This window comes from Nelumbo nucifera, chromosome 1 (genome assembly GCF_055504915.1).
Source record: "Nelumbo nucifera cultivar China Antique chromosome 1, China Antique-T2T, whole genome shotgun sequence".
NCBI classification, from domain to species: domain Eukaryota; kingdom Viridiplantae; phylum Streptophyta; class Magnoliopsida; order Proteales; family Nelumbonaceae; genus Nelumbo; species Nelumbo nucifera.
The window spans coordinates 204,364,676-204,653,033 of NC_142649.1; the positions used below are offsets into that span (position 1 = coordinate 204,364,676).

The 288,358-nt window shown below is 38.5% G+C and overlaps 8 protein-coding genes, 1 non-coding gene and 2 pseudogenes across 13 annotated transcripts; 6 read left to right on the forward strand and 5 right to left on the reverse strand.

Annotated features, from left to right (window-relative positions):
• Nucleotides 1-6,375: 6,375 nt before the first annotated feature.
• Nucleotides 6,376-9,159, forward strand: LOC104609898 (heat shock 70 kDa protein-like; annotated as a pseudogene).
• Nucleotides 9,160-11,755: 2,596 nt separating this feature from the next.
• Nucleotides 11,756-23,705, forward strand: LOC104609847 (Putative membrane lipoprotein). 2 transcript variants are annotated; one of them, XM_010276247.3, is made up of 3 exons: nucleotides 11,756-12,021; nucleotides 12,119-12,246; nucleotides 15,572-23,705. In XM_010276247.3, exons 1-2 carry the CDS (start codon nucleotides 11,954-11,956, stop codon nucleotides 12,219-12,221), a joined length of 171 nt encoding a protein of 56 aa, XP_010274549.1. In that variant the 5' UTR covers nucleotides 11,756-11,953; the 3' UTR covers nucleotides 12,222-12,246; nucleotides 15,572-23,705. The 2 variants fall into 2 exon arrangements, with proteins under 2 accessions (XP_010274549.1, XP_010274548.1); XM_010276246.3 differs by having other exon boundaries at nucleotides 11,803-12,021; nucleotides 12,448-23,705.
• Nucleotides 16,208-19,356, reverse strand: CT-BMY (chloroplast beta-amylase). The gene is made up of 4 exons (XM_010276248.3): nucleotides 18,824-19,356; nucleotides 18,331-18,541; nucleotides 17,507-17,617; nucleotides 16,208-17,288 (listed from the first exon to the last, which is right to left on the reverse strand). The coding sequence occupies exons 1-4, from the start codon at nucleotides 19,354-19,356 to the stop codon at nucleotides 16,500-16,502; spliced, it is 1,644 nt and encodes a 547-aa protein (XP_010274550.1). The 3' UTR covers nucleotides 16,208-16,499.
• Nucleotides 23,706-35,881: 12,176 nt separating the features above from the next.
• On the reverse strand, nucleotides 35,882-44,576 carry LOC104609850 (poly(U)-specific endoribonuclease-B protein). The gene is made up of 8 exons (XM_010276249.3): nucleotides 44,372-44,576; nucleotides 44,213-44,293; nucleotides 44,070-44,141; nucleotides 43,730-43,804; nucleotides 43,574-43,642; nucleotides 41,692-42,300; nucleotides 40,526-40,597; nucleotides 35,882-36,303 (listed from the first exon to the last, which is right to left on the reverse strand). Exons 1-8 carry the CDS (start codon nucleotides 44,480-44,482, stop codon nucleotides 36,067-36,069), a joined length of 1,326 nt encoding a protein of 441 aa, XP_010274551.1. The 5' UTR covers nucleotides 44,483-44,576; the 3' UTR covers nucleotides 35,882-36,066.
• Nucleotides 44,577-57,504: 12,928 nt separating this feature from the next.
• On the reverse strand, nucleotides 57,505-223,337 carry LOC104609851 (pleckstrin homology (PH) domain-containing protein). Of its 2 annotated transcripts, none has more exons than XM_010276250.3 (64): nucleotides 222,808-223,337; nucleotides 221,083-221,186; nucleotides 215,742-215,876; nucleotides 215,604-215,654; nucleotides 214,732-214,826; nucleotides 214,543-214,660; nucleotides 213,010-213,111; nucleotides 212,724-212,912; nucleotides 212,479-212,639; nucleotides 203,811-203,981; nucleotides 203,143-203,235; nucleotides 202,723-203,047; nucleotides 202,490-202,594; nucleotides 202,317-202,412; nucleotides 202,156-202,223; nucleotides 201,476-201,596; nucleotides 201,186-201,389; nucleotides 200,890-201,093; nucleotides 200,687-200,796; nucleotides 197,081-197,177; nucleotides 196,898-196,996; nucleotides 191,114-191,278; nucleotides 190,846-190,920; nucleotides 190,270-190,749; nucleotides 189,840-190,187; nucleotides 189,629-189,760; nucleotides 189,153-189,266; nucleotides 188,889-189,073; nucleotides 188,686-188,794; nucleotides 181,130-181,273; nucleotides 180,696-180,983; nucleotides 169,370-170,026; nucleotides 169,086-169,277; nucleotides 161,767-161,870; nucleotides 144,403-144,692; nucleotides 144,224-144,308; nucleotides 143,832-144,131; nucleotides 143,083-143,445; nucleotides 142,499-142,985; nucleotides 141,412-141,578; nucleotides 139,523-139,682; nucleotides 139,064-139,333; nucleotides 138,480-138,674; nucleotides 137,242-137,284; nucleotides 110,476-110,600; nucleotides 109,816-110,328; nucleotides 107,520-108,281; nucleotides 107,345-107,418; nucleotides 106,910-107,258; nucleotides 106,707-106,805; nucleotides 106,480-106,635; nucleotides 78,265-78,446; nucleotides 77,647-78,156; nucleotides 75,804-75,981; nucleotides 75,563-75,699; nucleotides 75,133-75,259; nucleotides 73,930-74,151; nucleotides 73,485-73,844; nucleotides 64,754-64,912; nucleotides 64,361-64,645; nucleotides 64,072-64,284; nucleotides 63,922-63,974; nucleotides 61,854-61,962; nucleotides 57,505-58,008 (listed from the first exon to the last, which is right to left on the reverse strand). In XM_010276250.3, exons 1-64 carry the CDS (start codon nucleotides 222,902-222,904, stop codon nucleotides 57,676-57,678), a joined length of 13,044 nt encoding a protein of 4,347 aa, XP_010274552.1. In that variant the 5' UTR covers nucleotides 222,905-223,337; the 3' UTR covers nucleotides 57,505-57,675. The 2 variants fall into 2 exon arrangements, with proteins under 2 accessions (XP_010274552.1, XP_088752037.1); XM_088895911.1 differs by having other exon boundaries at nucleotides 61,854-61,965.
• Nucleotides 223,338-235,644: 12,307 nt separating this feature from the next.
• On the forward strand, nucleotides 235,645-238,828 carry LOC104609899 (zinc finger BED domain-containing protein RICESLEEPER 2-like). Its single transcript, XM_010276324.1, has 5 exons — nucleotides 235,645-235,827; nucleotides 235,934-236,443; nucleotides 236,691-236,759; nucleotides 236,851-236,900; nucleotides 238,729-238,828. The coding sequence occupies exons 1-5, from the start codon at nucleotides 235,645-235,647 to the stop codon at nucleotides 238,826-238,828; spliced, it is 912 nt and encodes a 303-aa protein (XP_010274626.1).
• An 878-nt stretch (nucleotides 238,829-239,706) lies between these two features.
• On the reverse strand, nucleotides 239,707-241,240 carry LOC148804390 (acyltransferase GLAUCE-like; annotated as a pseudogene).
• A 1,128-nt stretch (nucleotides 241,241-242,368) lies between these two features.
• LOC148804391 (small nucleolar RNA R71) lies at nucleotides 242,369-242,475 on the forward strand. Its single transcript, XR_016081674.1, has one exon. It is a non-coding gene; the product is annotated as a small nucleolar RNA R71 (small nucleolar RNA).
• Nucleotides 242,476-247,577: 5,102 nt separating this feature from the next.
• LOC104609852 (uncharacterized) lies at nucleotides 247,578-249,790 on the forward strand. Of its 3 annotated transcripts, none has more exons than XM_010276252.3 (3): nucleotides 247,579-248,415; nucleotides 248,541-248,589; nucleotides 249,561-249,790. In XM_010276252.3, the coding sequence occupies exons 1-3, from the start codon at nucleotides 247,765-247,767 to the stop codon at nucleotides 249,578-249,580; spliced, it is 720 nt and encodes a 239-aa protein (XP_010274554.1). In that variant the 5' UTR covers nucleotides 247,579-247,764; the 3' UTR covers nucleotides 249,581-249,790. The 3 variants fall into 3 exon arrangements, with proteins under 3 accessions (XP_088743021.1, XP_010274554.1, XP_010274553.1); XM_010276251.3 differs by having other exon boundaries at nucleotides 247,580-248,415; nucleotides 248,492-248,589; XM_088886895.1 differs by lacking the exon at nucleotides 249,561-249,790 and having other exon boundaries at nucleotides 247,578-248,415; nucleotides 248,541-249,554.
• Nucleotides 249,791-263,645: 13,855 nt separating this feature from the next.
• LOC104609853 (FCS-Like Zinc finger 3-like) lies at nucleotides 263,646-264,663 on the reverse strand. Its single transcript, XM_010276253.3, has 2 exons — nucleotides 264,202-264,663; nucleotides 263,646-264,096 (listed from the first exon to the last, which is right to left on the reverse strand). The coding sequence occupies exons 1-2, from the start codon at nucleotides 264,480-264,482 to the stop codon at nucleotides 263,916-263,918; spliced, it is 462 nt and encodes a 153-aa protein (XP_010274555.1). The 5' UTR covers nucleotides 264,483-264,663; the 3' UTR covers nucleotides 263,646-263,915.
• A 13,946-nt stretch (nucleotides 264,664-278,609) lies between these two features.
• Nucleotides 278,610-282,627, forward strand: LOC104609854 (putative pterin-4-alpha-carbinolamine dehydratase, chloroplastic). Its single transcript, XM_010276254.2, has 3 exons — nucleotides 278,610-279,052; nucleotides 279,768-279,960; nucleotides 282,180-282,627. The coding sequence occupies exons 1-3, from the start codon at nucleotides 278,672-278,674 to the stop codon at nucleotides 282,269-282,271; spliced, it is 666 nt and encodes a 221-aa protein (XP_010274556.1). The 5' UTR covers nucleotides 278,610-278,671; the 3' UTR covers nucleotides 282,272-282,627.
• Nucleotides 282,628-288,358: the final 5,731 nt, after the last annotated feature.

A 288,358-nucleotide genomic window follows, 5' to 3' on the forward strand; every position in this document is an offset into this window, starting at 1 on the left:
ATCGTTCCAAGTCCCTCCTAGTGTTTTCCTGGTGAGTACTTCATTCTCGACATGTCTCACAGTTCTGCTAAGAATAGAGTCCGTTGTAGTGGGTCAGGGGAGGAGTCTAGCTCCTCAGATGAAGAGTCTTCCAAGGTTTTCTATGATGGGGCACTGATAGGAAAAAGGGAGGAGGTTGAGGCTGTGACAAGTTCATTTGGGGGGATCGAGTTGTCGAGAGATGAGAAAATAGAACTGTGTCATAGGTATGAGATCCCAGACGAGTACTAGTGGATCATGCCTAATCCTGGTAGCTATCCTTGGGAGCATGGCCCAGAAGGGCCATGTGTCTACGAGGAGTCCTTAGCGGCTGGTCTTCATTTTCTCCTTCATCCTTTCATTGTTGCAGTCTTGATGCGCTACCGGGTGTCTTTGGGCCAACTCGCCGCTAACGGGGTTAGGACACTGATTGGGTTGATCAGCTTGTTCCATCATCGCGGCTTTCCTTTAAGCATTGAAGCCTTCTCGGCTTTGGTGCACATGAAGTGGGTTTCGGGTCCCTTCTGTTTCTATCTTCCCTTTCATAGTGGGAAGAAGATTTTTAACTTCCCGAACAAGGTTAGGAATTAGAGGCAACGATTCTTTTTCCTTGAGAAGGCAGGTGGCTGGGGCTGTAGTATTGCCTAGTTCAACAGTCCTCAAAAGGTTCCTAAGTGCAAAGATGATAAGCTGCGGGCCGTTGTTCAGCAGCTCATCTGAGAACATGTTAGAATTGAGGATTTTCTGGCTGAGCCGATGCTCGTGTAAGTGGGCCTGAGCCGGATAGGTGGGTCGGATGTCTGGCCACTTATTACACATTCAATTCAGGTCGCTTGTCTATTTATTTCTTCCGTTTGATTTGGCAACTAATACTTTTTGCTTTTTTCAGGTATGGCGAGCTTGGCTTCCATGATGTCTAATGATGCTAAGCAGAGGTCTGCCCGCAAGAAGCGCCGAGTTGAGTGCAGGTTGTCAAGGGTTAGAGCTTCTTCTTTCGGGACTCCTCCCGTTGTCGACCTGGAAGGGGAGGGGGATCCGATGCTGATAGAGCAACATTCTTCTGGCCTTCAGCCTGCATGAGAGGCGGGCCCTTATCTCTTTGACATCCCTCCTTTTGTTCCTTGTATTCCTGATGTGAAAGTGATTGATTGGTCAAGTGATGCTCGGGTGGCGCTTCAAATCGGTAGGGGTATTCTTCTTCCAGCGGACATGCAGCAAATTGCTGAGATGGATCTCGTGGAGACTAGGGCTCGGCTGACCCAATGCATTATATAGGTGCCTTCTCTCTCTCCCCCTCTCCTCTCTTCCCCTTTTTTTTGGTGCCTTACTTATGTTCTTTCTTTTTGTAGGCAGACTCTTATGTCCAGGCCTTGCTGGATTGTGCTTACTCTAGCCAGAAGGAGCGAGCTAACTTGCAAACCAATGTTGGTTTGCTTAATGCTGAGGTGCAAAAGCTCAGGCTGGACTCGAAAGGGGAGCGTGTGGAGCGTCAAAGTTTGCAGCGCGAGCTGTCAGAAGCGATGTCGAAGTGTTCCCAGAAGGAGTGCCCAGGGGCTGAGCAGGCTAGGGCGGAGGCGGTTGCTTCTTAGTTGAAGTCCCCCACGTACGAGAACCAGTGAGCATTGGACAATATCCCTTCGATGAAAAGGGGTTTCAAGCTATGTCGTCACTATCTTAAGTCTCTTTTTCCCGACCTCGACGTCAACTCTGTTACTTCTCGAAAGGTTCCGCTCGAGCTCATCACTTAGGTGGACAAAGAGCCACTAACCTCGTCCAAGGAAGAGGAAGACGAAGAAGAGGGGTTTGAAGGGGGAGATGGCGAGGAGGCTCAAGATGATGCTGGTGGTAAAGAGTAGCTAGCTTCTTAACTCGACCGAGGAATCTGTGGTGGTCTTTGGTGTTTCTTCTCAGTTGTTCCGGGGGCTTTATGCTCCTGTTAAGATCTTTGGGCCTGTGTGCCCTATATATTGTCCGAACTCATGAAACCATTTTTTTAGGCGGTCATTTGGCCTGCCTCTTGTAGGGGGGAGTTTTGGTTCCCCTTTTTTCTCTCTTCAGTAAAGGACTTTTGTTTCTTCCCATCGTTCCATGCTTATTTATTCTACGTGACTTAGCTGTGTGGTGTTGTTGCGGGCTTACCTACTGTCGAGCGAGCTAATTTCTAGTGTTGGCGAGCTATTCGAGTCCCTATTTTAGGCGTAATACCGACACAGGTTGTCTATGTTCCATGCTCAGGGAACCATTTTGCCTTCAAGTATCTCAAGTTCATATGCATTCCCATTGAAAATTTTAGAGACTTTATAGGGACCTTTCTAGTTTAGACTGAGTTTCCCTACTCCAAGCTCAAGCATCATGATTTTCTTGAGTACTAGGTCGCCAACTTTGAAATTACGTTTTCTAACTTTAGCATTATAGTATTGCGCAACCCGCTATTGGTATGTTGCAGTCCGAATGTGAGCGAGTTCTCTGGTTTCTTCTAGTAGGTCGAGGTTAGCTTGTAGCTCTTCTTTGTTTGATTCTCTGGTGTATGCCTTAGATCGCAAGGTTGGAATTTCTATTTTTGTCGGTATCAAAGCTTCGGTTCCATAAGTTAGATTGAATGGCGTTTCACCAGTTGCAGTTTTGGCAGTGGTCCTGTAGGCTCATAGCACGCTGGGTAGCTCGTCCACCCAGAATCCATTGGCTCGAGATAGCTGAGCTTTGAGTCCTCATAATATTGCTCTATTGGTGACTTCAGCTTGCCCATTGGCTTGGGGATGTGCTACCAATGTGAATTTCTGCGTTATTCCCATTTGACCGCATCAATCTTAAAGTTTGATATCTTCAATTTGTTTTCCATTATCGGATACTAGTACTCTTGGTAAGCCAAATCTGCACACTATGCTTTGCCAGAAAAAAGTTTGAACGCTGCGAGTTGTTATTGTTACTAAAGGTTCCGCTTCCACCCATTTGGTGAAGTAATCCACAACTACTACCAGAAACTTCTTCTGTCCTTTAGGTGGTGGAAAGGGTCCCAATAAGTCTATGCCCCATTGCGCAAATGGCCACGGGTTGGTCAGGTATCTTAGGTCAGCAGAGGGCTGATGTAGGATGTTCACATGTCATTGACATTTATCACCGTTGGACCAGCTCAGTTGCATTTGCTTTCATGGTGAGCCAGTAGTGTCCTTGTTGTAAGGTTTTCTAGGTGAGGGCCCTGCTTCCCATGCGTCCTTCGTAAAGGCCCTCATGGATCTTGTGAAGAACTTGGCTTGCTTCATCTTGCCTCAGGCATCATAAGTAGGGCAAGGTGAAGGATCTCCTGTAGAGTAGCTCGCCTACTATCATTTAACGAGCTGCTTGTCGCTCTATCTATCGAGCTACAATTCTTTTTATTGGTAGCATTCCGTGTTTTAGGTAGTTGTAGATTGGGTCGATCCAGCTCGGCTCTACGTCTGCGATGCTGGTGATTTCCTTGCCTGTCCTTTTTATCGAAGGGCGAGGTAATTCTTCTATGTAGCTAGTTCGTTTTGTCTAGTCAATCGTGCTCGCAAGTTTATAAAGGGCATCAACCTTTGTGTTTTCCGATCTCGGAATTTGTTGGAGATACCAAGAGTCAAAACCGGGGAGTAGCTCTCCTACTTTGGTGAGGTCTGCTGCCATAGAGTGTTCCCGTTCTTCGTAATCTTCGTTTACCTGGTTTACGATAAGCTGCGAATCAGTACATATGATTATGTGTCTAGCTCCCACTTCTTTTGCTAGCGCTAAGCCTACTAGTAGGGCCCCATATTTAGCCTCATTATTCGATGCTCATAATTGAAACCGGAGCACATATTCTAGCTTTGTCTTGCAAGGTCCATATAGCATTAACCCTACTTCACTTTTGCCCTAGTTAAACGAGATGTCCACATGAAGTATCCAGGGCTCCTTGTCCCAGCCTGCTATTTCGCGAGCTAGAGGAGGTGCCGCACTGGATGAAGTTTCTGCTTCCTGCTCTGTCGATTCAGGCGATGACGAGCTGATGGTACACTCGGCAATGAAATCAGCCAGGACCTATGCTTTTATGGCTGCTCGCAGTTCGAACTGGATATCATATTCACAGAGCTCGATTGACCATTTAGTGAGCCTTCCTGAGACCTCAGGCTTCAGGACTTGCTTCATAGGTTGATCAGTTTGCACCACTATGGTGTGGGCTTGGAAATAGGGCCTTAACTTTCGTACGACTAATACTAATGCAAAGGCGAGTTTTTCTATGTTGGGGTACCTTGTCTCAACAACATGGAGAACCTTGCTGACATAATGCACAGGTCGTTGTACTTTGTTTACCTCCCTCACAAGGACTGAGTTTATCATTTCGTCACTTGCAAAGAGGTAGAGCTTAAGCTCGTCTCCTTTCTCTGGCCAATTCAGATCGCAATGGTTCCTTCAGGTGGATTCCTATTTGGAGTACTTTTTCAAGTTCGACTTTGGAGACCTGTACCGTTGTCGTTTCTTCGATTGGATGAGCTCTTTCTTTCGTCTTCTCTGTTGGTGGCTCCAAGTTTATATCAACTGTCGCTTTGCCTTTGGCTTTTAATGAAGCCACATAACATTTTTGGGATTCTAATTGGTCGCTTTGTAACACTCCTACCCCCATATCTGTTGGAAATTTTAGTGCGAGGTGGTATGTTAAGACCACAGCTTGCAGCGCATGTAGTATTGGTCATCCCAGAATTGCGTTGTATGGTGACACGACAACCATTACCAGAAAATCATGTTCAAAACGTATCGTATGGGGTGGCGAGCCCGCCTCAACAGGCAACTTGATTATGCCAATTGGGCGAACTACCTCGCCATTGAATCCTACTAAGGGTACGTCAACGAGCTGTAGGTCGCCTTTGCTAAGTTCCATCCTGTTAAAAGCTTTTGCATACAAAACATCTGCCGAGCTGCCTGAGTTCACCAAGATCCTCTTCACCTTGAAATCATTGATGAGTAGTTTCACCACAAGGGCGTCATCATGGGGGTACTAGACCCCGCGCATATCATCTTTTGTAAAATAAATGCCTTCCTCCTTTCGTGGGCGCTTACATGACCAGCTGTCTTCTTGCTTCAATTCTCACACTGCGTTCTTTCTGGGTGACGTGGTACAACCTGCTATTGTTGAGCCCCCAACAATTACATGTATGGTCCCTCGGACCTGCCTTTCTTGTGTTTACTTACTCTGCGTAGTTTGATCCTGCTACCTGGTGTCCTGAGGTGCCTCCTTGCTGGTTCCTGCTTCGGGCTGTCATTCATCCTTGATGAAACGTTTCAAGTAACCTCATTTGATGAGGTCTTCTATCTCATTCTTTAAATTCCAACAATGCTTAGTGTCATGTCCGAAATCCTTGTGAAAATGGCAATATTTATTTGGGTTCCGGGTGTTGGGGTCTCCCCTCACCTTGGGAGGCCACTTTACAAAATCGTTGGACTAAATTTGCATTAGGATCTCCTTCCTTCTGGTGTTCAGCGGGGTAAACACTCTCGTGTATGCCGGTGGCGTTGTTGTTCGTTGTGCTGCCCTCCTAACCGACAACCTGCTTTTTTGATGTGGGCGAGCTGCTACGTCTCCTCCTTGAGGACTTGCTCTTTCTGGGCAACCCGCTCCTTCGCCTGGTTCTGCTGGTGCTTACTTCTTCATCAGCTCGCTTCCTTTTGGTTGTCTCAAACTCTGTGCCCATTGCTTCTTCTGCTATAATGAAATCATTGGTTACTTTAAGGAATTTCTCCATGGTAGTTAGGGGATGCAATTCAATTTCCCACTTCAACTCTCGGTGTTTTACTCTTTTCTTGGCCGCAATGAGCTATACAAAGGGATCCATGTCCGAAATTTGCAGTCGTTTCATGTTGAATCGTTGAATGTAGTCCCTAAGTGTCTCATTGGACTTTTGTACGATGTTGAATAGACATGTAGCTGCTTTCAAATGCCGCTTGCTGGTAACAAACTAATTGATCAAGAGTTTGGCGAACTGGTCCCAGTTCTTTATAGACCCTGGGGCCAACCCTGAATACCATAGCCATGCTTCTTCCTTCAAAGTGTTAGGAAACGCAATGCACATACTGGTGTCATTCGCTCCATGGAGGAGCATAAGGGCCTCAAAGCTATTTGCATGTTCTATGAGGTCTATTTTTCCTCGGTAGGATTCAAGGGCAAGGGCCCGGATGTTTCTGGGTTGTGGTGCTTTAAGGATTTTGGGTGCCAAGGGAGTCTCGCGGGTCAAGCTATGTTGTTCTGAGAGGGAGACCAATTTACTAGTTGCAATGTTGCATTCTCCAGGTGGTATCATACTTTTGGCCCGGGCGAGCTGTACTTTCTTTCCCGCTCAGTGTGTCCGCCTTTTCTTCTTGGTATACTTGATGGAACTAACTACATTGGACCTGGCCAGTGTAACAATAGCAACCTGGCCGGTTGATCTGGTACCACAGTATGTGGTTGTCGATACTACTATTGCTGGTGCTGTTGTTGCTGTTGTTGAAAAGGTTGCTATTGTTGCCCAGAAATGAATACATATATGTTTTCCCACGTTTGCATTTGTTCTATCATGTTGTGTACGCATCATACCAAATCATTAAACTGTTGTATGTCCACCGCTACGAGAAGTGCCACTGAAGGTAGGGGTGAAATGTTCACATTGTTTTGAGCATCGACCGGTGGTAAAGGAACATCGATTTGGCCTATCGTGATGGTTGGCATTTGGCCGTTGACGTTATTGGCAAAAGGGTTGCCAGAAGATGCCATTGAAAGGTTTCTTTGAGGAAAATGAAAAAGATAAAGAAATGAATGAAAGGAAACATAGACTTTTTGTTGCGTTTCCCACAAACGACGCCATTTGATGAAGCACAAAATATGCCCACCAATAGATAAAGCACAGAATCTATTCACTCCCTTGTGTTTGGTGAGGTGGCTCGGACTGGATTCAATCTTCGGTAAGCCAAGCTGAGGGTCCGAGCTGAGAGTTGCTGAAATGAAAGAGAGGTTAAGAGTGTCTGGGTAAATTTTACCCAGGAGGACACTCCGATGCTTAAGTTAGTGGGTAGTTCTCCTAGAGAAATTGAAAGAGAGTGAGAGCTTATGTGCACATACCTTTTAGAGTGTCCCTGGGTTCTTTTTATAGTTATTAGGAGTCCAGGTGTCATTGATCAATGTCTTTGAGTTTTCTATGGAGTTGTTTTCGCAGTTTGAGGGAGTGTTGGGCCGTTAGTTGCTAAATTCGTGTAGCAGTTACAGGTCGCCTATTGGTCCCATGGCGTGCGGTTCAACGAGCTGTCCCTATAGTTTTGGTAACGGTACTAAACCGGATATGGTGCATGAGACGGTTTCGGGTGAGCTGTCATTGTTGGTAGGCCGAGCTTGCTTCAGCTTGGCCACGCACTTGTTATAAATGGCCACGTGTTGAACTGGTGAGCTGTCGTTGTTGGTGGGCCGAGCTTGCTTCAGCTTGGCCACGCACTTGTTATAAATGGCCACGTGTTGAACTGGTGAGCTGTCTTGCTGAGTTGGACGCTGTGTTGCTGACAGTGTCCACGTGTCCTCCATCAAGTGGGTTGACCAAAATGCCCCTCATCAGTAGTGTTTGAATATTTTAGGTCGAGAGGTTAAGAGCAAAAGACTATTTAGGGCTAAAACCTAATGGGCTTATATCTTGTATTAATCCATTATATTTGGGCTTCATAGGGTGGTTGAAACCATATATTACTCATTCTTAAGTGTTGGGCTTGTACTAAGCCCAATTCAATTGGCTTAGGGATTAGCGAATGAATCCGACCCATGTGTTTTCATGCATGAGCTGAACCCATATGGACTGATATGAGAGCTTTGTGAGTCCCACACCATATAATATTCAGGCCTAATTGACTTGCAACTAAAGTAATTAAGTAACCACTTATGTTAAGGGCCTAGCCCATTAACTAGTTAGACTAGTCATATGATCGCTTAAGTTGTTATGTGTATATGGGTTGATATTAAAATTGACAATTCTATAAAAAATATAAGGGAAATTGTCCAAAATCCACCGAATTCTCTTAAACTCACCATAACTTTTCAAAACGTCCAAGGAACCCCATGTCAATGAGTTTTATTTTGGGTTAATAGCAGATTTTTGCCCTTAATATCAATAAAAAATAATATTTTTATATAATAACTAAAATAGGATATCTTTTTTGGAAAAATATCAAACAAGGGCAGTGCCACTATTGATCATCTTCCTCTGCCTCTGTGTAAGTCCTCCTACGAGGCAGTTGCATACGGTGCTGCTGTGCAAGCTGCAATTCTGACCGGTGAAGGCGACCATAAGGTCCAAGACCTGCTACTACTGGATGTCACACCTCTCTGCGTCGGCATCGAGACTGTCGGAGGTGTCATGACTACTTTGATTCCAAGGAACACCACGATTTCGACCAAGAAAGAGCAGATTTTCTCAATCTATTCAGATAACCAGCCTGGTGTACTTATTCAGGTCTACGAAGCTGAGCGTCCTCTAACCAAGGACAACGACTTCCTAGGCAAATCCGAGCTCACCAGCATTCCACCGGCACCGAGAGGAGTTCCACAAATCAACGTGTGCTTCGATATTGACACAATGGAATTTTGAATGTCTCGACTGAGGATAGGACTGCAGGGGTGAAGAACAAGATCACAATGACCAATGACAAGGGAAGGCTGAGCAAGGAGGAGATTGAGAAGATGGTGAAGGATGCAGAGCGGTACAAGGCTGAAGACGAGCAAGTAAAGAAGAAGGTGGAGGCCAAGAATTCACTGGAGAATTATGCGCATAACATGAGGAATACAATGTAGGGTGAGAAGTTTTCTGGGAAATTGGATTCGATAGAGACAAGCAGAGGATTGAGAAGGCAATCGATGAGGCTCTTGAGTGGCTGGACAAGAATCAGTTGGCGGAGGTGGATGAGTTGGAAGACAAGCAGAAGGAATTGGAGGGTATATGCAATCCAATCATCGCCAAGAGGTATGGGTAGTGGTGCTGAAGACATGCTGGAAGGAGATTATGGCCGGAAAAGCCAAGGTGGGTCTGGTGGAGGAGCAAGGCCAAAGATTGAGGAGGTAGATTGAAGCAAGATGGTTTGAGCAGGGCCAAAGATTCCGTCTTAACTTCAATCACTTCTTAAAACTCCTACTTTCTGTTCCTATCCCAGGAACAAAAAGTATGCAGACAATCGTGGTATACGGACCTCCCACGTTGAATATGCGACAAATATTTACAAAGAAGCCACCTGAGTAGAGAGGAGGAAGGCGAACAGTACTGATGCCCTAATTTGATATTTTTTTTTCAAAAAAAAGTTATCTCATTCCGTTATTATATGAAAAATTTTATTTTGATTGATATTAAGGGCAAAAAGATGCCCTTATCGGCTAGAAACCCTTTTATTTTCCAAAACTCACATCCTGTTAGTGGTTAATGTTTCTGAACATAAATGGCCATGTTAGCATAAATAACACTTTTCTCTCTCTTTCTCTCGTTCGCTCAGATCTGGCCGCCACACCACCTTCTCTCGCTTAGATCTTGAAGGTAGTCACTGCATCACCCTCTCCCTCGCTCAAATCTTTGCCACTGCCATAACACTTTATCTCTCGTTCTTGAAGGTAGCTGCACCACCCTCTGTGGATCTCGTCGCCGCACCACCCTCTCTCTTGCTCAGATCTTGCTGCTGCCACACCACCCTCTTTAGATCTTGTTGCAACCATAGCACTTTCTCTCTCACTTAGATCTTGGAGATAGCCATTGCACCACCCCCTTCTCTCTCTCGTTTGAAGTTTGCTGCCACACATATCTATTGTTTGAAGATCTACTGGTTTGAAGATTTGAAAGAAGACGATCATAAATTTCAAAGATTTTGGATGTTTTGAAACATTTGCAATGTGTTCTTTTGAATTTGGAATGTAAATCCCCATTGAGGGTTCAACAAATTTATGCAAAAAAAAATACTGTAATTGTTTATCTGATTGTTTGAAATATTTTTTGAAATTTTGTTGCAACAATTTTCGGATTCAATGTCTAATTTTTGTTTATTTTTTGAAAAATTGTATCATTTTATTAGTTTGCTTGTAATTTTTTATTTTTTCTAAAATATATTTTTTTATTTTTTTCTTTTTTTAGTTGATATTTTTTAAAATTTTATCATTTTATGTATTTCTGTGTAGGTTTTTACCATCTTTTTGAAAATTTTATCACTTTCTTGTGTTTTTACAATTTTTTACTTTTTTTCTATAATATATAATTTTTTTATTTTTTATCATTTTATGTATATTTGCAATTTTTGTTTTTATCCAATCTTTATATTTTCCGAGTTTCTTTTGTCTTTTTCGGTTTTCAATTTTCTTGTTTTTTTGCATTTTTAGTGTTTTGTTATAATTTCCAATGTTTTTTTTTCTAATTTCTGTTTTTTTACATTCTTTTATTTTCTACAATCTATAAATTTTTCTGTATTTTTTGTTATTTATTTGCAATTTCTGTGGTTTTTTTTTATAATTTTAGGTGTTTTTCTACAATTTTTATTTTCTGATTTTGTTTTCAATTTATATAGTTTTTTATATTTTTTTATAATTTCTGTGTTTTTATGTATTTTATATTTGAAAATATTTTTTGAACATTTTCCTTTTTTCATGTTTTTGTAGTTAAAATATTAAAACATATAGGTATATATTTTATATTTTTCTATGAAGGGTAAAATGGTAATGTGTTAACTCCCGTTTGTCTGTTTAGCGTCAAGTTAGTAACATGGTGAGTTTTGGATGTTTTGAAAAGTTGTGGTGAGTTTAAGAGAATTCATCAAAAGTGATGGTTGGTTTTAGACAATTTCCCAAAATATAATAGGAGAAATCTAGGAAGATTTTCTCTTGGGCTCAGTTTGGAAGAAGTACAAATACAAATATGTACATACAAAATATGTAACGTTTTGCACTCTACATATTTGTATTTGTACTCCTTCCAAACTGAGCCTTGGGGTGCGTTTGGAAATGATGCAAATGGAGTGTAAATCCCGTTTCAGGGTAAATTTGCATTCTGGTTCACTTTTGCTTGTGTTCGGCAACATTACATTTATGCATTGACAAATGACAGTCCAATGCATATTTACATTGATAATAAGATGTAGAAGTACATCAATAAAGAAGAAGTAAATTTGCATTCAAGTGGGCTTTTGATAAAAAAAGAGCATATGCTTTATTGGAATTCATGTTTGTATCCATTACAGCTAAAAGTCTGTTTGATGAAAAGGTAAATTTGTTAGTGCAAAACTAATCCAATTTTGCATTTTATATGAACCATTTTACACTCTACATATTTACATTCACACTTATTTGCATCGTTTCCCAACACAGCCTTGAGGCTTTGCCCTTTTTCTTTTTATAGATCTTTAATTTACCCTGTTTCTTTTTTTATCAAAAGGATTTGGTTGTTAAGGGTACAAGCATGAATACCAAGATTGGATCTAGCTTTTCTACATTTATCATCTTTGAGTGCAAAAATTTGATTGTATTCTTTTAATACAAAACTTTGCTCTCAAAACCATTTTGAATACCAAAATTGGATCTAGCTTTACTGTCAATTACAGTACACAATTGTATGTAACTATGTGCATAGAACTGAACCGGAGTGCAAATTCGCTTGGGTTCAGCAATTGCACTGCAGTTGATGCAAATATCTTCCATGTAAATGCTAATGTCTGATACTGATTCAGTGCATGCGGTAGGATTAAGATACGAGCAGCGGTGTCAAATGTCGCGTCATTATGTGCTTATCTAACAATCAGTGTTTAGCATTGTATTATATCAACCTGTGTACGGGATCATGACATCAGCACGTTTAAACCACCCGCCTTTCTCCACTCCATTGCCTTGCCAAGATCTGTTGCTCGCTCGCTGGTTGCTGCCACTAACGGTTCAAATTTCAGACTCTCGGTAATTTTTACGTCTCGTTTGATGGAGAAAACGTTCACTCTACTCCAAACGGTTGCTGCAGCCGGAGTGTTTTCTGCCGTTTCCTTCTGGTAAGCGTCCCTGATTCATATTGTGTTTTAGGGTTAGGGTTAAGGTTTTTGGTTTTTGTTGATTTGTTCCTCGTTCTCTTGTTTTCGAATTTTGCAGGTATGGGTTCATGTTCGGAAGGGAATCTGCCAGGAAAGAGCTTGGAGACTTGATTGAAGACCTCCGACGCAGAAATCTGAATACCAGTTCACCCCATGATTGATGACCAGCTTCTCTTGACGGTGCAGGTAATCTTCGGGAATGCATTTGAAATTGGTCGAATCATATTGGTTCAATTAGTTTTCCCATAAAAATGAAGATTTTCTTAGCTCGAAGGAACTCTATGGAAACCAGATTCAATAAAATCTATTTTATCGAGTTTGTAATTAATTATAATTTTTAGGTCACGTTTCCAGAGTCTTGAATTTTACTGAGTTCTATGTATGCAGGTTCAGAAGTACCCGATAGGCAATGGGCACACAAGGAATAGAGGATTCTCTTTGTTAATGCACTACAGCTTAGGATCCTTCTTGATGTAGTTTCTACTCTGAATCATTGTTACAAATGATCTGAGCCAGGTCGAGGATTGTCAGAGTCAAGTAAATTTTATTTTTTGAGTTGTAACATAAGGAACAATTAGAGCTACCGTCCTAAGCCAAGTTTTATAAACAAGGTTTCTGAAACTTGTACTAAGAAATATTAACTGCAATTGAAATTGCATTTGCTTTGGTCTGTACTTTTTTCTTGAAAATTCTACTAATTGAATTCGAGCCCTTATATGCCTATTTGCCAGAATTGACCATGCTCATCATTCTAATTATCAAGACTTAGGCCTTCCTGGTCCTTGCTAACCCAAAACTAGTGAACATTACCAAGTTTCCTTACCCCAAAATTCCAGCCCTTTTCTTTATCAGGGCTTGCTTTATCTTTGTTTAGCCTTAACATTGTGATCCTAGAAATTTACGTCTACATTTCCTACATCTCTGTGGTACTAAGTTTCTAGCTTATTCACCATGCTTACTTAAGTGGCTGGTCTTATGTGCCTAGAGGCTGAATAGCCAGATGGATGATGTGGCATTCTGTATAGTTGATATTGGATCACTATATGTTATTTGTAATTTGGATGACAAAGAAATAACAACTTGATAGAAAATATGGCCACATTGGATAGGATTGTCAATGGATCAGTTCCACCCGACTGATTATATTGGTTTTAGTTCTGTGATTTTGTCCCTATTAATAATTGATTTTATTTTTTGTTGGGAATTACATTGATTTTACTTGGTACAGCATCATTCCTAGGAAGTAGGAACATTAGTCGTATCCTTCTGCAATGACAGCATGATAATAACGTGAATACATGTGCTTCTATGTACATTTATTGTGATGCCATTTTAAAACTAATAAAAGATGAAGACTGAAGAAGAAAGTCAACCTGAAAGAAATTCTATAGGTGTTGAGCATGTGGCAGTTTGGAAAAGATGGCGAGAATAGTCTTTATGACTTAATTGTAGAGTGGACCATGCTGAAGCAGAACTTAAAGGAGTAAGGCTGATGTCTATAATGGAAGGCATTTTACTAGATTTTTCAAAATTTAACATCCAATGCAGCAAATATAAGCCACTATTGATTTAGTATTTCCATTTGTTTTGTTATGCAACCAAGGATGCCTGAAGCCTGATTAGATTATCATATAAAATTAATTGTGACATAAAGGATATTTATCAAAAAAAAAAAAATTGTGACATAAAGGATTCATATGAAAAGTTCTTATCCAATTTGCAATTATAGCTGTTTTGATGCAAAAAGAAGTCATAATTCATAAATTAAAGGATGTATTAAATACAAAGAATAAATGACATGCTAGATATTATTGCAAGAGTGATTATCTCTTCAAAGATTAATCCCTAGGAGTAGCTATCATCAAATAAAGATCAGGTCAGGCAATGAAAAGAAAACAATGTCAAGAATAAATATCATATGCATTGCTCAATCATTCTCTGGACTGATCAGTGCACTAAATACCTTAATGTGAGTTTATTAATATCTAATTTTAGGTGCTACGTTAGTAAATCTTCATTCAGACATTTAGAAGGATTTGGAACTTAATACATAGATTCTTTTTTGCCATCACTTCATATAGTCTCCTGTGATTTAATTGCAATTTTGTTAGTGAGGTTATTCTTTGACACTGCTCTGTTCATTTTAGATTCCAAAGGAATGTTCAAACTTTAGTTATTCTCCAACTAGCTTGGAATGTGGATTGGCATGATGATCCCTTCAATGAGGTGTCTCTTGTACAAAATGATGTTGCTTTGAAATGGTCTTCATAGTGATTGACTTTTGCTGCTTGAAATAGTTTGTAGCTCCCTTCTACTTGAACTTTGGGTTTATCATTCTTTCTTCTGTTTGCATGCTAATAAACCACTTCTGCCATCTCTGTTGTGATACCTGGAGTCCTGGATACCTGTACAAAGGTGCTGTATCATGTCTGGTACTTCAATTTTTAGTGTAAATTTTGTATGTGGTACCAAATCCAGACGTGTCCTTGCTGTATCCAGGTATCATAACATTTCTATTGATTATTCTCTCCCAATGCTTTCGTTCACATGGTGGAGATCATTTTTCCATTCATAAATCTTTATGCCAACTCTATATAAATCCTGTTTCTGCATCCCTCTCCAGAGCTTGGAATGATTATTCAAAATTTGTTTCATTTAGCTGTTTGGTAGTAGTTTTATACCAGACACCAACCTGATGCAACACTCCTTATCTGGAGTTGGGACTGTAGATGAAAAGAATTAACAAGGTAGTGTACATCATGAACAATGGTAATGGGGCTTCACTGAAGAAAATTTCTGGTTCATAGACATTCTCAAAGTTGGACCTCTGTTGTGGATGTGGACTCTGCTTACCTTCTACTTGACTGAGAAGAGAATAGCTTGTTATGTTGTTTATGTAATATAACCGAAGTTAAGAAGTGCTACAGTTTCCTTGACCTGATTTATTGAATGTTTGAATGAAAGTGGACGTACTTCACACAGGAAGAGATTGCTTTCTGTTTTTAGCCTTTATTGTGTTGATGTTTTGCACCCCTTGTTCATGAGATTGGTTTGAATGTGGTTCTGTATTCTGATTCATAATGATTAGATGTTTTTTCCTAGGAAATTTGACTCCATTAATAAATGCTTATATATTTTGCATATCTGCTGCCTTTTAACCCATTTCATATTTTCTTTGTCCCTCGTTTTAATCTAAAATATAGGTAGAACTGCACAAGAACCGATAATAATGAGTATTTCCTGTAATTATTTGTTTGAGAACTTCATCTAAACGATGGCATGAGCATCTCTTCGCTGGTTCCTGGTTACATCAATTGAGAATTGTGAAGAGTGGACTTTTGGTGTTACAGATTGTAATGACTATAGGTTTGAGGCTTAAAGGTTATTCAGGTCAAGACTTGATGGGAACATCGATGATATACCTGAATCATCCATCACTAGTATGGTAGCACAGGGGAAGTTTCTTGTTATCTTGGAACTCTGACGGTGGAAATTTCCTTTGTGTGAGCAGAATTCTAAATCTACCCTACCTTTAAACACTTGGCTGCATGGACGACATGGAGATGGGAATCAGAATCTGGTGCATTTCTGGGAACCTGACTGGGCAAGATGAAGAAGCAAGATTGATCCATCATTCTATTGAAAAGTATATTATTAAAATAGTCTATAATTTGTTGAATATTAACATCATGAGCTTATTAAAGAAAATGACAATTTATAGGAAAAATGTCATTCATTGTGTATTTTGGAAAGAACGGCTGGATAACAGAAGTAGCAAACTCAAGCAATGACAATGTGGTCTGGCTGAGTGAATTGATATAGAACTCAAAGAAGAAACCTTTTTTAGGGGTATCATTAAAACGTGGGCTTGACTGCTATTCTAGGTTAATAATTACTCAATGTTGTTGGTCTTGGCTATTAGGGTTCTTAGGATGGGGTGGACTCCTGATTAAAACTTGCATCTTCACACTGTTAGTCTGAGATTTTACCTCAAGCAATAGAGATCGGATCTACTGGAAACAAGCTGGTACACCAATTCAGAGATTAAGACATTAGTGTTTTTCCTTACATTCAATCAGACTCCAAATCCAAATCTCTGATTTGGTGTATCAGCAACTATTGCACATCTTGCTGTTTCTAGCATATCTAGACCCACAGAAACTTCAGAGCTTGATTGTATAAATGAAATTGATGGCACCAAATTACTCTTTCAGCTAAAAGCTACTCAGTTACACTAATAAATACAAGTACTATCTCCTTTCATGGCTTGGAGAAGTAGATACATTTTTTTTTCTGTTGATTTTATGTATGTTCAATGTTAACTACAGTATATGTGTTCTTTTCTTCTTCATCTCTCTCTTCCTTCAGCTTGGCGCAAGTGCGTAACAGCCTAATTTGTGTACCGTCTGAGAACTATTGGTACGTTTTTTCTTCACAGTTCACACCAGAGCTGCTTCCTGACTCTTTGTGTTCCTTTTATTAATAAAACCCACATAAAGCTTTGTATGACCAGAATCATACTCGGAGTGTTTGTCATTCCGACCACCTTCCGACATGTTCTTCACAAATGCCACTAAATTTCGCCAATTTCCCTCTTCAAACAATCTCTTATTCATCCTCAGATGTGTGAACGCAGACAACCCGTTGCCTGCATCTGACCTACTCGTCGCTAACACTTGTGCAAATGCTCCCTCGTCGTACCTCTCCAACGCATTCTCACCGGCGAGCTCTGTCCCCGCTGTCTTGGATGCCATCTTGACTTGTCGGACTAATCCTTCAGGCGAGCAATTTGCATAGTCTGGCTGTTCCCAGTCCTTCATTTCCATGCACGTGAAGTTCAATACAACACCTCGCTTGCCCATCATTCGTGCAATTGGAAGGTAGCCATCTCGGTGCCGGGTGTTATAGTACCCGGCGGTTAATTCAGCTGCGTGAGACCTAGTTCTGTAATGCCAGTGAATTCCGGCAACCTTGCCGGATAACTTAGCTCCGGTGCCCTTGAATATCCCTTCTGCCGCTGCTAGAACTCGATCACCGTGTTCAAGCAGCATCCCCGAGTACCACTCTAAAAAAAACTGGCCGTACTCGGAGTTCCATGTTCCATCCCTTCGGAAGAATCCGGTTTCCTCCGGGAACTGGTTGTAGTGTCCGGCATCATGGGGCCCACTTCTGCCCCATTCTTTCTTCCCAATTGCCTCAGCCGATGCTTCCAAGGATGCTCTCATGTACTGTAATTCACAAATTACAGAGATATAATTAATAGGGAAAACTAAACATGGGAATTGCCCCAACATTGCATTGGAGGCCCACTAATTGAATGACTTGGTGGATGTTGGCTCTGTTGGGCCCGAATGCACGTGGCCCAATAGAAAAAAATTCAATTAGTGGGCCCTGGGCTTCTATTCATAAGAAAATAATTTACACCCTCTTTTTTGAATTTATTTACCTTGTCATAACACTGGAACTCTCCAATTCCAGGGTATCTCCAGGTGCCATTGGTTTGTGGATAGGATGGATATCTGAGCTCTCCACAAGGGCCCATTCCGACTTGGATCTCCTGCAAATTATATAATTATAAGCAAGTTGCAAAACCCAAAAAGTGAACGTCTTTTCCACATATTTGGGAGTGAAGATAGCCCATAAAGTGTGGATGGCCCACTTCTTGGATTTGGCCCATCTGGCCCAAATCATATGAATTTGACTACTGAATGAAACCACGTCATCATCATATTTTCGTGGCTCTCTTTACAAGTGATGTGGCGTGTTGACAACGGCATCAATTTCCTCTTAACCACCATCACTGTTATCAATTAATAATAATAATAACAACAAGCTAAACCAAACCAAAAGACCAAAACAAGGACCGATTCCCAGATTTACTGGTTCAAACTAACAATTTCAGTCCGGTTTGTATAACTATGATATGCATGTTGACCATATTCTACAGAATTGTATCTCGTGTATAACAGTTTTTGAATCGAACACGATTAGCTATGAATTTTCTTTCACGAAACGCAATTGTGAGAGTTTAGGTATCCATGAGTGTTACATAAAATTGCTTGAATACCATTTTCAGTATTTTTTTATAAAAAATAAAATTCCGCTTAAAAATCTGCCTAGTATTGAGTTTATACAAAGGAATGTCTGAATTCATTATCTGTTCAAATTTTGAGAACTTATTCTGATATCCACTGAGTAATGTTTACTTTAGACCGGGCATTGTGCTCTTCTCATCTATATAGCATAGCAATATAGTTAACAGATGCTCACCACAATAACTCCTCCGAGATAATCTCTGAACGTTTCCCGGAAACTCCACATATAGTCGGAGTAGACCTGGATTGGTGTTCTTCCCCGGAGCACCGGCAAGGAATCACAGCCCAATGAGATGTACTCTGGGTTTCTTCGGCCGGACCGGTCTGTGTAGACAATATCGGGATTCTTGCTGATTTCTTCAAGCACCCATGGAGGTAGAGGTATGCTGAAAATTCAATGAAAAGAAGAAACAGGGAGAGAAACTATTTTAGATGGTTTCCATTAATCTTATGGAATAGAACCCACGAACTAAATGAGACTGAACCAGAAATTTGAGGGGGAAGTTCTCAAGGAATTTCTCTGTTTCTCTCTTATTTTCTGTCAACCCAAACACAGGATCATGTTCATGGCAGACAAATCAGAAAGCAGAATTAAAACCCAAAAGTACTGTCTACATCTATATCTAACTATCTATACATAGTAAACATTTCATTTGACCCTTGGATACCTGCAAGAGTCCCCAACATTCCCTCCACACTGATGAAAGGACACGACAACTTGAAGCTTCAAGCCATGCTTCTGAACCATCTGCACAAGCTCAGCATAAGGTCTCCAGTTGTAACTCAGAGGCCCATCTTTCTCCACCAATCCCCACCAAGCATCCACCATCACTCCTTCCACCCCAGCGCTCTTCAAGGCCATCAAGCTGGCATTCAGCGCTCGTGGCCGGTTCAGGCTGCCTCCTGGAGATACTGCGTCAAGGGGTAACATAACAAACACAGCAACTCTGTTACTCTTCTTGCTATGACCTCCTACCAATGCATGGAGCCTCTCCCACTTCTCGTCCTTTCTTCCATCACAGACTGAAGCCTTCTCGCGCGAGTGCTGCCCATCATGGCTCGAATTCCTTGCTCGGAGACGGCACGACGGCTTGAGATGATGAGCGAAAGAAACTGAGCTCGGGGAGTCGTCGACGGGCTTGAGGCTCTTGGTGTCGTTTAGATTGATGAAAGAAGGAGAAGATCGCAGCATCAAGGCCATGATTGGTGTTGTTTAATTGTAGATTTGTAGGAGAGAGATTGAATTGAAGAAGAGGAGATAATGAGAAATGAGAATGAATGGAGGTTGGGTAGATCTGAGTATTTATAGAGGAATATCAACATCTGAATTAGTGAATAAGACAAACATGGTGGGCTCAACTTAGCAGGGAAAAAGCGCTAAAAATCAAATGCAGTCAGCTTAAATACCTTGTCAACTTTTCGCAGTCGCATAAGTAGCTTAGACTCTTTTTCCTTCTCTTATGTAATAATTCACGTTTTCTGTCAAAACCCAAACGCGTTTTCCCTCGGGTTTTACACTTTTTGCTTTGAAACATTACCACCTGGAATAAGGAAATTTTCTCAAGAAATAGTTTATTGTTTTCTTATGTAAGGACTAATTTGTCCCTAACATGGTTTTATATGAGTTTTCTTCAGGGTCTACCCAAAAAAAAAAAAAAAGAAAAAACCTAATTTTAGGATGATTAATTTGGATATAAATATGATATAACCATTATTATCTTGTTATAGATGCCTATGACAAGATTATTATTAGATGCAAAGGTGAAGTCAAGTGTCTTGGTAGAGGATCCTTGGCCCTCCCAAAATTTGTTAAAACCATTATTTATATAGGTGGAGGCAGGGTCAGAAACGTAATTAAATGCATCCCTCTCCCAAATTCCCATTAAAATGTTAAGGATCGCTCTGTAACACTCCCCTCCAACTCCTAAAATTAAAAAAAAAAAAAAAAATCTGTAATAGCCCCAGTTCTCTTCAAGCCCTACCTCATCTACTCCCTATTTCATTTTCTTGTTTAATTTATTCCTCCCCGTCTCAAAACAAAATTCCTCACTCCTCCACTGATTAGATTAGATGGGTGATGGTTGATGTACAAAAGCATATTCTTTTCCTTTTTTTTCGCTAGAAGTGGACAAGCCAGCCCCACAAACGTATGTTCTCAAGGCTCTCATGTGGACAATAATTAAAAGCTGAAGAAATAAAACATGTATATGTATACGTTTGGTTTTGGATGGTTTAGGATAAGAAGAAAGACGGGGCTCTCTTCTTTGCATGAAAAAGCTTGTGGCTGTAAATGATTTCATGCTCCTCCTCTATATTCTCCATCTCTTCATGTCGTCTTTCGACCCTCCTGGATCTGTCCACATTTGATTCCTTTTGTTGCGACTCTGATTTACCTAACAGTGTTTGATAGCAAGCTTTGGGCTCCAGCTGACTTGGATTTGCAGTTCTGTGGCCGGCTTCAAACACTACTACCTTGTGGATTAGTATGGAAAACCATGTGTTGTAGTTCATCATCACTTGAGACCTTTTGCAATTTTCCTAGTCACAATTTGCCCAATTCAGCAAGTTAGTCCTATACATGGTTTTCAAAACTGGATCGTACGGGACGGCCAGACCAGAAAAACAGGAAACCGGTTAAGCGACCGGTTCCGGTTTTTCCTAAAACCTGATTTTCCATAAAAATCGTTGATTTTGGTCAGCAAATCACTGACCCGGGTGGTTAATTATTCGAACGGTTTTGATCGGTTTTCATTTTTTTATTTATTTTATTCTTTTGTCAAAACAGGTTGACCGTTCGACTCGATAATCAGACCCCTGACCGGTTCGGTCTTCGAGTTGGTTTTAAAAACCATGGTCCCGTAGGATTAGTAATTTAAGGTCCATTTTGCTTATAGTTGGAATCCAAATTGGAATTGGAATGACTTATTCTCATAGTCTATTTGATTTAGATAAGAATCAAAATGAGAATTTGAATAAGTTAGAATGGTATTTCATTTCTAGGGAGGGAGAGGACATTCCACCAAGATTGGGAATGGGATAGAAAATTTCTATTCTTATTGACAAGGACAAAATGAACAATCATGCAGCAATTTTTGTTTAATAGGACTGTTAATTGTAATGGGACAGGGATGAAGAAACAATTGGGGTGGGGACAGTGGTGGGGATGGGGCGTGGTTTCCTCCCTGCCCGGTTGCCATTACTAGGGATCTTGACTTTGAGTTCAATTGGATATTGGATAGCTTGTGAGGAGTTCAGATCTGCGCCCCCACAATGTCCCACAGCACATCCCTTCCATGTATTGGGAACATCTCCCGATGATAGTACTAGAAATGATGATGTCATCATCAAGAGATGTTCCCCATACGGGGATGTGCTGTGGGATGTTGTGGGGAACCCCCTTGGGTAGATGTGAACTCGCTTGTACATGATTTGGGTCATGAAAATTGAAAAACTTCAAAGATTTTTTAGTAGTAAAGAGAAGTTGCAAATTAACAAGAAAGAGAAATTGTCTTTTAAGAATTAGGATCTGCTCCTCACAAAATGCGCCTCACACCGACCTCACAGTCGCATCCCACTCTGTATTAGAAACATATTATAAATACAAATACGAAAAATATTCCCGATGTGTGGTCAGGATAGACTGTGAGGTCAATGTGAGGCGCACTCTATGAGGAACAGATCCGGACTCATTTTTTAAATGACAATTCCCACCAAATCAACCAATTTGGTACGCTTTCCAATTCACACTGAGCCCGGATCTTCTTCTCGTCGAGTCCGCGTTCTGTGCACCCGTGGGTGCACTGGACGCGTGAACCTGCGAATGAGGAAACGATACATCGACCAGGCTAATGTCAATGTCCGCTTGAGCGTTAACGTGGTCTAGTCGGTTCACGCGGAAATGAACCGGTTCGTGCGGATACGAACCGGTCTAGAACACAAATTTCTTCGATTTTGTTTCCCTTCGAGAGTTCCTTCCACCGAACCCTACCCTTGTTCCATCGGTGGCGACAGAGTTCCGGCGGTTGATCGACAGCGGCAACGAGACCTCTGGCGGCGATGTGTTCTTCTCTCTTCTTCTTCTCTCTATGGAATTTGATTTTTTATTTTTGAAGCCCTGAAGAAGCTAAAGCCCTAATTTATAAATCCATCCAGAAATTATGGCCTGAAGAAGCCGAAGTCCATGCCATCGCGTTTTCATGGGCAATGATGGAGGAGGAATAGAGGGTTTGCGAAACACAGAGACATTACCGTTCAAGCACTAGGTGCTAGTTCGGGTTGCAGACGGCATAGTGTTCTCGGTGGCAATCTGTTTGGCTTTTCTTCCGGTTGACAAGGGAGTGGAAACACTAGAGACGTTACCGTTCAGGCACAACCTCCTCTTATTGTTCTTTTATGCAACACAGAGAAGAGGTACCGTTCAGGCACATTGACAAGGGAGTGGAAACACTAGAGACGTTACCGTTCAGGCACAACCTCCTCTTCTTCTTTTTCTTCACACAGCCACACACCCAGTTGCTTGCTTGTGATTGTTGTGCTTCCTTCTGAAATGCTTCTTTATGTTGACGAGATCGCCGAGTGCGTGGGAAGGATCATGGTGCAAGCAGCTGGGTTATGGGCAAACAAACACTTTCTTTCGAACCTCTGGTCTCCCTCTTGAGTAGCTTCCACGGCACCTTCTGCCGGTGCAAGTGCATCTAAAGGTTCTGGTCTCTCTAAATCCCTGCTGGCAGATCTCGCAAACACAGTGGTCAGACTCCAACGAGAAGAAGAGGAGAAGAATGATCGCCGGCCCTACCACCGGAGTTACTTGTCGAAGAAGAAGAATGGAGAGTAGAAAAAGAAGAGAAGAGGAAAAGAAGAATACGTCGCCGCCGGAGGTCTTTTTGTCGCTGTCAATGAACTGCCGGAGTTCTATCGCAGCTGATGGAGGAAGGGTTTGGTGTATGGGTAGGTTCGGTGGAAGGAGCTCTCACGAAAACAGAATGGAAGAAATGAGGCCCTTTTGTCCCAGATCAGTTCGTATCCGCATGAACCGACCAGACCACGTTAACGTTCAAACGGATGTTAATGTTGGCTTGGTCGACGTGTCACTTTCTCATTCGCAGGTTCACACGTCCAGTGCACAGAACGCGGCCTCCTGCTCGTCACGCTGTGTGTAAAACCCTATGTAATTAATCCTGAGTGAACATGCGTTTAGCATACATGGGATCCACACTCGTGTATATGAAATATTGGCGTGTTTACTTGTATTTTATTAAGTAGGGTTTTCATGCACAACATGGAAAACAGTAGATCCTGAGTCATTTTGCACCCAAATGACCAAATAATTTTTAATAATATATTGATCTCCAATTATGGTAAGTGGTCATTTCTTCATTTAATGGTAAAATCTCATGGTCACAAGTGTGGGAATGTAATAAGTTTGAGTATGATAGTGGCCACTTACTGCAAAAAAAAAAAATCCATGTAGAGGTTTAGTAATATGGATTGGTAGCGGTGTAAATGGATCGAATTTGAATTAGATAAGGCAATATCTGAATTCGAATCCAATTAGAAAATCTGATATTTGAATTTGATTTAATATCTGATGAATATTGAAAATTAATATCCAAATTTGAATTTGATTAAATATTCGAATATTCGATTCGATTAATTAATTATTTTAGATAATTAAAAAATATATAAAATAATTATTTTATTGATATAAAGCATATAAATTATTTATATAACTTTGATATTATATATAATTTATATAAAATATTTTATATATTATATATAAGAATTAAATAATCAGTCGAATTGAGATATTTATCGAATCGAATCAGGTTATATCCAAATTCGACCGATTAGATATTCGAATTATCCGAACTCGATTCGATTATGTTGAATATCGAATTCGAAATCGGATTTTTGAATACTGTTTACACCCCTATGCATTGGCAACCAATTACCTTAAGGGGGCACTCTTTTTTTTTGATTTTGAGAGGGGGGAAGTTGGTCAATGAGATTTTGGTTCCTATTCACCAAGAATCCCATGTTCTTTTTTCATATTAATGTGGGGACCAAGGAAAGTTTATTACTTTATTTTCCTAGGTATCATTTACCTAGGTAAGTGATACCCATCTCCTATGTGGGTAAATAACTTTTCCACCCTATGGAAAGTTTCCAATACTTGAATGGGACAAAAAACCCCTTTTAATAATGGATTTTTATGGTTAAAATGATTATTTACTTTTTTTTTTACTTGGGAAATAAAAGAACATGGATAAATACACTTACCCGGGAAAAACTTACCTAGGTAATTGCATTTACCCAGGTAAATAACTTATAAAAAAGCAAACATGGCCTAAAAGTTGAAACTGGGAAGCAATTTAGTGCAAGTGGAAGAATGTAACATTGAGAATATGTTTGGTTTGAAAGAAAAATAAGAGAGAAATTAACAAAAAAATCTAGGGAAAGTTATTAACAAAGAGAATGTGATTTGTAGTAGTTAAAAGTGAGTCAATGATTCATGTGATCTGATTTTTGATTTCCTTTGTTAGCATGTCATGTTTGTTGTGCATCAACTTTCAAACAAGGTTTTCGAACCATAGTTGACTCAGATAGTTGGACTGTTCAGTCCGAGAACCATCCAAGCAACTGGTTTTGTCTTACCTCAAACCTGGTCTTTGGCAAAAAAATCATTAAAAAAGTCAACAACCTGTTGACCTGGGCAGTCAAACTGTTGACCCGTTGATCCATTCAACGGTTTTGACTCCATTTTATTTTTTAATTTTTGTTTGTTAGAATGGGCCATCCGTTCGAATCGGATGGTCAGACCGTCAACCCAAAAACCAGTGGCCAAAATGGTTTCATTTCCGGATCGTTTTTTAAAACGTTGCTTTCAAATAATAGTCACAATAGATGTAATCTCAAGTAGTCGAGATTAGGACCAAGGTTCATTATAATTAGATCACTTGAACCTTGAACTTGCTTGGCCATGAATTGGGATTTATTCCTCACACCGATTTCAAAGCCACATCCCACTATGTATCAAAAACATCTCCCATAAATAATAAATATAAAGAAATGTTCCCAATGTGTGAGCAAAACATATTGTAAGGTCCGTGTGAGTAGCAGATCCGGACTCCTTGGCCATAACGTGTACCAATACAATTATGTGGATGAATGAAAGTATTTGTCATGGGGCAATAAAAACTAAAATGGATACGTTGGTCATGGTGGGTCGTTAAAGAGCCAAAACTGTTGAATTGAATGATTTATTGTTTTATCTTTCAGCTTCAGCCATTAAAGAGCCAAAATAGCCCATAGCCTGCTTAAAAATAAGTTTTCACTAAAATACAAAAATAATAAATTTTCTAGTTCATCCACTTAATCAAACGGCAGTCCCTCTTATTAGCTGAGCAGGTTTTCTTTTTGTCAAGTCAAGGGTGCCTCCGATTTTAATGGGGAAAATGCAATCTTATTATCGGAAAAATTGGGAACCGGTTACGTTTTCCCCAAAAACCGGATTTTCCCCAAAATCGTTGATTTTGGTTAGCGAACTGTTGAATCAAACGGTTAATCGTTCGAATGGTTTTGATCGTTTTTTTTATTTTTTTTACTTTTTTGTCAGAAAGGGCCAAGCGTTTGATTCGAACGATTGAACCGTTTGACCCAATAACCGGACCCTTGACCAATTCGGTCACCGGGCCGATTTTAAAAGCCATGCTTCTAACACACTTAAGTCTATGAAACCTTTATATATATATATTCAAATATTATCGAATAAAATTGGTGTAATGGATTTTCATTTGTATTAGATTTGAATTCAAATTCAGACTAATAGATACAACTTTCAGCTCTCTGTTTCTTATCTTTCTTTGAAACTTGCATTTACTCATTTTTCTCTCTCCTCTCCAACATTGTTTTATTTAATTTTTCTACTTTACTAGTAGGGCCCGTGCAATGCACAGGAAAAGCCACTATCCAATAAGATGATGGAGGGAATTAAAATTAAAGCAAAAGAGCAATCTAAGTAATGTTTTAGTTAAGAGAAATTGAATTAAGGGACCCATTTGTTTATCTACTTGTCAGACAAAAAAAGGTAGTTCAAAGACAAAGATTCAATTTCTCTGGTTGTGGGGGGATGTGCTGTGGGACGTTGTGGGGCGCAGATTTGAACTCCCCATGAACTATATGGTTCCTTTTTACCCAATTTCTCTGGAACTAAATAATACCTCAAAATTTTCTCATTTCACATAAAATCCGACTTGTTCTTGTTGAATTCAGATCTCCTACCCACAAGAATTCTATCCACACCTATCCCACATGACATTGAGTTGTGCATTGGAAATATAACATGGAAATATATTCTCAAAGTAGTAGTGGGTAGATCCGAACTCACTCTTGTTTCATTGCACCCAAATCCCCTAATTATTAGGCAAACATCTCTTTCTCACACTCACAGAGTCACACACACAGAGAGAGGGATGGTGGGAATGGTACCTGTTTGTTCACTGATAGAGATAGAGATTAGCTTCTCTTTCATTCTGTTTGAGTGGAATAGTTAGGTCAGCCTCTGTCATTTGTGTAGGAAAAGCCCTGAATTGGGCATTGGATAGGACAAAAAAGCTGAATTGCTGGTTATATGTACCTGTCCAGCAACATGGTAAGAAAGACTCTTATACAAATCTCCATATATGGAACTTGTGGCTTCTTGGCACCACACACATCACCTCACTGCATAGAAACCAAAGTTTCCACATAGAGCTTAAAAAGACAAACCGAATGAAATGTCTATTTAACTAAATTCCAAAAACAGAATTAGGTATTAATACTCTAGAACAAGGTTCAAAGTATATATTGGTGCACTCTTATATTTCAGAAGGGATGTATCAACGTTTTGATCCTGTGCATGTATTTTTTTAAAGCTTTTCTTTAAAAATAGGTCAGGGGTCGGTCTTAGGCATGTCTACTACTGAATAACCAAAATTGCAAAAATGCCTTTATTTAGAGTATTGACCCCTGACCATACGATACGATACAATATGTCAGATATTAATGAAAATATGAATCTTCTTTATCTACATATAAGATGGGTTCATGACAAAACATCCAATTTTCGGAAAATGCTAGTAGCTTTGCTGTGTGTGGGCTTTTTTTTTTCTTGCCATATTTGTAGTGTGAAAAATCCAATAGTTGCTGATATAGGAATATTTGGCGGGCCTTAGGTCGTGCCATTTGGTATCAGCCATATCAAATCCTGGCCGCACATCACCAACTGCTTCCAATCATTTCAAGGCAAGGTCAGCTATAAAAGGGGGTGTTCATTTCAAGGTAAAGACACTTAGCCACTTAGGTGGCGCTTGATAAATCTGAAATTTCAGATTTGAAAAGTAAAAGAAATATTTTTTTGTATCTGAAATCTAAAAAGAAGCATATGTGCTTTTCTACTTTTTAGAGGCTCTGGATCCATAAATTTGTTTGTGTTTGATCAACCCTTTATCATATGAAATTTATTGATTTTATTATTTTACCCCTAGAACATACTATTTGGAAATATTGAGTTCAATTTGCATTATCTCATAAAAAATAATTTTCAACCTCAAAATAAAATTGAAACAATACAAGTAAAAAATAATAAATTAATAATTACTATTTAATAAATGACACGATTAAAATTAAAAAATAATTAAAAACTATAAAAATATTAAAAAAATTAATAATTTACATAAATAAAAATTAAAATATTTTTTAAAAATTAATGAAATAATTAAAAGTTACCAGTTAATAAAAATAATTAAGAAATAGTAATTAACACAAGTAAAATTAATAAAAAATAATTAACGTTTAACAAAAAATATTAAAATACTTAATAATTAGTAAAAATAATTTATAATTAATAATAATAATAACAATTATTATTATTATTATTATTATTATTATTACTCACTGAACCGCCATTATTGCAAGTTGCAGCGGCAGTGGCGGGAAGACAGGGGAGAGAGAGAGAGAGAGAGAGAGAACTGCCGTTGATTGCTCAGGTAGCAGAGAGGGTTCGAAGAGAATTTAACAGTGGTGGAGCTTGTTTAGGTCGTAGAGAGGTTCAAATGACCTAATTTTCGAGTTATATAAGGGAAAAACCATGTCATTAAAATTTCTTTGAGCGCATTAAGAACCCGCCCCACTTCTTACCAATTAAGATCTGAAATTGGATTTAAGAAGGAGGGCATACCAAACGAAGGTGGCGTTTGAAAAACAACACTTTCATATTCAGACGTCTAAAAAGTGCAATCAAACGCCACCTTACTCTCTTACATTCAGAATTCCAAGAGAATCATTCTTGGCTATTAAGGACTAAGCTTTGAGCCCTCGTCTCTAGCCTAGTCTGACCCCTCTTAAGCACTCGACTAACTTGACCATCGGAGTCTCCGCCCCCGAGATAACACCTAGGGCCTCTGACATGTACTGTTCTCCTATTTACTGGTCAGACCCATCGGCCTCAGACACCAACGAAATTCCCTTGTTACCCTTAGCCTCATATTTAGCAACAACAATTGGCGTAGTTTGTGGGAATGGTTTCAAGACTTCCCTTTAAGAAACAACTTACCTTAATTAATCAAGTTTTCAACATGGCCGATAAGCAAGACTACACTCAAAATGCTCAGAACCTAGTCACAATGGACCAATTTAACTTGGTCCTTGACAGGTTACACAACTTAGCCCAGAGGTTGGACGAGGTGGGGCATCTAACGGGGGTGGCCGCCCCGTCGGAAGCCAAGGGCAATATAGTGGACGATCCACCCATGTGCCACTAGGCCAATGCCCCATCGGCCTAGGGAAAGCCAACCCCTCAACGTTTAACAGCAGCAGCCGACGAGCCAGCAAGCCCTTGTCGAAGACCTCTTGGATCCCCAGTTGGAGAGGCGAACCAGTGGGGTCCCATGACAACTGTAGGGACCACGATTGTCATCATCGCCACGTTGAGAGCAACCGGGACGATGGTGGGTGCTTTGGCCACTATAGTCCTCCTCCGAGGGCTGGAGGCCGACGCTATGCCTCTCCCCCCATTAGTATCTGATCTTCACAATCTCCTTAACAATCGTCGAGCTTGGAAGGCTCAGGATGTACCGGCATCTGAGCACTCCGAGAACAGGGCCACCCCGTTTCACGTGAAAGAGAACCTAGACAAGGTCCAAACCCCCATTGATCGATGCCTTGACGACCTCTAAGCGCAGATAGGCACCATCCAATATAATATTCGACAAGTGAAGGAGGGCCGAGGTGATGCCTTCACCAGTCATAACCCCTCATCCACTTGAATGAATGCCTTTACTGACTCCATCACCTCGGAGCCGCTCCCACCTCACTTCAAGGCTCACACTCTAGAGACCTACAGTGGGAGCACATATCCAGATGAACACGTAGAAAGCTCCAAGGCACTCATGCTCTTTTACGGGTACTCTGACACCCTGATGTGCCGATCCTTCCAAGCCACCTTTAAGGGAGCAGCACGTAGATGGTTCTCCATGCTCTCCCTTCGGTCCACCAACTCCTAGGACCAATTTTCCAATCTCTTCTTTTTCCACTTCGTCGGTAGCCGACGATGTCGAAAGACCATCATTTTTCTAATGTCAATCAAGCAAAAGCGCAAGGAAAGCCTTCGGACATACATAGATTGATTCAAGCGGGAAGAGCTCGAAGTAAAGGATCTTGACCCCTCGATTTCCACGCATGTGGCCATCAACGACCTCCGGCATGGACCCCTCAAATGGTCCATCTCCAAGACTCCACCCGAGAACAAGGTCGAGTTCTTGAAGAAGGCACACAAATACATTGCCGCCAAGGAGGCCAAGTCTAGTGAGCGCCTCCAAGAACCAGAGGCCGAGTCCAACCGAGGGACCACAGACAAGAAGAGGAAGGAAAGGGAAGGTCGCGACTACGGCTGGACCAACAAAGACAACAAGAAGAAGCCATCGGTCCCTTCCTAACAAATATATACCACTAAACTCTACCCGAACACATACTCATGCAAGTAGGGAAGGAGGAATACATGAAGTGGTCGGCTAAACTGAAGAGAAACCCCAAAAGAGATAACCCCAAGAAGAACTGCAAGTACCGCCATGGCATCAGCCACGACACCGAGGATTGCCACAAACTCAAGAATGAGATTGAGTCCCTCATCTACCGTGGGCACTTCAAGGTGTATGTTGAGGGCAACACCGACAACTTGTCCTTACAACAACAACAATAGGTCGGTCCCCAAGCCTATCACCCCCTAGCTGGAGTCATTGATGTTATCGTTGGGTGCTCAGCCTCAGACGGAGCATCAACTTTGGCCCGGAAGGCATACGTCAGACAATATAACATACAAAGCCCAGCGCCTAAAAGGCCGAGGCCGGAATACATCATCTCCTTCTTCGATGATGACCTGCAAGGGGGCTCATTTCCCCACAATGACCCCAGGCAAGCTAAGGCAATTGCTTCCCTTCCTTTTCGCTAAGGAAGAGGGTCCCGAGATCTCGGTGGCAAGGGTCGGCCTCGGCTTAACTGCCTTAATGAGAAAAGCCTTCGCGGGTAGCTAAGTAGAGAATTGCGAGTTTCTTTGCAAAATATGCCTCTTTGGGAGAGGCATCAGCCCCTTGCGTAAAAGAAAAGAAAAAGAAAGAAAAAGAAAGAAAAGGGCACAAGTTTGACAAAAAAACTCAGTATATTCATTCAATATTTACTCAATCTTTACAAAAAGAGCCCTCTGATGGGGGAGGTTGAGCCCCTTACAAAAAATTATGCCAAAACAAGAAGGAAAGAAGCAAAGCAAAAGAGATATCCCAAAAGGAGCCTTGGCCCTACGCGAGCATCTTCACTCAGCCTCAATGTCAACATGCTCGTCGGCCGCCTCTTGCTGCGTAGGCTACCCTATCCCTTGGCTGGCCCCACCACATCGACCGCCTGCTAGCTCGGAAGATGAGGGCCTAGCTGGCTGACATCAAAGTCCTGGAAGAATGCTAGTACTTGAGACCGAGTGTCTTCAACCCCCTCCAAGTAAGAAGAGGTGCCAAACTCAGCCAGCTTCTCCTTGTGGGCCTCGGAGGCCTTGTGCTCCTCCATGGCTTGGGTGGACACTTCTAGAAGCTTTTGTTCTGCCTCGTCCAATGAGGCCTTGGCAGCCCTCAGTTGCTCCCTTTTGGTCGCCACCTCAGCCTTGAGCTTCTTACAACGCTCGTGCTCCCCATGAGCCGTCTTGGCAGCGGCCTCTCAGTTGGGCCGCTCCTTGGCCAACTGGCACTTCAACTACTTCTTCTCCTCCTACAACGTTCGGAGCTGCTATAGCATTACCTCCATCTTGTCGTAAAGGCCGACAACGTAGAAAGACGTCTAAAGACACAAGGAATCTATGCTAGTTGAAAACTTCCAAGTAACAGAGGACTAGCACAAAGTAAGTGAAAATTCAGCCTTACTTTGGTCAACTTGTTGAGCACTGTGTCCCGAATAGACTGGAGGGAGACCTGGGTTCGCAAGTATTAATCCCCAGTAGGAAGCATGTCGGTGATCAGGTCGCGGCCGACACCTACATTGCTCAGCGAGTTGCCCTTCCTCACATTCTAGTTTGGGCATAACACCTGACGCATCGCTAGCGGGATATCATCTCGCGGCTTTGAATAATGGGGCCCCAACTGTCGATATCCTCCTATAGCCCCCTCGGCTCGGTGGTCCCTCACCACCACCTTCTTCGCTCTCAGATCTTGAGGGGCATCGGTCGGCTGCTTGGGTGTGGCCGCCTTCCTCTTCTCGGCCTCAATAGTTCCCTTTGCTCGAGATGGTTCCTTCTCATTCTCACTCAGCCTCCTCGAAGGCCCCTCGACTGGACCCTTCGTAGACTTGGCTATTGCTACATACAAGAGCCTCTCCTTCAAGCTGTCATTCATTGCTACAATCAAGAAAGATAATCAACATTAGAAGAAAGACAATGAAGGTTAAGCAAATGACACAACCAGCCGATAGCAAGAGTGCCCATACCAAGGGGGGTAGGGTTGAGGCCAGCCCACACCAAGGCTTCCTCTGTTATTAAGAGCCCGACGTGAATCATTCCAGTCAGCCGAATCCGATTCATCATGGTCGAATCCTCCTCACTGTTGTACAGTCTGATCCTCTTAGCCAATGAGTTCGACGTCCCCCAATTAGACCGGAAGGACTATCCCTATCGACAGTGAACGAAGAAAAACTTCTTCTAATTGTGGATGGACGACGGGTTGTCCACTACCCTACCCTGTCAGCCTTGGAAGACTTTCAGGGTCACGAACACACCTCGGAGGCGAGCCATCACCAACACAACCACTATGGTCCTAACAGTGCTCGAAACAAGCTGACTGAGGGAAATGTTGTAATAGTTGAGGATTTCAGGGATGAGAGGAGGCAAGGGAAAACGAAGGTTGAAGTGGAGGTAGTGCTCATGCACATACACCTCCCCCTCGGCGAGCTGCCACAACTGGTCACCTACGCAGTGGACTCTAACCCTATAGCCCCCTAGGATATGGTACATCTCGGATAGAACCCTCACTTGCTCTTTATCGAGCTCACTATCAAAGTCGGAGCGGGGATAACGCATCGGCGTCACACCTCAGGGTTCGGCCTCAGTTCGCTCCTCGAGTGTAGGCTCTTCAGCCTTCTCTAGCTCCACCACATCAGGAAGCACAAGGGCATTCCCTATGGCGTTGGCCCTCAGCCTTGTGAAACCAGTACTTTCCTTGGGAGGGTTTATGTCTTGCTGGTCGCGCTCGGCTCCCCGAAGGATGGTCCTCTCCCTCAATACCCGAACACTAGATGCTCAAGAGGAGCTCTCGAAGTCACTACTGTCGCTCCCACTACTGGTCGAGGTGGAAGAGGAGTTGTTAGGGTCACTCCAATCAGGAAGTTCATAGCACTCATGTCCAGAGTTTGAGGCCGACATGTTGAAGACAAGAGTCCTTTACCTAGTTCTATGTGAGAGAAGAATGCTTAAGGAATCGACTAATTGGTAGCCGAGGTCTCTGAGATCACAAGCAAAGACTCAAGGATCGAGTGAATGGTGAAGACTCGCTCGACTAGCGTCCCTATTTAAAGGAAAACGTATGACTCAGATCTCTTTGATCCAACGGTTGCAGACTAGCTGATCTGATAGCTCGAACCAACCAGCTACACATGGCATCGACCTTGGGAAGATGAAATGATGCCGAAGGAATGAACCGGTTCGCCTATCAGCTTCGGGTCAAGAGCGACCCAAATCGGAGACCCCTCCCCACCGTTTTGCGCATTTCCGCGACTAGTCAGCACCAACACCCGTTTCGCATACGAACTTGCACCGAATGACATTGACACCCGTATGGGGCACGACCGATGAACATGGACATCCCACACTCATGCCGACCACGACCACACGTTCTTGGTCCATCACGATCCTCCACTAAGGCGGGGAGCGAACAGGAAAGCAGTTGCCACACAATGCCTCCACACAACTACATGGTACTCTCTTCGGTCGAAGTCGAGATCTCCGCTCAACATGCTATCTGACGCCTCCACACAACTACATGGTACTCTCTTCGGCCCAAGCCGAGGTCTCCACTTAACACACCATTCGACCTCGACTACTATGGCCTCAAGAGTGGGGGGCAAGTGATGTAGGGATACTTGGTGGCCTCGAATCACGCCACATTGAATCGTCCAGATTAAATCCTAGCCACACATCAACAAATGCTTCCAACCACTCAAAGGCAAGATCATCTATAAAAGGGGGTGCTCATCTCAAGGTAAAGATACTCTCTTGAATTCAGAATCCCAAGACAGTCACTCTTGGTTATTAAGGACTAAGCTTTGAGCTCTCATTTCTAGCCTAGTCCGACCCCTCTTAAGCACTCGACTAACTTGACCACCGGAGTCTCTACCCCTAGGATAACACCTGGTTATGTGTACTCTTCTCTTATTTACAAGTCGGACCCGTCGGCCTTGGACACCGGCAAAATTCTCTTGTTGCCCTTGGCTTCATATTTGACAGCAATAGTTGCAAAAACTTGTTTTTTACTATCATTCCTCAAGTTTCTAGCAGACTCGTTTACTAGTAGTATTCATTAATTTTTTAGTCTAATTTACAATCTCTCTCTCTCTCTCTAAAGTTTTCAAAACTAAAGCTGTAAGTAAAAATTTGTAATATAGTGCATGCATTGAGTTTGGCTTTAATCAGCGCAAAGCCCGTTCAAACAACCTTTATTGCCTTGCATTGAAAATGTTTCCGTACTTGTGTGTTTTATTTCATGGGAAAATTTTTCCAATGCAAGGTTGCAAAAGGCTGTGGGAACGATGTGAACATGGGTTTGCCTTGACAGAAGCCGATCTCGCATGCATCAAGGGGAAGAAGGACACACAAAAAAATTCCAATGATCAAACATGAATGCTATGTCTCCAGACTCCTGTGTAGAAGTTAATTTTTTTCATTGGTTTTGTTCTTCTTCCACCTTATTGACGACGCAGACAAATCTAAGGCTGTATTTGGTTTGTGGAGTGGAAGCGAAAATGTGTGATAGAATTTGTGGATTCAATGGATAATGGGAATGAGCAGCCATTCTAATGCAGACACAATTATGATTCATAGAACTCAACGTGTCCCATACTGAAAATATCTTGGAACTGTCCATGATAGATTTTTATCATTTCCCTTTCTCATTAATGTCCCCGAAAGGGGCAACCATCGATGCAGGAATCTCAATTGATGCTTCTGTATCATCCTTTCCGCTGGTCCTTTTCATATTTCCTCTGTTCAAACTTACCCAATTGACTTACCGTTGTGGAAGATCAACACCCCACCTGCATGACCTACCTATATGAACATATCTGAGAGTGAGACCCTTACCTGGTTTTATGCAAAAGTTTTAAATATCACAACGTATCGGTGAGTACCGGTTTCGGTTTTTGAACCCATATGGAAATGTCAAGCCAAATATAAGTACCCGTTTGGGAGGTGGCTTCTCACGACGCAAGAGTCAACAACCCTGGAAAGTCCGGCTCAAACCTGCAAGAGCCAATAACAGTGGTCTGTCTTCCAAGGAACTTGTTAGGGAATTAACATTTGCAAACCAATGACTACTATATTAAGTATCAGTTCCATTACCACATTGGTTAATTGAAACAGTCTAAAATCAAATTTTCCTTTATTTACGTGTTTCCTGGTACCTCATCAACTACACGGTAACGTTAGGCTCCTGGGAGATCAACCTGGTAAGTGCCAGAGTTGCTCCATTTCTTTGTTTAATGTCAACAATATCCCATTCTCAAGAACTGCTGCAACTTAACAACCCCCAAAATGCTTGGTGAGATGAAGTTTCTGAAATAGGTGGGGTTCTCAACCAGAAAAGATTAGTAGGTTTACTGATGTTTCATTTTGGGCAATATAACTGCCAATTTCATCTTAACATTTTTTTGATCTAAGCTGAAAATTCCATCTTACTTGAGTTTCTGTAATCACTGTGTAGCAGTTAGACTCTTGCTATGATTACTACACCACGTGGGAATGGTCCTAACCCACCATATAATCTATTTTAACCTAGCAGCATTGCCTATTTGGTAAAGCATGATCAATATCAAATATGTATAACATGATCTATACCTATTTGGTAAGACTTACCACCACAATAAGCAGCAGTGCTTCATAGGAAACCAGCAGAATAACCTAGGAGGATTGTGAAATACAATGTACAGTTTAACCAAAACTTTTATCATTTATAATAAGTATCTATAGTCTTCATTAATTCAAAAAAAGTGGTTACATCCTAAATACCATCGAATCGTATACTTATTGTACAGGCCCAAGACAATAAGTAGTCTTTAATTTATTATATATTCTAGTAATCTTTTTATTAAGAAGAACATAAAATAGAACTGAGAGTGGAACACTTAAAGATGTTCAACATTCAGCTATTGGAAACACAGATCCAATTTTGTCATTTCCATGGCGATAGCATTTGATATTAACAGGATAAGGGCCCAACTGAACGTGGTTATCCTCTCCACCTGCATAGAAACAGAGGGTATACAGGGCAATTTCAAACTCTGGGCTAACTCCAACCAGACTGCTTGAGACAGACTTGAGAACTCCGTTCCACTCAAACTGAATTGTAAGTAGCTGGGTGTCAGAATCTGGCTGCAAGTGTTCGTACAAGGAAAGTTATAAATCTGTGCTTGCACTTTTAATACAGACACATAATTTTAACCTTAATATGTTACAAACAAAAATATATTCTCAGTCTGACAGAGAGTGGAATTGAGCACAATTCAGATCATAATAGGAAACTAAGAGAAAATAAGAGAGAGTTTTGATTTCCTCTTGGTTTAGGTTTAGTAATTTTCTGAGGACTCTAATTAGATTTTTTTCATAGTGGGTTTCTGTCATTGATAGAATTAAGAGTCCATAGAAACCCATGATGGGGTTCATTGTAATTGACTACAAAGTCAACAATTATTAAATAAAGATCTCTTTCCCTAATTTTCTAGAAATTGGATGCTAGCCAAAATTGGAAAGGAAAGCTTAAGATATCTGCAGTAGAGCCCACCAACCATATACAAGTAGATGTTTGTGCAGATGATGGGAGTGGGGGGAGGTGGAATCTTGACTTGTTATATGTTATCCACCTATGGCATATTGTAGGTGAAAATACACCAATGGCATATTCTAGGTGAAAATATACCCTATTTGATGATGAAAGCCAATGAATTTATTGACTTTTTTTCTACATTAAAAGGATATTTTATGAATCTTCAAGGGGCTAGGAGCTGCATGGATTGAACTCATTTCATTTTAATCTTTTCTGGCATTCTTTTTTTCCAAATCCTAAAATAACCTCATTTTTTTTTATATTATCCCCACATTCCCCAAATTGGCTCCTTTTGGAATTAAAGGTAAAAAAACTTAAGTCTCTTGTGGGTTTTATGGAAAAAGGTCTCTGGTAGAGTAACTTATGTGTAGGCATTTATTTTGATTGGCGATCTACTTCTAAAGTAATTTAGTAATGTTAACCATTAAAATTGATTAATCTTTTTGGATGTTGAACCTGTCTACACATGGTATGAGAAACTGAAATAAATTATATCAGTCCACATGGAGAAATATCATATTTGGAAGAAAAGAAAGTTGTTGTTAATGATGTTAAGACTAAAATGTGTAGATTGATCTATCCACATTATGTCAATCCTTAAAATAATTCCCCACAAGGATATATAGTTTCTTAGCAGTGCCACAATAATTTGACATGTCTCTCAAACGGATACAATCAGACCAAACTTGAGATCCTATTATTTAGAACAGTAGGATATATAGGTTATCACCAACCTTTGGTAATCTCATTTTGGATAAAAGAAAGTGTATTGATATTGCTAGAATTAGTGTATATTACATATGCTTTATCTTATTACTATATCCCCTTGTAGCACTTAAGCCTATCAAGGTCAACTTTCTAATTTCTGTTATTATTAGTTGCTCATTAATAAAAGGTCTGTGTGAGGTGTGGATCTCATACTCTTTCCCAGTTCTTTCTTCCTTTTTTTATTTCATGCCTATTCATATCTTTTCTCTTCATAAACCCTTACAAGTTCACAACTTGGCATTAGAGCAGGTTATTGGGTACAACTATTGGACCGTTGATGTTTTTCTATTTCTTCAAACCTTTCGAAGAACAGATTTGACATCACCATGCCTTAAGGTTTTCAAAGACTACATACATATCAGTTTTCAAGAAAATTTCCCTGAGAAAATAGAAGAAATATCAGTTAATGTTCCTGGACTCGATCATCATAGACTGTCTTTGGAAGAGTTGTCTGAATTTTGATCCATAGCATATTTGTGAAGGTGCAGGAAGTGCTTGCATGCTGATTAGTGTAATATTGAATATTTTGGAAATTTTTTATTGTCCTTTTCTCTTCATATATTACCACCAGTCATAAGAAAAGCCTATTATTTGACTGTTATGGAGGTACAAAGTGAAATGTATAGTTTCTAGGATGCTGTCAAAACTTTCAGAAGGTACACCAAAAAGCAAACCAGCAGTGGCCTTGTATTATTATAGCCCCTTGTAGCACTTAAATCTACCAAGGGAAACCTTGTAATTTTTGTTATTAATCTCCTATTAATAAATGTATGTGTAAAGCATGCTAATTGATCCTTCTATTTTCATCTAGCCCAAAAAAAAGAGGAGGAATTATGTGGAGGTGTACAAGAGCAACATTGGTTTGAACCATTTAAGAAGAAAGGAATCAAAGAATATTCTAAGAGGAGAAAAGCAGACAAGGAATCAAGAGGTGTGTAGGCAATACGTTGGTTAAAAAGCATGGACTCTTTCCACCAATTTTCACTTGATATTTGGAGGAACTGGTCTGTAGTGGAAAGTATCACTTCCAAAAAGGATAAAATGAACTTAGTATTGACCATTCTCTTGAATGATATTTGAAGCTGAACTTTGATGGGATCAGTCAAGGTAATCCAGGATTGTCAGGAATAGGACAGGTCTAGAGAAGCAAGGAGAGTAATTTTTTAGGATTATATTTTCAGGTCTGGTGGGAGTAGGAGATTCTATTAGGGCTGAATTGCTAGCTGCAATACAAGGAATCCAGATTGAAAATCAGCTAAGTTTGGAGAATTTATTGATTGAAGGAGATTCTAAGGTGGTGGTAGGGTGGTTGTCTTGTTGAAGAATCTGGAGTCTGTCATTTGGTGCTATAGGAATGAAATCAAGAAATTCAAGTGGCTAACGATGAATATGAACATGAGAATACAATGGGTGGAGATTGGAAAATGCAATGGCTAATTATCTATCCAAGAAAGGGGCAAATAAGGATCAATTGTATTGGGCTCAGCTGTAACCTGTATCTTTAGTATTATGTATTTTAACCACTTCATTGAGAGAGGTCATACAGCTCGTGTCTCTCCATGGGATGCTTGTACTAGCTTGAATCTTTAAAGTTAATAACTTATTCATTTATCAGAAAAAGGAGTTTGTGAAGCATTGACCTCAAATTCTTCCCCCAATTCTTTCCTTCTTCTTTATGCCAATTCATCTGTCTTTTCTTGATAAACACTAGCGAGTTTATGACTAATATTATTGAAGAAATCACAAAAAGATGATGCACAAGATGGACATCAGACCCAAAACATGAGTCTATCACAAGCAATGAGGACTCAGTTCACATGCTTTCCTTGTTAACACCCTACCTAATCAACTCATAACTAATGAAATTCAGTTCTCTAGAATTCATTTCAAAATAGGAAACAAATTCATAAGAATTCTAATCTAACTTATACATATATTGAAAAATCCCCTTATATTAAAAGAGAAGAGAATGATGCTTTTTCCTAGGCAAACAGGATACACAACCCAGGGAAGTATCCTGTCCCCCAAACCCCAATCTCCCCTTCCACCAAAAGATAAAAAAGAAAAAGAAAGATATAAAGAAAGAAGAAAAAAGAAAAGAAAATTTTGGATGAAAGAAACCCAGGTCTTTGCTACAACCAGCAGGATATTTTACCAGACGAGCCAGACCTTTAGACATACTGAGTGGCAATCTTAAAGTGAAATTAAAAGGCCATGACTTGAGACACAGTAGGCTCTGCTTCACTGGGACCATTATATGCCTAAATTTTATTTCTCTCCCTACAAAATAAGAGACTTCTAATTACTTAAGCCAAATTAGGAGAGAAATTGTATTTCTCTCCTAATTACTCTTTTGCATCTCTTCACTACTGGTGCCCTATATTCATTTTTTCTAAAGCCTGTGAAACTTACAGAAAAATAACTCTTTCATGGATAAGTGGGCCACTAGAGGGTTTCTTGAAAATTATTCCATATGTCTCCTCCCAAAAATCACACAAAACTGCGTGGGTCACTCCCCACCATAAGAAAAAGGAGCAAATGTGAAAGAAAATTGTAAACTAATGCCATCAGAATGAACATGATGAATCTTTTTCACAGGTAGAAGTTGATGCGGCCCAAAGTCTTTAAGGGGATCAGAAGCATGACATGAATAATATATCAGAGGCTGTCAGAATCTCCATCAATCCATTTAGTGTTTGTACACAGACATGTTCTAGTCTTGTTCTGTGTGTGTGTCCACTTATATGAACATGATATCCACGCCCTCAAATTCTAGATCTAACATTTGTGTTGGTCTGCTTTTCACTTTGTTGTTTACTTCAAAATGAGATGAGAAAATGAAAAAAAAAAAACGTTTCTAGAGTTCAAGCCAAAGTAAAAATGCAAAAAAAAAAAAAAAAAGAAAAAAGAAGGTATACAGTCAAGAATCATTGCAATTGAAATCCCTATCACCAAGTACCAACCATGATGAAGAGGGTTGATATGTATAGTTACATCACTTACAATTTGTCCATATCTTCGGGGAAAAATATAACCTTGATAATCAACACTTCCTTTTGCCTCTTCAAGGTAAAACTACAAAATGAAAATGAAGAGTTTGTTACTTCTATAATTCTGTGAAGGATTAGCAAAGAAAAATGTCTTAGTCCAGGTAAAATGTTGTTAAAATCAAGGTATAAAAAAAAACAGTAATATAGTCTTATAATTAACTTTCTAGGTGATTGCAGAACCATCTATGTAAGAGGTCATGGGTTCAAATTCATGTATATCCATGTGCCATAACAACTCTCCATGTAGCATACTGGAGCTATAGGCAAACACAACCACACGATACCAGCTTCTGCTTGCTTGTGAGGTGAACACATCTGCCAGAGTCCCCTAATGGGCCTAACAGGGTTACACTTACACCCATCATCAGTGCTATATCTCATGTAGACCTTATTACAATATTACAATGACAATTTTTAACTATTCACACTACTTCCATTAAGTTCATGATGAAAGTTTGTATACTTCCTGGTCCTTCTAATGCCTCTTGCTTCATCATTGAAATGAATGCAGTAACAATAGAAATCTGAGATTGGACTTGGACCCTTTCAATCGTAGTTCCCAATCTCTGAATATGAGATTGATTAAAAGTTATTGGAGGCACCAACCTTAATCTATGTGTCTGTTAGTACCAACCTTAGATGTTACCTTTCGCAACTTGTAAAGTTAAGAATGATAAATACACTCTTTTTTTTGAAAGAAATGATAAATGCACTCTGATGAAGGAGAATGATGCTCAGAAACCTTTGCACAATAATAGCTGCTTATTTCACATTATAAATACGATAATACGATACAATAAAACATTTTGTTATTTTGTTTATTCATTAACTCATATTTCTGTCTTATATTTAAGTTATATCATAAAATACAGTTCTTAAGAGATACACCTACACATTTTATGCAGAAAATGGGCAAAAATGCATGCAGGTTGTATGCAACATTGTAAACTACAAGAACAGTTCAAGAAGGAGAGTAGGTAAATGGTGGGAAAAAATCCCATGCATTTAATTGTCACAGGTAAGCATTATCCAATGATTTCACTTGTCAGGCTATACTTGGGTGTAAGATCAAGGTGGACTTAAGAATGAAATATCGACAAACAGCATCAAGATGCAGACCTGAATCCAGTTGTGGAAGCCAGAAACTTCTTGTTCCCCACGTTGCTTGATTTCCCCAACAAAAACATGTTCAAAAGCAGAGGAGCAACTAGATGTACCACCTCGGCCATAAAGTTCAAACCAGAGACCTATCAACACTCTTTTAAAATCTTGATAATCCTCAGACAGAATGCCTTTGGATGAAAGATACTTGTGAAGATATTTAATGGGTGCAGTTCTACTGATCTCTTCGATGAACGCAATCTGCTCCTGCCTCTCCTCAGAAGTAACAACTTCTTTACACCCTTCATTTGGGTTGTAATTATCTAAAAGAGAACAGAAACGAGAATAAGTGGGCTTCCTGAATACATCCTCACTTAGCCAGTAAAACAGGCTGCCTTGGGCCATATCTTCCTTTTGGTAAGCTTTCTTTCCTTCACCACAGTCAATCTGGTAGTCCTTTCCAGGTACCAAACGATTTGAATCAAGTTCCCATAGCTTGTTGCAAGCTTGTGAAAGGTCAGCAAGCTCCTCTTCTGAAGGTTGTAGACGAGCACCACAATTGATGTCGTCAGAGTATATCTGCTCAGTTGGAGGCTTTTTATATCCATGCCATTGATCCTTTGCTATCTGCCAATGTTATGATGAAATACTGCTGCTTGAGAAAGAGAGATACATAAACAGAACCATCTAAAACTTGTTCCCACTGATGCATATTCCAAGTCTATATTTAACTGCGAATGCTCAAAGCTTAGAAACCTATATTGAACAACAGACCAGTATAGTGACCATAAAAAATTGGAAGCAAGTTAAAGTTACTTGGAAGGTTCAATAGGGATGGTGTATTTAGAATAGATTTTAATATTTTTGTAACTGAAATTTGCTTCCTAGGCTAGTTGGCTTATTGGTATCAATATTATGAGTCAATCTGGTCTAGGAACCCCATTTGAATACAACTTTCTTCATCTTAACAAATGGTACGAGGCTAATATTTTTTTTTATTATTTTTTGCAGTATCCTCATTCAGTCTAAAAATCCTACTCTCAATCAAACTAAGCTACTTTATAGGAGTACTGCATTAAACTGCACTATATAGGACAGATACTTGAAACATTTAGGCCATTGCCCGGTGTTAGTCGTGGTCATCCAGGGTCTTGGGAACAGTGGGCCGGATAAGGACCTATGGCATTTTCTTGCATGAAGTGGCCACTTTCAGACCCGAACCCACATTCTTACACTCACCAAACTGAGATTTTAGTCATTTTAGCATTACGCTGAGCAATAGTCCCTATATACTAAAAACATTCATATTTGACCATGTAGGAATGAGCTTTTCAGTTTCTCTCAAAATAGTGATGTAAAGAACCATCTATTGCATAAGACATCAATGAATATTAATTAAAATGAGTAAGTCTTCTATGCCACTCTTTTTTCTTCCTTTTCCTTTTTGCTGTTACAGGGAATTTTTGTGGCTTTGGGCCATAAATGACTTCAAAACAGAACCTATATTTTTATATTAATTTTCTGTAATGTTGGGAAGGCTAAATTCAGATAATGTCTGGAAGATCTCTTTCCCAACAATTAAAATGATGAATTAGATATCTAAGAACTGTCATAAGAGAACTTATCTCCTCATTAGAATTCTATAAATGGAGGACCTCCATTTAGATATTGGTATCCTTTGGATATTTTAATGATAACATCCAGTGGTTTCTTTTTCTTTTTCTTTTTAATTTTTTTTTCTTGTTTTTAGATGACATGGTTGTGTTATTTCTAAGGAGATTGCAATGTACATTCTATTTCCATTATACTATACCATTTACTCATATTTTCCATTATACTATACCATTTACTATACTATACCTTAGATAGATAGAATTATAATAAGCAAAAGGAAGAAGACCTTATGAGGATGCTTTGGAGGCCTTTTATTGACAGATTCCCAACCATCATTGTTAGCCTCATTCTCCGTCTGTAAAATATGATCCAAAATACTCAACATTTTCATGGATAGCTTTAGATAAGTCATCACAAATGAACAAAGTGAAATCAAATCAACCTTTCTATTCCATGGGCTATGGCTGTATCCATGTTCATCACCCTCTTTGTACATGTGATGGTCCTCGTAAACAACCTGCATTTGCAATATAGCCAAGCACTTGCTTAATTATGATAGAAGAGGTTACAGCAGATTAAAGAAGTTTGACTCAAATCCAATTCTCAACCGGTTGACTCCCAACTTTCAAATTTCATAACTACTCATTAATTTTGGTTATTTTAGGCAAGTTCAAGCAAATTGGATGTTAATTTTTGAGGTCGTGTGATGTAACTGAGAACACTTGAATCACTAATGAAAAAGAGAAGATCTCAGATCGATAAGTAAAGAAGAGAAAAATAACCTTTTGGGGTCGCCTAGAAGGCATCTCTTCAACGTTTTCCCATTTGTCTTCGTTGCTATCATCTCTTTCTTCCTGCAAAATCATTATCCAAATCGTTGATGTGTTTATACATTCATCAAAATTCACTAAAAGTCGAAACTAACCTTTCTGTTCCACCGGTTCCGGTTATAGTCGTTGGCATCCAAACTGCTCTCTTCGTCCTTATCGTTCTCTCCCGTCACCACCTGTATGTAAACTTTACACTCTCTTAGCACCCAGAACAAAGACAGAATAAAGGCAAATAGCACAAAAGTGGTACTCACCTGTGCCCAAGTGGATCGGGATCGCTCTTCTCGAAACTGAGAGTTCGTTTCGTCGTCGTTGTCGCCTTGGCCGAGGGCTACTTCGATCAAGCCCTTTATCAGACCATCCATCTCTTTCCTACCTCTGGATCACAGTAGAGAGAGAGAGAGAGAGAGAGAGAGAGAGAGGGTTTAGTGGAGGTGGGGGAGTTGAAATGGAAAATAATAATTAATGAGCGCAGAAGTCGTTGAAATGGAAGTTGTGGATGGCGGGTAATGGCAATTTTGGTAATTTAATGAAAGTTGAGGGAGGTGGTTGGCCGACACATCCTAATATCTACACGGCACACGTGGCATGCATGTGTTAACGGAGTCCGGATCTGCTACTCACAATGCACGCCTCACACATCGACCTCACAGCATGTTCTGACCTCCGAGCATGTTCTCCCGTCGTTAAATGGGAGATGTTCAAATTTATTATTGGTGAAAGATGTTCCCAGTATAGAGTGGGATGTGGCTGTGAGGTTGGTGTGAGGCGCACTATATGAGGAATAGATATCAATTTGTGTTTACGAGCCCGGATTATATGCTTAGGAGGGTGTGTATATAACCAATTACAGGAACGGGATCTTTTTTTTTTTTTTTGCTTCATGGGGCTACACAACAGGGGTAGCCCATCCCCTTTCCCTTAATCCCCCAACCCTTGGTGGCAGTGGGATTTGATCCTAGGTCTCTACTTCGACAAGTCAGAGAACCTATCAACTGAGTCACATTACAAGAACAGGATCTGCTCCTTATACATGGGTGCCTCACAGACACATCTCCCGTGAATAATAACTTATAATTAAGTACGGAACAGATCCGGTCTCCAAATTACACCACAACGTTACATGATCAAAGGCTGTTGAGCATGATTGGACAGGACAGTTTTAGTTTTTTTTTTAAGAAATGTGAATATCCCGCCAAGTAATTTGCAGAAGAGTTGTCAATCTACTCGGGAGGGTAACTGGTGAGGCCAAAAAAAAAAAAAAGAAAAAAGAAGAGAAAAAATGTGAGTGTATTCTCTTGTTGTAGTAGGATACTAGGATCCCAAATTGATGTTTTTTGAATTTTTGTCATTTATAATTTAGATTTATATCTATTGGGTTTTGGTCTATTGGATCATTTTATAGTTTTGTTATTAAGGAATTATTTGCAAGTAGGGGCTGCAAGTCAGAATGGGTTAGGTTGCATTGTGGCCAATCCTAACCCAACCCAACCTTCAAACCACCAATCGAACCCTAACCCTAACTTTAACTAAATTTCTTCAACCCTAACCCAACCCAAAGTCAATTTCGGGTTGGGTTGGGCCCAACTCAACATTCTTTTCATCTCTTAAAATCTTATAGAATTTTTCGAATTTAGATATTAACTCAATTTTCACTACATATTTTAATCCTATGTTTCATTAGGATTTGATTAGTGATGTTTTTTTTTTCTTTTTTTTTCTTTTTTATTTGTTATGTTGGCTGCGTTTGGAAATGATGCAAATGGAGTGTAAATCTCAGTTTATGGTAAATTTGCACTCTAGTTCACTTTTGCCTGTGTTTGGCAACATTAAGCTTATGCATTGACAAATGACAGACCAATGCATATTTACATTGATAATAAGATGTAAAAGTACATCAATAAAAAAGAAGCTTTTGATAAAAAAAAACATATGCTTTATTAGAATTCATATTTGCATCCATTACAGCTAAAAGTTTGTTTGGCAAGAAGGTAAATTTGTCAATGCAAAATTAATCCAATCTTGCAATTTATTTGAACCGTTTTACACTCTATATTTGCATTCACACTTGATTGCATCGTTCCCAAACGCAGCCTTTGGTACAAAATTAAAAAAAACAAGTGTTAGAAATGGCTATAGTTTATTATGAGTTATGTCTTATGATTGATCTTTCTTGGGCGGCAAACAATATAGAGGAAATGAAGAATAAAATTTTCAAAAAAAAAATCTTAAAAATAATGTTGTTAAGGTTTTAGTCTTTCTAATTAGGATTAAGTGAAGTAATTATCTTAAAAGAAATACATAATACTATGTGGTGGGGGTTATACAAATATCATGCATCTAAACAAATCAATGAATGTTATATATTATATATAACATATATTTATATATGACATGTACTATAGAGTTGGGTTCAGGTTGGCTAAGGGGTAAACCTTAACCCAACCCGAAGTAAAGTCGGGTTCATGAATTTCAACCCTAACCCTAACCTGAACATCAACCTGATCCAACCCATTTCGGGTTGGGTTCAAACCAACCCGGCCCAAGTTGCAGTCTTAATATTTTAGGGGTTGTGAGAAGGGGGCTGTTTTTTTAAGGGTCATGATTCTTTTCTCTTTTGTTTGAGTTGTAGCTTAGCCCCTGGGTTTTCAAGTATTAGGAACTGAGGTTTTGAGGAGTCAACCCATTTTAGCACCTTCCAATCCCTTTAACGCTACGTATTCACGAGGGAGGCCAACTTGCCAACTTGATGCCATTTCTATTGACTGTTTCATGAGGAATTTCACTTCAACTTTTAAGTCTAAAATCCTGCTTGATATTTCTTTTGCATTGTTGTGCATTTGGAGTGTTGTATGTAATTTATTTTTTTATCCACATCAACTACACTTACAAATGCATTGAATGGGTCATTCTCCGTATGGTCTACTTTAATGTTGGGATATTGCGTTGTAAGGCATATATTTGCCGTTAAAAAACGTTATTCAAGCTATGGATGCAAATAAGTCAGATAAGGTCGTATTTGAAATCCGATAAGAAACAGATTTGGATAACTTACTTATTCTAAAAATCTGAGGGAATGAGAAAAGCCAATCCATTTAGTTATTGGATTGAAGTCAAATATACTCTGATCTGATCCATTAGTTATGAAATATTATATATACTATAATATATTATTATATTATATAAATAATATATTATTTATTGTTTTTATTGCAATTCAAATCGAATCAGATATCTGAGAAGATATTCAAATTTGAATCATAATCTTGGAAATTTGATGAATTCTTATCATATTTGGATTGGATGGATTTAGGGATGACAACAATTGTAGGTTTAGGGAGGGTTTTGTATATTCTAGACCCGACCTTCTTCCCTAAACCTCTCAACCCATACCAATCCCAAAACTTATAGTGGATTGGATTTTGAGAATCTAACCCTTCACAACCCTACCCTCCTTACATTCAAGGGTAGGGGTGGGCTGGGTTTTTAAACCCACATCTAATTTCCTACTATTTCTTGTATTATATCAGCAATAAATATGGAAATAACACAAACAAATAACGAAATTTCTAGTAATTTTATTAAGACATGTAAAAAACACAAACTATTAATTATCCTTCATATACAATTCAAAATATTATTAAATTTAACACCTAGTATATAAAATTTATATGCTTTCCAACAATATGAGGGTTGGGGAGGGTCAGGTTTAGCCTAATAATATATGCTACCCGTATTCATACGGGTTGCAGAATCTCAAAATCCATCTCCTAAAACCCATCTTTAAAACACTAAATCTAAATTGCCATCCCTAGATGGATTCTTATTGAACCGGATTAGATATACCCTTTAGCAAATTCAATCCGATCCATTTTCAACCCTAATCCAAGACCTACAACAGAAGATGTTAATTGTTGATTCTTAGTTTAGATAACAAAACATGTTACAACACTCTTCCACAATCATCCAACGTGATCTGACACCACTCATCTCACCATCAGACTCAGCCTAATCATTAATTAGATCATGTTAGAAGGGTGTTGGAATGTGTTTTGTTGACAGACGATGTAGACTCCGTCACGACTATATAGATGGAAATCAGGATTGAATTGATATTAGCCGCTTCCATATTTGGGTTGGGTGAGGGTGGGGTTGTCTGTCAATGGGCACCTAAACCTTGACACCTGATTCAATGTCCCTCTTATTATTTCAGATTTAGATGCATCCGATTAATAATTAAATTTGATGCAAATTTATAATTAATAAATTAAAGGGTTTCTGATTGTGGTTCAATTGTACTATTTCTCACTACCAAAACAAATTGGACTATTTCTTTACACTTGAAAAACAAGAAAATTAAGAAAGAAATAAAAATTTTGGAAGAAACTTGGAAGCCTATTAGGCCCGAGAGCTTTTAATAGAACTACTAGTAGGGTCCATGTGATGCACGGAAAAAGCCGCTACCCAATATGATGATGAAGGGGTTTAAAATTGAAGCTAAAGAGCAATCTAAGTATTGTTTTTGTTAAAAGAAATTGAAGCAAAAGAGCCTTGTGACATTTCCAATTAGGTTGTGTTGGTTCAAGTCCAATCCAAGTATTATTTTTTGGTCAAATGAGCTTTGTTAAATTTTATTAATTATTCAAAATATAATTAAAAGTAATCTAAATTTACCCAAATTATATTTCATTATAGTTGTTATAATATTATTAAGTGAATTTTGTTAATGTAATATATGCTAAGGTTTTGTTACTTAATTTTGCTTTTTTATTAATGAATTTGTAAATTACTAATTATAATAAAATTACTTGGTGCCTAACAAAAGAAAAGAAAAGAGACTCACATCCATATACCATATGGATAATTGAGTATTGCATAATAAATTAAATTATTACATTTAATTAGTTAATTAGGTGATTAAATAATTTTGCTTTGCTTAAACAAAAATTAGTCTTCAAAATTTAATTCACATGCTTGGTATTGTTGAAGAAATACCAACCTAAACAATAATGGCTATTGCATTCAATACTTTTAGATATAGCAACAACAAACAAAAAAAAATGAGAGTTTGATTGACAAAGACATCATCTTTTCCCTTCACCATCACCATGCTTTGGACATTTTGAGTCTTGGCCATCAACTTAGCCTTCCTTTCATCCTTAATTTGTCTTCTTCACATGGTATAAAAACATATAAAAATAGTAGTATTTGGCATTCGTAATCAATAAAAATAAAATTTACCATCAAAGAAATCAATTTGACTTACTTGTTGATGATGGCACAAAACTTAAGGTAGACAAAAAACTGTATGGAAAAAAGCAAAAAAAAAAAACATCACTTAAGTAATATATTTAGGGTAAAATACAAAAACCTCCCCTATAATTTAATTATAGCAAAAACCTCCTTCTATTTTCAAAAAAATCGATAAAAACCTCCCTTCTGTCAACAACCAAGACGAAAAATGTTAAATCAATGATAATTTTTTTTTTTCAAAATACCTATTTTACCTCTTCGGCTGTGATGCATGGCACAACCATGAGTTCTCTATGAGGTTACAATCCCTTCGTTTCTAGTTCCAATCGGCTCAATCATTTCTTCGGTGAGATCCTGACATCACTTGGGAGATTGCTGGTGATGGTGAGCTTTGATCTGAAGCATAACAACCTCACCGGAGAAATCCCTCAGATTGGAACATAGACAATTGGGATTAAAAATGTAAGAATTGATCAAAGAAACCATGACCAACCTCCTAAATAAACAAATCGATCAAAGAAACAATGGATTTGGGCGGCTAGAGAGTGAAGCCCCACCATCACGACATCGTATACGCACTAGAAAAATGGTACCTCTCTGCCTTTTGCATCCAAACACACCTCGTAGATGACTAATACTGAACTATTCATCGGGATATGCTCTGTAGTGCTTTCGTGCTCTGTATATGGATGTGGGTTCACCTACGTATTCATCGTAGACATCATGAACTTCTCTCTCATTTCTAGAAGCTTCCATATCTGGTTCTCATAATCCATGTGCTCCAACCCTAGCATCCCTTGTCCTGCAGTCTGCAAACAGACACTTCGGCGTTGCAGTTTGACCATAGAATGGCAATAACATGCTGGAATCCTGTTGGAGAATAAATTTCTCTGATGGAGGTATTTTCTCATGCAAAAAATCAACCACAACAAAAATAGTCATCACCCCTAGTGTTCTTGGCAACCCCAACACAATCCATAATAATATTAGTCCATGGTGCTTCTGGTATGGGTAAGGGAAGACACAAATTTGTATTTTGATGTTGCCCCTTAGATGTTTGGCACTTGTAACATCTATCAACATAATAGAACACATCCCTTTGTACCTTTGGCCAAAAGTACTTTTTGGAGACCATTTCAAGTGTCTTCTTGCGACCAAAATGTCCCTTGCAATGCAAATCAGCAATGAGTAATGCCCTCAAGGATCCTGATGGAATACATAACCTATTGCCCATGAATAAATAACCATCATTCCACACAAACTTGGTTTGAATATCCTTGTCACCTGTTGTATAGCTTCTACAAATAGGGCCAAAATAAGGGTCATCTTGGTATTGGTCTTTGATGGAACTAAATCCCAGAACATTAGCAGACATTGCTGACACCAAGTGAACTCTCCTACTAAGAGCATTAACTACCCAATTTTGCTGTCCAGCCTTATGCTTCAAAACAAAATTATATTCTTGTAGAAAGTCAACCAATTTAGCATGTCTTCCTTTTATCTTTTGTTGAGAGTTAAGGTGCTTCAATGCTTCATGGTTTGAATACAACACAAATTCCCATTATATAAGATAATGCCTCCAAAACTTCAGCGCTTATACAATGGCATAAAACTCAACATCATACATGGAATACATCCTTCTAGCATCATTGAGTTTTTCACTAAAGTAAGCAACGGGACAACCTTTTTGGCTAAGGACAACTCCAATCCCAACATGGGATGCATCACATTCAACTTCAAAGAGCTTGTTAAAATTAGGAAAAGCTAATACCGGGGCCTTTATCATCCTCATCTTTAGCTCTTGGAAGCTTTTCTCAACTGTGGGGGTCCAAGTAAACTCACCTCCTTTCAAGCATTCAGTTATGGGTAGCACAATAGTGTTGAAATTCTTTATAAACCATCGATAAAAAGTCACTAGCCCATGGAAACTATGAACTTCAGTCAAGGTCTTTGGTGTTGGCCACTCTTGAATAGCTTGAACTTTTTCTTGATCCACCTCAATCCCTTTAGCTAAAACAACATACCCCAAAACACCAATTGATTTGTCATAAAATTACACTTCTTCAAATTTATATATAACTGATTTTGTCTCAAGATTTATAGGATTGCTCTTAAGTGCCCTAAGTGGCTGTCATGATCTTTGCTGTGGATGAGTTTGTCATCAAAATAAACTATCACAAACTTCCCCATGAATAGCCTTAAAACTTGACTCATGAACCTCATAAAGGTGCTAGGAGCATTAGACAACCCAAACGACATAACCAACCATTTATAAAGACCTTCCTTAGTCTTGAATGCAGTTTTCCATTCATCTCCCTCCCGGATACGAATTTGATGGTATCCATCTATCTTTGAAAAGACTTGTGAACCAGCCAATGTGTCTAACATGCCATCAAGGCGGGGTATGGGAAATCTAAATTTAACTGTACTCTTGTTAATGGCATGACTGTTAACACACATACACCAACTACCATCTTTCTTTGGTGTGAGCAAAGCTGATACAACACATGGGCTTAAGCTCTCATGGATCAGCCCCTTCTTCAACAACTCTGTTACTTCTCTTTGGAGATCCTCATGCTCCTTAGGACTCATTCTATAGTGGGGTAGGTTAGGCAATGATGCTCCGAACATTAAATCTATATGATGTTGTACATCTCTTAGGCTGCGTTTGGGAACAATGCAAATAAGTGTGAATGCAAATATGTAGAGTGTAAAACGGTTCATATAAATTGCAAAATTGGGTTAGTTTTGCACTAACAAACTTAACTTCTTACCAAACAGACTTTTAGCTGTAATGGATGCAAACATGAATTCCAATAAAACATATATATATATATATATATATATATATATATATATATATATATATATATATATATATATTATTATCAAAAGGCCACTTGAATGCAAATTTACTTCTTTTTTATTGATGCACTTTTACATCTTATTATCAATGTAAATATGCATTGATATGTCATTTGTCAATGCATAAATGTAACGTTGCCAAACACATGTGAAAGTGAACCAGAGTGCAAATTTACCCTGAATTGGGATTTACACTCCCTTTGCATTGTTTCCAAACACGGCCTTAGGGGAGGAAGGTCATCGGGTAATTCTTCAAGCATCACATCAGCATACTCATGAAGTAGCTTCTTCACCAACTTTGGAACAAGTGTTTCTTTGCTAACTTCTTTTGTAACTAAAATGTAAACAACACCCAAATTCCCATATTCTTGAGCCAATTTATTTGAGGTGAAGAGAGTAGTGGTTGGCTTTATTTCCTTCTTTGGAAATGAATCAAGTTGCATTGGTTTAAGGGTTATCTTCTTATTGTCTTTCACAAAGTTGTATGTGTTCTTATCCCCATAATGAGTGGTCTTACGGTCATATTGCCATGGGCAACCCAAGAGAATATGGTATGCATCCATTGGGACAACATCACACCATACCGATTCTTCAAATGTATTACCAATAGAAAAATTAACTATGCATTTAGAAGAAACTTTTACCTCATTTCTTTTGTTGAACCACAAAATATGATATGGTTGGGGGTGTTGAACAATATTAAGTTGTAATTTATCCACCACCTTCATCAATGACTCCATCAACTAGATGTGTTTGCCCTTCAATCATTTTCTTAGGACATTCATTTGAACAATATCCCAACTCCATACACCTGAAACATCTAATAGTAGGCTTCCCTTGACTGCTATTTGTTGCATTTGAAGTCCTTTGGATTGTAGGTTTTGGTTGATCATATGACCCCTATTAGCCCCAACACTTCAACCTACTGATGAAGGTGTACCTTGGACAGCACTTAGCCTCTGCCCTGAGCTCTGACTCAATTGAGGTTCAACCTTTAGAGCTAATTGATATGCATCCTTTACCTTACACAGGCAATGTAGGCTAACTTGATCTTATATTGGCAACCTCAAACCATTGATATATCTACTAACTTTTTGTTGTTCAGTTTCTAACATATTACTCCAAAGAATTAATATATTAAAATCTTTTGTGTACTCCTTCACACTCTTTTCCTGTTGCCTTAAATTTTGCACCATTTGGTAAAGAGTTTGCTTATGGTCTGGTGGTAAGAATTGGGATTTCAATTTCTCTTTCATTCTTCCCTAAGAATTAACCTTTCTTTTCCCCTTCCTTTCTTTGTCCCTTTGGTAATTTTTCCACCAATCTAAGGTTATCCCACACATCTTGGCTGTTACAAGCTTCACTTTTCTTTTTTCATTAATTTATTTCCATCAAAATAATTTTCAATACTGTTCAACCATTCTAGAAGCTCTTCAAATTCTAACTCACCATCAAACTCAAAAATATGAAGTAGAACACCATGACCCTAATTGGATAGTAAAGCTTGCACTATTCGGTCTTCCCACCGTTGGTTGTTATTCCTTCCATGCTGATCACCCTTTGGTTGTTCAATGTCTTCACTTGATTCTTCACTAATAATGTAAGTGAGTTGTTTATCAATTGTAGGAGCTTGTCTTCTTCTTCCTAGCGCTAAATCATTTTCTACATCACCATCCCTAGCAGCATTTTGAGCTATAAGTTGTGCAAGATGTTTTTGAAGTCCTTTTATAGCCTCTTGGAAAACCTCTACAGTAACATGTTGTGGTCTTCTACCACACCTACCATGTCCACCCCTTGCAGCCATGATAATATAGAAAACACAAGAAAGAGATGAACTTTGCAACAAACCCAAGGAAAGAACTTGTTCTAATACCACTTGATGTAGACAGAAAGACAATTACATGCAGTAGTACCTCAAGTATATAACAAGAAGTACAAGAAATACCAAGCTGAAAACAACAAAATAAGTTGGATTTTTTAGGGATTTCAGACTTGAACTTGAAATAAAACTCCTCCTGGAACAGTTCCACTATAGTAATAATGGCAGCAAGCTAGCCTCCCATGCAGACACGTAGCAGTGATGGAGGGATTGGAAGGTGCCAAGATGGGCTGATTCCTCAAAACCCAAGCTCCCAATACTTGAAAACCTTACCTGGAGCTTAACTACAACTCAAACAAGAGGGAAAGAACCAAAAAGACCCCTACAGAATTAAAATATTTACACATAAGCCCCTAGAATGTCTTCCCTCTCACCAACCATTCCTTAAGAACAAAACTAAATTCAAATAAACTCCTTATAAAAAGACTCAAAAGACCAAAATAATCTGACTTATAAATGACGAAAACACCCCTGGTTCATTCATACACTTTTTTTTTAAGAAATAGGAAACAATAGAGAGAGATATGGGGTGGAAAACAGGTGTTAGAATTAAATAGTTTATTGTAAGATAAATTATGATATATTTTAGGAGGAAGTTTTAGATGGGATAGGTAGTTATCCACTGACGAACAGTGTCGTTCAACACAGGTGAGGAAGACCGACCTTGGGGTGAGTTCTTCGGTGATTGTTTCTATCCAGTTCACCCCAAGAACATGTTGGATATTATGTAGTGAGTTTTCCAGTAACTCCTGGTTCTGGGTTGCCTAGTTTATCGTTTTTATAATCCTCTTCTTCTGATTCACTTTCTTCTCTCGGCTGCTTCGTATTGTCGTCCGAGATCTTCTTGGACGATTGATCTCCATTAAATGTTGCCTTTTTGTCTCTGCCCATAAGCTCTTGTTTGGAAATGTTAAAGAGTTTTGATTGATTGCTTTGACTTCCAGATGATGCATAACATGGACTATTTCTAGTGGGATTTGATGTCAGAAAAATGACCAATCTAGTCGGTGTTTTTGATGTTATGAGGGTAAAAATTTCCCCTATTTTGGTTCATTTTGGATGGCGAAAAAGGTGATTCCTCGCTCGACCTTGCTGTAACGATATTGTTGGCCAGTGGTTTCACGGTGTACATTCCTTTCCAGCGAGAACTCCATTATCAAAGATATCTGGTGGTTCTGGATTGAGCGGTAGGGAACGACACATGTGAAGAAGCTCGTAAAAGTTGAAGAGAGAGATTGGCACTATAATCTAGGGAGAGGTTAGTTGTGCTTAATTACCAGAAAGAAAGGGTTGATGACGTGGCTTAACGGGTGGGCTGGGTAGGGGAAGAGGAGGAAAGAGAGTGAATGGGAGAGCTTAGATGGATAGGAGAGAGAGAGTTCAACGAAAAATGAATAGAAGTAGAGAGTTGCTGACGTGGCCTTTTAACACTATATATATAATGTGCAAGAAATGAGAGTTCTTATTACCCTCGATTGATAATTCATTTCGAAGAACATAAACATAAAGAAATCACAATGACTAAAATTGACTTTACCTTCACCTTGACTGCCCACATCCCCAAGTTTGCCTTAGATAATAGAGAAATTAATAATTATAATACCATTATATTGTACATAGATGCACCATGTTTCAAAAAAAAAAAAACATAGTATAGCAAAAATGGTATGTCTAAATAATGGATGAGTGGTAAAACCACAAAAAGACATGGTCAGAAATGAAATTATATAAAGTAACCTAAGTGTAACCCTGATAGATAGGAGATTAATAAGAGAAAGTGGATTGTGATGAGACAGGCGTAGGAAACCATCTACAACACTTATTAGAAAAGGTGATCTATTGCAAGGGGCTAAAAGAACTAAGGGAAGACTGAAATGATAAGAAATGATTTAACCACCCATAATTTGATTTTGATGATAGGTATGGCATTCAACAAAATAGCATGGCAAAAATGGGATTCATGTAGCTAATTCATACAGTTGAGACAAAGGCTTAAACAAGAAAGTTGATAATAATAAAAAGGATTTGGCAGAAATTCATCCATGTTGGCTTGTGGTGGGCCAGTGGACTGTATCTACTCCTCACACAGGGCGCCTCACACGCACATCCTACCATGCATTGGGAACATCTCCCATATTTATAAGTTATTATTAATGGGAGATGTTCCCAATGCATGGTGGATGTGCCTGTAAGGCACCCATTTGTGAGGAGCAGATCCCATTCCAACCATTGGGTAGGGATGCAGCCTCACATCAGGAACATCTTCCTTGCAATTCATGGGAGATATTCTCAATGTATGGCTGCAATGGATGATTGGAACGCTGTTCTGTGTGTTGGTGTATCAGAACTCTTAATCATTTTGGCCTATATGGATAAGGGAAAATCTATGATGCAGAAAAGATATGGTATGAAAAGTGTTTTGACCAATCAAAACCCACCCATGAATTTTGATAAATAACACCATGTTCACTATCGCGTTTATGATTCTGGTTTATTGGTCAGTTGTTTTTTTGGATACCATATCTTTTCCATATCATAGTGGACCCCGAAGATAACTTTGAGGATTCTCTATCCCACCTCATCAGGTCAGGGAGGCTGGGATCCAATGGGGATGGGGAAAAATACCATCCTCACCCATGTGTAATTATTCTAGGATCAATTGACAACATTAAGCCACTGTTTATGTAATTTTAAATTATGAGAAGACTATAGATTATCAATTGGGAATCCTCCTGAAATAAGTTAGCATTTTCTATGTGAAGATAAAAAAGCTTTGGAAAGTCTAGGGCTCCTTCGCTAATTTCATTTAAAGATCTATCCTGACCAATAAATAATAAAACTGGACGGACAAAGCAGTTCGCACAAATGAAGATGTGAATTCACCCTTACTGCTATTTGATTAAAATATATTGATAATGGTCCAGATTATTTTTTGACGCCTGATAATGGTTCAGATGTTCACATTTAGATTGGTTGCAAGACATACACTGATCTAGTATTTGACTTCTAAAACAATGTTGTTAGGAATGACCAATTGTGAAATAATGCTGGTTTTTACATGCAGTACACACGCATTCATTGCCATTGATGTGTCATATATGGTCTAAGTCTAACCCAAAATTGGATGGCTGATAATCCTTGGATTTATGATTGCATTTTGGGAAACCTATTTGGCCTCTCGGTGTCATTTCTTCACTGAAATGATGGAAAAAACAAGGTTGTGTGGATAAGCTTTTGCTTTTGAGTTTTGGGCCATGAAAAACAAGAGTCAAAAAGTGTTAAGAATTTGGTAAGAGTTTGCTTTTAAAAGAACATCATAATCTGATGGCAAATTGGCAAAACACTTTTAACCCCTGAAGCACAAGACCTAAAGTTGGGACTCCTTACTTCTGGGCTTTGAAAGCATAAATTCTGAAACTTATCAAAACACAACCTTAGATACTTCAACATAATCACAAATAAGTAGACAAACCAAAAATAGTTCCATCTTGCGGAATTTTTTTTTATGTATATAACATGGGAGATGGTCATTATAATTGTTCACACAATTTATTGAGCTTCTTATTCTTCGGATAATTGATGGTCATCAACAACTCTCATGGGTATCCAATCAGATTCTTCCTTTGGCTGTCGCAGAGCTATAAAATGTAGAGCTTCACTTTGGACCTGATAAGCATGACATGCCCATGGGTATGAATCTGGTGCCTCCCAGACCTTTAACTCTTCAAACACAGACTCCACAGCTAGAGTCCCTATTACACAGTATACAGAATTGGGTTGTGGCTCTGTGAAGCCTTCTACAGCAACACATCCTAGTGATACAAATCCTTCTGGTGCTCGTGGATACCAAATTGAGACAGGAGTTGTGTAGTCATCTAAGCAGTTCCTCCACACCTGCACAATGGAGAGAAGCATACTCTCTTTCAAAACAGGTAACTGTAATGACAGATCTCACCACACTTGAATAGTCTCTCACCAAATCATGCTTCTAATATCTAAATGATGCAATACATGTGAGATTACCACACCATCTGAAGTTTAGGAAGTGTCAGATGCCATTTAATATTTTGATGAAAGACATGGATCTTGATTTATAATTTCATGCTCATGCTAGGGTGTTCCCTACAGGAGTGGAATGGTAGAAGATGATTCATGTGGCGAACCCAATATGGTTGGGACAAGGCTTGGTTGAATTGAGTATGCATTGCTTGTTTCCAACTATTAGTTATATATATTTACATGAGCCTCTATTTACATTATCTGTTCTGGGCACATTCCTTTTACATGACATGCTTATGTGAGCTATGGAAACATTTAACAGTTGTTAGAATACATGTTATTCACATTCTTGTAATTTCACCTCACATTGATATAAATATTTCACCCCTTTGGGTTGACTGAATAATGATGTTAACATTCAACCTCTCTTCTTTATTCTTTTCTTATTCTGTACTTTCTCAAAGGATATTAGAACCAATATCAATGCATTGGAGATCTAAAAGACCATAGCCATCTCTCTTACTAGTTCTTGTTGATGCCAGCATGGCATCAGATGACATCAGCAAATGTTGTACATATGATGGAGGCTATGAAGGTGATGCAGATGCAGAATCAAGGAAAGAATTCATGGGGAAACAAACCAATTTTCCAATTCCTATGCCAATTTCAGAATTTTTGGGTTATAGGATATTGGTACTGTTTCAGTTATTTATTTATTTTCTAGTTGTCAGTGTCTTAAGAATTGGGTTTTATTACTATTTCGAAATTTCTATTTATGTTAACTTTCAGACTTACTATTTATAATAATTCTTGTATTACCATTTTTAGTAATTTCTGATGTCTTTAAATTAAGTTAGTTTTATTAGGACTAGGAAAGTATTATTAGAGTTGTTTAGGACTTGGTCCTTATAAGTGTCATTGTTGTTGCCAGAAATCTCTCTCTCTCTCTCTCTCTCTCTCTCTCTCTCTTTCTCTCTCTCTCCTAAGCAATCAGTCTTTTTGCTGTTTACCCTAAAGCAAGAGCTCACCTCTTTTTGATTCCTTACTCATTATTTGGTGGACAGCAAACATTCTACTTGCTTTTTCATCTATATTCTTCATCTCTAATCACCCACAGCACCTCATTCACTACACAAAGCCCACCACCAAAATTTTAAGGAGAGAATCATACCATTAAGTGAGGATGATGATGCTCTAGTATATAACCTCTTTTTTTTGTGTGAAAGGAAAATTGCAAATCTAAATGTTTTTGAGTGATGCCATGTTTGGTTGTAAGATCTTTTTGATTTGATCCATATGATATTTCTAAGCATATCAGAAGTGGTGGTACTTTTTTTTATGGTGCTATCACATGGTCCTGTTTTACTGCCAGCCTGCAATTTCTCCTCTTTTCAGACTGCCACGTTTTGCAACCTTTGTGGATGGGTTTTCAAAGGTTGACAGTAAATTTATGAGGTCTATTGGGCTGTTTTTGGTTGTTGGGAGTGATAAGGACAGTTGAAAAGGTCTTTTATTTTCAGTTTAGAATTTTATGAAGATTACTGTGCAGCATCTATTGACATAATGCCTTCTTTTTGAAGTGATAATGAATAAATAGTAGTTCACGGACTGGTTCCTTATCTATAAACAGTCAAAAATTGTAATATTCCAAAAATGCTAATAACTACTCTGAAATTGAATGGGATCAATTTTCCAGAGTCGTCCTCAATCAGCTACATTATATTAAAGTGTTGTGTTAAATACCCCCCAAAAAAATCAGTTACATACTTTGGGAGGAGGGGGGTAGGGGAAGTTTTCTAGGGGTAGGGGAAGTTTTCTAATATTAACTGTGTGATGTGTATTAGGCTATGTTTGGTTGTTGGAAGTGATTGGGAGAGTTGAAAGTGTTTTATTTTCAGTTTAGAGTGTTGGGAAGATTACTGGACAGCATCTATTTGACATAATGTCTTCTCTTGGAACTGATAATGAGATCAAGATTAGTTCAGGGACTGGTTCTGTGTCTGTAATCAATCATGATAGTCCAAAAAACAAATAACTACAGTGAAATTGAATGGGATCATTGGTCCCAATTAGGGGTGAGCAAATGGGTAGGTTCTACCCGGAACAGAATGGAACTGACCTTGAACCAGCCTTGAACCGACCCTACCTGATATGTTACAGGGTAGAATTCTTGGAACCAACCCTACCGGAACCGAATGGTTCTGAATTCTTGGAACTGACCCCCACCCAGGTCGGTTCCAGGGTCTAGGGGTTTACCCTACCCAAACCGACCTTGGTTGGCCTTGGTGGAACCGTCTTTTGGAACTGGACTTGCCTTGAAATAAACCACAAAAAAAAATTTAAGGATGTGAAGATTTGAGCCCAAGCACTCATGGTTACAAAAGCCATGGTATCACTTGACCATTGGGTTACTTAAGTGATTTGATAATTTGTTTTCATTTTAATATTTGTATGTGTATAATAAATAATGTAAAAGGTAATGCTTACAAAATTTAAATTATAATGACAAATTTTCAACCATATATTAATATATTATGATAATCTACATATTAAATTGCTTAGTTTAATCGGTAAAAGATAATATGAGTTTTAAACAATATAATATCATTATTGAAAATCAAGTTTTGAATGACATGTTTCATTTTTATTTCTTGAAGGGGGAGGTAAAGAAAGAACATGTTCCATGGGTAGACCCTGGAACCGACCCTGGAACCACCAAGGCCAGAACCGGCCTTCACAAGGTAGGTTCCGGTTCCAAATTCTGCCATGAAACCGAACCGAACTGACCCATACTCACCCCTAGTCCCAATCAGATAAGTTCTACATTGAGGGTAGGGGAAGTTGGGCTACATTAATGGCTGGATAAAACAGACCAAAGTAGAAGATGCAGTAAATACAAGATGGGAGCAAGAAAATCTTGTAGTAATATTCTGGTTGGTCAGTTTCATGGAGCCCTAGATTAGCAGAAAGGTGATGGGAACTTATTCGAAAGACCAAAATACAGTTTGTATATATTAGTTGAAGTGTGAGTCTTCAGTCTATGACTCTATGTCCATGCATTTCTCTTATAAGCATTGTGGGAATAAATTTATCATTATGAAATTGTGGGAGGACTGGTACTATTATCATATTCTAGTTGTTGTATGTGCTGTATACGTTGTATATGAGTCATACAATACCAACCACGCAAAACATGTACATGGGAATTGCCCAATAAGTTATCTAGGTGTAAGGATCAGGAAAGTAACATAGATCTCCCAACCTTTACAGTTTACATCTTGTCCTGGAAAAATAATAAAAATAATATTGCTTTAGAAGGTTAAGTGAGGCCAGCAAAATATGAGAATAATAAGAAAAACGACATGAAATTGTGTACTAAAAGAATAAGTCTGGTCAGCACATTACAATGAACATTACTTATTTTTATGATGGATATAATGAATGCCATTTATCTTTCACTGATTTTGCTGTATGGGTGCTGGAAGAAGAGAGAAGTTAGCTCACATTCCATTACTAGAGAAGAAAACTGTAAATCCTAGATATTACTAACACACAATGAAAATGAATATTAGGCATAGTATATAGTCAAGAACATCGACAATTTCAGTATTATTTGATTTTTCTTTTATAATTGATTTTTTTTTGCATCACTAACCTCAACAAAGCATAGGAAGAAATACTCCTAAGGCTCAAAACCATTGCTAGTAAATTACACATTTGACTGTGAGTTTAGGACTTACCAGATCAAATCCCATCGGAATAGAGAACAGACCATCAATGTTATGATAAACAGCAGCAACATTTGGAGGATGGGAGCCAAGACGGGCTATATCCCCAATGGAAACATACCTGCTAGAAAGCAATCACAGTTATGTACAAAAGTGCATGCATTATTGTAAGATATTAGCAGTGCTTGTTGGTTGGAAAAAAAACCATAAAAAAGAATAATAAATTGAATTATCCCTCCCCCCCCCCCCCCCAAAAAAAAAAAAAAAAAAAAAAATAATGAATAAAATAAAAAGGCTCTGGTCTAGATGTAGGGTCTATAGGTATTCGACCATATATATATATATATCATGGTTTTAAAAGTCTTAAGTCTTGAGACAAGGCTTTCAAATTTTGCCTCAAGGTTTTAAGACTCATAACTTTGGTTTGAAGCTAAAGACTTTTGTTAGAAAGAGGTGTAAGCCCTAAGCCTCAAGGTGTGAGGCATAAAGGTATAAACCACTAAAACCTACAACAATTGAGTTATTTGATACAAAAAAGTGTTTATATTTTTTAAGTTTAAAACATTTGGGAAGGGCACTTTGGTAATTATGGGTCAAATAAAAAGATTAAAATGAAAAGCTAATTGAGCAAATAGAAGTCCTAGTTTCCCTAAGGGTTTTAGAAGAATTCAATGCAACAAAGGCGACACAGAACCATCATCATTTTCTCTTCATCCTTTGTCAAATCAAGTGGGATTTTTTTTTCATATTATTCTCCAATTTTGGGTGACTAGAAATCTAGCACCCTAAGTTTGTCATTTTTTTTTCTATTTTCTCAACTAAAAATACTATCTACCCATTTTCCCTCTCAATTCTCTTCCTAAGGCTCAGTTTGGAAGGAGTACGAATACAAATATCTAGAGTGCAAAACCTTGTATTTTGTATGTATTTGTACTGTACATATTTGCATTTGTACTCTTTCCAAACTGAGCCTAATGTATTTCTTTTCTTTTTGCATTGATTAAACCAACTAGATTGTTTACTTTCTTCTAAAATGCTGGGTAACCAAAGTCTATTATCAATTATAGGGATGATTCATTAGAAGATCTCATTAGCGATGGAAACCGTCTTATATTTGATTACTATAACCACCCAAGCAAGACCAACCCTTCCAAAGTGAACTTTCTTATAACAACAGGAGTGAAAATCTGGGTTTGATTAGGATTTGAGACCAAGAGATATCTCAGTGTGATCTCTTTTGTACCTTGGTTTGGTAATCCATAACAAGGGAGAGATTGAGAAGGATGTCATCCATAGAATTAGAGCAAACTTGGAAAAATGGATGGGTGCATTTGAGTCCTATGTGATAAGAGAATACAATGGACCAAATGAAACTAATAAATATTAAGGCCAGAAATGTTGCATGGAGCAGAGTGTTGGGCATCCAAGAAACAACATATCCAAAAAATAACTGTAACAAAAGTTTGAATGTTGAGATGGATGAGTGGGAAAACAATAGGGAATGGGATAAAAAATTAAATTATCTGAAAGAACCTAGGAGTAGCTCTTATAGGTGATAAAATTTGAGTAAGTGAACTAAAATAGTTTGGTCAATGCAGGGAAGGCCATCTGCATCACCAGTTAGAAGTGATCTATTACAAGTTGAAGGGTGTAACAGAACTAGGAGCAGACCAAAAATAACATAGGTTGAAGTAGTGAGAAACCATTTCAGAACCCATAATTTAAGAATGGATTTAGCACTGAACAAAGCATAATGCCAGAACAGGATTCATGAAGCAGATCCCTTATAATTGGGACAAGGCTTAGTGGAGTTGAACTGAAAACTAAATTTGGTGTAATTTCAATTTCTATAATGTTCTTATAGTAAAAGTAAAAACAAAAGTATAGTTAGAGATTAATGGAATGACCCTATTATCAGAAAAAAGATGGTTGTACCATGCAAGTGGTCATCCAGTAACTAGTACTAATATCAGCACCATATGTTGTGTACCTTTAACTAAGGAATGGTAAGTAAAATAAGAATCCAAAATTTGATGAAATGAAAGAAGTTTGAGTAACAGAACCACTGAAATTTAATTACCCATCTGGACAAATTGGTCTCCAAATGCTACATATTCCATCGTTATCCGGAACCTAAAGAAATCAAGACATATTCCTATTAAGATTTTACCTATCATAGGAGATAAAAAATGTATTTTAAAAAGTCAGAGTGCAATAACTAGACATGCACCTGCTTTCGGCATAATGTGCATCGTCCTTTTGACTCTTGCTCACTGCTCCAGATCTTCTGAAAATTGATGCTATGTTTTACAAATTTCTTCTCGCCAGAAAGAGAACTGACTGAAGATATCTTTCTTGACTTGATCATGGGTTTAATCTGCATACGTGAATCCCTTTCATCTTCACCCCAAGCAAAATATACATGCTTCTGGCTTGATGGAACCTGCATATGGGGAATTAGACTAGCACAAGAAACAAGCTAGCTATTGGTTGGATCATGTTAGTCCACGAGTACTTACCTTTAAAACTAGGCTTCTGATGTCTGACTGGTGTGCCTTCCACACCTTGTACACTACTGAACAGATTCTAACAGCTTGGGGTTCTCTTTGCTCAGATTCTTCTTCAACATTGCACTTGATCAGTTGGACAAAGTTCTCTGATCTATTGAAATTTTTGAGATGAAGAATCAAATGAGAGGGTCTTGGATAGCCTGCTTTTGCCAGCTCCAGTGCCATTAGCTCTTCCCAGGGTACATCCCACATGATCTTGCAAGGTTTCTTATCCATCTTGTCTGGAGCCGGACACTGGACCAGAAAAAGAGGAATAGATGGTCAAGTCCAGGCATGTATTATTGCTATAGGAATAAACAAACAAACTAGAAAATAAACTGTCCAAACTCATTGTTTTTTAACCTGCAACAACATGACACGCTTGTTTGTCACAAGAACAATCCTTTGGTAGGGCACAGTGAAATGGTCTTCATAGTAATCTGACAAAGCAAATTTTGAAGGCTCCTTGAAAATTTCTGTGCAACCAAAATGTCTACTTTCTTCTGCTAGGAACATGATCATCTGAAAATGAAAAGTAGAAAATACATCAATAAATTGGGAAGCAAGTACAAACCAACCAAGCCTTTAGATTCAGTTTTCATTGAAAAAGCACCTAATAATATAACCAAGAAATCTGATAGAACTTATTTTGAGCATCTAAATTTCTTTTCTGTACTTCTAATAAGCCTTCAATTTAACTAACAAATTAGTTGGGACCTGTGTGATGCACAAGCTTTGTTAAGAAAAATTGAAGTAGGAGCCCTGGACGTTCTAAATTAGGCAGGCCAAGCTGTTTGAATTAATACCCAAGCATTTTGGGTCAGGCAGAATTTGTTAAGTTGTATTAACTATTAATAAAACTTAAAAAATTATTAATTTCTATTAATTAATTATAACTTTTATTAATGCAATTTAAATGGGTTTTAAATTAATAAAATTTAAGTTTTTATCATTAAGCTTAAAGATAAGGAAAAATATATGCTGATGGAAAGACATGATACTGGAAGAGCTCTGACCAATAAAAACACCCATAATTTTGATACATACTACTTGATTGGTTACCACTTAATTGGTTACAAGTTTTTCCCGTATCATTGTTGAACCCTAAAGATAATTACAATCATATATTAATTCTAATTTCATTTTTAAATGGAATTTATTTCAAATAATTAAAGGGAATTTAATTTGAATTTATCAAAATTAATAAATAATTACAATTATTATAACGTTATTATTATTATTATAATATTATTGGTTTTTGTTAATTTGACTTTTGTTTAAATTAATTTTAAAATCATTAATTATAATAATATTATTTGGTACCCATATAGAACATGGTTTAACTTGCACTTGTATACCATATTGGATAATCAAGTATTGTATACTACATAGGTCATTCAAAAATGGGTTAATTAATTAGTATTAATTATAATTAAGTATAATGATTAATGATTAATTATTTGACACCTGCATACTATATGAATAAGTGAGTACCATGTACTATACGGGTCACCTGTCACTTTAAAACAAGATTAAAATAACCATCAAAACTATGGGTCTAAGGAAACCCTTTTCACTCATGAATCTTGAATCACACAAAGGGGTTGCATTAGCAAATTCATTGAGCTGAAAATGGTTGGAATTCTTTTTGAACCAATGAACATCTATGTTTAATGGAATCTTGACCACCTACTAGCAAGTAATGGAAGGTTCTTTAATGGTTTATGTGAATTTGAACTTTGGATAAATGAGAAGAAAACAATTCATATGAATGAGAACTCGAAGAGTTGCTCTTTAAGCAAGGCATGTTCATCCTATTTAATGTGAATCGAATCTTAAACAAGCATTCCTGATATGTTGTTTGTTCAATTTTTAGGGCAACAAAAATGTTGAAAAACTCACTAAGTTCAGAGTATTAGAAATGCAAGGACTATGAAAAAACAAAAAAAAAAAATTAAAAGATGTATTGGGATATGCATGGTTACATTTTGAAAGCTCAGATGAGTTTTAAAAGTTACATAGGTAACACTGAATCTAGGTCATAGATGACTATAAATGATGTATATAAACACAAAAACACATACCTTTAATAGTTTATGTGAAGTATGGACTACCAATATAATTATTGTTAATATTTATAAATATATAAATATACAATAATTATCAATATTTATAAATATACAAATTTTAATAATCAATTGTTGGTTTCAACTATGATGCTAGAAAGACATGATACCAGAAAAACTTATTACTGATCAACTGGCATCATCATAGTGGTAACCAATCAAGTGGGTTTTCAACAAATTCACAAAGGGTTTTGATTGGTCAAAGTATTTCTGATATTATGTCTTTTTGGCATCATAGATTTTTCCTCAATTGTTTCTTAAAATTTGTTGATGGCATGCATAGAGAAAAATGTAAGGTGGAATGTATGAACTCATAAATGTAACAGGTGGTTGAAGCATGGTGTGGTGGTAGATTTGTCACCTCTCGACTTAAATATTTAGGCTTGAGTCTCTTGGGTCATTTACTTAAATATCCTCCCTATAGGGGATTGCAAACTATAGTGAACGTTTTAGTAATACACAAACTATAGGATTGGTTTTAGTAAATACATGACAAGATATGGAGGTGTCTAAGTAAATAACCCTAAGATTTATTGGGTATAATATAGAGTTAAGGAATTTTAGGTTTAATTGAGAGAGAAAATAGGGGCATGAGTTATTGGAGGAGAGAAAGAGAGAGTTAATGGTGTGATTAATGAAGGACAATGGGAGGAGTTAATGAGAAACAGGAGAGAGAATTAATGAGGATAGATAATGGAAAAAGTCTTAAAAAGTGATTGACTACTTGAGTTTTTGTTCAATTTTTACAGCAGTGAAAAATCGAAAAAACCAAAAAATAGAGGAGTTGGATGAGGAAGTAGAGTGCTGCTGACAATGGACATCCTTGTTTCAGTGTATAGAAGATTGAATATGAACCATCACCCCCTTCCCCTGAAACATCATATTTATTTTATCAAAACCTAATCTTCTATATTTTCCCAAATTCTTACCTTCCATTATCCCTTTAGTGGCTACTTTACAAAGTATATTCTGTTTTCCAGTCAATATATAGTGATGTACATTCAGTGTCCTTCATTGACATTCTGATGTAATGCTGTGTACTTACACAGTTACACAGTTATGATTTAGAAACAAGGAAGAATGACAATTTAGGTGGTGAAGTAGGATTTCTTGAAGGTTTTGATGTGAAAGAGAGAACCATCCAGTTGTAAGAGTGTGAGAGGAAGAAAAGAAAAGAAGAAGAAGAGGGTGTGTTACTGTTCATACCCAAAACATTTTCATTTTATATTAAAGACAGCAATTACAATTATGCCCCTATATGGGCGTGCAAAATACAAATAAAATGAAATGACAACAATACCCCTAAGCCAAATACATATTCTCAACACTCCCCCTCAATCTGAGCATAGATATCGATCATGCCTAGCTTGCTTAGATTTCTGTCAAGTTTTGGCTTGTTGAGACCCTTAGTGAGGCAAAAAGCAAGTTGATCTTTAGACTTGACAGAAGGCACACATATTTCTCCATTGGCTCTCTTTTCTCTAATGAAATGCCTGTCAACCTCAATATGCTTTGTGCGATCATGTTGAACAAGGCTATGAGCAATGTTTATAGCAGCTTGATTATCACAGTATAGTTTCATTGGGGCTTCGGCTTGAATCCCAATCTTTGATAACAAGGTCCTCAACCATAGTCTGATACACCATGAGACATAGCCCTATATTCGGCTTCAGCACTAGATCGGGCAACAATAGATTGTTTTTTTGCTTCTCCAAGACACAGCATTACCTCCTACCAAGGTGCAACAACTGAAGGTGGATCTTCTATCATCCACAGAACTTGCCCAATCAACATCAATATAAGCCTCGACCTTGAGAAGTCCCTGGTTGGAGTACAACATTCTTTTTCCTAGATACCCTTTAGGTAGGCAAGAATCCTGTTGACAGCCTATATATGTGAAGTTCTGGAACTGTGCATATATTGACTCACCATGCTTACAACATAGGATATATCAGGTCGAGATAGGCAAAAGGAAAGAAGCAAACCAATAAGTCTTTGGTAGACACCCTTGTCTAGAAGAATATCACTACCATCAGCACTTAGTTTATGAATTGGGGTCAATAGGAGTTTCAATTGGCTTGCACCCCAATTTCCCAACCTTACGAAGGAGATCAAGGACATACTTCCTTTGTGACTTTAGCTGGTTTATATGTAAACCTGATGAAATTTCAGGAGAACTCTGCATTCCTTATACTCCTTCCGAGATGCAGATTGCAGATGTGTTAACTAAAGGACTAGCTTCAACGAAGTTCTCAGACTTACTTGGCAAGCTAAACATGACTGACATCCATGCTTAGCTTGAGGGGGAGTGTTGGTTTGGCTGTTTTTAGTGTTTATGTTAGTCATATTTGTGTCTTAAGTTCTTAGTTATTGGGCCTAAACTTGTTTAATGTTTTATTTGTTTTATTTGTCTAGGTGTCCCATCACTAATCAGGGGCATTCTAGTCCATTCATGTAACATTATTTTATAATCATCTATATAAGATTGTAGGGCCGGCTGAAGTGAGTATGCCGCCTTTCTCAAAACTTCTTCTCTTCTTCTTCTTCTTCTTCTTCTTCTTCTTCGGCTGCTGTGTTCCAACAAACACATGGCTTCTTGCCATTGAGGGCTGCTACTAGCCTACTGGTAAGAACGAGGAATATCTGTAGAGGTCAAAACAGCAAAGGAGCTATGGTTTGAAGTAAAACCATAGCGATTAGGTGGTCTAGAGAGATGAGCAGAACGGCGTAAAGGTATAGGAGGTATAATTGAGGAATCTAAAATTGGGGCATCACTTACAGAGTTGTCATGATGGGCAAGGGATCCTGACCAGAAGGAAGAGGGGTCATAGGCATAGGAGCTGGACCACAAACCCGCTTGCGAGAGAAGATGAGAAGTTCCTTCTCGGTAGTGGATGATGGAGTATCCTGTGGTTCAAAATCATGCAAAACTGAAATAGAGGGTGCATACAACTTGGCAATTCCTAAAAAAAAAAGGAGATATTCTCAAGAAAAATCACATTTCGAGAAATACGAATACGATGTGCTAAGGGATCGTAACAAAGGAATCCCTTGTGGTTAGGGCATACCCTACAAAAGCGCACATGGCAGATTGAGCTGAAAGCTTTGAACGTTCACGAGGAAGATGAACAAAGCATAGACACCCAAAGACATGAAGATGAGAAAGATCTGGGGGGGAACCAAACATCATTTGATGAGGAGAAATGTTAGCAAGCACAGAAGATGGGATACAATTGATCAGATATATTGTAGTGCTAGTGGTCTCAACCCAGAATGTGGGAGGTGCATGTGATTCTTGTAGGAGAGTCCTTACAACACTGAGAATGTGACCATTCATTCTTTCTGCCATACCATTTTGCCAAGGAGTGTCTAGGCAACATCGTTGGACTAGAATTCCATGATGTTTCAGGTAAGCCAAAAATTCTCTGTCACTGTATTCTCCCCCCTGAGTCTGAAAGTAAGGTTTGCACATTTGCTTCGAAATGAACTCAAATCATGTTATGAAATAGCTTAAAGGTTGGAAAAACTTCTGATTTGTGTTTAAGAAAGTAGATCCAAGTGTACCTGGTACAATCATCAATGAATAACACAAAATACTTGTATCCCATCCGAGAAATAATAGAAGAAGTCCAAACATCACTATGAATAATTTCAAAAGGCAAAGTAGCCTATTCAGGATAGGCCCCAATCATATGATTTGTAGCATCAGAATCAATTATCTAAACGTGAGAGGGAGAAGAGCAAAAATTGAAGAGCTCACCAAATAGGCCGATAGCAAAAAAGGCACATGAGATGGCAGAGGATACCAATTGTTGTATCTCTTCCTTATTCATGGAAGTAGAGGATTCTCCCTTGGCAATAGGGGTATTGGATACTCATCCTTGGGTGGATGAATTGGACAATTTGGAATGATATGTCCAGGTTGTTTGCAATATGTGCAAACATTATTCTTTTTGCAATGAGAGGCTATATGTCCATATCCTTTACTTTCATAGCATCAAGTTTTAGAAGGGCCTTTTCCACCAGATTTCTAATCCCACGTGCAAGAAAAATAGTATCAATCCCTAAATCTGTATGCTTCCCTTCTATGTTTGCAGCAGTTAGGAGTCTAGTTTCTTCCCTCAACAACACTCCCATCACAGAGTCTAAGTCTGGAAGAGTTCCTCTACTCAAAATATTTGACTTGATTATTTCATACTCAGGTCTAAGCCTCATGAGAAATTGGTTAATTTTCCTATTTTCAAAATGTTTCTGCAAATACTTGACACATTCAACGGGATTAGAAGGTTCAGTATGAACAAGTTCAAATTCAGCCTAGAGATCAATAAAGCTTGAATAGTATTCTTGTATCCTTTTGTCCCCTGGCAATAGGAAAAGATTTCAGATTCAATTTGGTATTGCCGTGACATATTGGACTGATGATATACCTTTTTCAAATAGGCATACATCTCATAGGCAGTCCTCAGTCTTCTCATGGGAACACTAATATGAGGCGCAATGGAGCTCAAAATCCAGGAGACTAACTTTCCGTTGTCTAGTTTCCATTGTGTATAGGCTTTACTATCAGCCTCAGCCTCATCAGGTTTACATATAGTCCCATTCAAGCAACCTTCAAGACCCTTTCCTTCATCATAGAAATCAAAATGGAACTTCCACATATTGTAGTTAGTTCCATCAAATTTTACAAGGAGAAAGTCAACATTTTCAGCCATCATAAATGAGCAAAAAAAAACAACCCAGAATAGCAGCACTGATGTTGGTAATGCACTCAAATCAGCAATGAACAAGGCAGAAAATTACTTCAGCCGAACACAGTATTCTTAAGAAAAGTAAAATGAGGGCTGAAGCATGAAATGCAGACAAATCCAAGGCAACTTCAGCAAGAACCTTTATAGAAGAATAAAAAATCCTCCAATAAACACCACAGAATTAAGGCAGCACAAACTAGGGTTCCAAAGACTGATAACCAAGAGAAGAAATACCCTATGGCAGCACAAAACTAGGGTTCCAAGGACTGATAACAGTCGATTATGACAATAGTATGATGCACCAACCTGAAATGAGAAGTTTTCCGAATCAGCTTGAAGAGAGAACCTGATGTCTGTTGCAGTTACTCAATTAGAAACATGAAAAAACCAAAGAAGACAGGTCCGAAACTGCTGCTGTTGAGGGAGGAAGAAGCCAGACTGTTGAGATTCCTTAATCTGTGACTGTTCAAAACTGAACCAGAAGGAGCAAAGCTGTTGCCATCCTGAAGAAATCAGTACACAGACGGAGGAAGAAAAAAAAAATCTGCTGCTGCCCAGGAGAGAAGACCATAACTCCTCCAAGACTTGTCAGTTCCAACTGATTTTCTGAGAGAAAAAGAAGGATCTGGGCAACATAGATATTCAGAAATCCTTCCAGACAGAATCTTCCAAGAGGAACTAGGGTTAGGACTGAAGAGAACAGCCCTAACACCAGCCAAAACACCCTGAGAACAAAAACCCCTAATATGCCCAATGAATGAGCAAGAAAAGAGTAGAGATTACAGAGCAGCCTGCTCTGGTACCATGTCAACAGACCTAGAGTAGAATACATAATTCTGGGGATGAAGAATGGATGATTCAACCCTACCTCAAGGGTCCTTTATATAGAAAGTAAAATTAAAGATATTACAGAGAGGCTCTTGTAGGGCAACACAATTTAGAGAATTTATAGAGAGGCCCTTGCAGGGCTGAAGTGAAAATAATAATAAATAAGAGAAATTAATACAATAAGGACTACAATAAAATGGTACATCAGGGAGTTTCTTCACAAGGATCATTAAATGATAGGAAGTTTACCAGCGGCTACTATACCTTTGTGGTAGGTAACCTAGTCACATGGAGAAGCTAAAAGAAGAATTTGGTGGCTAGGTCTAGTGCTGAAGCTGAGTATAGAGCAATGTCTCATGGAGTGGTTGAAATAATGTGGCTAAAAAAATTGTTGAGTGAGCTGGGGTTTACAGTTAATGAACCTATGTATATTGTGATAACAAGGCAGCCATAAACATTGCTGCTAACCAAATGCTGCATGATAGAACCAAGCACATTGAGGTAGACAAGCATTTTATCAAAGAAAAGGTTGTCGAAGGGGAAATGTGCACCCCCTATGTCAGGTCCGAAGACCAACTTGTGGACATCTTCACAAAAGGGTTACATCACTTGTGGCATAATGATTTATGTGACAAGTTGGGCATGATAGACATGTAAGTCCCAACTTGAGGGGGAGTGTTAAAAGGCTGTTTTTTTTTTTTTTCTGTTATTTCTTTCTGTTTAAGTACCGCAGGGGTACTATTGTAATTCCCCCTCCCTTTTTGTTATGTTATGATTGCTCTAATATAAATACCAAAAGCTGGTGCCGCCAGCTATGAGTTTTGCTCTCAGATCTCTCTTCTCTCTTCTCTTCTCCTTCTCTTATGGATAATAGAGGGTAATAAAAGATAATGTACATCGTCCTTTTGACTCTTGCTCACTGCTCCATCATAGTGGAGTATAATTATCAACTTGTCAACTTGTCATTTTCTTTCTCATCCACGTAGGCAGCCTCTATGTTGAGGATACCCGATTAAGATTTGAAATTTCTAAAATTAATATCTAGTTGAATCAAAGGGCCTTACTTGATGTAATGGTAAAATGTCGGGCTGGCAAACATGAGAATGCTTATTCAATTTTGAAAAAGAGTGGCCACTTTGTGCAAAAAAGGACAAAGGTTAGGACTGTATCCTTTTTAAGACCCTAGATAGCTAGGACCAATAGGTAGCCTTTTTTAATTTGTAATTGAATCAAGTTTACATGCTTAGCAATTATATGGATGTCTTCAGTTATGCTTATTTATTTTACTCATGAGAGATAGTCTGCATTTGAACATTAAAATAGTAGAACCCTAAATGCTTGAAGTACATATTGAGCTACAATATGGAACTGGGGAGGGGATTTGACATATACCTGTCCGGTTGCTTCTCGCTCACAATACTCCCTAATTATACCATCTGTATGTATGGCCCGAGGATTTCTAATTCTTTCAAAGGTGGCCTTATTACTTAAGACCTCTAAACATCTGGAACAACTTGCACCAATTCCGTCAACTGTCAATGAGAAAAAATCTAATGCCCCACTCACTGGCTGCACTACAAATCCTACAAAAGCTCGTCCAAGACCACGGGCAAGCCCTAGAAGACCATACTGTCGGGCACTCTCCACAGGTTTTGTCACAACACCAGACACTCCAAAAGCTACACCTTGTGCAAGAGCTTCAGTTCCTTGAAGAATTCCATCACTTACCCCAGTGATTCTCCTTGATGACACCTGGTTGCATATTCAAATTATATCCTCTTTAGATCCACAGTATATAATTTTCAGCCAGGATTGGTAAATAAGAATAAATATATACCTGCTTTGAACGTAACTGCAGGAATTGTCCATCTGTCGAGAGTTCAGCAAATCCTTTACTAAGAGAAGCCAATGTTGAACTTGTCATACCAAGGACATCTACTGAGAATATCAAATGTAAAGGATTATGGATCAAATCTCTCCAGATACGGTTCACAATAGCAGGAATAACAGCACTTTTCCTCATAAATCTGTTCCTGTGCATGACCTTCCTCAGATGAACCTGAGATGCAGGCATTGCAATGTTATCTAGAGCAGTAGGACCATATAAAGAATACTATTACAGTGAGAATCAGAATGGTGTTGTAATTTATCAAAAGAAAAAAAAACAATCAAAATGATGCAGATATTGAAGGAAAGAATTCATGGAGGTGTCTTAAGAATAGGGATTTAAAATTATATTCTGTACCAATTTTACAATTTTTGGGTGATATGGATATTGGTATTTTTGAGATTTTAAAATTATATTCTAGTTGTAGGTGTCTTAAGAATAGGGATTTAATTTTCTAGAATTTTCTGTTATTTCAAAAGTACTATTTATGGTAAACTTTGGGCTTACATTTATACCAATTTCCAATATTACCATTTATAGTAAAATAATGATTTACTGTTTTTAGTAATTTCTGATGTGTTTACATTTAGTTAGTTTTAGTACGATTAATAACAAGTCATTAGAGTTGTTTTAGGAGTTATGATTAGTGAAAAACATAGCTGCATGCATTGCTTAAATGATAAGATTGCATAGTTACTACTCAGTAAAGTGAATATTCTGTTCATACATACATACATACATACACACACACATACATGGAAATCATAAGGATTATCCATGGAAAACTGCATTTCCGGTGATCTTAGGAGTATCCATGGAAAACTAGCATATCCAACTCAAGGTTTGCTACTGAGGGTGCCATTGAGAAAGTATTTAATGACACTTCACAATAGATTCATTTGTGCCCTAAAAAGCATAATGAGTTGAAATTTCACAAGCTCTTTTAAAGTAATAAGAAAATTAAGAGAAGAAATTCATATTATTTAAATAAGTTCATGCCTTTTCTACAGATACAATTTCCTTTTTTCTTAAATTTATAAGTTTAAATCTGGAAGGATTTGGTTAAAAGCATCCTATCACTTCCACCTAATATTAATACAATGGAAGATTGGCCTCGTTATGAAATCAATGCAAGTAGCTTAGCAGCCTGACCTGGATTTTGAATGCATTTCCGACAGCAGACAATATGGGGCTCCAAACACCTAGAACCCCGTGGGGCCTCTGAGTTGGTGCTGTCTCCAGTGACAACTTTAACCTTACTTCTGAAACATCTATTAGGCTGAACAAATAAGGAAAAATTATTAGCGTATCTGTCTTTTTTGCATTAAAGCACCATCTAACCACTGGTGTCTGCAAATAATGACAGAGGACAAAATCTCCTGAGAAGCATATCCAAGTTTTACCAAAGATAATAACCATATGAAATAAAACTACATTCAAGTGATCAATCATCTTGAATCATTGTGCTATACACTACTGCTATTACATTTTTAGCATAATCAACAACTTCAACTGATTTTTCTTGTAACCTCTTAAACAAAAAGAAAAAATGAAAAAAGCCAGATTTAAATGAGATTCTTACTCTACTCTTATCTCTGGATCAATTCCGGTGATGCTAGAGCTTTTGGGGATCCGATCCATCTGAAGATTATTATAGAAATCCACAAAGGCCCAAATAATTGGTTCATGAATGCTAATCTTCCAACACTTTTCAGTTACCTAGTATTATACCTTTGGGTGAGACAATGAATACATGAAAATACAGCTTGTTTATCTCTATATATAGAGTTATTATCAAAGCAGCACTCTTGATGAAGCATTACCCGTATATAAACATATGGGTAGACTTGGGTGCCATCACTACTCTGGTTCCTCATTGTAATAGTTGTTTTGAAAACTGGATGGTGCATTTCAGTTGCCTGTTCAGGTGCCAAAAGTACAGGCATCAATGTTAGAGGGAGCTGGTTGTCAAGCTGCAAATGACCAAGAATGATCTTGAACCTGGCATAGGTGAAAGGTGCAAAAAAGGTCAGTCTGTCCAACTTAATGTAATAAGGAACAAATAAAAGGTAATAGTGGTCTGTTCATAATTTATTGATAAATATTCATATAATGGGCTTGGGCATCATGGAGTCCTTAAATCACAGAAGAACAAGATCTAACAACTCATAACCCCTTGTGGTGCTACTAGCATTGTTTTAATATTTTTGTCTGCAAAATTTAAACCACATAGAAGAAAGATATCGTGATTAAAATTAATCTTATACTTTGGATGACATACTAAAGAGTTTGCTGCAGTGGCATCCTCGACGGAGAGGAAAAATGCTCCTATTCAACAGTGATTATCTCTCATTCCTGAAAGCATCAAATTAAATTTTAATGGGTGCTCTATTGGAAGTCTAGTATATATGGTATTGGAAGAATTTTCAGGAATCATGGAGGTGAAATCCTCCATGTGTACTCAGGTCCAGTTGGGCATGGAGGCTCCATAAGATCTGAACTGTTCTCTTTATTGCAAGGATTCAGGTTAGCAAAGTCTCTTGGAGTTGAGAGGATAGAAACTGAACAAGACTCACAGGTAATAGGTTGAATGGACAGAACACAAGGCATGGCCCTAGGAAATGTTGCAAAATCTTAAGGGAGGTCAGATTATTAGAAACTGTGGAGAATTCCTTATTCTGATGTGTTAGAAGATCAAGCTAATGCTCTAGCGGATTTGTTAGCTAGGAATGGAGTCCAAAGGGACTCAAAATAGACTATTAATGGGTGTGCAGGGGGGGACTGAATGCAGTCCAAGGTTTTTCTGTTTTTGTTTCCTGCTATATATCCTCTATACTTTAACTTCTTTTTCTGTGATCCAAGAGACAGGAAATACGAGGCCATATCCCTAAAAAATTGTGCACCACGATACTGTTCCCAATTGGAATCAATATTCTAATTGAAAGATAAAAATCTTTATATTTTATATATATATGTATATATATATATATATATATATATACTATCAATCAGTATAATTGACCTAATGGGACTAACTTAATGTAGATTAACAGGAGTGTCGATTGACTTGCAACGTTTGCTAGATCAATTTACTCTCCTTTCTCCTCTTTTTCATCTCAGTAATGTTGCATCTGGACAAATTTTAATCAAGTCAATATTTTAACAAAAATTTAAAAAATTGGAAAAAATTTTCACATCTATCAGAATAAAGTAATGCCATGATCATGAATTCCTGGTTGTCCATAGTGGCATTATGATTTGAAAGTGTTCTAAGGGCCTGCGCTTCTTTTATTTTTTTATTACTTCTAAATATAAGCTAAAGTTTCCTGCATATTTGCAATTTGACATTTCCATGAACAGTCATATTTCAGACAGGAGTTGGGTTACTGGTTTACCTACTGAGTTTGTCAATGAAATTAACATTGCACTTTAAGAAAGACATTGTCCAAAATTACATAGAACAAATGTTGAAATTCTTGATAATCATCACTAGTTGCCCTTATGTTCTGCAGAAGAAAGTAAGGATTAAACCATGAATAACTTTTATGATCAGGCAGTTTTTAGGTAAATTTATTGGCAGAAGTTCAAGAAATCATGGAGGCACAATAATGAAGTTAATCAGAATTTTGATCAGTTATGGAGTCACCATCCCTAAAACAGTCTTACCTGCTTGTAGTTCCACCATCATAACCAGTTGAATATGAAATAAAAACTCTCTCCAAGTATAGATACGAAAGCTCTCGTGGTCGGTGGTCTATTACAGAAACCCCAACAGTTCCCAATTCAATTATAAGCTCTATAGGTGCAACATTGCTCTCCTCGGTTCTCTGAGTACCCCAATTTCCAGAGGATGCTAAGGTTTTACTTTCATCAGGTGAACTTGATGATGACCTGTCATCATTGAACCTAACAACCTTGATATTACCTATTTCCAAGATCTGAAACTTTAATCCTAGTGTTGTTTCATCTATGGAATATTCAACAATCTTATCCAAATTGAACTTGTGGACAGTAATGTTATTCCCACTGTTAATTTCAGCATCAATAAATCTTTGACCATATGGATCCTCCCAAGAGAAATTTGTAGTTGACAGAGGTTCTAACTGGATCCAGGCATCATCATCAAAGCCAGATTGCCGAATTCTGATCATCTTGCTCATTGTTCGGTTCTCAATCCTGCAAAGTTTTCATTAGTGAGTAGTAAATTACATAATATGGTGTGGACCATTCTTGCAATGGTGTTATCCTGAAGTAATTTGCAAATGATAGGAAGCAGAAATGTACCTGATAGGGCCACCTGTGGATCCTAAACGGAATACAACTACAAATCGTGATCCCTCCTCATAGCCTCGAATTTCAGTCCTTAAGAATATCCTTGCACCATTGTTTTTCCTCAATACCATAGAGATGGTGTCTTCTTTCATGATTTCAACAGGAAAACACCATTCAGTATCTTCCAACCGAACCTAAGAACCAAACATGATTTGTTCAGTCTATAGGGTTGACTGATAACATAAGACATTTCCCATCTTAATATATATCAACAATCAGCAACTAAAGTCAACTGTAAAGAATAAATAAAAAATTCTTAAGCCTTGAAATGAACATTCAAATTTGTCCAGCTAGATATTGTCCTGTTTGTAAAGTTTACTAATAGACCTGTTCACGGGCCATGCTTCTTGGCTTGACTTTACATTGTTTCAAGCTCGGGCTTCGAGCCGGGCCTATTCAAATTTTAATAAAAGTTAAGCCCGAGCCCAGCTTATGAACATGTCTATTTACTAATGATCATATGACCAGAAATAGGGCTTATCAGTGCAATGAGCATACTCAGATCATAGTCAATAAGTTAAAGTTTCACCTTCACCCAAGCCTGTATAATTTGTAGTCTCACTCTCAACATCATAAGCCTTGAAGAAGCGCATGTGCCTGTAATCTGTATTTTGTTCTGGTTGAATTTCTGTATACTTGAGTCACTTATTTAAAGATCGCAAACATTCCATAGCTATTCACAGTTTTGACCTATCTTGCTTTTATCATTAATTGCCTTACTACCAAATTATAATTAGGAAATGATTATTAGATTTTGGGGCTGGTCATAAGAAACATACAGAGATGATTTGGTTCACTTGGATAAAAATAAATCAGAAACTGATTGTTTCTGATACAAATTCAGTAGAAAAAGAAGAGAAAGCAAGGTTACGAATAGTAGAAAAAGAGAAGAGAAGAAGAGAAGAAGAAGGAGAGAAAGAAAGGGTGCGGTTCAATCATACTAGCCGCCCCACTTAATCTTATTTATATTTATAACTTTACAAGGAGTAGAGTTACTCTAATACCCTTACTTAAAATAAAAAGAAAACAAGCATGGCCCAACCAGCCCAACTACCATAACTGCAATATAAAGAAATAAATAGTAAAAATAAAGTGTGGGGCCGGGACCACATACACACTAATCAGCTATCTCTACACTCCCCCTCAAGTTGGGAGTAGATATTCAGGCAACATAAGGAAGACACACTTCTTGAGATGCAACTCGCTCTTGGATAAAATGTCTGTCCACCTCGATATGTTTAGTCCTGTCATGCTGTATTGGGTTGTGGGCAATGTTAATTGCTGCTTGATTGTCACAATACAGCATCAGTGGTTTCTCGTAGTCAATTTCCAGTTCATCAAGCAAAGATTTTAGCCATAACACTTCTGCAACACCATTGGCCATGGACCTGTATTCCGCTTCAGCATTGGAGCGAACAACAACATTTTGTTTCTTGCTTCTCCAGGAAACAAGGTTTCCCCCTACAAATGCACAATACCCAGAGGTAGATCTTCTGTCATCAATGCATCCAGCCCAATCAGCATCTTTATATACCTCTATCTTCATGCGACCACTATTTCTGAAGAGTATGCCTCTCCCTAGGCATCTCTTCAAGTAAGCAAGTATCCTTTCCACCGCAAGAAGGTGAGTGGTCCTAGGAGAATGCATGTACTGACTAACAACACTGATAACATATGAAATATTTGGTCGTGTTAGGCAAAGATAAAGAAGTTTCCCAACCAACCATTGATACATAGCCCTATCCTCAAGAAGTTCTCCACCTTCTACACATTTTATGGTTCAACTCAATGGGTGTGTCATCAGGCTTTACTCCTAACTTTCTAGTTTCTTCCAATAAGTCAAGGACATACTTTCTTTGAGAGATAAAAATGCCATGCTTAAATCGAGCTACCTCAATTCCTAGGAAATAGCACAATTCCCCCAAGTCCTTCACTTCAAATTCTTTGTGAAGATGCTGCTTAAGGGAGTCAATCTCACTATTATCACTTCTCATCACCACAATGTCATCCACATAGACAGCAAGTAAGGTCAAGGAGGAGTCTGTCTTCTTAAAGAAGAGAGTGTGATCTGATTAAGCCTACATGTAACCAAACTTTACCAAGACCAATCTAAACCTATCAAACCAAACTCTTGGAGATTGTTCTAGCCCATATAAAGCCTTCTTCAGCTGGCAAACTTTCTTTCCTACTTCTGTATTGTAAAAACCTAGGGGTAACTCCATGTACACCTCCTCTTGCAAGTCTCCATTGAGAAATGCATTCTTGACGTCCACCTGAAACAGTGGCCATGAGAAGTTTGCAGCAATAGATAGTAGGACTCTGATAGTGTTCATCTTGGCAACTGGTGCAAAGGTTTCCATATAGTCTTTCTTTCCTACTTCTGTATTGTAAAAACCTAGGGGTAACTCCATGTACACCTCCTCTTGCAAGTCTCCATTGAGAAATGCATTCTTGACGTCCACCTGAAACAGTGGCCATGAGAAGTTTGCAGCAATAGATAGTAGGACTCTGATAGTGTTCATCTTGGCAACTGGTGCAAAGGTTTCCATATAGTCTTTCTTTCCTACTTCTGTATTGTAAAAACCTAGGGGTAACTCCATGTACACCTCCTCTTGCAAGTCTCCATTGAGAAATGCATTCTTGACGTCCACCTGAAACAGTGGCCATGAGAAGTTTGCAGCAATAGATAGTAGGACTCTGATAGTGTTCATCTTGGCAACTGGTGCAAAGGTTTCCATATAGTCTATGCCACAAGTTTGTGTGAATCCCTTTGCAACCAATTTGGCCTTATATCTCTCTACAGAACCGTCAACATGATATTTCACTGTAAACACCCATCTGCATCCAACAGGTTTCTTCCTCTCAAGCTGGTCAACTAGTTCCCATGTATTGTTCTTAACAAGAGCATCCATCTCTACTTTCATTGCTTCCTTCCACTCAGGTATCAAAAGAGATTCTTGCACTATTCTGGGTATAAGAATAGTAGAAATAGATGCCAGGAAGGATCTATAGGATTCTGAGAGACAATCATTAGAAAGAAACTATGAGATACAATGAGCGATAGATGAAGTACAACGGTGCTTCCCTTTATGAATTGCAATTGGGAGATCAAGGTAAGCAAAGTGTCTGCAATAGTGGGCTCAACTCAACAGTGGGAGTAGTGCCTGGATCTGAAGTTTTAGAGGGTGTTGGGATCGACCTGGACTGCTAAGGACGGGAATCAACCTGCCTCCACCACTGTCTGTGATACATTCTCAACTCCCTGCACTTTTGTTCACTTCACACTTTAGTTCATAAGCCCTAGCAACATTAAGGGGTTGGGAGTAGGTCTCTTTCATATTATCCCAAATTTCCTTAGCTGTTTTTGCCCATAAATATTTTCGGCTAATGTGAGGCTGCATTGAATTGCACAGCCATGTCATCACCAAATAGTTCTCTTGGACCCATTTGGCATGTGATGTGTCTTCCTTGGCTGGCCCACTCAATTGTCTTCAAATGGTCAATTTCATGCCACAGAGATTTCAAAGTAGCAAAATAAACGGAGATTGGCTTATCCCCCTGCTTAAGATTGTTCACTTCACACTTTAGTTCATAAGCCCTAGCAACATTAAGGGGTTGGGAGTAGGTCTCTTTCATATTATCCCAAATTTCCTTAGCTGTTTTTGCCCATAAATAATTTCGGCTAATGTGAGGCTGCATTGAATTGCACAGCCATGTCATCACCAAATAGTTCTCTTGGACCCATTTGGCATGTGATGTGTCTTCCTTGGCTGGTCCACTCAATTGTCTTCAAATGGTCAATTTCATGCCACAGAGATTTCAAAGTAGCAAAATAAACGGAGATTGACTTATCCCCCTGCTTAAGATTGTTCACTTCACACTTTAGTTCATAAGCCCTAGCAACATTAAGGGGTTGGGAGTAGGTCTCTTTCATATTATCCCAAATTTCCTTAGCTGTTTTTGCCCATAAATATTTTCGGCTAATGTGAGGCTGCATTGAATTGCACAGCCATGTCACCACCAAATAGTTCTCTTGGACTCATTTGGCATGTGATGTGTCTTCCTTGGCTGGCTTCTTTAGCCTAATTTGCCTCTACCTCCAATAGCCATCATGGCTGATTGGACCCATTCCAAGTAATTGGTTCCATTGAACCTAACAGTAGTAATCTGAAAGGAACTTTCAGTCATGCTTCCAGCCCCCAAAAGACCTTCCCCTTGAATCTTTAATTCACTTCCAGCCTTCTCCATTTTATATGAGATGTTAACAGTCACTACTTCAAACAAAAGAAACTTGAATTCCACCTTTTATGCAAAAAGAACTTAGCTGATTGAAATCAGCCACCCAGAAATCACTCACAGTGAGGACTTCTCGTTCAGAAATCATTCATAGTCGAGAATCACCACCAAGAAATCACTTCTCAGCCAAGAATCATCACCCAGAAACCATTTACAGTTTACTATAAGTGTCCAAGGATCAACCACAGTCAAAGAACAATTCTGGGAGCAAGAACTGATCGTGGGGTTTTGAAAAACCTAGAGAATATAACAGGGAAAACAAACATCTGACAAAAACCCTAAAGAAACGAGCAAGGGAGACAGAAATCTGTTGACCGCTGCTTCCAAAGTGGTTTAAACTGCTCTTATTTAAGGTTGGTATTGATAAAAAAAGGTTCTTTCTCAAAAGAAGTTGATTGCCACCTTCAATCTCCAGTTTAAACCCTAAACTTGCACTTACAAGAGAGGAAGAAGAGAGAGAGCTGGCGGCAATGAGGGTTAGAGAGTAAGAGGTTCGAACATAACCTCCCTCTAACACCCTAAACATTTTATTAAGAGTTAATCTTTGAAATATTACAGAGAGGCCCTTGAGTGGGCAAGAAAATACAAAAACAGAACATTACAGAGTATGGGCCCAAAATAAGGCCCATTACAGGGGGAACATAACATAACATGAAATGACAGTCTATGGGCCATTCGGCCCATCTCCTCTACACTCCCCCTCAAGCTGAGCATAGATGTTAATCATGCCTAGCTTGCCAGTGTCATGTTGAAGCCTTGCCTTGGAAATGCCCTTGGTGAGGAAATCTACCAATTGTCCTTCAGAAGTAATGAATGGAAGACACACTTCACCGGAGGAGACACTTTCTCGAATAAAGTGTCTATCAACCTCAATATGTTTGGTTCTATCATGTTGTACTGGGTTGTGAGCAATGTTGATGGCAGCTTGATTATCACAGTACAACATCATGGGTTTGTCATGATCAATCCCAAGTTCTTCCATTAAGGACCTTAGCCACAACAATTCCGAGACTCCATGTGCCATGGCTCTATACTCTGCTTCTGCGGAGGATCGAGCCAGAACTGACTGTTTCTTACTCCTCCAAGAGACAACATTACCAGCCACCAAACTGCAATACCCTGAAGTAGATCTTCTATCATCAATATTTCCAACCCAATCAGCATCAGTATAGGCTTCAAGTTTCAGAGGACCATACTTGGTAAATAGAATCCCTTTTCCTGGAGAGCCTTTCAGATAGCACAAAATCCGTTCTGGTGCTGCCATATGGGTATCTCTAGTCATGCACAGGTACAAAAGCTTCCCAAGAAGTCTCTGAAAGACCCCTTTGTCATCCAACAAAGTTCCATCCGAAGTTGAAAGTTTGTGACTCATATCAATGGGAGTTGCAGCAGGTCTTGCACCCATTTTTCCAGTTTCAGACAACAAATCAAGAACATATTTCCTTTGGGAAATAAGAATCTCATCCTTGGATCTAGCAACTTCTATGCCAAGGAAGTATCTCAACTCCCCCAGATCCTTAATCTCAAATTCTGTACGGAGGAAAGACTTAAGGGCCAGAATGCCTGAGGCATCATCACCAGTTACTATAATGTCATCAACATACACAATGAGATACACTGTTAGAGATCCACTTTTCTTCACAAAAAGAGTAAGATCTAACTGTGTCTGAACATAGCCAAATTTAACAAGTGCAGCTCTAAATCTCTCAAACCATGCTCTAGGAGATTGTTTGAGGCCATAAAGTGATTTCTTCAATTTACATACCTTTCCTTGAATACCTTTCCCATACATTCCTGGAGGAAGACACATGTAGACCTCCTCATGTAAGTCACCATTCAGAAAAGCATTCTTTACATCTAACTGATAAAGAGGCCAATCAAAGTAAGCTACCAGAGATAAAAGAATCCTCACAGATGTCATCTTGGCAACAGGGGCAAAAGTCTCTAGGTAGTCAATCCCATATGTCTATGTGTAGCCTTTTGCAACAAGTTTGGCCTTGTACCTCTCAATAGTACCATCAGCCCTGTATTTATTGGTAAAAACCCACTTGCACCCAACTAGATCCTTCTCTTCAGGCAAATCCATCACCTCCCAAGTATCATTTTCGTGTAGAGCATCCATTTCAGTCATCATGGCATCTCTCCATTCTGGAATCCCAAGAGCTTCTGATACAGACCTAGGAATGAGGTTAGAAGCAACTGAAGAGAGGTAGGCAAAGTATGAAGGAGAAAGTAGGTTATAAGAAAGGTGTTTGGAAATGCAGTGTGCAGTGTACTTCCACTTTCCTTTCCTAACAGCAATGGGGACATCAAGATCTGGGAAGGATGATTCCAAGGGGGCTGAAGCAGTACCTGTTATCTCAACTGTGATTGGGAATGTATGAGCCTCATCTGTTGTAAGGGAAACTACTTGGTCATTCCTGGATCTCTGCCTTTGATACACTTTGGGATTATGGGTAGGACGAGGAGGTAAAGAAATAGGGGCACTAGGACAAGAGGAATGCAGTGGTTGATCCTTCTTTGATTCATTTGGTGAGGATACAGGCTTGTCAAGAGACTCAACTGGGACAGAAAGAGGAAGAGCAAAAACTTGTGACAGACTCTCCCCCTGTTGACAATGTCCTTCTTGAGAGGAACTATAAAAAGGAGAAAGTTCATCAAAAGTAACATCCATAGAGACATGTCGGGTGCCGGTCTTTGGATCAAAACAACAAAACCCTTTTGTGTGGGGGAGTAAACAAGGAAGATGCATTTGTGGGCTTTTGGTTCAAACTTATGTCTCTACACACTTGGAATGTGAACATAACAGGTACAGGCAAACACAAGAAGAGGAATTGGGAAGAGATCCGTGTCTGGATTAAGAAGACTGAAGGGGGATTTAAACCCTAAAACCCTGGATGACATACAGTTTATGAGATAGGTAGCAGTAAGTACAACATCGCCCCAAAATCTTGTGGGAACATGTGAGGCAAACAAAAGGCTCCTTGCAACTTTAACAATATGTCTATTTTTCCTCTTAGCAACTCCATTTTGTTTAGGGGTTCTAACACGGGAGCTTTGGTGAATAACCCCCGTGTCAGAGAGATACAAGGATAAACTCTTCTCAAAATACTCTTTTACATTGTCAGATCTGAAAACCTTAATTCTAGTATCAAATTGAGTTAAAACAAGCTCATGAAATTGCCTCACAAGTCTTGGGACTTCATCCCGGGATTTCATTAAGTATATCCAAGTGAATCTAGAAAAGTCATCAATAAACAGGATAAAATATCTGTAACCCCCCATAGAGGACAAGTGGTAAGGCCCCCCCACATCAGAATGCACAATATGAAAAGGAAAAGAAGATCTTTTATTGCTCACAGGGTAATTGTTTCTACAATGCTTTGACAACTGACATGACTCACAATTGAGACTAGACACACTGACTCCCTTAAACAGTTTGGGAAGTAAATGACTTAAAGCAGAAAAAGGTAAATGACCCAACCGACAATGACTCAACAAAATTTGACTGACAGACTCTGAAGAAGTGGAACCAAAAGCAACATTCTTGGGATGATCAAAGCATTGGCCAGGGGTGTCGAGCAAGTATATTCCATTCGCTTCATGGCCACTCCCAATCACCTTCCGAGACTTCAGGTCCTGAAACACACAGTGAGAAGGGAAAACGGTTACACAACAATTCAATGACTTGGTCAAGCTACTTACAGATAATAAGTTGGTATTTAATTTAGGTACATGAAGAGTGGAAGATAAGAGTAAGGAGTCTGTAGGCTTGACAGTTTCCTTGCCAGAAATAGGGGCAAGAGAACCATCAACTAAGGTGATTTTGTCACGACAAGGAAGCAAGTCATATGAAACAAACAAAGTGGAAAGGTTGGTCATGTGATCAGAAGCACCTGAGTCTATGATCCAAGGGGTCTTGGGATTACCTGAGGTGGATGCATGGTTAGCAGAAGCCCTTATACCTGAGCGAGCAAATGCGGTGGTGGCTGGACTTCTAGAAGGGTTGGATGATGAAGTTACACCTTCAAGCTGGCTGATCATCTTTCCAAACTTCTCATATTTAGCTTTCATGACTGCCAATTGTGTACTGGCAGACTCAACCTCTTATATCTGTACTTGTGGTTGCATGTGCACTTCCTGTCTTTCTACTATCATTTTCTTCTGGAATCGGATAGGGACAAGACTGGGATGCAATTTCCAGCACTTGTCCTTAGTGTGTTTCGGCTTCTTGCAATATTCACACACCACCTCCTTCTTTCCTGTGCCACTGGGAGCTCCTGTAACCCCTTTGGGTTTAATTCCCATATTTGCAAATGATCATTGATTCTGACTCCTTGAACCTGCACTTGCCTCCTACTTTCTTCAGTGCTGACCAAAGCATATGCTTGAGACAATGAATCATCTTCCTTGGACAAAATGTTTTGCTTTGTGATGTCATATTCAGAATTCAGCCCTGTCAAGAACTCAAAGACCCTATTCCTTTCAACCAATTTCCTGTATGTTCCAGCATCCTTAGGGGTATCCCATGTCACAACCTCTATCAAATCAATCTCTTGCCATAGAGATTTCAGGGTTGAGAAGTATGCTGCAAGTGACTTCTCCCCCTGCCTTAGATTCTTCACATCACTTCTCAGTTTGTAGGCTCTAGCAACATTCAACTTCTGGGAGTAAGTTTCTGCAACACTATTCCAGATTTCTTTAGCTGAGTTCATCCACAGATAATGCTGACTAATCTGTTGCTGCATTGAGTTCACAAGCCACCCAATCACTATGTAGTTTTCTTGCACCCATCTCTTATAAGATGGATCATCCTCTAGAGGAGTTTTCTTGCTCCCAGAAATAAAACCCCATTTTCCTCTGCTACAAATATGGATTTTCACTGATTGTGACCAAGCCAAGTAGTTGGTCCCATCAAGTTTAACTGTAGTTACAACCATCATAGAATTGGCTGGGGTTCCCAAAGTCTGTCCATATTCAACAGCATTCTTGTTTTCAAGGTTTGAGAAATCCATCATGCAAAGGCTCCAATTAGGATTTTAATAAGCTTTCCAAAGTACTGGGGTCTTGATGAGCTTAGTTTGAGTTGAATAGGCAACAACAACCAGCTCACAGAATCAGTTCAATCTTGATAACTGTGACAGTCCAGCTCAGTGGTAGCTCTTTCTATACAGTTTCAGCCTTCAAAGGACAACCAGCAAACCCCCAATCGCAAGGTATTTCAGGTCCCCAACAACCATTGTCCCAAAGAGAAAGAAAAAAGGCCACAGTCCTTAAGAGACCTTTTGTCAAACACTCAGTGTGCAGTAATTAACAGCCCACTATTAACTAAAAGAAACCACTTCAAAGTGTTCTGTATAGGTCCAAGAAGAGGCCGGGATGAAGATGAGACTAGTACCACTTAGTTTAAATCAGTTCCAGCAGCTTGGCAGTCCAATAACAGCCGAACAGCTCTTCCAGCAACAGCTCGGCAGTCCAATAACAGCCGAACAGCTCTTCCAGCAACAGTAACCCAGAAATTTCTGAGTTGAATCAGTCCAGCAACAGTAAGGCAGAATGGAGGAGGGGTTTGAATGTTTTAACAGTCCTCCCAAACAATAAAATAACCCAGCAAAGAACTGAGAAAAACATACAGTAAGGTATCTCTGATTTGAACTTCAAACCAGGCTGAACACCTTGCTCTCTGAGATAACTTCGAAATCCTTTTCTCTGATTTCAAATCAGGCCGAACACCTTGCTCTCTAATTCTTCCTGGTCACCGAACCCTTCTCCAAGTGTGTAGAGATTTGGGCACCCTCCAATGACCTCCAAGAACCAGGCAAATGACTGTAAACTTTCAGCCCTAGAACCTCCTCATGCAGTTGGCTGAACTAGAACCACATGAGAGACACGCCAAGCAATGGCCCGCTCTGATACCAAGTTGAAAAACAGTCCACTTGATGTATGGAACTGATTGAGATTAGATGCAAACCAGATAATAAACAAACAAGAGAGGAAGAAGAGAGAGAGAGCTGGCGGCAATGAGGGTTAGAGAGTAAGAGGTTCGAACATAACCTCCCTCTAACACTCTAAACATTTTATTAAGAAGTTAATCTTTGAAATATTACAGAGAGGCCCTTGAGTGGGCAAGAAAATGCAACAGAACATTACAGAGTATGGGCCCAGAATAAGGCCCATTACAGAGGGAAACATAACATAACATGAAATGACAGTCTATGGGCCCCCAACTCCTCTACAGTTTCATCTCTTGATCAATAAGGCTATTATATGGATATGTTTTGTCTAGATTTTGTTTTCTATGCTTTACAGTGAATTCTTTCTTTGTTGTTTCTTTTTAAAGGTATTTTAGTTGAATGCAACCTTAGAATTGTAGCAGTTCGAACTTTGAAACGTGACTTGACAATGCATGAAAAGAAGCTAGGAAATATGTTTTACTAGGGTAGATGTATTTACAAGTTAACTTTCGACACTCTTGTTAGCCAAACAATGAAGTTTTCATGACATATCAGAATCTAAAAATAGTTATGAACTAGGTAATGGAACAAATCTGTCAACACTCTTGTTAGCCAAACAATGAAGTTTTCATGACATATCAGAACCTAAAAACAGTTATGAACTAGGTAATGGAACAAATCTGTTGAAGGTGGACTGTGGAGTTTCTTTTCGGCATCTTAATAATTGAGTTAATTGGGTCAGAGGTTAGTAGGTGCGAAACCCACTGATCATACCCAGTGTTTTCAAAGCACAAGGTGAAAAAAAGGCGCAACGGCTTAAATGCACCCAAGGCACAAGGCAAGGCATGCGCCTTTTTGAAGCAAGGCACAATTTTGTTTTTTTTGAAAAATCAAAAATTGAAGAATATACAGTGAAACAAATTATGAAGCAAATATTTGTAGATAGTAATCCACGTATAAATCCACTTTTGGACAGCATGGACAGTACAAACATACAATAACTTTCTTGATGATTCTCACTGGAATCATTATTTATAGGGTATATTTAATTTACAAGGAATAAAATGATTTTATTGTGGCGTCTCATTGTTCTTGGGATTGAGCCATTTTCAGTTGAGAAATCATATATATATCAGCAAAGTCAATTTATCTTTCAAGATGTGATCTTATTTAGATTTATTTTCTTAATAGTGAACGTCTCCAATTTTCATTTTAGATGTGGATAGGGTCACTTAGCTTCCGAAAAACATATCAACCCTCATCTCACCCACTCCAATTGCCAAACGCTTCTATGCTCACCTCAGTTGAAAATTACACCTACAGTAATTCAGATAATGCAAGAAAAGAAGAAAAGAGAGAAAGAGAAAGAAGAAAAGAAGTTTCACCAATAGGTTGTAGAAGAAGAAAAGAAGGGAAGAGAGAAAAGAAGAATTCGAACCACTCTCTCTAGCCCCCTTTCACTACTTTTATTAATAATTCTAAGTCTGAGTACAATTACTTGGATGCCCTTAATGGGGCAGCCAGCACTGTTAAAGAAAATAAAAAAAGGCCCATAAGGTCCATAACTAAGGCTCATAACTAAAAAACGTAACTTTTAAACACACCTTACCCAAACCCGTCAAACCAAGCATGTGGAGATTGTTTTAGGCCATAAAGTGATTTCTTCAATCTACACACCTTACCCTACATTTCCTTGCCACATATACTAGGAGGAAGGGACATAAATACCTCTTCAGTGAGATCACTATTCAGGAATGCATTCTTAACATCAAATTGATACAGAGGCCAATCATAGCTCACTAGGGGTGTAAACGGATCAAATTCAAATTGAATCAAGCAATGTCCAAATTCGAATCCGATTAGAAAATCCGATATCCGAGTTCGATTCGATATCCAAAAAATATTGAAAATTAATATTCAAATATTCAATTCGATTCGATTCAAATTCAATTAATAAATTATTTTACGTAATTAATAAGTATACAAAATAAATATTTTATTGATATAATGTATATAAATATATAAATTATTTATATAATTTAATTATTATATATATAAATTATATAAAACATTTAAATATTTTATATATTATATATAAGAATTAAATAATCGGTCGAATTTGGATATTTATCGAATCGAATCAGGTCATATCCAAATTCGAATCCGATTAACTATTCGATATGAATAGGATATCCGAATTCGACTGATTAGATATTCGAATTATCTGAATTCGATTCAATTATTTCAAATCTTGAATTCGAAATCGGATTTTCGAATACCGTTGACACCCCTATAGCTCACGACTGAGGATAAAAGAACTCTCACCGAAGTCATCTTAGCAATTGGAGAAAAGGTCTCAATGTAATCTATCCCATATACCTGGGTATATCCCTTGGCAACAAGCCGAGCCTGATACCTCTTAATTGACCCATCTGCATGAAACTTGATAGTGAAAACCCACTTGCACCCAACAGATTCCTTCCCAGTTGGCAAGTGAACTGTAGAGGAGATGGGCCAAATGGCCCATAGGCTGTCATTCTATGTTATGTTTATGATTTTTCTTGCCCATCCAAGAGCCCCTCTGTAATATTTCAAAGATTAAGTTAATAAAATGATTTAGAGTGTTAGAGGGAGGTTAAGTTCGAACCTCTCTTCTCTAACTCTCTCATTGCCGCAAGCTTCTTTCCTCTCTCAACTTCTTAAGCTTCTCTTGTTCTTTTTCTGGTTTTGTATCTAATCTCAAGCTGTTTTAGACTACAAGAGGGCTGTTTTCAACTTGGTATCAGAGCAGGCCAGAGCTTGGTGTGACCCTCATGTGGTTCTAGTTCAGCCAACTGCATGAGGAGGTTCTAGGGCTGAAAGTTTAAAGTCATTTGCCTGGTTCTTGGAGGTCATTGGAGGGTGCCCAAGTCTCGACACACTTGGAGAATGGTTCGGTGACCAGGAAGAATCAGAGAGCAAGGTGTTCAGCCTGATTTGAAATCAAAGAAAAGGGTGTCGAAGTTACCTCAGAAAGCAAGGTGTTCGGTCTGGTTTGAAGTTCAAATCAGAGATTCTCTTACTGCAAGTTTTCTCAGTTTTTTGCTGGGTTATTTTCGTTGCTTGGGAGGGCTGTTAAAGCATTCAAAACCCTCCTCCATTCTGCCTTACTGTTGCTGGACTGATTCAACTCAGAAATTTCTGGGTTATTCTGGAGAGCAGTTCGGCTGTTATTGGACTGCCAAGCTACTGAAACTGATTTGAACTAAGTGGTACTAGTCTCAATTTCAGCCCAACCTTTTTCTTGGACCTATACGGAACACTATTGAAGTGGTTTCTACTAGTTAACAGTAGGCTATTAACTACTGCACACAGAGTGTTTGACAAAAGGTCTCTTAAGGACTGTGGATTTTTTTCTCTCTCTTTGGGACAATGGTTGTTGGGGACCTGGAATACTTTGTGTTTGGGGGTCTGCTGATTGTCCCTTGAAGGCTGAAATGGTATTTCTTACTCTAGAAAGAGCTGCCACCGAGCTGGACTGTCACAGTTATCAAGACTGAACTGATTCTGTGAGCTGGTTGTTGTTGTCGATTCAGCTCAAACTAAGTTCATCAAGAACCCCAATACCTTGGAAAACTTATTAAAATCCTAATTGGAGCCTTTGCATGATGGATTTCTCGAACCTTGAAAGCAAGAATGCTGCTGAATATGGACAGACTTTGAGAACCCCAGCCGATTCTATGTTGGCTGTAACTACAGTTAAAGTTGATGGGACCAACTACTTGGCATGGTCGCAATCAATGAAAATCCATATTTGTAGCAGAGGGAAATGGGGTTTTATTTCTGGGAGCAAGAAAGCTCCTCCAGAGGATGATCCATCTTATGAGAGAAGGATGCAAGAAACTACACAGTGATTGGGTGGCTTGTGAAATCAATGCAGCCACAGATTAGTCAGCACTATCTTCGGATGAACTCGGCTAAGGAAATCTGAGATAGTGTTGTAGAAACTTACTCCCAGAAGTTGAATGTTGCTAGACCCTACAAACTGAGGAGTGATGTGAAGAATCTAAGGCAGGGGGAAAAGTCACTTGCAGCATACTTCTCAACCCTAAAATCTCTATGGCAAGAGATTGATTTGATAGAGGCTGTGACATGGGATACCCCTAATGATGCTGAAACATACAGAAAATTAGTTGAAAGGAACAAGGTCTTTGATTCCTGACAGGGCTGAATTCTGAATATGACATCACAAAGCAGAACATTTTGTCCAAGGAAGATGTTTCATTGTCTCAAGCATATGCTTTGGTCAGCAGTGAAGAGAGTAGGAGGCAAGTGCAGGTTCAAAGAGTCAGCATCAATGATCATTTTGCAAATATGGGAATTAAACCCAAAGGGGTTATAGGAGCTCCCAGTGGCACAAGAAAGAAGGAGGTGGTGTGTGAATATTGCAAGAAGCCGAAACACACCAAGGACAGGTGTTGGAAATTGAATCCCAGTCTTGTCCCTATCCGATTCCAGAAGAAGAATGATAGTAGAAAGATAGGAAGTGCACATGCAGCCACAAGTACAGATACAGAGGTTGAGTCTGCTAGTACACAATTGGCAGCCATTAAAGCTGAATATGAGAAGTTTGGAAAGATGATCAGCCAGCTTGAAGGTGTAACTTCATCATCCAACCCTTATGGAAGTTCAGCCACCACCGCATTTGCTCACTCAGGTATAAGAGCTTCTGCTAACCATGCATCTACCTCAGGTAATCCCAAGACCCCTTGGATCATAGACTCAGGTGCTTCTGATCACATGACCAACCTTTCCACTTTGTTTGTTTCATATGATTTGCTTCCTGGTCGTAACAAAATCACCTTAGCTGATGGTTCTCTTGCCCCTATTTCTGACAAGGGAACTGTCAAGCCTACAAACTCCTTACTCTTATCTTCCAATCTTCATGTACCTAAATTGAATACAAATTTATTATCTGTAAGTAGCTTGACCAAGTCATTGAATTGTTGTGTAACCTTTTTTCCTTCTCACTGTGTGTTTCAGGATCTGGAATCTCGGAAGGTGATTGGGAGTGGCCATGAAGCGAACGGAATATACTTGCTCGACACTCATGGCCAATGCCTTGATTATCCCAAGAACGCTGCCGTTGGTTCTACTTCTTCAGAGTCTGTCAGTCGAATTTTGTTGTGTCATTGTCGTTTTGGTCATTTACCTTTTTCTGCTTTGAGTCATTTACTTCCCGAATTGTGTAAGGGAGTCAGTGTGTCCAGTCTCAATTGTGAGTCATGTCGGTTGTCAAAGCATTGTAGAGACAATTACCCTGTGAGAAATAAAAGATCTTCTTTTCCTTTTCATATTGTGCACTCTGATGTGTGGGGGCCTTACCACTTATCTTCTATGGGGGGCTACAGATATTTCATCCTGTTTATTGATGACTTTTCTAGATTCACTTGGATATACCTAATGAAATCCCGTGATGAAGTTCCAAGACTTGTGAGGCAATTTCATGTGCTTATTTTAACCCAATTTGATACCAGAATTAAAGTTTTAAGATCTGACAATGCAAAAGAGTACTTTGAAAAGAGTTTATCCTTGTATCTATCTGACATGGGGGTTATTCACCAAAGCTCTTGTGTCAGAATCCCTGAACAAAATGGAGTTGTTGAAAGGAAAAATAGACATATTGTTGAAGTTGCAAGAAGCCTTTTGTTTGCCTCACATGTTCCTAGAAGATTTTGGGGTGATGCTGTTCTTACTGCTACCTATCTTATAAACTGTATGCCATCCTGGGTTTCAGGGTTTAAATCCCCCTTCAGTTTTCTTCATCCAGACAGGGATCTTTTTCCGATTCCTCTTCGTGTGCTTGGTTGTACTTATTATGTTCACATTCCAAGTGCCCTAAGACATAAGTTTGAACCAAAAGCCCACAAGTGCATTTTCCTAGTACTCGGCATGTCTCTATGGATGTTACCTTTGATGAGCTTTCACCTTTTTATGGTTCCCCTCAGGAAGGACATTGTCAACAGGGGGAGAGTTTGTCACAAGTATTTGCCCTTCCTCTTCCTATCCCAGTTGAGTCACATGACAAGCCTGTATCCTCACCAAATGAACCAAAGGAGGATTAGCCACTTCATTCATCCTGTCCTGGTGCTCCTATTTCTTTACCTCCTCGTCCTACCCATAATCCAAAAGTGTACCAAAGGCAAAGATCCAAAAATGAGCAAGTTGTTTCCCTTACAACAGATGAGGCTCATACACTCCCAATCACAGATGAGATAACAAGTTCTGCTCCAGCCCCCTTGGAACCATCATTGCCAGATCTTGATGTCCCCATTGCTGTTAGAAAAGGAAAGCGGAAGTGCACTGCACACTGCATTTCCAAACACCTTTCTTATGATTTACTTTCTCCTTCATACTTTGCTTACCTCTCTTCAGTTGCTTCTAACCCTATTCCTAGGTCTATATCAGAAGCTCTTGGGATTCCAGAATGGAGAGATGCCATGAAGTATAAAATGGATGCTCTACACAAAAATGATACATGGGAAGTGGTGGATTTGCCTGAAGGGAAGGATCCTGTTGGATGCAAGTGGGTCTTTACCATTAAATACCGGGCTGATGGGACTATTGAGAGGTACAAGGCCCGACTGGTTGCAAAAGGCTACACACAGACATATGGGATTGACTACCTGGAGACCTTTGCCCCGGTTGTCAAGATGACATTTGTGAGGGTTCTCCTATCTCTGGCAGCTCACTTTGATTGGCCTCTTTATCAGTTAGATGTAAAGAATGCATTTCTGAATGGTGATTTACATGAGGAAGTCTATATGTCTCTCCCTCCAGGAATGTATGGGAAAGATATGCAAGGAAAGGTATGCAAGTTGAAGAAATCACTTTATGGACTCAAACATTCTCCTAGAGCCTGGTTTGAGAAGTTTAGAGTTGCACTTGTTAGATTCGGCCATGTCCAGACACAGTCAGATCATACTCTCTTTGTGAAGAAAAGTGGATCTCTAGCAGTGTATCTCATTGTGTATGTTGATGACATTATAGTAACTGGTGATGATGCCTCAGGCATTCAGGCCCTTAAGTCTTTCCTTCGCACAAAATTTGAGATTAAGGATCTTGGAGAGTTGAGATACTTCCTTGGCATAGAAATTGCTAGATCTAAGGATGGGATTCTTATCTCCCAGAGGAAATATGTCCTTGATTTGCTGTCTGAAACTGGAAAGATGGGTGCTAGACCAGCTGCAACTCCCATTGATATGAGAAACAAACTTTCAGCTTCGGATGGAACATTGTTGGAAGACAAAGGGGTCTTTCAGAGACTTCTTGGGAAACTCTTGTACTTGTGAATGACAAAGCATGGTCATCTGAAGCTTGAAGCTTATACTGATGCTGACTGGGCTGGCAATATCGATGACAGAAGATCTACTTCAGGGTATTGCAGTCTGGTGGCTGGTAATGTTGTCTATTGGAGGAGCAAGAAACAATTAGTTGTGGCCCGATCCTCAGTAGAAGCAGAATACAGGGCCATGGCTCATGGAGTCTCTGAACTGTTGTGGCTAAGGTCATTGATGGAAAAACTTGGGATTGATCATGACAAGCCAATGATGTTGTACTGTGATAATCATGCAGCCATCAACATTGCCCACAACCTAGTACAACATGATAGGACTAAGCATATTGAGGTTGATAGACACTTTATTCGAGAAAGAGTCTCTTTGGGTGAAGTGTGTCTTCCATTCATCACTTCTGAAGGACAATTGGCAGATTTTCTCACCAAGGGCACTCCCAAGGCAAGGCTTTAGCATGACACTGGCAAGCTGGGCATGATTAACATCTATGCTCAGCTTGAGGGGGAGTGTAGAGGAGATGGGCCGAATGGCCCATAGGCTGTCATTCTATGTTATGTTTATGATTTTTCTCTGTAATGGGCCTTATTCTAGGCCCATACTCTTATATACTCTGTTTTGTAATTTCTTGCCCATCCAAGGGCCCCTCTGTAATATTTCAAAGATTAAGTTAATAAAATGATTTAGAGTGTGAGAGGGAGGTTAAGTTCGAACCTCTCTTCTCTAACTCTCTCATTGCCGCAACCTTCTTTCCTCTCTCAACTTCTTAAGCTTCTCTTGTTCTTTTTCTGGTTTTGTATCAAATCTCAAGCTATTTTAGACTACAAGAGGGCTGTTTTCAACTTGAACAATATCCCCGGTATTGTTTTTATGAAGGGCTTCTATTTCGATACTCATAGCATCCCTCCAATCTGGTGTGGCTAAGGCTTCTAAAACAGATTTTGGGATGGATTGAGAGGAAATGGAGGCTAGAAAGGCATAGTAGGATGGACACAACAAGCTATAGGAAAGGTGTTTGGAAATACAATGAGTTGTACATTTCCTCTTACCTTTTATCAAAGCAATGGGTAGGTCAAGGTCTGGAAACGAGGGTGCTGGTGGAGGAGGTGATGGACATGTCCTCTCTTCAGTAATCGAGAGTGCCTGAGTCTCAACTAGAGGTATGGGATCAACCTTTGGAGAATAAGATGTGTGGAAACAACTGGAGGACTACTAGGAGGAGGGGGAGGAGCAGGAGTGGAAGACCTCAAAAGGAGAGGATCCCTCCACGGTAATGGGGGTAACTGTGTAGGGCTCGACACAAGACTTAACTGGAGTTGGTAAAGGAAGGGATGAAGAAAACAACTCAAGAGATCTCTCCCCCTCAGAAGGATGGCTATAAAAAGGAATGGACTCTACAAAGGTAACATCCATGGAAACAAATTGGGTGCCACTAATGGGATCAAAACAATAGTACCCTTTCTGTATGGAGGCATAACCAAGGAAGATACACTTCTGAGCCTTGGGGTCAAACTTGTGTCTTTTGGAATTGGGAATGTGGACATAACAAGTACAACTAAAGATCCTCAGAGGAATAGAGAAAATCTTAACATCAGGATAGAGGACTCCAAAGGGAGATTTTAACCCCAAGACTCGAGTAGGCATGCGGTTAATAAGGTAGGTAGCTATTAAAACTGCATCACCCCAAAACTTCACAGGAACATGGGTAGCAAAAAGAATGCTACTTGCAACTTCCACAATGTGCCTACTTTTCCTCTCTGCTACTCCATTTTTTTGTGGAGTGTGGGCACAAGAACTTTGATGAATAACCACAAACTTCTCAAGATAGGAGGTAAGGTCATTCTCAAAATATTCTTTAACATTGTCTGACTGGAATATTTTGATGCAGGTATTAAATTGAGTATGTGTTCATGGAACTTCTGCACAAGTTTAGGCACTATAGCCCGAGAGCGCATAAGGTAAATCCAAGTATATCGTGAAAAACCATAAAAAAACTGGATGAAATATTTATACCTACCCATACATGGTAAATGGTAAGGCCCCTACACATCAGAGTGAACAAAATTAAAAGGAATAGTTGATCTTTTATTACTTGAAGGATAAGTGCTCTTACAATGCTTTGAGAACTCACAAGATTCACAATGAAGACTCGATAGACTAATTCCTTTAAATAACTCTGGAAACAACTGACTCAATGAAGAAAAGGACAAATGACCCAAACGACTATGACATAACATAATACGATTAGTGGACTTTGAAACAAAAGCAGTTCTCTTAGGAAATACTTAGCTTTGCTTAAGCGTGTCTAACAGATAGATCCCTTTCGCCTCATGGCCACTCCCAATCACCTTCTGAGATTCAATGTCTTGAAAAACACAATATGAAGGAAAAAAGGTCACACTGCAATTCAGGGATTTAGTCAAATTACTAATTGAAAGCAAATTGGTATTAAGTTTAGGTACACGAAGAACAGATGATAAGGTTAGGGCATTAGAGGTCTTAATGTCTCCCTTTCCCGTGATAGGGGCTAGGAAGCCATTAGCAAGGGATATCTTATCCCGGCTAGAAAGAAGTTGGTAAGAGGTGAATAACTGTGAAACACTGGTCATATGGTCAGAAGCACTAGAATCAATTATCAAAAGGGTTTTATGAGCACCTAAGATAGAAGCATGATATGTAGTGGCACGAATACCTGAGTGAGCATATGCAGAGGAAGGAATAGTCTCTGATGGAGCTATAGTAGTGGATTCCAAGTGACTGATGATTTAGTCATACTTCTCATATTCAACCTTGGAAGCTGCAAACTGTTCTCGCACTGACTGCTCTCCACCCTGTCCTTGTTCACCTTGTGAAGAGGTGGCTACATTTGCATTTCCACCTTTTCCCACCATTTTCTTTCTTGAATCTGGTAGGAATGAGCTCTGGATGCAGCTTCCAACGTGTGTCTTTAGTGTGCTTAGGCTTCTTGCAGTATTCATAGATAACATCTTTCTTCCCAATGCTAACCTTCGACTTCATCCCCGCAATAGCATAGTGATCAACCTGTGACTCAACAAACTAAACCTGTCTGTCTTCTTCTCTCCTCACTAGTCACCATAGCATATGCCTGAGACAAAGTCACCTCATCCTTTGCTAAAATATTCTGCCTCACAATATCATACTCCGAGTTGAGTCCGGTGAGGAACTCAAAGACCTGATTTCTCTCCACCAACCTCCTATATGTTTCTGCATCCTTTTTGCAATTCCAAACAACAGTCTCCATTAGATCAATCTCTTGTTAAAGAGATTTTAGCATAGAGAAGTAGACTGCTAAGGGTTTCTCCCCCTGTCTAAGATTATTCACATCATGCTTCAATTTGTAGGCCTGAACAACATTAAGCTTTTGGGAATAGGTCTCTGTGACACTATCACACACTTCTTTTGCAGTTTCCGTCCACAGGTAATGTTGACTAATGTCTAGTTGCATAGCATTCACTAACCAACCCACTATTGTGTAGTTTTCCTGCATCCACCTTTCATAGGTAGGATCATCCTCCTCCAGTTTCTTCTTGCTCCCGGTAATATAATCCTATTTTCCTCTACTACACACATGTATCTCAATAGATTGAGACCAAGCTAAATAATTGGTCCCGTCTAGCTTTACAATAGTCACAACCCCAAAACGATTCTCCACTGACCCCCCATGTCCAAACCCAGAGTTTGTGGAATATTTGGTCTCTCCTCCAGTTTGCTCCATTGAGTAAATGGATGCAAATGAAAATCAAATTAGGGCTTTACTAGGCGAGATTTACGGTTTTAAGCAAAGAACAACCTCTCAACCCCCAAAAATTAGGGTTTCACAGGGTCCTGCGGGATGGAGAGAAAGAGAGAAACTTCAACCACCCCTTCCAAAGGTTCCAGAATTCAATCCAACCAAAACCGCCCCTAATAGAAATCAAAAGGCTTACCTCTGATCCCCAAGCGCCTAGTTCAAACTATCTCTACAACTTGTAACAAGGTTTCTCCAGTTATCTAGAGTTTTTGGGAAAAAATCTCCAAGAACCTACCCTAGGCTTCAACAAAGGATGAAAAACCTCCACAAAACTTTCCAAAACCTTCCTAAATGGGCTGCATAAGTAGCTGATTGATCAACTGAACAATTCTCTATATACACTATGTATGGGCAAAGAAAGGAGAAAAAAGTCGAAAGTGAGAACCCGCTCCGATACCAAGTTGAAAATTACACCTATAGTAATTCAGATAATGCAAGAAAAGAAGAAAAGAGAGAAAGAGAAAGAAGAAAAGAAGTTTCACCAATAGGTTGTGGAAGAAGAAAAGAAGGAAAGAGAGAAAAGAAGAATTCGAACCGCTCTCTCTAGCCCCCGTTCATCACTTTTATTAATAACTCTAAGTCTGAGTACAATTACTTGGATGCCCTTAATGGGGTGGCCAGCACTAAATAAATAATTAAAGAAAATAAAAGAAGGCCCATAACTAAAAAAACATAACTTTTAAACACTACTTAAAAGAAATAAAGAACACTAGGGCCCATTCAGCCCATTCTCACTACAACCTCCAATCCTGTGATCTCAAAGCCTTTGAGAATTATTCTCAAATTTAAAATGTGATTAATGGGGGCCTTTAAGAACATCAAGGTTTCATGAGGTTACATTTTGTGACAGTATAAGCAATTATGGGCCTACTCTAGATTCTAGACCCATCTAGCATGTTGGTTCGGCTGTTATTAGTGTTTAAGTTGGTCTTATTTGTGTCTTATGTTCTTAGTTATTGGGCCTAAACCTGTTTAATGTTTTAATTGTTTATTTGTCTAGGTGTCCCATCAGGGGCATTCTAGTCCGTTCATGTAATATTTTTTTATAATCATCTATATAAACTTGTTAGGTCGGCTGAAGAGTTTAAGCTGCCTCTCTCAGATCTTCTTCTTCTTCCTCTCCCTCTTCTTCGACTGCTGTAATCCAGCAAACAAGGTATCAGAGCCAGGTTCGTTTGTTTGATTACAGCTGTCACCTTTTGGCCCTTCTCCGTTTTTTTCTTTCTTTTCCTTTCTCTCTTCTGTCTTGATCGCTGGGAAGAAACCCTAGGGCTGACCGTAGAGCACAGCAAGGTCCGTATCTAGGGTTTCCCTTGGTTGTAGGGCCCAAGGGGAGTTTGTTCCAGAAATCGATGCCCTACTAGACACCTTACAGCAGGTAGTAGCCATTCGGCTGCTAAGAGAGATCTGTGTGGAACAGATCTAGGTGGAAGGGCTGACTTCGACAGTCCTAGTTCAGTTCGTACAGTTGGTCATAGTCTACTACAGCAGAAATCAAAGTCCAGTCCAGTCCAGAAGAGTTCTGCACTGTACAGAAGTGGAGTGTTCTTGGTTTCAGTTCTGTTACAAGGGGTTTTCAGGCCTGCAACAGCTTCGGTAAGTCTGAAATTGAGCTCTTTGCACTGAGTTTTTCAATTGTGATCACTGTAAGAGGAAGGAGATGTCTTCAATATCGGGGGAAGTGTCTTCTAGGGATAATAGACCTGGTGGAAGGTCTCCTAATCTGGAAAATCCAAATCTGCATAACTTGCAGATTACCAATGTACTGTTAGATGAATATAATTTCAGAGAATGGTCTGTTTCAGCCATGCTCTTCATTACTTCCCGGGATCTTACGGGTTATCTAGATGGACAGAAGAAGGAACCTGCAATGGGTAGTGCGGAGTATGCAGTATGGCGTAGGGAAAATGCTACTGTTATGTCCTGGCTGCTTGCTTTGATGACTTCAAGAGTGGCCAGGACTGTTCAACACTTTCCGACTACTGCTAAGATTTGGGAGAAAGTCTCTAAAACTTATGGACAGAGAAAGAACAATGCCAGAATTTATAGGCTGAACCAAGACATTGCTGCATTGAGACAAGGTGACATGACAGTTGCAACATATTTTGCAACCCTAGAAGGATTATGGGAAGAATTCGATCACCATCTTATTCTTGATTGGGAGAATGCAAAAGACAAGGAGAGGCATGATAAACAAATTGAGGAGGGTAGAGCCTTTAAGTTCTTGGCTGGCTTACACCCAATGTTTGAGAGCATAAGGTCTCAAATTTTGGGAAGGGATGAACTGCCAGATTTACATCATGTCTATTATCTAGTAAGGAATGAAGAGGTTAGGAGGAAAGAGATGCAAGTTGACACTCAAACACAGCCAGCTGAAGAGTCTGTTGAACATTCAGCCCTAATTTCTTCAAACCAAAAGGGGAGCAAGCATTCAGACAAGAGGCATCTTAAGTGCTCTCATTGTGGTGGTGAAAAGCATGTAAAAGAGACTTGTTGGGTTCTTTATCCTCATCTGAAACCAACTGCTTTAAGGAAAGACAGGAAGCCCCAAAAGAATCAAACAGCAAGTGGGAATCATGTTACTAGTCACAGTGGTGGTAGCTCGAAGAACACATCTACAGTTGCATCTTCTCCCATGGGACAAACTGCTAATTTCCCCACATCCGAATCCTTGGGTTTCACTGCTGATGAGGTAGAGGTCCTTAGCCGGGCCTTAACCCGTCTAAGGACTAATTCTCTTGCTTCCACCTCTCTTGCCAAATCAGGTATTGTCTCTACTTATAGTACAACTAGTTCTATTGACTCTACTTCTTGGATTATTGATTCTGGTGCCACTGACCACATGACACACATGTCCTTTATTTTCTTCTTACCAATTGATGTCTGGCCAAGATAAGATGAGGGTTGCTGATGGTTACCTCTCCACCATCTCGGGGAAAGGGGGAGTTGACCTAAGCAAGAACCTCTCTCTTAAATCTGTTCTACATGTTCCCAATCTTACTTCCAATCTCTTATCTGTTTCGAAGGTTGCCAAGAATTTAAACTATAGTATAACTTTCTTTCCTACTCATTGTGCCTTTCAGGACAGATTGACGAAGAGAACGATTGGGAGCGGTCATGAGTGTGGAGGTCTCTACTATTTTGATGCAGACATAAGTTCGGCCTTACAATCATCTGCAACCAGTAGTCAGAATACAGAATAATGAGGAGTCAATAGCTAGGTTACACTTGTGGCATGCTAGGCTAGGTCATTTACCTTTTTCACCATTGCAAGGGCTGTTTCCTGAATTATTTAAGGGTATTTCGAGTCAAAGTTTAGTTTGTGAAGTGTGTCAGTTGTCAAAACAATGTAGAAACCTTTATCCAATTTCTAGTAATGAAATTCAAGCTCCTTTTGATTTGGTCCATTCTGATGTTTGGGGTCCTTCACCCCTTGTTTCTATGGATGGCTTTCGTTACTTTATCAGTTTATTGATCACTATTCACGATGCACATGGATCTACTTGTTAAAAGGACATGATGAAGTTCCACGGATAACCATGGCATTTTGTAAAATGATTGAGACTTAATTTGACAAGAAGATTAAGCAATTCCGTTCAAACAATGCTGCGGAATATTTTGAAAGGTCCTTGAACCTGTTCATGGAGGATGCTGGCATGATACATCAGTCATCTTGTGCTAGTACCCCTCAACAGAATGGGGTTGCTGAGCACAAAAATAGACACTTATTGGAGACCGCTCGAGCTTTATTATTTCAGCACAAGGTGCCCAAGCACTAATGGCCTCAAGCTGTCCTTACCGCATCATATCTGATAAATCGGATGCCATCCAAGGTGTTGGGTATGAAAACTCCTTTCTCTGTCCTTTGCCCTAATCTTCCAGATTTTCCTCTTCCACCTAGGGTCTTTGGTTGTGTGTACTTTATGCATGTTAAGGATCCGAAGAAGTCCAAGTTGGATCCTAGGGCTACGAAAGGAATCTTTCTAGGGTACTCTCCTACCCAGAAAGGTTACAAGTGTTATGATCCCATCACCAAGAAGAAGTATGTCACAAAAGATGTGGTATTTTTTGAGTCTCACTCCTATTTTCATTCTCCCCAAAATCCTCTTCAGAGGGAGACTAGTGGGATGGAAGAGGATTCTTCTTTGGACTCTCCTTCCCCCTCCTGTTTTATGCCTCTTTGCCTCGGGCCTTCCATCCTCTCCTCCTGATCCTCCTAGTTGTAGCATCTCGGGTGAACCTAGTGAGACTCCCATTACTCTTGTTACCACTCTTGATGCTGCAGATGTAATTGGAGACACCAATAAGCAACAGAAAGATATAAGAATCACCTACAACAGAAGGAAAAAAGACCCTCCAACTCATGGCAGCAATCAATCGGACTCGGATCAATCTGCCTCAGCAACTTCAAGTAATCCTATCACTCATACTTCTGATTTGGATCTCCCTATTGCTCTTTGTAAGTCTACCCGCTCTTGTACTATCCGACACCCCATTGCTGAATTTGTCTCTTACTCATGTTTATCTCCTCGTTATTATTCCTTTGTGTCTGCTCTCTCCTCAGTGCATGTTCCTACTAGGTACTCAGAAGTAGTGTCTGATCCAAGATGGAAAGAGGCTATGAATGAGGAAATAAAAGCCCTAATGAAAGCAAAGACTTGGGAATTAGTAGATCTACCAGAAGGGAAGAGCACTGTAGGATGCAAGTGGGTGTTCACTGTAAAGCATAGGGAGGACGGGTCCATTGAAAGATTCAAGGCCAAACTTGTGGCAAAGGGGTTTACTCAAAAGGAAGGGATTGACTACAAAGAAACCTTTGCTCCAGTCGCGAAGCTCAACACAATTCGGGTGTTATTGTCATTAGCTACAAATTTCTCATGGGAGCTACATCAGTTGGATGTAAAAAATGCTTTTCTAAATGGTGATCTACGTGAAGAAGTATTTATGGATCCTCCACCAGGTTATGGCTTTGATGGGAAAGTATGTAAACTGAGGCAAGCATTTTATGGCCTTAAGCAGTCTCCTCGGGCTTGGTTTGAGAGACTTTGTGGGGCCATGAAGAGAGTGGGATACACTCAAAGTGGTGCAAATCATACTTTGTTCATAAGAAAACAAAATAGCCGACTTACAGTGTTAATCATCTATGTGGATGATATGGTGATTACAGGGGATGATCTGGAAGAGATAAAAAGATTAAAGGAGTTCTTGGCTTCTGAGTTTGAGATCAAAGACTTGGGCCATCTGAGATACTTCCTTAGAATTGAAGTTGCTAGATCAAAAGAGGGCATCTATATATGTCAGCGGAAGTATGTCCTTGACCTACTAAGGGAGACAGGTATGATGGGGTGTAGACCAATAGATACTCCACTAGAGCAGAACCATGGTCTACAGGAATCAGTTGGAGAGGACTACCTTGATAGAGGAAGATACCAAAACCTGGTAGGCAAGCTGATATATCTGTCTCTCACTCGACCGGATATTGCTTACACTATACATGTAGTCAGCCAGTTCATGCACTCTCCAAAGATTCCTCATATGAGAGCAGTGGAAAGAATTCTCAGGTACTTAAAGACTTCCCCAAGAAAAGGAGTTCTGTTAAAAAACACAACAAAATTGAAATTGAAGCGTATACTGATGCAGATTGGGCTGGCTCTATTGGGGACAGGAAGTCTACTTCTGGGTATTGCACGTTTGTTGGAGGAAATTTGGTTACATGGCGAGGTAAAAAGCAGAATGTGGTTGCCAGATCGAGTGCAGAGGCTGAATATCGAGCTATGGCCCATGGTGTTGCAGAACTGCTGTGGCTTAGAACCCTTCTTGCTAAGCTCGGGGTAAAGGTCGAGTGTCCTCTCAGGTTGTACTGTGACCACAAGGCTGGCATCAACATTGCAAATAATCCAATGCAACATGATAGGACGAAACACATTGAGATTGACCGGCACTTCATTAGAGAAAGAATTGTCTCAGGAGAACTCTGCATTCCTTATACTCCTTCCGAGATGCAGATTACAGACATGCTAACTAAAGGACTAGCTTCAATGAAGTTCTCAGACTTACTTGGCAAGCTAAACATGATTGACATCCATGCTTAGCTTGAGGGGGAGTGTTGGTTCGGCTGTTATTAGTGTTTAAGTTGGTCTTATTTGTGTCTTATGTTCTTAGTTATTGGGCCTAAACCTGTTTAATGTTTTAATTGTTTATTTGTCTAGGTGTCCCATCACTAATCAGGGGCATTCTAGTCCGTTCATGTAATATTATTTTATAATCATCTATATAAACTTGTTAGGTCGGCTGAAGAGTTTAAGTTGCCTCTCTCAGATCTTCTTCTTCTTCTTCCTCTCCCTCTTCTTCGACTGTTGTAATCCAGCAAACATAGCAATCACCACTACCACAGTAAGTGCTAATATGGTTGAAATACAAACCTAGTAGTCAGAGAGCACAGAAGAATTTCAGAACATTTATTTGGAACAAGCATTATTCACTACATTATAGCCCACAAAATATATGATCAATTTGTTCTACATTTCTTATACCTTATTTCTAATAATTAAACATTTAAATTGTTAGTCTTTATTTGTTTAACATTCACAATGTATTTCCTAAGAGTATCCATGCATATTTAAAAATTTTCCAGTGTTCCCACATGTATCCATGTCTATGAACATGTATCCATACATCCTCTAAAATTGACGTAGGGATAGTATACTGATTTTATATGACTCTGAACGTTGTAAATTCTCTTAATAAATAAAACACACAAGAAGAGTTTATTTACCTGAAGTTTATCTGATCCCCCTGTTTCATGAGAAACAAATGAGACTCTTGTTTCATATGCAGGTAGAACTTTTGGCTCATCTTGACTGCTATGCTTTATAAAAATATCTTCGCCTATTCTGTTTGTAAATGTCATAAATGGTCGGACAGAGATTACCTAAAGAGGAAAAAAATCAAATATGAATCTCCATATAGGAATTCCTCAAATCCTTAAAGTTTTGTAACTACCTTTGTAGGAATGGATTGATAAGGGCATGGTTTAGAGGAAATAAAAAGCCGGATATAATTTCCATCACCATCATAAGCATAAAGATCCATTGATCCATCCTAAGGAGGAAAAACAAAAATAAATAAATAAAATGAAATTATTACTCCTTAAATCCACCATATAAAAAGAATTGATGTAATCTGCAATTTAGGATAATACCAACCATGTCACCAAGAGGAGAAAGGTCTCTAACAGGTCCAAATTGTTCCTTTCCAGACTGACTGATAGATACTGAGAGGCCGACAAGTTTACAGTTCATGACAGAATCAATCGTATAACCCTCAAATATTTCCTCTTCAGTGATTTCCTCAAGTATTCCTTCATTGTTCTGCTTTGACTGAAATGGGAGAGAGAAATTTCGCTTTTGCCTTCTTCCTCCTCTATCAACAAGTCTATATTTTAGCGGTGGGCATCTGGCACTTGAAATCCAGTAAGGAGCATAGACTCTAACAGCTTTTGCCACCACTAGCTGTTGTTTGTCCTGGTTTTGTTCAAGAATGATTTGAACAATCCTGCATAACATAAAGGTTATGAGATTAAAGAAGAGAGAGAGATGGAAGGAGACCTTTTCAACATGTATGTGCTGGTTATGACAAACCTTCCAGAAAATGTACTTCTTAAACTTATTGTTTTAGATGGAGCCCCACTAGGATGTGATATAAGGACAGTTTCCTGGAAAGAAAAACATGGATGAAAAATTCCAAATAAAAAAAGAACAAGATTGTATTAAAGCAGCAAGAATCAATGAGGGCATATTAAATTTCAAAACTTACATGTACTGGCCGCCATCCTCTCTGTGGAAGAAGGGAAAAATACAAAGGATTCCTTATATCAGCATTATAAACCTTTACAGTATTTCCTGGTAAAAATATTCCTTGAAAGGAAGCAACAAACTGACCATTTCCTTGCACCTCAAGAACAGAAAACTCTGCTGGCAGTGGGAGAAAATTAGTAATAGATAACGGAGATTTAATTACGAGGTTCCAATCGTGAATAGGATTTGAATGGATATCTTTTCCTATCTCTGTGGATTGTATGCTCAAACAAAACCAAAGTCCCTGAGAATTATTTGAAGAAGTTCCACTTATTTGGGTGCAATGCAGTAGTTCCTCAGACTCTGCTAGAGTTGATACACAAATTTCTGAAACTTCTTTTGGTTGGCTAGAAAACTCTTTATCCACAACTGAACTCCAAGAATATTCATTAGGATTATCAGTGCTCCATGGCCTTAATTGCATGATGTACCGTCCTGGATGTGTCAGGCATGACAGAGGAAGAGACATTGTATCTCCAGGTTTCAATAACCCGACAGATATCTGCTGCTTTGCATCACCTGAGATGCGTGTCCTGTTCCGGATCCATCTCCTTTGCCTTGCATAATTGACAAACTTTAAATGATTATATGAATCAGGCCATTTCAGATGTTCAAGGTCTGGAGCATAAACCCATCCCTCAGCAGTATTTACTGATGAATTGTCAACATGCCATTCATCAATCCATTCCCAACCTGGTGGTAAATCAACTTCTGAAATCCCCTGTATTACAAGAGTTGGAACAAATAATGTGCTCATTAAAACAGAGGCAGTTGGAATTTGGAAACAAATTAAGGGTGAATTTCTTAAGTAAATCACTGGACCAAAAGGCTTCTTGGCCAGCACAATGGAGTTATTTTTGAACAATAGGGTATTATCATTCATATAAAGATGTCATAGAAAACACCAATCTGAAGACATAGCTATTATTAATTTATAAGTGATGTTTTCATTCATATCAAGAATTTAATTAAGATTAATTCTGGTCTGATGAGTAAAAAGAATGATTGATATGAAGAAAATAACGGTTCATCTAGGGCTTGTCCTCAAAGGGAAGGCATCAAAATGACACAGAAAAAACCTATCTGAAGTAGTTCTCAACTTGGAGGTAGAGCTTTAGAGGAAGAGAAGCAGAACAGATGGTAGATTAAAAAGGGAGAAGTTAAGACAGAAGAAGAGAATAACAAACCAACTAAAATAGGGCCATTGGTTCCCTTCAATTCTACTTATAATAAAATAAACAAAACTACAATACCACCCATGTGGTTGGGTGGTGTCTGTGAATACTGCCTCCCACTTCCACTTGTTCTGATGATTGGGTGGTGTCTGTGATTGCTTAAGCAGAAGAGGGAGCTCAAGGAATGATGAAAGATTGAATGATGGCAGCCTTAGGAGTGGTTGTGCAGGATTTTGGAGAGTTGGAAGGGAAATTAAAAGTTCTAGATGCGTGATTAGTAGGTAGATTTCTCGACTCAGATCTGAATGAAAGAGATGTTTGAGAAAAGAAGATGCAGAAAATGTTCTAAGAGATGAAATAGAAAGAGGATTAGATACCTTGAACTGAGGTTAGGTCAGAATGTCTGCAGATTTTTTGCTTGTAGGGAATCTCATCACATTTCTGGGATAGCACTTCATGCATGTTGTACCCAGACTTTCAAAGCAATAGGAGAGACTTGCGGAAAGTTCAGGAGATATGACTTCCAAAATTGAAGGTGGGATGAACTCCAGTTTGCTCAATTTCTGGTTGAGACAGGAATTTCAGTTGATCCTGTCAAAGTTAGATTTGTTCTTTCCTAGAGATTTGTTCTTTGCTAGATTTGTTCTTTGCTAGGTTAGCAATTGAAGGAGAAGAGCCTACATTTGGCATTAGAACGACAGTGATGGAAGAGGAGTTGTAGGGAGGCGATGGGGGAATGAGGATGTGGAGAAGATTATTGTCCTGGAAAAATTAGAAGAGGGAAGAGAGGAGAAGAGAGAAGAAGAGAAGAAAGAAAGAATGATAGGCCAAAGTTCTACTGCGGTGCCAGCAGTAGTTTATATACTAGTGTTAAATATAGTGTTCAGAATATACCACCACCACCATACCAAAAAGAAAATGAGAAATAATTAATAGAAATCAGAAGTAAAAGAAAGCCTTGTATGAGCTCAAAAATAAATTTAAAGCATGATCTTATGTACCACTACAGTAAAGGCAATGACTTAGCCAGTATAAATGAGAGCTATCCTTAGAGACTACATGATTAGATTCACAAATCACCTGATGAGAGCATCCACCTCCAGAGTGATCATGTTTAGATTGAGTGAAACAGCCAACCCAGCCAATGTCTGGGTTGTACTTCTCAGTTTCAAAGAACACATCTGTTATGATGTTATTGTTATTGATTTCTTTGTCTTCACCTTTGCAGCCATCACTAGTTGACCTTTTGCTTTCAGAAGATGCTTTAACTTTGAGACACAGATCAAGTACAAAATCTGTGTTGTTGCTAACAGAAACCAGAGAACGAATATTTACATATCTGTTGCCGTCTTTGACTCTTACTTCACTTGCAACAACATCATTGCCAAACCGGCAACAAGCTGCAGGTGCAGCATAGTTTAGTTTCATGGTAGTCCAAGGCCCTTGTTGGGTAGGACTGATTTGAATGAATCCAGGTTTCCTTCCATTACTTAACATTTGCATATCATTTTCAACTTCTGACCTCTGTGAAAGTATTACACCACATCTTATTCTCCCATGAGACTCCTTACTTTTATCTTCTTCGGTCATATTCTGCACAACCAATGCAATGTTATTTTGTTTGCCCAATAATGCTTCTAAAATAAATATATCTACATAGAATGCAGCCAATAGGATTATCAAACCCTAAAGGATGGGAACATAAAGAAGAGCACAAGTAATATGAAAGAAAACATTTACCAATGCTTGTGGTGAGGATAGTTCTATCCAGGACAGTTCACTTATACAATCATAAGAATCTGAATTGTCATCAACCTTACTTGCTATCTGCTTCAAAGGAGCTGAATAAAATCCAACAGGTGCACCTGGAAAATGAAACTCCATGTTATTTAGAAAATGTCAAAATTTGTTACTTTAATATTTATATTATATCCTGTGACTTCATATCTATCTAGGTTTTTTCCTCTTTGCTCTTTTATACATCACAGTACAACTCTCTAATTTTAGTTCATACAATCAAGGCAGTCAGGTTTTAAAGTTTCTTTTAAATTTCTCCAAATAATCTCAGTACCTGAGATAAGAATGTAGTGGGCAGAATTATCAATTATCAACATCAATATGCACATTTCATCTTGTCTTTTGGCCGTAATGTCTATCAGGCAGCTGACTCTTTGTTCCCCTAGTTCCTCCAATTTTCTGGTGTTGCAAAAGATCTCTTTCTAGCAAAGAGAGGTCTAAGGCAAGGTGACTCCCCTAACCTCTTTCTGGTTTACCATAATTGCAAATATTCTTAGCTGTCTCATTTCTAGATTTGCTAGGTGCAGAGTAATTAGGGGGTGGAGGATGGGAAGAGAAAAGATAATTGTCTCTCACTTGCAGTTTGTAGATCTTGTCCAGAAGCTGAAGTGAAGAAAAGAGAGAAGAGAGAAAGAGAGAGGAGAAAAGAGAGATCTGAGAGCAAGAAGAGTTGCTGGCAGCACCAGCTTTTTTGGTATTTATATTAGGGCGACCAAACATAACATAAAGAGAGGGGAATTACTATAGTACCCCTACAACACTAACAGAAATAAAAAAGCAAAGAAAACAACTTATAAACGGCCTTTTAATACTCCCCCTCAAGTTGGGACATAAATGTCAATCAAGCCCAACTTGTCACATAGATCATTGTGCCGCAAATGATGTAACCCTTTTGTGAAGATGTCCGCAAGTTGATCTTCGGACCTGACATAGGGGGTGCACACTTCCCCTTTGACAACCTTTTCTCTGATAAAATGCTTGTCTACCTCAATGTGCTTGGTTCTATCATGCAGTATTGGGCTAGCAACAATGTTTATAGTTGCCTTGTTGTCACAATATAAAGTCATAGGTCCATCAACTGTAAATCTTAGCTCACTCAATAGATTTTTTAGCCACATTATTTCAGCCACTCCATTAGGCATTGTTCTATATTCAGCTTCAGCATTAGATCTAGCCACCACATTCTACTTTTTGCTTCTCCAAGTGACTAGGTTTCCTCCCACAAAGGTACAGTAGCCACCGGTAGACTTCCTATCATCCAGTGATCCTACCCAATCTGCATCAGTATACACTTCAACCTTCAAATGTCCGTGCTTTTGGAACAATAAACCTGCACCTAGGAATTTCCTAAGATATCTGAGAATTCTTTCAGCTGCTTCAAGGTGGGTTGTCTTAGGGGCATGCATGAATTGACTAAGAACACCCATTGCATAAGCAATGTCTGGCTGAGTCATGGAGAGATATAGCAGTCTCCCTACAAGCCTCTGAAATTGCTTCACATCTTTGATGAATGCACCTGGACAATCACTTAATTTGTGATTAGGATCAATAGGAGAATCAACGGGTTTCACTCCCAATTTTCTTGTATCCTGTAATAGATCTAGGACATACTTTCTCTTAGAAATGAAGATACCCTTTTGTGAGCGGGCAAGGACAACTTAAATTCCAAGGAAGTATCTCAAAGGACCTAGATCTTTCACCTCAAACTGAGTAGTAAGAAATCCCTTCAATCTTTGAATTTCATCTTTCCAATCACCATTGATAACTATATCATCAACATACACTATTAGGGCTACAATTTTCCCTTCCCCTCTTTTCACAAACAATGTATGATCAGATTGACATTGCTTGTAACCCTTTTGTTGTATAACTACTTGGAATCTACTGAACCAAGCTCTTGGTGATTGCTTTAGGCTATATGATGACTTTTTTAACCTGCATACCTTTTGTTCATTACCTTGAGCTCGGAAACCAGGGGGTTGTACCATGTACACTTCTTCTAGATCACCATTTACAACTGCATTCTTGATGTCTAATTAGTGAAGGTCCCAATCAAAGTTAGCAACTAAAGAGAAGAGAACCCTAGCGGAATTCATCTTAGCAACCGGTGCAAATGTTTCTGCATAATCCACCCCATACACTTGAGTGGACCCTTTTTCCACTAGACGAGCTTTATACCTTTCCACTATGCCATCAGCTCCATGTTTCACTGTAAATATCCATTTACATCCAACTGGTTCTTTTCCCTCAGGAAGATCCACCAATTCCCATGTACCATTTTTATGTAAAGCATTAATTTCTTCCTTCATTGCATCTGTCCATTCAGGCATCGAGAGAGCTTCTGCCACATTCTTAGGAATAAGAACACTGTCAATGGAAGAGAGGAATGCCCGAAAGGAAGGTGAAATGTTTTCATAAGAAACAAAATGGGAAATAAGGTGCTTGGTGGTGCAAGACCTAACACCCTTCCGGTGAGCAATAGGAAGGTCAAGGTTATCAGCACTGGAGGTATCAATAGCAATAGGGTCAGAAATATCAATGGGAACTAAGGTACTTGGTTGGGTAGGATCTGTCCCCGGAGAATTTGATGGCATTGGTGGTACAACTTCTAGATGCTCCACAGCTCTTCAACTTGGTTGTCCTTTATGACGACGACAGAAAACACAGAAGGGAGGAGGATTAGGTAGAGGAGGGGGCTGAATCTGAGGTAGAGGAGAATTCTGAACCTGTTTGTCCTCATGCCTACACTCTCCCTAAGGAAAAACAAAGAAAGAAAGGTTCACTCTCAAAAAAAGAGACATCCTTGGAAACATGATATTTCCGAGAGACAGGATCAAAGCACCGGTACACCTTCTGATTTGTAGGGTACCCCAAGAATATGCAAGGAATAACACGAGGATCCAATTTCCCATGAGTGGGTGACAGGTTTTGAACAAAGCAACGACAACCAAAACCACGGAGAGGAATAGACAAAAGAGGAGCCTTGGGAAACAGAAGCCAATGTAGGGCTTTGTACTCTAACCTCCAAGAGGGCATGTAGTTATTGAGATAGGCAACACAAAGGATAGCTTCAAGCCAAAAACGATTGAGGACATTCATATGAATCAATAATCCCCAAGCTATTTCAAGAAGATGGCGGTTCATTCTTTCAGCAACACCATTTTGTTGTGGTGTTTAGGCACAAGAGCTACGGTGGAGTGATCCACGTGAAGCAAAGAACTCCATAAGATCATTATGGTAGTTTCATTGGCATTATCAGATTGGAAGATTTGGATTTCAGTTTGAAATTGGGTAAAAATCATTATTTGGAAATCTTGGATAATTTTTGGTACTTCATCCCTAATTAGCATGGGATACACCCATGTGTACCTGGAATAGTCATCAAAAAAGGTAATAAAATACTTGTAGCCACTTTCAAATGGTAAAGTAACTGGGCCCCATACATCAGAGTGAACAATATGAAAAGGAAATTCAGATTTATTATTCTTTGAAGAAAAATGAGTTCTACAATGTTTACTCAACTGACAAGTTTGACATATCAACTCTAACAATGACACTGACTTAAACAACTCTAGAAATACAATCTTTAAGGAATCAAAGGATAAATGACCAAGACGACTGTGCCATAAATAGGCCTAACTCTTACTAGATTGACTCTTAGACTCTGTGACTGCAAGACCAGCCTTATTCTCCAGCAAGTAGATACCATCCACCATACGTCATCTACCAATCATCTTCATCGAGGCCAAATCCTGAATCACACAATAAGATGGGAAGAAGGTTACTGAACAGTTTAAAGTATTGGTTATACTACTAACAAAAAAAAAATTAATAGGGAATTGAGGAACATGTAAAACATTAGAAAGGGTAGGACCAAAAGGAAGAGAAATGGTTCCTTGACCAGCTATGGTAAAGAATGAACCATCATCTAGTCTCACTTTGTCTCTTCCAAAGAGAAGATGACAGGTCTGAAAGTAGGTAGACTTGCCAGTCAAGTTTTGACGCTCCAGAATCAATTATCCAAGGAGAGTCAGAGGAATGAGACGATACATGGAGAGTTGTGGTAGAATTACCTGATGTAGATGCATATGAAATTGATGGAGGAGGAGCATCCATTTGGCGAATTGCCCTACCATAAAGTTCTAAATGGTCACGGAAGGAATTAATGATATCCTCCCTAGGGTCAGAACCAGAGGTGTATGTCTGAATTGTAGTATTAGGGGACTGGTTCTCCTGAGTAGCCATGTTTTCTGTAGTGAATTTCTTGAACCTTGCTGTCCTAACTTCTTATTCAGATCTGAACCCTATTTATTACTCAATTCTTGAGCCCAATTTGGCTTCCCATGAAGGCCCCAACATGTATCATGAGTGTGTTGAGGCTTCTGACAATGGGTGCACCATAATTTTTCTTTGTCATCCACCCTATTTTGAGAGTCTCCCTTCTTAAAGGGATTTCGCCCACTTGTAACTGCATCTCCCCTAGAATCATTCATCAGATTTCTTCTACTTTCCTCTGATTGTACTAGAGCATATACCTCTTGGACAGATGGGAAATCCTTGCTTCCAAGGATCTGCACTCTAATGGATTCATATATAGGGTTTAGGCCAAAGAGGAAGGCAAAGATACTCTGTTGAGAAACAAGAGACATATATGCTTTGGCATCTTCATCACATTTCCAATCTACACTCTGATAGTGATCCAACTCTTTCCAGATGGAAGACAACTCTAAGTAGTACACAGAGAGACTCCTCTCCCCCCGTTTGCAAGTAGAGGATTCTGCCTATAACTGATAGATTTTTGCATAATGTCTCAATTTAGAATAGGTTGACTTGGCTTGTTCCCAAATCTCATAAGTTGTTTCAGCCCACATAAAATTTCCTCTCACCTGAGGTTGCATAGACACAAAGAGCCATGACATTACCATGCTGTTCTCCTGGTTCCATCTGTCATGCTCAGCACTCCCTGAATTAGGTTCTCTAATTCTTCCATTATATATCCTATTTTTCCTCTTGCAGTAATGTATAGTCAGATCCACTTCGACCATTCTAAGTAATTTAGACCATCAAGAGGAATGACAACCATAGGGAAGGATAAATCCATACCCCCACTCAGTCCATTCTGCATTGAGGAAACACTAGAAGTGGCTGAATCTTCACTATTCATGATAGCTGGTTTAAATCACACTAGAAGTGGTTGAATCTTCACTAAAAAGAACAATCCGACCTGTCCAACCTATTTTCCCTTTTGCACACTATTATTTCTAGAAAAAAAATCTGCACCAGGAAACTACAGGCAGCCACCTTCTAGATCGACCACAACACTTCAGCCACCCATAAAACAAAGTTTACTGCTGTTACAGCACCTACAGATCATCACCGACCTACAAACTACCCACTACACTGCTGTCACAGCACACACAGGTCATCTCCGACCTACAAACACTCCACAAAGCTGCTGTCGCAGCACATACAGGTCAGCTCTGACCTACAACCACCACAAGCATCACTCGATCCTACAAAAAAGGAAGGTACAGGTGCTGATCACCTCACATCCGTTGATTTTTTCCCTTTTTTGGGTCTGTCCTGATACACGATCAGGAAAAAATAAAAAAAAATAAGAAAAAAAGAGAAAGAAGCTTCTGAGATCAGTCCAACGATCTACCTTGGTTCTTCAGAGAAAAAGAAATCAGCAGCACGATGAGGGAGAAGACAAAGGACTCGATCTCCTTTCAGATCAAATGAACCTGCTCTGATACCATCTCGTCCAGAAGTTGAAGTGAAGGGAAGAGAGAAGAGAAAAAGAGAGATCTGAGAGCAAGAAGAGTTGCTAGTGGTACCAGCTTTTTTGGTATTTATATTAGGGCGACCAAACATAACATAAAGAGAGGGGAATTACTATAGTACTCCTATGACACTAACAGAAATAAAAAAGCAAAGAAAACAACTTATGAACAGTCTTTTAACAGTAGACAATATCATTGCCTTTCGTGAAGATCTAGGTGAGTGAGGAGTTTACAATATCCAACTCCTAGTTAGATGCTCTGAATGTATCTCCAACCTTGGAGAGGATCTGGGTGAAAGTTGCTGGGCAGGTACAAATTCTGAAAGGACAGGTGGGAAATTGTTTTGGTATCATGAGCTGTCTGGTTTCTGATAAGCCCACTTGGTTGCCTCTCGGAAAAGAGAGATGTGGTGGGCAATTGTTTTGTGTAGTTTTTGGAACCTGGTGTTAGATAAGTTTCAAAAAAGCTTCCACCTGGAAAAGGAACTACATCTCCTTAAAAGGAAAAATATCCCTAATAAAGTCTGTTGTAAGGGTTGAAAAGCTTGGACCGGGGCTTCCTGTTTTATGTATGATGTTCTTTATGTTGGATTTATGGGCCTGGGCGCATTTTTGTTTATTTGTTTGTCTTTGCTTTACCACACTACTAAGGGCATTCTTGTAATTTTGTTTTGAAAGATAAAGAGTATATGTATTATAAATAAAAAAGGGGCATTCTTGCAATTTTTATCTCATTTAAACCTTTCTCTCCAAAATTCAAATCTCTCTTTTCCTCTCATCTCTTTCTTCCAGCTCTGAATACGAACATGGTATCAGAGAATTGGTCCTGCCTGAATCTTGGCTGCTTTCCCTTGTTCATAATCCTTTTTTGTTTCTTCTTTCTTGGTGAAAACTATGAAACCCTAGGACTGGTCAGTGGGATGTAAGAAGCTTTCATAGTATGCCACTCTAATTCAGAGATGAAGCCACAGTAGTTGGCTGACTTGGTCTTGAGCATAGCTGCTGTATGTGAAAGAGAAGTTCTCTTGTTGGAGAATAAGAAGTTTCTATGTCGACTAGGCCCATGTGAATATGCTTTCAGATTCTTGCTGGATCTTGCAGAGATTAAGCCCATGTGAATCTTCTTCAGCCTAGAAGACGGTTGTTCCTTTTGAGAAAACAACCGCTTGTAAGTTTCTGTGGGTACAACAGCTAGAGTGGCACATGGGAATGCATTTTCACATTGGGATAGGACTATTATTGGCCCTGGTTCTTCAACTACAGTTTATTCTCAGATTCAGAAATATCTTCCTATAAAAGTCACTTCCAGGCAGTTCAGGTTGGGAAAGAGTGCTTCGAATGTTGAAAATCGTAACCTGTTCAGCCTGCAAATCACCAATATAAAGTTGGATGAATAAAATTACAGAGAATGGGCGATTTCAACCAAACTTATAATCACTGAGCGTGGCTTGGTAGGTTACATAAATGAAGAAATCAAAGAACCTAAGAAAGAAGAACCGGGATGCAAGGATTGGTGAAAGGAGAATGCTGCAGTCGTGTCTTGGCTGTTATCCTCCATGACACCCAAGATTTCTAGGACTGTTAAAAATTATCCTACGGCCTTCAAGATATGGGAAAGATTATCTAATACCTATGGACAAATGAAAAATAGTGCAAGAGCTTGTAAGCTGGCACAAGAGACAAGACTTAGCAGCCTTGAAACAAAAGGATATCTTGGTAGCTATTTCTCAACCGCAGAGGGGGTTTGGGAGGAATTGAATAATCTTGTCATTGATTGGGGTTGTTCTGGAGACAAAGAAAGAGTAGTCGATCAAGACTACAATCAGTCTTGAATCCCAACTGATTTCGGATTGAGAAAAAATGGAAGAGGAAGAAGAAAGGAGAAGAAGCCGAAGTGCACAAGGGTTTTGAAAGGAGGGACAGATTGAATAATTCTGCCGCCACCACTCTCTTAATATTTATAGGTTATGTTCACCAGATGTAGGAAAGGACAGAACTGCCCTTAATACTTACATGGCAAATAAAACAAATAAAAGACTGAAATAAATAACAAACTGAAATAACAAGCTGTCTAAGATAACGACCAACTAACACTGACATGACTAACAAAGGTTACATATGCTGTCATACGAACACAGTGGGGACCACAGCCGTGGGGCCCACATCAGTGTTCTCTACACTCCCCCTCAAGTTGGGAATAGATATTTGTCATTCCCAACTTGAATAGGTCTGCCTCTAACTTCTTCCTTGGTACAGCCTTGGTGAGAAGATCTGCGAGCTGCATGTTGGAGGTAATATACGGGAGACACACTTCCTGTGATGAGACCCTCTCTCTGACAAAATGTCGATCAACTTCGATATGCTTAGTTCTGTCATGCTGCACCGGATTGTGAGCTATATTAATAGCCGCCTGATTATCACAATACAGCATCAAGGGCTTCTCATAATCAATACCCAACTCTTCAAGTAGTGATTTCAGCCATAGGATTTCAGCCACTCCGTTAGCCATTGACCTGTATTCATCTTCGGCACTAGAGCGGGAAACAACACTTTGTTTCTTATTCCTCCAAGAGACAAGGTTACCTCCCACAAGGGCACAATATCCAGAGGTAGACCTCCTGTCATCAACACTCCCAGCCCAATCAGCATCTGTATAGACCTCCACCTTCATGTGATTATTGTTCTTGAACAGTATACCTCTACCTGGGCATCTCTTCAAGTATGCTAATATTCTCTCTACTGCAAGAAGATGAGTAGTTCTAGGGGAATGCATGTACTGGCTGACAACACTGACTGCATAACTGATATCTAGCCGAGTGAGGCAGAGATATAGGAGCTTTCCAATCAACCGTTGGAACATAACTTTGTCTTCAAGAGGTTCCCCACCCTCTGCACTGATCTTGTGATTCTGTTCAATGGGTGTATCAGCAGGCTTGACACCTAACTTTCCAATTTCCGCCAACAGATCTAGAACATATTTCCTCTGAGAGATAAAGATCCCCTATTTAGATCTAGCAACCTCAATACCCAAAAACTATCGCAGTGCACCAAGATCTTTCACCTCAAACTCTTGATGAAGGAGTTGATTGAGGGACTCAATCTCACTTTCCCTGTCACTACAATATCATCCACATATACAGCAACCAGGGTCAAAGAAGAGTCCACCCTTTTAATGAATAGTGTATGATTTGATTGGGCCTGTACATAACCGAATTTTCCAAGGGCTAGTCTGAATCTATCAAACCAAGCTCTAAGGGACTGCTTTAATCCATACAATGCCTTATTCAGTCAGCAAACCTTCTTACATGTCTCTGTATCATAGAATCCAGGGGGCAACTGCATGTAGACCTCTTCCTATAAGTCTCCATTCAGAAAAGCATTTTTAACGTCCATCTGGAACAAGGGCCAAGAATAACTTGCTGCAAGGGCTAATAGAACTCGAATAGTGGTCATCTTGGCTACTGAGGCAAAGGTCTCCAAGAAGTCTATACCATAAGTCTGAGTGAACCCTTTCGCAACCAACCGGGCTTTGTACCTTTCAATGGAGCCATCAACATTATATCTTGTAGAGAAGATGGGCTGAATGGCCCATAGGTTGCTTATTCCTTCTTGTTATTTATGTTTCTTTTCTGTAATGGGCCTTATTCTGGGTCCATCCTGTCAATATTAAGTTATGTGTAAATTCTTGCCCAACTAAGGGCCTCCTTGTAATTATTCAAATATTTCTAAAAAAACAGTGTTAGGGGGTTGAGAGAGTGTGAGTTCGAAATCCTCTTCTTAGACCCCCATTGCCGAACCCTCAATTCTCTTCTCTTTAGTTTTCTTCATGGTATCAGAGCATACCTGAAATTCAGAATCCTAGGGCTGGAAGCTTGACTCGTGTTGCCTGATTCTTGGAGGTTCGGTGGCCAGGAAGAATCAGAGAAAAGAAAAGGGGAAGAGGAACAGTTCGGTTCAGTTTAAGCTCAAAACTGTAAGTTGTACTCAGATTTCTGGGTTCAGTTTTCTTCTGGTTCGAAACTGTAAGTTGTACTCAGATTTCTGTGTTTGGACTGTTGAACTATCCAAAAGCTTTGGTTGTTCTATACTACCTTCGGCTGCCATTGGATCTGGTTTAACCCAGAAATTTCTAGGTTGTTTTTCACTCCTTATTGGACTGTCAAACAGCCGAAACATCCCTATAACAAGGTTGTGGATTGTTGCTTATATCTGTCTGTTTTTGGGAGGTTGTACGAACTGTTCTTGAGGCCTTTTTTCTCCTCTTGACAATGGGGTTGTCTCTATTGCCCACACTGTGTTTGTAAAAAGGGTACTTCGGCTAAGTGCCAAGTGGTATTTACTTTGAAGTCCAGATTTGAAAAGGGTACTTCGGCTGAGTATCTAGAAGTTTCTGTTTTGCTTCTTGAAGGCTGAACTCAATGTATTGCCTTCTTGTGGTCGGCTGAACTCTGTTTTTGCTTGTCCTTATTTAGTATACTTGTAGAAGTCAACTGAAATCATATTTGGAGTGTTTACATGATGTACTCCTCAGAGTTTGAAAACAAAAGTGGTGTTGAATATGGACTGGTTTAGGGGACTCCAAGTGACTCCTTATTGACTGTGACCACAGTTAAACTAGATGGAACTAATTATCTGGCATGGTCACAATCAGTAAAGATTCATGTATGTAGTAGAGGAAAGTGGGGGTTCATTTCCGGGAGTAAGAAGGCTCCCCCAGAAGATGATCCATCCTACGAGAAGTGGATGCAAGAAAATTACACTGTCATTGGGTGGCTTGTGAACTCAATGTAGCCACAAATCAGTCAACACTACCTATGGATGAATTCAGCAAAGGAAATTTGGGACAGTGTTGCAAAAACCTATTCCCAAAAACTCAATGTGGCCCGGGCATATAAATTGAGAAGTGATGTAAAGAATTTAAGGCAAGTAGAGAAACCTCTTGCTGTATATTTCTCAACCCTTAAGTCCCTATGACAAGAGATTGTCCTAATAGAAGTTGTAACTTGGGACACCACCAATGATGCAGAGACCTACAGAAAATTGGTTGAAAGGAACAAGGTTTTTGAATTCTTAACTGGACTAAACCCAGAATATGATATCACAAAACAGAATATTCTTTCCAAGGAGTGTCTCTTTGTCACAAGCTTATGCATTGGTGAGTAGTGAAGAGAGCAGAAGGGTTGTTCAGGTTCAAGGGGCTGATATTAATGATCACTTTGCCAATATGGGGATTAAACCTAAAGGTAATGCTGGAACTTCTAGTGGCACAGGAAAGAAAGAAGTTATATGTGAGTACTGCAAGAAGCCGAAGCACACCAAAGACAAGTGCTGGAAGTTACATCCTAATCTTGTTCCCATTCGGTTTCAGAAAAAACATGATAGTAAAAGATCAGGAAGTGCAAATGTAGCTATCAAGCCAGATAGTGAAGAGATGTCTACTTCTGCACAGTTGGCAGCCATGAGAGCAGAATATGAAAAGTTTGGGAAGATGATCAGTCAGCTGAGTGATGTGACCTCTCCTTCCAACCCTTCAGGAAATTCTACTACTTCAGCATTTGCTCATTCAGGTATAAGGGCTTCTGCCAATCATGCTACCTCTTCAGGTAATCTCAAGATCCCTTGGATTATTGACTCAGGTGCTTCTGACCATATGACCAATCTGTCTACCTTGTTTGTTTCATATGACTTACTTCCTAGACGTGATAAAATCACTTTAGCTGATGGTTCACTTGCCCCTATCTCTGGTAAGGGAACCATCAAGGCTACGAATTCCTTGTACCTACCTTCTGCCCTTCATGTACCTAAACTAAATACAAATCTGTTGTCTGTGAGTAGTTTAACCAAGTCACTAAACTATTGTGTAACTTTTTTTCCTTCCTACTGTGTTTTTCAGGATCTGGAGTCTCAGAAGGTGATTGGGAGTGGCCATGAGGCGAACGGAATATACCTACTTGATACTCCGGGACAATGCACTGATCATCTTGGGAATGTTGCTCTTGGATCTGTCTCTTCAGAGTCTGTTAGTCGGATTATGTTGTGTCATTATCGTTTTGGTCATCTGTCTTTTTCTGCCTTGAGTCATCTATTCCCTGAACTGTTTAAGGGAATTAGTCTGTCCAGTCTACATTGTGAGTCTTGTGAATTGTCAAAGCATTGTAGAAACAATTATCCTTTGAGCAATAAAAGATCTTCTGTTCCTTTTAATGTTGTGCATTCTGATGTGTGGGGACCTTACCACTTACCCTCCATGGGTGGCTACAAATATTGTATCCTGTTTATTGATGATTTTTCACGGTTCACTTGGATATTCCTGATGAAATCCCGTGATGAAGTTCCAAGACTTGTAAAACAATTCCATGAATTTGTTCTAACCCAATTTGATACCAGGATTAAGATCTTCAGATCGGACAATGCAAAAGAATACTTTGAGAAAAACCTATCCTGTTATCTTTCTGACATGGGGGTTATTCATCAAAGCTCATGTGCTAGGACCCCAGAACAAAATGGGGTTACTGAGAGGAAAAACAGGCATATTGTTGAGGTTGCAAGAAGTATCTTATTTGCCTTACATGTTCCTACCAGGTTTTGGGGTGATGTTGTACTTACTGCTACCTACCTTATAAACCGCATAACATCCAGGGTTTTGGGGTTTAAGTCTCCCTTCACTCTTCTTCATCCGGACAATGATCTTTTTCCTGTTCCTATTCGTGTCTTTGGCTGCACCTGTTATGTACATGTTCCAAGTGTCCAAAGGAATAAATTTGAACCCAAAGCTCAAAAGTGTATCTTCCTTGGTTATTCCCCCACACAGAAGGGTTATTGTTGTTTTGATCCAAAGTCTGGCAATCGGTATGTCTCAATGGATGTCACCTTTGATGAGCTTTCCCCCTTTTATGGTTCCTCTCTAGAAGGACATTGTCCACAGGGGGAGAATTTGACACAGGTGTTAGCTATTCCTCTTCCTGTCCCTGTTGAGTCTCTTGATGTGTCTGCCTCTCCTTCAAATGAATCAAGGGTGGATCAGTCGCTCCATTCTCCTTGTCCCAGTACTCTACCTCCTCATCCTATCCTCAATCCCAAGGTGTATCATAGGCAAAGATCCAGAAATGTGCAGGTTGTTTCTCCTACAACACATGAGCCTCATACACTTCCAGTCACAGAAGAGACAACAAGTACTGTTTCAACACCTTTGGATTCATCCTTTCCTGACCTTGATATTCCCATTGCTGTTAGAAAAGGAAAACGGAAGTGCACTGCACACTGCATTTCCAAGCACCTTTCTTACAGTTTGCTTTCACCTTCATACTTTGCCTATCTCTCTTCTATTGCTTCTCATCCTATTCCCAGGTCTGTGTCAGAAGCTCTTAAGATTCCAGAATGGAGGGATGCTATGAGATCTGAAATCAATGCCCTACACAAGAATGACACATGGGGAGTGGTGGATTTGCCTGAAGGGAAGGATCCTATTGGTTGCAAGTGGGTCTTTACTATCAAATACAGAGTTGATGGCACCATTGAAAGGTACAAGGCCAGGCTGGTTGCAAAAGGCTATACACAGACATATGGGATTGATTATTTAGAGACTTTTGCACCTGTTGCCAAGATGACATCTGTGAGGGTTCTTCTATCTTTAGCTGCTCACTTTGACTGGCCCCTTTATCAATTGGATGTGAAGAATGCATTTCTGAATGGTGAGTTACATGAGGAGGTTTACATGTCTCTTCCTCTAGGGATGTATGGAACTGATATGAAAGGGAAGATATGCAGGTTGAAAAAATCTCTTTATGGACTAAAACAGTCCCCTAGAGCATGGTTTGAGAGATTTAGAACAACACTTGTTAACTTTGGTTATGTGCAGACACAGTCCGATGAAGAGGAGTGGACCTCTGGCAGTATACCTCATTGTGTATGTAGATGATATTGTAGTGACTGGTAATGATGCCTCAGGAATTCATGATCTAAAATCTTTTCTACATACAGAGTTTGAGATTAAAGATTTGGGGGAATTTAGATACTTTCTTGGCATAGAAGTGGCTCGATCCAAGGACGGGATTCTTATCTCCCAAAAGAAGTATGTTCTTGACTTACTCTCTGAAACTGGAAAGATAGGTGCTAGACCAGTTGCTACTCCTATTGATACGAGTCATAAACTCTCAGCCTCAGAAGGGACATTGTTAGAAGACAAAGGAATCTTTCAGAGACTTCTTGGGAAACTTTTGTACCTATGCATGACTCGGCCAGATATTGCATATGCAGTCAGTTGCATTAGCCAATTCATGCATGCTCCCCGAGACACTCATATGGCAGTTGTAGAGAGAATCCTATGTTATTTGAAGGGCTCCCCAAGAAAGGGTATTCTGTTTGCCAAGCATGGTCATATGAAACTTGAAGCCTACACCGATGCTGACTGGGCCGGGAACATTGATGACAGAAGATCTACCTCTGGGTATTGCAACTTGGTAGCTGGTAATGTTGTTTCTTGGAGAAGCAAGAAACAATCGGTTGTTGCTCGGTCTTCTGCTGAAGTAGAATACAGGGCCATGGCACATGGGGTTTCTGAATTATTATGGCTAAAATCTTTGATGGAAGAACTTGGGAGTTGAAAATGACAAGCCAATGATGTTGTACTGTGATAATCAGGCTGCCATCAACATTGCTCACAACCCAGTGCAACATGATAGAACCAAGCATATTGAAGTTGATCGACACTTCATTAGGGAAAGGGTCTCTTTGGGTGAAGTGTGTCTTCCTTTCATCACATCTGAAGGACAGTTGGCAAATTTTCTCACCAAAGGCATTCCCAAGGCAAAACTTCAGCATGATACCAGCAAGCTTGGCATGATTGACATCTATCCTCAGCTTAAGGGGGAGTATAGAGAAGATGGGCCGAATGGCTCATAGGTTGCTTATTCCTTCTTGTTATTTATGTTTCTTTTATGTAATGGGCCTTATTCTGGGTCCATCCTGTCAATATTAAGTTCTGTGTAAATTCTTGCCCAACTAAGGGCCTCCTTGTAATTATTCAAATATTTCTAATAAAACAGTGTTAGGGGGCTGAGAGAGTGTGAGTTCGAAATCCTCTTCTCAGACCCTCATTGCCGAACCCTCAACTCTCTTCTCTTCAGTTTTCTTCATATTTCATAGTGAATACCCATCTACATCCAACTGGTTTCTTTCCTTTGGGTAGGTCAACTAGCTCCCAAGTATTATTTTTCAAAAGGACATCCATTTCAACTTTCATTGCATCTTTCCACTCTGGAACTGATAAGGCTTCTTGTACTATTCTGGGGATAGGGATATCAGCAATGGAAGTGAGATAGGACCTGTAAGAGGGAGACAGGCGATCATAGGATAGAAACTGAGAAATGCAGTGAGTTGTGGATGTGGTGCAGCGTTGTTTCCCTTTACGGACCGCAATAGGGAGGTCAAGGTCATCCGAAGGAGGGGAAGTAGCAACAGTGGAAGGTATCTCAGAGGGCCCTAGGACTGTAGTACCTGGATCTGGATCCACAGAAGGAGCTAGGGCTGGCCTGGACTGCTGATGACCGAAATCAACCTGCCTGCATCGCCTGTGATAGACTTTCAACTCCTGATCCCTCTGACAACCCTCACCAGTACAACCTTCATCACTCAATGGAATGAGTAAAGGAACAACCTCAGATGAGTTAACCCCACTCTCACTGCACTCCCCCTGAGGAAAAAGACCCAAATTCGCATTCTCACTACTCTCCCCCTAAGAAGAAACCGTAGGATAATAGGGTGCCTCCTCAAAGAAGGTGACATCCATCGAGACAAATCTCCTCCCTGAAACAGGATCATAGCAGCAATAACCCTTTTGAGTTTGTGCATAACTGAAAAAAATGCATTTGGAGGCCTTAGGGTCAAATTTGGAATGATGAGGTCCAAGAAGCTGAACAAAACAGGTGCACCCAAAGGTTTTAATAGGAACAGTAAACAACTCCTCGTCTGGGTATAGAAGGGTAAACGGAGGCTTCATATCAAGAACCCGTGAAGGAACCCGATTAATGAGATACACTGTCGTGAGGATAGCATCACCCCAGAAATGGATAGGCACATTGGAGGTAAACTTAATGCTTCTAGCCACCTCCAAAATGTGCCTATTCTTCCTCTCGGCAACCCCATTCTGCTGTGGTGTATGAGGACAAGTGCTCTGGTGAATAACCCCATGATCAAGTAGATAAGAGGCCAGTGGCTTAGCAAAGTATTCTTTTGCATTATCAGATCTACGGACTTTGATTTTGACCCCAAACTGGGTTAAAATCATCTGATGAAAGTTTTGGGTCAGAGCGGGAACCTCATCTCGAGAATGCATAAGGTAGACCCAAGAAAAATGGGTATGGTCATCAACAAACAACAGAAAATACCTGTACCCACCCATAGAAGGGATGTGATATGGCCCCCAAACATCGGTATGCACAATATCAAAAGAATTATTACTTCTTTTATTACTCAAGGAATAAGATGTTCTACATTGTTTGGCAAGCTCACAACTCTCGCATCTCAAATTTGACATCTCAACAGACTCAAATAAAGTAGGAAACAGACTCTTCAAAGACCAAAAAGATAAATGACCTAATCGATTATGCCAAAGCATAACCGGACTCACACATTGAGAAACAAAAGACTTCTTATCCACTGGCTCTTTCTAATGAGGACTCTCTCCAAGCAGGTAGATCCCATTCGTCTCACGACCAGTCCCAATCACCTTCCTCGTCTCCAAGTCCTGAAAAACACATCGGTCAGGGAAAAAGGTTACTGAACAGTTTCGATGTTTGGTAATACTACTGACTAAAAGCAAATTAGTATCAAGTTTAGGAACATGCAAGACAGAGGATAAAGAGATAGTATCAGATAACTTGATGTCACCCTTGCTAGAAATGAGAACAAGAGAGCCATTAGCAATGGATACTTTATCTCTACCAGAAGACAAGTGATAAGTAGTGAACAATGATGGCAAGCTAGTCATATGGTCAGATGCTCCTGAGTCTATTACCCAACAGTGTTCAGTATCACCTGGAGCAGAAGCATGGTAGGCTGAGGCCCGGGTACCTGAATGAGCAAATGCAAATGTGGTAGAGGCTGATGGTGACTGAGATGACTGGGCTGAATTCCCAACCTCCTTTTCCAACTGTATCAGGGCAGCCCGAACAACAGCTAAGGTATCTAGGGGTGTGCCTTTTGTGCTGACGAGGATGCAGAATCAGTATTCACAGCCATATGAGCATTGTTGGTTCGGCTGATATTTTGTTATCCTCTTGTCTAGGTTGGGTATTAAGTCTTTAGTTAATGGGCCTTAGTTACTGGGCCTATTTTTATTTAGTGTCTTATTTGACTGGGTGTCCCATCACTAATCAGGGGCATCCTAGTCCTTTTATGTAACTTTATGTACTGTTATTATATAAGTGAACAGGGCCGGCTGATGAACAGTGCCATTCGAACATTTCTTCCTTTCTCCTCTTCTTCTTCCTCTTCTTCTTCCCTGCTCACTTGACAGGTTCAGTTCGGTAAACATGGTACCAGAACACTAATACTCGCCTGGTTACAGCAGCTGCCCCGCACCTCTCTCTCTCTCACCTTTCTCTCTATCTTGGTACTGCAAAGAAACCCTAGGTCTGGTCGTAGAACCCAGCAGAACCTATATCTAGGGTTTCCCTTGGTTGTAGGGCCCAAGGAGAGTTAGTCCCAGTAGCTGATGCCCTAAGAGACACACACAGCAAGTTCTAGCCATTCGGCTAAGTGAGATCTGTGTAGAACAGATCTGGAAGAGAGGACTGATCTCAGTAGTCCTAGAACAGTTCGTGGGAAAGGGTTCTGCCTGCGATAGCAGTGGTTAGCGCGTGGTAGAAGCCACAACAGCAAGGTTCAGGCTGCGGCAACAATGGCTAAACACAGCAGAAGGGTTTCAGTTCGGTGCTTCAGCAGTTTGGTGGCAGCTTGCAACAGCAGTAGTTAGAGAAGTACAGCAGAGTGGAACTTGGTATTTCAGTCCTGATACGGACCCTCCGGTCTGAGTTTACAGTGTTGCAAGCTCCGTAAGTCTGAAGTGGCTTCATATAACTTGTGTGACAGTTTTTGGTACTCATGCAAGTCGGAGAAGATGTCTTCCATATCCGGGGAAGTTTCTTCTAGAGATATTAGGGCTAGTGGGAGGTCTCCTAATCTGGAGAACCCAAATCTGCACAGCCTACAGATAACAAATGTGTTGCTAGACGAATACAACTTTAGGGAATGGTTTGTTTCAGCCATGCTCTTTATCACATCCCGGGATCTTACCGGCTACTTGGACGGGCAGAAGAAAGAACCCGAAATAGGGAGTGCTGAATATGCTATTTGGAGAAGAAGGAATGCTACAGTCATGTCCTGGCTACTTGCTTCAACGACTCCAAGGGTAGCTAGGACCGTTCAACACTTCTCCACAGCTGCCAAGATATGGGAAAAGGTGTTTAAGACCTATGGGCAGAAAAAAAAAATAATGCTCGAATCTATAGACTGAATCAAGATATTGCTGCCCTGAGGCAAGGAGATATGAGTGTTGCAACATACTTTGCTACATTAGAAGGACTATGGGAAGAGCTGGATCACCACCTCATCATTGACTGGAATAATGCTAGAGACAAGGAGAAACATGACAAGCAAGTTGAAGAGGGTAGAGCATTCAAATTTTTGGCTGGCCTAGATCCAATATATGAGAACATAAGGTCCAAAATTCTGGGAAGGGATGAGATGCCCGACTTACATCATGTCTACTACCTTGTGAGAAATGAAGAAGTGAGAAGAAAAGAGATGCAAGTTGATGCTCAAACTAAACTAGCTGAACAGTCTATAGAACATTCAGCCCTAATTTCTACAAATCAAAGGGGGAACAAGTTCTCTGACAAGAGACACCTGAAGTGTACTCACTGTGGGGGAGAAAAGCATGTGAAAGAGACCTGTTGGGTTCTCTATCCTCATCTGAAACCAGCTGCATTGAGGAAAGATAAGAAGCACCAGAAGGGCAAATCTGCAAGTGGGAACCTGGCAGCAAGTCACAGTGATGGAGGTTCCAAACACTCATCCACAGTTGCTTCCTCTTCCATGGGACAAACTACTAGTTCCCAAGGACATGGGTCTATGGATTTCACAACTGATGAGGTAGAGGTACTTAGCTGGGCACTGGCCCGCCTAAGGACAAATTCCCTTGCTTCCACCTCCCTTGCCAGATCAGGTATTGTCTCAGCCTTTAGTGCAACTAGTTCCATTGATCCAGCCTCCTAGATTATTGATACCGGTGCAACTGACCACATGACTCACATGTCTTCCTTATTCTCTTCCTATCATTTAATGTCTGGTCAAGACAAGATGAAGGTTACTGATGGTTCCCTCTCTACCATATCTGGGAAAGGAGTGGTTGACCTAAGCAAGGACCTATCACTCAAATCTGTCTTGCATGTTCCCAATTTCTCTTCAAACCTTTTATCTATTTCAAAACTTACCAAGAACTTGAACTGTAGCATAACCTTTTTTCCTACTCATTGTGTTTTTTAGGACAGTTTGATGAAGAGAACGATTGGGAGCGGTCATGAGCGTGGAGGCCTCTACTACCTTGATGCAGACATCAGTCCGACCCTACAAACATCTACTACTAGTGGTCAATCTAATGTGGAGTCATTAACTAAGCTACACCTGTGGCATGCTAGGCTAGGTCATTTACAGTTTTCGTCATTGGAAATTTTGTTTCCGGAATTGTTCCAAGGTGTTTCAAGTCAAAAGTTAGTCTGTGAAGTCTGTCAATTATCAAAACAATGTAGAACTGTGTATTCAACTTCTAGTAATGAAATTCAAGAACCTTTTGACTTAGTCCACTCTGATGTTTGGGGTCCTTCTCCCATTGTTTCTATTGATGGCTATCGATACTTTATCAGTTTTATTGATCACTATTCTCAATGCACATGGATCTACTTATTAAAGACACGAGATGAAGTGCCGCGGGTAACCATGGCATTTTGCAAAATGATTGAAACACAATTTGGCAAGAAAATCAAGCAATTTGGGTCAAATAATGTTGCTGAATATTTCGAAAGGTCCTTAAACTTGTTTATGGAGGATGCGGGAATGATCCATCAGTCATCTTGCGCTAATACCCCCCAACAAAATGGGGTTGCTGAGCGCAAGAATAGACACTTATTGGAGACTGCACGAGCTTTACTATTTCAGCACAAGGTTCCAAAAGCCTATTGGTCTCAAGCAATCCTTACTGCATCATATCTGATAAACCGAATGCCATCTAAGGTCTTGGGATTGAAGACTCCATTTTCTGTTCTTTGCCCTCACCTTCCTGTTTTTTCTCTTCCACCGAGGGTCTTTGGGTGTGTATGTTTCATACATGTCAAGGATCCGAAGAAGACCAAGTTGGATCCTCGAGCTACGAAGGGAATTTTCTTAGGGTACTCTCCTACTCAGAAGGGATACAAGTGTTACGATCCAGTCACCAAGAAAAAATATGTCACAAAAGATGTGGTGTTCTTTGAGTCTCAATCCTACTTTCCATCTTCCCTGGATCCTCTTCAGGGGGAGACTAGTGGGATGGAAGAGGACCCTCCTATTGATCCTTCTATTCCCTCCTTCTTTGTGCCCCTCTCTGCCTCGGATCTTCCATCCTCTCCTCTTGATCCTCCTAGTTGTAGTATCCCAGGTGAATCTAGTGAGGCTCCCATTGGCCCAACTACTACTAGTGATGTTGCAAATGTTACAAAAGATTCCAGCAGGCAATAGAAAGATATCAAAATCACCTACAATAGAAGGAAGAAGAGTCCTCCAACTCATGACAGCAACCAATTGGACTCGGATCAACCTGTCTCAGTAACTCAAGGTAATTCTATCAATTCCTCTGACTTGGATCTTCCGATTGCCCTTCGTAAGTCTACCCGTTCTTGTACTATCAGACACCCCATTGCTGATTTTGTGTCTCACTCACATTTGTCCCCTCGTTATTGTTCTTTTGTGTCTACTCTCTCTTCTGTGCATGTTCCTACTAGGTACTCAGAGGCAGTGTCTGACCCAAAGTGGAAAGAGGCTATGAATGAAGAAATGAAGGCCTTAATGAAAGCAGGGACTTGGTAATTAATAGATCTACCAAAAGGGAAAGGCACTGTTGGATGCAAGTGGGTGCTCACTGTGAAGCATAAGGAGGATGGGTCCATTGAAAGATACAAGGCTAGACTCGTAGCAAAGGGATTACTCAAAAGGAAAGAATTGACTACAAAGAAACATTTGCTCCGGTAGCAAAACTCAACACTATCAGAGTTCTACTATCATTAGCTGCAAATTTCTCGTGGAAGCTTCATCAGCTGGATGTGAAGAATGCCTTTTTAAATGGTGATCTACATGAGGAGGTATTAATGGATCCTCCACCAGGTTATGAATTTGGCAGGTAAGTGTGTAGACTGAGAAAAGCACTATACGGCCTTAAACAGTCCCCTCGAGCTTGGTTTAAGAAGCTATGTGGAGCCATGAAGAAGGGTGGTTATACTCAAAGCGGGGCAGATCATACCCTATTCACAAGGAAGAGAAATGGGAAACTTACAGCTCTTATTATCTATGTAGATGATATGGTAATTACTGAGGATGATAAGGAAGAGATTAAAAGGTTGAAGGAGGTCCTAGCTACTGAATTTGAAATCAAAGACCTGGGTCAACTGAGATACTTTCTAGGGATTAAAGTTGCTAGATCCAAAGAGGGCATCTATATATGTCAACGGAAATACATCCTTGACCTTCTACAAGAGACATGCATGTTGGGGTGCAGGCCAGCAGATACTCCAATAGAACCAAACCATGGTCTACAGGAGTCGATAGAAGAGGACTACCCTGATAAGGAAAGATACTAAAAGCTAGTGGGGAAGTTAATTTACCTATCCCTCACACGTCCTGACATGGCTTATGTTGTTCATGTTGTTAGTCAATTCATGCACAATCCAAAAATTCCTCACATGAAAGTTGTAGAAAGGATTCTCAGATATTTGAAGTCTTGCCCGGGGAAAGGGATTCTGTTCAGAAAAAACAATAAAATTGAAGTTGAAGGATATACTAATGCAGATTGGGCTGGTTCTGTGGGTGACAGAAAGTCGAATTTAGGATACTGCACCTTTGTTGGAGGAAATTTAGTTACATGGAGAAGTAAAAAACAGAATGTGGTTGCCAGGTCTAGCGTAGAGGCGGAATATCGGGCTATGGCTCATGGTGTTGCGGAACTGTTGTGGCTTAAGATTCTTCTTGGTAAACTGGGAGTGAAGATTGAGTGTCCTCTCAAGTTGTACTACGACAACAAGGCTGCCATCAACGTTGCAAATAACCCAGTGCAACATGATAGAACAAAACATATTGAGATAGACCGTCACTTTGTTAGAGAAAGAATAGTCTCAGGAGAACTCTGCATTCCTTACACTCCCTCAGAGATGCAGATTGCAGATGTCTTAACTAAAGGGCTAACCACAGTGAAATTCTTGGACTTACTTGGCAAGCTAAACATGATTGACATCCATTCTTAGCTTGAGGGGGAGTGTGGGTTCGGCTGATATTTTGTTATCCTCTTGTCTGGGTTGGGTATTAAGTCTTTAGTTAATGGGCCTTAGTAACTGGGCCTATTTTTATTTAGTGTCTTATTTGACTAGGTGTCCCATCACTAATCAGGGGCATCCTGGTCCTTTTATGTAACTTTATGTACTGTTATTATATAAGTGAACAGGGCCGGCTGATGAACAGTGCCCATTCGAACATTTCTTCCTTTCTCTTCTTCTTCTTCCTCTTCTTCTTCCCTGCTCACTTGATAGGTTCAGTTCGGTAAGCAAGCATTACCCCTTTTATTCCTCAGTTTTGCTGGGACTAAATGAGGGTGGAGCTTCCAACATGTATCTTTCATATGCTTGGGTTTCTTGCAATGTTCACATACCAGATCCCGTTTGTCCTCCTTCATGTCTCTTTCTGTATCACCCCCAGACTTAGGTTTAATTGCTGCCAGGGCTGGGGGAAAGGGCTGATGTTGCATCATAACCTTCCTCCTGGTCTCTTCACTATGCACCAGGGAGTATGCTTGAGAAAGGGTCACACTGTCTCTTGTCAGTATCTGCTGTCTCACAATGTCATAATCTAAATTCAGGCCAGCCAGAAATTCAAACACCCTATTGGTCTCGACTTGCTTTCTACGAGTCTGTGCATCTTTTGGACTTTCCCACTCAAGAGTCTCCAGATGGTCAATTTCATGCCACAGTGATTTCAGTGTAGAGAAATACACAGAGACTGGTTTCTCTCCTTGTTTAAGGCTATTCACTTCACACTTTAGTTCATAGGCCCTAGCAACATTAAGGGGTTGGGAGTAGGTCTCTTTCATGACATCCCATATCTCCTTGGCTATCTTTGCCCACAAGTAATTTCGGCTGATATGTGGCTGCATCGAGTTGCACAGCCATGTCATAACCAAGTAGTTCTCCTGAACCCACTTGGTATACATTGGGTCCTCCTTGGAAGGATCTTTCACATCTCCCAATAGATAGCTAAGTTTTCCCCTTCCCCCGATAGCCATCATGGCTGATTGGGCCCATTCCAAGTAATTGGATCCATCAAATCTCACAGCTGTAATCTGAAACGCAGTATCAGACATACTACCAGAACTGTTGTTCCCAAACACACCTTCTCCCTGATTTTTGAACTCCATTCTCGGTCAAGAATCAGTAGTTAAGAACTATTAGGGTTTCCACACTAGAAAACAGCACTGAAGCAATCGATCACAATCAAAAAACTGTATGAAATCAGTTCAGATCTGATCTGAAACCAATCGGCAATCAGAATATATGCAGTCTGATAACAGTTCTCACTCTCAAAACCGGCTCGGAAGCCAAAACCAGGTCTGAATCTCACATAGAAAGCACTCTGTAGAGCTGAAGCAGAATTAGGGTTTCAATCGTAGGGTTAGGAAAACCCTTGTAAGAACATAAACAAGGCTCAGCCACACTTTCCAAGAGAATTCATAGTCAAGTCTAGCCGTAGGGTTAATGACAAACCCTAAAAAAAATCTGATCACCTCCGAGAGAAAATAGGAGGGTTCGACCGCTCCTCCTAGATAGGTCCAACCTATCTTGACTGACAGCAATCTCAAGGGAAAAATAAAGACTTACCCAGAGAATTCTGATCGCTACCTTCAATCGTGGCCTGAACCCTAACCTCTTCTGATTCTTCCTGATTACCAAAACACTCTGCAAGCCGCGATAAGTCTTCGAACAGCTACTAAACTTTTCTGCTAACCTCCAAGAATCAGCCAACAAACAGTCATTTGTAAGCTTCCAGCCCTATATAGTTCTCATGTGGTCGGCTGGACTAGACTCACATGAGAAACCCTAGATAGGCTCTGATACCAAGTAGTCGATCAAGACTACAATCAGTCTTGAATCCCAACTGATTTCGGATTGAGAAAAAATAGAAGGAAGAGGAAGAAGAAAGGAGAAGAAGCAGAAGTGCACAAGGGTTTTCAAAGGAGGGACAGATTGAATAATTCTGCCGCCGCCACTTTCTTAATATTTATAGGTTATGTTCACTAGATGTAGGAAAGGACAGAACTGCCCTTAATACTTACATGGCAAATAAAACAAATAAAAGACTGAAATAAATAACAAACTGAAATAACAAGCTGTCTAAGATAACTACCAACTAACACTGACATGACTAACAAAGGTTACACATGCTGTCATACGAACACAGTGGGGACCACAGCCATGGGGCCCACATCAGTGTTCTCTACAGAAAGCATGACAAACAGGTTGAATAAGGAAGAATTTTTCAATTCCTAGCTGGCCTTGATTCTTCATTTCAAGGCATTAGATCTCGAATCTTGGGGAGGGATGAGTTGCCGGATCTACATGTCTTTTATCTTGTTAGAAATGAGAAAACTAGAAGGAAATAGATGCAGCCAGAAGTCAATGTTCAGCCCATTGAGCAATCTGCACTTGTCTCCTCTACTTCAAGGAAAGAAAAGGGAGTTGACAAGAACTTGAAGTTCATGCAGTGTGGGGTAGAGAAGCACACCAAAGAGGCATGTTGGATTATTCATTCACACTTGAAACCAGCAGCAGTACTACTGCACTTGTGGCTAATTCTAATGTAGCAAAGGAGATGCATTAAAACATAGCTACTTGTGCTAGTATTCATGCAGGACAAACATCTACCCCTAGGGGAAATGCATTGGAATTCTCAAACCTAAGTGCTGCTCATTTCCCATCTTCTATCTCTTTTTTTTTTTTTTTTGATAATTGTTCCCATCTTCTATCTCTTGGACCATTGACTTAGGAGCTTCTAAACACATAACCAACATGTCATCTTTATTCACTTTGCCCCAATTGTCTTTTGGTCAAGACAAAGTTAGAGTTGGAGATGGGTGCCTTTCAACCATATCTGGAAAAGGAAACATTTCTCATACCAAAAAGCTCTCGCTTGAATCTGTTTTAATGTTTCCCAGTTTTACAAAAAGAAAAATTGTTATCTATTTCTAAACTCACAAAACAGTTGGATTGCAATGTAATCTTTTTTCCCACTAAATGTGTTATCTAGAACACGGCGATGAGGCTTATGTGAATGGGGGATATTCAAGGGGCTTATGTGTAATTATCTTAGTTGGCTTCTCTAGCAAGCCACTGAATCTTATAAAGAGAAGAGGTTTGATTCTGTGGGGGTCTTTTGGTTCTTTCTCCCTTATTCAAATTGTAACTCAATCCTAGCTAAGGTTTTCAAGTATTGGGAGCTTGGGTTTTGAGAAGTCAAGTCAACCCATTGGGCACCTTCCAATCCCTCTATCGTTGTGTGCTTGTGTAAGAGGCCAGCTTCACGATTCTGTTACTGTAGTAAAACCGGTGATTTAAAAGGCACAGCTAGGCCTAAAGTGAGGCACATTATAAGGTATGTGCCTTTCCTAGGCCCTATGCACAACACTTTCAAAAGGCAAGTGCATGGTACACCAAGGCATGCACCTTGCACTTCATCCCAAGCATGTGCCTTTTCTATAATTTGCGTTTTTTGTTCTTTTCTAAACCTAGCAGCTAGGCTAGGGGTCCGTCCCTAGACCCCAGCCAGGCCCTTGAGACAAGCCCAAAGAAATCCATGTTAGGGTCTTAAATTCTTAATCCTTACACAAAAAAAAAATGATTTTACAATTTTAATTGCCTTTTAATAAGATATTTTATTATGATTTTTAAGAAAAAAAGAGATTGTGGGTTTGACATGCTTGAAAATGTTTTATATGTTTGACTTTATTTTTAAATTTTAATTTGAATACGCTTTACATGTTATGTTTATGCATTTTAATTTTAGATAATAGGCTTTTTACAACATTTATTTTAAAATTTAAGTGTATACTTGTTCTAATATTATGTTTAATATTTTTAATATATATATTTTTTAAATTTTAGGCTTTTTTTTGTATTTTTGCACCTTGCTTCAAAAAGGTGTGTGCCATGCCTTGTGCCTTGGCCGCAAATTGCCCCTTGCGCTTTCAAGACATTGAGTAGAACAGTTCCAAAAGGAGTTCTACTTCAAGCTCAATTTTGAAATCTATAAGAATCCAGTTTGTTTTTGTGTTTTCAGCTTTGTATTACTGTGCTTATTGTGGTTCACTTAAAGTATTGCATACATCATGCTTGACTGACCACAATTCCGCATCTTGAGACAACTTAAAAATGGAAAAAAAAAATAAAGAGAAGAACATAATTACAATATTTTTGTGCATGAAGACCAAATCATTATATCCATATAACTAGGAATCAAGAAATAGTTGAAACAAGATCAGGCATGTATCAAGCATGCCAAAGAAATGTTGTAAAAAGTATATAATGGTAAAAGAGTATTGAAAAAAAAAAACTAAGGTTACACAAGAAATGAACAAGTACCTTTCCCCATGTCAGTAACTACCAATTCCATCATGTAGGAGTCCTGGAGAGATTGAAAATTTCATTAGAAGGCAAAGAAGAAAATTAAAGAGTAGAACAACTTGGAACAAAAATGGTATGTTGAACACAAACAATGACATAGTTTAACAATGAAAGAAAACTCAAGTTTTTTATTGAATTCAACATGGGATGCAGTACCATAGCATGAGCATTTGGTTTACTGATTGACACCTCGTATAGATTAGGATGAGGTATTTGCAATAGCTGGTGGAAGGTTGACTTTGAGAGGTTCTACATATCAGTATTTGCTAAGTGACAGACTGGTTGTATTTTGTTTAGTTGTCAAGCCTTTTATGTAGCTTTTGGATTGATTTTGTGTTTATTTTTTGATTCATTAGGAGGATGGGTCTCAGAACACAATTGGTGCTGTTTTCTCCTTTTATGGGTTCATCAGATCCTCCCATACAAATCTCTTATACTTGTTTCTTTTTCTACAATTGATGTATAAAATATATCATCACTAGGCAAAGGAGAAATAGGGATTCCCAATCAAGTATACAATCAATGTTCTTGGAAGACATTATATCCCTGTTAACAAAAATCATCACCGATTGACACTAATAAATATACTTCTGAATAAGCATCACAAAATGCATTAGATTACCAAAACATAACCAAATTCTGTAGTAATAACGAAGTTGAAGCTAACTTTTCTGGGTCCTTTTAACCAGCTGCTCCAATATCAATTTGTGTTTTTATCAGTAAAAATCACTCAAGAAAGTGAAGAATTGTAGAAAAGTGGCAGAGACAAGACACAAAAATAGGAGAGAAAGTGAGAAGGGAAGAAAAGAGATATTGGGAGAGAATAATTGGTTGTGGTGGTTAGAGAGTTCTCCTACTTATATTGTATTAGTCATCCAACTCATTATAAAGGTTAGTTTACTAATCTTCCATTGATTAGTAGCAGAAAAAGAAAGAAAATAATAATAAGGCCCCAAAACCTGTGCCCCATAAACACAACAGGGAAAATAAAGGCTCAATAAAAAATAACGACAGCTTCTCTAAAGAAACAATAAATGGCCCAAGTAAGAACTAAGCAAAAAGAATGGCTGGCTGTCAATAGTTCTAAAGTGAAACTAGATCAGAAGCAATGAAGTAGAGCACATGTATCACTTTCAAAATACCAATGCATTGATAGATAGACCTTATGGGTCTAAAGGTTAAAATTGCTTACATACCACAGAATCAACCTTGAAGAAAAATGTTTCATTCCAATTCACCAAGTCAAGTCCAGAAGATACAGAATTATCTGAACTGCTGCCACAGGTTCGTGCACTTTGTTGGTTTAATAATGAACCAGGAAGGCATTCATTTGGAACAAGGCGGACTGCCACTGTATATTGGTGATTTGATAATCCTTCAACACTAGGAAACTGTCTCACAAAATATACAGGTATTTGGATAAAATTGAAAAGACCATTTTCACAATTGATGTAAATGAATGATTATATTTCAAAAAAAGAAATCAAGATAAATAATGAAAACAGTTGTATGAATTAAAGTTCAAGCAGAGAGATAATGTGTTAAAAGAAGTTGACCCAATATTTTGAAAACCCAACCAGATTGGAAGGTTGAACGAGATACAGGTTGGGTGAGGCTGTTTAGAAGTTTCCGGACAGTGAAACGAGGAAAACTAGAACTGGGCCCCTTTCTGGTTCAATGCCCCATCCAGTTATCAAGGTACTGGTAAAACCATGGCAACGTGGGGGACTGGGGGAGGAGAAAAAGGTAAAAGCAAATCTTTCTGTCATAACTATCATACCTGTGCATCAGCTATGATGACCATCACCATCACCCTAAGTTTCACGCCAAATTTTCCTTTCAAGTGAGAGTGTAACATATTTTGTGAAACAGGAACCTTTATAGGCTTCATATCCCCAGATGGCATCCTAACTATATTTGGGAGTCCCCTGACTTCAGTAGCTCGTATAAATATGTCCTGGCCAAGTTTGTTTTGTGGCATAATATGATAATTCCTCCAGTCATGGATGTTAATGATAGATCTTCCATCATAAGTAGGACGCCATATCCCCTGTTAAAAGGAAAGAAAAAATTTTTAGAGCTTCTAAATATATAAGCTAGCTTATTCATATGGTGCTTAGCCAGAAAAGAAGAAAAACAACTTAGTAAAACATTGAAAGTTAATAGGTGAAAGTGCATTTACTAACTAGAAATGACGAAATACCTGACTTATTTATGAAAAAGAACAATCAGAACTTACTTCTGTAATATAAGATTCGTGGACATTGCTAAGATTATTCCAACTTGCATATGCTTGAAAAATCATATTTGCATTAGATACTGAAATATTCAAGTTTAGATCTCTTGTAGAAGTCAAGCGTAACTGAGAAGCAGCTGGGGCATTCAGATCATACAGGTACCTGTATATGGATTTAACAAACATAGAAAGAGCTTGATCAATACAAGGTGCCATCCACATATAGATGTCCTAGTTATGCATGAAAAGTATAGCATTTTCATTTACTTGATATGATAGAAATCTCATTTCCTGGAAGTTATGCCATAAATGACAAATAGATTTAACCAGATCCTGATAATAGGGCCAAAGATGTCAGCATGCCACCTTACCCATATGGGTTTGGGCCTGTTATTTTCTATTATGTACTAGTTCTTATTTGGGTGTAATGGGTCTGGGCTTATATTGGTTTGTTTTATGTTTTGCTCTTATGTATAATGCTGCCATCTCAGCAGGCATACCTGTCCATGCATGTATTATTGTAAAACCCTCATTTAAATATCAATAAGCCGCCCATTCTCTCTTTCAAACTCCCTTCGCTTCTCTTCTTTTCCTTTCTTTAAACTAGGGTTTGAATCTTCAAAATAAAAAGGGAATCTGATCAACCCCAACTTCATTTTACACACCAAACATCCACTAACCAGGTAGGACTGGATTCTGTACAACTTACTCCTTCCTACCCTGCTTTTATCCACAGAGTAGGTTTGCTAATTGACAAACATCCTAATTTTTCATTTACAAGTTTTGAAATCAATTAGTCATGATTTGCAAAAAAAAAGTCCAAATTATGAGTGAATGAGGATGTGGTATAACCAAAAGAACAACTATGGGCCATGAACAGATTAATTCCACCTCACAATCATTAACCTGTACGTCATTGGCACCAACAATAAAACCATCTTCTTTACAGAAAATCTTCTCCTTCATTCTCTTAGCCTTCTTCTTCTGAGACTTGGTAAACCATCTTCTTTACAGAAAATTATTTAGGATTGCATGTTTACAATGTCCAGGATTTAAGATCTTTCAATTTATTCTGTATCGTTATAAATTTATATGTCAATTAGTTGTACCATCTCTTAGTTTGGTCAGTTGTCGCTTTAAATTATGAAATATTAAACTACTGTAAGGAACATAGTTTGCAATTTTAATATCAATGGACATTTTGCCATGCAGAAATGGGGAAATTTTGGGAATATTTCGCTAACTTCACCAAGATACTTGCAAACTATAAAAAGCCAAAGAAACCATAGCAAACAACTTATGAATGAAATAGAAAGGATTAAAAAGTATTCTGTCTCCCCATTAGCTTTTGTATCTATCTTATCTTTGTTACGTATGTCATTTACCTTCCATTTTGACTTTTGTTTTCTTTTTTATTTCATTTCTATATGCTTTGATTAGATTAAGAATTCTCTTTTGTAGTTGTGATATTTATTCAATTACTCAATCCCCACTTATTCTTTTAGAAATGGGTTTTGAAAAAAATGATGATAATATTAGTGAAATATCAGAAAGTTTCTAATATTCTAAAATTTTAAACTTTAAATGAATAGTCTATCAATAACCAGAAATATTACCAACATATCAACAATATCCGGTATTAGGAAAAAAGATTCCTGAATAATTTTGCATCACCCCTAGCAAAATGGGGATATTTTGATAAATATCACCTATATTGCGAACCATGGCAAGGGAAAGGAAATAGAACACATAATATGATTTGAAAGAACTACTAACTAAATATTATATAGCAGAGCAAAGTATCGCCATATAAATCTAAGTAATGGCTCAACAATTTTTTTTATGACACCTAACCAAATATTATTGACTACAAAATAGAAAAGTTATATCACCTTACAAATCCATCCACAGGCTCAACAAGAGGCTCCCAAGAATCATACTTATCATTATATGATCGTGCAGCCAAAGAGAAGCTCACAGTGGAATTTAGATAGCCAGGTATTCTTCCATGTAAACTAAATGCAATACCACTCAAAGAGATGTTACATAAAGGAACCATCTGCAAAATACCAGAAGAATAGATAGATATATAGCAGTTAAATTTGGTGCTACAGCATAACTTAGAGATGAGGTGTTTTTTCAGAAACCATAATTACAAAAGACTTTCATGGATAAACTAGAACAAATGCTTTTTAATCAGATAGATTTAATTATCTCAAATTGATAAGTTTATGCAGCCTGTAGTTCAGGCAAGCCAGAATAAAGGGTGTCTCATGTTCTGAAACCTCGGTCTATGAAAAAGCAGGAAACTGTACAAAAAATGCTAGAATAGCATTAAAATATGTGAGTTAAAAAGTCAAGGAAGTTCAAGGAACCAAAAGCTTAATTTAAAAAAGTGTTCTGAAACTTAAGGTTTGTCAAAGACTTTATGAAGATGCTTGAAGTTAAGAACCTAGCTTAGGAAGTCTTGAAGTCTTTTTTAAAGGCTTTAAAATGCACTGAAGCTTCAGAGTTTCTAGGGGTATGGCTCAAAGTCATTTAGGTCTAGAACATCTTTGTAGCTATATAAAACAGTCATTTGGGGTTAGTTGAAGTAACCAGTTTTGGAAATTTTCCCTTTATTTTTGGTTTTGCTCAAGTCAGTGTACTGGAGAGCTTACAACAAGCTCTCCATATGGAGTTGGAGCCCCTCGGTTCAGTCATTCTCTAATAGGTATAACATGAACTGTGGAGGACACTACCTGTATGTTGCATTTTATGATATTCAAATTAAACTAATGATAACAGCATTTATCTTCAGATTGGTCTATCAGTTGCATATATCTACATGAGAACTTCAGATAGATAGCAGGATCCATCTAGCCAACCCCAAAATAGATGAGATTAGGGTTAAGTTGAGTTCAGTTGAGACTGATAGCAGGGAGGGATGATACCATTCAGAAGGGAAAAAGATAATTCAAATGGATTCAATGTTCTTACCAAACCTCCATAATCATCAAAAAGCGCTGCAGAAAATGTTCCAATTTCTGCATCAATTACAGTATCATCTGAATCACTAGAAAAATTTGGATCTGCAAGCTTTAAAGCAAGTCTTGTGGGAGGCTTTCTGAAACCACTGCGGACCAGAAAGGTACCCAACACATTACCAACAGTCCATATGCTAAAAGGTTCTGTAGTGATCTTGACATCAGATGTATCCCATATACTTTCTTCTGAAAATTGATCCCCTGTTACCATATCACTACGTATGCATCTTAATGAATTGAAATCATCTTGTTTTGGTCTGCCTTTACATGCAATGCATCCCAAGGAAAGAAAACCTGGAGGCGCCTGGGGCAACCAGAAAGAAACATTTTCAATTCCTTTCTGTTTCTTAATTTGTCCAACAAGTTGAAAATCTAGAGGGACTCTGAGAAACTCATCTCCAGTATCATGAAGAACAATGGATGTGTTTGGAGGCTCATACCTATGTTTCAAATAACAAATCAAGGAGTTAATATAAAAGTTAGAAATACAACTATGAAACTCTCAAAAGCATAGAAATGAGACATTCCATTACATACCCTTGAACTGCAATATCCCCAAGATATACCATACTTTGTGGGACAACTGGACGCCATATGGATAATTTCTTCCTAGAGCCTGAACCCTGGTTCCACCATACCAATCTAAAACTAGCTATAGCTTCAAAACGCCTCCCAGAGTTTACCGCTGAAGATCTTTCTGACTGAATAGTGTGACCCTGACCAAGAGGTACATTTTGGATATTTGAATTCCAAGATTCTTTTGGAGATCCTTCCAAGCACTTAAAAATCATATGACGCAATTCATATGCTTTTGCAGTTAAAACCCTAGTTTTGGGATCTGCTGGAAGGAAAGATCCTACAGAGTTATCAACTCGCCAGAATTCAAAGCTTGATGGGTATCTGCCAAAAACAAGAAAATGAAAACAGTGTAAACATGAACTTAGTGTGCAAACAGGGAGACATGCAATAGCATTAAAAGAGATCAAATATTATCTATGCCATGAACCATCCAGTTGAACAATCATAGCCATCAGATCTGCACTCTTTTTCCAGAGTACCCAAATAATCAAGTTATTAAGTATTTCCAAAGGAGAATGTATCCCATATGGAACATATAAAAGGCACGTTCAATTAGCTCTATGCCAGGGAGATTGGTAAAGCAGTTTTCAACTGTCATATAATAAATTGGTTTTCCTTAAGTTCTCATTAACAAATTAAAAGAAATGCATATAAAAATATGCACTGAAATTGGAAGCAGAAAATGGAAGCTAACAATCCACACATACAGATCAGTACAATTCATTGCAATGCAATCTCTCAAGGCGCAAGGAGAAACTAAAGATGCCAAGATGCATAGAACAGAAGATGGTGGTGGTTGCATTCTTCCAGTTGACACTACACATCCAAGTGAAACATAACCTTCAGGTGCAACAGGCAACCAGACAGAACAGCCAGCATCTTTTCCATTGCCATCAGGAATCTCCTCAGATGCTAAAGATGGCCAAATTAGCTTGAAAGATACAGGCTTCTTGACTCTTGCAAAGCTGGTATTTACAGCAATAACTCCTTTTGTAGGAGGCTTATCCCTGTTATGTGAAAAAGATCAATAACTACATTGTTGAAGGCACAAAACTATAGGTAACAAGATCATGAAGATAACGTTGGAACTTTTACTGACAATGGTGTCAAGTAGTCCCCAAGAACAGCAAAGCCAGGTGGTGCACGTGGCCTCCAAAAGGCATAAGTTTGGTTAGTGTGAGGATCTGCAAGTTACAAAAGGCAGTCAAGAAGTTCATCTCATCAAACATTAGAAAATGCTTATCATGAAACAACAAGACAATTTTCTGTACTACATACTTTCAATTGTTCCAACTTTGTCAAACTGAGAGCAGACCACTGTTAGTTTCTTTGATGTCATCCTTATAAATGTCAGAATATCTTCCTGAACTGCCAAGAACAGTCTCAAGATGCTGAAGGAGAAATTCATGAATATATCTGAAACAGCTACATGTATATTGGTTTTCCCAGAGGCATTAGAAAATCTTATGGAGGTATCAAAAGGCTCTAAAATCCTAACTCCATTGCTCTCAAGTGTTAATCCCAGTGCATTTGAACTCATTTCAACAGTATCCCCTTTCAAAACAAGCCTGCCAGCACCATATACATGTCAGGATGTAGCTTTGGCTGTCATAACTTTTGCTAAAATATATGTAATTTCCATTTATGGAAAGTATATAAACTCATTTTATCCATGACAGAGAAGTAGAATAAATAAATTAAATAGTACTTGATCATTGGTACACGAGTTATGTCCTACTTATGTTCCATCATAATTAAGACAATCTATAAGATAATTCAAGTCATGGATGTAAAAGTGAAGCGATCATCATTTCCAAACACAACTAACAGGATTGTTCTTAAGTCAAAGAAACATAAGTGAAAAGAAGGTTGATGTTCAACTGGTTTCTTAAGTAATAACCAGTTCCATATTTTCAGCAATGCTCCATTGCTTGTATCTCATCATCCAATCATTGGATTGGCCTCAATTATTCTATCAATCCACTACCTATGTTTGAAATTTCTAATTAACCAGAAAAGTAGAAGGTACAATCTGAGCATCATACAAAAGTTGGTTTCTTCGAAGTGGTTAAAACAGGTAATATGGTCACAAGAAAATGTTTGACCATTGACCAGGACCTATAAAAGGTGAATAACAACAAGTTCACCCATAGTTGTCAAGGCATGTAGGCAATAATGGAGAGCCTAATAGAACTCTACAAAGAAAAAAATTCAAATCATAGAATAATAATAAGATACATCAATAGTGTGTGTGTGTGTGTGTGTTTGTGTGTTGGGGCAGTCCATCCCCATGCCATTAACCCCTCAACCCTTGGTCGCAGAAAATTACATGGGGTAGTCCATGTAATTAATTGACATAACGATAACAGCAGAGGCAAAGTACTGGAAACCAGAAGTACAGTGGGGTGTCTTTGTCACAAAACAAAGTTCAGAGGGCTAAGTGTCACAACCCCTTGGTACAGGGTGGGTTCCGTAATTTACCCTTTGTTTTAATATGGCTATTTGCTCTTTAAACCTGTTGTGAGGATTATTTAATTGTTATTTTACAGTTTCTGTTGGTGTGCTGTCAGCCAGTTAGTTTCTTTCTTTTTTATTAGTTTGTTACTAGGGAGTGCCACCAGGGGCACACTTGTAATCTCCCATTCCTTTTATATTAAGTATATATAAATAACTAAACTAGTGGCAGACAGAATAGTTTTTTGTTTGTGTCTCTCAATCATATCTTCCTCTTCTCTTTTCTCTCTTCTCTTCTCTTCTCTTTCTCTCTCTCGTATCTCTCTCCATGAATGATTACATGGTATCAGAGCAAGGTTCTGGGCTATAAAAACCTGTTTCTCCCATCTGAACCTGCTTCGTCCTCTTTCTTCTTTGATTTCTTGGATGTGGAAGACAGAGAAACCCTAGCAGGCCACTTGCGGGTCTTCCTTTGGGTTCTTCCTTGGTCGTAACATCAAGGAGACCCTAGCAGAAGAAGGGCGACGCAGTAAAGACTCCCTTCCTTATCTGTTCGATGCTGTGAGGTTAATTTCTGGGTTGGCACCTTCGTACAGGTGCTGGACAGGGTATGTGTTCTTGTGTTTTTCTATGGCCAATGGTGTGAAGGCCTTAATTTTTTGGTTTTATACCTTCGTTTAGATGCTGGACTGTTAGATTGCATGTGCTGTAGTATACTATTCAAACAGCTGGTGCTGGACTGATTACTGGGCTGTTTTAATGGCTGAACCATCACTGAGTTGATTTCAGCAGTTCTTTGTTTTAACACATTCCAGAAGTAAATTTCTTGGGGGTTGGTATTCTGATTGTGGCTGTTGTGTAGTTGTGTGGGATTTGGTCTGATTCAGCAGTACTCTATGGCAAACTATGATTCAACTTCATCGGGGGTTACACCAACCCACAGCACAGCTGGTATGGGAAGTGAAAACATGATGTTTCCCATGCCCATTACCCCTCTAAATGGTCTAAACTACCTGGAGTGGGCTAAAAGTGTAAAACTATATGTAACAGCAAGGGGAAAAGCTGGTTACATAAATGGAAGGGTGAAAGAACCCAAGAGTGAGACAGCTGAACATGATAGGTGGGACCAAGAAAACAGTATGGTGATGTCTTGGCTCCTTGCAGCCAGGGAACCTGATGTGAAAAACTTTAAGTGAGCAAACACCGCTAGTGAGATTTGGGAATAGGCCAAAACCACCTATTCTGAACAAATGCATTATGCCAAGGTTTACCAATTGCAAGCTGAATCCTGAACCTGTAAACAGGGAAATCGTAGTTTGTCTACCTATTATTCAGCCCTTACTTCCATATGGAAAGAATTGGATCATTATCAGGCTATAGAGTGGAAACATGATGATGATGCTAAGGCCTACAGGAAGCTGGTTTCTCAGCAGCGTGTGTTTGCCTTCTTGTTGGGACTGAACCCTGTCTATGAACCCTTGAGAGTTCAGATCTTAGGAAGTAAAGAGTTGCCGTTGGTTCACGAGGTATATGCCCTTGTTCAATCTAAAGAAAGTAGGCAGAGTGTGATGGTTACAACCGAGGGGGGAGCAACAAGTTTCATTGGCTGCAATGAGTAATAACAACATGGGGAAGAAAAGTGACACCAAGAAGGCTGATGATAAAGACAAGTTGTTTTGTACTCACTGTCGGCGCTCACGACATACACGTGACACATGTTGGGACATTCACGGGAAACCCAAGTGGGCAGTGAAGCCAAGAACAGGGTAAAGGGCAAGGTCAGAAGAAGACGAACACAGCTCATAATGCAGCACATGTGGAAACCCAAGATACTCAGGTTGCTGGTACTACCCGGGACCACCTTACTAATTCTGACCCCAAGGAAGATATCATGAATTCCTTCAAAGACCACTTGGAGTCATATGGTAGGGCTTTGCAACAGATGAATAGTTCAGTCACTAGTACTCCTACTTCATTTGCATCTACATCAGGTAATGTGGCTTCTGCATTCCATGTCAGTACTACCACTGGTTCCCCTTGGATCATTGACTCAGGGGCCTCTAACCACATGACCGGTAAGCCGAACTTGTTTCAGACTTATAGCCTTTTTTCAGGAAGGGATAAAGTGAGACTTGCAGATGGATCATTCTCCTCCATTGCAGGCCAAGGATCAATATCTCTTCCCCATGGCCTTAACCTGAATTGTGTATTGCATGTCCCTCAATTTCCTATAAATTTGCTTTCAATCAATAGTATCACAAACTCTTTAAACTGTAATGTAACCTTTTTTCCTGGTTCATGTGTTTTTCAGGATCTAACTTTTGGAAGGACGATTGGTAGAGGGAGCCCAGTGGATGGTCTCTACATTCTCGACAACAAAATTGGTCTCTCGGTGTCATCCTCAGATTCATATAGTTAATCAAATAAGAGTCAAATTTTTTGTGCCATAGTCGGTTAGGTCATGTTTCTTTTGAAATAGTAAAGTCTTCATTTCCAGTTTTATTTAAGTCATGTTCAGTGTCAGAGTTCTAGTGTCAAACGTGTTAGTTGAGCAAACAATGTAGAACAACTTTTCACACAAATAATAAAAGATCAAGTGTTCCTTTTCATGTTGTGTATTCTGATGTATGGGGGCCTACTACTATAATCTCTGAGGGCGGATATAAGTACTTGATCACATTGATCGATGACTTCTCTCGCTATACATAGGTATTCCCTATGCGTAGTAGAGACGAAGTTCCAAAGATTGTGAAAGACTTCCAGAGGTTGGCATTTACGCAATTCCATGTTGAAATACAGATCTTTCAATCAGACAATGCAAAAGAATATTTTCATGGTGAACTCAATGAGATCTTTGCCTCCCACGGATCTATTCATAGGAGCTCATGCACAAGAACACCACAACAAAATGGTGTTGCAGAAAGAAAAAACAGACACCTCCTTGAGGTAGCTCGCGGGATGATGTTACACATGAATGTTCCAAAAAGATTTTGGATGGATGCTATACTTGTAGCTGCTTATGTCATCAATCGCATGCCCTCCAAAGTGCTGAACTACATGGCCCCTCATCAGTTGTTGTTCCCTTAGTCCCCTTTATTTTCCATTCCCATGAGAGTTTTTGGTTGTTGTGCCTTTGTCCATGATTTGTCTCCGTCTCGAGGTAAGTTAGACCCTCGATCCATTCCTTGTATCTTTCTGGGGTATCCCTCCTCTCAAAAAGGGTATCGGTGCTTTGATCCCGTTAGTCATAAGTTTTTTGTGTCTATGGATGTGTCATTCTTTGAGTCTGAACCGTTCTTCCCTGCTTCTCCTCAAGGGAAGAGTAGTAGTGTAGAAGAGGAGAAGCAGGTTCAGGTCCGCCAAGTCTCTCTTCCTTCTATTCCGGACCTTACTCCCTTTCGTGTCTTCCAACGTACACGCCATAGAGATCAACAATGTGATAGAGATGTGGAGCAGCCAAACATTGAGCAACCGACAATGTTAGACTCCCAGGAGGTAAGTCCAAACCCTATTGCATCTACTGATACTCCTGCTCCTACTGTGGATGACCTTGACATTCCTATTGCTCAAAGATAGGGAGTCAGGTCATGCACTACCAAACACCCCATTACCTAGTATGTCTCCTATGATCACATTTCCCCCTCATACCGAGCCTTTTTATCTGCAGTTGATTGCATCCCTATTCCCAAAAATGTTGCAGAAACCTTAAAATGCCCTGAATGGACAGATGCTATGAAGGAGGAGATTAATGCTCTTCATAAAAATCAAACTTGGGAATTGGTGGATCTTCCAAGGGGGAAAGACCCAGTGGGGTGTAAGTGGGTGTTTACAGTTAAACACAAGGCAGACGGGACAATTGAAAGGTACAAAGCAAGATTAGTAGCCAAAGGGTACACCCAAGTGTACGGGGTTGGCTATGATGAGACTTTTGCTCCAGTAGCTAAGATGAACTCAATTAGGGTCCTGTTGTCATTAGTTGCTAACCTTGACTGGGAATTGCATCAACTAGACATAAAGAATGCTTTTTTAAATGGTGACCTAGAGGAGGAAGTATACATGGTTCAACCCCCTGGATTCTGTGCCAAGGGAAGTGAAAATAAGGTGTGCAAGCTGAGAAAGTCTCTTTATGGTTTAAAACAATCTCCCAGAGCTTGGTTCAGTAAGTTTCACATGGCAGTTCAGCAGGTAGGCTTCAAACAATGTCAGTTTGATCACACACTCTTTGTGAAGAGATGTCAGGAACAAGTTGTTGTATTGATAGTGTATGTGGATGATATCATCATTACAGGAAATTGGAGTTCAGAAATACAAAAATTAAAACAATTCCTTGCATCTAAATTTGAAGTAAAAGATTTAGGTCCCTTGAAGTATTTCCTTGGAATTGAAGTCGCCTGCTCAGAAAAAGGTATCTTCATTTCACAAAGGAAATACACCCTTGATCTATTACAAGACACCGGCAAATTAGGCGCAAGGCCAGCAGATACTCCCATGGATGTTGATCACAAGTTGGGTGACTGTGATGGTGAACCTCTGAAAGATGTGAAACAGTTCCAAAGGTTAGTGGGAAAGATGATTTATTTGTCCATGACCTGTCCAGACATTACCTATTCAGTTGGGGTTCTAAGCCAATTCATGCACTCTCCTAAGAAACCACACATTGAGGCAGCAGAGAGAGTTCTTAGATACTTAAAAAAGTATCCCGGAACAAGTCTACTATTCAGTAAACATAATCACCTAAAGGTGGAAGTCTTTACAATTGCTAATTGGGCAGGTGTTGTGGATGATAGAAAGTCCACACGTGGGTATTGCACATTTGTGGGAGGAAACCTAGTGACCTGGAAAAGCAAGAAACAAAGTGTGGTAGCAAGGTCAAGTGCTGAAGCTGAATATAGAGTTATGGCACATGGGATGACTGAAGTCCTTTGGCTAAAAAATCTTCTAGGGGAGCTTGGAGTCCTTGTTCATAATCCTATGTCTCTTTACTGTGACAACAAGGCAGCCATAAACATCGCCAGCAACCCTATCCTACATGAGAGGACCAAGCACATTGAGGTGGACAAACACTTCATAAGGGAAAAATTGGAAAAAAAGAGAAATTTGCATCCCTTGTGTCAACTCCAAGGAACAACTCGCTGATGTCCTCACAAAAGGACTTCCATACTCGCGGCACAATGAGTTATGTGACAAGCTGGGCATGATAGACATATTCAGCCCAACTTGAGGGGGAGTATTGTGAGGATTATTTAATTGTTATTTTACAGTTGTTGTTAGTGTGCTGTCAGCCTAAGATGCTGTCAGCCAGTTAGTTTCATTCTTTTTTATTAGTTTGTTACTAGGGAGTGCCACCAGGGGCATACTTGTAATCTTCCATTCCTTTTATATTTTGTCAGTAAATTAAGAAAGATAGGATTTGCGGCAAATTAAGAAATATATGATTTGATTGATCAAGAGATTTGAATAAATTTAGGAAAGTCATATCCTAGGATTAAGGGAAAGATTTAGTCAATCCCTAATTAAGAGAAATTCTAGGGGTTTGTCTTTCCTATCTTTTCTTATTTAAGTTGTATGCTCAATATGTTTTCTTGGAAAACAAAGAATTTTCTTCTTCTCTCCCTATATATTTCGCCACATGGTATCAGAGCCTTAGGTTCGATCATGAATTTTAAGGCCGCCATGGTTGGCTCTGGTTCAACATCTTCGGACGCTACTAGTGGTATGACGTCTTCGGAGGGAGGTATTCAGTCAACGGCTATTTCTCTTTTTGAGAATTCCCTTCAAATTACCATTCACAAATTGAATGGAAAAAATTATCTTGAGTGGTCTTAGTCCATGCGGTTGGTGATCGACGGCGAAGGGAAACTCGGCTATTTGAACGGCGAAATGAAACCGCCAGCCACTGATGATCCAAAGTACAGGCAGTGGCATTCTGAAAATTCGATGGTTACCGCCTGGTTGATCAACTCTATGGATCCGGTGGTTGGAAAACCACCATTCATGTTTCTGTCGACGGCTCGCGATGTGTGGGAAGCTGTTAGGGAAACCTATTCAGATTTGGACAATCATTCACAACTGTTCGAATTGAACACCCGAATGTGGAAGATGCAGCAAGGTGAACATGAAGTAACAGCTTCTTATAATGAGATGATGGTTGTTTGGCAGGAGTTAGATTTATTTGAAGAAGAATGGGAAAGTCCGAGTGACAGTGCTCGATACTAAAAGAAGATAGAAAGAGGCCGGGTTTTTGTCTTCTTGGCTGGTTTGAACAAAGAACTCGATGAGGTTCGGGGACGTAGGCAAAAGCCCTTGCCTACTATAAGAGAGGTTTTTTCAGAAGTGTGTAGAGAAGAAGCACGGCGGCAAGTGATGTTGAAGAATGTTAGTGAAACAAAAACAGAGAATGAAGGGTCTGCTCTTGTGGCCCGAGGTGCAGACTTAGACGGAGATAAACGAGGAGGAAAGCAGAGGCCTTGGTGTGATCATTGTAGAAAGCCATGGCATACTCGGGAAACCTGCTGGAAGCTGCACGGGAAACCGGTAGGTTGGAAGAAAAAATCAGGTAGCGACAACAAGTCAAGGGGAGATGTCCGCACACTTCAAGTAAGCAACTCGGATCCAGGGCAGCAATCACCCTCGGAGTCTCTTCCTTTCACAAAGGAACAAATAGAGCACTTATATAAAATGTTTCAATCTCAATCGTTAAGAAATTCTAACCCATCCTGTTCTCTAGCTCAGTCAGGTAATTTTTTCACTGCAGCCATTGCTTGTACCAAATCTAATGGCTCCTGGATATTAGATTCAGGTGCCACTGATCATATGACCGGCACCTCGCAATTCTTTTCTTCATATACACCCTGTGCAGGGAATCAAAAGGTTAAGATTGCAAATGGTTCCTTTTCTACTGTTGCTGGGAAAGGAACTGTATCTATTTCTCCTTCTTTAAACCTCAAAGATGTTCTGCATGTTCCTAACCTATCATACAATCTCTTATCTGTCAGGATGGTGGTCTCTACCTCTTTAATAAAGGATCAACCTTTGGAAGTGCTAAACAGGATGGTGGTCTCTACCTCTTTAATAAAGGATCAACCTTTGGAAGGCAAGACCGACAGACTTGTTTCAGTTCTATCTCTGTTTCTAGTGACAGTGAAGTTTTGTTATGGCATTATCGATTAGGACATCCTTGCTTTCAATATTTAAAGCATCTATTTCCCAAGTTATTCATGAATAAAAATCATTCAGTTTTCAAGTGTGAATCTTGTGAATTAGCAAAACATCATCGTGTTGTTTTTCATTCTCAACCATATAAACAATCAAAACCATTTACCATGATTCACAGTGATGTTTGGGGTCCTTCTAGAGTAACAACTCTTTCTGGAAAACATTGGTTCATTACTTTTATTGATGATCATACTAAGGTCACTTGCGTTTTCCTTTTAAAAGAGAAATCTGATGCTGAAACTGTGTTCAAAAATTTCTATAACATGGTTCAAATACAATTTCAGACTCAAATTAAAATTTTTTGAAGTGATAATGGAAAGGAATTTTTTAACAATGTGTTAGGGAATTTTTTTGCTAAGAAAGGAATTGTACACCAAAGTTCGTGTAATAATACACCTCAACAAAATGGGGTGGCTGAAAGGAAAAACAAACATCTCCTTGAAGTTGTTAGAGCTCTAAGTTTTAAAACTAAGGTTCCTAAGTATCTTTGGGGAGAAGTAGTTTTAACAGCCACTTATTTGATTAGCAGACTGCCTACACAAATTTTGGATTTTAAAACACCCATACAAGTTTTCATTGACTGTTTTCCAAACTCTCGGCTAGTGACACATTCCCTTAAAAATTTTTGGAAGTGTGGCCTTTGTTCATAACCATGATCCTAAATGTTCAAAACTTGATCCAAAAGCACATAAATGTATTTTTGTAGGCTATCCCACTAATCAGAGAGGTTACAAATGCTTTGATCCAGTTTTGAAAAGGATGTTTGTGACTATGGATGTCACATTCTTTGAAGGAACCTCGTACTACAGTAACTCCCATCTTCAGGGGGAGAGCAACACTAGTGAAGATGGTTTTTTAGATGGTTCTGATTTAATGTTTGAATTTGTCCATAATGATGTTCCTCACAACTAGTCACCGAAAGAAAGTGAGGTAGAAAATGAACAACCTTTGGTGATGCCATCTCAAAATGAAAAAGCTGAAACAACAGAGATGCATGCAAAATAGTATAAAGGCCTTGTATATTCAAGGGAATATCTAGCACAGAAAAGGAGAGGCACTATTCCGCAGCATCAACAAGAATCTAATCTGAGGTTGGATCATGAAATTCATGATAATTCTCCAAAAATTCCTGAAAATATTCCTCCAGGTAATTCTAATTCTTCCAGTCAGATTGATCTTCCCATTGCTCTTAGGAAAGGTGTTAGGTCTTGTACAAAACATCCTCTGTCAAATTTTGTATCTTACAAAAATATTTCACCTTCATATTGTGCCTTTATTTCACAAGTGTCTAGTGTATCCATTCCTAACAATATCCAGGAGGCTCTAAATGTTCCTGAGTGGAAAGAAGCTGTTTTTGAGGAGATGAGAGCTTTGGAAAAGAATGCTACTTGGGAGAAAGTGGATCTGCCGGATGGAAAGACAGTTGGTGGTTGTAAATGGGTGTTCACTCTAAAGTACAACTCAGATGGATCCTTGGAGAGATACAAGGCTCGCCTAGTAGCTAAAGGCTTTACTCAGACATATGGAGTGGACTACTCTGAGACCTTTTCTCCAGTGGCGAAGCTAAATACAGTTCGAGTACTCTTATCTGTTGCAGCTAATCTTAACTGGCCACTGAATCAGTTGGATGTGAAGAATGCCTTTTTGAATGGAGACTTGGAAGAAGAAGTATATATGGAGCCTCCATCTGGTTTCACTAAGAAGTTTGGAACTAAGGTCTGCAAGCTAAAAAAGTCTCTATATGGACTTAAACAGTCTCCCAGAGCCTGGTTTGAAAGATTCACAAGGTTCGTTAAAAGTCAAGGATATAGTCAAGGACAATCTGATCATACTCTTTTTACAAAAAGATCCATCAAAGACAAGGTTTCGGTTCTGATTGTCTATGTTGATGACATAATCTTGACTGGAGATGATATTGAAGAGATGAGTAGACTAAAGCAGAACTTAGCCAAGGAAGTCGAGATTAAAGACTTAGGCCAACTAAGGTACTTTCTTGGAATGGAAGTGGCAAGATCAAAGAAGGGCATTGTGGTTTAGCAACGAAAATATATTCTAGATCTCTTGAAAGAAACTGGAATGAGTGGATGCAAACCTTCAGACACTCCGATAGAAGTTAATGCTAAACTTGGAAAAGTTAAAGATGAGGTTCCAGTAAATACGAGTAGATACCAAAGGCTGGTAGGAAGATTGATTTACTTGTCACATACTCGTCCTGATATTGCCTTCACTGTGAGCATGGTGAGTCAATTTATGCACTCCCCGTACGAAGAACATCTTGAAGCTGTGTATCGAATTCTTAAGTATCTAAAAGGCACATCAGGAAAAGGACTCTTCTTCAAGAAAAATTAGAAGAGAGGGGTTGAGGTGTATACAGATGCGGACTGGGCAGGCTCGATCACTGATAGAAGGTGAACTTCGGGGTACTGCACATTTCTTTCGGGCAATTTAGTTACTTGGAGAAGCAAGAAGCAAAGTATAGTTGTTAGAAGTAGTGCTGAGGCTGAATTCATATCAATGGCTCAAGGAGTGTGTGAGGTTCTTTGGCTAAAGAAGGTGCTAGCAGATCTTAAGAGACCAATGAGTTTTCCTATGAAACTGTATTGTGATAACAAGGCAACTATCATCATTGCTCATAATCCGGTTCTACAAGACAGGACTAAACATGTTGAGATTGACAGACACTTTATAAAGGAGAAGCTTGAAGAAGGAATAATCTACACTCCGTTTGTTCCAACCACGCAGCAAGTTGCAGATGTTTTGACTAAGGGCTTGTTGAGACAGCCATTTGAACTTCAAGTTAGCAAGTTGGGCATGATAGATATCTTTGCACCAACTTGAGGGGGAGTATCAGCAAATTAAGAAAGATAGGATTTGCGGCAAATTAAGAAATATATGATTTGATTGGTTAAGAGATTTGAATAAATTTAGGAAAGTCATATCCTAGGATTAAGGGAAAGATTTAGTCAATCCCTGATTAAGAGAGATTCTAGGTGTTTTTCTTTCCTATCTTTTCTTATTTAAGTTGTATGCTCAATATGTTTTCATGAAAAACAAAGAAAATTTTCTTCTTCTCTCCCTATATATTTCGCCACATAAGTTAATATAAATAACTAAATTGGCGGCAGCCAGAATAGTTTTTTGTTTGTGTCTCTCAATCATATCTTCCTCTTCTCCTCTTTTCTCTCTTCTCTTCTCTTCTCTTTCTCTCTCTCGTCTCTCTCTCTCCATGAATGATTACAAAACCCAATATATTTTCGGTTTAACTTTATGGATGACTTTTATATTATTAGTTTCCTTCATGAAATATTTTTAATTAAACATAATTTAATAAATCATAGTTAATGTTTTAATATTTTAAACTCATATGTCATCATCATCATCTAACCCTTATACCAATTATCCAGCGTTGTCTGCACGAAATCTGTTCCAACATTAAGTTCTGTTCAATGCCATATCTGTAGTTATATTATGGGCCCGTAAATCATTTCTCACTACTTCAGCCTATGTCATTTTTGGTCTGCCCCTAGCTCTTCTAGCCCCACCAGTTTAACAGATAGCTTTTTATTGGTGTTGTAGATTGTCCTCCTTGCATGTGCCCAAACCATCTTAGTCTCTTTCCCTCATTTTATCACACTTGAAGTTACTGTTGTTAGCAGAACTTCTAGGTAGAAGAGAAAACAGAAATCAATAGGAAGAAGAAGAGAGAAGAAGAGAAGAGAAAAAGGAGGTAGAAGAAGAGAAAAGAGAATAGAGGAAGGGCAAGAGAGGAATGGGCGAAAATCACTTACTGCCGCCCAAGGTAGTGTTATTTATATGTTTAACATAACATTAGGTAATAGGACAAAAATGCCCTGCTACCTATAACAGCACAAGAAAGCAAGCATAAATAAGAAATAAAAAGACTGAACTTATGGGAGCACACATAAAAAATATCAGGTCTGGTCCACTGTATCACTACACTCCCACTCAAGTTGGGAATAGATATTCATCATTCACAACCTCAATATGTTTAGTTCTGTCATGCTGGATGGGGTTATGAGCAATATTGATAGCCGCTTGGTTATCACAATACAACCTCAATGGTTTCTCATACTCAATCCCTAGTTCCTCAAGAAGAGATCTCAGCCATAACACTTCAGCCACACCATGGGCCATGCACCTGTATTCCGCCTCAGCACTTGAACGGGCAACAACATTTTGCTTCTTGCTACTGAAGGGATGAGAGATCCATCATATGGATGGCCAAACCCTGCAGGAAGGTTGGGCGAAATTTCAAAAAATTTCTCTCTCCCATGTGGGAATCGCATTTCCTATTTTAAAAAATTGCATTTTCAATGATCAATCTTGAACCCAAACCAGACCAGATCTGAAACCAAAAGGGAGTGGAGGGATATACCTGATACGAAGTAGTAATAACCTCCAATGAAGGTGTTTATGCCCAAGGAAAGAATCAAATACTTATTCCGCCAAAGATGACACGGTGCACGATGAAGCAGAATCAGTAGGATGGTTCTTCAGCAAGAACCGAATTCTTCAGCAAGAATCTGATGGAGGGCTAGTGAGCACGACTTCAAATTACCTTTTCTACCAAAAGGTAATATCAAGAACTCTTCTTGATCGCTCCCACAGGTGGAGATCGAACTGGTATGGCGGCAAGAGCAGGAGAGAAGGAGACAGTGCAGTCAAACTGTGTTATCTCTCTCTGGAAATCAGTAGTCACTCAGATGATTTCTGTTAGATGATCTGGAGGTTCGCCCTGCTCCTCTATTTATAGCCTTAAAGAGAGGTTCTCCTAATCCCATTAGGAGTTTTCCTAATCCAAATATTTTATTTGGATCTGGATTCTCTTTAAGAGATAAGGATAATCCCTTATCTTATCTACAGATGAATATCAGCCTTCCTAATCTAATTAGGAGTTTCCTGATCCAAATCTTTATTTGGATCTGGACTCTTTGAGTCGATAGGGATAATCCCTTATCCTATCTGCTGATCTAAATCCCAGAACCACCCTCTTTTAATTAATCTCATTAAGCCAGTTCGAATTAGGCTTTAGGCCCATTAAGTCCATCTGCTTACTTAGCCTCCTAGCTGCTGCCCAGTTGGTTATCCTTGTATGGCGTGGGGCCCAAACATTGATCTACACATCAGCCACATGGGTTCAGCCCAGCCTCTGTTACAAGGCCTGGCCGAATTCACTGTAGGAGACAGTGAACCCCTGAGTCCATCACCATGGGCTCTTAATGGGCCCAACATTTACACTAAATGGTCATTGGGTCAAGCCACCTTATAAAAACCCAAGGACTGTGGGTAGATGCAAGATTAGCCCATCAGGTATTACCCTCAATGGTCTTACACTTAACCTCTCAGCCCATAATGATCAATCACTGCCCGACAAGAGAGGACCTCTTCCTCGGCTGCAAGGTACAGTGCTGCACTCTCTACTCACATAGATCCCGGGAATTAAAACCTTTTGCAAACATTTTGAAACCATAATATATATATATATGTATATCTCTATATAAATATATATTTTGCAAAACAAATTTCAACGGTTGAAATCAACTGCCGGCAATTTTGGTTTCCATCAGAGAGAGTGCATCCCCGATCATTCACTTTGTCCGACAAAGGGGCTGATCCTGTCACTATGATCACCCACTCAGATGAATTCTCGGACTGTACCAACTTGTTAAAGGTTGTTGCATCCTTATTACTATCCTACTCAATTGTTTCAAGATGATCTATCTCGTGCCATAGGGATTTTAGAGTAGAGTAATAAATTGATACGGGTCTCTCCCCCTGCTTCATATTGTTTACTTCAATTTTCAAATCATAAGCCATAGCCACATCAAATGGCTAGGAATAAGTCTCTTTCATATTGTCCCAAATATCCTTGGCTGTCTTTACCCAAAGGTAATTTCTACTAATATGGGGCTGCATCGAGTTGCACAACCATGTCATTACAAGATAATTTTCTTGAACCCAATTGGCATAGGAAGGGTCATCCTTGGTTGGTTCCTTAGTGTCTCCAGTCACATAGCCTAACTTTCCCCTTCCTCCAATTGCCATCATGGCAGATTGAGCCCACTCCAAACAGTTAGAACCATCAAACCTGATTGTGGTAATCTGAAAAGGGTTGTTATCAGTCATACTAACAGCCCTTTCAGAACCCTCTCCAGCAGGTTTCTGTTCACCCCCAAAGAACACCATGCTGAGTCCAACACAAAAAAGTACAAGAACACACTCGGCTCCCTTTTGAATAAAAAAATGAGAGAATAGAGGACAAGCAACTACCTGGTCCAGAAATTTTCAGAAAAGAATAGCCGCCAGTAAACTGCAAAAAGTATCCGAACCCCTCAAAGGTTTCAGAAAAACCTACTTTCAGTTATAAAATTCTGGAGAATTAAAAAACTACCCAGAAATTTCTGGGCGGCACCTTCAATCTGAGATTTAAACCCTAAATCTCACCTCAAAAAAAAATTTCTCTGATTCTTCCTGACTGCTGGGCAAACTCCAAGAACAGAAACGTCCTAGGCAAGGTTTCAAACTCCACCAATCTCCAAGAATCAGGCCACGAACAGAACTAAAACTCCAGCCCTATTAAAATCTCATGTAGCCGGCTGGGAAGAGCCTACGTGAGATTAACGAGCAGACCCAAACCTGCTCTGATACCAACTTGAAGTTACTGCTGTTAGCAGAACTTCTAGGTAGAAGAGAAAACAGAAATCAATAGGAAGAAGAAGAGAGAAGAAGAGAAGAGAAAAAGGAGAATAGAGCAAGAGCAAGAGAGGAATGGGCGAAAATCACTTACTGCCGCCCAAGGCAGTGTTATTTATATGTTTAACATAACATTAGGTAAAAGGACAAAAATGCCCTGCAACCTATAACAGTACAAGAAAGCAAGCATAAATAAGAAATAAAAAGAATAAAAAGACTGAACTTATGGGACCACACATAAAGAATATCAGGTCTGGTCCACTATACCACTACAATCACCTATTGGAGTTTTTTTTTTTTTTTTTGAATAAGAAGCATATTCACATTTAAATCACAACTTGTATATTAAATAAAACCTAATAAAATAATAATATAACAAAAATGTATACAGTGGGTACTATTATAATAATTTTTAGAGCCAAGAATTTACTCTAAGTGGAGAAAAAATCCATCTTGAAACAATCTATTCATTACCAAAGCATCCTTTCTCGTATCTGACATTTGATAAATCTGAAATCTGAAAAGCAAAAGAAGCTCTTTTTAACCATCTAAAGCCTAAAAAAGCAAAAATATGCTTTTTTGTTTTTCAAAACCTCTATCATATTAAAAAGGAGGGCATTTTAGTCATTATGAGCCATTTAAAACACATCTGAAACCATTCTATGCTTGAGCCTCCGCCGCTTACAAATCTGACCTTTTATTAATTTTCAGAGATTTAGTTCAGATGTTAGCTAACACAAACAGGACCCAACCTCTGAAAAGAAAGTTTTTTCAGATTTCAAACCTGATTCAGAGCAATCAAATACCACCTTATACCTCCAAGAACGGAGACTTACACCTGGTTGGCTTCTTTGGATAGCATACTCAAAATCACATCAAAATAAAAGGAATGCAGCTGGCTAGCAGGTCTGTTCCTTGTGAATCAAAAGTGAAAGCTGAAATGCTGTAGCCGAAGCAGTAGAAGAGAGGAGAAGACAGAGATGCTGAGAATGTCGAACTGAATGACCCAGTCGACAGTACTATTATTTATATTAGAGGCACAGTACAATGTTACAGGAAATGACTGGAATGCCCCTGATTAGTGATGGGACACCCAAACAACTTAAAACACTAAACAAACTTAGGCCCATTAACACAGACTCAGTACATAACAACTTAAACTCAAATACAGGCTAATAAGAACTCTTATCAGCCGAACCATCAATACATAAAAACCTTCAACCTAACAAAAAGAAGAGGTTGTGTTTCATCTTAACTACAGATGCAGTTTCTCACAATTCATGTGGAATGTCTTCTTCCATCTTTTTGACATAATGATGTGGGCTCCAAGTTCATCTAAAGAGATCTTTACTTGCTGGCCACCAGTACAAGGAAGTAAGAAGGCTAAAATTTTCTGTAGTTGCATTCCTTTTGCTGTTTGCTGGGAACTTTAGATAGAAAAAAACAGAAGAATATTCTAAGGAAAAGCAAATAATAGGATGAAGGCATGCTTGAGGGTTGGCTCAAAGTTGCTGGACTGGGTGCTAATACTTACAGAATTCAGAGGCATCCCAAGAGAATCATTTGGAGTTAACTTTTGGGTATCACTTGAATTGGGTGGGAAATGTAGGAATATCATTTATTATAATAATTTAATGTACAAGTATAAGTTTGGTTGCACTTTTACTTTTGTTTCTGTGACATCTCATCACCATTTTAAAGTTTTTAAAGTAACTCCTAATGTACTTTCTTCTATTAATAATTTTTCTTTTTTATTTACTACCAAAAAAACATTTCTACTAAAACAAACACTTTAAGCCTTGTTTGATAAGTCATGGTGTTCAGGTTAGGCACCCAACCAAAGATCCTTGACTGTTGAGTTGTCCTATGCCACCAGATTAGGAACATGTAACAAGTTTGTACTCTTAATTGTCTTACATTACAACCAACTAGTTAATGAAATAATTGGTATACCCTCGATTGATTCATCAATCAGTTGGCAATTAGTAACCTCGATTGATTCATCAATCAGTTGGCAATTAGTAATGTTCTTGACTTATCCCCACAAACGTAAATAAATAAAAAAATGTAAGTGTCGAATAGATAAATTGGCTCTTTAAAAAAACTATGTAAATCAAAAATATGCAATTATATCAAGCAAATGAAGCAATAAAGGCATGAAGTAAAATCAATTAAAGAGAAAATGACCTGCAGCAAACAAGGTAACACTAAGACATCATGATTTTCATCGAAGGCAAACACAATTAAAGAGAAAATGACCTGCAGAATGCATCCAACTGTGCATGTAGAAATTTGTTTGAGAGTGTTAATGATTCACTAACATCTTTTGATGTGTCATAAAATGTAAGTTCTGGACCAATAGCCTGCATAGAAGTTTACCATTGCGACTGTTAAACAAGAAATGACTGTAATACTACAACAAATATAAAATAACTATGAATCAAAACATCATTGCACCAACTTCTCCCATAAGGGCATCATATCCTGGCTCCTTGGATTCAAAACTCCAGAAGTTGCTATAAATTTTACAGAAAAGTACGGATTTGCCCAATGCAGATTTCTAATTTACACTGCAGGGCTATAAACATTCAAATGGACCAATACCCACACTCTATGCACCCACGCCCGCCCGTGAATTGGCATCAATTTCGAGCTGGCACCTACCCCGACTGTACATTGAACCTACAAATTCTGACACTGGGGGTATCGGTCATTCTCCCTAAATTTTATTTAAAACAAAGAAGGCAAAGAGCAAGGTAGAAACATATGTCTAGTTTAATTTAAAGCCTTTGCATTTCTTCCAAATACCCAATATCATTTCTTCAACAAAACAGAACTGTCTTAGATATTACACCCTTCTACAAATGCCCTTTACTCCTTTGAGATGAGTTGAGAAAGAAAATTTCCCATTCTGTTGCTTAAGAGTTTCTGTAAAAATTTTAAACAATTGCAAAGACTGATCGGTGTTAACTCATTTGAGGTCTCGGGATTACTCACCTTTGGTATCACAACAATTGGTGATGTTGTAATAGATTTCCTTCAAAATGAAGATCCAACCTGCCTTCCTGTACAATCTACCGGTATGTTCTTTACCACATAAAGAGTCCCTTCTTAATTCGGTTTCTGAATAAGTGATAAATTATTTGGAAGATTCTAGTGGATCCTTGTTATCTTGATGAAGCAGAAACTAAAAATTAAAGTTCCAAGATCAAGCCCATGGTGGTGCACAAAACCCTAATTGTGACACAAAACTGCATACCCATTATGCAGATTCAATTTGATGAAGCAGATCCTCAGAAATTTGATCTCAACTGCAACCACACAAGTGTTTGGTCTCCAAGATTGATCCGCATGAAGCAGCAACAGTCAAAGTTCCCAATTCTCTATGTAGATCATGATCCAATAGAAGAGGAGAGGGAGAAAGAGGGTTGGGTGGCTCCAAGATTGTGCTAGCAATCTTTTGGTAGCTAGGGTTTAGCAGGTAGAGTGTATTTTGTAACCATAGGGAAGCCCCCTTCTATATCTTATGTAGTTTTCACTCCTTTTCTAGTTAGGAAAGGATTTATCCAATAAATCTTCCTAACTACAATCAGGTCCCGAATTATTACAATTAGGTCCCTCTACTAAGACCCCTCTTAGTGAGCACACCCTCCTCCATACTTTGTCTGCATTTTGTCCCTTAATGTGTGTGACCTCTTAGGATCAACACTATCAGGCAGTGGCAAATGACGCCAAACTCCTTCGAGATAGAACCCCTTCTAGCTGAATTGAACTAAAACTCTTCTATTTCTCCCTTGAATGTGAATAATCAACCATTATTCACAAGGGTTCCACAAACCATAAGTGACACCTAGTCGTATGTCACGGCTACTCTAATAGCTTGAATTTAGCAGTTTGAACCTTTGCACCTCCAGTTTCCGTACAGTCGAATCCTTCTAACATACAATGTCTTGAGAGAGCAAAGGGTCATGGTGAACAAGATGAACCCTACTGGCTCATTCATATGTCCCACTTAATTGATGATGACTCATATGGTGATAGTTGGAACTCTTTTCCTATGCCATCTTGCCTTGGCCAAGGTCTAAGTCTCATCAACTTCAATCACATAGGGCATTCTCTGTCCTCATAAAGAGTGACAGATTTCTGCGCCATTCATTCACATACCTCCATGTATGAGAAACTATACCAAATATGTGCATACTTAAATCCCTTGGTTAGGACATAAGTATTTGCACCATCAAACCATAATGCCCCATGCACAAGATATCCATGATGCCTCAGTTTTGAGGATTATCTGTATGAATAGGAGATAGAACAATTATTGACCAATGACTCCATGTAACTATTCTATTATAGGTCATGTTTAGTGAACCTATAAACAGGCACCTGCAAATTTGCTTTAGTGTATCTACATAAGTGACTTGAGATTCATTACCCCATAAGGAAAGCATAATATGTGCTAGTCTATCTGGACTATTGAAGCCCTCTTGATAGTCCTATGACCAGGAACCATTTTAGGATCTTTGTGTTAGTTAAAACATATCTCAAAAGTTCTAACATGCTTAGGAATATGTTTGCTTAACAAAGAAACTATGTGCTATTCATATGAAACTAAAGGTTGCAAATATGAATGACATAAATGCCCATTTATTAATAAATGTGAATGGTACAAAATTGGCCCTCTACAATGTCACACAATTGGTTTTAGGGCATACAACTAACATTAGCATGCTTCTCTTCCTCTTTACCTGAAAAGAAGTGTTTTTTTTTTCTTTTCAGTTATCCCTTGTTCTCATCTTGATTCCTTCTTGGTTCAACTTGTAAACCTTTTTCTTCTACTTCTTAGTTGTCTAGGATTGCCCTCCAATCCCTCCTAAAATTGTCTAGATTGCTATACTCTGCTTCTCCAAGCCATTGAACCCTCATCTCTCCATGCTTCTAGCAAACCCTGTACAAATTCACTCCTTTCATTCCGTCAAAGGTTTTTTTTTTTTTTTTTCAGGATGATCTTCCTCCTACCTCAAAATTGCACAACATCATCCATTCTGATCTACTTTGTCTTAGGCTGCATTTGGCATTCCTTATTTTAAGGACTTATCTTTCCCTTTTACTGTTAAAAAGCCTCTATGAACATTGAGTTTTTAATTGCAAAAAGGAGATAAATCCTTCAAATAAGGAATGCCAAATGCAGTGTTAATATATAGTTATTGTTGAGAACGTTTAGGCAAGGGTGTTTTTAATCTTTACCTCTTCCCTTTGTACTCTTTTTGTATTTGGGTGCCCAAGTAGAGGGGTCTCTTTGTAATTTCTTGTTTCAAAATATAAAGTGTCTTTTGAGGGTGTGAACAATAACAAAAAAAGCACACTACTCGACACATTCCTCTTCTTCTCCTTTCTCTCTTTCTTTCTTTCTTTCTCATACAAACCCTAGATTTACAACACTAGTTTCCAAATTGGTATCAGAGCGGGTAAAGGCACTTGGGAATACCTTTCTTGCTGACTCTCTTTCACAAGATGAGCTGCTGACGTTAGATCGCCGCCAGTTGACGTCAACAATTCGTATAGGTGTCAGTGGCAATACATGAATCATATATAGTTTAATTCGCCCTGATATTAGAAGATTTTTAGTAGATTTTCAAGCATAAAATAGCAAAACATCCAAATCTGATGTTCCTGACTCCTTTGATGCAATGGACAGACTCAATAATATACTGCTATAGCTGGAAAAGGGTGGTACATCCTCCTCATCTGGTTCTGGACTTAGTGATCCATCTAGTTCATATTGCCAAGACAAGTACTGCACTTGCTTGTTCCACATCTTTTAGTCCTTGGATTGTAGACTCCGGGGCCAATGCCCATATGAACGGTATGCCTTCACCTTTTACCTCATATAAGTTAACCTCATGGAAGGGCAAGATTACTGTTGTTGATGGATCTCAGACCCCTGTTTCGGGTCTGGGTGAAGTCAAACTCACTCATAGCCTTTCTCTTGAATCGGTTCTTCATGTGCTCCAATTACATAAAAGTTTGTTGTTTATTAGTTCTCTTACAAAATCCCATAATTGCTCAGTAACCTTTTTTCCTACCCATTGTGTTTTTCAAGACCTAAACACAGGGAAGATGATCGGAAGTGGGCATGAAGCTAATTGAGTCTACCTCTTTGATGGACCTTTAGAGCATAGATTATCAAGCCAAATTGAGTCTTGTTCAAATGAAAAAATGAGTCTTTTGAAATTATGGCATTGTCGTTTTGGTCATATGTCTTTCAATTCTATAAAACTTGTGTTTCCAAACTTATTTGACTTAGTGTCAAAGTTGAACTTTGAATGTGAAGTTTGTCATCTATCAAAACAATGTAGAACCACATATTTTGCGAGTAGTAAAAGAAGTAATGTTGCTTTTCATTTTATTCACACTGATGTTTGGAGCCCATATGCTATCCCTTACATGGGTGGGTATAAATACTTCATCCTCTTCATTGATGACTACAGTCAGTATACATGGCCCTACTTGATGAAAAGTTGAGATGAAGTTCTTATGGTGGTTCAAAACTTCATGAATATGGTAGAGACACAGTTTGAGAAAAGAGTTAAGATAATAAGATCTGACAATGCCAAGGAATATTTTGAACATCATTTGCATAGATTTCATGAAGATGGGGGCATTATTCACCAGAGTTCATGTAGTCATACTCCACAATAAAATGGGGTAGCTGAAAGGAAGAATAGGCATGTGGTTGAAGTTGCTCGAGGTTTATTGTTCCAGACTCATGTTCCCACCTGTTTCTGGGGTAATGCTATTGAGACATCTGTGTATCTCATCAACAAACTTCCTTCAAGGACCCTTAATCTTCAATCTCCTAATCAACTTCTCTTTCCTAACGAACCTTTTTCAATCTCCCCCTTAAAATCTTTGGTTGTGTTTGTTTTGTTCATGATATGAGTCCTCTTCTCGGCATACGTTTGATCCTAAATTAGTTAAATGCGTCTTACTCAGTTACTCTCCTGTCCAGAAAAGCTATAGATGCTTTGATGCTCTTTTTGGCAAGAGATATGTCTCTAAGGATGTTACCTTTTTGGAGTCCTCTTTTTTCCAGTCATCCTGTCCTTCTCTTCAGGGGGAGAATGCAAGTGAACATCAGATTCCCTTCTGCCTTCCTGTCCCTGTCTCTTTTGTTCCTCCTTCTCCTCCCTATCTTCCCTGTAACAATGGTATTCCTTCTCCTCCTCCTCCTCCTCCTAGTAAAGGGATGTTGTATTCCAACCACAACCATCTAAAGATTGAGGCTTACATAGATGCAGATTGGGCAGGGTCCATTGATGATAGAAGATCAACATCTAGTTATATTAGTCGAAGGCAATGTGGTTTCATGGAAAAGTAAGAAACAATTTGTGGTTGCTCGTTCTAGTGTTGAGGCAGAATATAGGTCAATGGCTCATGGAGTGTCTAAACTACCTTAGCTGAAGACCTTATTGGCTAAGATTGGCATCCAAGCAGATATCCCAATGACACTATATTGTGACAATCAAGCAATCATAAACATTGCCCACAATCCTGCTCAACATGATCGTACAAAGCATATTGAGGTGGACAGACACTTTATTAGAGAAAAAAATTGCTAGTGGAGAGATTTGCCTTTCTTTTGTAAGATTGGAAGAACAACTAGCCGATTGCCTCACTAAAGGTGTTTACCACCCAAAGTTTGCTAAGAACCTTGCCAAGTTGGGCATGATTGACATATATGCTCAGCTTGAGGGGGAGTGTTGACAAAGTTTAGATAAGGGTGTTTTTAGTCTTTACCTCTTCCCTTTGTACTCTTTTTGTATTTAGGCACCCAAGTAGGGGCCTCTTTGTAATTTCTTGTTTCAAAATATAAAGTGCCTTTTGAGGGTGTGAACAGTAATAAAAAGAAAACACACCACTCGACACATTCCTCTTCTTCTTCTCCTTTCTCTCTTTCTTTCTCATACAAACCTTAGATTTACAACACTAGTTTCCAACTGTTATCATTGTTTCAATAGTCTTCAACACCAGTTCTTTTGTTCACCACCACATCTTCCCCTTATAAATTCTCTTGATCATTTCAATTCTTTAATAGTACACTCTCCCCTTCTTCATGTGAGATGACTGTTCATGATTTGCATTATCATCATCTACCTATTGCTGTGTGATCTGTTGTTGAAGGTCTTTAACAGAATCATTGAGATCTTTATCATCCCCTGATCATCATAGAATGTCTCCTTACCCACATTGCAGTGTCCTTGATCATATGGTCTCCCTCTTCCTCATGATTCTTTGTCTTTCTTGTTCTTTCTGCTACTAATGCTCTTAAACCACAAGTACTCAATAACCTAGCAATTTGCCACTATTACAATCATGCAGAACATTTTCATATTGAATGGATTGTCAAAATCCCTACCTTCCGAGTTTAAATCCTTACTAATAAAATTTCACAAACCAGTGCTGTTTTTCTAAGTAGTTTCATTAACAAGATTATATGGTAGAAGAGGAAAACCCATCTACACCAGCACACACAAGGTTCAACAGACAGCTGAAAGTGAGGCAACCAACAAAAATTCTTGTAAACTCTACCTCCTAATATCTTGGATTCTTCCATGATTTCCTTAAAAGTCGCTCCTATGAATCAAAATGCATCATCAGATGATAACCCTCCTGTACAGGCCTGCCTTGTGAAAATTGCTGAAAGAAATTGACGAGCCACCAAAATTATCTTCCTGTCACAATTCCCTCATCTGGGATCTGACTGAACATTTTCCTTCTAATGAGCTACTGTAGCACAAGTTTTTTGAACCTCCCCAAGAGGAGGAAAAAAATCACATTGCTAGAATTTGTAGGTTTTAAGGTTTGTACAACATATCCTAGTGGATCCCTTTAGTCAAAATCAACATTTGATTTTGACTCAAGTTTGACAATATTTCTGGATTAACGGGATCACCTAGAACTCTCCTTGTAAAGCACCTTATCAGCATCCAATTGACCTGGGACTTAAGGGGTTATTAATAGACCCACTGGCCTAAAGGCAATTTTGTTTAAATTAGATGGCTGAAATTCATTTTGCAACTGGTTGAAAATTGGCTATTCATCATGCATAGATTGCACACTTTTAGATATATTTCTGATCTTGGGCCTTTTGCACTATTTTCCCCTATAGTTTTGATTCCCCCAAATGCAAGTATTACAATATGCATCACATTTCTAACCATTTAGTCCAGCTAGGGTGCATTTCAAATAATTGTTGCACTTTAAATCAAAATTTCAACTAATTAATTAAAAGATATGGTCTATTTACTTTTCATTGATTCACACAAGGTGTACTTACCATTAAGGACTTTATCACTGCTTCAAGTTTTTTGCTTCACAGTGCAGTTCATGCACCATAGATTTTGCCCTAACCATATAATGCCCATCCTAAACTATAAGAAAGTTCCGACATGTTGCCAAAAAATAACAATATGTTCAAGCTACTTACCACTCAGTAACATATAGAATATGGAAACAAAGTGAGAGAAGGAATTCACCTAAGAGACGTCTACTATGCTTAGAAGTCATAACTTCACCTGTAACTCAATAATAAACTCTGTAGAGTCATCTGCTACAATGCTCTGAGCTGATACACCATTTGTCCTTCCCTCTGAAGAGTTTTCAGAAGAACTATCTTTCCATCTCTCCAAGAATACTTGATCATCCTCAGAAGCTGAATAGCTACTATTGGACCCCAGAACAATACAAGAATCCAAAAACTGCCCATTCTGCAAAAACAGTATAGCAGAACATAAATATGATATTCATTTGATGATCTTTAATATTTCTAGATAAAAGCCAGAGAGATACAAAATAATACCTTGATAAAGACATTTTTAAATTGCAATTTTTTTCCATTGCCCACATAAATTAAAGCTGCTGTGCTAGGACTTGAGAGATTGAATCCCTGGTTATCCTGTAAATATAAATTTCCACCTTTCCCATCATATATAAAATGGTCAAATTTTTCATCATCAATAATCAGTGGCCTCCGAGGTGAGAGAGAGAAATCAGCAGATGGCTGACTAAAAGTTGGTTGATTCAAAATGATTGCACTAATTACATTTAGAGGATTCTCATCCTCTTCATTTGATAGCATACGACGGACTGTTGGAACAAAAAACTCAACAACAGCAAGTAAGAAATCAAGCGCAACAAGCAACTGTGGTCTTTGGACACATACAGAGACATAGGTCCCCAACTGACTAAACTTGGCATCAAGAATAAGCATGGTAGGAATAGGTTTTACATCATCAGATTTTAAGGCATGCTTATCAGAATCAACCACGTTTCTTTTCTTGTCATCAGTAGAATATTGAAGAGGACTATACCCAGTAATCTTGGGTCTGTCAATTGCGAGCCTAAACTCTTGCTTAGTTCCCATTCGATCATCAACTACAGTGAAACCCTTAAGTGTTGCTGAAAGAAATCCATCTTCCATTGTATTTGACTTGTAAAGAAGCCATGCACCACTCACCTGCAGAAAGACACAAATGTGAAACATGGAAGTTTGTGACATTTTCACAATAAGTTAAAAAAGAAAGGAGGTATATAGATTTCACTATGTGATTCAAAAGCTGTATTCTAATCACAAAGTTACAAAATGAGTTGAGCTAGAGACTTTCATAACTTTATAACATTTCATAAAAGCTTTACAGTATTTGTCTACACAAAATGAAAAGCAATCTGATTTATACGTATTGTAGCAGAAGAAAAACAAAGGAAAAGATGCTAAGAGAAACAAGAAGAGAGAAAACTTGGAGAGAAGAGACAATATGGTGTCATCTGTTTCCCCCTTCTATCGTTTATTGTGTCAGTTACAAATAAGACAAAATGACAAACATACCCCTGGCCAACATAACACATGTGGCTAGACATAATAAAAGATAAAAAATGGAAAACATAACTCCTTAAGCTATGCATATACATCGGTCATGCCCAAATAGCTTACACTAGTAATCAACATGGACTAGATAAAACCCTTTTTATAATAAAATAATAATTCATTAAACAGAAAAAGAGAACACTAGACAAAGTGAAAAGATATAACCTTGGAAAGAAGAGTTACCATCAGATAGAAAAAACTTCTACAACACACATAATTCCTTTAAAGAGAAAAACCCATCATAATGACCATGCAATTCAACATAAAGAACAGTGAGAAGACCAACTACTATAAAAACAGCTCAAAATCTGTGTTAGTGTCGAGTATATAGGGGTATTTCTGTCTTTATGCTTATGTTTAAGTTGCTGATGTGTAAGATTATGTTAGATCTAGTGCCCTCACTTAAGTAGGGGCACATGTGTCTTTCCCACAGTATTAGTAATATAAAACAAATCTGGCCGAATGGGAGAGGTGACTTTTCTCTCATTCGAACCAGAACTTTCTCTCCCTTTCTTCTCTTCTCTTCTTCTCCTTTCTCTCTCTCTTTCTCTCCAAGCAGATAGATCCCATTCGTCTCACGGCCAATCGCAATCACATTCCTTGTCTCCAAGTCCTGAAAAACACATCAGTCAGGGAAAAAGGATACTGAACAATTCTGATGTTTTGTAATGCTACTGACTGAAAGCAAGTTAGTATTAAGCTTAAACATGCAGAACCGAAGATAAGAAGATGGTATTAGACAACTTGATGTCTCCCTTGCTAGAAATTGGAACAAGGGAACCATCAGCAATGGACACTTTATCTCTGCCAGAAGATAAGTGATAGGTAGTGAACAGTGATGGCAAGCCAGTCATATGGTCAGATGCACCTGAGTCTATTACCCAACAATGTTCAGTGTTACCTGGAGCTGAAGCATGATAAGCTGAGGCCCAAGTACCTGAATGAGCAAAAGCTGATGTGGGAGCTGGAGCTGATGGCGGCTGAGATGATTGAGCTGAATTGCCAACTTCCTTTTCTAACTGAGTCAAGGCAGAGGTGTGCCTTTTGTGCCCGATGAGGTACAATTAGTATTAGCAGCCATATTAGCATTACCCCTTTTGTTCCTGAGTTTTGCTGGGACTAAATGAGGGTGCAGCTTCCAATAGGTGTCTTTAGTATGCTTGGGTTTCTTGCAATGTTCACATACTAGATCCCGCCTTGTCTTCCTTCTTTATATCCCTTTCCGTATCACCCCCAGACTTAGGTTTGACTGCTTCCAAGGCTGGTGGGAAGGGCTGATGCTGCATCATAACCTTTCTCCTAGTCTCTTCACTATGCACTAAGGAGTAGGCTTGTGATAGGGTCACACTGTCTCTTGTCAGTAGTTGCTGTCTCACGATATCATACTCAGGATTCAGACCATAGGAACTCAAAAACCCTATTAGTCTCAACCTGCTTTCTATGAGTTTGTGCATCCTTCTGGCTTTCCCACTCAAGTGTTTCTAGGTGGACAATTTCATGCCACAAAGATTTCAGTGTAGAGAAGTAAACCGAGACTGGTTTCTCTCCTTGCTTAAAGTTGTTAACCTCACATTTCAGTTCATCAGCCCTAGCAACATTAAGGGGTTGGGAGTAGGTCTCTTTCATGACATCCCATATTTCCTTAGCTGTTTTCGCCCACAAATAGTTCCAGCTGATATGTGGCTGCATAGAGTTGCACAGCCATGTCATAACCAAATAGTTCTCTTGAACCCATTTGGTATAAGTCTGGTCCTCCTTACTTGGTTCTTTCACATCTCCCAACAAGTAGCTCAGTTTTCCCCTACCCCCAACGGCCATCATGGCCGATTGAGTCCATTCTAGGTAGTTTGATCCATCAAACTTAACTGCTATAATCTGAAAGGCATTCTCAGACATGTTACCAGAATTTCTAGTCCCAAAAACACCTTCCCCTTGACTCTTGAACTCCATTCTTGATCAAGAATTAATAAAAAACCCCTTTTTAATTACTGTAATAGGAGAAACAGCACCCAAACAACTGATAACAACCGGCCTAGGTCTTCCAAAGAACACAGAAAACAAAATTCTGAATGAAACCATTTCAAATTCTGATCTGAAACAAATAATAGTTCTGAATTTTAGGGTTTTCCCTCAAAACCCTAAAGAAAACACAAAGATTTTCCAGCCGCACCTCTCAGACTAAACCAAGATGATCTTTTCTAAAGCCAATCACAAGAAAAAAGCTTACTTTATGAAAAAATCTCTGGCCGCCACCTTCTGGTTGATGTAAAACCCTAATCTTAAGGATCCGAAGCTTCTTCTGATTCTTCCTTACTATTGGAACTTTCCCAGACTTCTACAATCTCTTTAGTAGCAGCCGCACACTACCAGTAACCTCCAAGAATCAGCCGATCCTCCTTCCATGTTGAAAAACTTCCAAACCTAGGAGGTTCTCATGCAGTCGGCCTAATCAGACTAGCATAAGAGATCCTAGGTCGGCTCTAATACCAAGTAGTCGATCTAGACTACAATCAGTCTTGAATTTAAAAGAAAAAAGGATGAAAAAAAGTGATGAGAAGAAGAAGAGAAGAGAGGAAGAGAAGGAGTACACAGAGAGTTTCAGAAAAAGAGAGGGAAGGTTATGATTTCTGCCGACCCACTCTTAGTATTTATATAACTGTAAAAGGGTTGAATTGCCCTTATTGCTTACATGGCAAATAGAATAAGAAATAACTAATAATAAAGCTGAAATAAGTAACTGAAATAACTACCAACTAACACTGTCATATCTAACAGAAACATTGCTGCCATACGAACACTATGGGGACCACATCAGTGTGGTCCACAGCAGTGTTCTCTACAAAAATATCATTTGTAGTTATCTCCAATTCCTCCACCTCTTTCATCTTGTCTCTGAAATCTTTTGATGAAGGAGAGAAAGCCAATAAACTCTCATCTTGGTCATCTCCAAACCTTGAGAACTCTTTGTTCCTCCTTAAATTTCTTCCTTTTGTAATCCTCTTAAACCATTTGCTAGGCTAAACTCCACATAAACCACCTTTTAATCTGAACAAAACCTCTAAAATAAGCACCATATTCTGTTATTTCCAGCCCCGAATAATGTTGCCTCACACTAACACTCTTATCCCTACCAAATAGGTACTTTGACCAATGAATTCTGTAACTCAACTTGATTATTTTCTGAAACAACTCGAAATTATTTTTACAACCCAAATCAACCCCCAACTTACCAATTTTAATTGCACGAATGGCTTCCCCACTAGGTCGTCCTATGCAAACAAACAAATAAAGATATAAAATGATTTTGTGGTTGAGTACATTGACAAATCATTAATTGACTGATCAACCTAATCAGTGGTTAGTTGTCAAAGGCAAATGCAACACGAGTATAGTTGTAGATCCCACATGAAGATGGAAGAAAAGGGAGGAAGGAAGAGAGTAGTTCGACCCTCTCTCCAGCCCCTAAAGATATCTTTTATTCTTTAGTTGTAATCTGAGTACAATTACATTAATACCCTTAAAAGGGCGGACAACACTAAAACAATAATAAAAAAAGCAGAAAACAGGCCCATAACTAAGGCCACTACTCAAAAAACAAAAAACATAAATAGAACTAAATAAAAAAGAAATAAGGCCCATTCATGATTCATCCCATCATCTCCACACTCCCCCTCAATATGAGCAGAGATATCAATCATGCCCAACTTGCTTACATAGTGCTTAACTTTGCTTAGGGACACCCTTGGTCAAAACATCTGCTAACTGTTGCTCCAAGGCAATGGAAGGAAAACAAACATCTCTAGAAGCCATCCTTTCTCTTATAAAATCCCTGTCAACTTTAATATGCTTTGTCCTACCATGATGAACTAGATTATGAATTGTGCTAATTGCAGCCTAGTTATCATAGTACAACATAAAGGGCTTATCATGTGCAATGCCCATCTCCTCTAGAAGTGACCTAAGCCATAAAAACTCTAAAACTCCATGTACCATTGCCTTACGCTCGGCCTCAGTTAAAGATCCGGCTACTACTAACTGCTTCTTACTTCTCCAAGACACAATGTTCCCTGCAACCAAAGCACAATAACCCAATGTAGATCCTCTATCGTCAATACTACCAGCCTAGTCAGGAACAACTTGGAATCTTTAACCTGTTCCAATCCAAAGAAGCCACGGTAGCCTCTAGCCTCAACCCCTCACCCTCATGAACAACTTGGAACCTAAACCTCAAAAGGCCTTTAAGAGAAATAGAAATTGCTGATATAGCTAGTTTGCTAAACTCTGTTAATGAGGTTTACATCTCTTTTGCTACCCCTGACCAAAGAATCTGGAAACCTAATCCTGCTGGCAAGTTCTCCTCTAACTCCTTTCTCAAGGATCTAGTGTCAGAAGATCAAAAGCCTCCTTTTCCGGCTAAAAAAGTCTAGAGATCACACATCCCCATAGAGTCTCTTTCTTTGTGTGGGAAGCTTGTTTAAAAAGAATAAACACCTACTAGTTGCTTCAGAAAAAGTTTAAAGGCAGATTATGCATCTCCCCTCATGTCTGTCCTCTTTGTCTTGGCAACGGGGAGACAACTGATCATATCCTTCTCCACTGCCCAGGCACTAGAAAGATTTGGTACTTCTTCCTAAACCTAGTTGGTTACAGCTGGGTGTTCCCGGAGAGGGTGGTGGACATCTTGTGGCAATGTCAAGGCAAAAGGCTAGGAAAAAGAGGAAGATTCTACTGGAATACAGTGACCCATGCAGTCTTGTGGGGCATTTGGGAAGAAAGGAACAATAGAGCCTTTGAAAATAAAGCTAGAAATGTTGAAGACCTAACTTCCTACATCACACATCTCTGCAAGCTTCGGTAATCAACTCTGAAGTGTTCAAAGGTCTCTCCCTAAATGATCTCTAGAGAAACCTTCCAGAAATCCTACACTCCTCTCCAAGATCTGAGTGGACTATGAGACAGGATCTTAGAGAAGGAGAAATGACTCTAAACTTTGATGGTAGCGCCCAAGGATCCACAGGTCAAGCAGGAATTGGGGGTGTAATCCGATGGGAAAGGGGGAATGTTTGCTGGGCTTACAGTGGTCCGATTGGAAGGGTTGATGCCACAAAGGCAGAGATTTTGGCTGCACTCACAGGAAATCGCCTTGCCAAATGGCTAGGTTTATCCTCCTTAACCATTAAAGGGGATTCTGCAAACACTAGCTTGGTTACAGGATAAGGGAGGGCCCTAGAGACTAGCCCATTTCTTAGTTGAAGCCAGGGATATCTTAGGCTCTATGAATGTGAAGTTGGTTTGGATTCCTAGGGAGCAATATTTTGTTGCTGATATCCTAGCAAAAGTTGGTTTGGATTTCTTGTTTAATGACAGTTGTTTGCCTTTGTAATCCTGCCAAGCCATTCTTGGCTTCAGTACATCCCCTCATGTACTTCTGTTTGTTTCTTCTTCAATAAAAAGTTACCTTTGCTTCAAAAAAAAAAATATACTACCAGCCTAGTTGGCTATAAGCCTCTAGCTTCATGTGTCCGTGCCTAGAGAAGAGGATACCCTTTCCTGGAGTTCCCTTCAAGTAACACAACCCGTTCTGCAGCAGCCATATGTGTGTCTCTAGGGGCATGCATAAATTGACTAATTACACTGACAACATAAGAAAAATCTGGCTATGTGATGCAGAGGTATAGTAACTTCCCCAAAAGTCTCTAGAACACTCCCATGTCTGCAAAGAGCTCACCATCATCAACTGAGAGCTTATGGTTGGAATCAATGGGTGTAGAAGCAGATTTGGCAACAAGTTTCCCAGTCTCCATAAGAAGATCTAATACATACTTCCATTAGGAGATGAAGATGCCATCTTTACACCTAGCAACTTCGATTCCCAAGAAAAATCTAAACTCCCGATCTCCCCTAAATTTCCTTACCATACATACCTTGCCCTACATTTCCTTACCATACATACCTAGGGGAATTGACATCTAAACCTCTTTAGTCAAATCTCCATTTAAGAAAGCATTTTTAACATCAAACTAATATAATGGCCAAGTATAACTCACTACCAAGGACAATAGAATTCTCACTAAGGTCATTTTTGCAACTAGTGAGAAGGTCTATAAAATCAATTCCATACACCTAAGTATACCCTTGGCTACTAGCCGAGCCTTATACCTCTCAATGGTTCCATCAACATGATACTTGATTGTGAACACCCTCTTACATCCCATTGGTTTCTTCCAGGCAAATCCACAATATCCCAGATATTATTGTTGCGAAGTGCTTCTACTTTAGTTCTCATAGCCTTCCTCAATCCAAGTCTATAAAGGAAGGTTCTGGAGTAGGTGGAAATGACTTGTCCTCTCTTTAGGAGTTGGGAGTGTTTAGGGTCCAACCTGTTCATGTCGTAACTTTTGTCTTTGTACCACCTCTGAACAAGAGGATGAGTAGTGAAAACTGGAGGACTAGCAAGTGGAGGAGGAGTAGGAATGGAAGAACCGAGGGATCCGAGGGATGAGGACTTTACCAATGAGACAAAAGAAACCATAGGGGATTCAATCTAAAGGTCGACAGGAAAAGGCAGAGGAAGTGGCTAAGCAAACAAGTCAATGGAATGCTCCCCTTAAAGAATGACCACAAAAAGGAACTGACTCTACAAAGGTGGCACCAATGGAGACAAAATGAATGTCACTAGTGGAATCAAAACAACAATAACCCTTTTGTGTGGAGGCAAACCCTAGAAAAATACACTTTAGACCCTTGTGTTCAAACTTATGTCTTTGAGAGCTAGGAAGATGAACATAACATGTGCAACTACAGATATGCAAAGGAATAGGAAACATTTCACCCTCAGGGAACAAGACAATAAAGGGAGAATTGAACTCCAAGATTCGAGAAGGCATGTGGTTAATATGATAGGTAGTTGTCATAACTGCATCACCCCAAAATCTCGAAAAGGATGCTCTTGGCTACTTCAAGAACATGTCAATTCTTTCTCTCTACCACTCCATTCTACTCTAGAGTGTGGGGATAGGAACTCTAATGTATAACCCCAAACCTCTCAAAATATGAAACAAGATCTTTCTCAAAATATTCCTTAGCTTGTCTGATCGGAATATCTTGATGCATATATCAAATTGGATAAGTACAAATTCACGAAATTGCTTCACAAGTTTGGGTACTTCAGCACAAGAACGCATAAGGTAAAGCTAGGTATAACGTGAAAAATTATCAATAAACAAAATAAAGTATTTAACCTCACATGCAAGGTAAATGGTATGACCCCCACTCATCAAAGTGAACAATATGAAAAGGAATTGTGGGTCTTTTATTACTTGCAAGATAAGAGTTTCTACAATACTTTGACAACTTACATGACTCACAATGTAGGCTTGACAACTTAATTTCCTTAAACAAAGCTAGAAACAAAAGACTCAATAAAAAAAAAACGAAATATGAGCTAAACGATAATGACATAACATAATATGACTGATTGACTCTGGCACATTTGAACCAGAAGCAACTTCCTGAGGTGATACTTGACTTTGTTCAGGCATATCCAATGGGTATATCCCATTCGCCTCATGGCCACTCTCAATCACCTTCAGAGATTTCATGTTCTGAAAAACATAGAAGGGAAAAAGGCTACACTATAGTTCAATATTTTTCTCAAATTACTAATTGAAAGCAAGTTAGTATTTAGTTTAGGAACATGAAGGACTAAAAATAAGGTAAGGGTATCTAAAGCTCTGATATTTCCCTTTCTCAAGATAGGGGCAAGGGAGCATCAACAAGGGAGATCTTGTCTCAGATAGATAAAATCTAATAAGTAGAAAATAAATGAGACACACTAGTCATACGGTCAAAGGCACCATAATCGATTATCCAAGGGATCCTACAATTACCTGAGATAAAAGCATGGTTCGTAGTAGCACGAATACTTGAATCGTCATAGGTATTCCTCATTTCCTGAAAAGATATTAGTTGCAATAGTAGACTCTAAGTGGTTGATGAGTTGTCCATACTTCTCATACTATGCTCTAGCAACAGCAAGTTGTTCCCCCACTGATTTCTTATCACTAGAACCCTTTTTAACCTCAGAAGATGTGGCTACATTGACATTTCCATTCTTCCCAGTCCCACTCTTATTACTATTATTATTGTTCTTGAATCTAGGAAGTATAACCTCTGGATGTAGCTTCTAGTAGATATCCTTTGTGTGCTTAGGTTTCTTGCGATACTCACATACTACATCTTTCTTCATCCAACATTGGCAAAGTGATCTTTTGAAACTTCCATAACCTGCACTGGTCTCTGACTCTCCACACTATTAACCATGGCATAGGTTTGGGATAAGGTCACTTTGTCTTTCGTTAGAATATTTTGTCTAACAATATCATACTTGGGATTGAGTCCAACGAGGAACTTGAAGTCCCGATTTCTCCCCACTAAATTCTTATGAGTCTCGGCATCTTTAGTACACCCTTACATAATAGTCTCCATCAAGTAAATCTCTTACCAAAGAGATTTCAGCACAAGGAAGTAAGCATCTAAAGGTTTCTCCCTCTATTTAAACTATTCACATTATTCTTTAGTTTGTAGTCCCCAGTGACATTCAACTTCTGGGAATACGTCTCTGTAACACTATCCCACACCTCTTTTGTAGTCTCCATCCACGATAATGTTGACTGATATGAAGTTGCATGGAATTCACTAACTAGCTTACTATAGTGTAGTTTTCTTGCATCCACCTTTCATAGGTAGGGTCATCCTCTACAGGTTTCTTCTTGGTCCTGGTGATGTATCCCCATTTCCCTCTACTACGTACATGGATCTTTATAGACTGAGACCATGCTAAAAAATTGATCCCATCCAACTTCACTGAGGTTACTGCCCCCAACAAAGTCTCCACAAACCCTCACAGACCAAACCTGAAATTGTGGAGTGCTTCATCTCACCTCCAGTTTGCTCCATTGGCCAAATGGAGACTAAACAAAATTAAAATAGGGTGTTAATAGTCAATATGTATTGCCCTAAGGCCAAAACTACTCTTCAAACAGCCAAATTAGGAATTTCACCAGACCCGACAAAATGGGAGAAAGAGAGAGCCTAGCTGCTCCTACCAGAGGCACCAAAAATCTTTCCAACTTGGATCGATCTCAAAGACAATCTAAGTGCTTCTATTCCCCAAGCACCACTTACATACTACCTCTATATCCCTCAATCTAAAAACTCTCTAGTTAGCTAGGGTGTTTGGGAAACTCTCCAAGAACCTGCCTTGGGCCCAAACATCACTGCAATCTTCTCCAAAAACCTCCACTAATTGGGCCGAATACTTGCTACTCAATTAACCAATCAACTCTCCTTACTGTGTATGGGATTAAAGAGAAGAGAAAGGAAGAAGGTAGGACCACCATATATATATATATATATATATATATATATATAACAAAATTTTATTAATTTGTTATTTTATTAACTAATTAAGTTATTACGCTTAAGTAATTAAGTTATAGTTGATTAATATTTTATTTTTGAACAAATAAATACTTTATATATGAGTAAAAAATTATTGCCAGCATGGCCCACTAAAGTGCAGGCAGCACAAAACATTACACCTATTGACCTATACCCTCATCTATGAATTTGTCTTAGTTTTAAAGTAGTTAGAATTTGCTTTATTTCAGTTATTGAGCCCCAAGAGAGATCTAAGCCCCTACATTTAGTCTATAAAAAAGTCATTGTAATTGAGTTATTGAGATCTGAGAGTCCTCTTATTCTATTGTTTCTTTTCTGGTTTTCTAAACAAAAGTTGAACTTTCTCTATTGTCTACCATAGCCTAACATCTATAGTATAGTTTTATATTTTTTTTTTCTATTTTTGCCTGTTAATACTTGCGGCTGAAGCCTATGGCTGTGTATGAGGAGTTTTCTGCTTCAGATTTGAGCCAGAAAAGGCTTAGAAGAAGAGATAAGAAGAAAATAAGTTTGTAGGCCAAAAACCTAAGGCTACACCTTATTAGGTTTAACATGATTAAGTTAAAAGTTCAACCCTGCTAGAAAAAGACTAAATTGACCCTACAAGACATGCTAAAGACCTGTCAACAGATTTTAGCAATCTACTTCTTTGTTTATAAAACAACACTGCTCTTCTGTGAAAAAGAATATCTATTTTCCAGTACTAAAAATATAAATGTAGAAGTAATTTCTAAAAGGTTATAAACCCCCACTCAAGTGGAGTTTCAATGGGATGAATATACAAAATATAACCAAATACCTGCACTGTAGCCAGAGCAGTATCTCTTGCTACCCCTGAATACAGGCACAATTTAACCAAATTAATAGCAACAGAAACCTTTATGGTAACCCATGCTTCCCTTTCCTGAGCAACACCTTCAACAACATCTAAAGGAAGAGTTACAGGTCGCACCAAATCCCCAGAAAGTGTCTCAAGATGTTGGTTCAGTGGCGGAATGGTCTTTGGACTCTCTGAGAAATTAGAAAGGGCACATTCTGTAATTATCTGATATTCCCTTGTAGATAAAGCTGCTTGCAGGTCCTCTATCTGAAGATCAAAAAATTGCCAAGGTCAGGAATGAAGCCACAACTTCAATGAACATACAACCTAACAAAATCATAGATAGAACAAATGAAAAGGTTAAAACAACCAAGAAAAGCCACTAACAACACCTTTGGCATGCATCAGGTTACCTTGATTGTAGATTCAGTAACTGGCATTTGATGCAGTAAGTCCCGAAGTGACCTCTGAACAACAATGGAAATGCCCTTGACGTCTTGAATTATACTTTCACCTGATTCCTTTCCACTACCAACAGTTAGGTTGATGTCTTCAACCTGTATCAAATCTAAAGTTCAGAATATCACAAAAATATACATGCAGATGGAAGTGTAGTGAGAAGTATAATTCCAGTGTTGTTAAGATGCCTCTCAATTAATGCGTATGTCCATAGAAAATAGGCACCAGCACAACACTTTTTGCAACAAGACAATGACATAGTTTTGGATAATGTATCATGAGAAGGATACATGAAGTTCCAGCACTTCACATTTCCAAGCTTTTCTAATTTTCTTATTTTTACAACATTTCTGAATTATTATGTAACCTTATGCCTACTTACAGCCATTTTCCCATGTTATGATATCTGGAGTTGACATGTTGAACACTTGTGGACATCTGAATGCTTAGCACATCTGCCATATGGCAACATGGTGTGCCCCTTCAAGAAACCTTTTTGATTAAATAATAAAAGTAAAAAAGAAGAGGAAAGGGAAGCCTTCGCTAAAAAACTAAAATAAATCTACCACTTGATGTGCCTCTCCAGTTATGGGGCAATGGGTATAAAAAAGTGCCTAAATGGAAGTATTGGAATGTAAATAAATCATAGTGAACGCATCATAGACAGATTTTGGAGAATGAACTGCCCTTGCTAAAGAGGGGTGTAGAGACAGAGATAGTGAGGGATGAATTGTACTTTGCTTTCTTGTTGTACCATTCGTTTTCTATTCTTTTTACCTTGTATTATAAGGACAGAAGTGTCCTTTTACATCTTTTAATATAAATAGCCTCTTCCAAGGATCAAAATTTTGATACGTATCGGCCTGTATTGGCCAATACATATCGTATCCGAGCCTTCCCAATACACCCCTACAGGGGGTGTTTCAGGTCGGCGAGTGGTTCAGGGGGTAGACCGGCCTTAAACCGGCCCCTCTGAACCAAATTCGAAAAAAAACACACATAAAAAACAGTACCGATACAGGCCGATATGCCCTACCAGCGTATCGCCCTGTATTGATATTTTGAACCTTGGCCTCTTCTTGGTGTGGTCGACACATTAAACACACCCCAAATCTGCAGTGTTCTCTCTTGTACGAACTATGACATGGTATCAGAGCAGGTTTAGTTGGGAGTTAGTTTGGTGAACCAAGGCTAACAATCGAGTACTGTTCATGGTCAATTCACGTTACTGTTCATGACTACTGTTCGCGCGAGGTTCATTCTATTTGGCTTTGATCTCAGACTTTGTTCTCTTATATTCAGCATCAAGTTGGGTCTATTTCTCAACCTTTTCGAACTAGCATATCCTTTTTTTCATGGACCATTCTGATCAAGACAAGAAATCTGGATTTTCTGGACTGGGACAACACTTGGGTAATTTTTTCAGTGTTTCCTTTCAAATAACTGATCCATTTGCTCTAAAATTTACATCTTGTGTCGCCCTAGGCTGTTCTTACAGCCCTAGAAATTTGGTGAAGATTGGAGTTGGTTTGCTAGGGTTTTGATCCCTCCCTTTGTTTGGTTCATCTGTGAACCTGTTTTGGACAGTGAACATATTTCTTTGCTTTTTTGGCCTGTTAGAGACTATTTTCTTCATCTTTTCCCTTACTATGGCATCTAAAAGAGGTGATGTTCTTCCTATTAAGTTCAACGGAACCAACTATGCCTTATGGTAGTTCCATTTTTAGTTTTATGTTGAAGGCAAGGGGTTGTGGGGCTATATTGATGGATCCACCATTGTGCCTAAAGTGGTTGATTCAAAAGGGATGCAGACTTGGATGATTAATAATGCCCAGATTGCATCCTGGATTCTGAGTTCAGTCATTACTGATGTTGCTATCCCTATGAGGGGTCTTCAGACAACCAAGGAGATGTATGAATATCTAGAAAATATTTATCAGCAGTCCAACATCTCATGATAGTATCAGGCAATCAGCTTGAAACTGAGATATTTTCCTACAGCCAGGGTGAAGGAAAAATTCATGAATACTATGTGGGGTTCATCAACCCTTGCAAACAGTTTGAGCTTATTCACATGGGTGAAATGTCTTCAACATGCTGTATTCAAAACTTTGAAGGAACATTTAATAGAAGGAAAGTAATGCACTTTTTGATACATCTCCGACTTGAGTGAGGTAATAAGATCAAACATTTTATATAGAGACACTGCGCCCGGTTGTCGGGGAGAAAGAGAGAAGATGCAGCCGCTCCTACCAGAGCTTCCCAATCTCTTCCAAAACTGAACCACCCTCTTTTAGAAGTCAAAAGGCACCTCCCAAGCACAGAGAGCCACACCCAATGCTTCACTTTTATCTGTAACTTCGAAAATCTCTAATCGGCTAGGTTTTGGGCAGAAACAGTACAGCATCACTTCGTGGCAGTTTCCGGCCAGAATACAACTCTCCAAACCCTCTACCAACTAGGCAAAAGGTCATCTGAACTATAGAGAACCTATCTCTCCATACACTCTCTTAATCGAAGGGTGTATGGGAAAAAGAGAAAGAAAAAGAAACCTGCTCTGATACCAAGATGTAAATCAGTCCTATAAAACTGATATAAACTTGGTAAAATTTAGAGAGAAAAAAGAAAGAAAAATAGAGAACAACAGCACAAAGGAAGAAGATGGAGAAAAGAAGAGGAAGAAGAAAAAGAGTTTGAATGTCTCTTCCCTCCCTTCTCTAATCCTTTTATTAAACTTCAATCTTAGGTTAATTACAAGTATGCCCTTAAGTGGGCGGCCAGCTAGCCAGTAACATAAAGAGAACTAACAAAAAAGAAATAACAGGCCCATAAAGATAGGCCCATTAGCTAACAAATAAATAAATAACATATTACAAGAAAAGATACTAGGGCCCATTCAGCCCAATCTCTCTACACACTTGATACTATTTTGGGTGAATTACATAGAGGAAACTAGGATAATCACTCAATCAGTTGTGAATGCCAAGAATGATACAGTAGAGTCTATATTTCTAGCAAAAGATAAGTCCAAACCAAAGGACTTATCTAGGGTGCAGTGTTACGAGTGCACAGAATTTGGTCATGTGATAGCCCATTATAGGAAGAAAAATACTTGTACTTACTACAAGAAATTTGGTCACATTATTACTGAATGCCCCACAAGACCACCTAAAGGAAATCAATCTGGTGGAACAAAGAGTCATCACAAGGCATATCAGATTTCGGTTAAGGGATCAAATGATACATCATCCTCCACATCTCATACCAAGAATGACACTGCAAATGTCATTACTGAAGAAAATATTTGACAGTTGATGTCCTTGACAATTTCTTCTGCATTTTCAGCTTTCGGCTTGTCTAGTAAGTGTGCCTACTATTGTGCTTCTCCTATTCATCTCTGGATAATAGATTCGAGTGCTTCCAATCATATGACGGGAGCTACATGTGGTCAATCATCCTATCCATGGTTTAAAATGTCGCGACATTTCGCTAATGTCGCCCGACATATGTCGACGTCGAGACATACCGACGTGAAATCTCACTTGAATTAAAAAAATACAAAATGTCGGTCGATATTTCGACCATTTCGGTAATACCGCATATGTCGTTTAAAAAACAAAAAAATGCAATATTTCGAAACATCTCATCCAAACGTCGACAAATCAGCATATATTCAAAGTGAAGACAATCAAATTTCATCATAAACAAAAAGAGAAAAAGAGAGAGATTAAATGGGAAAAAATAAGTTTTCAGTTTACTTACCTGAAGCTGGAAGAACTACAACTTCAGGCTCGAATAGGCACAGGAGTGGCTTCTACCCTCAGTCTTGCGCTGAAATATACCTTATTGGAACAAGGCGCAGGACACTGGACATCTAAAACTCCAAAAGAAATTGCTCTCATCTCACTCTCAAGTCTCGTCTTTATTCAGGTATGCAATACTATCCCTATTTCCCTCTCACAGTGAATAACCATGAAAATTAAGGGGAAAAAAGGAAAAAAATAGAAGATGAGGAGTTTTTCTTCATCTTCATCTACAGATTCCTCAAATCCTCGCACAGTCACATTACGACTTTGCGTCTTTGTAGAGTCTTCGAAATTTCAGGTTGAGGGTTTGAATGACTAATGAACCCTTAAGCCTAAATGTTTAAGTTTATGTTATAAAAGACATGTCACAGTACATGATGATCTATTTATGCCTATAGACCATCACAAAAGCAAGCCTTTAAATGGAATCTTTAAAACATAATTACAAGTATGTTATAGTGCAATAGGGTCTATTGTAATACTATAGACCTCCTAATAGAAAACTTATAAAAAGAATCTTTAATATATTCTTATAGTCTTGTTACAAGTATATATGAAGGTCTATAGTAATATTGTAGGCCCTCATTATAAAAGCCAAAAAAAAATAATAAATAATAAGAAAATTAATATTTAAGACAAATATAAAATATTCATGAAAACAAATGATTAAACTAACTACTTATTAAAATAAAATAAAATGCATGAATAAAATGTTTTTATAATAATAAAATATTAAATGGTCTGCTTAATTTATATGATTTAATAAATAGTTTATATAGTGATATTGTATACCCTCATTATATAAGTAAAAAAATTAAATAATAGTAAGAAAGTTTATATTTGAGATAAAATATTCATAAAAACGAAAAATAGTGAGATATTTTATATAATAGTAAAAATATTACTTAAACTAATTACTTATTAGAATAAAACAAAATAATTTTATTAATAATAAAAATATTAAATGGTTTATATTGTTTATATGATTTAATTCTAATTATTTATTAAAACAAAAAATATGCACCATAGAAAATAATAGTCTACCTCTTGCTCTTCCCCTTTCAAGTTACCAAAAACGTTATTCATTCCTAGACTTGCAACAAATTTAATATCAATTGGTTAACTTGTCGAACATGGTCATACTATCACCTTCTCACCTAATGGTTGTTTGATACAAGACCAGTGCATTGGGGAGGTGAAGGGGAAGGGTTGTAGATTGAGACAACTATTCGCCCTAGAATTTGAGAAGAGACCTACTTCTCCGACAACTAATTCTTCTTGTTTATTTTCTACTACTTCCTTATCTTGTAATAATGATTGGAATATTCGGCATCACCGGTTAGGCCATCCTTTTGCAAAGAAACTTGATTTACTTATTTCATCTAGATCTTTATCATTATCTTCTTTTGTTTCCATGAATATGGACAAAACTTGCATGTCTTGCTGTTTAAGTAAAAACCATACTTTACCATTTCCTGTTTCTTCTACTCAAGTTATTGCACCATTTCAGTTAGTGCACAATGATGTTTGGTCGTCTCCAGTAATTTCCAGGATGGATTTTAGATCATACCCATTATACGTGGATATACTTTCTTCAAAAGAAATCAGACGCATTTGCTATATTTAAACTATTCCATGCCAGAGAGACCACACAATTTAATACCACTATTAGTACTCTCTGTTCAAATTCAGGGGGAGAGTATATTGATAGGGAGTTTCAGGCCTACCTACAACACCATGGTATACAGTCTCAAAAGTCCTATCCTGGCACTCCTCAACAAAATGGAGTTGCTGAAAGCAAAAATGGCCATATTCCGAGTGTTATTAGAACTCTCCTTGACTCTCATGCTCCTGCAACCTTTTGGGTGGAGGTGGCTTGCACTGATTTTACATCTTATCAACCTTCCATCATCTGTTCTTGATAGCATATCCCCACATCAGTCTCTATTTAATACTCCTCCCAACTTATCCATGCTCCATGTGTTTGGTTACATCTGTTTTGTTTATCTTCCTCCACATGAGCGCACTAAGTTGTTTGCACAGTTTGTTTTATGTGCCTTCTTGGGATATAGTCCTAACAATAAGGGATTCATATGTTATGATCCTTAGTCTCATCACATTAGAATCTCTCGAAATGTGATGTCTCTCAAAAATCTTTCATTTTTTCTACATATCACAAAGTTCTCGCCCCTTCAATTTTTGTTCTTCAACACTTTCCTACAGGTACTTCAAAAGCATCACCTTGTTCTTTCTTGTTGCACCAACTCTTTTTCAGGAAGCAGCTAGCAACTCCAGCCCCTATGCTCCCAACCTCTCCTCCTCCAAAGCATGGCACTATATCCACTCATACCCCTGTAAGTACACCATCTCCTCAAGTTTACACTGATATTCCTAACTTGCGCCACTCCACTAGAGTTTCTAGACCACCTAACCGCTATGGTTTTCCTTTAGACCATAGCTCTTTCTTTGTTGTTCTATCCACTATAAATATCCCCAGATCTTACTAGTAACTTGTAGTTCACACTCATTGGAGGAATGCCATGGATGTTGAAATAGTTGCTCTTCTCGAGAAAGACACTTGGGAATTAGTTCACCCTCCTCCCAATGCCTTGGTTATAGGGAACAGGTAGGTGTACTCTGTAAAGTTGAAGTTTGATGGCAATCTGGACAGATATAAGGCTAGACTAGTTGCACAGGGATTCAAGCAAGAATATGGGATAGACTGAGGAGACATTTTCCTCAGTAGCCAAGATGACAACAATTCGTCTCCTTTTGCTCACCAAATGGATGTAAAGAATGCTTTCTTGCAGGGGGATTTGAAGGAGGTCATGTACATGAAACCTCCTACTGGTTACTGTGATGAGCCCCACCTAGTTTGTAGACTCAAGAAATCCCTCTATGGCCTTAAACAAGCCCCTTTGTTGGGTTTGAGGTTTAGATCTGTGATCACTAATGCTGGATTCATTCAGAGCTCCTCAGACTATTCTCTCTTTACATCACAGCATGACAGGAAAAAACACATTGAAGTTTATAGACACTTCATAAATGAAAGGGTGATAGCAAGAGAAGTTTTATTGCCTCTTATATCACCACTAAGTAACAGTTGGCTGATGTCTTCACCAAAGGGATCGCAAAAAACAACCTTGAACATGACGTAAGCAAGTTGAGAATGTGTGACATTTACTCCCAACTTGAGGGGAAGTGTTGAGGAGTTTGTGCGGATTTATTGGTTATTTTGTGAAGATTTATTGGTTAATTTGTTTATTATCTTTAGTTAGGGAGTGGGGACCACAACACACTTGTTGGGACCCTTTAGAGTGGTGTTTTTAAGTCTTTTAGTGAGTTTTTTATGTAAGACGCCATATTAGTCATTGAACATAATTTTTACCTAAATATAAATATCAATAAGAGGGGGTGGCCAGATCTAATAGCTCTCTCATTCTTTTCTCCATTCTCTCTCTTCTCTCTTCTCACAAAAACTTCTTCTTTCTCTACGGTTTTTTATTTCTGCAGGTTTCTACTAAGCACTCATAATTTAACAATGATATGGCATTAAACAGAACAGAATGGTGAGACAGGAGTCATATAACCGGTCCCATATAATTGGTAAAAAGATTGGATGATAATGATTTCATTTATTTCTTTTTACACTATATTTTTTTGGGGGGGGAGTAGGAAGGAGAGATCTGTCACACAAGGTTTACCTGGACAGTTAATACTTCCAAATGAACAGCACCCATTTCACTTTTGTCACCACCGAGCCACTGAAAAGTATTCTGAACAGTAATATGAACGACATCTAGCTCTAGATAGCTGCAATTGAAAAGCTCATTATAATAAATGGAAATTATTCAACAATAGAAAAGGAACCGATCTTACAACATGTAGACCATGTACAAAAACTTACTCAGAGCTGTCTGTTCTGCGAGGCATCAATATTATAGGCTTTCTAAGTGAAAGATCCAACTTAAGAGCAGGTGATCCTTGAAGTTCACTTGTAGTAAACCACTTCTCTGAGTTGGTTCCTTGATCCTTCAACTTTACAATACCAGTTGAATTGTTGGGAACAAGGCCCATGAAATAACTGATGACCTAAAATATTAATTTTGAATAAACATAAGAATCTGAATAATATATGCAAGAGAGAATAGTGCACCTTGATGTGAGTTACCTCTTGCACAAAGCGGTTCAAATATATAACCCGTACTTCTGAAAGCTGTCCGCAAAGGCTATAATCAAAGCCTTCGTAGTCATCATCATCAACATTGAATGAACTGAAGAGTAACTGCAAATGCATGGTTAATATTACATCATTTAGAATGGAAGTCAACAAACAACATAGCTTACAACATAATAGAGTGGTCCATTTTGGTTGCAGGTGATGTTGTCAATGTGTATCTTCTCTTGGTCAGTGGATTTTGAAGTGGTAAGCAGGAAGAACTATTTATTTTCTCTTCTTTATTTGCTTGTTAATATTTCTGGCTAAAGCTTGTTATTGCATGTTAGAAATTTTCTGCTTCAAAGAATGTCACTAGTATAAAGAGGAAAACAAAATATACAAAGTTTGACAAACTACATATAGATAAAATTAGTTGGGTTAACTCAGAACATACAAAGCAGCATCAATGAATTTAAGAATAGGCATACCTCAACAAATGAACTGCCCCCAGGATTTCTCATATCACAAACCCAGAAATATGAATGAGTGCTAGGAAGACTGCCATCACTTATCTTTAGATTTCCCAGAGAAGCTTTTATGCTAAAAGAAGATGGGAAGACCTTGTAAACAAGATAGAAGCAAATAAGTATCATGTATAAACAATTTTTGCAAAGCAATAGAAAAGATAACCCAGTAAACCTTAATATCAGTGAGCAAATTATCTTGTGATAGAGTAGCAAGTATAGATCCATTTTCATTCATCAACAGAATCTGTGCACGATCCATGTTCAATGTTAAATAGAACATGACTCTAGATTTCCCTTTCCCAAGCAAGCCTTTAACAACAGGTTCTTGGGTTGTAACTGAATGCTGATCTTCAATCATAACTTCCCTTGAGGTATCTTTTTGTGTCATAGCTTCTAAAGGCTTATCAGTGGAAGAATAAGAACCCCCATCCTCAATGTTGATAGCATTCACAAATTCCATAATTGCAATAATTGTTGGCCTATTACAGAAAAATGATAAGGTTGCTAATGTCACTGTAACCTGCGAGGTGCCATAAGATGATATAGTTAGCAGATAATTAACAACATGATCAAGTGCCACAATTTTTAGGTACAGTACTTACCCACTTATCTACATTGTCATATAGAGGAGAATTATGGTCAAAGATCACTATCTGGGCTTTCACGAAACTGTCCAAGTTATCAGTTATTTCCATTCCCTCAGTTACTTTTTGAGGCCCAGCATTAGGAAGTAAACCGCGAATACAACTAAAACTAGGAGGGTTTATTGACAGCTTTATTGATGGAATTGAGTTCCCAGATGGTTGCTCAGGATAGTCAACTAAGTCAACCAGCTCTTCAGAAGCTTCAAAAAACCCGTCATCTCCATCACCTTGATTTTGGTCATTGCTGCTACAGCTCCAACATACAGCATTTTCAGTGGACAAGGACTCATCAAAAGTAGAGCTATCTGTGCTCCTGATGAAGGACCTTGCCAGAAAATGAGGTCGATTCATACCCTTAGAGCATACCAAATCTTCAATTTCTAAAGACGTCAAGACTGTGCCAATAAACATGTCATTTGCTCTAATTGAAAGTTCCACCTGTTTTTTGTAGATTCAACAATCAAAAAAAGAAAGAAGGAAAGGAAAAACATCAAAACATCTATAAACTAAACTGCAATTCAAGAGCAAAATTACCTGACCACCTATTGCACGAAACTCAAATAGACGACTCTCTTCTGCTAGAAGAACTTTCATTAAACTTTGGCTATCCTGGAAAAAAATCAGAAGAGTTAGGTATTTTAATCAAAATTTCATTTCAGTATCGCCATACCATGAGGAATATACCATTTAGCGGGCACCATTGATCATCAAAATCAGTGATAGCAGTAATATATACACTAGTGTTGCCTGGTAATAAAATATTATTCACAAATTGAGTTGAGTATAAAGGAAACAAGCTCACCAAGTGACTATAACTGAAACAGATTTTCAGTTCATCAAGAACACCAATCATGAACATTTTTTCCACATTCAACAAATCCAATACATTGCTGTCATCTACAAATTCGGTTTCCATGTCTCCAGGATCAGATGATGTTTCAGATAAATTAATGATAGGAGCAGAACCCTGCATACAAAATTTTGATGAGTAGGTAACACTATTAAGTGGACATAACCATGTTCTATTAGACTGATACAGTCAAAAGTATACTTTGGGACACGAAAAAGTACTAAATTGTGAGAACTACCATAATTTTGACAAGCTAATGCATTCTTAAAACAAAATCTAATAAGATAATTGTTGTAACAAGTGACAGTGTGGGCCTTTTCTAGTGGGACTTTTCTTCTTTAGATTTTATATTCAGTTTTATATCTGAAGTGGGACTGGAGTTATTGGGCCTAAGTCAGCTCTTTTATTTTTATTATTTTTGTCTGAATGCCCCATTACTAATCAGGGGAAAATCAGTCCTTTTATGTATTATTTAACATCTAATATAAATCCTTTTCCATGGCCAGCCGAGAACAGGCTTGCCACCCATTCACTTTTCTCTCTTCTCTTTGTTCTCTCTTCTTTCTACTCCAATCTCCATTGCAGGTCTGATTACATGGTATCAGTTCCAAACATTTTTTTTCTTCTCCCCTTTCTCCTGTCTTCCTTTTTATTTCTTGTTACTGATTAAAGAGCCCTAGTTCTGATTGTTGTGTCCAAGGGATTCTGTAACTAGGGTTTCTCTTTGGGAGTAGGGACCAAAGAGGAGGTTTCAACCTAGCCTATGCCCTACTAGGTTGTGGTGACAACCAGTAGCCATTTGGCTACTAGAGTTTCAGACAGATCTAGAAGAAGACTGAGTAGACAGTGGATACCATACATCTGAGTATGCTTCTAAATGTGTATCAGTTCCAAGCATCAGTGTATGCTTCTAGCTTCATGTGTCCATGCTTAGCAAACAAGATACCTTTCCCTGAAGTCCCTTTTAGATAGCATAGAACCCTCTCAACTGCTGCTAAATGTGTATCTCTGGGAAAATGCATAAACAGGCTAATTACACTAACTGCATAGGAAATATCTGGCCGAGTCATGCAAAGGTATAATAACTTCCCAACCAGTCTCTAGAACATTCCCTTATCAGGCAACAGTTCACCTTCAGTAGTTAACAGCTTATGATTTAGGTCTATAGGAGTAGAAGCAGGTCGAGCAACTAGTTTACTAGTCTCTGCAAGGAGATCAAGAACATACTTCCGTTGAGAAATGAAGATACTATCCTTAGGTCTGGCAACTTCAATTCCCAAGAAATATCTGAGTTCTCCCAAGTCTTTAATTTCAAACTCAATGTTAAGAAAACTTTTGAGATGAACAACTTCCTGAGTATCATTACCAATAACCACAATATCATCAACATAAACAATCAAAAGGGTCACTAAGGAATCTCTCCTCTTAACAAACAAGGTATGATCCGACTGAGTCTATGTGTACCCAAAAGCAACAAGGGCAGCCCAAAATCTGTCAAACCAGGCTCTAGGAGATTGCTTAAGGCCATAAAGGGACTTCTTCAGTTTATAGACCTTTCCTTGCATCTCCTTCCCATACACCCCTGGAGGTAAAGACATATAGACCTCTTCATGTAGGTCCCCATTCAAGAAAGCATTCTTTACATCAGACTGATGAAGAGGCCAATCAAAAGCAATAGCTAAAGATAGCAAAACTCGAATTGAAGTCATCTTGGCTACTGGGGAAAAAGTTTCCAAGTAGTCAATACCATACATCTGAGTATATCCTTTAGCAACCAAACGGGCCTTATATCTCTCAACAGTACCATCAGAATGATACTTAACAGTGAACACCCACTTATAGCCAACTGGTTCCTTTCCCTCAAGCAAACCCACAATTTCCCAGGTATTGTTCTTATACAAAGCATCTAGTTCAGTCATCATAGCATCCCTCCATTCTGTTTTGGACAAGGCTTCTAGAATAGATCTATGAGTCACATGTGTAGAAACAGAGGCAAGGAAGGAATAGTAGGAAGGGGAAAGAAGGTTGTAGGACAGGTGTTTGGAAATGCAATGAGTTGTACATTTCCGTTTGCCTTTGCAAAAGGCAATAAAGAGATCAAGGTCAGGGAAGGTATCTGAAGTGGTAGAAGAGGACTGACCTATTACCTCAGTAGTGATGGAAAGAGAAAGAGGCACATCTGAAGGCATGGAAACAACTTGCATGTCTCTGAATCTTTGCCTCTGGTATCACCTTTGAATAATAGGAAGGGAAGGAAATGTGGGAGCATGAGCAGGAGGAGGAGGGGGAGTAGGAACATGAGAAGAAGAACCAATAGAGGACTCGATTGGAGGAGACTCCATAGAAGATTCAATGGGAATTGGAAGAGAAACAAATGGTGACAATGCAAACTCCTCTAAATGCTCCCTCTCAGAAGTACCAAAGAAAGGAATGGACTCTGCAAATGTGACATTTCTGGAAACAAAGCGAGTGCCACAAACCGGATCAAAACAGCAATATCCCTCCTATGTGAAGGCATATCCGAAAAAGACACACTTGTGTGTTTTAGGCTCAAACTTATGTCTTTGATGACTGTGAACATGAACATAGCAAGTGCACCTAAGCACTCTGAGAGGAAGAGAGAAGAGATTCTCATTTGGGAAAAGCAAGCTAAAGGGAGTTTTAAGCCCCAGAACCCAGGAAGGCATTTAGTTTATCAAGTATGTAGCTGTAAGGACAACATCCCCCCAAAACTTAACAGGAACATGGGAAGCAAAAAAGAGGTTCCTTGCAACCTCAACCACATGTCTGTTCTTCCTTTCCGCCACTCCATTTTGTAGAGAAGTGTAAGAACAGGAACTCTAATGAATAACTCCAAAGGTGTCAAAGTAGGAGGAAAGGCTCTTCTCAAAATATTCCTTTACATTATCAGATCGGAATATTTTGATCCGAGTGTTAAACTGGGTAAGTATAAGTTCATGAAATTTTTGTACAATATTTGGTACTTCATCCCAGGATTTCATAAGGTAAATCCAGGTGTAATGAGAAAAATCATCAATGAAAAGAATGAAATATTTGTAACCCCCCATAGCAAGTAAATGGTATGGCTCCCACCCATTAGAGTGCACAATATGGAAAGGAGAAACAGATCTTTTATTACTAATTGAAAATGATTGTCTACAATGTTTTGCAAGTTCACATGACTCACAATGAAAACCCGATAGGGATATTCCCTTAAACATTTATGGAAACAAACGACTAAAAGCTGAAAAAGACAAATGACCAAATCTGAAATGACATATCATGACTCTATCAACTGACTCTAATAAAACAGACTCCAAAGCTACTCCACCAGGTAATACAGAACTTTGATCAGAGACATTCAGAGACATCCGGCAAGTGTATCCCATTCACTTCATGGCCACTCCCAATCGTCCTCTGAGACTTCAGGTCCTGAAAAACACAATACGTAGGAAAGAAGGTTATGATGCAGTTCATTGATTTTGTTAAACTACCAACAGATAAAAGGTTAGTGCTAAGTTTGGGAACATGAAAGACAAAAGATAATACAAGTGAGTCAAAGGATCTAATATCCCCCTTGCCAGAGATGGGAGCAAGAAACTCATCAGCAAGAGAAATCTTCTCTCTACCCGAGAGAAGTTGGTATGAACAAAAGAGGTTGGGTATGCTAGTCATATGGTCTGATGCACCAGAACCTGTGATCCAAGGAATTCTACAATTACCTAAGGTTGTAGCATGATTTGTAGAAGCACGAATACCTGAATGGGCAAAAGCAGATGTAGAGGGGGTGCCTAAGGAGGAAGATGCAACAGCAGACTCCAAGTGATTTATTAACTTCCCATATTTCTCAAATTCTGCCTTCACTGTTGCCAGTTGTTCCACAGCAGATTTTTCTTCACTTTCAGATACTATAGCAACATTTGCATTCTTGGGCTTTCTAAACTAACCACCCTTCTTAAAGTTGTTGTTCTGAAACCTCTTTGGAAGAAGATCTAGATGAAGTTTCCAACAAGAATCCTTCGTATGTTTCGGCTTCTTGCAATATTCACATATCACCTCCTTTTTTTCATCTACCCCCTTTGGTTTTAATCTAGCATGTGCAAAATATTCTGGGGGAGGTGGGGTCCGTAGTTGCACCTGTCACCTGCTCTCTTCACTACTCACCATAGAGTATGCTTGAGCAAGTGACGCTTCATCCTTGGCCAGAATATTTTGCCTTGTAATATCAAATTCAAGATTGAATCCTATAAGGAATTCAAACACTGTTTCTTTCCACAAATTTCCTAAAAGTTGTTGCATCTTTGGTGCTTTCCCATACAACTGCTTCCATAACATCTATCTCCTACCATAATGACTTCAACATCGAATAGTAGACAATCACACTCTTCTCCCCCTATTTTAAATTTTTCACATCATTCTTCAGTTTGTAGGCCCTTGCAACATTTAATTTCTAAGAGTATGTTTCTATAACACTATCCCAAATCTCCTTGGCTGAAGTCATCCACAGATATTGTTGACTTATGTGGGGTTGCATAGAATTTACCAACCACCCAATAACCGTGTAGTTATCCTGCATCCATTTCTCATATGCAGGATCAATCTCTTCTGGCATCACCTTACTACCTGTGAGAAACCCTAGTTTACCTCTACTACAGACATGGATCTTAATAAATTGTGCCCAAGCGAGGTAATTTGTTCCGTCAAGTTTAATTGTAGTCACTCCTGTCATAATGGAATCTACAGGACCAACCCCCAACACTGGGATCTGCTTCATCTCACTTCCAGATTGCTCCATCAATCAAACGAAAATCAAAAAATAATGTTTTCAACCTTTATAGACCTAACTAAGGTCAGTCAAGCACCCAAAAAGTCCCAAAACTAGGGTTTCACCGTACCTGGCCTCTGGGGAGAAAGAGATAAGAGGTAGCCGCTCAAACCAGAGCTATCCAAACCACTTCCCACTACAGTCGCCCACTTTTGGAGATAAAAAGGAACCCTCCAAGCCTTGAGCGCCACACCCAAACAGTCTCTTTAACCCGTAACTAGAAACTCTCTAGTCGGCTAGGGTTTTGGGGAAAATCTGCAGTCCCACTTTCTTGGCAATCTTCAACTAGAAAGTCTTTCCCAAATATACATATAAAATTACCAAAATACCCTACAAAGGCCATTACCCAATGTTTATCCCATCTATCTGAGGTCTTAGGGGGTGGACTGGGTACAGTCCTAACCTTTGGCACTTTTCACACAAAATAGAAAAATACATAAAAATTAAAAACAAAAATCCAGTTTTGGCTTCTTTGCTCTTGCATCAATGCTTTCTTCTCTCTTCTAAAACATTCAGACCACTCATCATATGCACATGTCTTCATAAAGTCTTCCCCTTGTCATACAGAACTCAATCAGATATGCATGTTCTGAACTTAAAGACAAACAAAAGTAGGACCCTTTCCCCATCCCCCAAAACAATCCTCTTAGTCAGTGCTATAATCCCTAAAATTGAAGCAATCTGGTCTATCTTATTTACAGTATTTGCACCTTCGAATAAATGAAATTGGAAAAAGCATTGAAAGAAAAACAATAAAGGACATAAATGAAATAGTATAGAGAATATATCATCCCCACATTGATATATACACATAATAATATAGCTCTCAACATATTATATCAAGCTCAAATGGAATCAAACAAAGCAACCACAAGAGGATATATGATTTCAATAAAATAATCATTATGTACCGATGCGCGATATATAGCCCCTTGAAAACAGCTTTGCCATGTTCTCCTGGAATCATCAGAATCACAACGTAATACTAGTGAATTCACATCTTCCACAACCTGCATATGAAAAAAAGAAAGCTAAAATCATAGCCATGATTAATAGGAACTTGGTCCAAACTCAAACTAAGATAACAATCAAACCTTCATGTTAGATTGTCCAGCATCACAAATAGCTAATACATGTTCTACATTGCCAATCAATCCTTTTGGAACATGATAAATTTGTTTTCCCCGTAAGCTGCAAGAAGGGAAAAAGAAGAAAAAAAAAGACATGACATTAACTAATAAAAAACAAAGCCAATATAAATTCTTTAAAAAATGTATATTTTCTTTGACACTTTTAGGTAATTGCTTTATTTGAGGCATTGATAGAGGCAGGGCCTTTCCCCCCTTCTTTTTTCTCTTTTTTTTTCATTTTTATCAGTTTACCAGACCAAAAGAGCTTTATTAACAATAAATCTAAGAAAGTGCAAACATCCAGTTTCCAAGAGATGGAAACTGGGAGGTGTGGAATAAAAGGGATTTTGAAAGGAAAAGTTCAACCTTAGAAGATCTGAAAGGGAAAATACACCTTTTAGTCAACTCTTGGATGAGATCCAATAACATGTTTACAGACATTTCTCTTGGAGACTTGGAGAGAAATCTGATGCAGGTCCTGAGTTCTTGTATGGCACCAACTATTAGAACCAACCTATCACATAGACCTCCTGTGGAGTATACCTTTCGGTTCAATGGTAGCTGCAGAAGTTTGATGAGCCACAGCAGTCAGGCTGGTATTGGGGATCAAGTTATTAAATCTAATAGTGATCTGATCTAGGTCTTTAGTGGGTCAATTGGTGTGGCAGATGCTGCTGGAGCAGAAATCCATGTTTTGTTGGTGCCTTCAAGACTGATGGCTCTTAACCATACAGAGGAGGAGATCAGATTAGCTGAACGCAGTAGCTGTGCAGTGGGTTGTGGAACCAATAATAATGCCCCACACCAGTCATTAAATGCAGATGGTCCACAACCACTCACTCTCTCACTTAGTAGGAGACTTCAGATTTTATAGTTACAATGGGTCTTCACCAAGTTTGGCACTTAGCCCTTATCTATATCCACTGATCATAGACAAACTGACTAAACATATTCAAGAAGTTCCATGGTGCATGTTTTTTTTTTTTTTTCAGATGACATTGTTTTAATTGATGAAACTATTGAAAGATTAAATGCAAAGATTATGGACAAATGCCCTAGAAACAAGAGACTTAAATAAGTAGAACCAAAACAGAGTATATGACATGTAAATTTAGTAATAATAGGAGTGTAAATCAGGATACACTTGGGATTGGAAACCAAGAGATAATTCAATATGACCATTTCCAGTACCTTGGTTCAATAACAAGAGAGAGATTGAAGAGGATGTCACCCAGAGAATTAGAGCAGGTTGGGAAAAACGGAGGGGTGCATCTGGACTTTTGTGTGATAGGAGAATACCATTTTGATTAAAAGGAAAAATCTATAAAACAGTTGTAAGGCCAACTATGTTCTGTGGAGCAAAGTGTTGGGCAGTCAAGAAATAACATGTTCAGAATATGTGTGTGGCAGAAATGCGAATGCTAAGATGGATGAGTGGAAAAACTAAAAAGGATAGGATCAGGAATGAATCTGTCCATAGAAACCTAGTAGTAGCTCTAATAAGTGATAAAATGAGAGAGAAGGCTCAGATGGTTTGGTCACGTGCATAGAAGACCACCAATAGCTCCAATTAGAAGAAGTGATTTGTTACAAGTGGAAGGGGCTAGAAGAGCTAGGAGTTAACCAAAAAGGACATGGGTGTTAGTAAGAAATGATTTAAGCATTAATCATAGTTCTCAAGGCGACAGGGGGTGCCTTGTCGCCTAGTCACCTAGGCGATGGATTTTTTTAAGTAAAAAGAAAATATCCTAGGGTAGTTCCCTAAGTTCCACAACCATATTTCCTCAATAATTATCCATATTTTTCATAAGAAAAGTATAAACTTCATGTTAAAGTATAGAAAATCAACATATTCATGAGAAGAAAAAGAAGAAAGAAAAGAAAATTCAAAAAATATAGGGGCTAAAACCCTATTTTTGTTATAGGAAAAGAAGAAAAGAAAAGGTGGAAGACGAAGAAGAAGATGTGGAAGAAGAAAATGTGTTGATTAGACAACATTTTAAGTTATTCCTTACTTGTTGGTTCAGGTTTTGAAGTCTTTGAGGGTTCAATACAGCATTTAGCAATGTTTGTGTTGCTTAAACCCTAACAACTAAGAAAACAATTAAAAGAAATTAGTATATAAACACACAAAATGAATATTTTAGTTTAATAATGTCTATTTTATAATTATAACCTCAAAAAATTAAGAATATAAAAGTACTTTATAACACCCTGTACAAAACTGCTTGGTGATTAGGCGAGGTGAGCCTCCAAGAGTGCCTTGTCGACTAGGCATTGCCTTCACAACTATGGCACTAATAATTTAACAGTGGATATGGTTTTAAATAGAATGGATTAGTGAAACAGGATTAATATAGCCAACCCCATATAGTTCAGACAAGGCATGGATAATGATGATGATGATGATGTTTTGGGTGGGTTTTTCTGCAATGAATGCTATCGTTCTCAGGAAAAAAACACTGGACATAAACCTTTCAGAGGAAAGTATATGTCCAAGGTCTCTTATTTCCTTCCCTGAGCCACTCAATAGCTATTTGTGAGTCTCCTCTATCTCCACTTGTCGGAAGCCCATCTCTTTTTCATTTTTTATTCCTTTTTTGTCTCGCTATGGATATTTCTTCCTGTAGAACTTTCTTTCAGATATGGTGTTAGTTGCTGGTCACAACAAGTTTCCAGAAATAGATCTCCAGAGAAACCCTTTAAAGGCCAAATATGAAAGATCAAGGACTAGTGGAGTACTAGAAGCAGAGGAGTAGGATGGAGGGGCTTACCCTGATGGGTGCAGGTTGGGGATATGAGTGCTTGTAATGTAGTGGATTTCTAAGTTGTTGATGGATGTTGACACCATAGCCAAGCTATTTTGACTTGTTTTATGGTCTGGGTCTGTTATTCTGTTATTTCCACTATTTTGGGGCCTTGGGTGTTTCTGTATTGTGGTAGGTTTATAGATTTGGGTGATGTTGGGCTGGTTTTTTTGTCTACCTCTCTCTGCCCTCTCTGTTCTCTTTTTTGTAATTTCTCACATACAGTTTTTACAAAATGGATTTTCTTTTGATTTTACGACTGCAAACATAGTTGCTAGAGTCAGCTATTGAGGGGTAGTTCTATTGTTGAAATAATGTACTCTGTTGCTAGTCGTCAACTACTAGCAATATACTGTTCCTAGTAGTCAACCACTAGGCAGTAGTCAACTACTAGACAAAGGGTTTTCCTAGTAGTCAACCACTAGGCAGTAGTCAACTACTAGGGCACTGTTGTAATATAAATAGAAAGGATGGTGCCAGCAGCACTATCTTTTTGACTCCAAATCTTCTCATTTCTCTTTCTCTCTTCTCTTCCTTCTCTCTTCTATTCAGCAACTTTTCTACCAGGAAAATATTAGTATTTATCCTTCCACTGGAAACCTAGTGTAGCCAAATTAGCACCTTCTCCCTTTAATATTTTCTAAATGTCCTCCTTTAATTTTTCAATTTTCATATCTTCTGAGTCTCGATATTCATTATATATACTTTGAAAAATATAACATTCCAAATATGTAACAAACTTTAAATGTAAGAAATGAGAAACCTGAGGTATTGCTTGTAAGTTCTGGAGACAGGACTCTCCAAAATATAAAGAAAAGGCCCAACTAAACAAAGATATCTATGCTGCCACACAGCTTCCCTATTTCCAACACCCTGCCATATAAAATAGTGAATATAATATCAACAAACATAACCAAGAACAACATCATACTAGAATTTGAAATTAGTAAGAAAAAAGAGATAAACCTTCCAGGCAAGAAGAGACAACCATCCCTCAAAATCAGCTTGATTCCAGGGGCGAAGAAAATCTGAATCTGAACTTTCCTCATTCTGGAAGATCTTTGCAACTTGCATTAAACGATGGTATCGAGCCGGGGAAAAATGAAAACCTAGGGAAGGCAGCCGCACAGCAAGTCTTGTTGAAGGGTAGGATGGGTGTGGTGATCGGATCTGCAGATGGTAACAAAAGAGTTATAGTATCAAAGATTGAGATGGTGTTAGCTAGCAAGAAATGTAAACAGAACTAAAAGAACAATAATTACCTGTTGAAGCTTCAGTACTACTCCACACTTATCGATAACAGGTAAAAAACCAAAATATTTTGATTGGGAAGAACTAGAAGAAGCCCCCAGAGTTTGATTCCAATGATAGTCACCATCTACCAGAAAAGCAGATACATCACTGAGACCCAAATTGAACTGCAAGTACATATTTTTCTCCTCAGGCAAATCCAATTCAGAGTCTTCCTGCAGATATATAGGAAAAGTTATATTTGCATCTGATTAAAAACCTTTCAATTTAAATTCCTGAGGTGAAACTTATATGAGAGAACCTGTGTATGAAGAACAAAATTTCCTAAATCAAGTAGCAACTTAGTAGTGTGAGAGTTGTCTGGACAGAAGTTAGTAGGAATTGTAATCTTGGGAGCTGCAATATCCAGGTCCAACAAAAACCTAGCAGCAAACATGAGATAAAAATGTAAAGCTGACCATAAGATGAGAAAGGAACTTTTAACATTAACTAATAATATTACAAACTAAAATGTTCTGGCAACAAGTAAAATACAAGTGCAAATACAAAATAGAACCAGATGACAAACAAGCGCAAGTCTCATGCATGAATTCAAAATATACTAGTGGTCAGATCAAAAACTGCAGCATTGAGATTCCCCATTTGCTTTTAGCCTGATTTTTTCCTTCTTTTCCTTGGGTGGATCTTGAAAAGGAAGAAAAGAAAATTGATGTATCTCATGTGCATTTAGATAACATTGTTCTACATTTTGTTTTTTTTTCTTTTCATTGTATTTAATGTGATACAGAAATAAAACAAAAGGATAAGAAGATTCTTCATCTGAATGGTAAAATCTGACCAGCAGCCTGTTAACTTCTCCCATTTGTTTCATTGATTGATTTGGCAAGTCACTTGGATTAGAATAATGATATGATAACTTAAGAAATGGTTAATCATTATTAAATGCTGAACTTCAGATCAGAAAATTATAAAAGTAAAAACCTGGTGTGATCCTTCAATGCTCTATTCACTTGTTTTTGAGCACTACGTTTGACTCCATCAATAGTCATCTTCAAAGAAGAGGAACAACAATCAATATACCACTTGTAGAATAGCATAGCAACATTCAGAAGTCACAAGGAACAAAAAGAGCCAAAGAAGACCTGAACAGCAGCTGCAGTTTCCAAAGCTATGGTCTGGCTGACAGCTGTACTGCTTCCAAAGAAATTGACAATTTGGTCAATGGACTCCTTCCGATACTGTCCAAAAATGTCATAAGTAAGTGACCAAAAGCCTACACAAAGTAGCTATGAGAAGTAACTGGAAAATAGCATACAGTCATATAGCATGGTGAAGCTCTTGCAACCAGACTCCAGTCTACTCTAACGTCAAAAGGTTTGTATGAAAAGATACCAACCAAGGAATTATCAGTTGCTGCACTCTGCATGGATACTACAAAAATTCAGATCCTTAATATAAGTATTAAAGTACAGATTACAACCAGGTTTTTGTGAACAAATAACACCAGTAAATACACGGACAACATAAGTCAGTGCAGAAGATTCAAACCTCTGCCAAAAGCCCATTAGGTGATGACAAACGATATGATGCCAATTTCAGGTCAAAAACCTTAGTCTCAGAATAGAGCCTGACAGAGCAATCCAGCCCTTCACAAGATAATTCAGCAAGACAATGTTGAGCCTCAGCAATAAGCTTCGAAGCATTATGTTTCATGCGAACCTCCAAGGAGGTATGGAGTATGTTCCCACTCTCTTGAGTTGTCAGCAATTGCACATCATCACCTTCCTTGTAACCTATGATTTTGTTTAATTGTTCCCAGTCTTCCTCACTGAAATTCCAAGGTTCACTCTCATCCTTGAAAGATTGCCCAGTCCTGATAATAAGATATTCTATCATTAAAATCACAGCACATGTACTACAAAATATAATATGATGAGAACTGTGAAGAACTAGTATCAGGTTATCAACCATCCTAATGACCACCAAGGTCTCTTTGTTTTTGGCTTTCTCAAGTAAGGCTCTGATTCTATGGACCGTTCCACAAATTTGTGTGCCATCATCCTGCATAAATACCACAACAATGAGCATAGAAAAGAAGGTAAGCAATTTCAGGAACCCAACATTTTGACACCTGAAATTAATGTCATTCGTTACTGTCATAGTCAATATTATATATGCATCTTTATCATGCTAGCACCTGCATTTGTCTGGATCAAGATCGTAACAATATATAATAAGAAGAGAGAGAGAGAGAGAGAGAGAGAGAGAGAGGTTGATGTCATGAAAGAATACAATGCCACACCTTTACCAATGACATCTTGCAGGTCTGTACTCTGAACCTGGCTATGGTACCTTTTTCTTGCCTTTCCTTTTTATGTAGCTTACCAAACTACTTTAATAATTGTCCTCCTTTAGGGGAAAAAGGGACAGAAGGAAAGTAGTCGTACAAAAGGCACAACATGCAATTTAGAAAGCAAAGGCACCAAGTTCTAACAATGCAATTAGAAGCACTAAGAATTTTTCCAAGGACACCTTCAATCATGAATAACTCCAATGCCCATCAGACTCATGACTCCTTCCAAATTAACTTATACTCCCAGACTGACAATGGTAATAATATTAGAATTAGTTCATACCTCCACTGAAGAATGACTTCAATATCAAGTCCACGATCTAGTTCTTCAATTTCTTTGTTATCATCAACCACCATCCGGTTGGCTTCAGATTTAAGCAAGGAGGCATAGAGGGATATATATCTCTTGCGTATCCTTGCATATCTCAGCACCTGTTCCCATGATAACCGCCCACTGCACACAGAAGAAGAAAATTAAAGTAATGTGTTATATAAGACGACTCCATAATTCACTTCATTAATATATGAATGAAACCAGAATAGATGTTTATTTTAGCACTGACTTGGCTATCTGAACCCAGAGTCAAAATAGGCAACAAATATGAGTAACATCAAAATTAAGAAGCGGTTCATGTAGAATCTTTATGGAGCAACTCTTAGATGCCTTATGTAAATATTAGGGGCGTAAATAGAGCATAAGTACATCTGCAATTCCAGAAAGGTGAATCTTTTTTTTTTTTTGAAGAATACAAAGGAAATCCATTAAATTGAAAAAGATTAAGTACATCTCAAAATACTGGTTGTCTAGATGACAAACCATCTTCTTAACAGAATAACACTGAAAATGAATTAAAATTACATGGATTCAATTCCAAAATATTCCAGAAGTTCTCTAACAGATCTTCCTTGTGTACTTGGTCGAACTCTGGAAGTCTTAGGGCCCAGGCAGAAATCATATTGCCCACTCCTGCTATCAGATACTCTATGTTTTTTGACTTGTCTTCAAATACCCTTCTATTCCTTTCTTTCCAAATGGCCCAACACACTGCAAATGGAATACAGCTACACAAGATTTTGGCTTTCTTGCTTCCTCTGATTTTAGGCCACAGGGAAAAGATTTCTGCTGATGTCACTGGATGGAAAGCAGCCACTCCAAACAGATGAGAGAAGAACTTCCACATAAAGTTTGCCACATTGCATGAGAGAAATAAGTGGAGAACTGTTTCCTACGCTTGACTGCACATATAACAACAATTTGCAAGCTGCCAGCCTCTGGATTTCAGATGATTGCTAGTTAAGATACTACCATGTGCCACCAGCCACACAAAAGCCTCTACCCTTGGGGGGCACAGGATTGCCCCACACACCCTTTATCTGATTTGAATCCCTACCATCTCTCAGCAGAATCTTGTAAAAGGATTTAACTGAGAATTGCCCTTCTTTGCAATCTTTCCACCATAAACCATCTGTTGTATCTCTGGAAATGTTAGCCTCTTCCAATTTCTCCAATAGCTTAATGCATTCTTCCATTTCTTGGTCCAATAAAGGTCTTCTAAATTTTGGATTCCAGACCACTTGCTCCCCCCTCCATTTGTAACACTGCTCAATAGGCACTTGCTGTTCTGTCAATTTATAAAGTCTAGGACATACCTCAAATAATCTACCCACCTCCAACCATTCATCTTCCCAAAACCTTACCCTACAGCCTTCCCCCACTTTAAACTTAACTAAAGTTCTGAAATTTTGATTGAAGCTCATGATTCCTTTCCATACACTCACCCCATAGGAACTTCTTACCCCCCTAGATTCCCACCCGAACCTCATCACTCCATATTTCCCTACCACCCTTCTCCATAATGCCTCCCTTTCCCCCTCTTGCCCAAACCTCCACAGCCATTTCCCTAACAGAGCTTTATTTATTAGCTTTACCCTTCTTAGCCCTAAGCATCCCCCCTCCTTTGCTCTACACACCTTCTCCCACTTAACCAGGTGGAATTTTTTTGTCCCCCCTACCCCTTCCCATAGTAAGTCCCACTGAATTTTTTCCACCCTTGCAGACTTCTTTAGGGACTTTCAAGAGGGAAAGGTAATATGTTGGCAGGCTTGAGAGAACACTCTTAATGAGTGTGATTCTCCCACCCAAAGAGAGGTACTTGGCTTTCCATCTGTCTAACCTCCTCTCCACCCTTTCTAATAAATATACTACTTGATGATGCCCTTGCTCCCACTGGTAACCCAAGATAAATGAAAGGCAGCTCCCCTACTGTACATTCCAGCACCTCTGCAAACTGTCTCACTTCCTCAACTCTTAAGTCCCCAACTCCTATCAAAAAACTCTTCTCTAAGTTTACCTTTAGGCCAGTCAGCATCTCAAAATTGGCTAAAATAGCTTTTAGGTTTAGGACTTGGAATGCTGAAGCGTCTAGAAATATTAGGGTATCGTCAGCGTATTGTAGATGAGTGATACTCAGGCCTTCATTCCCAACTTTGAATCCTTCTATCCATCCCTTCTGCGCTCCTTTCTTCATGATCAAGTTAAGTGGTGCCTCCATCACTATGACAAACAGAAGGGGGAGAGTGGATCCCCTTGCCTCATCCCTCTAGAGGCTTGAAAAAATTCTGATGACACACCATTCATTAACAATGAGGAGGCTGAAGAAATGCACCCATATATCCAACCCCTCCAAACCTCCCCAAACCCCATCAACCTTTGCATTTCCTCCAAGAATCCCCATTCAACATGGTCATAAGCCTTTTCTATGTCTAGCTTACAGACAGGTGAATCTTATGTAGATGTATATGTTTAAAAATGAATTTAGATTTTCCAGGGTCAATATAATCATTGTGTGCTGTTAGAGTCGGCTAAGGGTATTTTAGTATTATGTTAATTACATGTCCTATACTTAAGTAGGGGCATATTTGACTTTGTACACTGTTTTTGATATATAAATATATGGTTGGCTGGGAGAGTCTCTTTGACTTCTCAGTTCGACACCTCTTTCTCCTCTCTTCTTCTTCTTCTTCTCTCTCTCTTTCTCTCTTCTCTATCTCTGAAACTAGTTCGACTGAACTATTCTTACATGGTATCAGAGGGCCACTAAAAAAAAGGAGAAAGGAAGACTACAGCTTCATTCGATCAGCTCCTCTTTCCTCCCTTTTTTATTTTTTTCTGGTCTGCGCAATCTGGCGTTAGTGGTGGAGAAGGCTGCGGCAATCCCCAGAAATCTGCGGCAACCTATTCAGGTGTTCCTAGGGTTATGGTGGCTTAGTTACAGGTCAAGGGGTAGTGCAGCAGCCCTAGTGGAAAATTTCTGGACTGCTGTCACCATGCGTGACAGCCTTGGTGGTCGAGTGGTTGTAGTTGTGGTGGTCTGAACCCTCTATTGAGCAGTTTCAAGAGGGATTTTTTTTGGTGGTTATGAAATTGTATGTTCAAGAAGTGGCTGAATGTATGCTAGGGCAGGTTCGTGGTGATTGGATGAGTATGTTGGTGTAATATTCAAAGAACAATAGTCGAAGTGTTTGGGACTGAGATTTTTTTAGGATGGGTAGAACCAGTTTTGTAGGTTGAAATGGCATCAATGGGAGATGTTAGTGGTGACCAGAAATCAAGTGTGATGATCTCCTCTGATTTTTTAAATGTGCAGATGACATCCATCAAACTCAACGGTGAAAACTATGTGCCATGGGCTAAGTGGGTAGAAGTGTTTCTTAAGGCTAAGAAGAAAGTGAAACATGTACGGGAGGAGAAACCTACTACTGAATCTCCAGGTTTCAGTGATTGGGAGTAGGAGGATGCTCAAATCATGATGTGGTTGTGGAACAGTATGGAGCCTAAAATCAGTGTTAACTTCATGTTCTTAGACACAGCAACGGATATATGGGAGCATGCCAAGAAACTCTATTCTGGACAAGACAACACTACATGAGTTTATCAGCTTTATCAGGAGTACTTCAGTTTGCAGCAGGGAAATCAGACCCTTGAAGAATATTATGCCAATATGAGAAGTCTCTAGAATGAACTTAATGTTTATCATCCCTTAACTCCGGATGTCAAAATTCAACAACAACAAAGGGAACAACTAGATGTTACCCGGTTCTTAGTGGAGCTGAAATTAGAGTATGAACCTGTCAGAGCACAGATATTAGGAGGATCTGCCCTCCCTACTAGAGGAAGTGTTTGCCTGTCTCCATACGATCTCTCTTAGTCCCACAGGAAGTGTCATACCTCCTAACAGATCAGCACTTGTTGGAACTCGAGGAGGAGCTTATGGGAATAGAGGAGGTGGCCGTACAATTAGGGAGGTCGTGGTAACCCTATGTTTGGTTGTAGCAATGGTGGAGGTCGTGATTCAGGGGGAGGCCGTGGCAGAGGAATATTGTGGAAGAGATGGACATATAGTTAACTTCTGTTATGATCTGCATAGTCCACCCTCCACATGGGCTAATCATGCAGCTATTGGTGGTAGTGAAGCAAGTGATAATCAGCCAATTGATCCAACACCTTCTACAGTCACAACTACTTCTAGGAAGGAGATGATGAGTATTCCAAGAGATGAGTACGAGAGATTCCTTCAGGCTACTTCACATCAAAATACTGCCACCCTTGCTCATTCAGGTATGGCTTGCCTGGCATCAAATCCTTCCCCCTGGATAATTGACTCTAGAGCCTCTGATCACATGACTGGGGCTCCAGGTGTGTTTTCCTCTCTTTCTCCGACCTCCACATCACATAATGTTACCCTAGCCAATGGTTCTACCTCCACCATGTATGGGGTCGGTAATGTTGACACTGCATCTCTTTCTTTGCCTTTTGTTTTATATGTACCCAAGTTTCCTTTTAACCTTATGTCTGTTAGTAAACTAACCAAATCCCTTAATTGTTCTATCACGTTTTACCCTTCTAGTGTTTTTCAAGATCTCAAGACAGGGAGGAAGATTGGTGGAGGGCATGAAGCAGGTGGGTTGTATTACCTTGATAGTGGTGGTTCTACAGTTGCACTTCAAACTTCTTTGACTCCTCTCCAATGGCATTGTAGACTCGGCCGTCCATCTCTTAAAGCTCTCAAGCTACTTGTTCCATCATTGAGTCGTCTGTCTTCTTTGCAGTGTGAGTCGTGTCAGTATGGGAAACACCATCAGGTTTCCTTCAATCCTAGAGTTGATAGTTGCATGTTGAGTCCTTTTGATTTGGTTCATTCAGATATTTGGGGTCCAATTAGAATTAAGTCTTATAATGGTTACAAGTACTTTGTTATTTTTTTTATGACTGTTCAAGAATGACATGGATTTATTTATTGAAAGAAAGAAGCGAATTATTTTCCATTTTCCAAAAGTTTCATGCTGAATTGCATACACAATTTGATGTTTCAATGAAAATTCTTCGTTTAGACAATGGCAGAGAATATTTTCTTACTTCATTTCAGCAATATTTGGAACAATATGGCATTAATCATCAGACATTATGTGCAAACACTCCTCAACAAAATGGGGTGGCAAAGAGGAAGAACCGACATCTACTTGAAACAGCTATGTCTCTTCTTCATCATATGAACGTTCCTAAACATTTCTGGAGTGATGCAGTGCTTACTGCTTGTTTTCTCATTAATCACATGCCCTCATTCATTCTTGATGGTCATTCTCCGTTCTCTATCTTGTTTCCCGCTTTGTCTCCATATCCCTTGACTCCCAGGATCTTCGGGTGTGTGTGCTTTATTCAGAATCTTGGTCCTGGTCTAGACAAGTTGGATGCACGCTCTATTAAGTGTATCTTCCTTGGCTACTCTGGACTCAGAAAGGGTATAAATGCTACAATCCCATAACTCAGAAATCCTTTGTCTATCCTAATGTTACATTCTTTGAGTTTGTGTCGTACTTCTCAGGTCTTGATATTTCTCCTTCTCCCAAAGAGGTTCCTCTTCGTCTTCCGGTTGATAATCCCATTCCTGTTGTTCCCATTGTGACTGAGTCTCCACCTTCCCCAACGTAGGAACTTACTGAAAGGCCACCAATCTGTCAAGTGTATACTCACCGACAGAGACCAGCACCTCCTCTAGCTTCTACTCCGTCTGCAGATCCAGTTTCTTCCACACCCGAGTTCCCTTCTAACCTTGACCTTCCTATCGCATTGAGGAAAGGTAAGCGTAGTTGCACTTTGCACCCCATATCCAATTATGTTTCTGTCTCTCACCTTTTCGCTTCCCATCGCGAGTTTGTTTCTCTGTTATCCTTTGTATCTACACCTAAGGATGTTTAAGAGACTCTTACCTCGCCAAGGTGGCGTAAAGCTATGGAAGAGGAACTCTCTGCCCTTAATCACAATCATATGTGAGAACTTACCAATCTTCCCCCAGGTAAGCATGTTGTTGGTTGTAAATGGGTGTATACTGTTAAATATCTACTAGATGGGAGAGTTGAACGGCTAAAAGCCCGTTTACTTGCCAAAGGGTATTCTCAACTTTATGGTGTAGATTATGTGGAAACTTTTTCCCTTGTTGCTAAGATTGGCTCAATACGTGTGTTGATTTCCTTAGCAGTCATGCATGATTGGCCTCTATTTCAACTCAATATTAAAAATGCCTTCTTCCATGGTGATCTTCTAGAGGAAGTGTACATGGAGCAACCACCAGGGTTTGTTGCTCAGGGGAGGATGGTAAGGTGTGTAAGCTCAAGAAGGCAATCTATAGGCTCAAACAGTCTCCCCGTGCTTGGTTTGGCAAATTTAGTGAAGTAGTGAAGGAGTTTGAAATGAGACAATGTCAAGTTGACCACTCAGTATTTAGCTATGACTCTGAAGCCAGGAAGATCTTGCTGGTAGTTTATGTGGACGACATAGTCATCACTAGCAGTTTTAGACTTGGGATTGATAGACTGAAAGCCTTTCTACAAGATCACTTTCAGACAAAAGATCTTGGAAAGTTGAAGTATTTCTTGGGTATAGAAGTTGCTAGATCGAAGCACGGCATAAACCTATGTCAGAGGAAATATGTTACTGACCTATTGGAAGAAACAAAACTATTAGGTGCTAAACCAGCTGAAACACCAATGGAACCGAATGTGAAGTTGGGTAGTGATATAGGTGAATTATTTGATGATTTTGGAAGGTATAGAAGGCTAGTGGGAAAACTGAATTACCTAACTATCACTAGACCTGATATCTCATTTGTTGTTAGTGTGATAAGCCAATTTATGCAAAGCCCTCAAGTTCCTCACTGGGGCACAGTTCTTATAATTGTGCGGTATTTGAAGGGGGCTCCAGGCCATGGGTTACTGTACAAGCAAAGAGGTGGTCTTGAAATAATTGGCTATACAGACGCAGATTGGGCAGGCTCGGTATCAGACAGGAGATCCACTACAGGCTATTGCACCTTTCTTGGAGGGGAAATCTAGTGACATGGAAGAGCAAGAAGCAGACTGTTGTAGCAAGGAGTAGTGCAAAAGCAGAATACAGGGCCATGAAACACACTACATGTGAACTAGTGTGGTTGAAAAATCTTTTGCAGGAAATTGGGTTCTCAATAAGCAAACCCATGAAGCTATACTGTGACAACCAACCTACAATTAACATCTCATCCAATCCAGTCTTTCATGAGAGAACTAAGCACATAGAGGTAGATTGCCATTTTATAAGGGAAAATCTTTCAAAGCTACCTCTAATCTGAATTCCCAGTCACCAACTAAGTGCTGCTGTCAGGAGTTTGATGTTCCAGAACCTACAGCAGTCCCTAAACACAATGATAGATACACAAGCCTTTGTTCTTGTCCACACCACTACTGATTTCACAAAACCATGAACCACACCTACATTAATTCAGCACTTACTAACCACATGCAAGCCCTCTTACAACTACTCAACAGAGATTGTGCATCACAAGCACCACCACACAGCCATAGCTGTCACACACGGTACAGACCTGTCTAACACTTTTAAGAGGGCACTACAAGACCAAAGAGAACTCAACTAGTGCCACTGCATTACACCTTGCACCATTTGGCCACCTACAGTAGCCCCTACACCATTCGGCCACCTGCAGCAGCCCTTACACCATTCGGTCACTGTAAACACAGCCTGTTCTTGGAATTTTTTTCCAAGAACCGGGGCAACAACCAACCTAGTTCTCTAGGTTCTGATCAGTCCTCGCAGGTTCTTGAAGATTTTCAACCCAGAAACACCAACAGCACAAAGAGAAGAGATAACCAACCTTCTTTTGAAAGCTTCAGCCAACCATTCACTGCTGAAGTCTTTTTCTTAAGAAAGGAGGTTCTGTGCACCAGAGAGAAAGAAGAACTGAGATGTTTCAGGCCTAGGATGAACCAGTTTTCTCCATTGACAGCCCAGAAAAGAAAAGGAGAGAACTGAAGCACGAACTGAAGTTGTCACGAACTGAAGCAGGTCACGAACCTTGCTCTGATACCATGTTTCGACTGCTGCTACAGTAGTCCGAACCAGTAAGGAGAAGAAAGAGAAGGATAAGAAGAAGAAGAGAAGAAGAAGAAGATGATGAAAGAACTGTCGAACCTGATAGACTAAACCCTATCAGTCGACCACTTAATAGTGATTAGGCTCTAATTAATTGTACAAAGACTAAACTGCCCCCACTTAAGTATGGGACAGAGAGTCTCTAATAAGACTGCCACATAAGCACATAACTTAACAAAGGTGAGTTGACTAATCTACCCTTATTCGGCTAACTCTAACAGGCATATATGTAAATGAACTGGCATGAGATCCAAGACAAATTGACACCTTTCATTTTCTTCTTTTTCCTTTCACGATTCTTCTTCTACTTTCTCTTCCTTTGCTCTTATTTTTCTTTCATAGTTAGCCACCGTAATCATCTAGAACTACAAATACGTAGATGGTTGGACCAAAAGCAACATCTTACATGGATAAACTACTATGAGAAAAGAAAAAAAAAAAAGAGGGAAAAAAAAAAAAAACAAGACCTTACCTTGCCTTCTTCATCTGGTCAGATACAGCTTTGTAGGCATATTTCCACCAAGAACTAGGATTTGATTTTACAGGAACAAGCGGACGATAATGAGCATATCTCAGGCGCTGATTGAAAGCAGCAAAATTATCAGCCAGTTTCAAGATATCCCTATATCCATCCTGCACCAAGAAACCTACAGCTTATTAAAGATCAATGACAAAGCCCCACCATAGAACTCATGACAGATAGATATTAAGAAGAACCTTTGATAAACAGAGCGTAACATCATCCAAGTTAATAGCTGCTTTCTGCAGAGGTTCGACCATACTTGATGCTTCCTCTTGCTGCAGCTTAGAGTACTTTGCATTGCCCGTCACAGGTTCCAAAATATAACTATGATCTTTTGTAAGAGCATTAGTTGGTTTTCCATTCTTAGTACCAAATTCAAAGACCTGAAGCTCATTGAAGTTGACCGAAGTTACAATTTAATCCCACTTACTATGAATAAAAGATGGAAATGGCTATAGCACCGGACTGAGAATTGCATACCTGACTCCATTCTGATGGAAGCATTTCTTCCCATGGTTTGTCAACTTGCCATGGGCATATATCAGAATCAAAGTAAAGAGACAGGCTATCAAGTTCCACTGACTGTAAGTAAAATTATCATGAGCATTCATACATGTGGTCACAAAAAATAAACTTAAGAACTTCTTATGCAATATTTTTATTTAAGTGGACAATTTTACTAAAATGAAAAAAGGGAAAAAGTAAATAACATAAGCCAAAGCCAAAGAAAATATAACTGAGGAATTAAAGAAGAGAACAGCACAAAAAAGAAGACTAGCTCTGCAAAGAAGATTAACAATACCGCAAAACACTCTACAACTTCCACTTAAAAAAAAAAAAAGGATGCAACGGATACTATCCAAAAGAAACAAAAACAAAACAACTCCAAAAAGGCCTATACTGCAAAAACAGGGAACCCACCAGCAACAACATACTCAACCACCTGAGTGGAATTTAGTAGACCCTCTCAAGAGTTTTGTCTATTTACTGCCTCAGATGCCTCATTTTCCAAAACATCCTATTGTGGCATTCCATTGTTTTCCCCTACCACCCCCTTCTCTCTAGTAATTTAGTATACCCTCTCAAGAGTTTTGTCAACTTACTGCCTCAGATGCCTCATTTTCCAGCTTTTGACTCCTCCCTCTAACAATTCTTGTTTCCACCAAATCTCAACTATAAAGTTTCTGCACCTCCATAATCACATCATCAGAAATCACATAATCATTGTTCAGTAAATGATTCATCACTTGCAGCATCTTTCTTTTTTCCCATCTGTCTAGATCAACAAAATCCTCACCATCTAAAGAAAAAAAAATAAACCTAGAAATCTAACTATGTGAACCTCCTATGCTACTGTTTAAGTGGTAAAAATGCACCTTGATCAAATGGGAGAAGGGAAACCATCATAAAGGTGGTCACCATCTCTACCAAACTCTCCACACCTTGGATTGACAAAGCATGCCAACCAAAATGGATGGTGAAAACCCCAAAGCAAAACACACTCCCTTCTGAAGTCTACTTGTATGCAGATCAAGATCCCACTTCCAAAACTGTTAGACAATGTATGCCCTCAGCTCCAATTGATGTAATGCATATTGACTTTATTTTGAATAAAAGATCATATATTTCATGTCTCATGGGTGTGTTCTGCTAATTATGTCCGAAACTGCATGGTTGTATCAATATGGACTTAAATGCTCACCGGTTGATAAACCCAGAGAGTTTATCCTGACAAGGTTGATTCATTTCTCTCCCTTGATTTCTTTCTCTTAAATTTTTTTGCCACTCATGGTCAATGCTTGTTTATTCATTTCAGTTATTTCACATCCATCTTGAAGGAGTTTAAGATAGTTCAATGGACTATCATGAGGAACTCATTCCATAATCATTGAACATGTAGAATCCTTGTACAACCTCTTTATCTATTTAAACATATAAAAAATAGAAAATAACTAACCAACGGACAATCAGGATCATTTCACCCAAGTCTACAACATATGAGACAGTAATTACCTTTTGAATACGCTCTAGTGCACCTCCAGTAATGAATGTTTCTGTCCCAGTATCATCAACAGTCACAGCCAAAAGTTTTGCCAGTGTCACACCAGATGCAAAAGGATGGCCAGGGTTGCTACATTTGGCAACCGTGAAGCTTCAGTACATGTTGAAAACTAAAAAAAAAAAATGCCTAAAGTTCTTTACCTCTCAAGATCTTCATATCTAATGTGGATATTTGTAATTGAGAGCTTCAAGTTTCCAATAATTGTGTTGATCAAGGATCCAAGCCATGATTTATTCTTTAGCAGCAAGAAAAAACCAAATAAATAAAAAGATAAAACCATGAGAGCTGCAAATTATTTAGAATAAACAAAAAATCAAGAAGGTCTGACTTCCATAAAATCATAACAGCTTATTAATTGAATAGAAAAAGAATCCAATTCCAATAAATTTATCACAAAAAAAAAAGCTCCCCAGAAAAGAACCATTTTCACCAGTATAATGCGGGAAGAACAAATGAAGTAGTATCAAGTAGAAGATATTAGGGAACTGAATTTCAGTACCATACACTAGCAAAGTGTTTCCCTAAGAATTTTTTGGAAGCACAGAATTTGTGAGCATAAATAAAAAAATGGTGTGGAACTATAATGCAGCTCAAAAGTAAAATGTAATAAAAACAATAGTATACAAGTAGCAGATAGTCATAAAAATAGTAATAGCAAGTTGCAGTTCAAGAATGAAAGAAATGATACAATACAGAGCAAATATGGTTGCACTAAATAAATGGCGATCTAAAGTGATGACATGTGGAATCAGTATAAAAGAATGTAACATTTTTACTATATATATAGTGTTGATACTTGCCTAGGGATGAAGAGAGATCAAATGTTCTGGACACAGTTGTAAGAATAAAAACAGGGGAAGGGGGGAGATAGGGGTCTTATCTCTATTTGACTGCATGTAATATGTGCACGTTGCTGTTTCATAACTAGTAAATATTTTTTCAGAGAAGGTAAAGTATAGTATTGATATTAAAAGGAAAAAAAGCATCATGTTGTTGCTGATAAAAAAAATACCATTTCTGATTTTAGCTGATGCTGACTCTCCAATAGCTTCATCTCCAATTCCTATTGCAAGGATAAATAGCAAGTCTCTTATTTAACCATCTACAATTGAATACATGTCAATCTATACAATGCAAGCCAGTATCTTACTCGTATTTTATTCTTCTTAGCTTCTTGTACAGAATCCTCACTACATCCCTGAACCTGAGTTGCAGGCTCAGCCAATATGAATATACGATCTAGGTAGACCAAAACTGGCTCTTGACCTAGCCTACTCCAAGGAACCTGAAATTGAGAAATGGTAAGAAAAAATACCCAAGTTTCACTTTAGCTTTCAGAAATATATTAATAATGTAAATAAACAATGCCTCAGATTAGAGAGACCCAACAGTCATACCTTAAGCTACTTGCATACTTGTCACAAATATCAAATTTTAATCCTTAAGAGGCAAAATCATAATTTATAATACAACAAATATGTAATTTTCATTTATTGGTCATAGCTGACCATCAGAGCTTTTATTAATAGTAGAAAAGAAAAAAACAATAATCTGATTTGATAACAGTGAGAAAGAAGAGAGAAAGAGAGAGAGATCTTAGTGAGAAGAGAAAAAGAGATTGTGAGAAGCCAATAATGATCTAGCTGCCCCACTCATTATCTTATATACTCATATAAAAGATTGATTACAAAGATTAAAATGCCCTTAATGGGGTGGATACTGTTCATAACATAAAAACAGCTCAAAAAAACAACATTAACTAATGGGCCTTGGGCACAATAACACTAACTAACGACCCAATAATACTAACAAATGATTATAAACAAGAAAATCATAAGAAACTGCTGAATCTCAACACTCCCCCTCAAATTGGGAGTAGATGTCACACATTCTCAACTTGCGTAAATCATGTACAAGTTTATTTCTTGCAACTCCTTTTGTGAGAACATCAGCTAGCCGTAAATCAGATGCAACATATGGTAGGCATATTTCTCTGGATGTCACCCTTTCTCTTATGAAATATTTGTCCACCTCTTTATGATTTGTTCCATCATGCTGAACTAGGTTATGAGCAATGTTGCTGCTTGATTATTACAATACAACATCATAGGTTCTTTTGCATCAACTCCAATCTCTTCTAATAAGGTCCGTGTTGTGGGACTTATCAATATGGGCTTCGACCCATTTAAGTTATAACTTTCCTATTTCTTGTTGGGTTGTACTGCTATTAGGTGTTAATGGGCTTGGGCCTTTTTTATTTTAAGTTACATGTGTGTGCCACCCTATTTTTCTTCAAGAATCTAAATACAAACATGGTATCAGAGCAATAACATACTCTTATACTGCTCGCCTACCTTCTTCACCTCCTCTTTCTTCTTAAGTTTTCTTTTTTATTGTTGGAGTAACAAGAAGGAGCTCTACTGCTGTTCATGGTTAGATGAAACTGCTTCTAGGGTTCTTTACTTGGAAAAAAAAACTCCAATGAGGCCCAGAATAGTTGTTGATATGCCCAGGTAGGGCAAGAAACTGTGGAGTAGTCATATGGACTACTATAGAGACCTAGTTAACAAGTCTAGCTGCTAGACTGCAAGTAGTATCAATCCAAGAGATCCGTGTACACTCTAGCCCAGCTTATTTTTGGAGTTTGAGCAAGGGGAAGTGTTGTTTGACCTGTTATACTAATTAAATATCAGTTTTGAGTGAGTTCATGATGTCTTCCAGCACAAGTGAAGTCTCATCTAGAGGTTCTAGGACTGTAGACAAAGTTACTTAAAAATGTGTCTGTTGAAAGTCTATTTTGTGATGTGTGCTCGTTGGCAAAACATTGTAAGGCAAACTATCCAAGTTCTATCGGTAATGTCACTACCTTTCCTTTTTATTTAGTTCACTCTTATGTGTGGGGTCCTTCACCCATTGTTTCTATGGATGGCTATTGCTATTTTATCAGTTTCATTGATCACTTCTCAAGGTGTACATGGGTTTATCTTATGAAAGAACATGAAGAAGTTCAGGGTCTTATGGAGGTGTGTTAGGGCTGCTTTACTTTGGACAGTTTGGGACAAAAGGAATAACAAATTTTTTAATGGTAAAGAGAGAGGGATGAGGATTTTGTGTGGAAATGTTTACTGTTTAGGGCTATTAGCTAGGCTAAAGCTTTGGACCTTTGTCACTTTTCTCCTTTGATGACATACGAAGAAATTAGGAATTAGTTGCTAAAGCTTCTTCGGTCAAGGACAAACCTATTATAACCTAGAAGCCTCCGGAAGAAAGCTTCACAAAACTAAACTTTGATGGAAGCAGCCTCAGTAATCCTGGGCCCTCTGGGATTGGGGGAGTATTCAGAAATAGAGGGCCAGATAGTGGCTTTATTCTCCAGTCCAATTGGAGTGGGAGATGCGGTAGTGCAGAGGTCCAAGCTGTTTTATAGGGGCTCAAATCGCTAAAGAGATGAACATAAGAAATCTGATCATAGAAGGTGAGTCTAAAGTGGTAATAGGGTGGCTGAAAGAACCGGAGACAGCAGCTTGGCCTTTCAGGGGAGCATTGAGAAGATTCAAATAGCTAACTTCTACTATAACAATCAGAGATCAGCAAATGGGCCAGCATACCTACTAGCTAGAGAAGGGATGAATAAGGGTCAATTATTCTGGGTTACACTGTAATTTATATTTGTTTTGAGGCTGCATCTCACGGCTCTTGGGAAAACTAAATGCTGTATCAGCTGTAAAACCATCTTAAAAACCTAGATCAAAGCACTTGTATCCCTTTTGTATGGAGGAATAACCTAGAAAGACCCCCCAAATCACCCTCGGGTCCAACTTGTTCATTTTGAATCCTTAACATGAATGAAACAGACACAACCAAAGACTTTTGGTGGTAAAGAGAACATAGGATCATTAGGACAAAGAATAGAGAAAGGAGTTTTCAACCCAACCCTTGTACACCCATTCTCCCTTTCCTCTCTCTCAACCCGAAGAACAAAAACAAGAGAAAAACTCTACTCTTACAACAAGAAAAAGAGTAAACTTCTTTCTCACTTATCTAAAAACCTTAACCCTATGTACAAAAGAAACCTTTTATACGTAAAACCCTCTTTAACCTAAAGAAAGACCACACCAACCATTAGATTAGAAACAATTCAGCAGTTGAAAAATAAGACACAACCCTAACAACCACGAACTGGATGGCATCCTATTTATCAAGTATGATGCAGTAAACACTTCATGAGACCAATACTTCTTGGGAACCTTGTGCTGGAATAATAAAGCACGAGTTGTCTCTATAAGATGTCTGTTTTTCCTCTTTGCTACCCCATATCCAATTATGTTTATATATCTCACCTTTCTGCTTCCTATCGCCAGTTCATTACCTTGTTGTCTTTTGTATCCATACCTAAGGATGTTCAGGAGGCTCTTACCTCACCAGGGTGGCAAAAAGCTATGGAAGAGGAACTCTCTACCCTTCATCACAATCATACATGGGAACTCACCAATCTTCCCCCAAGTAAGCATGTTGTTGGTTGTAAATGAGTGTATGTTGTTAAGTATCTACCAGATGGGAGAGTGGAATGCCTAAAAGCCCATTTAGTTGCAAAAGGGTACTCTCAACTTTATGGTGTAGACTATGTCAAAATCTTTTCTCCAGTTGCAAAGATTGGCTCCTTACGTTGTTGATTTCCTTAGCTGTCATGCATGATTGGCCTCTATTTCAGCTTGATATTAAAAATGCCTTTCTCCATGGTGATCTTCTAGAGGAGGTGTACATGGAGCAACCACCAGGGTTTGTTGCTTAAGGGGATGATGGTAAGGTGTGTAAGCTCAAGAAGGTGATTTATGGGATCAAACAGTCTCCCCGTGCTTGGTTTGGCAAATTTAGTGAGGTGGTGAAGGAGTTTGGAATGAGACAATGTCAAGTTGATCATTCAATATTTAGCTATGACTCTGTGGCCGGGAAGATCTTGCTAGTAGTTTATGTGGATGATATAGTCATAATTGGCAGTGGTAGAGTTGGGATTAATAGATTGAAGACTTTCCTAGAAGATCACTTTTAGACAAAAAATCTTGGGAAGTTGAAGTATTTCCTGGGTATAGAAGTTGCTAGATCAAAGCAAGGCATAAACCTTTGTCAACGGAAATATGTCCTTGACCTATTGGAAGAAACAGGGTTACTAGGTGCTAAACCAGCTGAGACTCCCATGGAACTGAATGTGAAGTTGGGGAGTGACACAGGTGAATTGTTTGATAACCCTGGAAGGGCCTGATATCTAATTTGTTGTCAGCGTGGTAAGCCGGTTTATGCAAAGTCCTCGGGTACCTAAGTGGGATGCAGTTCTTAGAATTGTACGGTATTTGAAGGGGGCTCCAGGTTGTGGGTTACTATACAAGCCAAGAGGTGATCTTGAAATAGTTGGATACATCGACGCAAACTGGGCTAGATCTGTATCAGACAAAAGATCCACTACAGGTTATTGCACCTTTCTTGGAGGAAATCTTGTGACATAGAAGAGCAAGAAGCAAACTGTGGTAGCAAGGAGTAGTGCAGAAGCAGAATATAAGGCCATGGCACACACTACATGTGAACTAGTGTGGTTGAACAATCAGGTTGCAATTCACATCTCATCCAACCTAATTTTCCATGAGAGAACTAAACACATAGAGGTAGATTGTCACTTTGTAAGGGAAAAGGTCATCAATGGCGTGATAAGGACAGAGCATATGAGAACAAGTGATCAATGGGCAAATCTGTTCAAAAAAGGGTTGAGTTCAGGAAGAGTGAGCTACATATGTAAGAAGCTGGGATTATATGATATATATTCTCCAGCTTGAGGGGGAGTGTTAGAGTTGACTAAACAGGGGCATTTCAGTCTTTTCCATATCAGTAATGTATTAGTTATATGCCTTCTGTCTAGACAGGGGCATTTTTGTCTTTATATACTTATTCACCAAGTTTAATATATGGTTGACTGGGTTAGACGGTCGGTCTTCTCAGTTCGACACTATCTCCTTTCTCTCCTCTCTCTCTTCTTTCTCTCTCTTCTCAGTTCGGCTGAATACTAACACACTTTTTTTATTGAATAAAAAAAGAAAAAAATTCTGTTTTCAAATTTCTGGTCGGGCTCAAGCTCGGGCCTGAATGTATTCTGTTGATACATAGACAAAGCCCGGCCCATGAACAGGTCTACTCATGTTGTAACCTTATTTGGTGTAGAGGAAGCTTGAAGTAGACTTCTACCATCTGCTCTTAGCTCTTTCAGTGCTTTTTTTCCCCTCTTATATGCATCTTATATACTCTAATGATTTTTTCTTTCAATATCAATCAAGAGAACAATTCAACTTATTGGATCATCATATAAACATCTAAATCCTAGATTATGGGAGACGAAGAGTCATATCCACATTTTATGTATCAATATCCATGTTAGTTTCCCAAAGCAATAAAAAAAAATATCCATCTTAGTTTCAATTTCAACATCTTAGGTTGGAATCACAAACCTTAAGTCTAACCGATCCAAGAAAGCCTGCCTTGACTTTAACAGGCAACTTCAATGCATTAAGTGCTTCTGGCTTCAATTGCATATTTGTTAGTTCCACATCACCTGCAATGTTTTAAGCAGTAAGAACCAATGTGAACAACTAAAGATTGAAACATTTCAAATAATAAAATTATAATTTACTGTTGTCCATCAACATACTAGTGCAAGATTTCAAGATAAGTTTAAAAACCTAGCCAGACATCAACCCAAAAAGAGGGCCTGGTGGCAGGTTTGGTGGTTCAACCAGGTGGTTTGATTGGTGAAACTATCAAAACCATCAAGAATTCAGAACCTGGTAAACTATCCATAGGGCAGCAAATGGATCAGATCCAATCAGATACTCCTAAATTTTTACATTTACTGTTAAAATTTTATTATTTGTAAAAAAAATAAGTAAAATACATTGTGCAAATCCTAGCAATTTGAAACCTTCATTAGGTGGTTGCCCCAAAAAGAATTGATCCATCCACCCCATGTATCCAAGAAATTTGTTGATCTTTGAACCCAACTGAAAGAGATTCCTAATTTACTGCTGGTCATGGTTAACTGAAGCTGTTTCTAGGGTTCTTTCCTTAGAAAAAACTCCAATGAGGCCCAGAATAGTTGCTGATATGCCCAGGTAGGGCAAGAAACTATTGAGTAGTCGTATGGACTATTAGAGAGACCTAGTTAACAAGTCTAGTTGCTAGACTGCAAGTAGTATCAATCCAGGAGATCCGTTTACACTCTAGCCCAGCTTATTTTTGGAGTTTGAGCAAGGGGAAGTGTTGTTTGACCTGTTATACTAATTAAATATCAGTTTTTAGTGAGTTCACGATGTCTTCCGATAGATGAAGTAAGAGTAGTGTGGTATGTAGAAGCATGGTTATTTGAATGTGCAAAAAATGTGGAAGTAGGGACACCTTCAATGGTTGTGCTTCAAGATGAGTAATAATTCAACTAAACCAGACCATCCCCCTTTAGCTTGAACCAATAAGTCAGCTGACAGTCCAGGAATGGATTAGTTACTAGAATTTCCAATAGGTTTAGATCTATCTAGATCTCCAGTAGAAGCAGCAACATTTTCATTTGACTTTTGTTACGGGTTATCCTTCTTGAATCAAGGAGGAAATTCCATGCAACTTGGAGCAATTTTCCAAGTATGTCGGGGCTTTTTGCAATAATCAAAGACCATGTTATCTTTATCTTCCCCACTATTATTAGCGTTCTTAATGTTGGCTTTATTTTTAGAGTCAGTCGAAGATACGAAGGCAGAACCATCAATAGTAAGCTGCATGCCAAATGAGTCATCTAAACCAAGCACCGCCACATTCTGTAATTGCCATACAAACTCATGGTAAAGAAAACAAACAGTAGAACCTACTGAAGTTACTATACCAACTGTGTGAGACAAATGAAATCGGTTTGGACTTTGGAATTGATTATTGCCTAGAAGAACTGGTTAACTCACTCTTGTTTTTCTAAAATAAGTAAGCTTCAGTGCTTGATTGAATTATCGTGTCAATTCATCTTTCGAATACTCCCAACACAAAACGAAGTTCAAAATCCTCTTTTTTATGTCAAATGATATTGACAAAACGAACTGATCAACTAAGCAAATTTTACGAGCTTAAAGAAAGACCTATGCATAGAATTGATGGAGAGGGAAAGAAAACATATGTAACAAGAGAAATGGAGATCGAACCTCGCCAAACGCTGATCTTCAGAGCTTCTTTGCTTAGACCTTGCACATAATTGCCAAGGTATTTCTGCAACAAGAATGCGACCTGATCCTCCAACATCCTTCTTCAGTTGGATCGAACTTTTTCCGTGATCGAAGAAGAACACCGATGGAAAGAGGAAAAGAGGGAAATGTCTCGACTCTCAATTTCTCGTTTGCAGAGAAAGCAGGATAAGTTTCCAAGAGAGAAGGGTAGAGGAGGGAGTTTCTCCGTTCAACAGCCACGTCTCAGTCCCAGTCCCAGAACACGTTATTCCGTCTCGGTCGAAAGATTTTTTTTTTTCTTTTTTTTTTTTGGTAATTGTCGAGAGAAATAGAAGATTCAAGCATTCAAGTATTCGACATGTAGAAAAAAGAAACCCATCGATTTTAAGAGAATTGCGAGGTCGTCATTTCCAACTGTTTTTAGACAAATCTTTATTGTTGAGAAAGGAATAGCAACCGGTCAACGCAACGGCTTAGGATGCGTTTAGTTCTTGTTTTTTTTTCCGAGCATTAACAAAGGGTATCCACCTGGTCTATTAGCTATTTTAATGATCAAATCAAACCCTGAGGCCGAAAAATAGCATTTGGTCGGGGTTGTTTTCGTGAATTAATATTTTAAGGGAGAAAGACTGATCAGTCCAGTCAGAATTTTTTAGTCCTATCCTACAGAGAGATGAATCCTGACTGTGAATTGATGACAAATTCATAAATAAGATGTGGTGTACAGGTGGCTATTATTAGATTATGGGGGATTGTAATTCAGAATTCTTACATAACATCCAAACTGATCACAGCGAATCGAGTGTGGTACATTTTCTTTATCTTTATCCACAAGCTACCCCTACCTTTTTCTTCTAGGACACTGCAGCTATAAAACGCAGAATTCTGAAATTATAACTCCCCATACTCTATTAGTAGCCCTCCTATAAAACGCATACTATTCATGGATTTGGTATCATAGGATTCATCCCACCTGTACAGTGGGGCTAAGAATTTTGAGGTGGGTTGAACAGTCATTCTCCATTTTTTTTCTTCTTTCAAAATTGTAAAGCCAAATACAAGAAATTAAAAAAAAAAATGCAGGGTTATTACCTTAAAGGGTAGATTACCACCTGTATTTTGGGATAGTGGTAATTTCATTATAGAGAAAGCCTCCTTGCAATAGCATTCGTCAGTTACATTACATGTGACCCTTGAAACTTTTTTAAATCCCCAAATTACCTATTTTTAATGGCAATTTAGGCATTTTTTCGATTTTCATTTGTTATAAATTTAATTGATATTAATTGCATGTTGCATTTGTTATAATTCTAGGTTTCTTTATAAGTTTTTTGGTTTATTTGTTGCAATTTTTATTTATAGAAGGTTTTCACATGGGTATTTTGGTAAATTAACGTCTTATCAACTTTGAATGTTCATTTTTACCTTTTTTTTCTTTTTTAGGGTCTGTTTGGTTTACAAATGTACAACTCCCTATCATTTGTCTTTTTCTTTAGCAAGCTAGGATGAGATTCTCATTCCCAATACCAATAGGAGGAGTTCGGCTTCGATCAGTGTAAGCCCAGGCTTACACCATGCGAACAGCCTCTTGCAACCTTGAATTGAGAATATCTCCCCATGAAATACACAGAGATATTCCCAATGCAAGGCTGTAAAGGTTGTTCAAACATGCATTGCACTGATCAAAGCCGAACTCCAATAGGGGAGGTCAGAATGGCCAATACCTCAAATGAGAGAATGCCATGGGAACAAGAATCCCATTATGCCTAACCAAATGGGTAGAACTGGAATGCGCCATTCCAATTCTGATTCTACACCACCCCTTTCCCCATAACCAAACAGACCCTACTTTTGAATTTCTATATATTTATTTGCATCTTTTGCCTTTAGAAGTGATTTCCTCATTAAGTCTGAAAAGACCACTTTTCTTCTCATTAAGTCTCATATTTAAATTTAAAGTATTAATTCCCATTAACATTCATTGAATCCCAATCTTGACTAGAATATCCTATTTTTTAAGTTTCCCTAATTGTGACCACACAAAATGTAATATGAACTACTACATTTCTCTTCATTCAATTCCCTCTCATTAATTCTTATCTTAGGGTATTAACTCCCATTCTTTTATTGAATCCAATATTTAAGATATTATTTTCATAAAATAAAAACAAATAAATTATATCAATTAGGTCTACATCTAATAATTTTTAATTAAAATACATGTTTTATAAATTTCCCCAAAAATGGAACCACTTTCCATCACGGTGGCAAGTAAGCAATTCAACCATCTGGGCCAAGTAGACTAATTCATGATGTCATCGTTAAATGATAAACTTTTAAAATATAAATAATATATATCATATTAAAGAAAAAATAAGTGTGATAAAAAATAATTATTCTTATTGATATTGGAATGAAATATAAATTTAAAATCGATAAAAAAAATAAAAATTATTTTTATGGTGGTGGGTCAATGATTCAACCTTTTGAATCAAATGTGTCAACCTTTGATATCATAATTAAATAAAAAGATAAAAATATAAAAACACAAAAATATTATATAATAATACAAAAAAAATGTAAATAACATTTAGGCACTTATCTATTTCATATTAATCATAAAAAATAATAGTTGCTTAATTAATGAAATAAAATTTAAATTTAAAACCAACCCAAAAATGAAATTGTTTACCAAGTGGTGGGTCAATAGTTCAACCTTTCGGGTCGTATGTGTTAACCATTGATTTCATAATTAAATAATAAAAATATAAAAAATATGAAAAAGAAACTCTATAGAAAAACATTTGGACACATCTATAATATTTTATATTAATCATCTTAAAAATTAGACACGATAAACAATAACTAATTTTAACTTTTTATTAATGAAATAAATAAAATAAAAATATTCAAAAATAACCCAAAAGTGAAATTATTTTCTTATTTGGTGGTAGATCAATTCAACATTTTATGTCAAATGTGTCAACTCATGAAGCTATAATTAAATTATTAAATTTTGAAAAGATAAAAAACACAAAATGTGCAAATATATATATATATATATATATATATATATATATATATATATATATATATATATATATATATACTATGTAGAAAACACTTGGACACATCTCTATATTAATGAACCAAAATAAGTGTGGCAAATAAGAATATTTTTTATAGATATTGAAATATAACAAGTTATAGACAATTTTGAAAACATATTATATACTATCATCATTGTCATCATAAAATTTGGCACATGCAAACCGCATATACACATAATAGTTTTTACTAAAGGCTCCAAAGGGTTCTCTAGAAATTCATGGACCTTTTGCATAAATAAGAAATTTGCTTAAGGCAACTAATAAATGCAAGAAAAAGTTGTTTCTTCACCTCCAAGATATTTCCTTAAAAAATTCAAATTATTGAACATGAGACTTTAGCCATAGAGAATCACCTTTTGTCTATATGGGTGCCAACCTCTAAAGGTAGATTGAAATCCATCCATTTCTCGGGGCTGATAGAAAAGATTTACTCCAAATTAGCTGAGTGGAAAAGCAAATGCTTATTAGCCAGGGGTAAGCTTGTTTTGATTAGGCATGTGCTTAGTAGTGTACCAATACATCTTGTGACAACTATAGCTACACTGAAGGGTGTTCTTTGTAGAATTGAAATGTTTTTTTTTTTTTAACTTTCTATGGTTGAATGGGCATTAGGAGAAGCACCACCACCAGTCCTCTTGGAGAAAAAAAGTTGTAGGAGGTTCATCACTCTCTAAGGTTAAAACCTCTTTCAAGGATTCCTTGTGGTTGAAATTTTTCAAATCCACTAGTAAGCATGCACGTGCTTTACACGTGTCAATTCTAGATGATGATGATGATGATGATGATGATGATGATGATGATGATGATAATAATAATAATAATAATAATATATTCAATTTTTTTTATAAATTTTATGTATTTTTAATTTTTTTTCTTTTATATTTTATATTTTTTATTATTAATGAGATGTAGATTGCAAAATAAAAAATCTGAATACATAACATCCAAATATGTGATAATTGAATCGAGGTGTAAAGTTTTAAGTATCCTTAACATGCCTACCTACTTGTCTAGACTCTTCTTTTTGTAGTGTTTTCTCTTTTTTTTGTGTATCTTTTTTCCTTTGTTCGTTTATCAAAAAATTGTAAGATTTAAGTAGAAGGAATTCAATGAGGTGAAAAGTAATAGTCCAATTTACAATTTAAACATTACAATTAAATAGGAATTAAACTCAATGAATATTTTAGTCAAAAGAAAGTTCCACAATTTTATATCGGATCTAGTATCCAATTGGATCATATTATCCGACCCGATCCAATTCGAAGATATGAACTTGGGATATCTGAATTCGACAAAAATGATCGGATCGGATCATGATCTAATCCATTTGCACCCCTACTGCTTGGCTAGATTCTTCATTTTGTAATGTTTTATTTTTTGTGTATCTTTTCTTGTTCATTTATTTACCAAAAAAATGTAAGATTTAAGATAGAGTGAATTGAATGTGGTGAAAAGTAGTAGTTTAATTTATAATTTAAACCTCACAATTAAATAGGGACTAAATTCAAAAATGAGTATTTTAGTTAAAAGAAAATTCCATAATCTTATTCATATTTTTAATTGTAGTGTAAATATAGAATTATAGATGTGCTCAATTTTTACTATAGTTTTTTTTTTGTACTTTTGTGTGTAAAACTAATTATGGTATTTTACACATACTTTTTGTTTAATACGATAAATATATGATAGTATACATGTGTCCGAATGTTTTTTTTTTTTGCAAGATGTATGCATTTTTTTTTGTATTTTATTATTTATTTATGACGTTAAAGTTTAATACATTTAACCCAAAAGTCGAACCATTTATTATTAATTTTTATATTTCATTTTGGCTAGTTCTAAATTATGTATTTCATTTTCATTATCAATAAAAATAATTATTGTTTATTACACTTATTTTTTAATTTGATTACACTAATGTGTCTACTTTTTCTACAATTTTTGTAATTTTCTATATTTATTTCTATTTTAAAAATTTTATTACCTAACTATGACTTTGTAGATTGACCAATTTAATTCGAATGATTGAAATGCTTAACCACCACTTAGATAAAGAATGGTATTATTTTTGAGTCAATTTTAAAATACATGGATTTATACTATCAAAAATATTGACATAGATCTAATTGTTAGCATTTATTAGTGAAAAAGAACTTAAAAATATAGGATTTAATAAGAGAAAATGGGAGTCCACACTACATTCACATTTTTAAATACTAGTAAGTGTCACATGCTTTGCACATGGCAAATCTAGACGATAATAATAATAATAATAATAATAATAATAATAATAATAATAATAACATATCCATAATTTTCTACAAATTTTATATTTTTTTGTTTTTCGCTTTAATATTTCTTGCTTTATTATTATTAATCAGATGCATATTGCAAAATCCAAACCTAAATATATAACCACCTCATCCAAATATGTGATAACCGAATAGAACCCTGAAGTTTCAAGCAATGTTTTAAAAAATGACCTGGAATCGGAATCATTCTGGTCATTGGTTTTTGGGTTGACAGTTTGAGCATTTGGTTCGAATGAATAACCCATAATGACAACAAAATTAAAAAATAAAAAAATGGCCAAAAACCGCTGAATGGGTTTACGGTTTGACTGCTTGGGTCAAATTCATTTACAAATTAAACAATTTTTTGCCAAGGACTGTGTTTGGTGCAAAACAAATCTGGTTTCCTAGACAGTTCTCAAGCCGAACAATTTGACTGTCTAGTTAAACAACAGTTCGAAAACATTGGTTTCAAGTTTCATTAAAAGGCCTACCTCCTTAGCTAAACTCTATTTTTTTGCAGTGTTTTCACTTTTGGTCTATCTTTTTTTTTTCTTTTGTTCATTTATATAAAAAAAAACGTAAGATTTAAATAGAGAGAATTGAACGAGGTAAAAAGTAGTAGTTCAATCCCAGCAAAAACGCGGATTTAAATCTCGTTGTTACCACTGTTGAAAAGTAGTGTTTGTTGTGTTAAGTATAAAAAAAATACAATTTAAACCTTACAATTAAATAAGGACTAAATTAAAAAATGAGTATTTTAGTCAAATGTTAACATTATTGCAAAATTTATGTATTTTTTCATTTTTTGTATTTTTACATTTTATTAATTATTTATGACATTAAAGGTTAATACATTTAACCCAAAAATTAAACTATTTATTATTACTTTTTATATTTCATTTTTGGTTAGTTTCAAATTGTGTATTTCATTTTCATTATTAATACAAATAAGTCTTTTATTACACTTATTTCTAAATTTTCTTAATAAAAATATCACAAATGTGTCTAATTTTTTCTACATTTTTGTAATTTTTATTTTTATTTCTATTTTTAAAATTTTGTTACCTAACTATGACTTCTTAAGTTGATCAATTTGATTCAAATGGTTGAATTGCTTAGCCAACACTTTGATAAAAAATGGTTTCGTTTTTTATTCATTTTTAAAATATATGAGTTTATATTATTAAAAATATTGACATAGATCTAATAGTAGCATTTATTAGTGAAAATAGCTTAAATAATAGGATTTAATAAGAGAAAATGAGATTTAATACCTTAAGTATAAGACTTAATGAGACGGGAATAAATAAGGTGGAAAACAATAATTGAAGTAACATTTTTTAAATCTTACAATTAGAGATGGATAAAATACACAAATATAGGGATTTTAGTATCCATTCAAATTAGCATTAAAGCTATAATAAAACAACTTTTATACCCTTTTTTAAACAAAAAAGTACAGGGTAATTTTAGTCTAAAAAAAGTTTCACATTTCATTCACACTTTTATATATAGTACAAATATTACAAATATGTCTAAGGAATCTAACATTTTTAACTCTTACAATTGAAGTAACATTTTCAACTCTTAATCAACTTTTATACCCTAAGTTTTGCATCATACTGTGATATATAGGCTCTTGATCAGCTATCAACTACTTTTCCCACATCTATACCCACAAAACACTTTCACCGTGTAGTGGGAACATCTCCCTATGAATGAAGAGGGAGATATTCCCATGGGAACAAATAATGGATTGACATATATTTGAATCTTTGTGTGTCTCGTCCAAAATTATTACCCTTGGCTAAGTGATTGTTGAAGCGCAGCTTTAGGTGCCAAATCCACAGAGAAGCAGATTAAACCAACTAAAGGAGTTATCGCTAAGAGTAAATAACCTAAAAGAAAATGATTTTCTAAAAATAAGAATACAAATATTTGAATAAAAAGTAACAATGATTAAAGGATGACAAGTAGTATTGTGATGAACAAGGCTTCGAGATTCACTTGATCAATTGTTCTCAACTTCAATTCCTATTTATTCTGAGAGATTCCCAAACAAACAATTGTTTGGATAGCCTGGCAGCACAATTGAAGAACAAAAGTTAAGAACAAAAGTGTTTGTTCTGAGAGAATTAATTTTCAATGAAGAACATAATGACATATTCTTACAAGCTATCCAAGAACGACAATATATGCAACTGACAGTATTGCAGTAAAGGATCAACCCATAAAATAAATCCACCCAATCAATAATTTTCTAGCAAATTGCACATAAAAAGAGCATGACTAATCTTATATGAAAATTGAAGAATATAACTTCTGGGTTTATCAAATAAAAAAATTAATAAAAGAAACTTCTCAAGAACAAAATTAAACAATGAAATCTCTCAAGGAATCAAAGTAAAATAACAAGTAAAATTCATCGATCAAGATTCTCTCTAGCCTTGTTGAAGCTTTAGTCGCGCTTGGATGTCATTCTCCCATCTTCTCTTTTGTGAAAGACTGAATTGTAGCCCCAATTTTTGTCTTGATAGAGATTGATTTAGAAAAAGTTATCAGCAGATGAATTGTAGCCCTATTTATTATTTGTCCATATCTTCAAGAACCATCGAATTTTGACATCTATAGAGAAAGATATACCCAAAATACCAGACCCTTTTCAGAGTAAAATGGGAAACGAATCAGCACTCATACTTGGGTCATGGAACTTGGGCTTGGGTTTCTTGGACCTATGTTTGGGTTTTCCTCCATTAAATTATTAATTCTTCCAGCATAAAAATTGCACAAATAATAAAATTAACATTTATAAAATTATTATGAAAAAATATTACTTTTAAACTCTTTATTTTACAAATGTCAATTGTTGAGCACACTTTAGAAATACATTTTAATGCTTTCGTCACAACCCCCAACCAGCTTATTGCTAGTCCCTAGCAATTTAAGCACAAATGAAAAGACAAAGAATGATGATTAGCTTAAATGGGAATCTAGCAAAACCACCTAGGCATTTCAAGCAAAAAGGTCGGAAAAGACCACAGATGCTATCAAGATTACTTCAATTATAACTTCCAAAAGTGAATGTGTGTGAACTAAGCAAAATCTCCATACCACAAACCACAACACATATAGCCTTGAGAATTAATCAAAGTAAAAGCCTCAACTCCATATCCTTACAGGTAAACTATTTTAAGGCAAGGGATTTCTCTCATGTGAGTCTAGAAAAATGTGCGCTTAAACACAACAATTCTCTTAACTATATATATCGAACATCCATCTAACCACAAAGCTTAGTATTGTGCGCAAAAAGCTTTCAGAAGTTATTCTTTGATAACCAAGATAGAAAAAGTGACTTAAAACCAAACAATTTTGAAATCATACCTAGATAGAAAAGTAGAAAATCCAATCTAAGCTTCTCAAGCATGCAATGCAAACTTATTCACACAAAAACTACCAGAATAAAAACAATAAAAAAAGTGTTGATTGTCTTTCTTTCACACAAGAAGAATGTATATAAAAAATGTGCATAGAATGTGCATGCAATGCTACCACCTCCAACCTAAACGAGATAGTGTCATCACTGGCAGAAAAATAAAAGAAATAACAAAGCAAAGGATAGAGGACACCTGAACGATGGACTAAGACTAGACCTACAAATTTATCAACTAGAAGAAGGAAACAAAAAAACTAATAAAAGAAAAACTAAAACAAATGAAAGAAAAGAAAGAATAAAATGGTAGTGCAGAAAGATAGAACCTGATTAACCATTGTAGACTGGAGCTACAAGAGTGATCTCCTCAGGTTGGTCTACCCTCTCCACATAATGCTTCAACCGTTGTCCATTAACTCAGAAAAATCTCCCATCGCTTGGATCCTCAATCTCAACAGCACCGTTGGGAAAGACTCGCTTCACCACAAATGGACATGTCCATCTAGATCTCAGCTTTCCTGGGTAGAGATGCAAACGGGAATCATAAAGTTGGTTTGGCTCAAATCTTCCTTAGGATCTGTTTATCATGAGCCGCTTTTAGTTTAGCCTTGTATCCTAGAATTATTATATGCATCGTTCCTTAGTTCTTCTATCTTTGACAACTGTAACTTCCTTTGAATACATGAAGACTCCATGAAATGGCATTTCTCCCAGTTAAGCACAAGTCTTTTTTCTTTACACCTAGTCAAAACCGCTTTCTAGTTAAGTAAGCATGAATAAAAAGAATCGCAAAAAATAGTCAAATCATCCATAAAAGCTTCCATTCATTTTTCAACCATATTAGAAAACACACTAAGCATGCAATGTTGAAAAGTAGCTTTTGCATTACATAAACCAAATGGCATCCTACGGAAAGCATAAGTACCAAAAGGACATGTAAAAGTAGTCTTGTCCTAATCTTCTAAAGCTATCTCAATCTGATAATACCCTGAATAACCATCAAGAAAGCAATAGAAAGGATGGCCAGCCACACATTCTAAGATTTGGTCAACAAATGGCAATGGAAAATAGTCTTTCTGGGTGGCTGCGTTAAATTTCCTATAGTCAATGCACATGTGCCACCCAATCACTACCCTAGTAGGAACAAGAACTCCTTCCTCATTTTCAACTACTGTGACCCCTGATTTCTTTGGCACAACCTCTGTAGGACTAACCCATTTACTGTCAAATATAGGATATATGATTCCTGCGTCTTAACAATTTTAAGACCTCATTTTTTAACAACTTCTTTCATTATTGGGTTCAATCTTCTTTGGGGGTCTCACGTAGGGTAGTTCATTCTTCTAAATGAATCCTATGGGAATATATCAGTAGCCTTATAACTTTAATGTCAGCTATGGTCCAACCTAGTGCAAATTTATGTTCTCTTAACAGATTTATCAATTTCTCATCCTACTCAGCACTAAGTTTAAAAGATATTATAACAGGAAAGGTATCACTTGGTCTCAAAAATGCATGTTTCGATCCTTCAGGGAGTGGGGATAACTCTACTTTTGGTGTCTCCATAGAAGATGGCTTCGGCTGGTCTCTCTTATGCGGCAACTCCTCAAAGCGTGGTTGCCAAAACTTCTTCTGCTTATCCTACATGTCAATTGAAATAGAGGAAACATTAGAAACATCATTAACAGGATAAAACAAAAAATTCAGAATTCGAATTAGAATCACAAAGGAGATATTCTAAAGATTCAAAATTTTCCCTTTCATCTACTTCCTCTGCAATGAGAGAGTCTATCATGTATGTATGGTAGCACTCGTCCCAACATGAAAAATATTCACCTCAATAGGGGTGTCAATGGACCGGTTTCGGGTTGGACACCATCTGAATCGGAAGTGATACGGAGGAATTGGACGGTCCTAAAAATGATATGGATGCAGACCAGTCCGAATATGAATAGTCCATATATAGTACGGACCGAATATGGACTAAACCTTTGAATCAAATGGTCCGTTCATTCGTTTGAAGTTCTCTCCCAAATTTTCTTTGAAGACCTAGCGCTCTATGCCAATACACCTCCACCGCTCTCCAGCAATCGAACGAAGAAGAAGGTTTCTCTCCGACGGTGGTATTCCTCGAACTCCGATAATACTTCTAGCGGTGGTTTCTCTCCGGTGGTGGTGTTTCTCTCCGGCGATGGTATCTCTCCAGTTCTTTTCTCTCGTCTCTCTTTAGCGAATAGCGATGGTGAACATCATTCCATCGTTCTAGTGTTATCCAGCGACCGACAACACTCCCCAGTCTCTCTGGTGGTTATCTATCTCATCTCTTCCTCTCTCTTTATCCAGCGGTAGACTCCTTGCTCGTTCAGGTATTTCCTCTCTCTTCTGTCATTTCAAACATTTTAGTTTTGTATTGTTTTTGGTTTAAGAGTAAGACTATAATATAAGAAATAGTTATTGATCTATTTTTTGTTTTGGGTTCAGGAACTCTCCACTTGAGTCCCCCCCAAATTTTCTGAGATAAAATAAGAAATAGTTTTTTTCCACAATGGACTTTCTAAGTGCAAATGAATGCTTCCTGAGCCATACTTTTGGTATTTGATTATACAAGCATTATGTGTTTTTGAGTATTAAGTATTTTTTTTTTGTTGATCTTATCACATTTTGCATATCTAGACACAATAGTAATTTTTATTATTTTAAGGTGTTAGCAATAGCTGGAAGTCTGGAACCAGGCCTATCATTTCATTCTGATCGTTTTGCATCTAATTCTTTTTTAGTTTCATCGATTAATTCAATGGAACCAGTCATGCCATTATGGGGTCCTACATGTATTGAAGAGGTTTAAGCATATTTCATGAATTTTTTACCATCCTCCCTATTTTGTTTGCTTTGTTTAACAAATTTGAAACTCATTGGAAATAACTGATCTTATTTATATTTATTACTTACTAGTGATAAAGTTGTAAGTGTTATCATATGAATTTCATTAGACTTTCTTGTTGTTCATGTTAGTGTGCAAATTAATTTATTTTTTTCTTAATGCATTAAGGATGGATGAAGCAAGTGTTGAAAATGCAAAAGTGCCTAAAAACCTAAGTGAAATCTATGGCATCTAGCTCTACTAGAAAGAGGGTTAGGTCCAAAGCATGGGAGCATTTTAAGAAAATAAATTTGGACTCTAGGGAGCAGAGAGCTATTTGTAAACATTGTGGAAAATAGTATATAGGTGGAAGTTCTATAGGAACGAGCCACCTTTTAGGGCATGTACCAAAGTCCTAAATTAAAACAAATGGGCACAAGTGAACAAGAAGTTGTAGAAAACTTCAAATTTGACCAAGATAGGAGCCGAATGGACTTAGCAAAGATGATAATAAGGCATGGGCATCCTTTTAGTATAGTTGAAGAAGAGTTTTTTTTAGATATTTGTCAATAATCTTCAACCATTATTTAGGCTTGTTTCTCGAAATACAATAAAGAATGATGTCATGAAGATTTACTTGGATGAAAAAGAGAAATTGTACAAATACTTTGATGGTTTGGATTGTAGGATTAGCTTAACCACTGATATGTGGACTTCGGAACAAAATTTGGGGTATTGTTGTTTAACAACATACTTTATAGATGATGGGTGAGAGCTGAAAAAGAAAATTATTGCATTTGTGGCAATTGAGTGTCCCCATGATGGAAACACTTTGTATGAAGTCGTTATGGAGAGGTTGTTAATTTGGAACATTGATAAAAAAATGTTCTATAACAGTTGACAATGCCTCTAACAATGATGTTATGGTTAGGGAGCTCAAGAATCGGCTTTGTGTTAAAGGGCTCCCATTGCATGGTGATCTATTTCATGTGAGATGTGCTGCTCACATCTTGAACCTTATTGTGCAAAATGGGTTGAGAGAAATATCACCATTGTTATATAAGATTCGAGAAAGTGCTAAATATGTAAGGTTGACACCCTATAAGAAGCAAAAATTTGACAATGCAAGAAGCCAAGCAAAAGTACAACATAAGAGGGGTGGTTGTTGATTGTCCAACGCGATGGAACTCCACATATGATATATCGGACACGGCTTTAGAGTTGAAGGAAGCATTTTGTCGACTAGCTGAGCTTGACCATGACTATAAGAATCTATCATCTGATGAGGAATGGGAAATGGGGACAGTAGTACGGGATTGTTTGCAAGTTTTTTACATCTGCACAAAAAACTTCTCCAACCTCAAATGTATTTTTTCCCGATATTTGCACAATTAAGCTTTTGTTGCTTCAGTGGCTAGATAATGAATATGAGTATGTTTGTTCAATGACAAATAGAATGAAGCAAAATTTTGATAAATATTGGGATGAATGTTCTTTGGTGCTTGCAATTGCCGTTGTTCCTGATCCTAGGTTTAAGATGGAGATTGTTACATATTACTATAATCTCATTTATGGAGAGATTGTTGAGAGGCATGTTACAAGAGTTAGGGAGGCAGTAAATGACCTATATTCAGAGTATGCGGGTTTTGATATAGAGGACATGTCACTTATAGACTCTAGTGTTGCATTTCAGCCATTGAGGATTCATGGTGTTGTAGATTTTTTGAGAGGTTTTGATCAGTGGTTGACTGAAGAGCATCCGGAATGTAATCTAGGGACTCAAAATTCAGAGTTGGATCTTTATCTTGAAGAAAAACTATTTCCTACAGGTGAAGAGCATGATATTTTGAGATTCTGGCGAGTTGATGGTCTCAAGTTTCCAAAACTCTCTAGATGGGCACGAGATATTTTGGCAATTCCAGTATCCACTATAGCATCCGAGGGAACATTCAGTATTGGGGGCAGAATAGTGGATTAGTATCGTACTTCATTACTTCCAGAGACTGTGGAGGCTTTGGTTTGTGGGCAAGACTGGTTAGAAGCTCCAATTACAAAAAGTAAGTTAAAAACTGAATCTTAAAGAGTTGTTATATTTCCTATATGTTTCTATTTATTTATATGCTTTTTCTTTCTAATATGTGTTTTTAGTTGTGTATTATTATTTTTAGAATTGGATCTTGAAGCTGCCGCTGCCTCTCCTATATGTGTGGCTTCTACAACTGACACTAACCGAACATGTAAGTTATGGCAAATGGTCTATAAATAAATTATTGATTTGCAAAATGTTTGTCTTTATGTAATTTAACTAAGCAAATGTTTTTGTTTCAGGATATTGGAGCATATGCCATGCATCTAGTTTGGACATTTTTGCTTCACAGGTATTTTTTTTATAAAATATTTGCTTATAAAATTTGGATTCGATTGGACTTACTCTATTTGTAATGATTTATATTGGTAGAAGATAAGTTTGGGGTTGTCAATGGACCATCCGACCATGATTGGGTTGGAGTGTTGGACATAATCTGAATTGAATTAAAACCAATTTGAACATGTTGAACAGTCCAGTAAGACAGTGGATTGGACTAGTCCAATCTGGTCCAGATTGAACAATCCAATAACACAGTGGATTGGCCAGTCCAATCCAGTCCAGATTGATCAGTCCAATATGACAGTGGATTGGACCAGTCCAATCTAGTCCAGGTTGAACAGTCCAATAAGACAGTGGATTAAACCAATCTAATCTAGTCCAAGTTGAACAGTCCAATAAGACAGTGGATTGGACCAGTCCAATCCAGTCCAGGTTGATCAGTCCAATAAGACAGTGGATTGGACCAGTCCAATCTAGTCCAAGTTGAACAGTCCAGTAAGACAGTGGATTGGAACAGTCCAATCCGGTCCAGGTTGATCAGTCCAATAAGTTGTTGTGTCTCTCTTTTGCTTCTTAACTTTGCAAGTTAAGAGCAGCAACAATATGACAGATCAGTAGGTTACGACGACCAGTTTCAAGCTCAACTGCTCAAGGACCCTTCTGTTTCCTATGGATTGTTTCCCATTGGTACCATTACTTCCCCATCCTTTACCATAGCAACAATTGCTTCGTTTAATGATGTTATCAGGACACCAACCTACTACAACCACTATTAGACCTTAATCCATTAGAACAATGCACCAAGTTAGATGACCAAGAAACCAATTTCTCCAAATTTCCTTCAAGCTTTCATTTGATGCCAGTTCGATCATATGAATCACTTGATGCAGAGCCTAGTGCTACCATCACAACAAACCCCACTGTCCAAAATGCTTCGCCTGATCTAGAGCTCACACTTTCTATCCGGAGGCCACTGGATCAGGGTAAATCGTCCTCAGGTCCCCTTTTTAATCGAACCCATTAGTGTGATCTAGCTCCAGCTAGTAGAATGCCAGAATCCATGAGTGAATAGTTGCCATTATCAGTGTTATTCCTTTTTGAGCTGAAACGGAGAATGGAACATGTGATCAATTGAAGGTGGACATTTTTAATGTCTTTTGCACTCAACGACATTGTTATTATTGTACTCTCAGAATGTTCCAAAAGAAAATAGTCTTGTTATCTAAATGAGCAGACTGTGTTGATGACACTTTAATGGGAGTAGCTAGATCTTATCAAGGAAAGAGAGTTCCTCTATATATGGGTAATTAAATTGATCTACATGTCATGAGAACCAACAATTTGATGCAATCGTGATGTTTTTGTGCTCCATTCACGTTTCTGTTCATTGACTGAAACAACCAAAAAACAAAACAGATGTAAGAGATGCAAAACTTTAGCAACTACCACCACAGGAAATCTCAATACCTAACTGCTTTTCTGTCTTCCCCACTTTACCTTCAATTTGAAGCTTAAAGAACATAGCAGATTCAATTCCTTTAAAGTTCTAGTTGCATCAATAAAGGTATCCATGGAAAATTAGGACCAGGAAATATTTTTATCTTATGCTTTTTCTGTTCTTTCATTCAATCAATCCATCCGAGTTGAACATGCCAACTTAATCAGTTGCAAAAGTATCCTAAATACACGGATTTGAAAATACTATGCCCTGAAATTTATCCAAACATAACCTTAATTTTTTATATACAAAAGTTCTGATCAAGGCAGTATTATTGCCAAATTGTCTAAGACTTCATGCTTGTTTCAGGTATTTTTCTTTTCTACTTTGTTGTTTACAGTCTTATACATCTCTATGAAACTCTTAAAACTGCAGCAAATACTCATAGAATGCTTGGACTACAAAAGAGCCACTTGTCCAAGCTTTCAGGTTACATCTAGAGTCTAAACCTTAACCAGATTCCACATGTATTTGGTTATTGCTCAAGCTGCTGTAAAAGAAATTTGCTACTTGGTCAGAAATCCACCAAACTTATCAAAGAAAGTTTCTTACATATATTGGAAGAAAACCAACTTCAAACAATTTTTGTTATGAACAAATGAAACAAAAGCTAGAATGCAGTAATAAATCAAAACAAAACATGAGGATTTATGTTTTTCAACCTCAGAGTTGTAGATTATTTTATTGGGATATCTGATGAAATTTGTATCCACTCAATGGAATCAATAAATATTTCAGTTGCAGGTATCTAATTGTAATGATACCTTACAATAAACATCATTCTTTGATGGAAATCAATGGAATCAATGGAATAAATATTTCAATGGAATCAATGGAATCAATGATGGAAATCATCATTCTTTGATCGATTCCAAATGTCAGTACAATAAACACTTATTAAGGAGTTGAAGATGATACCTCATAACCCCACCATGTGAGCTGCATGTCATATGGGAAATTGTGGCCTTGTGAGTCCACCATCCATACAACATTTGATATGGGCACACCTTCCCTCATTACACCACTGCTCATTTTGCTGGACCAATTAAACAGTGTATTTATTTATCCTATTTATAGAATGCATTGTAATGTATTATTAGTAGGTTAATTTGCCTTTGGGTTCTCCCTTTCAATTTATGTTTTTATTGACTTGTAATCTTTCACATTGTCAGAATATTGTGGCAACCATCATGCCAGAAGATTATCAACACAAAAAGGTATTTCTATGCAATCCCCACTTCTTGACTTTTAAATTATTTATTGAATTCGATTTTTCCTAGCCCTTCATTCAGAACAGATGTCAAAGCAACCCCACGTTTCATATCTCATAGACATGAAGCATGAATCTCTACATCTTCTCTTTCTCAAGGCCCATCCAGACATTGGTCCCTCCCCCATTCCCCATGAAATCAGAAAGCAACAGCACAAACTCATCAGCCCCACTCACAATCGGCTCACAATGAATGAGTTTTCCATAGCCGAAGTTGAGATCATGGAAAGGCAGTTTCCACCAAGCTGACAAATAGAAATTTCCATTTATGGTTGCAGGAACTCCTTTATAGATCTCTAACCAGTCTATCACTGACCTCACGTAGTCATCTGACACTCTGTATATTACTGCTCCACACAGAAGGAGAATGGCTTCTCAGCCAGATCCACCACCTTTGCACTGGCAAAAGCTGTGACAAGAGCATTTCCTGTGAACCCATGTGGTAAAGGGGGAGATATCTTGGACCTTATGTCCACTGCAAACAGAACGGTTGAAGTCTCATCTGGGTCATCAAACACTGCTTTGGATCTTGCTCTCCATAGGTGAGCTACAATGGCCTCAAAGTTTGAACACTTGGCCATGGCCTTGCCTTTGAGGATGCTGAGCATGCTAGAGGAAAAACAGAAGAGCTTGTGACTGTACTTGCTGGAGAACTGTAAGTCGGGTGCATTGGTTGGGAGAGGAGAATGAGGAAGTTACTGAAGCTATCTCTAACTTCTTTGTGTACTCAATATGTGGGTATTTGATCAGAGGTGGATTTCCTGCTTTCAGGCATGTTCTGTCGTTGTAGATGGCTTGGGTATTCAGGCCTTTGCCACTGCAAATGGATGTTTTTGCCTTTGTGGTGACATCTTTCACTCAAAACTGGTGGACTTGTGAATGGCCAGATTAATTGTCTTAAAACTGTTTAGTAACTGTACATATGCATTGACAACATTTTGTTTATTTCCTGAGAAATTAGGAAAATAATTTATTCTTTATTGAGTATTATTTTCTAAGGAAAACATTTTGTTTTTCTTCATTATTTTAGTTGAACCAAAATATTTTATAGGGAAAATGTTTTCTAAGGAAAACATTTAATTTGGACCAGATTGGGTCCAATCTGGTCCATTTGCATTTCAATTGGACCGGATTGGATCCGGTTTGTATGAGGTTTGGACCGGATTTGGTCCAGTCCATTTGTAAACGGTCTTCCTAAAATAAGCAGAATCTTCAACTTACTGTCAACCACAGATTGAGTATCTAAAACTAGAAAATCAACAAGATAATAGAATTTATCAATCTGAAGCAAAACGTCTTCCACTATCCCCATCGGTTTCTGAATAGAATGGTCAGCCAGTTGTAACACCACGAATGTGGGTTTTATCTCTCCAAGACCTAATTGCAAGTAAACTGAATAAGGCATTAAATTTACACTTGCTCCTAAGTCCAAGAGAGCTTGACCGAACTCTTGTGTCCCAATATGGCAAGCAATTGTGGGGCACCCAGGATCTTTGTACTTTGGTGGTGTTCTCTGCTTAATCACCGCACTTACCTGTTCTGTCAAAAATGCAACTTTCTTAACATGGTGCCTCCTTTTCATGGTGCATAGATCCTTTATCACCTTGGCATAAGTGGTACTTGCTTAATCACATGCAACAAAGGTAGATTAATCTTAACTTCTTTCAAATGTTCCAAAATCTCATCTTGGTTGTCTGGAAATTTTCCTCCAGATCTGAGAGTTTGGGGAAAAGGCACTTAGATCATAACCTCGTTTTTAGGCTCTTTTGAGGGGGCATCTTCAGTGCTGCTTGGAGTGGTGACATTTGTGCGAGGTGGAGTCGACAAAGGCCCATCTAAAACCTTACCACTATGAGTAGTGATGGCGTGAACTCCCTTGATGTTCTCCGGATCAGAGGTGGATTCATGTACCATATGTGACCCCTTTGGATTGGTTTGAGGCTGAGACGGAATTTTGCCTCTCTCTTGTACAGTAAGAGCATTGGTTAGCTTAGTTATCTAGCTCTTGATATCCTTGTTCTCTTCAACCACCTGTGCAAGAATAGATTCAAACTTTTGCTCAGTCTTATTCTGTGCATGCTTGAAGTGTTTCCTCTAAAGGATTCCTATTCAGTTGAGCATTGTATTGAGGTACAGGATGAAATCGGGATGGTTGCGCCTCTACACTCCAATTATTGTTGGACAAAGTGGGTTGGTTCTGATCAGCCTTCCAACTAAAATTGGGATGGTTCCTCCAGGTAGGATTATAGGTCTCTGAATAGGGTGAGAAAGGTTTTCTATACAATCCTAAGGCATTACACTGTTCTTCATAAACCTCTCTCATCTCACCATAGGTTGGGAAATTTTGAGCTAAGTGATCCAATCCCCCACAGACAAAACATGAAGTTTAAGTTTCTACCTTGGCAATCGTGTGGGTGACTTTATTATTTCTCTTCTTTAAGGCCTCAAGTTCTCTAGTTACAACTTTTAATTGGGTTTTGAGGTTGTCTTCCTCCTTAAGATGGTAAATCCCGGTTGGACGTGACCTATTAGTACTATCAGTAGCACTAGGCCCAGTCCACATGTGGGCTTTCTCAGCTAACTCATTCAGGAATCTATGGCTTCTTCAGGATCCTTTTGTAGAAACTCCCCATTACACATCATCTCTATGAATTGGCGCTCCCTGCTGGTTAAACCCACATAGAAATAGCTAACTAACCTCCAACTTTCGTACCAATGGTGTAGACACAGGTTTTGTAGCTCTTTGAATCTCTCACAGGCTTGGTATAAGGTTTCATTATCCTTTTGAGAAAAGGTTTAGATCTATCTCTTAAGATTGTTGGTCTTATGGTGCGGGAAGTACTTGTTAAAGAAAAAGATTGGGTCATTTCCGCCCATGTACCTATGGATCTCGGTCTTAAAGAGTATAGCCAACTCTTAGCTCTCTCTTTCAGGGAAAAAGGGAAAAATTTCAGCCTAACAATGTCTGCAATATCAGCTCGGTTATGGAAGGTGGCCACTACCTCTTCAAATTCCCTAATATGCACATATGGATTCCCACTGTCTAAACCATGGAAATTAGGCAAGAGTTGAATCATTCCAGGTTTGAACTCAAATTGTGGTGTATAACATGATGCATGATGGTGTGGCTATCCGGGTGGGGTGCAGGTAGTCTTTTAAAGACCTAACAGGGTTGTCCTCATGTTGACTCATGGTTTTAGAATCAGAGGACGAATTAGATGCTAATTCTTCTTCAGGGAGTGGTGGTGGGTCTATTCGTATATGTCTAGTGAATCTCCATCTTTTGTCCCTTAGTCTATTCATACACCCTAAGCTCCTATTTTTTTTTAGCTTACAAAAAGAAGAAAAGGAAAATGAGATCAAGAAAATAAAATGAAACTAAAGAAAATGAAACAAACAAAGGAAATAAAAGAGAAGTAAAGAATGTTCAAACTCAGTTGTTGGTTTGGCTTCCTCGGCAACGGCGCCAAATTTTGTGTCTCGCCCAAAATTATTACTCTTAGATAAGTGGTCGTTGAAGCGTAACTTTAGGTGTCGAATCCACAAAGAAGCTAATTAAACCAACAAAATGAGTTATCGCTAAGTGTAAATAACCTAAAATAAAATGATTTTCTAAAAATAGGAATAAAAATATTTGAATAAAAGTAACAATGATTAAAAGATGAAAAGTAGTATTGTGATGAACAAGGCTTCGAGATTCACTTGATCGATTTGTTCAATTGTTCTCGACTTTGACTCCTATTTATTACTCAGCAAGTTTCACATCCCAAACAAACAATCGGAAAATATCTTTAAAATCAACGACAAGAACAAAAGTATTTGTTCTGAGAAAATTAATTTTCAATGAAGAACATAATGATCTATTCTTACAAGCTATCCAAGAACTATAATATATCCAACTGACAGTATTGTAGTAAAGGATCAACCCATAAAATAAATATACCCAATCAATTATTTTCTAGCAAATTGCACATAAAAAGAGCATGACTAATTTTATATGGAAATTGAAGAATATAACTTCTGGGTTTATCAAATAAAAAAATTAATAAAAGAAACTTCTCAAGAACAAAATTAAACAATGAAATCTCTTAAGGAATCAAAGTAAAATAACAAGTAAAACTCATCGATCAAGATCCTCTCTAACCTTGTTGAAGCTTTAGCCACGCTTGGACATCATTCTCCCATCTTCTCTTCTGTGAAAAACTGAGAAAATAATGCAAAAATAACCTCTGGTAGTTGTCCCCCTTTTTGGTCAGATTTTTCCTTTTTATTGTGCAGCCAGGCTTCTCAATCTGCTCAGCCCAGACCCATGTCTTACCCCCCAATTTTCGCCCCGATAGAGATTGATTTAGAAAATGTTATTACCAGATGAATTGTAGTCCTATCTCTTAGCTGTCCATATCTTCAAGAATCATCAAATTTTGACATCTGTAGAGGAAGATATGCCCAAAATACCGGAACTTGGGAAACGATTCAGCACTCATACTTGGGTCATGGAACTTGGGCTTGGGTTTCTTGGACCTATGTTTGGGCTTTCTTCTATTCAATTATTAATTCTTCCAGCATAAAAATTGCATAAATTATAAAATTAACATTTATAAAATTATTATGGAAAAATATTACTTTTAAGCTCTTTATTTTACAATTGCCAAATGTTGATCACACTTTAGATATACATTTTCATGCTTTCGTCACTTTGTAGTTTGGTTCAGCTTTAGGATAGCAAAGATTTTATATGCACAGATTATTACAAGAAAACATTATCATGAGGGCAGATTTGGCCCACCAGTGAAATTGCGACACGTGGCACCTCGTGACAACTAGGCAAGCCCCCAGGCAACAACTTACCAAGTTGGTCCCCCCCCCGGCACCGGTCTAGCTGGCCTGGCGCGACCTGGTGCGACCAGGCGCGGCTTGCGCGCGACCTGGCGCTGCAGGCGACCTGCACGCGGCCTACGCGCGACCTGCGCGACCTGGCCTGATCAGCCTGCCACATGCGCCAACCTGGCAACCTGGCCCGGACACAGGCGCCGACCTGATGACCTGACCCCGACACAAGCGCCGACCTGGCAACCTGGCCGGACACCGACCCGCCGACCTGGCAACCTGGCCCGGACACCGACCCGCCGACTGACACAGGTGCCGACCTGGCAACCTGGCCCGGACACCGACCCGCCGACAGACACAGGCGCCGGCCTGGCAACCTGGCCCGGACACTGACCCGTCGACTGACAGGCGCCGACCTGACAACCTGGCCCAGGCGCTGACCTGGCCGCCTGGCACAAGCGCCAGCCTGACAACCTCGAGGAGTTCATCACTGTACCCCGGTTCTGACGGGATATGACGTCTTACCATTTGAAGGCTTTTCACCCACCTAACCCGCGAGGGCACCACTATATAAGGACTTCGACCCCCAAAGCCTGAGGGGAAGAAAAAGGGTATGGTAACCCCCGCTCTCTAGCTCTCTCATTTCTCTTCAAGCCCTCTGTAATCAGAATGCTAACTTAGGCATCGGAGAGTCCCCGCCGGGAAAATACCCCCAGGTCCTCTGATTCAATTCCCGCAGGTCCCTCAGCTCCCACCGTCTACAAAGGAGAGAAAATCACCTCACGCGGGGGGTAGTCGGGCAGCGCTGCACCAGGGAGCTCCACCATCCTCTGAGTTGCAAACCGCCTAGGGGCAAGTCAAGTGACGAGTTCGCCACCAGGGAGCACTACCAGGCAGCTCGCCGTCAGGCAGTTCGCCACCAGGCAGTTCGCCATCAGGCAGTTCGCCACCAGGGAGCACTGCCGGGCAGTTCGCCACCAAGCAGTTCACCACCAGGGAGCACTGCCGGGCAGTTCGCCACCAGGAAGTTCGCCCCCAAGCAGTTCGCCACCAGGCAGTTCGCCATCAGGCAGTTCGTCACCAGGCAGTTCGCCCCTAGGCAGTTCGCCACCAGGGAGCATCACTAGGAAGTTCGCCACCAGGCAGTTCGCCATCAGGCAGTTCGTCACCAGGCAGTTCGCCATCAGGTAGCGCCACCAGGCAGTTCGCCATCAGGCAGTTCGCCACCAGGCAGTTCACCACCAGAGAGCACTACCAGACAGTTCGCCACCGGGCAGTTCGCCACCAGGCAGTTCGCCCCTAGGCAGTTCGCCACCAGGGAGCATCACCAGGCAGTTCTCCCCCAGGAAGTTCGCCACCAAGTAGCTCATCACCAAGGCACGTCACCACCAGGTCAAACACGAGGTACTTAGCCAAAAAAATTTTACACATCCCAAAAAATGGTACGTGACCAAAAACGGTTACATCACATTACATGCAACCAAGGTCGTAGAACAACTCCAGTGATTATTGAACAAGCTAGTCTATAGTGAAAAAGACAAAGAGTTGTTCTATGACCTTGGTTGCAGGTAATGTTTGCTCAAGGTTAATCACTTAATTTCTAAAGCCAGAAATGAAACTTGACTCCAAGATTTTTAAAATCGGATAAGAGGAAACCATTATAGGGACCAGTTCCTAGGTTGAACGGATTGACCGCCTGATGTTGTTCGATCCAAGGTGTTCCAAATCAAGATCACAGTCAAATAGTCTGGCAATTGGTGAAGCCAAGATGCAAGAATGAAGTTGTGCACCAAGATCAAGATATGAAACCAAGAAAGAGATCAAAGGCCCGAGGAGTTGTTCCCCGGGTAGGCACTGTAACGCTCAAGTCAGTAATGAAAGAGATGGGCGGTTGGGCCGAGCAGTTGAGAAGAACGTCAGCCCGTGCATAAGCATAATAACAGTACGGAGTTTGAAAGTCCCTTACCTTGAGCGGAGGTTACCTATTTATAGCCAAAGATCCATGTTCGAATTGGATGAGGCTTCTGGGGTTGTCCGTCGAGGTCTTCGAGATAAGTCCCAATCCCCAGCGAAGCTGTCCTCCTTATACGTACGAGGCTCCTCTTCTTGGTCGCGCTTATCCGTCCTACGTGGTGCTGACATGGCCGAAGAGATAAGATGGTTAGGGAGGCGCCATGTGGCACCCGGGGCCAGCTCGACCATAACCGAAACTCCGCCTAGTTCAAATGGGTGGCCTGTTTTGACTTTAAAATTGAAAAATTAAAAAAGGCCAAAAATCATTATTTAAATTAACTGTTTGATGGTTCAACCACCCGGGTCAGCGGGTCACTAACCAAATCAACAATTTTTTACCAAAAAGCAGTTTTGGGGTGAAATGAAACCTGTTACCTAAATGGTTCTTGGTTTTTCCGATCCAAACTAGTTTTGAAAACCATGCTTGAGTCATCCTATTCTTCAACAGTTTCTAGCAACTCTCTACCGAAACCCAAGGTTTGATTGTTAAAAGATGGGATGAGTATTCCTTTTATTTTTTGTAGATAGCCTTTTGGGTTTTGAGATCTCCCCGGGTTTTGAGTCTAGATCTTCCGCCCACAAGAACTCTGCCCACATCTACTCACATAACATTGCAGCCACACATGGGGAACATCTCATCCTCTTACATATGCATGGGGGATGTTCTCAATTCATAGGGGTGGTGTGCTGTGGGTAGTTGTGGGCAGAGTTCTTGTTTGCAGGAGATCCAAAGTCTCGGGTTTCTACACGATTTTTGTATATTCTTAGTGCATAGTGGGGGTTGATCTCCCTGTACTCGGACCGATCCGACCAAGATGGTTGAACTGGTAACCCACAACCCGGAGACAAAACGGTTCGACCTCTTTATCGGTTTTCAAAACATTGCTTTTAGACCACAATATTTTTTTGGGGGGGTTAAACTTTTTAGACCACAATTTGGTAATTCTCATTTGAATGTCTTGGGCAAATCCAACTTTTGCCTAAAGTTTTGGCAAAAATAGAAATTAACCATGAGAAATCTGTTACCTCCTTTTCAATCAAAGGATCGGATGTTTAAATTCCCACGCAACATCTAATTACTTTCAATTCAAACTAACATAAGATGCGGATTCAAGCCCATTTGCTTTCTGTATAAACTAAAGTGCAGAAGACAGCTGAGGCGCGAGAGCTAGAACATCTGTATTAATCTAAAAATCTCCTCTGGAGAGTTAAAAGAAGAAGGCGAGCGACAGACAGACAGATTCGTATTTCGATCTTCAAACCCAGATGGCAACCGAAATGAGCTTGAAGCTTCTGGTGGACATGAATTCCAAAAGGGTTCTATTTGCAGAAGCAGAGAAGGAGATTGTAGATTTCCTCTTCAGCCTCCTGATCATGCCCATGGGCACCATAGTGAGGCTGCTAAGCCCACATCACGCCAGCGCAGGATGCTTCGGCAACCTCTACAACAGCGTCCAGAATCTGGGTGACATGTACTTGCAGCCCAACACAGACAAGGCCCCTCTCTTGCAGCCCAAAATCGCATACTCGCCATTAACGACCGGCGTTCAGCGCCAGGACACTCTTCCTCTTCTTCTTCTTCAGGATGCTGAAAGTGAACAGAGCAAGTCTACCAGTCCTCCGCAGAGAGTGAAGTACTACAGAAATTCTGCTAGGATATGTGGGCATCTGTCTAATGTTGCGGGGACTCGGTGCCCATGTGGATGGGATATGAACATGGAGCTGCAACTGATTGAACCAAAGACTGTGGCCGCCGGAGCTAGAGGGTATGTAAAGGAGTTGGTGACGTACATGATCACTGATGACTTGGTGGTAACGCCAATGTCTACCATCTCTAGCATTACTCTTCTTTCCAGGCTTGGTGTCAAGGGAATATGTAACTTGGAGGAGGTCTCTGTGAAGCTTGACAAGGAACAGGTGAAGTGATCACTATGCATTCTCTCTCTCTCTCTCCTGCTAATTGACTCTTCCTTGTGTGTGTGGGTTTTACTAGGGTTTGGCTTTGTTAAGAGCTGCTTTACAGTCAAAGTCGGTTCTAACAGATGTTTTCCTTATGGAGGGAGCTCCTCAAACTCCAGCAGATTCAAAGAGGTCAGTTTTCAGTTAACCCCAAGAGAGGCTTGAACACAATTGAGAGAGAGGGAGATCTTAGTAAGGTGGTTAGCTTACTATTATAGGTTTCATTTGCTTACTGATAAATTTATACTGACTTTGATTCGGAATTTATACTGATAAATTTATACCTCTACACAATTGGGCCATGGGGTTTCTATTTGATGAAGAAGCCATGACTTCAACAAGGAACATCAGAAATAGCTAAGTGGCCATGAATTTATAAAAAGAAAAAAAGAAAAAAAAAACTCCCTTTGACTGAGGCAATTAAATTTAGAGAAATTTATTCATTAAATTCTACTTCTGTAGTTCGATACTGTCCAAGGAATTTTTCTTGCTAGTTTCAATTTCACTTGTACTAGTGTACAGTAAATAAAGATGAAAGAATAAATTATAAGTACCAAAACCAAGACATCTATTGTCATTATATGGTATAAATATGGATATAAATGTTGTAATTTTGACCTATGGTATAAATATGGTATAAATATTGTCATCAATTGTGGTAACTGTATTGGCATTGATATCAGGGTCTGTTTGGTTCACAATTGGAATCAGAGTCAGAATGGTCTATTCTCATAATCTGTTTAGTTCAAATAGAAATCAACTGGAATGGGATTTCATTCTCAAGGGAGGGGAGGGAATTGTCATTCCCTCAAATGGGAAAATGTCATTCCATCGATAACGGGCATGGGATTCAAAATTTCCAATTCCACCCAACCAAAAAGTTGGAATTAGAATGATTCATTGAAATTCAGATTCCAAACCCCTAATCCTGCATACCGAATGGGCCCTCAGTTGTGTTGTTGCTCTACACTGTTAAATTTATGTGTTGCATCATCTGTGGGGTATTTCTACCGGAAGATGTAATTCCTAGATTAAAATGAAAAGATCTTATTGTTGTCTATGAAACCCAACTAATGTGATGTGATTTTGCAAGTGAACTCAAGAATGGAAGAGCCCATTGTAGCTGAGCCAAAGAAAGCAAGCTGAAAGAAGAAAAATAACACTGAGAAGAGGAGAAGAACCTTTATGGTTGATGACAATGTTATGTTATCATGGTTATTGAGCTAATGATGTATAATTGATATATGAAGTAAAAGCAAGTGATTTGGAATATACTCAAAAAAGTTGCAAATAAACTGGATATTATATAATATGACTTTATTTGGAACTCAAATTTGAAGCAGGGAATAAGAAATGGAAAGTAGAACATTAGGCTGTATTTGGTTTGAAGGAAAAAAGTAGGGAAAATAGGGAAACCTTTACAAATCTTGTATAGGTTTTCCTACATTTCCCTTCCTTTCCTTACCTTTTCCTTCAAACCAAACATAGTATGATGGTAACAAGTAATAGGTGTCCCAAATGCATCTATGGATATTGTGTGTGTAAAACCAAATATTTTACCATATGATAATTAATGGAAGGAACAAGTTGGTCAAGATCTATTGGTATATATTAAAACAAAGATAGTCATGTCAGATGGCCACCCCTTTCTCTCTTTACTCAACTGAGGCTTATACCATCCCTTATACTTTCAGCTTGTCATCTCAGCATCTCTCTCTCTCTCTTCCCATTCATAGCTAATCACAAATTCACAATTCTGAATTGTGATATTCTAGGAAAGGAGAAGCCTGCATATAAAGGACGAAAACAAAACGTTTCCTTCTTTTTGAACTAAATGTCTTCTTCTCAACTTAATCTCTTATCAACTTTACACCTAGGGTGTTCATTATATGGTCTAAACCACCAAACCCAACTGTAATTAGCGGTTTGGTCTGGTTTTTCCTTGCAATAATTTGGTTTGGTTTGAGAATTTCTCAAACCGTAGTTTTTTTTTGTTTGATTTGGTTTTCTATATTTTATAAACCAAACCAAATCATAAACTGTATTAAACTGAATTATTAATAATAGTATGTATGTATACATTCATTTAACATTTCATACATTATTATTGTTTATTTCAGTTTTTAACTTGTAATTTGATGCCCAAGAAAGTTGTTTATGTTTGAGAAAGTGTAATAATAATATGTAGGTAAGCATTCTAATTGGGTTAAGCCCAATAGAATGGTCCAAATTGTATTAAAAACTGGATCAAACCTCAATTTACTGGTTTAGTCCAAAATTTTCTTCAAACCAAACCAAACCGGACTGTAAACACCCCCATTTATATCAATCTCTTCATCTAAGGTAATCAAGTTTTGCAACTGAAATCTTCTCAACAGGTCAACAGAAGTGATGCTATGTACATTTTCTTTTTTGAAAAGATAAGTGATGCTACGTACATAATTTCACTTATTACATGGCCTATAGCTATATATGTTGTTTAATATGGCATTGGATGATTGGAATGCTTTACAACTCAAACCTGTTCTATTCTACAGTTAGGGGTGCAACTTTTGAGGGTAAGGTTGAGATTTTATCAAAATTTTAATGGGCCCAAAAGTCTGAGCCCAAATCAGTATAAACAGTTAATTCGGGCCAACCAGACTTACACCCTTATCTTTCTGTGAAAAAGAAGCATAAAACGGATAATTAAGAGGGTCGATCCAGACCAGGCAAATAAATCTTTCTGTACATTAATACCCTCTACATAATTTGTCTATCTATCGAAGTTGGGAGCCAACGGCACGGATTGTCGGTTTCCACCCAAGACCAATGATTAATATTATCGAGATTATAGTCTCCCATCCAACAGCTTTCCTACGGAACATAATTTAATGGTGCTCCGGGGGAGTTCATTTTTAAATTTCAGTCATATGTTAATTAAGTTTTCGTAATGAAGTGAAATTAATTTATAATATTTGTAAAGTAATTATGCAAACTTAGATTATAATAATATATTTAATTAATTTAGATATCTAATTAATTTAAATGTTACATTATATTATAAGGTGAAAAAATACTTTTACAAATAATTAGATAGTATAATATGATTTCCTTTAACAAATAATTAGACTAACTTTATTTAAATTAGTTCAATGGGTAAATTGCTTAAATTAATTAACTATCTCAGATTAATGAGAAAAATACATAGATTCATTATTAATTTATTTAACTTTGATTGGTTTTAACTTAGATTTATGAGCAAATTGTTTAATTAATTTAGATTAATTAATTATTATTTTTCATTGACCCAAAATAATTCCAATTACCTAATATATGCATGGGTAAAAAAAATAAACATGACATGCAAATCTTCAATTGAATTTCCCTATGCTTTCCTCGGTTAGAGGTGTCAGTTTGTGAGGAATCATTGGGTTCACCTAACAGCAATGTTTTCAAAATCGGACTGGACCAGATGGTTGGACCGGAAAATCAGGAATTGGTTCGTTTCATCCCAAAACTGTTTTTTGGCCAAAAACCATTGCTTTGGTCAGGGAAACGTCAATACAGACAATAGTTTTGGCCTTTGTCAGAACAGGCCATTTGTTCGGTTTGAACAATCAAACCATTCAACCCAAGAACTGGACCCCCTAAACAGTTCTCTGTCTGGTTCAGTTTTGAAAACCTTGCCTAACAGTATGTTGTTCATAATCCTTGACCATCGGATTGGAATTCGGATTTGAAAGATGAATTATATGATAATCTAATTTTTTTTCATGGGGCTATAGAATGGGGGTAGCCATGGTAGTTAAAACCAACTTGGTGATCGAACCGGTCAGGGGTCTGGTTACCGGGTCGAATGGTCCAACCGTTCAAACCGAATGCTTGGGCCATTTTTATAGAAAAATAAAAAAATAAAAAATGGTCAAAACCGTTTGAACGATTAACCGCCCAGTTCAGCAGTTTGCTAACCAAAATCAACGGCTTTGGGGGGAAAACGGAACCGATCAGGTGGCCAGTTCCCGGTTTTTCCGGTCCAGTTTTGAAAACCATGGGGGTAGCCCATTCCCTTAACCACCCTTCCCCGCCCTTGTGGCAGAGGGATTTGATCCCAGTAACTGAGCCACCATCAACTGGTCTTAATTGGATGGTCAAGGGTGGGGAATACCCATGCTACACCAATTAGAGGTGTTAGATGGGAGGAGCAAACAGGTTCACCTAACAACATGTTTCTCACCTTTAGGTGCCATTTGGCAAGTCTTTTTAAGAAGATATATCAATAGTCTAGATGGCCAAAAGATATAATGAGCTTGTGGGGTCTTGTCTTTATGATTTAGACCATCTAGTAAGTATTGTAGTCTATCATACTCTACAGAGTTGTTAAATTAAAGATTTTAGGTGCAAAAAGACATGAAGCTTCAAACCTTTCTAGATTTTTGGCCATTTTGAGCTTCCACGAATTTTTTTGGTCTTCAGAACTTTGAAAAGTCCAAAAGACAACACAAAAAACTTGCCTAATGCTTCCTTATTCAAGAGCAAAGACTCGATTCCATGACCTTCTAAAGCCAATCCGCTATGACATTAGCTTCCCTACAAACATGTATATACTGAACACTGAGACTCCACCTTTTGTAGATTCCATAACACTCTTCAATCTACAGAGGAATATCCTGACCCTTAAGCAATGTTTGTTTTGAAGGAAAATGTAGGGAAAGGAAGGGAAAGACAGGGAGACCTATACAAGGTTTGTAAAGGTTTCACTACCTTTGCCTTCCTTTCCCTACCTTTTCCTTCAAACCAAACACAGCCTTAGGGGGCATTCTTTTTCGGGATTTTGAGAGGGGGGAAAATTGGTCAATGGGATTTTGGTTCCCATTGACCAAGGATCCCATATTCATTTTTCAGATTTATGTTGGGACCAGGGAAAGTTTATTTTATTGGGTAAGTGATGGCCTAGGTGGGTAAATAACTTTCCCACCTAGGGGGGGAAGTTGCTAACACTTGAATGGGACAAAAATGCTCTTTTTAATAATGGTTTTTTATGGCTAAAATGGTCATTACCTTATTTACCTGTGAAATAAAAGAACATGGGTAAATGCACTTACCCAGGTAAGTATTTCCTAGGTAATTGCATGTACCCGGGTAAGTAACCTACCCAAAAGTGAACGAAACCCGAGAGTTAAGACATTCAATAACCAACTTCGAGTATCCTTTTATCACAACATTGACTTCAGAAAATGTTCTCATTAGTTGATGGGCTTCCAAGGCAGCCCAAGCTTGTTTCTACAACATTAATTGAGAAAGACCCAACAAATCTGCTATAGATCTTTAGAATTTGACCCATGGTTTTCAAAACCAGATCAGACCGGACTGTCGGACCAAAAAACTGGGAACTGGTCACTTGATTGGTTCCGTTTTCCCCAAAAACCGGATTTCCCCCCAAAACTATTGATTTTGGTTAGCAAACCGCTGAACCGAGCAGTTAACCGTTCAAACGGTTTTGACCATTTTTTTTGGGAAAAAATTTTATTTTATTTTTTCTGCCAGAATGGGCCGAGTGTTCAGTTCGAACAGTCGGACCATTCAAACTGATAACCGGACCCCTGACTAGTTCAGTCACTGGGTTGGTTTTAAAAACCATGATTTGACCCGCCTCAGGCATTGTAATACATTCTATAGCCGAGGAATATCCCTTGTGAATTATCTGAATTCAGAATTTCTGATGGAGAGTCAGAGAAGATGGACCAACAAATGGAAAAGGAGTGTTGCTTATTAAAAAAAAGGGAAAAGGAGAGTTGAGCAAGTTAAAATATGCCCCCACATAGTACATCCCAATCGTGTACTAGGAACATCTTCCAATGGCAATTATGGGAGATGTTCTCAATGCACACTGAGATGTACATATGGGACATTTTTGGGGTGCATTCTGTGGGGGACAGATGTGAACTCTGGTGATAGGGTGCAACTTAAGCAGGACAAACCCTAACCCAAATCAATTTATCCTGTAATTTTATCCGAATAACATTTTTTGCCCTTGAGCTAGTTAGGGGTGTTCACGGATCAGGTTGGGTTGGTTTGAGTCATTTTCTTCAACCAACCTGACCTAGTCGGTTTATTTATTGACTAAACCGAAACTGATCGACCCTGAAGCAAAACTAACTCAAACATGAAGGGTCAGTTTGGGTCAGTTTATTGGTTTAATCAATTTACATAACAATTAAAATAATTAGTTTTAAACAGTCCTATGTGAACACTCCTGGTTGGTTTGGGCCGTTCGGCTCCAAGACTCCAATAGGCAACATGCAACAGTTGAAGACTCCAACTCCAAGTAAGTATCCAATAGTCACCAATATTTATTTAACTTCTCTTTTTTTTTTTCTCTTTCCAAAATTAAAGAGTGAAGACTCCAATAGTCTCAATTCCCAACCTGTCTGTCTATTCCAAGGAGTAGGGAGTAGGGAATGACTAAGGACTACCAAGTAGGGACTAATTAGTAATTACCTAAACATACACAATTGGGTCGGTTCGGTTTGGTTATGAAAACTGAAACCAAACCAAGTTGTCGGTTTATTTTTTCACACAAACCAAAACTGACTAGTGGTTTTAAAAAACTGACCAACTCAGATTGGGTCGGGCCGGTTTGGTCAGTTTGACATTTAATGTGAACACCCCCTAGGGCTAGTCTTGAACTCAAAATTTTAGGTTTATTTATTTATTTATTTTTTTTTTTGAGGTAGCTTGTAGCATGAAAAAAAAATAATCATGTCCCATTTTACTCATTTTCATTCTTTAATAAAACTTTGTGCCAGCAATCATAAATTACAGGCCCTAGGTTTACAAAACTGCCACCATAAATGTCTACTAGTGGACTCCCATGAAAACTTACACTGACAGGCATTGACTGCACCCAAACATTTATGCTGATGGTTTTGGAGAATTAGGTTCCAGATTTAATAATCAAAATCAATTTGGATGGTCCCTTCATAATAGATATATTTTGGATTGAGTCAAATTGAACCCATATCTGGTCCATTAAGAATGTAGGTGTCAATGGACCAGGTTTGGGTTGGAATAAATCTAAATTAAAACCAATATGAGCAGATTAGACAGTCCAGGCATTGAATTGGACTGGTCCAAAATGGTCCAAAGTATTCAATATCGGATTCAATTGGATTTGATCCATTTATAATGGACTCGTATTGGACCGGGTCAAGTTGGACCAAATCTTTGACAACCCTATATCTAGTAATTTGATTAAATGAGTTGGATATAAGCCCTCATCGGGATTCAATCAATTTATAAGAACATTTGATAGTCATCATGTGAAAAATCAATACACTAAGCATCCTTTGGTTCACAGTGGAATTGAATTTGGAATATAATTAGAATGGAAATCCCTTATTGATTGCAATAGTTGTACTAATGCAAAACCATGGTAATACAAATGATTTTGTTGCACCTTATTTTGTTTGATTGCAGTACAAATGAAGTAAAATAAGACTTGAAACAGAATAAAGTAAAACCCAAAACAAAATTAAACCAGAATTTGTTTTCTTTTCATTTCAACTCACTTCTCCTTTTCACCGTCAAAATCTCAGCTTAGCTTTATCAACTCGAGCTCAGCACTAGCTAACACAGTCACGTGAACTCAGCACCAGCGACCATCTTTCTGTTAGGTAGGGCTTCAAGCTTGGGCCCGGGATTCGGGCTTTTTATTAGGGCCGGGCTCGGGCCCAAGTTGTAGGCCTGTTGGTCGGGTTGGGCTCGGGCTCAAGCCTAACAAAATCCTGTTTATGAAGACTAAAAGCTCAGCCCGGCCTGGCCCATGAACAAGTCTATTCATGGGCTGGATTTAGGTTTGGATTTTTCCAAAGTTTAATTAAATGGATTCGTCCCGAAACCCAAGCCTAAAACATTGTAAAGTCGGATAAGGATTGAAAAACAAGAGCATAGTTTTAGATAGGGTTGGATTCGAGTTTAGCCGAACCGAATAGTATGAGGCTCGAGCTTGGCTCGCCAAGGTTGTATTGAGAAAAAAGGTTTTATAAAAATAAAAAATTACATATAAAAAATATTTTTAGTTGACATTTAAAAAATTAAGAATTATAATATTTTTATTATATATTATTTTCTAGAATTTATTATATATATATTTGAGCTTGGGTCAAAGCTCGGTTGAAACCGAGACGAGTCAAGCTTTTCATGAGCCAAGTTCAAATAGCTCGTGAAGAGCTCGACTCATGGCCACCCCTAGCTATAGAATTGAAATTAAGGGTTTTTTTTTGGGGGGGGGGAGGGGGTTGAGAGAGGGGAAAGTTGGTCAATGGGATTGTGGTTTCCATTGACCAAAAAGTCTATATTCTTTTTTCAGGTTTATGTGGGGATCGGGGAAATTTATTTTCCTACAGGTGATTCTCAAATGAAAAAGTTGCCAACACATTGGACGGGACAAAAATGTCCTTTTTAATAATTGATTTTTATGGCTAAAATGGTCATTGTTTTATTTACCTAGAAAATAAAAGAATATGGATAAATGTATTTACCCAAATAAATAAGTATCCTGGTAAGTTGTAACGCTAACATCCTAATATGAAAAATTGAAAAGCAACCTCTTACCGTAATTTTGATCCTGCATCCTTTGTCGCCTAAACTTTTCTATACATTATAGTGTATAACTGGAATAACAGGAAATGAAACAATGGTGTCTAGAGATTTTGGTCAAATACTTGTACATCACCCCTTGGATAGACTTCTACCCCTTCGATGATGAAGTGATGAAACCACTGAAGGAATTTGTCAAAGGAAGAGATGGATTTGAAACAGACATAAGTACTCCACAAAGGTGGCATTAATGATAAGACAATTTCTATGGTACTAGAAGGAAGGGTATGATACCGGAATAATTTTGACGATTTAGAATCCCCTTTATTGGGTTATTGCTTGTACCGGTTGGTTGGTTATCAGACCAGGAATTGGTCATCTGACCGGTTCCGTTTTTCCCTAAAATCACTTTTTTTCCTAAAACTATTGATTTTGGTCAGCAAACCACTGAACCATTCGAACCGATAACTGGACCCCTGATGGATTCGTTTTTAAAAACTATGGTTATCAGTATTTAATGTATCATGCCTTTTGTCTCAAGCAACTAGTCTAATCTTCCCCATCTGGGTCTCAACCAACCATTTTTTCATTGTGCATTCCTTTCATTTTCTTCTTCATTCTTCTTGTGAAATTCATACCATTTTTTATAAACCACGGGCAAGTAGGAAAAATCCAAAACTTAGGGTGAATTTCTGTTAATTGGTGCAATTTCTCTGTAACCAGGGTTCATTAATCAGAGTCTAGACCTCATGCTTAAGGCTTATAAGATCAAATGATATTGCAAGTTAGGCAGTGTTTTGTTGCAGTGCAATTTTATTTGCATTAGTACAAATGTATGGGAGCGCAAATGAAAAAAAAATGCAGATTCTTATTTAATTTTGTTTTGGGTTTTGCTTTATTCTACTTCATGTCTTAGTTTTACTTCATTTATAACGAAATCAAACAAAATAAGCTAAATTTTGAAACAAAAATAGGTCAAAATTTACACTCAAATCATTTGCACTGCCACAGTTTTATATCAGTGCAAATTTATTTGCATGGCAACAAACACAGTCTTAAGGTGTTTTTGGTGTACTATTGTTTCTACCTGAAAACATTTTGGACTAATTGATACAAATATAATTGGAATACAACTCTTATTGGAGGTTGTTTTGTAGACAAATTAATCTTTCATGTATTAATCATTCTAGTAAAAGTGTATGTGATGTGATAATATATATCAATTTGTATTGATCAACCAAAAAGTTTCAAGTAAAACCAATAATGTATCAAATACAACCTAAATGACTTATAAAACACACCCATCGGGCTGTTATTCCCCCTGTACAATGGAAGTGACATTTGCCTTAAATGCCATTCATTGCGACAGAAATCATCAAGGGAAGTTTTTGTTTTTGTTAAGTGTCTTATCCTTATATTGTTTGTATTCTTCGTTTATCAATGACAGTTGACACTTTGAAAGGATCATTGCTTGGTGCATTCGTAGAATTTTGGGCTAAAGATAGTGAGAAAAAAGCCAAAGAGTAGGTCTTCATGGACGAGTACAAATTGTCGCTCCTTAAAATTTCTTCTCATACAAAGTGTAAAAAAAGAAAGATGAAAAAAAAGAATCAATTTCCACCATTTTTGTGTGAAGGGTGAAAAGTGATTCGGAAAAGTACGGATAGGTCTAATGATTTCTGATTTTCACTGCAGTTATAAACATTTAACGGAAAAATACTGATACATTCGATGCAGAATTCTGAATTTCAGCCCGCCTATTACTAGCCCTCTCCCCCTTATAAACCACATCCTATCCATGAATTTAGCATCAATTCATGGTCAGGATGCATTGCCCCTGTACTTTGGGGCTATAAAATCCTGATCTGGGCTGATTGGTCATTCTCCCAACATTTAAAATGTCAACAATCCATACTTTATGCATCAATGCCTGCTCGTGAGTTGACCTCAACTTTGAACTGGCATCTACCCAATAGTACTTTGAGCCTATAAATTCTGACCCTGGGCTGAACCCTTATTCTTCCAAAATGATTTAGAATTAATTTCAAAATGACTCCATTTATTTTCAAGTGAAAAGATGAATCAGAAGAAGTCATTTTGGATTTTCTTCCCAAGAGAAATACCTATTGCTCTCTATTTATGCCAAAGAATTTTTAAGAAGTAATTTCTTTATCATTCCAATCGGGGCTATTCATTATTGGATCGGCTATGGATCCGTTATTAAAAACCCAAGTTCAGTTATGGGTCCGAAACTGGTTATGCACATTTGCTTATTGGTTTGGGACTGGATCTATCTGACTCGGATCTGACCTGACCCATTAGTTTGAATCCATGTACCTGTGGAAAATCTGATTACTTTAGAATGGTTTGGAGATCAAGAAGGTGCTTAAGTGGGTGAGTTTAGAGATAAAAAAGCAAATTTTTATGGGTATCCTACTCGTTATCATCCCTAATCTGTTCTGACCCAGATTAGACTTAAAGCCATTGATAGCTACGACTGTCAATAGGAGTGCAAATGGATCGGATCATCCGATCCGAGATCTAATCCTATTTGGTCAAATTTGGATCATCCCTATTTGGATCTTTGAATCAAATATGATAATAGGATCCAATTAGAAATTGGATTGCCTCTTTTTGATTCGAGAAGATCTGATCCGATATATAAATTATATATTTATAAATATAAATATAAATATATATAATACATATATATATATGTTATTTATTTATTTATAAATATATTTTTATAAATTTGTTATATTATTTATTTATTTACAAAAAATATGCATATATATGATGAAAATAATTAAAAAATACTTGTATTTTTTGTTTTTAGTTTATTTAAATTAGTACATTTTAATTTTCTTTTAATAATTATTAATTTTTAAAGAAAACAAGTTGAATCGGATCAAATCTGAAGATCCAACTTACCGATAGGATTCGAATTCAAATCGAGTCCTATCATATCCAATCATGTCAAATCTGATTCGAATATACCCTAATTCGAACCCGATCCGATTCGTTTGCATCCCTCGTTGTCAACGGTCCGAGTCTGGTTCAAGACAAGATAGAACTGTTTTGAACTAATTGTTAAAACCGATAGTATTGGAACCGAATCAAACTTGATCAGTTCTGTTATTTCAAAACCAGTACCGAATCATTTAGTAATCCAGACTATCGGGTCTAATCCGATTGGATCCAATTAAACAAAAACCTATTAATACGTAAGACCTGTATTTTTAGATTTATGTGGGGATCAGGGAAAATTTATTTTCCTGGGCTCCCAGGTGGGCAAGTAACTTTCCCACCTAAGGGAAAGTTGCCAATATTAAGATGGAACAAAGTTGCCCCTTTAATAATGAATTTTTATGGTTATAATAGTCATTGTATTATTTACTTGGGAAATAAAAGAACATGGATAAATACAGTTACCCAGGTAAATGTCCTAACATGTAAAATAACAAAATATATAAAATATAATAGGTATATATAATCAATTTGGAATAGACAAAACCAATTCTGAATCAATAATAATCAGGACACAAAAATTAAAACCAGAACCGACTCGTTAGTATGATTCATATAACCAGAACCGTTATAAACGATTCAAATGGTTCGGATCTATCGGGTAGACCCAACTCATTGACAGGCCTTATACACTCTATTCTACTGTCTTTCACATGAAAATACAAGTGCTATATCCAACTAGTTTGAATACAATCAAAACATGATAGCATCTTATCCTGCATAACTGTGTTTGGAAACGATGCAAATGGAGTGCAAATCTCGGTTCAAGGTAAATTTGCACATTGATTCATTTTTGCTTGTGTTTAGCAATATTACATTTATGCATTAATAAATGATCCAAACACATTTTTAAATGCATATTTATATTGATAATAAGATGTAAAAGTACATCAATAAAAAATAAGTAAATTTGCAATCAAGTAGGCTTTTGATAAAAAAAAAGACATATGTTTTATTAGAATTTGTATTTGCATCCATTGCAGCTAAAAGTCTATTTGGTAAAAAGATTAATTTATCAGTACAAAACTGACCCAACTTTATAATTTATGAACTTTTTTACACTCTACGTATTTGCATTCACACTAATTTGTATTGTTTCAAAACGCAGCCTTAGGTTCATGGAGAAAGCTGAAAAAAATAGGCATCAATCGGAGGGTGTGAAGCCCAACCCAACTCATCATAAATGTGATCTTTATTATAGGCTTTTTCTTGGGGACATCCAATGCTGAGTCAACGACAGGTTATGGGCCCAGCCCGGAAGACAGTCCTCTGGGCCAAAATTAACACAGCAACTCTAACTCTAGGGTGGTAGGCCTAGGTTACCATGCCAAAATCCCGGTTTATAAGCTATATTCGAGGCTTTTGAGTTGTCTATCTCCCTAACAAGTAACAACCCACTTGAAAACAAAGCTTCTAGGGTGTCCTTGAGCTCATATTTGATAGGTTGCAACTTGCAAGGTATCGATCTTTATGAGCTTCCATGATCCTAATACTCCACTTGTCTCTTTTTTTTCTATTATTCCATATAATTACACAAATTTATTAAAACCTATCTTATAGTTTATGTTTTACTAAAACATCTCCTATAATTTCAATCAATTTATTTAATTGACCTTTTATTAAATGAAAGTGAAAAATGACAGTTTTAATCTTAACATCCATTCAAATAAATTTAACCAAAAGAAACTAAAAACAAAAATACTAATTTTACCCCAAATAAAACACGGATAATCATTATATATATATATATATATATATATATATATATTTCTATTTGGTCAATTTCATTTTTTTATGCAAAAAAAGTGTTAGAGGCACTTTTGAAATAAACGACCATAGATCCATACCCTTGAACATTTGTCACTCAATTTAGGGGTGCTTTTTAGAATAAACAACCATGAATCCATGCCCTTGAACATTTTACATTTTTCACTTAGTTTAGATGTTCATGTTACTATTTTTAGATGGAAAAACACATTGTAAAGTATAAAGTATAAAAGGGTGTTTTAGTAAAATGCAAATTATAAGATAGATTTAAATAAATCTGTAAAACTTAGACTGTGTTTGAAAACGATGTAAATAAGTGTGAATACAAATACGTAGTATAAAACGGTTTATATAAATTGCAAAATTGGGTTAATTTTGCACTGACAAATTTACCTTCTTTTTTTTTTGCTTCAAAAAATTGCTTAATTACTTAGAAAACTTTGAATACAAAGCGGTGAATTTGAAACCCATTCATCTTCAATGTTCGACCCATAGCACCATGCAGCCAAGGCATGGGCTAATCCATTAAATTGTCTCTTAACATGAGAGAAAGAAAGAAACATAATGTAAACCCGATACTATTTGCATCGCTATGGAGCAATTGGATCTTTTGACTTCATAATATTGATGACGGATAGACAATCGCCCTGAATAAGCATATTTCCTCGTTGAATCCGATTAGCCACCTTCACAGCTAATAACATCCCTTCCTCTCCACTATCTCTGCATCCCCTCCAAACACTAAACATGATTTGGCTATTACGAAACATCCATCGCCATCAACTGCTACACAAGCCGCTGCTCCCCTTCCATTTTTATATGAACCATCAAATAATATCCTCACATCCTAATGTTGGCTAATTTAGCTTCTTACCAAATAGACTTTTAACTGTAATGGATGTAAACATGAATTCCTCCAATAAAGCAAATGCTTTTTTTTTTTTACATTTATGTTGCCAAATACAAGCAAAAGTGATTTACTTCCAAACGCAACCTAATGACCCCTTCTTTTACAAACAGGGCACATCTCCTGCGAATTGATCGGAATGATGGAAAGTTAATAAACGGGGGTATTCTTGTCTCTTTGCGAGTCTGAAGCACCAACCACGAAGAGTGTAATTTCTTGACTTTCTTCCAAGTCGCTCTGTAGCATAAACTCTGAAGTAGATTCATCAGGGGGAAAATGAATAACTGGTCTGGAACAAAATGAACCAAGGAAACTCGATCACAACTCTTGGAATTCACATTTACAGACCGTCTTTGTGCGCAGATGAGAGAGGATGAGGACCCACACCACCAAAACCCAACCACCTTGTTTCATCTTATTGTAGATCAGTCTTCTGTGTCTGTTTCTCGACTCGATCAATCCCGTAGTAGTAGTCTGTTTGTTTTCTGGGTTCATCGTTTCTCTTGTCTAAATTCTAGAACAATGTCAAAAACCAGTAAGACAAGGCAAAGCTTAGAATTAGCTTCCTGACAAATCCGCCGTAGAAGCTCTTCAGAGCTCAGAGTTGAAATTAAGCTTGGTATTTGATTTAATTTTATCTGTGGACCATGCTACTGTGACCGTTGTAGGAGCCACAACGGCTTGATTTTGGTGGTATGTTAGGTGTTTAATTGCTCTTCCCTTACCGTCAAGGAAGCCCAATGGATGCTCTTTACGCTTGGAGAAGTCATCAACCACCCACCCAACTCACACTTGAGGGAAACCGGAATCATGATTTTTCAAACTTTAATAAAGGAGAGCTCAGGAAGGAGAAAGAAATTAAAAAGAGTGAAAGACCAAGAAACCAAAAAAAAAAAGCAAACAGGAATTACAGAGGAACTTCCATTGATTCTCATTCTATTGAAGGTTTCGCCCAAGAGATTTAAAAAAAAAGGGCCATTACATCTTGCACAGTACAACCCAACACAGTCCTCTTATAAGCATTCACAACTATATACCAGAAAAAGAAAAAAAAATCTCGAAAAATGGGGTCTTCTTTTTCTCTCTCGACCGACCCCTTCCCCTTTCTCAGATAGAGAAGCCGTGTTTTTATCTTTTATCTTTTTTTTTTTTGAGAGGTGTCTAACAGTCTAGGATTCTAAGCAGCAGCGACGGTGCCGGTCCGTACAGGGTAACTCTGGGCCTTGTTGGTTGAGGATTTCTTCTGATCTTTTCTAAGAGCCTTCATGGAGGAAGAGAGATTCCAGTTCTTCTCTTTTGCTTCATCTATTTCTATCTGTTCTTGTCTGCACTCTTCGCTACAGAATGGTGTATCACCCCTGCAATATTATCCAGATTACCCGTCAGAACGAGGAAAAAAGAAGAAAAATCAATCAAAATGAAATGGGTTGTTTGGAATCAGGCAGGGATGCCAAGATGCTAACCTGTACATGAAGATATCTTTGTTATCTCCGAGAGGTTTCTTGCATAGAAAACAAGCTTCGAGGAAATGGTGCTCTTCGCATCTGGCATCATAAAACCTCGGCGAAGAACACGAATAAGAAGAAAGAGCCCTGTAACTTCCCCTCCTCTTGAACCCACCATAGCGCGAAGATTTCATCGAGGGAGGGTGACTTCCTGAGAACCCAGCTTCCATATCGAGAATCGAAGCCAAACCATCGTCGTCGTCGAAGAAAGCAGGTCTTCTCATGCTGGACAAGTCCATTACTATTGATATTTGCCTGTTATGGTCTCTGTATCTCAAGAGTCGATCGCTGAGATGGGCTGAAAGCGGAGGAGATGGAGAATGAGGAAAGAGGGGAGGAATGGCGGAGATTTATAAAGGGAGTTGGTGACTGAAACTCTGAAAGAGAAAGGGAGGGCCCCAACCCAAGGACTGGAGTCTGGAGTGGGTTTTTAGTTTTTTTTTCTTCCTCTCAGTTGTTTTGAAGATGGGGGCTATAAACCACTGGCGGATTTCTGGATTCCTTCCTTTTGAATCCATTGGCTGCAAGATCTGCATTGCTTGTGTTAAAGATCAAATCACCCTTGTCTTATTCATAAATTACGAATATGCCACTCTCTGGCCTTGGCACTGTACCATGCAACACGGGCATTCTAGTGGTTTTGACGAAATCGAGGGTGTTAATGGAAGAATGAAAAAAGAAATTAAGAATCCCAGAATCGAATGCTTCAAAGGCCTAAGCTGCCCACTCCACTCACGACCTACCAAGTGTCAACACATGTGACCTGCCTTCCTACATTGACCGGCTCTTCCCGTTTCCACATCGTACGGATGCACTCCGATCAACCGGGATGCCCGGTAACGTTTCAAAACATGTCGCCATCGCCCCATCGCTTTTTTGCCGGACCCTTGTCGCTTTCCCCCCTCCCCAACTTGTAGCTCTCGCCGGGCCCCCCACCTCACAAAAACCATCGAACCGTGGGCCCCACCCCCACACCACCGGTTTGGGGCTTATCATGCGCTCGCTTTTCGAGGTCATTGTTCCCCCTGCCCACAACCCCTGCCCGAGAATGGCGGGCACCTGGGGAGGCTGCCCGTTCTGCCCCTCTTGCCCTATACACGTGTATCCTAGTATTACACACCAACGAGGCACCCTATTTTTATGTCTCATTGGTACGTGGCTCGCAACGGACAAAAGCGGTGACGTCTCGTTCCCTTCTACGTTCTACGTTCTCGGAGCCGGATACTCTGGTGCTTCCACGAGGCACGGAAAGGGCCGAAAAAGGGCAAAAAAAAAGAGCCTCCCACTGCGTGCGCATACCAGGCGCGTTTTAGCACCATGTGGGGTCGTGTAATTATGATCCCACTCTCGTCTCTGGAGAAGAAAGAAAGAAAAAGGAATTATTATTATTAATAATTTGTATTGAAATGACAATCTCTGGACTGATGTTATGGTCTAAAAAAGTTGCCAAAGTGGGGGGTCTTTTTCTCGATTAACTTTTTTGGCCCACCTTTCATTATGTTGTCCGATTAACATTCTTTGTATTTGATTCTGGTGAGTGGCAACCTGCTTGGGTCTTAGAGCCACATGATCCTGATCAAGTGGCTCGGCGCACTGGATCTTTAATTATAATGTAACAGGTAATAATTTCCGTTGAAAACGTAATTATTGGTTACAAAGGAAACATCCAAATGGCGTCTTAAGTTGTGCCAGCTGGACGGCCCACGGAATTCATTCGGTTTGGACATGGTGTCTTGGACTGTTCGTTATGTGGGCTGCGGGCAAAGACTACAATCAACATTAGGTTGTGTGTCGTCGTCCGGTTCCCGCCGACTGCGGTGAGGCCAAGTGTCCCGTCTTCACCGTGTCGAACACTGCAAGTGCCTCCAGAGCCAATTGGTCGAGCTATTCAGATTCAGGTGTTCTATTTATTTCTACCCCACGGGAGGGGGAGGGTCAGGGTCATCGATAACAACCACTAGATAGGAATCTTCATTCAACGACAATTATGACAACAACAGAAATTTATTGCAACAGAGGCCAGGGGCCACAAGTTGCCCCATCACCAGAATCAACCAGATCAAATGATCTTTCATCTCCTGAACGTTGATGATTCGTTTATCTACCAAGATGGGATCAGCCTTTAGCCATGGTAAATGGTAATACTAGTAGGGAAGTTACTGAAAACCCTAATATATTGGGAGGTAAAGTTGGGCCTTGTTTGTTTATTTCGTTTGCAGTGCAATTCCATTTGCACTGATGTAAAAGAATAGGACTGTAGATAATTTGAGTCCAATTTTGGGTTTTACTTTGTTTTGTTAGTAAAAGCCAAAGCAGAAATAAATCAAAAGTTACAATTTCTTTTAATTATTTGCATTCCCATACTTTCGTACTAGAGCATATGTTATGTATTCCAATGTTTTCGATGTAATCACATCTCCGCCCCACAGTACATTCCTGCCGTGTATTAAAAACATCTACCGATGATGATGTTGTGGGCCGGCCACGGAGTTATTCAATGTTAGATGATTAGTTGCGGTTTAAGATATACCTTTAAATCATAACGGTTTTCCATATAGAATATTTTATTCAGTTAATGTGCTTTACCTTTGGATCTTTAGATTTCCCGTATATACTTTGTTTGTTACTTATTTGTTTACTTTTGAGTGGGTCGATTTGGAGTATCTAATTTTGTGTTAAAGAAATTGCCCATAGAAATGGGCTCCTCGTATGAAAAAAACAAGGAATGATGACAACTCTAGTTATAGGGAAGCACACAGATCATATGAAATTAGATGGTGGTATATCCAAATCCAAATCGATAAGGATCCACGAGATCTAAAGTCGATTGGATATGTAAAACATAAATTTCAATTGATTAAATTATCTAGTTAATCATATATAAACCAAAAAAATATTATAAATTGAAGAATAATCTTATATAAAGAGTTTAATTACGGTGTATTCACTGCTATTGTTGTATAAGTTGTATGTTAAATCAAAGTCATAACCAATTACGTTCGCGTTTTAGATGTACTAATCATCATATTCTATCAATCATATATTTTGTTGCACAATGCAACGGATGCACCACAGATTATCTAAATCCCAAATTCAATTAAATTAATAGTTTTAACACTAAAAAACATTATTTTGTGTGTATGTATATATTCTAAAAATAAAAATGTTGTTTTAATAAATTAAGAAAAGAAAAATAAGTAAAAATAATGTCTTGTGATATTGTGTTCTAACCGATCTCAAATATAAGTCAATTTCTATCATACGTAGGGATGTGTTTTTAAAATCCAAATCTTTACACACATGAAAATGCGACCTGAATGGGTTTTGAAATCCCAAAACCCATCCCCACACCCAACCATTTTTTAGGTATAAAAAATCTTTAAGGTAGGGTAGAAATTGCCATATTTAATCACACACATTGATGAATCAAGTGGTAAGAAATGATCTAAACATTCATCACTGAAGAATGAATACGTCATTGAACAAAAGATAGTGGAAAAAACATGGTAGCCAATTCCAAATTCGGATTATTTGAACACTTTAGCTATTTAATGAGCGGTGGAACCAATAATGAGATTCCGTGGTAGTAAAATATGTGAGCCCCATATATTTAATATTGGCATGAAACTTTATCATTGGTTTCACAGCCCGTTGAATAGCTAAAACGTTCATATAAATCTTGTTCACCAACCTCATATAATTGGAAAAAGCTTACGTGGCCATGATCATAACACACATTAGTAAACAACCATACGATTCATATTTTATTTATATTACATTTTTGTATTTTTTATTTTTTATAAAAATTAATTTTATTTATGATGAAAATAGTTGAAAAAATTTTATTTTTGTTTTTCTTTATTTAGGCTGTTATATTTTCTTTTTCTTTTAATCATTTAACATTTTTTAAAATATCCAACATCTTTATTGAATTCGAATGATCGAACTTTACTATTGAAAAAATAAACGGAGAAGTACGGACAGGCCCAATGCAGATCTCTGATTTTCACTACAAAGCTATAAACATTCAAAATCTCAAAAACCCACACTCTATGCACCCATACCCACCCATAAATTGGCATTAATTCTAAGATGACACCTACCTCAAATGTACTTTGAACCTACAAATTCTGACCCTGGGTTGAACCGTCATTCTCCCAAAATAAAAAAGGGATAATGACGGTTAAGCTCAAGGTCAGAATTTTTAGGCATAAAAGACAATTGAAGTAGGTATCAACTTGGAATTGATGCCAATTCACAAGAGGGCATTGGTGTATAAAGTAGGGTTTTTGACATTTTAAATGTTTATAGCTACAGTGGAAATAAAAATTTGTATTGGACCTCTCGGTACTTCTCGGAAGAAAAAAAAAATCAATTTCTAACTGATTTACAAAAGTTTAGAAATTTACTGTGAAATACTAGCTCATGCTAATTTAAGGGCGGATATGTTGTTATAGGTGTAACTGCTTATAATTTGAATTATTGTAGATATTCAGTTAAAATCAGAATTCTGAGTGGAGCGTGACAAAGGTTTAAAGACAACGAGAAATCATTAGAAAACTAAAGAATCAGTGTGGACAAAGGGTCTACGTGCAGACCTAGTCCCCAGGGGTTCTGGACCCATAGTCCTAAACCCTCTCGAACTTCAAGAAAACTACTAGGAAACAAATCAATCAAAGGTTTTGTGCTCATTATTGGTGTTTCATACGATGATGTTGTGCGTGCATCCACCATCAACAGATGTGTACAGCAGATATTAATAATTTAAAATTTATTTTTTTATTATAAAACGGCCGCTCGTCCGTAATTGTAATTATATTAAATAAAGCGAAATTGGAGGGTCGGGATTATCTGATTTTTATACTCTAAAGACACCCACAGATACCAAACTACATAGGCTCAAAACCACTGATATATAGGAGAAAATTCTACAGCTCATGAACTACACTTTCTTTATTTAAATGGGATTTGAAGATTCTGTACCCTGAATTCCTGTCACTGTCCTGACCTCGTGGAAGGAATTAATGGAAGCACACTTAAAATCGTGATTGTAGATATTTCCCCATAAAGTTTGATTCTAGATTCACTGGTTTTGCCACAAGTGGGGCTATTTATTATGGTAGCTCGTGATCCACCGGAATACCTTTTGAACTTATCTCGACACATAGCTCGCGATTTCCCCTGAGTGGCTTTTGCCCGCCTATGGGGCATCTCGGCATTTGGCCTGCAAACGGATTGGATCATATATTGAATTCGGTAAAGGAAAAATATTAGATCCGATTCTATCTGACCGTCTGATCTAAGCCCCGTTTGGTTCGTGGAAATAGGAGTTTGGAATCGGATTTGGAATGAATTAATTTGCTTTTAACTGTTTGGACGAGTGGAATTGAAATCCTATTTCCATTTCTGATGCGAATGGTCATTCCCTCCCCTCGGGAATGAAATTCTATTTCTGTTTAAACTAAATAGATAATGAGAATAGACCATTTTGATTCCAATTCTAAAATATTTGATTACGATTCAAATTGTAAATCAAACAGACCCTAAATTTGAACAAAGGCATCACACATAGGGGTGATCATTTCAGCCTGGCTCGGCTCGGAAAAATCCAGGCTTGGGCCTAGGTTTTTTGTTAAGGCATGGCTTGGGCTTGGGCCCGCAAAATTTAGGGCTGGGTTTGGGCCTAATCTTTTAGGCCCGACCTAGATATTTATAAATAATATATCTTTATGTATATGTGTTATTTAAAAATATTTGATAACTGATGTTTTATATATTAAAATAGATATTAATAGAGATTTTTAGGAGATTAAAGATTTTAATCTTACGGTCTTAGATCTTACCAAATTCTAATCTAGTATTTAATGAAATATAGAAATTACTAAACCCAAATCTTTTTGGCTCTCTCTCTCTCACTAAAAGATGAATCTTCTAGTGATGAAGACTCCATTGATGAAGATAAATCTGAAGTTTAGAGTGGTTGCAAGTTTTGGTTAAAATTGAAACCATTTTCAATATTTTATTGCTTATTTGTTTACATTAATTTGAACTATTTTTCTTAGTTTGCTAATATCTTTTTTATTTCACTTTTTATTTGTAGGAATCAAATGGAAGATGGAGCCCTTAATAGAGATGTTTAAAGTTGTTTTGTAGATATTACATGACAATGGATGGTTATTTTTTTGATAGATATTATAGGTTGTAGGTTGATTTTTTGTTGATAGAAGAATTGGTTTGTTAAAATTATCATTTTTAGCATACTAATGACCATTTGAAACTTATAAATTACGAGGTATAATTATTTAATTTCTTTTATGTTGGAAGCTTTTATTTTGATATTAAATTTAAAGTTTCTTACAGGTTACTATTATACCTATTCATGGCCTCGGGCCAAAAAGCCCGGCCCACAATAAATTTGAGGCAATAGCCCGGCCTGGCCCGACCTATAAACTAAACCCAAAAGCCCTAATATCCTAAGTAACCCTTCTCATACATCTATTTCCACTTTTCCAACTAGCCGAACTGCCCTGCCTAGTGCCGAACCTCTCTTCTCTTCACATCCTCCTCACACTCTTAAGCAGCCGCAGAACCGACGAACATTCACCGGCGCAACAACTTCGACAGACCGGTAGTGAGTCTTCTCTCTCTCTCTCTCTCTTTCTTTCTCTCTCTCGTTCCTCTTCTCACTTCTTCTCTTTCAAATCTTAGACACTGACGAGGTGGTGAACATAGGCATTGGTGGTGGCTGTGAGTCCTCTCTCTCTCTCTCTCAGACGCGAATTGACTTCACTTTTCATTATCAAAATTGCATCTCACTACGAATTGAGCACCGACGGCAGCGGTGAATCCTCTCTCTCTCTCTCACATATGCGAACTTAGCACCGGCGAACACAATCATCGGCGGTGAATTCTTTCTTCAGTTAGGTCGGGCTTCGGGCTTTTTATTAGGGCTGTGCTCGGGCCCATGTTATATGCTCGTTGGTCAGGCCGAGCTTGGGCTCGAGCCTAACAAAATCATGTTTATGAAGAGTAAAAGCCCAGCCCGGTCCGGCCCATGAATAGGTCTAGTTAATATAATCTCTATGATAATAAGTAAAAAAAGTACAATTGTTTAATTTTGGAACTGAAATACAATAATTAAGCCTGAAATCTTGCCCGGCCCGGGCTTATATTTTTAGGTCCATTATACGGGCCAGGCCGAGCCTTATGAAGGCAAAGCCCGGCCCATCTCATGATCACCCCTAGACACTCACAACCCGTTCAATCACATCTGGGTACGATTTGATTTATATGGGCATCTGATCCGTTTCAGCCCTAGTAGTGGCCCGGGAATTAAAAGGTGCACGTGTGGGTTTCTACCTCTCCCATGCTCCCCATAGCATGTGCTCTGGGCGCACGATTGCCCTGACATACGCATTAGCGCACGAGGCGTACTAAGCCCTTTCTTTCATGAAGGCAGAACCTGCTACTAATCTATATACTATATAATATAAAGCATCCTCGTGGGCCCCACATGTTTTGAGGAGCTGTAGGTTCTCTAAACAGGAACAGACAGGCGTGCCAATCTCCACACGTGGGTACAATTTGGCCGTCCACGTGTATACTTCCTGGAGATTCCCTTTTTTTAATTATAAAAATTTAAAAATATAAATAATAGGGAAAATCTATGATATGAAAAAAATATAGTATAAAAAGAGTTTTTGATCAATCAAAATCCATCCATCAATTTTGATAAATCACATCATATTCCTAACCACATTTATGATTCTGGTTTATTGATAAGTTATTTTTCAGTTATCATATTTTTTCCATATCATAAATAGTAAGATCGGGACATAAGATATTCTGATTATATTATAAACCTTCTTCGATTCTTTTGTATTAACATAAAATTCCTTCTTGATTTGTAGCTGGCGAAGGTGGCATCCCGTAGGCCTTGCTTGCCTTTCAGCTCTTCTATGTGTCTATTTTTTTTTTTTTTACTTTTTAAAGTGATCAAAAGTCATCACTTTGTGAATTGTGAGTTTGTGTTGTTTAATTGTTGGCATCGATTTTGTACGACAGGTGTGTGGAGGAGAGCAAAACCGCGTCTAATGAGGACTTCATGTGTCAATGATCACGTTCTAGTTTCTACATGACCTGACTGTTTTGTTAGAAATTAGAAAGTAGAATTAATAAACTAGAAACTTCATGGGATGGGAGAAGCCGGAAGCGTTCTAGAAACTGGGCCTTATGTGGATGGATGGATCGAAATTGGGCCTTCTATCCATAGGCTATGTTTTGGGTCAGGAACTACAAAACCAAGACGAAGCCCATCCATTAATTCTAGTCCATCAAGGTCAGGAGAGATTAACAGAGTATTGGACATATAAGAATCAGGACAGGTGGACCTCTCTTGTCAACTCAATCCAGAATCAGATACTTAATTTGATGCACGATGAGTAATTTCTAATCTGTACTGTTGGCAGCAGTCCAGCCCACAGCTTAAATGGAATGGAAAGGGGAATAGGTCACGTCAATTGAGTTGAATTGTCAATTGTGTGTGTGGTCTAACCAATAGGTTTGGTCATGCAGAAAATATAAATTGATTGAGTTTACGTAAGAAATTCCATTTTTTTATGTGGACCCAATCTCATTTTCTTAGACATTTTTCTTCTTAATAACCCAATAAATATATAGAGAGATCACACCACCCATATATTTAATTCCAAATATTTCTCCTTTTATTTTACCAACCTTTCTTTCCAATTTAATTAAATGGAAAAAATCAATACTAAAAAGTAGGTAATAAAAAGGTCAATTGACAAAAGACAATCAATTTTTTTTTTTTTTTTACAAGTTTTCGTTGGTTTTCTTTGATTTCCATCAAACACAGTCAAAAACTTCAGTCTTTTGATTAGATCCATCTTCTATAAACTATTTTAATTTGGTGACACTAAATAGACAAAAGACATTACAAACAGCTTTTATAGAGTCAATTGACATCACTTTTCTCCTGAAATGCAGTTATATAACTCCTATGCATTGGGTGAGTTTCCCTCTTATTAATGAATTTTTAGAAAAATTGTAGGGATGGTTTGGTGCTGATCATATCAAGTCAAAGTTTAAAGCTATAAAACCATGTGCTTTGTTGTTTACTTGTACCATGTGCATAGTTATTATAGAAATACAACATGACATCGTCTTTTGACAATTTTGTTCCCAGCAAAGAAAAAACTTATACTCTACTGGATGTATAAATTAGATAGAAGAAAAATTTAAGATTGGTTAGAGAGTTGTTGTGTGTAGTAAAAGTGTCCTTGTCAGACATGAGAAAGCAAATATATATAGCGAGACAAATAACCGCCCACAGAAGCAAAGATTCGAGGGCCCATTGTAGCTTGTCACAAGTCAATACTGTTTACAACAGTATTTGCCTATTTGGGATCGGTATATATCCTCCCATCTCCCCTTAATAAGTCGAACATAGTACAGCATGAGGATCTTTATAAGGGCGATGTGAGCTGAACTGAACTGAATGACTTAATGACTGAACCCAAGACCGGCCCATGAACAGGTCTAATTAAGTGCCACAAAAGCCTTCAGGGACATTGCGTAAAAGCCCATCACCCAATAAGGTCCTAGTTATTCAGGTCTTGGGAGGGGTGAACTCGATATATGGTTCTTACCTTTAGACCGGAACTATGCTCCTACGCTTATCGACCTGAGATTTTACCTTTGCACCAAGCAATGATTTAGAGGCCATGGTAACAAGCATACACATAATGGTATTCCTCAACGATTTTCTTCAATCTCCAAGGTGGACCAACATTCTTAAGCAACTGATGATGAGCCTTGAGTCACCTTTGAGGATGATATGGGAGTCTTGAAAGTTGATGAGGATGTTGAGAGCTTCCCATGCAGCCCAGGCTTCATCAGCTAGATTGATAATAGAGAGACCAATATGTAGGTTTTAAGATAAAGGACCATATCAAGATGATCCCTAGCAATACAAGCAATGGAGCACCAATACTATCAGGTTAGGGTCAGGTCAACTTTATGAGCATTAGCAGCAATAAGGGGTGAGCATGGGCCGGTTCGGTTTGTTTACATGGTTTTTGGAACCGGAACCTACCTTGTGAAGGTCAATTATGGCCTTGGTGGTTCTAGGGTCTACTCATGGAATCTATACTTTCTTTACTTTCCCCCTTAATAAATATACCATATAGTTTAAAACTTATATTATCTTTATTGATTAAATTGGATAACTTAGGTAGTGTTTGAGAACACTTAAAAGAAATGGTTATTAAGTGGTTTTATGTGTTTGGTAAAAAAGTGGGGAAGAAGTACTTTTTTAAAAAAGTGACTTCAAGTTGGCTTTTTTAAGTACTTCTTGAAGAAGCAGTTCTCCAAAAAAATGGGACGAACCAATCCCTAATAATTTTTTATAATGCCTCAAATACCCCACGAGGGTTATACCTCCTCCTTCTCCATTCATTTGAACATCAAACCCAGGTAGCGGTGCACCAGTTGCAGGTCCATCGACGACGATCGACGGTTAGGAAAAGTGCCCAGCGGACCTATCGTTTGGCAACTTTCTTCTATTTTCTGATTTTTTTTCTCATTTAATCATTTTTTTTTGTTTCTTTTCTAACTTGAACTCCCTATTCTCTGTAGATCTACACTTGAACTATCTGTTTTCTCACAGATGTACATTTGAACTAACCAGCGACAAGAGGTTAGTTTTTTTTGGGTTTTCGCAGATCTACAATTGAACCAGTCCCTAATAATTTCACATATCTCACCGTTCCTGTTTTTTCTTCCTCAACCCTTAGTCTTGCCACAAAGATCGAACTCTGGGATCACAAATATGTTTTTTCTTCCTCAGTCATCGTTCCTATTCAACGCCGCCACTCACCATGGTTGCTGGTTTGAACCCGTCGATGCAACGACGATGATGAACAGGGAAAGGGAAAGAGTGAAGAATAAGGAGAAGAAGAAAAAAAAAGAAGAAAGAGAAATGGTGTGGGAAAAAAAAGAGAGATAAGAGATTGGAGGTGGAGATTGGAATGGATTCATTGCTGCTGTTGGTTCTGTGCCGTGAGGAAGATGATGAACAATGGATTTCAGGGGGGTTCTGAAGAAAAGGAAGAAGTATGAGATGGAGAGGGAGGCCAGAGTATTTATTATTATTATTGTTATTTATTTATTAGGATTATTTATAATTATTATTTAGTATTTATAATAATAATAATAACAACAACAACAACAACAACAACAACAACAACAACAACAACAACAACAACAACAACAACAACAATAATAATAATAATAATAATAATAATAATAATAATAATAATAATAATATTATTATTATTATTATTATTATTATTATTATTATTTTTGGTTTACATGGCGATTCACGTGTATGTCCACGTGGACTCTCAATTAAAATGTATAGCATAACATGTGAAAAGCTTTGTGTCAATATAAGCACTTATGGGGAAAGTAGCTTACCAAACATCCCCACCCCAATAAGTGCTTAAAAACATAATAAGTGATTTGGAAAGTGGGTTACCAAACAACCTTGAGTGGTTGTTAAAATAATTACTTCTAAAAGGCAAAGTCGGTTCTACCAAGGCCGGTCATCGGGTTGGTTCGGGTAGGGTAAACCCATAGGCCCTAAAATCATATTAGGTTTGGGTCGGTTCCAAGAATTTGGAACCAGGCCCTACCCTATAATAGATTGGGTAGGCCGGTTCAAGGTTGATTCCAGGTAGAACCTACCCATTTGCTCACCCCTCATCATTAGGCTCCATTTGGGAAGAATGAAAATAGAAATGCTGTCATTTTCATTAACAGTGAATATTTGTATTTACTTACAGTTTTGCACAGGACACATTTGTATTTGCACTCTTTCCAAATGAAGCCTAAGTGATTTATAGGGACCTCCTTGACGCTCACAGCTCTGTCATCAATCTGTCTATATTTCAAATAAGGGTGTCAATGGTATTCGATAATCCAATTTCGAATTCGATATTCGACATAATAAAATCGAATTCGGATAATTTGATTATCTAATCGGTTGAATTCGGATATCCTATTCTTACCGAATAGTTAATCAGATTCAAATTTGGTATGACTTGATTCAATTCGATAAATATCTGAATTCGACCGATTATTTAATTCTTATGTATAATATATAAAATATTTTATATAATTTATATATAATAATTAAGTTATATAAATAATTTATATATTTATATACTTTATATCAATAAAATATTTATTTTATATATTTATTAATTATCTAAAATAATTAATTAATCGAATTCAAATTCAGATATTAATTTTCAATACCCATCGAATATCGAATTGAATTCAAATATCGGATTTTCTAATCGGATTTGAATTTGAATATTACATGATCCGGTTCGAATTCGATCCATTTACACCCCTAATTTCAAATCCTCAATAATATCAACCTAATAACCCATAGATGGCCCGGCCCATCGTGGGCCTGGGCTATAAGCGCTTACTTTATAGGTGCTAAGCCCTACCCATGATCATTCCTAACTCTAATCCCATTTACTTGTAAAATGTTGGTGTGGTTGACATTTAATGAATAGGTTAATTAATTTTTATTTATTCTATTTTGGTTGACATTTACCCATAACTCTAGTCTTAGGAACATCCAATGTTATCAAGATTATAAATGCTTCAGTAATTGAATCGATTAATTTGGTCTCGATCTGACAATTGACATCCAGCATAGATAGGTCCTTGTATTATGGGCAGAGCCAAATGCATGGTTACCTTTACCATAAGCTTGACCTGGAAACGAAACATCTAATTAATGGGGCCTTGGGATAAGAATTACATTCTTCTACCTTCACACAGAGAAGTAAAATCAATTGCATGACCATCCTACCATAGTTCATAAACTCGTATACTCTCATAAAATTTTCATAGTAAGCAGTATTTCAATTGGCCTATCTAATTCTGGCACCACTGATCCAATCCTCTCTCTCTCTCCTGATTCATATGTCCTTCAACGTTCAAATACAGCGACAAATGTCAAAAAAAAAAAAAAAAAAAAAAATCCAAAAACAAAGGTTTTCCTTTGCTCCTCAAAAACAATCAAAAGAAAAAAAGCAATGAGCAATAAGACATTGTTATTTCCTTCTCAACATCAGGCGTTGTTTCTTGTATCTAGCAATATCCTTCATCGCCATGTCCACATATACCTGTAAAAACAGATATTAATTAGTTCCAACATTTTCTTGTGTGTGTGTGTGAGAGAGAGAGAGAGAGAGTTATACTTTCTTCTCTACAGCGGGGAGTTTGCTCCACATCTGGCTCAATATCTTGCTTGTTTCCTCAAAGGAAGACCTCCTGGCCGAACCCCACATGGACATCACAAAGAAAGTATAAGAACTACAAGGCCTTACCGGAAGACTATGTCGTCTAAGCACCTTTTCTAACACTTGTCTTCTTTCTCTCCCTTCTCTCCTCAGTCTCGATCTCGTCGACATGCAAGACTTCTGACATTCACCATCTAAACCATGTTTCTTCACGCGTCGGAAATATGACACCGGAGATATCACACCGCTCCTAAGCCTGGTTACAATGTTCTGTTCTTTAGTAGTACTAGTACTATCACATTTTTCAGGGGCGGCTTCTTCACCCTGCAGATCCCGACCATCATTCACAAGATCAAACTCCATCCCATCCTGGTCTAAAACCTCATTGAAATCGGGAGTTCTCTCCAACTGGGTTGATGGGTTTGTCTCTGTATTGTGATCTTTCTCTTCATCATGGCTTGTGTTAGGAGTTATGGATGAAAACAGACTCGAAATCGAAGATGTTCGGGTGTCACCCAGAATGTCAAATTTGCCTGAGAAGTGCAAGTTTCCAGCATCACCTTGGACATGAATGGTGTTACCGGTGAGAAATCCGGCCAAGTGGAGGGGAATGGAAGGAAAAGGCATCGATGGCGGAGTGACTGGACTCTCTTCTGATTGCATGCTGGCCATTAATATTATTAGAGAACACTGCGATAGTGGGATCTAATTTTCTTCAACAGAAAACAAGAATGAGCGAGTTTGAGCGAAACAGTAAGAGAGAGATCAGTATATATGCTTTGTACCAGGCAAGTTTAATGGTTGCGCCGTTTTGGCGTTGCAGTGTTAGCACCTTTTAGTGACGACAATGGCAGTTACGTTATTTAATTGAAATTGAAATTTGAAAATACAGTGAACCGGTTTGAGATTTTCCGGTCTTTTGGCTGGTTGCTAATTATTGCATCTAGATAGACCGGGATTGCAACCGGATAGACCGGTCCATTTCCGGTTCGGTTTACAATGGGATAAGACTATAAGAGGCAGTGTCAACTGCCAGGTGCCAGCAAAGCAGCAAGCGCGCGTCTCTCTCTCTCTCTCTCTCTGCCATGGCTGCCAGCCGACTCTTCTTCTCTTCTTCTACTCTCCCCATCTCCTTATCTTCTCTTTCAACTTCACAGACTCAAAACAGGACCAACTTAACCTTCACCCACGCATTCTCAGAGCTTGCGCCCGCCACCGGGAAGCGAAGGAGACAGCTAGCACACGCCTCGGGAGGCGATCTCTTGGGAGATTTTGGCGCCAGAGACCCGTTCGCAGCGGAAATAGAGAGTAATTTTGCTGAGAAGGTTCTGGGGAACGTCGACACTGAGCATAAAATCCTTATTCCTAATGCTTCTTCTCTCTCTCTGGCTCAACAAGAATGCACCCCGGTCTCTCCTTACCAACCTCCGATTTCAGAGGACGACGCTCAGACGTTTTTAAGAAAGGTCGTCTTCGAATACTCGTTTGATTTCTTCCTAAAACCTTTTTTAAAACTGTATATATTGGTTGCGAAATTTTGGTTCTCGACAAATAAGCTGTTGGAGGAGCCAAATTTTTACTACCCATTTCTATTTTTTTATTTTATTAATAAATGGAGTATTGGTCTAATGCTTAGCTATGAATCTGCGATTTCTTTGTACTGCTCTTAGAGCTGTTTTTGCTTCTCTAGCTACTCGGAAGTCTCCAGTGTCTGTTCTAAAATCTTGTTGTCTTATTGAGCACACGACTATTTGGGTTTTAGGTTCATTAGGGATTCAACTTAGAATGGCATGTGTAGGCCTGAACCACATTTAATACGGAGCTATTTGAACTGGAAATACCTTAATACCGATTTTAAGTTTCATATCAGAAGCTACTAGAAGGAGCGAAATTCCCAAAGTTGTTATTCCTTTGAGAAAACTGCAACATCCCATTTTATTCCTTCTCTTCACAGGTATACAAATAACATAATGTCTTATTTAAATTTCTGATATTCATCTCACAAGCTATTAGTTAAGAACTGCTAACTCCCAATTCTGGTCTTCTCTCTCAAGGCTTTCAACCGAGTGCAAAATTCACATATCTCAGCTCCAATTTATTACCTCAAAATGTCCCAGTGCAAATGTACAACATTGTGTCTCAGTGTCACCATCTTATTTAGTCTTTCTTCTTGTTTTTTAGGTAGTTGGTTGGAGATTGGTAGATGATGAAGGAGGCCTTAAACTTCAGTGCTTATGGAAGTTGAGAGATTTCAAATGTGGGGTTGAACTCATCAATAGGATTTATAGGGTTGCGGAGACTACTGGGCATTATCCAAATCTTCACTTGGAACAGCCCAACCAAGTTAGGGCTGAGCTATGGACTGCTTCCATTGGTAAGCAAATATATCAATTGCAACCTCTCTTTTTTGTTTGCTATTTTATTACCAATGCATTTTATCATCTAAGGTTGAACAGAAGAAAATTTTGATATCAGTTGTATTTTTATTTATTGTTTTTCTAGAATTTAATCCTAGGGATCTATAACCTTAAAAATAACAAATGGTTGAAGAAAACATAAGGGCAAAATTCATGATCTAGTTCCTACTCTAGGAAAAAAGAGTCTTTTAGTATATATGCATTTGTTGTATTTCTTTAGCTCTATTAGCATGGCTACAAACAATATTATATAATCACATGACTGATCACTTTTGGATGTTTTAGGTAGGCTTAGCTTTTATTTATTTGTTTTTTTATGGCAAGGAAAAATAACATATAACCTGATTAACTACCATTTTGGACTTATAAATTTAGGTTATTGAAAATCATATAGGAACACAACTTGTGTAATGACCACAAGAATACCATATGAAAAAATGGTACTCATTTTGCATTCCTTGTATTTGCAAAACTAAACATATCACGCATAGGAAAATAAGACTTAAAGAAGCCTTGTTCCATTTAATATTCCATAGAGTCCACCTTGTGAACCTTCTAGGCCAAGAAAATTTATTTTTCAGAAAAATGGGCATGCATAATTGAGAAATGCTCCTGCTAAGTGTGAGAACATTTGGAGGAAACAAACAAAAGTTCTTATTCCTGGCACCACCACATCAAGGATCTGCACTAATCTCATTGCTTGGATGAGTCATCTAGGCATTTACAAGAGGAGGTCCAGTTATATGTCTTGTTTGCTAATGTTGGTTTGGATTGAAATAGAGACTGAAGTACGTACAAAGTTAGAACTACAGAGGTATGCTTAGGAGTTAAAAGATTCGAGATAAGAAAATTTGTGGAATGCACTTTTAATAAGAATGTGAAATGAAACACAGTTTTAGGATTGATTACTTGGACATGCCACAAAGTAACCATTTCTAATCTAGGGGAGAGGATATTACTTAATGGAACTAGAGCAGGTCAAACAAGGTGGAAACTTGCATTTGGAGTGTTTTGTGACCAATAAAATTTTTCTTAGATGGTTTTAGGCCCAAACATTCTCCATAAGATAAGTGCTAGGCAAACAAGATGCAACATGTACATTGAATTGTCATGGTTGAAATGAGAATGTTTAAAAATAGGATGGTGAGACCAAGAAATGACATTAGCAATGATACACTTCTAGGAACTTTCATTAGGAAAAGGGAGAATACCAAAAAAAAAAAAAAGAAAAAAAGGATACATAAAATGGTCATCATAATAAAAATGGAGATTCTGTTGCATGCTGTACAGAAACGTAGAAATTACAAGCTCCAATAGCAATGATGCCACACTATTATAAGCCTGCCCCAATGGCCCCTAACCTAGCAGGATCATCAGCTATGGAATTTTCCCTAGGAATCCATTCCAATACTTGAAGAATTCTCAAAGGAGAGCTCTCAGAAAATGGAAAGATGAAGGAAATTAGCCAAGATGGTTTTCTCCATGTGCACTTAGGACTTCTCCAATAAGGAGCGTTTTTCTGCAACTTGAAGGTTCTAAAACATTAAGATAAAGGACAAATAAAGATAAGGTTTAAGTTGTGAGAAAAGGCTCAAGTAGGACCCGGTTCAATATGAGTCTATTACTCTGGACCATTTTGGACCAGTTTAATTCAATGTCTACACCATCCAGTCTGTTCAAAATGGTTTTAATTTAGATTGGTTCCAATCCAAATGTGGTCCATTGATGCCTATATTCTTATCTTCTATTAATGAACCGGATATTGGTTCAATCAGACCCATCCAATATAAATCCACTACGGATAGACCAAGTGCAATCCAACCCAATAAATATTTTTGACCATTAAGTCTGGACTGGTCCACTTCAATATGTCTCATTGGTCCGTCCAGTCCATCCAAATTGATTTTGATTTGGATGGGTTCCAGTCCAAAACCAGTCCATTGGCACTCCTAGGCTCAAGGACCTATGGTTTGACAAAAGTTGTGGTGCTAAGAGAGAGTATATGATAGAATAAGATTCTTGTGAATGATCCTAAATAATTGGGACAAGACTTAGTTGAGTTACCATTTGATTGTTGATAGCATTTTGTAGACCAAATTGCATTCTTTTCTGGATCTTTACTCTAATTGGAGTCTTAAATGTTTCCATTTTCAATGTTGTTGTTTCCAAATTGCAGGTGGCCTGAGTATGAATGATTTTATAGTAGCTGCCAAGATAGATGAGATCAAAATCTTGGACCTTCTCCCCAAGAAAAGAGTTTGGGCATAGTTGTTTGTGCATTTGTGAAGAGACACGATATTTGACCTCCCATTTGGTTTTCTTCAGCAACCCATGGATGGACAGTCTCATATTTTATGAAGTGTTATGAGTCATATTTATGATTTCATGAATATGAAATTCTTTTTGTTGACGCAGTCATCAAATTAGCATTTGATTTGAACACATGTAGGTGGGAAAATTGTGTATAAATTCACTAAGAATGCCTTTTTTTTCAGTATCCTCATTAAAATGATTAGCAAGTTATGTAGGTGAAGAAATTAAGACATCTTAATTTGTAACATATTTTAGGTCATGCCATTTAGGTTTTTGATCTAGCAAATTTTTTACACTCCATTGACAAATCAGATTCCCTGGTTGATTCTTGATCGCAAAACTCACAATTATGCTTCCTATAAAATTTAGGTCCTTAAAAGACGGAAAAGTTTAAGAGAAATTTTGAGATGGTGTATTTTTTTTTACTTGAAAGGAAATTTTGTTTAGTCTGTATCCTTCTAGCACCTATAAGGCGTGTTTGGATGAAGCAATGTGCAAGTTGTTAAAAATAAAAAAAATTCAAAAGAAACCATTAATACATAAAATGTGTAAATTTGATTTTAAAAGAAAATTAAATGTTTTAAAAAGCCTATTAGCTCAACTGGACGAAATTAAATGTCTAGAAGCAAGTTTGGTTGATTAATTTAGCTGCTTTAGCATACTATTTCAGCCAACAAAAACCTCAGAAACAAAGAAAGTTGGAGTTAGTAGACTAACTTTGTTGTATGTAATAAAGATATATGCAGAAATATAAACTTTGAAGAAACACTTGCTTTGATTGGGTGCAAGCACATTGATGTGGATTTTGATCGTGTAAGTTGGTGTTGCTTGCATAGAGCGGAGGCTTACATTTCATTCTATTTTCTGTAGATTGGAGTTCTTGTCCATTATTGTATTATCCTTGCATGTTCATCTCTCTCTCTCTCTATTCAGTATATTCATGTACTTTTATTTCAATTTTTTTTTTTTGGGGGGGGGAGCTATGACTACAAATTGAAGATGGAGGTGCTTACCACCACCCACAAATGCAAGCTAACAATCAGAAAGTGAGAAAACCTATAGATAATTGAAAGCTGAAGTGCTGTAGCTGAAGCAGTAGAAGAGAGGAGAAGACCAAGAGATGCTGAGAATGTCGAACTGAACTAACCCAGTTGACAATACTATTATTTATATTAAAGTACAGTACAATGTTACATGAAATGACTGGGATGCCCTTGATTAGTGATGGGACACACAGACAACTTAAAACACTAAACAGACTTAGGCCCATTAACACAGGCCCAGTACATAACAACTTAAACTCAAATACAGGCTAATAAGAACTCTTATCAGCCGAACCATCCATACATACAAAACCTTCAACCTAACACTCCCCCTAAGCTAAGCTCGGATGTCAATCATGTTTAGCTTTCCAAGAAGGTCCATGAACTTTGCTGCAACCAACCCTTTAGTCAATACATTTGCAATTTGCATCTCAAATGGAGTATAAGGAATGCAGAGTTCTCCCGGGACTATTCTCTCTCTAACAAAATGTCGATCAATCTCAATATGTTTTGTCCTGTCATGTTGCACAGGGTTATTTGCAATGTTGATGGCAGCCTTGTTGTCACAATACAGTCTGAGAGGACCCTCAGCTTTAATGAGCTTGGACCATCAGTTGCGCCATGTGACCAGGTTCCATCCCACAAATGTATAATATCCTGAAGTTGATTTTTTGTCTCCAACAGAACCAACCCAATCTACATCAGTATAAGCTTCAATTTCAATTCTATTGTTTTTCCTGAATAGAATTCCCTTCCCTGGGCAAGTCTTCAAGTACCTGAGAATCTTTTCAACTGCTTTCATATGAGGGACCTTTGGAGAGTGCATGAATTGACTGACAACATAAGCAATATCTGGCCGAGTAAGAGATAAGTATATCAGCTTCCCTACCAATTTTTGGTATCTCAATCTATCACAGTAGTCCTCCCCTACTGATTCTTGTAGGCCATGATTCTGTTCTATTGGAGTATCTGTTGGCCCACACCCCATCATGCCTGTTTCCTCTAGGAGGTCAAGAACATACTTCCGCTGACATAAGTAGATTCCTTCTCTTGACCTAGCAACTTCAATCCTAAGAAAATATCTCAAATGGCCCAAGTCTTTGATCTCAAATTCCAAAGCTAAAAACTCCTTCAGTCTTTTTATCTCTTCCAAGTCATTCCCGATAATCACCATATCATCCACATAAACAATGAGTGCCGTAAGTTTGCTATCCTGTCTCCTTATGAACAAGGTATGATCTGCACCGCTCTGAGTGTACCCCACTTTCTTCATGGCCCCACAAAGCCTCTCAAACCATGCACGAGGATACTGCTTCAACCCATATAATGCTTTCCTCAGTTTACACACCTTTCTACCAAAGTCATAGCCTGGTGGAGGTTCCATAAATACCTCTTCATGAAGATCACCATTTAGGAAGGCATTCTTCACATCCAGTTGATGAAGTTCCCATGAAAAATTCGCTGCTAGTGACAATAGAACCCAAATTGTGTTGAGCTTTGCTATTGGGGCAAAGGTTTCTTTGTAGTCAATTCCTTCTTTTTGAGTAAACCCCTTTGCCACAAGTCTAGCCTTGTATCTTTCAATGGACCCGTCCTCCCTGTGCTTTACAGTAAACACCCACTTGCACCCAACAGTGCCCTTCCCCTCTGGCAGATCCACTAATTCCCAAGTTCTTGCTTTCATTAGGGCTTTCATCTCTTCATTCATAGCTTCTTTCCACCTTGGATCAGACACTGCCTCTGAGTACCTAGAAGGAACACGTACAAAGGAAAGAGCAGACACAAAGGAGTGATAGGCAGGAGATAAATGTGAGTAAGAAACAAAATCAGCAATGGGGTGCAGGGTGGTACAAGAACGGATAGGCTTACGGAGAGCAATAGGGAGATCCAAATCAGAAGTATGTAAGTCAGAATTACCTTGGATCGCAGAGACAAATTGATCTGAGTCCAACTGGTTGCTGTCATGAGGTTGAGGGCCCTTTTTCCTTCTGTTGTATGTGAGTATCTCTTTCTGTTGCCTACTGGAGCCTTCAGGGACATCTGCAGCATCAGGAGAAGTAATCGGCACAGTGGGAGCCTCACTAGGTTGACCCGGAATGCCACAACTAGGAGTAGCAGAAGAGGATGGAAGGCCCAAGGCAGATAGAGGAACAAAAAAGGAGGGAGAATGAGAATCCTCTTCCATCCAACTAGTCTCCCCCTGAAGAAGATTCTGAGAAGACTGAAAATAGGGTTGAGACTCAAAAAAGACCACATCTCTGGTGACATACTTTCTCTTGGAGACAGGATCATAACACTTGTACCCCTTCTGTGTAGGAGAGTACCCCAAAAATATTCCCTTCGTAGCCTTAGGATCCAGCTTGGTCTTCTTTGGATCCTTCACATGTATGAAACATATACAACCAAAGACCCGTGGAGGGAGAGGAAAGTCTGAAAGAGTGGGACACAAAACAGAGAAAGGGGTTTTCATACCCAATACCTTAGATGGCATCCGATTTATCAAATATGATGCAGTAAGTACAACTTGAGACCAGTATTGCTTGGGAACTTTGTGCTGGAATAGTAAGGCTCGAGTTGTCTCTAATAGATGTCTATTCTTGTGCTCAACAACCCCATTCTGCTGAGGGGTATTAGCACAGGATGATTGATGTAACATGCCAGCATCTTCCATGAATAAGTTCAAGGATTTTTCAAAATATTCAGCAGCATTATCTGACCGGAATTGCTTAATCTTCTTATCAAACTGTGTTTCAATCATCTTGCAAAAAGCCATAGTTATCCGTGGTACTTCATCCCGTCCTTTTAATAGATAGATCCATGTGCATCGAGAATAGTGGTCAATAAAACTGATAAAGTAACGGAAGCCATCAATGGAAACAATGGGTGAAGGGCCCCAAACATCAAAATGAACCAAATCAAAAGGAGCTCGAATTTCATTACTGGAAATTGGATAAACAGTTTTACATTGTTTTGACATTTGACATACTTTACAAATTAAACTCTGACTTAAAATGCCCTTAAACAATTCGGGGAACAACATTTCTAATGAAGAGAAAGACAAATGACCTAGCCTAGCATGCCATAGATGCAACCTAGCTATTGACTCCACACTCTCCGGACTACTAGCAGCAAATGCTTGTAAGGCTGAACCGATGTCTGCATCAAAATAGTAGAGTCTCCATACTCATGACCGCTCCCAATCGTTCTCCTTGTCAATCTGTCCTGAAAGACACAATGAGTAGGAAAAAAGGTTATACTACAGTTCAAATTTTTGGTAAGTTTTGAAACAAACAAAAGATTTGAGATAAGACTGGGAACATGTAGAACTGATTTAAGAGAGAGGTCCTTGCTTAGGTTAACCACCCCCTTTCCATAGATGGTGGAAAAAGACCCGTCAGCAACTCTCATCTTATCCTGACCAGACAACAAATGATATGAAGAGAATAAGGAGGACATATGTGTCATGTGGTCAGTTGCACCTGAATCAATGACCCAAGAAGTAGAGTCAATAGAGCTAGTTGCACTAAAGGCAGAGACTGTACCTGATCTGGCAAGAGAGGTGGAAGCAAAAGAATTATTCCTTAGACGGGCTAATGCCCGGCTAAGGACCTCTACCTCACTAGCAGTGAAGCCCAAAGCACTAGCTCTAGAGGAATCAACAACCTGCCCCATAGGAGAAGAAGACACTGTTGGTATATTCTCTGAGTTGTCACCATTGTTGGTGGTGACAAGATTCCCACTTGCCGCATGACCCTTCTGTTGTTTCTTGTCCTTTCTCAATGCAACTGGCTTCAGGTGATGAAACATGACCCAACACTTTTCTTTTACATGTCTCTCACCACCACAATGAGTGCACTTAAGGTGCTTCTTGTCTGGATGTTTGTTTCCCTTAGTGGAGACTAGGGCTGAATGTTCTCCAAATTGTTCAGTTGGTTGAGTCTGAGAGTCAACTTGCATCTCCTTTCTCCTGACTTCTTCATTCCTCACCAGATAATAAACATGGTGTAACTCGGGCAATTCATCTCTCCCTAGAATTTGTGACCTTATACCCTCATACACTGAGTCTAGGCCAGCCAAGAACTTAAAGGCTCTGCTCTCTTCAATCTGCTTATCATGTCTCTCCTTGTCCCTGGCATTTCCCAATCCAATATCAAGTGATGGTCAAGTTCTTCCCAAAGGCCTTCCAGAGTTGCAAAGTATGTTGCAACTGTCATATCCCCTTGCCTTAAGGCCGCAATGTCTTGATTCAATCTGTAGATTCTAGCATTGTTTTTCTTCTGTCCATAGGTCTTAGATACCTTTTCCCAAATCTTGGCTGCTGTAGGAAAGTGATGAACAGTCATGGCAACCCGAGGAGTCATAGAGGCAAGCAACCAGGACATAACTGTGGCATTCTCCTTGTGCCACACAACATACTCTGCACTTCCAACCTCAGGTTTCTTCTTGTTCCCATCTAAGTAGCCTGTGAGATCACGGGAAGTAATAAAAAGCATTGCAGAAACAGACCATTCCCTGAAGTTGTACTCATCCAGCAGCACAGTTGTAATCTGCAAGCTGTGCAGATTAGGGTTTTCCAGATTTGAAGACCTTGCAGCAGGTCTGTTGTCCCTAGAAGAAACCTCTCCAGATACTGAAGACATCTTGACTGCAGCCTCTGTGTAGATGGCACTGTTTAAGACTAGCCGAAGTGATCACAGTGCTGAAAGAGAGACTAGTTGCAGAGTTGAAGAAGGTTCTGACAGCTCGCAACACTGTTTCAGACTTGCCGAGACTGTCACAGTTCTGAAGCAATTCAGTTACAGTAGCAAATGAGGTGTTCTGGGCTGGTAACCGACCTGAAACTAAGGGCTCTCCACCACTGTGCTATGCACACTTCACTTGAGCTTCGAGTACTGCAACTGTAAAGAGAATTCTCCCAACTGTGCTATGCAGACTTCACTTGAGCTTCGAGTACTGCAACTGTAGAGAGAGTTCTCCCCCTTACGGCTACTGCTAGGAC

Coding starts and splice junctions, on each gene's coding strand:
- LOC104609852 (XM_010276251.3), top strand. CDS start 247,765: ATGGCAACCGAAATGAGCTTGAAGCTTCTGGTGGACATGAATTCCAAA. Junction 248,416..248,491: donor TGAAGCTTGACAAGGAACAG/GTGAAGTGATCA, acceptor GGGTTTTACTAG/GGTTTGGCTTTGTTAAGAGC. Junction 248,590..249,560: donor ACTCCAGCAGATTCAAAGAG/GTCAGTTTTCAG, acceptor AGTGAACTCAAG/AATGGAAGAGCCCATTGTAG.
- LOC104609847 (XM_010276247.3), top strand. CDS start 11,954: ATGGAGAAAACGTTCACTCTACTCCAAACGGTTGCTGCAGCCGGAGTG. Junction 12,022..12,118: donor TTTTCTGCCGTTTCCTTCTG/GTAAGCGTCCCT, acceptor CGAATTTTGCAG/GTATGGGTTCATGTTCGGAA.
- CT-BMY (XM_010276248.3), bottom strand. CDS start 19,356: ATGGCCTTGATGCTGCGATCTTCTCCTTCTTTCATCAATCTAAACGAC. Junction 18,542..18,823: donor AATGTTGGGGACTCTTGCAG/GTATCCAAGGGT, acceptor TTGAATTTTCAG/CATACCTCTACCTCCATGGG. Junction 17,618..18,330: donor ATCTCGGAGGAGTTATTGTG/GTGAGCATCTGT, acceptor TATAATTTGCAG/GAGATCCAAGTCGGAATGGG.
- LOC104609899 (XM_010276324.1), top strand. CDS start 235,645: ATGCAAGAAGCCAAGCAAAAGTACAACATAAGAGGGGTGGTTGTTGAT. Junction 235,828..235,933: donor AGGAATGGGAAATGGGGACA/GTAGTACGGGAT, acceptor TTGTTGCTTCAG/TGGCTAGATAATGAATATGA. Junction 236,901..238,728: donor TGGACATTTTTGCTTCACAG/GTATTTTTTTTA, acceptor TGTTGTTTACAG/TCTTATACATCTCTATGAAA.
- LOC104609851 (XM_088895911.1), bottom strand. CDS start 222,904: ATGTTGGAGGATCAGGTCGCATTCTTGTTGCAGAAATACCTTGGCAAT. Junction 189,267..189,628: donor GGGGCAGTTCATTTGTTGAG/GTATGCCTATTC, acceptor ATGCATTTGCAG/TTACTCTTCAGTTCATTCAA. Junction 73,845..73,929: donor TGCAGTTACGTTCAAAGCAG/GTATATATTTAT, acceptor ATATGCAACCAG/GTGTCATCAAGGAGAATCAC.
- LOC104609850 (XM_010276249.3), bottom strand. CDS start 44,482: ATGGATGGTCTGATAAAGGGCTTGATCGAAGTAGCCCTCGGCCAAGGC. Junction 44,294..44,371: donor CCCGATCCACTTGGGCACAG/GTGAGTACCACT, acceptor GTTTACATACAG/GTGGTGACGGGAGAGAACGA. Junction 43,805..44,069: donor CTTCTAGGCGACCCCAAAAG/GTTATTTTTCTC, acceptor TTGCAAATGCAG/GTTGTTTACGAGGACCATCA.
- LOC104609854 (XM_010276254.2), top strand. CDS start 278,672: ATGGCTGCCAGCCGACTCTTCTTCTCTTCTTCTACTCTCCCCATCTCC. Junction 279,053..279,767: donor CTCAGACGTTTTTAAGAAAG/GTCGTCTTCGAA, acceptor CTTGTTTTTTAG/GTAGTTGGTTGGAGATTGGT. Junction 279,961..282,179: donor GCTATGGACTGCTTCCATTG/GTAAGCAAATAT, acceptor TCCAAATTGCAG/GTGGCCTGAGTATGAATGAT.
- LOC104609853 (XM_010276253.3), bottom strand. CDS start 264,482: ATGGACTTGTCCAGCATGAGAAGACCTGCTTTCTTCGACGACGACGAT. Junction 264,097..264,201: donor AAAGATATCTTCATGTACAG/GTTAGCATCTTG, acceptor ATAATATTGCAG/GGGTGATACACCATTCTGTA.